We start from the raw sequence: 288,358 nt of genomic DNA, 5'->3' as shown, positions 1-288,358 counted from the left end.
TTGCCCCAAACCTGCGTTTAATTTTTAATGCTTCAGATGCTTTGTAAAACCTTATTTTCCCTGCAGAAGCCAGGATTTAGGCAAACAGCCCTTGTCATTTAGGACCTGAGTGTGGCCTACGAGGAACAAGAGGCATGAGCTTACTCTGGCTCTGCAATGCGACCAGGGGACCTCTTGACTTCCTGCAGGCTGCTGGAGAGTCATTTATTCCTCCCAAGACCTTTCTCCTCAGTGGCTTCCTAATTAAACCATGTTTAATATTCCCAGTATGTGACTGCTTCCCAGTGCTGCTCGGTAAAAGCAGCTAAATTTATATAAGCTAACAGTACCAAACAGTCTCTTCAATTGCTGATTGCTACTGTTTTAGAAAAGGGATTTTGCAAGAATATTGCAGTGTGAGGATTTTTGGCTAATGGGTTACTTTCACGTAAGGAAGATGTGCTACCTATCATCTTTCACCTGACTAGTCCTTAGGAAAGGCATAAAGATGGTCACTGTTCTCAGAGTCACCAGACACCTGTGGAGATAATATTCAGCTATTCCCTGAATGAGTGTGCCCTTAAATTTCAGTCAGATCTTGAGATCTTAGTCAAAGTTTAAGCAAAGCTTAGTCTCTCAGTTGGCAGCTACCACTGGACTCATACATGACAAACTTCTTTTTTTTTTTAACTGCTGATACATGCCCTTTTCTTGAAATATTTCCCGTATCAACACCTTGTATAAAAGTGACAGGTCTTGAACTCAGCGGAGCACTTCAGTAAAGAGCAATTAATGAGCAATTTTTTTACATTTATTTTTTTTCAAAATGAAAAAGTAAGTTTTATTTCAACAAAATTTTGAATTCTTAACTTTAAACTTAATTTTTAAATGGAGATGAAGACATCATGGTTTCAGGAAAAATTACAGAATAATTAGAAAAAATAGGAAGGGTGAAGAAGAGCATTCATGTAAGTAATTCTGCATTAAATATATTAACAAAGACTTACCAGTTAAAATGTCCACATGCTTCACTTAAATGCACTTGAATATTTTGTGGCAAAACCAGTGGTATTTTGCAGAATGTGTATATTCACTGTGGATGGAAATCCTCCAGCCAAACTTTGACTGCCTCAAGGTTCAGGGCTTAATCTAAGCCAGCAGTTCAGCCTCCTCAGCTCTAGCAACCGTGATTCATCCCATCCTAGGTGAGGTGACTAAGATTGGGAGGCTGAATTCACCTGAGCACATGCTTGTCTTTTTTGACTATAGAGGAAGCCCAAATGGCTGGCTCAGTAAATGCCTAACTTCTGGAGGGTTGATATTAGTTGAAGTGAGGCTGAGCCTTTCTATAAAAACATGCCAAAGCATGGCAGGTAGTGCTTTTCTTTCCTTCTTGCATGCTCTCATGTTGAAAATATTGAAACAAAAGATTTTGCTTTTTTTTTTTTTTTTTTTGATGAGTATCCTAAACCAACAAATACCTGGGTGGCCATTTGCTCTCAGGTGTCAGGGAAAGGAGAGAAGAAGAAATATCTCTGCTCAGGGTAAATTTTGATAGGCAGCAGGGAATTTGGAAAAAAAAAATAGAAAAGAGAAGGACTCTGAGGAAACCTTGAGAAGAAACAGAAAATACCCAGAATTAACCTGAAAACTTTGAATGAAACTCACTTTTTCATTAAATTGTATCTGCTCAGTGAAAAACAGGTTCTCTGCTTTTCTCAAAGCCAGCTATTGTCAGAAAAAGCTTGGTGAATTTATCTATCTGAATCTTTCAATTTATCACTGTTCTCTACAAGAGAAATATCGTTTGTCTCTTCTTTCCTTCGCTAGAAAGATTTGAATCAATCTGAAAGGAAAGAAAAATGTGAAACCATCTTCTACATTTTTTTTAATGTAGATAAGTGCTAAAGACCAGGAGACTAGGAAAACCTATGTATTATAGCACTGATAATCCCAGCATTCAAACACCAGCTATGATTTCCTTCACAGGATTTGATTATGTGCACTCACATTGCTCTCCTAAGGGGACTGTAAGTAGATGTGATTCGCATCCCTCCTGGGAATCTCAGGCTCTCTCTTGTAATTGAGTCTGAGACCATATCCAGCAAAAGATCCCCTAAGAAAGTACTTTGCTTCAGGATATAATCTGGGAGCAACTGCTCCTCTTCCATTGTTGGGAGAAAGGGAAACAATGTTGACTAGCATGTGCTTTTAGCCTGCAATGTGTAGGCATCTGTGGGCTTCTGTCTTTAAGAGGTCTGCTGAAGGTAGCAGAATCATTCAAGCACAAACAGCTGAAAAATATTTGCCTATGAAATTGGGTATATTAGTGGGCAATCAAAGGAAACACTTTCTCTCTCATTTCATTTTCCCCAAAGCCAATAAAGAGCCTGTAAAGGTGAGATTTATTATGCATTTTTTACAGTTCTTATACATATTAGTTATCAGTACGGTGCATGATGTTTCGCAAAGATGATGTTGCTCTTTTTCTTTCACAGGTGAAGTGACTGAAGGACATAGAGGCATACTGTGACTTACCAAATGCTGAAGAAGTCATTCTGCATCTCACATACGCATAGTTTCCTCAGTTCAAGGATAATGTTGGTTCAAAACGGGCAAACCTGGCTAACCTGAGCTCCCCCTCTGGGTTTTGGTGCCCCAAGTACCTTGGCAAGGATGAGGTGGGGAGGCAGTGTAAGCACAGGATTTAGTTCCTGTTGGGGATGTGGATGCAGGGCAGCATCCTGGTGCAGGATCACGCTGGCTGCTGGACCACAGGCTGCTGTGGTGCAGGGAGAGGGGCACCTTGGGGAGCCAACCTGCTCCTTCCTGCTGCAATACCATCAGGGTTCTAGTTTCTCCTCTGCCCAGGCTCTCCACACACCAGTCACTCCTCCTGGCGCTCCCTCTTTGGCTCCTCCTGACCCTTTTCAAGATGGATGGGAGGATGGGGGATTCAAAGTGATGTCCCAGGGAAATGTCAAAATTGCTCCCTTTGGATGTCCTAATGCTTGGCCTCCCTAATGCTTGGCTGCCCAGTCACTGTCCTCTTGCGTTTTCAGACCTCATGTTCCTTGCCTCTGAGCATGGGGTAGAAGAGCCCAGCAGCTTGGGTAGATTGTGCTGCTGGGAGACCTCTGCCATCACTGGTGCCTGCTTGTAGAGACTCACCATTTCCTCCAGTACAGCTGACAGGTTGTCTACTCTTCCCCTCAAGGGTATGCTTCCCAAAATTGCTGACCATAACATTTTTTCCTTGACCTCCTGACTCTTTGATACACCCACCTTCGCAAATCTGCTTTTCTGCAATAAGTATGCTGTGTGTAGCTATGTACACATGATATTTATAGTGCTGTTTATTTATTTTTTAGTTCAAAGGAGAAGGAAAAAAAGAAAACTTCCATTTGTAACTAAATTTTGCATGTATAGAGAGAACTCTACAGATTCAGATGTGTTAAGTATCCACACAGTTAACAACATGTCACTTCGTGAGAGAATTTTCATAATTAATGAACTGGTTCAATTTGCTCTGCCGCTTGACTTTGATTAATACATTTTTGAGTGTTCCCACTGGGACTCTGTCCAGTTTGTTTAGTAAGCTCTTATGTCTGTATCCAGTTCATGTGTATGGATCAAAGAGTAGGCACCAAATACTGGCAATCTTAGGCTATGGTGCAGCCGTTCCGACTCCACTTAAAAAGAAGATAGCAATATATTTTAAATCAAGTTCTATGTGACTCATTTACAACATAAAAAAGAAAGAAATTTCACACTGTATTGTGTGGAAATGCTGTGATTTAAAAGTTCGCCTCACGCAAGCTTTGCCAATTAATGAGGTATTTATCAATCCAGACAGTAATTGTGCAGCCCCAAACTGGCAATTTGTTCAATATTAAGCACTGAGCTGCAAAACTTCCATAATTAACTAACCTAACGAACGTTACCCTTCTTTGCTCAGCTGCTGTGCTGTGACAGTGTTTACATGCTCACCTCACACATGATGCTTTGCTCCCCCACCCTGCCTCCCCCCCAGTCCATCACAGGGCACAAGGAGGAACACCAGGTTTTAGAAAGGGGTCAGACCTGGACTGGTCGAAGGCAGGAAGAAGCACAGGACACAGGTGCAGGGGGCTGCCTGCAGGGGTATCCTGGAGGGGGTGGTGTAAGGGGGTGGCTGCTCCCATGCACTCCCAAGGACCCCTCCAGGGATAGATTCCCTCTGCAGCTGCCCCCCTGCCAGCACTGGGTAGCCTCCAGCCAGATGGGGCCAGGGGACATTCATTTCAGGAGGCAATTTCTGTCTGAACAGAATGGTCCAAGGAAGCAGGAGGATCTTATGGCTATGGGGTGTTAATTCACTTATTGCTTGGTCAGGTTACAAATAACCTGTTTCTGTCAGGAGCAATATTTAGCATCAGTAGGATCCCAACAGGGTGCAAAAGGGGCACAAATTACAGGTAGGAAAGTTTCTTTTTTAGCAAAAGCTCCAGTGTTCAGAAGAAAGCAAGCAATTCCTTTGGTTTTCATCTTAAAGGAGATTGTTAAGTATCGTTTACATCCCAAGTGTCATGTTATGTGCATTTCTGCATATTCTGTGCTTTGTGTAGGTGCATAAACATCACTTTGCCTGATTAGCATTAATGAGGATGTTGGGGAAAAGGGAGGTTTTGCCACATAGTGCAGAGGGCCAGCCTGCATGTTAACTCAGTGCTATCCTAGCCTTATTTTGAAGGCTGACATGTAGCGCTGCAGTATTTCTCTGGCTCTGTTTCCTGGGGTAAATGTCACTCCCAGAGAGCTGGAGGCATGAAGAGGATCAATGACAGTGTCAGAAAGCCCCCAGAGAAATCCTTTGTAGTAAGAAAATATGAGAAGGCTCAAAACAAGTTTTCAGTGTATGCTGTATGTATGTATGTATACCCACATCACCTCAGGGTTCCCAGCTCTGTGCCCTTGGCTCATGGCGCTGTGCTTCCAAATGAAGGCAGTTGGAGAACCATATCTTAAGCCTATATGGTTTAAATTAATTAACCGAATTCCCCTGAGCTCAATCTCTGCTTTCCCTGGAGGTGACGGGGACCAGGCAGTTAATCACCAGCAGTAACAAACTGTCATGCTTGCTGCCCTGGTTTTGTTCAGATGTTATAAGGCTGAATGATATTGGATAATGAACAATGGGAGACAAGCTGATGGAAACACAGAAAACACTGGCAGATTTAAGTGCACATTGTTTAGCTACTAGTAGGAGAACAGCCTCAGAAAAAAATGTATTTTGTGAACTTTCTCATGGGGTTCCTGCTCCCATAATACTCCGGCAGGTTTTATAGCCGTTTATTCCTGCTCTGCGAGGACACCAAAGCAGTGTTTGTATCTAGCGGCTCCATTGGCAGCATTTGTTTTACAATTTATGTCTTGTCATTTACGCACTTGCAAACAGTCTTTGACCCATCAAAAAGAACACATGCAACATGCTGCATGTAGCAAATAAGCCTGCAAATACCTTGTAAGGATGGGTCCTTGTTCATTCAGTGCTTTTAGTCAAATGGTCATTTTCATTACATACATTGTAGGTGACAGCAAACCATGAGTTGGTTAATGGCCATTTTCCTCTAGCATATACTGAAAGCACTGTAAAACCAAACCATGCATTAAACTAAGCATGCTGTCTAATGTGGTATATACAGTGATTTGTCTACCAGTAGCTTACACATTTGAGGAACTCCATCCTTTTCCAATCCTTACCTGCAAGCACTTTCTCTTCTGAAAGAGCTGGAGCAACTCTGGTAATGCAAGAGTGAAATATAGCTCTTTATTTTGAAAACAGTGTATAATGTAAAAAAGTCCTTTTAGCGCTGGCTGATTTTTTAAACCTTCTTTTATACGGAGTATATATGAATACTGAAACAGAGCACAGAATAAGTGCTTTCTCTTTTTCAGTTTGTTTGATTTATCTGTTTGGCATATGCTTTTCAAGGGTTCATTTTACTCCTTGCCCTTATGCTTTATCTCACAAAAAAAAAAGTAATTAAACCAAGACCACTGTGCTGCTGTTGGGTATGTAGCAACTACTGCTTACGTAGTAAGCCTTTGAGATATATTCATGGCCCCTGGGGGGAGCAGGGGCTGTAAGGAGCCCAGGCCGTGAGGGATTGTGCCATGTGTCCTCCATGAGGTCTATGTCAAGTGCATGAAAATTTGATGGTTCCACATTCCAGGTCTTGTCTCACTGTAAATCACTTATATTTGCTTTACTTTGATTCTTTTGTGGCATTCACCACAAATCCTGCACCTTTAACATCCCTTCACGCCAGGCACACTAAAGGCCCAGCTCTGCTCACAGTGTGGTCCATGGCCAGCCCCCTTCCCAATGTGGATCAGTTCTGGATTTATTCGGGCATGTGTGTATGCTTTAATAATGTTGCTTTGGGTCAGGTTTCATTCTGTATTTTTTACACCAGGATACATTCACATCTGGCTTTGTCCTCCTGAGAACTGAAATGTTGAGAGAACTTTCTAGTTGGGAAAATAGTTAGCAAACCTTTTGCCTTCAAAAAATATCTGGTGTTGATTTCAGTATTATTGTCACCTTTATTTAGGTTCTTCCTCTGTCAGAAAACATGAGGAGTTAGAGGAGATAAGGTTTTAAAAGAGGGAAATACCAAGATATTTAAGAGAAGAGGAAAATTGGCATCATTGACTGGAAAAGCCAATGAAGTCCTGGAAAGAAAATTAACAAGGCTGCTGCCTCTTCTGGTACAAGAAGCAGGGAGGGAGGAGGGGAGCACAAATTAAACTAGCAGATGGAGGATTTACAGTCAACAAAAACATCCCAGTGCAGTGTGGGGTGAAGATGTAGGTCTTCCTGTCACTGACCAGAGGTGACTGTAGGAATTTGCTCTGTTCAAAGATACAAATGGCACGCATAGGCACCACGTCCATCCCAGCCCCCAGGCGAGATCCTTCTTACCCATAGGAACAAACACTCGCTGGATGAGTCAAAAAGGGGTTCTTCCTTGTCTAGGGCTGGAGCAGTTAAAATTCTTCTTTGTGCATCTGGTCTCCAGTTGTGAAGCATCCTAATTAATTTAGATGATTGATCCTCTTTTTTTTTGTATTTAATTCAAGAGTTCATGTAGCTGCGTTGTTTCCATCATAATATTGTATCATTGTAATGCTTAAGCACCTTTGTTACACACTCCAATGGATTCAGCCATAGGAAAACAAAGAAAAAACAATAGTCCTTACCACCCAGAAGCACAGTTTCCTGTTCAGTCTAATAAGTGTCTTGCTACTTCAGGGAAAGCAGTGTGTTAACTTAGAAAATGCTGTGCTAACTTTTCTGGTCTCAGAAGCATGTGCAGAAAAAGTAGTGCTTGATCAAAACAAGATCTGTCACTGTCATCTGCTAATGAAACACTGCAATTGTCATTCTGTGTTTCTAAGAATAAAGGAGAAGGACTGGTGCTATTTCCCTGCATCTTACAGAACACAAAGGTCAGTGACACGCAGAAAATGGCATTTCATTAACTAGACATTTGTATTATAAACATTATTCCCAGACAAGCAGCAAAGCCCCAAAAATCTGAGTCACTCCTGTTTGAATAGATGTTTTGTAAGGCCAAGTGCAGACCTTCATAAATAAAGCATTGATGAAATAAACAGTCACTTTGTATCAAAAAGGGAAAGTTTTCTATATACACATGCAGTTTTCATTAAAAAGTGACATGATCTAGAAGCTTTTTTTTAAAAAAATGTGTAATTCTGTCAGGAGGTTTATTCTGTCTAACCAGCATCTTATCTGGTTGCTAGCCTGAGATGTGTATTTTTTACTGAGCATAAATCTGCCTCAGCTCATACTTGCGCCTGATTTATAACTAGCTTCTTAATCTTGCTTCCCCTTGATCTTAGTTATGATAGGGACCCTTAAAGGATAATTTTGAGCTACTGCAATGATTCAACCTGTGCTCACTGAAGAAAGGTAGATGAATTTCAGGTCTTTAAAACCTGAAGACAGTTTCTGTTGCTTAGAAAGTCACACCAGCCTGTGCCCTCTGACTCCAGGCAAGTTATATCGCATGCAAGACTTCCCTGAAGACACTGTTTATTGAACACTAAGATAACATTGCTCCAAAGCTCAGCAGGTTCAAAAAAGGAGCTCTCAGATGTGTGTCCTGCCCCACCAAGGCAAGTAGGGTGCAGGACTAGGAAAGCAGATCTAGCTGCCTTTGCTCAGCTGCTGGCCTGCTGAGCTATCTTAGGTTGGGCTCCTTCTGCACCTTCACTTGGCTTCTGGCTCCTTCATCACTCTTGCTCTTGCTATGGATGCAAGCAGAAACTTTGCCCATCTGTTTGAATAAAACCTGGTGTCTTATTGCTGAAGGTGTCCCTGAGTGAGGCTTACTCCAGAGAATAAAAAGTGAAAAAAGCATTTGAAACATTTCTCTTTCCTTATTTTTACAGTGTCTTCATTTTCCTTTGTGCTTATGCCCTGATGAAATTGTCCTGATTCTCTGCTGCCTTGAACAGTACTCTTCTTGTGGTTGTGGAAAAGGAGCATCACAAGAACTTTGGTGTCAACCGGATTTTGCTGTGGACAGGTGCACTATAGCAGTGGTAGGGATTTCTACTTTCCACTGCAAGATGTATTGGCAAAAGTTTCTTGATATTTCCTTGAGAATAGGATGATGTTTGTCCCGTTGAAATCACACATGAACTCATGAATCCAATTCTGCTCTCATTTGAGACTAAGAAAAGGATCAGAGGGAAGAGCGCTGTGTTGGGAATGAAAGCTCTTTGCAACAGCAAAACATCTGACAGTAGCAAATGAAAATGCGTGAAAAAGAAAAAGAACATCAGGTTATAAAAGCTTTAATGTTGGGGGGCTTAAAGTAAACTGCATCTCAGCGTTATTTCATGTTTCTTTCCTTTCATTCGTGTACCCCTGGAGAGTAGATGGCAGAGGTACTGCAAGAACAATTAGTTTCTCTGGTAGATCAACTAGGAAGAGTAATTCCTGAAGGGAAACCAAGAGTAGTATGTGCTCATATGATTCCTGTATTGGGACTTAAATGTCAGGGGTTTGGCTACCCACCTGCTAGGGCAGCGTCAGGAGGCCTGGGAGAAGCATCCTGAGAACAAACAAGATGTTCTGTTTCCTCTATCACAGGAGAGTGTCTCTTCTTTCCTGTTCGTTGGCTTCTTTAATTAATCTTTAATGACAGCAGATGTTTTGCTTTTGTATATAAAGCTAAAGCATGTAAAAAGTTATAGGAGTCATGCAGAGATATAAACAGATACTTGTCTGTCAATCTACCTTTCTTTCTTACATGTTTATATTATTTAGGAACAAAACAGATAACTTCAGGCCCACAAGTGGCTGCTAAAAAGACATTTTCCCAACAATGCTAATGGGAAAGTGTGCTAGGGGATGTGGTAACAACGCAAATACTAACAAAACAAAAACAGCCTATTTGCATGGATTTCATTTGCTTGCCTTTTTCTTGATTGGGCAATTTGGGGCTGAGATTTTAGGCACAACTTCAATCAGCTAAGAATAAAAATAAAAACTCCTATCCAGAGGGCAGGAGCAATTACAGATGACTGTGGGAAACGTCATTTGCAGAAGAACATTTCCTGTCTTTATATATTGTGCCGAAATTGTGAAAGGGAACTGTGTGAAAAGATAGGAGTCATGACTAGAGACTTGGTATATGTGTTTCCTCCTCCAGATGAATAGCCTCTCTAGGCTTCCCAGGGCTCTCTCCTGTTTTCCTCTGTGCTGGCTGTCATCATGACATGGCTTGGCTATGTCGGCAGATACCCAGAGGCAAATGAGAGGGTGAAGATTGTCTTCAGCTACATTTCAGCTTTCAGGTACCTGGCAGGAGATTGATCACTGCAATGATATGCATTTCAGGACTTTTACCGCATACTACAGGGCAGTTTTGACAAGATGATGGCCTATCCATACGTCTTTCTTCCCGCACTGATAATGTCACATCTTTCCCTAACCAAGTGGGGAGACCTGTCCTTGCTGCTGGGGACATGTAGTGGGTTGCCTCCTTTTCTGAAGGCAGAAGACATGGCTTCAGGACATGCTGGTTACAACTTGTGCTTCTCCTGAGCCTTTGGGAAGTCTTTGCTCCCCTCTGCATTTACCCCTGAGACCTGTCCTTGTGCGTATTGCATGTTAGGGAAAAGATTCAGTTTATTCTGAAGTGCTGGGAGATGAAGGAGCTTTGCAAAACACTGTGTGGTCAGAAAAGGAACAAAGCCAAATATACTCCAAACACCCAAAGACAGACAGCCTGGGGATGGAAAACCAGGAATGTGGAAATCCTGCCTGCAGTTCCGTGAAACAGCAACTGGCTGACAGGAACAGCTGATGCAGGCAGTTAAGAAAATGTACTCTTATTTAAAGGACACAAAAAGTGGATATCAGAAAGATGTGCAGCTCATGAGAATGATGTCCCATTGTGGATGCTGGTTTTTGACACGTGAGCATCCTATAACTTTGCGGTGCTGTGGTTCCAGGATGCAGCTCTATTCACTAGGGTGATTGGCAGGTTTCTGTGCTGTTTTGATAGGACTTGCAGTATAATGCCTCCTCTGCTGATCTCACTAGATGTGCACATTGCCTCACTGCCCACAAGTGAGTTATTGCACATCTCTTTTCTTAGCTCAAAGCCTGCAATTCAAGCTCAAAGTGCTGCATTTCATTTGCACACCACATGAGTGGATGAACATACGTTTTTAAGGAGTTACGTTTATTTCAGAGTGGCTTAATGCAGTGTTTGAAAGACTTTTCATGGATGTAAGCAGGTGAGTTTTCGTAACATGTCTGGAAAGAAAGAGGCTGAGTTAAATAAGTGCAATGTGAAAAAGGTGGCAAGAGTGCAGATAAGCTGTGCATCGCTATAGTCAGGAATTCCCTCCATCTCATGTGAAATAAACCTCGGTGTTCCTTGATAAAAAGACCATGAACACCTCCTACCCATGCTTGCCACTCATCTTGACTTCTTTGCCATGAGTATCCACAAAGCATGTTCCTGGTACGTGCTTTGCTGGCATTAGCTTCAGCCCTGCAGGAGGTGATGGGATGGTGGCCAAACATTCTCTTGCCCCTCGTACCTACTCATGTCTTGCCCCAGGGATAATTACTGGGATTTCTGCTTTCTAAAATGAGCACTGGGCAACAATCTCCCTGTTATTTATACACCTTGTGTGCTTCCTGGTGCTTAGGCTACAGTTGGGGTGAAGGTTTTGGACCTTCTGCTGTGCTGTGAGATGGTACCCACAATTCTGGCAGATCATATAATCACAAGGAGCTGGGATAAGTTACTCTTTAAATATACATAGGGAAATATGGCTTGAGATCCTTCTTACAATACTGAAGTATTTTGCTATTGAAAGTATTGCTTCAGGAGGAAAAGAACCACATCTTGAATAAAGAGTATGTCCTTCAGATAGGTCTGTTTTGTCATTAGATTAGATTATTAGAATGGCATTTCTCTCTGAGCTGGGAGTCCTAGTGTTGCAGGAGAGATATTTTGCTCCTCTGTGAGAGGAAATTAGTTCTTACCATCACAATCTTGCCATCACAAATCACATTTTCATTCATTTGGAAAGGTCTAAGGCAAAACAGTGACATATCACTGATGACATGGGCTGAAATTGCGTGCTCAGCATGGAGAAACTGACTTGTACAAAATAAACCCATGGTATCTTTCTCCATAGACTTCATAAGTTCAGACTAAACTTATTTAGAATCCTTCTGCCACTTTGTCTTCCACTTTTTTATATGTCTGGGTCCTGCCTGTGTGTTGAAACATATGCCGTACTGGAGGAAAAGGGCTGTCACAGCATCTCCAGGCCATCTTCAAGGAAAAGTGTCAGAGGAGATGTGCATCTATGAGATCTTCAGTTTTCCTTTCATTCACAGAGGAAACTGAGCTATGTGGAGTGAGCTTTCCGGATGTTACTGTTTCCTCTTTTTAAAAAAGAATAGCTGAAAAAACTCTGAGCTGAACTGAAGCAGCATGGAGATTGTGCTGGTGGTGCCTCCCTGTAAGAGGAAACGAGCTGATGAACAGTCTGCAGTCTTCTTTTTTCAAAATGACTTATCTCTGTTAGCATTGGAATGTTCTTGATTCCCTGATTCATTGCTTCTACCCATGAGATAGAAACCTTGTAGGTTTCAAAGAGGAACACTAAGTCAAATGTAGTGTTTGGTCTTTATCTTCAGCATGCTCACTGACCTAGACAGAGATTTTATAAGTGTTCGCTTAAACCTCTGAGAAGCAAACAGCTGTGAAGATCTATGTGAAGATGGAGATTTTTGCCATAAATTGTAATTTATGTTTTTTTCAGGGGCTGGTCTGAGATTTCAGGAGAAATCTTGCAAGAACTGAGAATTATCTTGAGGCGCAGTATGTTCAATAATCTCTAATGTGCCTTCTCTAACTTATACCTAAGGTGCGCTGATATTAAGGACAATTTAACCCAAATAAAACATTGCCAAAGGTGTACAACTTTCGTGTGTACAGATGATAAGATCAAGAACAAAGATACATATGTCAGGTATTATGTTAGACGTGATGCAAAATACTCTACATGTTCTACTACTGAACTTTAAGTGAGCATTTGCAATTAGGTAAAAGTATTAAAATGATAGCATCAAGTTAGTGTTTAGAAAAATTATGGAAAATTTAAGATGTTTAGCATTTAATATTAACTTGAGGCTGCAAAAGGTATCGTGATTTGATTAGCTCTTAAACCATGACATTAGCTAAACTTATAAAGCCTGAATAATGAGGAACTGTTGCTTTAGTTGTTTTCTGTCTTTCTTTTTCAAGGACAGCTGCTGGATCTATGCTGTCTGTCTGTCCATACTGGTCTTGGTTAAAGCACAACACTGCCTTAAAACTGGATGAATTTCATTTAAATTCATGGAGGAAGTTAACATTTCAAACAGGTGATGTTCTGTAGCTACTTGTAAAAATTTAAGGTTGTGTGAGGGAGAGAGATTTGCGTTAACACCCCACTGAGAGAAGGGCCAAAGCACAAATGCCACTGTTACATGATTGGTTTGAATTACCAGATACCCACTCAGCACTATTCAGGCTATAGCCCCTGCTATGTTGTTGTAAACCAGTAATTACATCGTAGGGAGAGCAGATGAATCTAAGGTCTGCTGGCATGGAGAGAGTTACAGATGTGACAGAAGGAGTAAAGTCAAGGAAGAGAGTGAATGAAATGAGAAATTGTGGGGAGCTGTAGGGATAGATCTGTAAGAAACCATGCTTTATTAGTTCCTCTGCTCAAAGTAAGGTTTCTAAAATTAAATGGCAAGACTCCAAACCTTGCATCTGAGATGTTCAAAGGACCTGAAAGGAACTGGGTATCATATACTCATTGAAATTCATTGATTTTGTGAACTTCTCAGGATCTTGTATCAATCCCAGTCAGCAGAAGTTCAGTTGGGCTAGCAATGATACAAGTTGCTGATGACATTACTAAAGATGATTCTGTAGATAGCATTCTAGTTGGTGACTTCTTCTCAAGCTTAGTGAACTAAAAAAAAAAAAAAAAAAAAAAGAAGGTGAAAACTCTGGGGGATTAAATATGGTTAAATAAGGCATGATGCAGCCCCCATTGAGGCATCAGAAAGACTCTCAGTATTTCCCTACAAGATGGCTAGCCTGGGCTGGAAAAAAAAATTATAGCAGCTCTTCTGCAATTTTTTTCCAACATTACTTATTCCAGTCATGGGTGAGCTTTGACAATCATTATGAGCCACTTTGAAAAGGAGGATAGAGTAATCCCTGCTACCTTCCTACAGATTGCAGTGGATCATGGCCACTTCCACTTCCATGCAAGACAACAACCCATTTAGGAGCTGGGCTTGCACTGTCACTCCGGCTGTCCCAGACTGCTTTTTCTACATCTTTAGTTGTGAAACTGAAAGGGGGGCAATTGGTTTTTTTTTGTGTTTTTTCCATTTTCTTATTCCTTCAGTTGCCTGTAAAAGAGCAAGTATGAAAGGGAAGTAGAATGAAATGGTAATATTTGCTATTACCAGTAAAAGCAAGATAATAGAGAATCAGGCCTCACAATATCCTGATATGAATAGCTATGAAAAAAGTAAGAAAAAAAAGTGAGCTAGCCAGGTTTTCAGGATGTGCAAATCATGGAAGCTTTATTGTTGTCAACAGATCTTCATTCTTTTCACCTCCTTTCGCATGATTTATACGGCAGAAAAACAGACACAGCAGCATGCAGAACTTTCTGACCTATCTCTGAAATATTTAGCTTGCCTTAGAGTTGTCTGAAACCAGAGATATCAAGAGCTGCCAAGTCTGGAACTTGGATTATGTTAAATGCTGTATTGCTCCCCTTGCAGGGTGGCATGATTGCTACACTTTCCTCTTTCTTTTACACATCAACAAACTGCAGAGCATCTTTCACAGGAACCATGAGTTTCACTGTAGCCCTGAAATGAAAAAATTATGTTTCTGCTCAAGCTGTTGTGCTTACTCTCAAAAACCTGTGCAGCTTTGCGTCTGTCCATGGCTCCTCCTGATTTACCATATCTTCCCTTGTGCCCACGATACTGCCAACACTACATGGTGGGACAGCACCATCACCTCCTTCTCTGTTCCTTCTGCCTGGCTGTCATCTACAAAGTTTTCCATAAAACTCGCATGTGTTCCTTACATTCTCCATATTCAAATCCATCCTGGAGGTCTACTACTGCTCTTGTTAGTGATTGACCGATCATTCTTTTCTCCCTTATTTTTCTGGTTGTTTTGATGCTTGTGTGGTAATCTACACTGGGGAAAGGGTCACTGGAAAAAACAGAAAACATACATCTGCTTCTTAGGGGCAGAGCACAAAGTGAAATACCGGAGATGAAAAACAATCTAGAAAAGTACATTCTGAAAAATGAAGTTCAGCTTCTCAAACTGAGTTAGCATTGATGTTTCTCCAGAGAGAACTGTTGTTAGAAACTTGGCCCACTTGCATGTAATTTTAGAGTATGATCTACTGATGTTTGTTGTCTTCTAACATGGTTCTGAGATTCTGGAACTTATTAACCACTACTCAGTGTTATATTTTTGGTTAAGTTAAGGAAGAATCAGGGTCCTGTAAAGTGCGAGTTATTTAATTTGACAGAAAGTCTCCAGGTTTCCCCAGTGCATGGATTTCCTACCTGGATATGACAGAAAAAAAGGGGGCTGTTTGCAAAATGGGTCAGCAGTATTCCTTACACAGTGCAATGCTAGTGTTAACATATATCACAGGCTTCGTTTTTTAATTTCCTTGAAGTAATGCCAATAGGAAATCTCTGTTATAAAACTAGAGACATCTCTGTATTTATCAAGGAGCTATTTAGTCCAAGTTGTTAGCTTCCATAGGCTACTTACTTTTCAAAACCATCAGAACAAGCTGGATTTCTTTTTCTTTCTCTTATTTTCTTCATTGGACATTGAAATTCATTAGGTTTCAGTGATCAGGACAGACAGAAGTAATCTTTTGCCACAAAACATTATTTATTAATTCAATAGTTACTTTAATGGGTCTCAAAAATCTCATTATAACTCATATGTCATGCTATGGTAGTTTTTATTCTCTTCTAAAACAAATACAAAGATTGCAAAACATTTTAAAGTTGTTATGCTGATTTTGTTTTTCCTGGAAAACTAAATATTTTGAAGAAAATCTAATGTAACAGTTGGAGATTGCAATTTTTCTCTGTAATAGAAGAGATACAGTTCCTAGCACTGCCAGCTCCTTGCCTTTTAATGTGAATTTGGTATGTATTATAGGTTAAAGATTGTAGTTAGATAGTCTTGGCCTCTGTTGCATGATATAAGTAGAAAATATTGAGTATCATATTCTTGATGTTGTCCTACGTAAGTCTCTCAATGTGAGCACTTAATAATTAGAACACCTAAACCCAGTTAAACCAGGCTATATGATCAGTGGGAAGAACAACCTGGCTCTACATTACAGTCTGAAAACTGTGTGGTTTTATGTCACCAGATATTGTTATGTGTTAAAGGAACTGAGATTTGATACTGAAAAATAATTGTTATTACTACTTTATAGCATTCCTGGATTTATGCAAGCGGTAATTTCCTGCTGTAGGGGATCAGCAAAAGCATTTTCATATGATACTTCTTGGGATGTAGCACTATTTTCTTAAAGTAAATACGTAAAGACAGAGAAATATTTGTACCATATCTATCCCTGGGGCCCAGTGTTCTAAAAAGAGACAAAGATATCTCATGGTAAAGTTACTGTGTGAATTCCCACCCCCGTACACACTAAGCTTTTCAGTCATTTGTGCAATATGGGGAAGCCTGAGATACAAAGCCTGTGAAAAAGCCTTAGTGTGTGTAGCATTTAGAGTTGCCTTTACAGAAAGTATTATTTGTGTTAAAGGTGATGTCACAGGCATGGCAGGAGAGGGAGAAAGAAAATGTTCTTCCGGTACTTTTACCCATCATTGATTTTGCTCAAAATTGTTGCCATGTGTGGGAGAATAAAGGTAGAGAGATATTTGTATCCTGAAAAAATAGGTGCACATATTAGTGATATGATACATGACACCTTAAGAAATATTTTCAGCCTAAGTAATCTTTAAAAATGAAATCTAGCTATTGATTTAGATCAATGCTCTTCATTGCTAGGAAAATGTTTGAGTAGATCGCCTTTTTTTCCTGCAAATTCGAGGTTTCCAGCTCAGTTTGGGTCAGAATACATTGATCTACCATTTTAGTATTAAATTCATCATTTGTTAAGATACTGATAAAATGGCTAACCTCTTGCCCAGCAAACTGAAAATTCTAGATCATTGAATTTGGAATAAGCCTGACTAAGTGGGTAGAGAGAAGTTATGTAGATTAGTGAAAACATGAAAAAATATAGGATATAGTGTAGATATGAGCAAAATAGGAGTTTGGGTTGAAATAATTTACCCCAAAAAGGAATGAATGTATGGAGTAAATTAGCAGAGAAAATAATTTCAGAAGTGTAAATCAGTTTAAGGGGTTGCCTTGATTTGTTTCTGAAACAAAGTAAAGGTTAAAAACCACAGTGATAGTCTAAGGAAGATGAATTTAGATATAATGAATGTGGCTTTTCTGGAAGGCATCTTTTGTACCAGCTTAGGCATAACTGGCTTTGCATTTTTAACTAAATATGTAAAGTAGATATTCGCCTTATGCAAAATAATGCATCTTTCCAGAAGACTACTGACTTAGTTATTCCGTGAACAGATGTTATCTATCTAAATTGCATGTCTGGTTAGTTAACCTAGGTCAAGTCATATCACTCTAAAGTTGTGAAATCAATTACCCGGCTTTCACAAATTAATTCTGCTATTTAAAATGAATGCTATTATGAGAAACAAGCCTACATTTGTTACTACATACATCTGAAAGATGATTTCTGTAAAATTCCAGGTGACCAAACCTGTGAGCAAATCAAACAAGCTACTGCCGGTATCATTATCAGTTTAAATATACAAATAACACTAAAAAATACTTTTCCTCTTAAAAGCTCAATCCAAAATGTTTTGATATGTTTGATTTTCTATCCAGATCAACAGATGTGTTTCCCATTGGCTTTAGAAGCTTTGGGTAAGGCCTTTATGCTTATCTTTAATTTCCTGGCTTGCCTGAAGGCATTCAGTGCAAAATGCCCCTTTCTCCCTTCCTGGGTTGTAGTAGTGCTGATGACCAGAAAGTGAAGCCTTTCCCGATATTGCTCATCCTTATCCCTTCTGGTGACCCTTCCATACAGGAATGCTGCAGGGAGAGCACTTGCGGATGATGTTCTATCACCTCAACAAAAATCATATAAAGGATGGAGCACACTTAACTTAGCTAAATATGGCAAGTGTGGGTTAAAATACCACTGCAGGCAATACAAGCTGAGTTGCCAAATTAAAGTCACTGCCTCCTTTTGGTCATTAAGTTGAGCTGCTAATTTTGTGGTCAGAATCAAATCTGCTGTGCAAATTAGGGAAGTGTCTGCTAGACAGAAAACTATGTTTTTCTACATTAAATTATAATTAAGAATTTTATACACTGTATCACTTAAAGCTTTCTAGTAAAACATCTTGTACTGTAATGATCTATGTAATCTAACTTGTATGTAAATACATATATGTAAGTATGTGCTATATATGTTAAACAGAGCTTGTTCTTGGAAGCTAAAGCTAAACTGCACATTGCACACTTGAAGTGGTCCTTCTTGTCACCCTTTTCATACCCAGTAAAGGAGCATATACCTTTGCCAGGACAGTTGCTGCATTTTACTTTTATGTTATTGAAAGAAAGACTCCCTGGATATGCAAAAGATAAATATTGTCTTTACAAGTGATACTGATGTATTACAGGTGATTGGCACTTCAGGTGATGGGCTACTCAATTTATTCTGAGGTTTACTGTGTGATCTTTCTGAGGCTGACTCAGTGGGAAGCACTTTGACAGATCTCTTAACATTAAATCTGTTGGAACTGCTTCATTCATGCCTGGGAGCAGCAGTGAGAGCCTGAAATTGCACTTCTTGCTATCTGGATAAGAGCAAGACATACCAGGTGCCCAGTGGGAAGCATTGTGTGTCTTGGACCTTAGCAACAACGGGTGAAGGTTATTGGCAGAATTTATTTTGTCAGACCTGAGTTCATCATTGACAACGCTCTGTTCTGGAGTATTAGATGTTGAATAAACATCTAAGAAGTATATAAAAAGGACAGCCTCTTCCCTGTGGGGGTTGATGCAATACACTGAAGTAGAACAAAAGTCAAAGCAACAAAGATATTTATAAATAGGAAAATGCCAGCTTCCCAAGTGGTCTATCACCAAATTTAAGCATTTTTTTTAAGTGAACCATGTCTCCTGTTGAAGACCATTGAATAATACTTTGTCTTTTGCATAGCTCTGCTTCTTTAAAAGATGCTTTATCTCCCAAACTTCTGTTGCTGGAGTGTAGAAGGACAGGATGATTCTGTTCCAAAGGTTATTGTGATAAATTGCCTGGAATCCTTCAGGCTTTCCAATGTTTTACTTTCTCTCCCCCTCCCCACCCCTCAAAAAAAAATTAAGATTTAAATGCAGATAATTGTCTATTTCTTTTTTTTTGCCAGTCATAATATAGCACCCTATGTTCTTCTCCTGCATGCAAACAACCAAAATATCAGTATTTCTATTATTACAGTATCATTAGAGTTTGCTGTCTTTAGGCTCTGTGCTACACAAAATGCAAAGAAGGCTGTGCCTCTCTATGAGACTGTTTGTTACATAGATCTCGTAATCCTGAGATTTTTGAAAGCATTCAGCTTCCACTCAAACATACAAATAATGTTCAGGCTTGTGGAACTGCTCTGAACCCAACAGCACTTACAAAAACTTTCAGATGAAGGTTTTCTTCTCCCAGAACAGTTCCTCACACAACACATTAATATTACTCATCACTAGAGTCCTGGCCTGTTATTTTTTTATTACCTACTTAAAAGCTGAATGTTTTTTTTTAATCTGGCTCATACTCTATCTACTGAGAGTTGCTTTCCTCCACTCATATGGTTTTGGATATTGCTTTTTGTAATACCTTCCTCCACAGCTTTCTGTCAGAGAAAGGCATTTTCCTAGGCCACCCATGTGTAGAAGGAGATGGATCGTGTTGCACAGAGGAGGTTTTTTCAGGCTTTCTTCCCAGCCACTTGCCATGAGTGTTTCTACATGTCACTTCTGTTGGTTGGTGTTGATGGGAAGGACTGAAAGGCTCAGAAGCAGAGGATACTCCATTTAGCACCTTACAGCTTTGGGAGAGTGTACATGAGGGTACATTAAGTCCACTGCTAGCTGTCCTCCACATGACTGGCTTTTCTCTCACTCCCTTATCACACATACCTTACCCACATGGTGAAGCAGGAAAAGCTTGGCTTTGAACATCTTTACCAAGCTGAGTGTTTGTCAGACTTGCAATTCCCACTAACTTCCCTCATCCAAACTTCCAGTTTTCAAATAGTTTTTTTAAGGCTTGAAATAGAAACAGAGGCTCACTAAACATAATTGGAATATCTTTTGGTTTCAGTGAGTCCAGGATTTCTGCCCAACATCAAAACTGGGAGGCTATTAATAAAGGGAGTCTTGTGTGAACAGGAAAAACATGGGGATGAGTGTGAAGCTGTAAGCTCTCACAAAATTCAATGCTTGAACTTTGAAGATGATGAATGGCTTTTGAATTTTTTAATTTCAGAATATTAATTACTGTTTTCCTAGGAGGTGTGTTCTAAACCATTCAACATCATTCTCAGGCTGCAGCTTTTCATTTTGTTACTTTGGCAATGCAAAAACATCTTAAAATAAAAGATATGATTGTTCCTGTCTTGCCTTGACTAAAGCAGAGCTTTGGCAGGATCTGTTCCCAACCATCAGAGCAGATGTGAAGACAAGGAGATATATGTTAGGTGTCAGAAAACTAGCCTGAATGCTCTACACTGTGGCTCTCCTGTTTTCCATGGATCAGGGTTATCAGACCTAGAAGCAGCAGTGGACATCCTCACAAGGCAGCAATCTGTGTGGACCAGCCCTTCATGCCACCTGATTAGAGTCCGGGGCTGAACTGGATGTGACTCAGGGATGTTATTCCTGCAGGTGAACAGCTTAACTCGGTCACAAATGCCAGGTCATAGAGACATCAGCCAAGTCCTTCCCATTGTGGGTGCGTCGGTGCCAACAACTACAAGGCATCACCTGACAGTTTATTTTCCTACACTTCTCCTCAGGAATGTGTCTCAGGGCAGCTTGTTTGGCAAACAGTTACTTTTATTTCTTTGTATATTGATAGGATATACTTAAAAAAGGGAGCGTGGTATGCTAATTAATTTTGGTGGTCATGGGACACCACCATGAGTATCACTTTGCTTCATGTTTGGTTGGTAAAAGGATGCGGAATACATTTTTTGTTTTATTTTTAAGGCAAGTAGAGGAAAAGAATCCAGTTTATACATGTATAAAAAGCCTATTAATATATATATATAACCCCCTACTTCAGAATGTCTATTGTAAATAGCTGTCATCGTGTTGCTGAACTTAAACACTGACATAATTGCACAATTTTCAGTGTAGCTGTAACAGTAAAGTAGACAAATAGCACTCATTACCAGCCTTATTCAATGAATTCTCTCTTAGGGTGCCCATCTATGAAAATCAGAAATATCTCCATCTTAGTTTGTGGGGTTACTGTTGTGAAACACAGGTGGTTCTCCTGACTAAAAAACAAGGGATAAAACCCGATAAGAATCAGACCATAGCTCCTGAGTGCACAATCTGTTTTTATGTGCACAGCAGGAAATATTTTGTAGAAATCCTGAGTATTTCCAAATATCTGACTTCTCAGAGGAGTAAAAATGCAATCAAAGTATTTCCTTTCAAAACTACAGCACTTTATTAATCAAGAGGGTTTTGTAACATGAATTTCCTTTTCAGAAATGTTTTCTATTACATCTGTTTATTTTTTTTTTTTTTTTAGCAACCCAATTAGATCACTCTTTCATCAGGATAGTAAAGTTGGTGCTGCTCATTAAAAAAAAAAAAAAAAATATATATATATTATAGTATGCATGGCTACCATAGGAAATGTTTAAATATTTCCTGGGTTAGCTTTAGCCTGTCAGTGCTAAAATGGATCACGATTTGACCACAGCAATTATGACTACGCTTTTCAGAATATTCTTTTATTCCCTTTCCTCCAAATATAAAAGCCTTGGTATGATACATACAGTGTCACAGATTTTATTAGTCTAAATGATCCCTGGCACATCTGGATGCACAATTTGGATTATCTTGTGATTTAAGATCCTTGTCATTTTTCCTCATCTTATGCCTTTTACTGTATGTGCATGTGCTGGCACACTTTCTCCAATACGCTTTAAATACAGACCTTTCAAATAAAAATTATTGCCCCAGTTGCACAATTTAGAAATGTTGTAGTGTTTATGGAATAGTTTTGTCCACATGAAAGGACAGAGATTTACTTTCTTTAATTTATTATGGTTACTTTAACATATAAAGAGTCTTGCAATCTTCCCGCTTCTTTTTCCAGCTTCTTTTTCCAATCACTTCTGACAATCTGTTCAGATCATATTGTAATATGAATATTCTGGGACGAACCAAGGATTGGCACCCACAGCAGACGTGCCCTACTCTTTGGTCTCACCATGTGTCTGGAAGGGCTATCTTGCTGTGGCATAACTTCCCTCAGCTGCTTCTCCCTCCCTGCTCCACAAGCCCCATGTGGGAGTTTTGTGGTGAGCCTCATTTTTAACATCACTCATTCGCTGCCCTCCCTCAAGACCACCATGCTTGGGAAGCGACACCCACATGGGAACATGCTGCGTAGTGCAGCCTTTTTCCCAGTAGGACAGCACTGTTGCTAAGGGGGTCAACTTTTGGGTGGGAGGTGAAGGCTGGTTGGATACACCATTGTGAATGGTATATCTGTTGTTTTCTCTGTTGACTGAGGCATATTGTCCTTCCACATAATGAATGAAATAATGATACCAGTATGTAACGAGCCTGGGTTTGCTTCGTGGCAAGCTATTGCACAGGCAGCCAGTATCTGACCTTTCTCACAAGACATACTGGTGAAAGAATAGGTTTTTTCTGCTAGTTTGGTCTTATAAAAGAGAGGCCAGGTAAGAGAGGCGTAGGTTTGTGGCTTATCATACACAGTAAATGAAAAATTCAATGGGAAATGAGGAGAAACCCCTGAAAGCAGAAGTACTGAACATTTTTGTCCTTGGCTAGGAGCAAAGAGGCAGTGTGAACTCCAAAACAAGTATTTGAAATCTTGAAGATCCTTTGGGAAGCTCCTCAATTGCAGAACAAAAGAGCTAGAGGCCATATATCAGGCTTTTGAAGCACACCGTGATCTGCCACAGAGAATGATTTTCTAAAGCCATTTGCCTCTGGGGGCATTGGTGAGGCTAAAGATGTGCAGTACTGCATGGCAAAACCTTGCCTGGTGGGGCCGATGGTGCAAAGCCATTGAGAACCATATGGAGAACCACAGCAGCCGGCCAGTGGCAGCAGAGAGGACGCTGGGTGCCTGCATGGACCCCAGAGACTCCTGCTGCACCACTGCTCTGTGGCACATCTGGCGCCCCCACTTCTGCTGGCATTGACATGCTGACTTTGGCATTTTGCATGCCAGTTTGAAAGGAAAGGCTCACCCACTAGCTGGCTCCCCCAGAACACTTTTGCATGGCATGTCCCTCACCACCTCTTGTCATGTGGATTTGATCCTGCCTCGCAGGCACGCTTGTGGCAGGGCTGTGACTGTCGAGGAGGGCTGAGTGTGTATCTTTGGCTGAGGGGCTGGGAAGCCTGACATGCAGATGGTCCCATATTTGTTTGAACTGGCTGTAGTTCCTTGTGTCACTGGGCAAGATTGCTGAGCGCTGGCAACAGCACTGAGCTGTGCTGAGTGGGTTGCAGCCCCACCAAAGGAGGAGCTGGTGCTGCTGGGAATGACTTCTGCTCTGGGACAGAAGAGAATACTGTAGGCGGTGGAGGAGGAGGAGGAGGAGGAGAACCATCAGGGCTCTCTCGGAAATTCAGGGCACTTGAGGCAAGTAAAAAAAAGAATAGATTCAGTAAACCTTTCCCCTTGCAAATGTGTTGTTACTGTTGGCAAAATACATGGGTTGCAACATTCTGGTTGCTTCTGCTAAGACATGAGCTGTGTGAACCCTTCTGAGAACACCTTAAAATAAAAGGCTGACTTTGGCAATAGCAACATGCTTGTAAATAAAGAGGTTTACTTTTGGGAAATGTTATTCCTAACTGGAAGCATTTGAACAGAGCCCCCGAGGCTATTTTGCTTTCTGCTATATACAAAATAAAGATTCACAAGCAGGTCAATATGCTTTTTGCTTTTTGAATTAGTGTTTCTCATTAACTGGGTGTAGCTGAAATCACTGTCCTGCAATTCAGTGACACTTTTCCAGCAGAGATCTTTGACAAGCTGTGTGTATATTGCAGAAGCACACACTGAGCAACAGGGACCTGCTTCAGAGCTGGCTTAAATGAAAGACCAAATTAGGTACACAAGACAGCATAAGTAGGTATGTATGCAAGCACAACTTGTCTGCTGTGTTGGTAGAAGCAGGGCTGTAGCAAGAAAAGGGGTGGTAGAGATTTGCCAAGTCCTTGGATGCCTTGATTTGAGAAGCAGTGGCTGCCTTTGTATTTTAATACATGTTTTGTCTCATAACAGGACTGCTGAACATTGAAACCCTAAGCTGTGAACCTCAGCCTATTGGCAAAATGTCATGGCTACTGCTGGACCACAATCTCATGTCTTATGCAAAGTCATGGGAAAGAAGATTAAAAAAAACACTTTCTAGGCTAGGTTGCCAGCAGACCCAAGACTTGGCCAGTTTTAACTGCAGGCCAAAAGCTTGGGAGCGACTATCTGAAACTTCCTGAGATAGACACCACTGGTTTAGAGTCTTTAAGCTGCACATCCCAATTAAACCACAACAAAAGCTTAAAGAGGAAAGGTCAGACCTGTGAAGTGCTATTTGTTTTCACTGAAACTTCATCTCCCACTTATCCTCAGCCTAACCAGCAGTGGAATCAATTACCACTTGTCAGACTGAAACCTGACCCCAGAAATGAAAGAAGGACATGACCCCGGGGGGGAGGAAAGAAACCACGAATGAACCACTTTCTCCTGCAGCGAAGGGTTAACAGGCCTGATCCTCTTCTCTCCCCCTTTAAGAAAAGATCAATACTGCTGTTCTCTACATTTACTCTTCCTTTCATCGGGGATGGCCAGTAGGACAGTGAGGTTATTGAGATTAGGTTTCATAAATTACTCCATTTAATAATTGAAGACAAAGAGGTTCCATACATTTTAATAGCATTTAGCGTAACTGTTCAAATTTGTAGGACTCATAATAGATCAATTTCAGCTGCCATTACCACTTGAGGTAATGGTGCTTTCACTTACCAAGCTTCTGTTAAGTATAGGATCAGCTTGTCAAAAAGTGGTCAGGTCTAAGGCAGTATCTCCCACTCTCCCATTTCACGCAAGCCTAGAACAGCATTCCCAAAGCAGTGTCTACAACACACTGGGAACAATACTGTTAGTTTAGCTTGCCTGCAGTCTCTCTGCCAGCTGAAAAGTCGGTCATTTCAGTGTGTAAAATGATGTAAGAGCGTTACTTCTGACATCCAGAACCAGCCTTACTATTCCTGTTAGAGCACCAGAAATGAGTCAAGGCAGGAGAGGAAGAGTACCTTCCTATGTTTCCATTTCTGAATGCAAGAAAATGCAAACCTTACATGGAACTGAAAAAACCCTCTCTTCTTGGGAAGGGAAAGGTGCCCCTTTGAGCAGTGGGAGTCAGGTAGCTTGTGGTCAACAGTACAAGCTAACACCAGCCTTGCAAGATTAAAGACACTACTCTATTCAGAGCACACTTCTCCCCACTCCTCATCAAAACCACCTTCTCTACTTGAGCATTCTGTCATTTGGGTTTTGTCAGCATACAGTTAGCATGCTGATTTCGGCTATGTTCCAGCGTCTTTGCAGGCACCCTCCTGGGTGATGGCTATGAACATCTTAGCTTTGCATTTGTTGCATATTGGTGTTGGTCTTGACTTTAATCTGTCTGCAAATTTGCTTCACTCTATTTCCCTTCAGTTATGCTGTTTATGCCACAGAGGATTCACGTTTTTATGTGTTCAGCTTTATTCCCACAGCCCTGGATCCTTCCAGAGGTGCTCAGGGTCTCTAATTGTACTCCCTGCTAATTTTCCCTAGGAAAGAGTTACCTACACAAATGTTAGTAATACCTCTACAGCAGATAAGAAGCAGATACTGTTTTTGTGGTATGTGTTGGGTGCTGAGCACAGCCCACAGAGCAGTCTGAAGAAAGAAGGTCTCCCAAAGGGGGTGTTGAATGTACTCAAACATACGCTGAATTTTTGAAGGCGTGCTGCCAGGACCCTGATGATGCATCAAGCATGAAGAACTGCTTGGCACCAGCCGTTTCTCAACCAATTTCTCCTCCTGTGTGTTATAGAAAATTTTGCCAATTTGTGCATTTATTTTATGCTTCTAAGATGTAAACAAAGGGATCTTCAATGTTTCTGTACTTTGGTGTTACATTATCGATTCTTTTCCTACAACAGTCAACCAGGAAAAGCAGTTTTCTGAATTTTGTTGCTCTGCACTTCCCTGAATAAAGCAGCTTTCCTTGCTGCTTCTGCCTCAGGAAAGAAGAAATTTCCTAAGGACATTAATTGTGGAAACATTATCAAATCAAACCAAGTAAATAGAAACAAATTATCTTCTCCCATTCCCACTCCCTTCCCCCATTCCTATTCACTGAAAAGCAAATAAACCAGACTGTATTCTGAAGGAGGCAGGAAATAAAAGCAAAGAGGGACAATTCAGAAAATAAGACATTTTATTGAGCTGCATGGAAAAATGTCTTCTGCAGTCCTGATTTTGCAACCTGGTGCTAATCTGGTGGTGATTTAGAAAAGACTTTATGCATAGTGCCATGGAGGGTAACCTCTCTGGTCCCCTATTAAATCGGAAGACTGTGCCAAACACGAACAAGCAAATATGACAAGGTGGCCCATGGGGTGTCTGCTCTCTGGCTGAACAATATGTGGGATGTGATCTGGCATGGATCAAGTCAGGAAGTAGAAAACCCATGAAATGTATGAAACAGGAGATGTGAGCATCTTACCTTCTTGTGGCCTTCATCCTTCTAGTCTGCATTTGTGAGAGAGGTCATGTGTTCCAGAAAACTTTACCCTTGCTATGATTTCTTGAAGACAATGGATTAACCCCACAACCTGGAATTTCTTATGGACTCATGGAGAAGTGTTACATACACCATAATTAATCAAGCACACCAAAAAAGGATTGCTTTCCACTTAAACCTGGCATGACTCCTAATTAAAATCATGAGTACAAAGTCACTGTGGAGAGATTAAAATGCTTAACATTTGTCAGCTACACCCTGCTAAACATATAAATTTACAAAATATGTCCGCAAATGGATCTGTGAGAGTCTATGTGATGTAAAAATAAAGCTTTAGGGGGAAATATTTTAAAACTTTCGGACTTTTAAAAAACATCAGTTGTTTTTCAAAGGAAATGTCTGAAAATTCTACAAAACCCATGTTTTTCTAAATAGCTGAGATTTTTGGCATAAAAGGATAAAGACAGAAGAAAAGTCTCAGACTTAATACCTGCTTGGCCCAACAGCCCATTCTGTGATGGATGGATCTTCAACAGGGCTCTTTAGGCCCCAAGTTTCCCTCCTCCAAGACTCCTGTATCCAGGGTTGGATGTACTCCTCTCTTTTTTATGTCTCCAGAGTCTCAGCTCTACTTCCTCTTGCTTTTTGCTCAACTTTACAAGGCTAAGCACCTTCCAGGCTTCTGTAAACCCTTTCTTCCCGGTTGACGGAGAAGGTTGTGGAGGGGCCATATCTGGGGTGCTCTGCACTTTCCACTACTCTCACATCTGGTTTTGACTCATGGCTGGCTCTTTAGCTGCCTGCCAGCTGAATCTGGGTTTTGGCAACGGGTTGCTATTGTGGCCTTGCCTGGAGCTTGATCTTGAGTCTCTTCTCATGATGCCCTTACCAGGGTACTTCAAAGAGAAGAAATATGACAGGGGAGTCACTGCCACTCACACAGTTGTTCCTTTTCCATGGATGCTATCACCACTTCTCAGCAGGACCCAGAAACAGACCACCACTTTCCATTTTCCATCCAGCACTCATGTTGAATTTCAGCAGTACCTGTTCCTTATTTTTTATCCTGCACACTCCAGATAGCAGACTTTATCATCTGTCCAAATCCGTCGCTTTGGTTTATGAAATACTTACAAACTGATGAAGATTTTTCTCAAAGCTATACATTGCTTAGAGGCCTTTTTGTCTAATAATTTCTTCTTAGCTTGCAGGTTGCTCAAAAGCAATCTCATGAAAACAGGAGTTGGACTCGACCATGGTTTAGTGTGAGGTGTCCCTGCCCATGGCAGAGGGATTGGAACTAGATGATCTTAAGGTCCTTTCCAACCCTAACTATTCTATGATTTTATGATCCTTACGGGTCCTTTCCAATTCAAGATACTCTGTGAATCTACTTGGGCATTTAAGCTAGATCCTTGTGTGCTTTCTTTTCATGTTAAAACCTTTTGGTATCTCACTCTTCATCAACCAGGCAAGACTGGAATCATGTTTGTCTCACATAAGGATTTGAAATTTGCTCTAAAAATGTTCTGAGATATTCTTTCCGAATTCTTGTGTTTGGGAAATATTTGCCTGCCTATGGAGATCCCTGCTAGAATATTTATCAGCAGTGAATCCAAAACCTGTGTGAGCAGAACCGGAATATGGACTTCATATTCACTAAGGTTTCTTTTGCCAGCATTTGTCCCTTTCTACTTCTGTCTTGTCACATGTCTGGGTAATCAAGTGACTGCCCAGTCATGATTACTTATCCTGATTTATTTAATCTCAGGCAGATGGAGGCACAGGGATTGCAATTTAGGAAGGCTTTTGAGCATGTGGTTTTCTCTGTCCCTGTTGCAAAACAAGACCAATTTCCTGAGTGGGACATAGGGAATGGTGGAGCTGCTCACATATCTCCCCATTGCCTACAAAAGAGAAAGCACTTCTGCCATCCTCTGCAGATGCTCATATGCCTAAATTAAGGTTAGGTCTAACATTTGTTAGATCCGTGGGGAACAGATGATACAAAATGATCAATGTGATTTTTGTTAGATAATCCTTTGCTCAGTGCTTTGTTGCCACACAAATTTGTTAAGGGGAAATAATTCAGCTCATCAGCTGCTGCTTTTTCCATGTCCTCATTAGATATGCTAAGGACAGGCTGATTCCCAGTGCTGAAGACAAGTCAAGTGGATTGGCTGTATTCATGCTGCTGAGCACTGACCATCCTTTGTCAGAAGTTTTGGCTTTGAGAGAGCTTGCTAGAGTAGTTCATAAAGAGAGCCAGAGAACAAGGTAATATTTAAGTAGTGCGGGCTAGCATAGCCCTGGTGCTCCAGCTCCCTCCTAGGCTCTCTCTTGCTCTCTGGTATAGACACATGTGAACACCTCACTAAGGAGAACATCTGAATAATGTTGAAAGCCTACAAGTAGTCTCTGGCTTTGCCTAACACAGTGCTTTTGTGCTGAAGATGAGGGAGTGACAGCAATATGTATTGCACAAGTACCTGTGTAGCTAGTAGTAGTCAATAATTGTCAGCTAATTTTTTGCAATATGAGCAACTTGCATGTCTGCAAAGTGCTTTTCCTTTTGTTTGGTGAAGCATTCTAGCTGCGAAAAGATTGCCAAGGTATGCAGAGTGCAAAAGTAGTGAGATGTAAACATGTCCAAAGCGTAATTCCATAATCCTGACCAGAAACAGGAAAGATTTGAATTTTCATGGAAATTAATATTTTACAAATGGAGTGAATAGTCTTTCCATCTGTAGAGCCACAAACTTTCCAGGGCTGCATGATGGGTCATGAGTTTGAGAGCAAGCTCCTCCTGCACTCGCTAGGATTAACTTCATGAAAATAATCTTGGTCAACTGTGGATTCAGCTCATGTTATAACTGTTGTGGAAATGAATGTAAAATAAGTGAATTTGTATTTCTTGTCTTCAAGGTGCATGCAGAACCTGTATGGCAAGAAGCTGTTCTCAGGATGGAGGTGTTAGGTTTGGCTCTGCAGCTTGTACTTGTCAAACTGCCAGTTTTGTGAGGTCCTGACTGGGGGAGTGAAAGGTATCTCACTGCTCAGTCCTATTCATGGGCTGTTTATTGTATTTGGCCAGGAAATATTCAACTAGGTAAGCTGAATGAAGCAAATTACCTCAGTGCCTTAATGTCTATTGCTGAATCCAAGTGGTGTTTGGATAGAGCCAGCTGACTACAGCGCTGATGTTTTCTGTTGTGTTTTCTGATTACCAGAAGTATTTATAGACAAATACCAGTTACACAAGTAATATAGAATAGACTCAGAGGGCAAACAGCATTTCTACTAGAAGTTATTTCATACAACTAATATTGAAAGTCTGAATTCAAATTATATCTGACTAAAAATCTCACTAGAGGGACGATTTTTAATTAGTGTTCCCCTTTCATCTTCTGTCATGATTTAAATTTCCACACTGATTATCGTAATCAATTCACATGCATTCCTTTCCTCCTCTGAAACCATGTGGGTCTTTAGCATAAGCAAGACGACATGATGGAGGCAATGCAGTGGCCTTTTGATCTCCACTATGATTTAGATAACAGGTTTTGTTCATGGCTTCATATATTATGCAGATGATTGAGTTATGAAACTGGAAGGGTTAATTCTCAAAATATGAGCCTAAATTTCATTTGCAAAATTTTTTTCCCTTTGCTTGTGGGTTAGGAAATAGGCTTATTTGTAGGAAGCCTATTGTAGCAAGTTGGTTGGATTTAGGTAGGGTAGGATTTAAATCTCTTGAAGGGGTCTAGAATGTAGACTTGCATACATCATTAACTCTCATGAGGGTACCTTCACAGTCAGTGAGGAGAAAGGAGCTCTGTCAGAGTGCTATTTAGGCTGATGCCTAAATTTAGATGAATTAGAAGGGAGGATGAACTGTACCTTGAAAGTGTAGGGTTTCACTGAGTGTAAAGGGGGTATTGACATGAGCCTCAATGAATCTCACACCTGATGTCTGTTACAGTTCCAGCCTATCATTAGTGGGGAGCATTTGCATCATTGTCAAAATGCCTGCTACACTGTAGCAGCAAAGGAATGTGCCTAATAAACTCTCTGCATGGCGTTATTTCTGGAAATACTGTCTAGGAAATAATTATATTATCACACTTGCTCTTTGGTACCATTTAATATTTGTGCCTTATTTTTACCATGTAAAAGAATTAATCCTCACAGCCTCCTGCTTTTACCTCCCCTTTAGAGATGGTGAAACTAGAGCAGAGGCACATCGAAAACCAGAGACGCTGAACTTCCTCAGATTTCAAGGGAAAGGATGTCCCAGAGTGACTCAATCAGTGTTTTGAATGCTCCAGCATAATTTCTGGCAATATCTCTGTGGTAATACTTGGGATGATACAAAATGCACCCTTCTCCATTTGGAAGAAGGTGATGAAACCACATCCTCAGGCTTAAACTAGAAGCACATATATTTGTGCATATTATCTCATTTCCTCTGTGCAATTTTTGAGGCTATGCATGGAGGTCATTGCCTAGTGAGCAAGCACTAATTCCACCCTTGAAGGCAGTACTGTTCCTTAATTTGTTTGCCCTAAAGAGGCCATGGATTCCTACCACCCTCTACTCCAGTCCCCTGGGAATAACCAGACCTTGCAAAAGCAAAGATCTGAAGAATATTTTCAGTAGTAGCTGGGTTTTTTGAAGGCTATTTCTATATCTCACGACCATGGCTGTATTGAAATTCTTCACAAGAGAACATATCACTGCTACAAGAACCTTTAGTGTGGGTTTGAATCCTTGAACATCTCAATTTATACTTCATTTGATATTAAAACAGTGCTGAGAAGTTCATTTGATACCTACATACCTAGATAAACTTAATATCAATTGTACTATGGTTTTGATTTTCCCCCCTGAAGCATGCACAATCTAAATAGGCAAGCAATACAAAGGAAGCATTGAGTTGCATGAGGCTTTTTCGTCAAAGTCATATTTGCAAAAAAAAAAAAAAAAAAAAGAAAAGCTGAATAAACTCCACTAAAACTGTGTGTACACCCATGTCACATCATGGCAAGAGTTTCAGGCTAAAAGCCCCTAATTCCATTCTGATGGTGAAACTGTTCGTAACATTCATTCTGGAATAATTTTTCACTTCAAACTTGTCTAGGGTCAATTTAAAAGAGGCAAAATAAAGAATGCAACTAAAAGGTCCTAAAAGAAAATGCACTTGATTTTCTTTTCAAGAAAGTGATGTTTTAAAAATTTCATGGAAATCTTAAGCATGAGGTTCTTGTTTCTTTCTTGGGTTTACAGGTTACTTCCGAGTTAAGAGTCAATTATTTATACAGCTCTTATCACTACCATTTTATGGATGAGGAAATGAATGAGAGAAAAAATGACTTGTCTTAATCACATGGGAAGTCTGTGGCCATTCTGGGTAGGGAGCTTTGAGTCCCACATCCCAGTGTAGCAGTTCAAAGCTTCAACCACAAAATAAACAGAGCAGTCAAGTTCTTTTTATAGCTGGAAGCCATCGCTGACATATGTCGAAAGACTCGTGTGGAGTCTCACGCTCTGAGTGTATAAAAGTGCTTCTAATATGCTCCTTAGCCAGATAGCAGTCTCTTGCCCTGGGTTAGAAATACCACTTTTAATGTAAAATGTGTGTTTTATGTAGTTTGTTCATGATCAGGACCTTGTATCACTCAAATCTAAGGATTTCTCTGGCCACTGGGCTGAGTGCAGGGGTGATGCTCTCCTTCCATGAAAGCTCATTTCTGCAGCAAGAAGCATATGCCAGCCAAAAACTTCATCTGATCTGTGGTAACAGGAAGTGGCGGTTGCCTCTGGTAAACATGGTCTTCTTCTGAGGTCTGCAATGGGAGCAGAACCCATGTAGACTCTGAGTGTCCCAAGCACATAACATCACCTTGCCAGGAAGTGACATCAGGACTGAATGACTGCATGAATCCTATGCATTATTTAGTGTGAGATATTGTTGTGGGGAGGGACTGCACACTGAAGAAGATATTTTCTGAAGGAAAATAAAGGAAGGCAGAACAGCTGATTAGTTACTATTATCAGACGCTAATGGGTGTCGTGTTGATAAGACAGTAACTAGATAGCATGCAGAAAGGGTTTTAGTGCTAAGTACTCCATTGCCTTTGCGTGATGCCTCATTACTGCACTTGGATCCCCTTCTCTATAAATTTTTAATGACCTCACCATTTTTCATGTAACTCTGACTCCTTGCTTTGCTCTCCTTTTCGTCCTGTCCAGGTCCTGAGCTGAAGTGGAAATGTGCTGTGTGATAGTTATTGAGACTTCAGCTTATTGTCTTGCAGCACACACCCCTCTTGAGAAGATGGGAAAGAGAATAAATTTTCAAAACCCAGCTTCAAATGTTTATCGCATTACACTGACAATAATCAAATTTTATTGTCTGTTCTATGGTGGGTAAAAATTTCTTTATACAAGCTATGGGATAGACACAGCATAATTATGAGGGCACATGTTTGTAAAGGGTCCTCCAAAGTCCTCTTCTCTGAGATGGACTGTGTGAGGTACATTCTCACTCTTCTATGCTCTCTCCTGTGCTTGAGATGCTCTGCAGGGAGCAGAGCATAACCTTCGGGTGGCTTGCAGGAGGAAGACAGCAAGTAAAAGGAGGAGAGGTACAGGCAGTCCAGTCTCCTTCTCCTACCCAAGGCTCAGAGAGGTCACAAGAACCCAGGATGAAAATGACAACACCTTTGTTCCTGCTGTAGTCCAAGGCAAGGGCTGAATTAGCCCAATAAGGGAGGGGGGAGTTTACACCATTTCCTCATTGCCTTGTGCCAGCACTGGAGAAGAGGCAAAATTCCTTTCTTGGATGACCCACAGTTAGCGTCTCCTAAAAACAGAGATACACATATTTTTTATATATTAGACAAGTGTGTGCTAATTAGAGGAACTTCAATCCATGCCAACTAGCAAGAGTCAGTAAACTCTCTTCATTAAGATATGCTGGAAATGGGTAAACTCTATATGATCTTATTTATCTCCATTGATACAGCATATGAGGATGCAGATCTTTGAATGGGAATGACAGAGTGGCTGAAAAAGTACCTCGAGTCTTTCGGATGATGTGTTGTGCTTTCAGTTTTGTTTATAAACTAGGAGATCTTGGAAATCGCCTCCTTTGGACCCCCTATCTGACACCAGCTGGAGGAAAACCCTTTGGCTTTCAGCTAGTTTTGGCTGTGTTCCTGCCCTGCACATGGAAGTCCTTAGCCCAAGGGTCTGGTTTGGCAAGCGCAGCCTCGAGTCATGAAACCCACAACTGGGAGCAGAGCAGCTTCTCCCAAGCATTTCTCAAGTGAGTAAGACCTGAGTAGAATTTCTGAAGGAGTTTCTGCTATCCCAAGCTTGCACCATCTGCTGAGGAAGGAGTTTTCGTTGTGGTATTATCATTAATTTTCCACAGTTCCATCATCAGCGCTGTTGGTTCCTCTGTAGATAATGCATGTCTTAGAACAAAGTTCTTCAGGGCTGCTACCCTGGCTTTCTTCTTTTTCAAGGGTCTTTTCTGAAAAATGAGACACAGGGTCTCACATCTTATTTTTTTTCTCTGAAAACATCTGAGTTACGCTTCCATGAATAAGAGGACAAAAGACAAGGAAAAGATGATGTGTCTGGTACAAATGAGCTCACTGTCTCAGCTTGCTAGACAAAAGTTTATACACTAAAATAAGCAGCACATTCAGCTCCTCTGCTGATCCACATGTGATGCCTGATATGATGGTTGATTATGTCACGATGGTGCTGATGATAACATAGGGAGAGAAAAGCTGTGGAGCAAAGCCAGGCAGCAAAGCCCATGGACTGTGATAAGGCACTGTGCACTTGAAGAATCCGACTACCAGAAGCAGGAGGCCAAACAAAACCAAACAAAAAAGGATATTGATTGGCTAAAATTTAGCTCCAGAATCCCAGTCACTGTATTTGAACAATCTGTAAGCATAAACTTTTTTACAGGATCTCCCTTTATAAAAGCTTTCTAATAATAATAAAAATCACATAATAGCTTGGAGACAAAACTCTTACTTTTGTCCTGCAGGCAAGTGAAAAATTACTTTGTTTTCTCCTTAGGAATAGTCTCTACCTCGCCTTTGTTCTAGAAAACTGGACAAGTGTGTGTGCAAACACAGAGCAAGAAGATAGCTTTTACCTGAGAAAGGTAACGAAAGTGTGATGGATTTTGAAAATAACTTTGTTCTTGTGTTCTTCCCCCTCCTTTTTGCATTATGAATTTTTTATACAAGAGTATCAAAGACTAAATATTGAGTATTGCTTGATACTAATTTTCGGGGGTAGGAGGGTGTTCGTGTGGTTTTTGTTGTTAGTTTGGTTTTTGTTGTTAGTTTGGTTTTCGTATTAAAATTCACAAAGAAATTACAACCATTTTAAATTCCCTGATCATCGAAGGACTTGGAAACCATGGGATCTCTTGAATACTTAAATTAATACTTTTGAAATTAACATTACACTTTCCCCTCTTTCTCTCCACCCCTTTCTTTTACTAGTCAGCAGCTTCAGCTAAATCCTCCTCTATAACTCCTGTTGAGCAGAGATCTTAGTGCAAAATTTAATCTGCTTGCGTTTAGGAATTTCTATGAGCAACTTAGTGTTTCTGTTTCAAAGCTGACCAACAATATTCTTAGAGTCACATTGTTGTCAGAGGCCAGATTCAATTTGAGAATTGTCCAGGAATTTATAGCTTTCAACTGCTTTTCAGATTCTTAGTTGGTCACTGATGTCAGCGCTGGAAGTGAAATTCTAGGAAATCAAACTCTTATGAATATTTTAAACCTACAAAACATTATGGAAAAATCAAATATTTACTAAAACAGAACATGAAGATGTCTGCACTGCTAAAAGTTGCAATACCAAGTACACAAAGGGATCAGCCCTTCATAAAATACTGGTGACCTTAAAGATCTGATGTGAAGCTCCAAGATTTTCTAGATCACTAACAGAACTGTATAAAGCTATGGAAAAATGTGTACTCCCGCCAATATCCTCATGCAGTTGGGGGTAACTATAGATCTGCCTGGCCAGCTGAAGCGAGCTTTGTTTTACACCCAACATGGGATTTTACCCCCTTTGTCTGACACTTGGGTGTTCTCAGAAGGAGAATGGTCATTCACATGCCAGTGCCATCAGCGTGCCCCAGTGCACAAATATAAACCAGCTGGGTAGGACTCTGGGGGGCCCTATAAAAGAGGTGAAGAATCCTCCTCCAAAGACATGGAGTGGCTCCAAGGAGACTCCTTTTCTAATTCTCCTGCCTCTCACTGCCAAAGAGCATCTCTCTGGCTACTTTAATCTGCAAGATCCATCTTGCTTTAACCGTACTGAAAAGGACTGACGTTTTGGGGTTGTGCTGTGCTATATTAAAATCCATATTTCAAACAATAAATGCTTTCCATTTATCCAGGCTAGTCTCTTTTCTATTGAGCCAAACTTTCAGGCAGTTAGCTAAACCTTTCAGTAATATGAAGCACCTTTTTCATCTTGTGCCAACACTGTAATGCCTCCAATAATTTATGTTTAATTTTTAATACAGTTATCTATCATGAGTAATTATGTGGGCTGCTCACAATATTCCATTTTCTGTTATGTGGTTTTTCTAAAGATCGTGGACTTAAAAAAATACCACAGTACTACTACTTTTCTGCTAAATTTCCTCTGAAAAAGAAATATTGAGGCATACTTGAAGATACGGTATGTCAGACCCTGAGAAGTTCTTTGCTCTGTCTTCAGATATACTGATACTAGTGTGAGGAACAGTGTAAGCTGCTCTGATTTAGGCACTGCACAGCCAGAAAAAGGTCTGAGCACAGTATGGGGTTATTTTGCTGGTGTTTGTGTGTGGGGTTCAGGTGCTGGGGACAAAATTTTCCTGCTGACACTGGTGCTGTTGATGATATATGTCAGTACTGGAAGAGGCTTTCACTGTCATCTCCAATGGCTAGTGAAAAGCTAGGTCTTTCCCAACTTTTCCACACTTTCTATGTCAAACACTTTCTCTGAGCTTGTGAGAGTAGATAACGGCACCTGATCGTTGTGTAGCTCTGACGCTGGGGAAGGAGTCCTGCTGCAATGTCAGCTGAGGCCACTGCAGTAGCTTGGTTGTGCCACCTGTGCAGGGAACTCGCTTGAAACTTCAGGCTCTCTCCTGTAATGTCCCTTTCTGCTCTGCAGGGAGAACTGGAAGGGTATGATGCTTTCCAATGGCACAGTGGAAAATATCACTCTGGGCTCAGAGCTTCTTATACCAGCAACATCCATGAAACATTTGCCTGTCTTGAGTGACAGCCTGTTCCACACGTGCAATAGAAGCAGCTGGTTTTGTTAATCTATATTTGGCAGTAAACATTGATATGAGTACCAGATCTGTCTGAGGGGCTGGAAGCTAAACTCCTAGGGGTCATATAAGTTTTCTGTCCAAATCTACACTTTGAGATGTGTGTGTTATTTCTCTCAGGCTCGGGAGCTCTCTGTATGAGCACTGCTCTTTTGGGTGGGAAAAAACGGCTCCTTCCTTTTTTTCCTGGCCAGACCACAGCTTGTCCTGACATGCTCTTTCTCTGGGAACTGGGACTGGGATATGTATGGGACTGCTAACGGAAATCTGTATCAAGGAGGCCATTTAAGTGCTGGATATTTGTCAGGGCCATTTCCACCATCCATGTTGGTGAAGAGGCCTTGGGACAGCAGCATTCCTCTGAAATGGCAGTGCTTCATGAGTTAACGATGCATTAGATTCATACAGGTCATCAAAGCTTACAACTGCTTTTGTCCAGGAAAAAAAAAGTAAAAAACTTCTCCTCACAGCAGACATGTCTAAGTTTCTGGTTCTTCTACAAGTACCTGAATGCTGAATGTAGTGGATTTTGTCATATACACCAATTATTTGCGTAGAAAAGACATGGGTGAAACCAAATGGCCACTCCATTACAGAACTTGCACAGACAGTGAGTAAGGAGCAAAAACACTTCCCAAGAAAACATTTTCTGCAAGCAGTTGCTTCAGTCCTGATCCTCAGAGAAGGCCCAGACAATACCTTCAAATGACAGAAATTTGGAAACTAAAACTAGTAATTGAAGATGCTACACGTCAGAGGTTCAGTACAGTTGTTGGTGCAGTGCCCCTGACGTGCCACTCTGTCCTTCGCTGGTGTGAGGTCAGGAGCTTTCTTCCCAAGTGGTGTCACTTCAGCTATACTCAGAGCTGTTGCTACCTGCTTGAACTCATTACATTGCTCTCCGAGTCTTTATCAGACCTAAAGGAGAACTTGTACATCCAAAAATCTATCCTTTTTTCTTTTTTTTTTTTTCAAAATTATTTGGCTTAGTGGAAGCTATTACCTGCCTTTATGAATGCTCTATCATAGGAGAGCTGCAACTCTAACACTGCTATTAAAGGCAAAAGGTCTGCAAGCTTGGCCTCATCAAAGCCTGAAGTAAAACTTTCTTTGACGTCAGCATCATAAGATTTCACCCAGAGAGCAGTACAGTTTATTTTGGTAGCAGTTCAAGATTTGCTCATCATATCAAATGTTTCACCACATATATAGGTAGCATTGAACAATAGAAGATCTGTAGGTAAATCTAAGGCTGTAATTCAATCTAGGACCTCTGTTGATGTCTTAAACTGAGAGTCAAGCAGCTTAAGTAGTTTATGACCGGCAGTAGAACTCCCTTGATTGAATTACTGCATAGGCATTCAATTGCATAAATGTATTGTTATTTATATGATGTGCCAAAGCCTGATTTTAAGTTAACTGTGTCAGGCTATAACTAATGGAGAAAGAGTGGTATGGCATTACAGTGCCCCTTAAGCATGGAAAATGAATGATGTGCACTGTGTTCTGTGCTCATGTAAAAATAATTATTGTAGTACTGTAGGGAATTAGTTCCTTCATATTCGTGAAAGGAAGGAGAACTGGAGGTTGTTAGTCAGAAATGTGGCCCTATACCAGAATGTAGGACTTGAGCAATTTCCATTACTGCTGTCTAAAGTCTGAATCCACAAATTTTAAAAATTCTCTTAAAGGAAAAGAGATGAAACAGCTTGCAAACAGGCACAATAGATAAGAATGTTATTGATACCACAAGCGTACGATACTGTGCAAAGGATAAAGGTGGTTTACAAGAGTCTTCCCTGGCTCTTAGCACTCATGTGCATACATAGGGAAAGCACTGAGCTGCAAGCACCGATCCCCATGGAACCACTTAACTGACAGGTGGGAGCTGTTTGCTGGCTGCAGCCCAGCTCTGCTGTACTGCATCCTCCCAGGGGCTGCAGGATTTTGCTCTCCTCTTTTGCTGGAGAACTGGATAGCTTTACCAGCAGCTTTCCAGGGGAGAGACCAGAAAGCATGCACATTCAAATCAACCCTTTTCGGAGATGGTCAAAACTGCTCAACAGCAGTGCAGGCTGCCTGTATCATGGGCTGTCATGGCAAATTGGAGCTGACAGCTAGAAACTGCTCACATAGATTTCCTATTGCTCCTTTTAACTAGCCTGTATTAAATTGCACCAAAAAGGCTGACAGCCTTAAAATCCATGCCATTATATCACATTAAGGTCTCCAAAAATCTGCCTGCTTTCACAAATTTCAAAGTCAATTGATATATAAGCCCAGTAGACATCCTAGAGATACAGTAAAACCAGCACACATATGTGCGTGTTCATTCTGAATCTAGGTACAGTTATCAAGTATTGTCCCATATCAACATTCCTCAAAATCCTATACATAAAGGAAATTCTTTTAATATAGAAAAAATAACTGCAGGCATGAATATTTCCTTCAGGAAACCTTCTGGCATAACATGGCTTTTGAAAGCACTGTTATAACTTACCTTTGTCTTGTATAGCTTGTGTCTGTACCAGCATAGAGGAAAAAGGTGCTACCTGTCTTAGCAAGCAGTGAAGGTGAGTACTTGCACGCCAGGTAGAATAAGAACTCAATTCTGTGTGTAATTTTTAACACATAACTTCTGCAAAATTTTTCCTGTAACACATCTCCATCACCTCAGCAAAAACACTGAGCACTATAGATAGTATTCCATAACCAGTTCAGCACAGAATCTCCCATGTCAACATGCTGATCACAAAATTATCTTTTTTCATAAACCTTAGGATACTTTGCCATTCTCGTTCTCTGATTAATTGTGGTGGTGGGACTGGAGGGAGATGAATTATGGTTCTGCTTCCTTTTTATATCAAGTTTATATCTTCCTTTTTATATCAAGTATATCAAGTGTGTTTCTCCTGCTATCCTGACTGCAGACTGTCACTTTTTGGAGAATATTAACAGAAGATAATTTCCTTTTAGGTCTCTAACTAGCCTCCCTCCAGATTCAAGTGAATATAAAAAATGTATATCAAGCACTGGTAGATAAGCTACCTCTCTCACACACATAGACCCTTGGAAACTAATCAAACTTCTTTCCTGAATGGGAGTTTATCAGAAGCCAGAAAATGCTTAATTTGACACTCAAGAGATAAAAGACACTTAGATCATGTTCCTCTTGTCTTCTTTCATCAACATCTAAGAAAGAAAATCATTCATGTCATCCATGTCACATTTTTAAAAATCCCTTTAGCAACAAACCCTCAACATGTAAAAAATGCTGCACACAGAAAACAGTTAGCTTTGATGATGTGTATATTAAGGTTTCATCAGTTCCTTCGGTCGCTGGAATTGTGAGCAGTATGCTCCAAATCCTGGGAAGAGCATCGGAACTTCCATAGGTCACCCCAGTCTGTAACAATGGCAGCTTGACCTTGGCACTACTTGAAAAGCAAGCTAAGATTGGGAAGGCCACTTTGCTAGCCTTCAAAACTCTGTGGCCTAATAAAGCAGACAGACCTTCTGCAGAGGAAAATAAACAATTAACAGAGCTGGCTATGTCCTCAGCTGTGCTAGAGGGATTACATCATGACTTATGCACACAAACACAGACATTATTTAAAGATGTAGTCTCGATTCATACTTTCTATCCAGATATCTAATTTTTAGCCAATGTGCATTGGTCCACTATTTATTTGCTTTTAAAATACTGGATTTGGGTAGTAATAAGATGTGATTTTATTAACTGCAAAGTTTTCATGGATTCCATTTATTATCACAATCAAATATGTCTCTTAGAGTCTCTTTCTGTTTTAGAAATCTCTGAGTTTGGATGTGGCTTTGAAGGTCTTTGTTGACTTCTTTGATCTTATGTTATGTCAAGGACCAAAGTTGATTTTATTGGAGTGTGATAGTTTCCACTGCTTGGTTCAATACCAGTAACAGTGAAGAACCAGGTTGGTTGATTTTATTATTGCTAAAAAAAGATTCTTGTACCAAGCAAAAGGGTGAGCCGTGGCTTTCCTTCAGATAATTAAAAGGACAATGTCTCAAAAGCAGCCTGGGAGGTAATTTGTGACTCAGAGTCTTTCACTAACAAATGCATTGGCTGTCCTTCACTCCTGAGAGCCATCACTCTATCCAGGACATTTAAGAGCATTTCCACTCAGACAGCCAAAATTCTTTGGCGTCCTGTCTTTACACGCCCCACAAGGCACTTGAAATCAGAGTGTCTGATTTTATGCACCAAGTCATGTAAACATATTCACTATTTATATCACTAGCAACTGCAACAAAGATTTAATCCTCAAGTTTCCAGAGAGGGACAAGCCATATATGTTCCAGTTCCAGCCCTGCTGCCTTTAGTAGGCCTTCTCCAAATAGATCATGTTGGGTTGATGCCAAGAAAGTGGTTCATCCTTGATTGAACACTGTCCACATAGCTTGGACAAATCTATTACAGCTGGTTTTTTCTACATTAGGATTAACGGGGCATAAACAAGCCCATGGCTAGCAACCAGGTCGTTTCAACCAGCCATGACAATAAAAAGCCCTGTAGGAAATATGCCTATGAGACACCTATTATGGAAATGTGAGGAATTGCTAAACAAACTTGCAAGTCTTAGTGAAATAAAACTTTTCTTTACTGCTTTCTGCATTTTTCCACTCTGAGTGCGGCATCTTTCAACAACAGAATTAAGTATGTTCCAATGCAATTTCACCTTAAACATTATTTTCTCTCTTTTTTTTTTTTATAACTAACTGTTGGGAACTGCCTGTTCTATTTTTTTCTTCTGACAATGTTGATCAAACGGATTTGAAGTTTTTGCTGGACTCCTGGGGTTGTTGAAAATGTTACAGCCCACAATATGCATAACTGCAGTAATTGCACTGCCTTCTTTATTCTCTGCATAAATTAATTCAAAATCTCAAATAATTTTGAGGTAGTAAATACATGATAATTGAGCACTTTTTGCAGAAGTAAAATGAAGATACTGAAGTAACAGTGATGAACAAAACTTCCGGGCTCTGAACAAACTTGGATGAGAATCACTAAATCAGTGCTGGTTTTAATTTTATTTTTCTTACCAAAGAGGGAAAAAAAAAGGGGTCATGAATTCTTATCAAGCTTCCTTAAAGGACAGCTTGGCATTGGCCCTGACTTCTTAAAATTAAAATTATATTGATTTTCCATTTTATTAAATAAATGTTTCTCTCTGAGCTTGCTTTAGGAAAAGAAAAATGTTTTCAGTGCAATTTTCTCTTTAGCCATTGCCTGGACTTTGGCTGTGGAATGCACATCTACATCCAAATTAAGAGACAAAGGGATTACCCAGAACAGCTCTTGTTTCGAGCCCCTGGTGACACAGTGCAAGTTTCACCCTGTCAGAGAAGTAAACAGAATGCAAGTTCTTTCAGGTTACCCTGCAGAATAGTTCGTTTTAAAACTGTCCATGAATGTTTACCTTGTTTAGGAAAAAAATTGGTGCGGTACATCAAATGCACTGTAAACCCCATCTTCTCCCATTATCCCCCTGCTGGTGCACCTCACTGTGCACAAATCAGGGTACTTCCGTCTCTTGTAGCTTATTAAACATGAACCATGCTAGTGCTTGTACTGCATACAGTCTGCCTCCTGCTTCCAAATTTATTCTATAAATGCACTGCTGAAAATGGTAGTTATATCAAAGTGGGACTTTAACGATGTTGAACCCTCCTGGATTACAACTGGTAATTTCTAAATGAGCGAAGTTACAAATTACATCCATTAGAGCTTGTTGGCTTCTTTTGTGTATTTGTGGCTTAGGAAGACTAGAAAGACCTTTTCTAAATCTGTCAAGTATTAAAATTGTCCCTTGACCTCCAGGGGCAAAGACACATTTTTGAAGTGAAAGCACTAATGCAGGCTGTTGTTGTACTTTATTCTGAGGATGGAGAATAAGTAGCTGCTGCGGTGAAACATACGATACAGTCTGGTGCAAGATCCCTTATTTCTCTCCCTAGTCTTGCGGCCAGTTTTCCTGTAAGATAAGGGAAGTGCTCCAGACAGGTCAGTATTAAATAAGATGGTCTCCAAAGGAGCTATTAGTACTTTCTGTAATGCTATGTGTGATTGAGGATGACTAATTTGGTAAGATAGCTATTGTATTATTTGCATAAAGGATTACAAGACAAAATTTAAGACCTAGAGAGATGCCAAAAACCCTTTCTTTGCTTCAAAAGCCAGTTAAGACTGTTAAGCAACATAACATTCTTACCCCATCACATAATTTACAAAACTCAAGCACTCAAGAGCAAGAAAATGAATAATTTAGAAGGTCATTAATCTCACACTGCCCACATGATAAACACAATTATCAATCTTATCAAGTATGGAGAACTGAATATTTCATCACAATACAAGGACATCACTCTGACTTTAGCTACAAAATGTTTCATTGGGAGACACCAAACCAAAACCAGTATAGTACTGCCCTGAAATGCAACTGTTAGCTATGAGCACATTAGTGACACAGACCGATAGGGCTGCATGCGAGCCTAACTTCAGGTAAGACTTAATCTTGCATTCCAGTATTTCCTGTTTTGCCCCATTTATTCCACTTTTAGACACTTTTTCTTATCAAGTTCCTGTGTCAGCTGATAAAATTACTGGACAACATTTTTAATGAAAAGTATTATGGTACCAAACTAAGGATAAAACAATAGAGAAACACTCCAAAGGTAAAAGCCAAGGCAGGCTTTTTGCAATAGCTAATTCCTTGAAGCAGACTTAGTAGTGGACAAGTTACTGAGCTCACTGAAATCAGAAGTGGCAGGACCTTGCTTATTAAACCTCAAAATGGAAACAAGCCTGAATTCTGGTCATGGTAAAACCAGGCTGAAAGCCTGGAGGGTGGGCTTACAATGCCAACTATTACTGCCAGAGTGCAGAGGACATTTTGGGATTTAATAAGCTACAGCTATAATCTGCAGGTTATGTTGGGAGCAGGATACAGCTGAAGGGCATATAACAGCATGTTACAGCATGGTTACAGCACCATTCATTGAAACAAGCTCTTGCTGAGCTTCCTGGGTGGCTCATACAGGTAGATAGGTGGAGGGAAATCAGCTGCAGATGGCAAATATAATAGAATCATATAATCACAGAATGGTTAGGGTTAAAAGGGACGTTAAAGATCATCTAGTTCCAAATGATCATCACCTTCCACTAGACCAGGTTGCTCAAAGCCTCATCCAAAGCCTTGCTGACCCACCCCTGCCCACTTCTAAGGATGGGGCATCCACAATTTCTCTGGGCAACCTGTTCCAGTGTCTCACCACGCTCACAGTAAAGAATTTCTTCCTAAAATCTCATCTAAATCTACCCACTTTCAGTTTAAAGCCATCCCCCCCTTCCTATCCCTACATGCCTTTGTAAAAAGTCCCTCTGCAGATTTCTTGCAGGCCCCTTTAGGTACTGGAAGCCTTTTTCTAAGGTGTCCCCAAAGCCTTTTCTCCAGGCTGAGCAAGCCCAGCTCTCTCAGCCTGTTTCCATAGAAGAGGTGCTCCAAGATCTCTGATGATCTTTGTGGCCTCCTCTGCACTCACTCAAGCAGGTCCACTTTCTTCTTATGTTGAGGCCCCAGAGCTGAACACAGTACTGCTGGTGGGGTCTCATGAAAGCAGAGCAGAGGGGGAGAATTCCCTGCCTCAGTCTACTGGCTTTTTACATTTACCTACTGGCCAATATAAAATGAGCAATGTCCTCATCTGTTCATTTCCTTATTTTCAAATGCCTAGCTTTTGCAAATGGCATGAGAGGTTAAGTATTTCTTCCCTGCTACATGTCAGCTTTAACTAGCTTTTGAATCAAAACTATTTTTTTCTATGCTGGTGTGATGGTATTTGGGTATAATGGAAGGTTAGAAATCGCTCCTGGAACTGTGCTCTCCTGTCATAGATTTGAGATGAATTTTTGGTAAAAGCGAAATAATACCACAAGATCTAATTTTAACTACATTTTAAAAGAGAAATGTAATTCTGGTTTTTGAACAAATAATAATGCTTTTACAGAATCATTCTTCTTCAGTGGAATTATATAAGAAACACCTTCTCTCTGACATTTTTACAGGAAATACCGGGAAACTGAGCATTCCTTACCTTATGGCATTTCCATAAAAACAAGTTTTTCTGCATTATTTTATTTAGAAGCAGTAAAAAATAGCTTTGCTTGTGTTACAGTGCTTTCAGCAAAAATCTCAAGAATATCCTTCCCAGACTTGCCAACCATGTGTATACTCCAAATTACACTGACTTTACTGTGCATATTGCTTACACAAAGCAGTCATGTCAAGCTTTTATAAACATGCTTCTGATATTATTCGGATAGTGACGGCTGTCTGTATTTTTCACCTGGGCTCATGGGTTCACAAATAGATTTCAGGAGCCCAATGCCTGTGCTTTTCTCGATCACTAAATGAAGATTCTTCTTGACAACTTTCTGCCTTAGACCTTACAGAGAAAGTTATGAACCTCTGCTCTGCATTGACCAGTTAGAATCTCAAATTATGGCAGCTGCCAAGACTATTGCAGTTTTCTTTCTCTTTCCAGAACTTCTTTTTTTTTCCCAGCTGTTTTCATTTCCCACTGACATTTCAGCTTTTATCATATTTTTCTCTTGTCTTCTTACTTCTGCTCCCTCAACTATAAGACCTTTACCTTGCCCAGAGAAAGCTGCTAATGCTCTAAGGTTGCTGGTCCTTGACTAATGGCCTTGTTTCAGTGGTTTGGATGGAGGTCAAAGATCACAATATCTCAGATTTGAAGACTTACTGTATTTGTGCTTGTTTTCAGTTTCAAACATAGTCTCCTATGCTCTGAAGAGATTTTATGCAAACTACATTAGATCTGCATGGGAGTCAGTAATAATTGGCAAATTCCAACCCCACTGGGGTCTTTGGAGGTTTTGCTGAAGATGTGAATCTGTCCTCTCACTTGTACTGAGCTGCAGAGGAGCATAGCTAAGGGCAGGCTCTGAAGAGCAGCTTGAAGATTACTTGGCCTTTGCTGCATTGTTGTGCAAGTTAAGGAAAACCACTTGAAAGGAGGTAGGCTTGAAGCAGGCTAGCTTTTCCATCTCCAGTAAGCAGGGCACATCCTGACACCACCCTAGCCAGGAGAAGGGCAGCAAGGAGGCACAGGGGTGAGGCCCCAGCCCCAAGCAGTGACCACCTTCCTCAAGATGGTGACAGGTTGAGGCTGCGCCAGGACATGGTCTCATGGGGAACAGACCAGATGCAGCAAGGAGACTCTTGACTGGAGATCTAGAAAGCAGTTTTCACCATGAGGGTGGTTGGATGCTGGCAAGGATACAATACCCAGGAATGCTGTGAAATTCCTCTGCTTTACAGTATCCAAAGCACAGGTGAAATAAGACCCTTAGCAACCTCATGTAAGTTCAGAGCTGGTCATGGTATGGGTAGGGGTGTTGGGCCAGTTGACTTCCAAGAGGTCCTTCCCAACCAAACTGTTCAATGATTCGAAGTTGAACTGCTATGAGCATGGAGGGAATCAAAGACTGAGAAGTAGACACCTGCTATTTTTGACTGGTTTCTTGGCGACAGCATAGATATAAAGATGCCTCAGCAGATCTATTTGAAAATGGCTGTTTGACCTGCCCTTCTCCCTAGTAGTCCTAAGATTCTTTTCTCTCAAATGATCTCCGAGATAACTTATGGATTAGAAAGAATAAAGGGTGCAGAGGCTTCTTGTGGCACGGCATGGGCAACTGGTAGGTCAGATGCAGGGGAGCCTTTTCATCCTCATCCAAGCCAATGAGTTTCAGCAGGACAGGAATTCCTCTCTGACTCCTAGCAGAAGGCTCTGCCTTGCAAAGTTCACTTGATCCTCTTCTGACAGCCAGGATGGTATGAAGACTTGCAACATTCATGCTGCAAGGCCATTAGCAATTGTTGTACTTCAGGTGACTTATTAATATCTTACTTGACAAGTCAGATTTAAATGCATGTTGAAAAATTACTTTATACTGTCGGAGCTCATTAGGTTTTATGCGCAAAACAAAATCATTATTCAGAGATTTGGAACTGCTTTACTAAAGTGGGCATGTATTGAATATCCCCAATGCAATTCTTCCTTCTAATATGGTAATTCGTTATCTGTATTTAATTATCTGCAAGGTGAAAGGTTGCTGGGCAGGGTTGTTCAGCAATAGCCCAATGGAAATTTTTAAGTACTTTCACTCTGGGCTGACTGTCTTTACAGATCAATCTTACTGCTAATGACAACCAATACTTTCAGATGTGATTACAGACTAGCTCCATCTTTTCATGAGCCGAGACTCTTTGGAATCATATGTATTGATCTTTTTAATAGAAGTCAAGAAAAACGAAATTACTGTGGCTTCTTTTTGCAAAACTATGATAAATGGGAACTTGGAAAGTTACAGAAGATTTTTTTTTATGTTGTGGATTATTTTAATCTCTAAAAATGATGGTCTTTTTAATAATGTTTGTCTTTCCATTATGCACATTTGCAGCAAGGCCAAAACTTATTTTTGTATTTCTTTATATAACCACATTTAAGCAAAGACATGTCAGAATTGCGTGCTGGTATACTTAGGTAACTATCAAGTAGACTCTAAGCTAAAGGATAAAGATGCTTTTAGATGCCAGGAGATTGTATTTTCCAATACAATTGGTTTAATCCAATTTTTAGAACAGTGTTTTGGGATGTCTGCAATCAAGTATTCATTTGTTTCTTATATAGAGCTTACTCTTCATTCATGTAGTATTGTGACAAGAGACTTTACCTATGTGCATTTTCTTTCTTCCCAGAAGTCTCATACTGGCTTTCATTTATCCAATTTTCAATGGCAATATATGTCACATGGCTCTGCCTTTTGCTTCATTCCCTTTTTCATGTTTATAAACCTCTAGTATTTTATAAGGAAAAGTGCCTATTGTACCCTGCCCCTGAGGCCTAAAGGACAGTGGTTTTGCTTTATATTATGCTATAAACATATGTACACCCCACTGGGAATAATATTTGCTAGTTTGACTTCTCATTCTTGTGCCAATAGAATAGAAGAAAAAATGTTTTAGGTCTCACATTAATTGTAGTATTCCTTTTGGATAAATTCCATTGCAAAGGTTGTAGGTAAGATAAATCTTAGTGACATGGTAGCAGAAGAAAAGGTATGGGTTACATCGTGGGAGTGGGAGAAGACATATACTGGTGGCTCCCACTAGTATTAATGGAAAGATAACACACATGTCTGACAGATATTTATAACCGGAGGCACTGGCAAACTCTCCTCAGTTTGAAGGGCAGTGTCATGTTTTCTTATTGGCTGATTGAGCTTCAATTCTTTTCACTCTTCTATGTTGTAAATCCATGCTATTTTCAGGCTTATTTCCACAAGGCAATTTTCTTTTTCTCTAATCACACTCTCATAATTTTTTAACTTCTTCTTCACTTTTCGTTATGCCTCATGTCACAGCAGTCTTCAAGACCCAGTCATTTGGTTTTATTGCTGTCCTTGAAACTCAACATTTTTCAGTCAGGTTATTTTCTGAATACTTTGGCAACCTGCATCTTGCCATTTTTAGAGGTCCAGATTTAATCCCATTTGTGCATACTGTCAGCTTCAGAAGCCTGGGTTTTTTAAAGTCATGATACACAAAATTTATGTTTAGTTCAAGAAGTTCCTAAACTGTACATGATTGGGAGTACACTGAGGATGCTGTATATCTGCCCTGTTTTGTTTCTCCTTGTTTCATAACCTACCTGCTGCTGCTGGCCACTGTTGGAGGCAGATTAGTAAAATGGGTTGTTTTGCATAGATCCAGTGTCTTCTACTGACATCTCTATCCCACAGATTCTTTCTCTAGCTGTTCTTGCTGTGCCTACTTTTCTTTGAATATGCTGTTCACAGGAATTATTATGCCAACAATGTTGAAAAAACCTCCCTGATTACAAATTCATACTAAATCTTTTTGTGATGGACTACATTTTTTAAAAGTGAGCTTTTATATTTCATATTGACTGGGGCCTGTCTGTATGGCAGATGGACTAAGCCAGGTGATAAAAACATTTTGTGACATGCTGCACTCAGCTGCAGACAATCCAGTACTTAAATAAGAAGTCTGGGTCAAAAAGCTGGGTTTTTTTTTGTGGTTTTTTTTTTTTTTTTTTTTTTTTAAAAAAGCGATTATCTAATAATTGCTTTAGGTATACCTTGGTGTTTTCATTAAAAATAGTGAATGATGTTTCAACATGTCTTGCAACCATTTGTGTTCAGTCAAAAACAGGCATCTTTTTTCTGTGGTTTTCTTAGACTTTGTTTTACAGACTAGTGTCTGACTGATTTTGCATAGGAAGGCTGTCCCTTTGTTATGTAATGAAGATGCAAAATTAACCGTGTTGGGAAGAAGACTGTAGAATTTCATCACAATTTATTTCAGTTTATCTGGAGTATCAAGTTATTCTGCCAGTACAGTTGTAGTGATGAAGAAAGCATTTCTTCAGAAAAACAACATTTTTGGCTCAAGGATGCCTTGGTTTGAACACTAGAATCTAATTTGTTGGCATGTTGAAATAGAGTACACTACAGTTGCCACTGAAAGATGATTAACACTGCTGTTGTAGTCTTGTGGAACACTGGTTTTGTGAAAGATTTTGTTTTTTGCCAGTAGGTAGCACATGTATGATGATGGCTTGGCTTCGCGAACGAAGATTTGGGAAGGACATTACCCACACTCACTACAAGCATGATGACTAAGGGCAAGTGGAATAGGCAAAACTGTTTGGAGAAAAGCTGCACAGGCAATCAGGAGGATTCTGCACGAGACTGTCGTCTCCCGGATCAAGCTTGAGCGACCAAAGGCCTGAACCACCCTCAGGCAAGGTAGGACCTGCAGCCTCCAGTGCACCTTGTCACCTGCCGTTTCGACCCTCGCCTGTCGCTACAGGGCTTTGCAAGTGGAGTAAACCCTTCCAGCCTGCGCAATGGATGTTTTAGGTCAGCCGCAGCATGCGCAGAACTGGCCCCACCCTTTACACCTGAGGTTTATCTGCCACGGCCTAGACAGCTAGGACGGTGACAGCAAAGTCCTCAGGTCGTGGGTTTTGTAAGAGTGTCCTTCTCTTAGATGGAAGACCTTACAAGGATAGACGAGCTCCATCAGCCCCGGTTTGAAAATAGGCGTTTTCCTTCTCCTATGAGGAAGGCACGTCTTCGCTAATGAAGATCTGGAAAGGGCTTTACCCCTGCACTCTGAACAAGACTGTCATCTCCTGGGTCAATCTCAAGTGACCAATGACACAACAGCACAACATCAAACGTCTAGGCAGGATTCTGACTTAGAGGCGTTCAGACATAAGCCCGCAGATGGTAGCCTCGCGCCAGTGGCTTCTCAGCCAAGCGCATGTACCAGGGGTCTGAACCTGCGGTTCCTCTCGTACTGAGCAGGATTACTATTGCAACAACACATCATCAGTAGGGTAAAACTAACATGTCTCACAATGGTCTAATCCCAGCTCACGTTCCCTATTAGTGGGTGAACAATCCAACACTTGGTGAATTCTGCTTCACAAAGACTGGAAGAGCCGACATCGAAGGATCAAAAAGCGATGTCGCTATGAACGCTTGGCCGCCACAAGCCAGTTAACCCTGTGGTAACTTTTCTGACACCTCCTGTTTAAAACCCAAAAAGCCAGAAGGATCGTGAGGCCCCGCTTTCACGGTCTGTATTCGTAATGAAAATCAAGATCAAGCGAGCTTTTGCCCTTCTGCTCCGCGGGAGGTTTCCGTCCTCCCTGAGCCCGCCTTAGGACACCCGCGTTACGCTTTGACAGGTGTACCGCCCCAGTCAAACTGCCCACCTGCCGCTGTCCCCAGAGCGGGTCGCGCCCGGCACGCGCCAGGCGCTTGGTGCCAGAAGCGAGAGCCCACCTCGGGGTTCCCCCCCCCACCCCCCCCCAGGCTCACCGTATAAGTGAAAAAAATGATCAGAGTACATGTATAATACATAGACAATATGCATGGGCTGGAACTGGATGATCTTTAAGGTCCCTTCCAACCCAAACCAGTCTGTGATTCTTCCATCCTGTTTATATGAGTTCTGAGCTCAGATTAAGCACTTTTGTTTTGGTTTTTTTTTTAGCAAGCATGGTAAGATACGTGTACTGAAGTTTTTTATAATACATCCAAAGCAGTCTGTATTAAATAACTCAAACATTCAGTTTAGTCCACCAGACACGCACATAAGTGGATATGCTTATGTGAATATATACTTTAAGCTCAAAGGTCAAACTACTCCTGTGTTACTGCATCCCTTGAGGAGTGTCCTTGTTTATATGAATAATCCAAATAAGATCTTTCTTGGTACCTGTATCACTCATATGTCAAAAGAACGAGGAGCTTGCTATTGCTTCAAGCTTTTGAACCTTTTTCTTCCTTAATGAAACCCTTTATGGAATAAGCCTGAAACAAAGATTAGCCGCACAAATAGCTTTTAGAATAGTTTGCAGGATTAGGCAGGACGTAATTTTATTTTTTTTACTAGAGTTTCTCATCTGAGTAAGAAGAAAGGTATATTGAGGTAGAAAGAGAAACCTAAAATTAAATGAGATGATATAAGTTAGAGACAGTTTTCAGCATTTTTTTTTTCTCAGCTCATCTCAACTCCTTAATACTTTTTTTAAGGCACTCTGCATTTGTTTCAGCCTACCCACTTAAATAGTAAGTGTACTAGGGGTTTTTTTGCTACAGCAAGTAAGAAAAGGGAAAGCACCTTTTTTTGACCATTGAGAAACTTGGCTATCCATCTCCTTAAACTCTTTTGCACAACTCAGAGGAGAAATTCATCAGCTTTGGCTGTCTAGAGCTTTATTATCATTCTTTAGCACCAATGCTTTTTGATATGTGCGACACCCAGATTGTGTGACAGCTAGTCACTATTCCATTTCTATAAAGACTTTGCATGTTATTTTAGACTCTGACAGATCTTTACCAAATCTTATAGCACAGTCCAGTCCGAAATACACAGCAGTTATTGCTAAAAAGTCAGCATTTCTTGCAGTTATCAAGTAATGGCATCAAATACCTGTGGTTATTTCTCATTTGAATGAGAGGAAAATAGTTTATCTAATCATCTATCTATCTATCTATCTATCTGTAGTGCTACTTGGTAAATTTTGTCAATTTTAGTGCTTACCAACTTTAGAAAGAAAGATTAATTTGGAAAAGAAGATGGAAAACACATAATAACCTATGAATAAGGATTGTGAAGGAGGGAAGGAAGAAAAAGAAGGCGTTTTACAGAAAAGAGAAGAGAGAGACAGGGCTGGGCTGAACATCTGCATCAACAGCTTTGTTAGATCTGTGTGACTCAATGTAGTGAAGAATTAAACTGGTTTCCACTGGGCATCTTGAGTGTTGTTAAAGCTTCACAAATGATTAGTTCAAAGAAGAGTATTCAGCCCTCAATGTGAGCTCTAGTTCATCTGTCATGGCTTCTTTCTCCAACTTAAGTGTAAAAATGACTGAAAAGTAATCAATAAGTTGGGCTGGGTTTGCAATGTTCAAGACTAGAATTTTGGTTATATTGGAAAGATCTGTGACATTCTGACATGACAATGAAACAGTCAAATCTGTACTGGGTATCCCCAGAAGAATAAGAGAATAAGTCACACAGTAGTTACTTAAAATGGGAAAATACTTGGGTTGGTAAAGAATTTTTTCCATTCTATTTTTCGTGGAAACTTTTTTCCTGATGAAACAATTTTTTTTTTTTTTTTATTGAAAAGTCTTTAATAGAAATCAGCTGTCTGGTGGGGGGCGGTTTGGTTGGATTTTTTTTTTTTTTTTTCCCCCCAGAAATTAATGTCTTTTTGTTGAAAGAAGAAGTTCTAAAGAAGACAAGAAAAGAGTACTTCAACAAGATCCTCATATTTGGAACATAGAGTTGGCTACTAATTGGTTAAATATTTTGCTGTCTGATGAGTCAAATTACTGACAAATATAAAAGCTGGTGCTCAAAAGAGTGCTTGATCCTGTGCATATTTAAGTGTAAATGGTCGGAAGAGTGCTGAAACATTTCTCTCTGGCGAGGGTTCCAACCCAACTTCCATGCAAATAAATGAAAATATTCTTTTTTACTGCCGTAGGAAGAGAACTGAGACCTAGGATGTAAGGCTTGCATGAATATGCTGTGTGCTGAGGAAATGAATGTTTCTGCATTCAATGTTTCTGCAGCACCTGCTGCAGCTGATGGCCAGCAAAGGGAAATTCATGTCTGCAGATGGAAGTATGACAGTTGGTAATGGACTCTAACTGAAATTGTTTTCCCTTTGGCATTTGATAACTGTTAATTCTTCATATACCTGGCTTCCACCAATGAACACAGTACTTTTTACTGATAAGAAAGTCATATTGTTAAACTCCACATGAACTCAAAGAATATTAAGGTATAAATGCTTACGGGCAAATATGAACAGAAAATGTCAGAGAAAATTTAATAATTGAGCTTAATAAAATAAGCTTGTTTTGGAATGTTGCTTTATATTTTTCTGAAAGAACAATCACTCTTAATGAAACTAAGTCAAGAATGAAATGTAGTGTATGGCTAATTGGGAAAGGATCGATGGATTTAGAAAAGCCATAGGAGTCCTAAAGAAACAGCAGTTTAAACTAGTGTTGATTTATTTGCCCTTCTGCCTTATGAAGGACTAAATGTCTAATACAATGGCACAGTACAGGTTGTCTTTGACAGGAGGTATGGTTGGTAAACTGGTCTCCCGTGTGAGGCCTTGAAAAAGCCAACGTTGTGATTTGAAATGAATGCTGACAAGCCTTCATATCACTGTAACCTATCATCAGATACTTATCCTACACAACAGATTCCCCATTTGTTATGTTAGAAATAGTTTGTAGCACTAGAATATATGACTAATATTGTTTTCTGTGTCCCTTTATCTCTCAGTCTAAATGAATCTATGATGCTTCAATTAGCTCCAGCGTACTCTTATTCCCCGTGAAGGAACAAAGGACGGAGGAATGGAAGCAGCTTCAGCCTTCCACTCCACAGCCAGGCACATTCTGGTGAGCACAGCCCACAGGCACAAACGGGGTAGGTGAAGTGAGGAAAGAAGGAAAAAAGAAGATAAAGATCACACAACTGAAGTGTAAATGCCACACAACTGGACAAAACAGAGAATAGACAAGGGATACACCGAAAGTCACAACTATTCAGTTATGCAGATTGAAACAAAGAGAGAGAATGAGCGAGAAGGGACAGAAACCTTGGAGAGTTAAGTACGGGAGAAAATGGTCGTGTACAGGACTGGCAGAGAGGGCAATGGAAACGAGCAAGTAAGTATAAAAGCAGACTGAGCTAGAGACAATTTGTTTGTCAAATTCAGAGGTCCTGCTGCAAATTATGGAGATGTGCCTTAAAGATGTCTCCAGAATTTCCTAGCAGAGAAGCAATAGCAAAATGCTGGGCTGCTACTACCCTTTTAGTAAGAGTAAAATTCAGCAAACTATCTGCAGCAAAACATGCTTGGACATGCTAGTGAGCCATCTCCAGATTCTTGATAAGGGCTGCTTCATCTGTTCTGTGCAAGGCTAAAGAAGATTCTGTTTTCATGTTGGTCCTGCAGAAGGTCCAGCAGAAACTTTAGACCAGTGAAGATGAAAGTCACATCACATCGTCACATTAATCACACGTCACATCACACCCTGCATTTCTTAGCCCACCCATCAAATGCTCTAAGAAATGTCTCACTTACTTATGTCTCTCCTGGTTTTGCACTCATGGCAAGATGAGCAGAGCCACCATCAGTGCTATATTTGTGCTAAGAACTTTCATTCTGAGTGGGAACCTTGTGTTGTTCCAAATACTTTTAAGATGTTCAGTGCTATTTACACGGCACGCACAAATCACCAATACTGCAATATGAGAAAACACCCACTCTCTTCTCACTTGTCCTGGCCTGGGGTGAAACAGCAAGTTACAACTTTTTCATTGCTCTTCTACTCTTGTTGATGACTCAGTTAGGCAGTCTCTTTTTTTCCAGCAATATGCTGATGAAACAGGTGGCAAATATCAGGAAAGTGTCTGAAAAATGCAATACAAATGAAATCTTCTCTCTTGTAACATCTCACAGTATCTGCTGAGCATAAAATTTAATCAGATGATCAAGAAGGGATGGCAAACTTTGCATTTGACATGTTCTCTCTTTGTATTTTCCTTCTAATTATTTCCATATGCCTGTTATCTGAAAAAAACCTATTACATCTGCTTCTTTGGCTTGAATAATTCTATAGTGTTCTCCAATATGGATGAGGCCAGTTTAGCCAAAATCATCTTTGTGACAATGCAGTGGCGGAGAACACTTAATTTAGCTGCAAAGTGAGAATTCTGGGGAGAAGTAGAACTAGTTTTGGGGTAGCTGTTCACATTTTCTGTTTATAAGTACAAAAACGAAGAAAATAAGGTATGATTGATTTCAAAGGCCCTTCAGTATGTCCTGGTGTGTTATTCGTGAGTGCTGCACAGTTTCTACTCTTCTATTTCTATTCTTCACAGAATTTCTGAATAGTAGCAAATTGTGCATGTCTTACACAAGAACAGGTTATCACTGGCAACTCTCTTATAGCTGCTTCAGACTTCAGTCTTCTGCAGGGTCATAACATCTGCTACACATTTATAGAATTCCTACTAATACATTAAAAAACCCAGATTTATTATGTGAGTGCTGAATTGTGGAGATTTTTCCACGTGCTGAAATTAGTTAGTAGGTTACCCTGAAAAGCTAAATATAGCTATTTTTATATTTTAACATATAACAGCATGCTTAATGCTGCTATTTTGGTCACTCAGCCCAAACCAGACTACACAACAAACAATGGAAAACTTCCTTTGCTTGCTGGACTGGGCCTCAAGGCTTATTGAAGTCCCAGTAAAACCATGTGCAAGGAAATACTCTTCTGTGCATATTTCTAGAACCAGAATACAAGTTGCTAGGAAAGGTTTCAAGGAAACATGTCCAAACCTTAAAATCAGATTAATTTTTTTTTTTTTTTTAGACAGAGAATGGACCAACTTCAAGAAAGCATTTATTATGAGAAAATTACTGAGGTCCGGGCTAGACTCTCTGGATCTCAGCTGAAGAGAACAATATGCATCTTCTTTAAGTCCTGTGGATGCATTTTGTATGATGTACCTTGCTATTTCCCTGGGCAGGAGCAGAATTTCTCTCTGCAGCCATGTCTGAGAATCAGCTGTGATTCAGGTGAATGAGGAGCGAATACCCAAACTCCCAAACTGCATCCTGAGGCTGTGCTGTGAGTAACTGGCTTCAGACTATTCTGATGGAGCATCATCTTCCCACCAGCTCTTCATGAAAGCCTGGGCTCTTTTCGTCTGCTAAAAAATGTCTGTGGGTTGGGAAAATAACTTCCCATTTGCGCTCTAGTCATAACCCTTAGTGCGAACAGCAAGGGCTGGTAATCCAGTTTGCTTGTGCCTCTTCTGTTATGATCTTTATTTGCCTAGTGGGTGGGTGGTGATGACATTTCCCTACAGGAAAACATTAACTGCATAACCTTTTTCCTCTCTTGGCTCATCGTCATCAGCATCGTCAATGGTGTCAGACGTCAAGTGCCTTGGTTTGAAGTCAGCAGATACTCCTCCTGTCTGGACACGCAGTGCTGCCAGCAACGCCCTGGTGATCCTAGCCTCCTGAGTGCCACTCTTTGTATGACTGTTAGCCATCTTTGACAAAGAGAATGTTTTTCATGAACAACTAAGGAAATCCTTGATCAAGAAACACAGCTTCCCCCCTACTTGCCTGCTGCCAGGAAGCTCTAAATAGAGTCTCTGTAGAAGTATTTTTTCTTTTTTTTTTATTACTTCTCATTGGAGTTCAGTCCTGAACTGTAAGCCAGAACATCTAAGCTGTGCTGGAACTGCTGAAAGGCTACAGACCTTTCTAAAAGTTCAGGTATTTCAAAGCCCTGAGAACATGTGTTATCGTTTACATCACATATTTATTTGAGAGCAGCTCTACTCAAACACTCTCTCTGCCTCCGATAAGACCATGTTTGCCCAGTGACACATCCTCTGAAAAATAACTTTCACACTTAGTTCCCACCAAGTCTTTGTCAACTTCCCCGCTGCTCACCAGTGCACAGCAAGTCTCATGACAACCAGTCCTCCTGTCATTACGAAGGCAGTAGCATTCTAGCCTTGGACATTTGCAGGAAAAAGGGGTAAGAGCCAAGCAAATTCTGACTTTTATTCTTAAAACTCCAAACCAAATTTAGCTCCTTTGTGAGCTTTCCAGCCTAGCTCATGAATTCTGAGTGCTAATATAATGGAAGAGCTTGAAATGCATCTTTGCTGACCAGCCCAGGTGTTTGGGTGTATGCAAAAGGTTATAGAACATGTTGAAAGGCAAATCATCTTAGTTATCCTGGAACATGTGTTGTCCAGCAATATTTTTAGGCAGTTTTCTCTTAAAAATTGGCATTTTTCAACAAACTGGGAAAAGACAAGAAATGTGTAGAATAAGCCCTTTTTCTTGTTACTTTGAAAATTTATACCTCAAATGGTAATTAGTATGTGCAATTAATTGTGAATGACTCCTTGATAATTTCAGGAGCAACAGCTGTGTTAAAAACATTCTGGTGCCCACAACGACACAGAGGCAAGATAACGTAGTAGTGATGACAAACAGCACAGGTACTGGCCTGTGTTGTGCATTATTTCTGGTTGTACTGAGGGTACAGATTGCCCCATCATAGCTGTAAGAAGACAGCAGGACTGAAAAACACCAGGGAATCTGGAAGACAAGATGGTGTTGCAAGAACCTAAGAGACAGAAGGCAGAAAAGACTTAGATGCTGACTGGGGAGTTGTGAGAGAAGGAGCAGTAGAAATGTGTGCAAGGACTGTAATAATGGTAGTAAAGTAGCTGATGGTAATGGGAGCAGCTGTGAAAAAAGAAATGTGATAAGAAGACAAAGGAGGGCTAGGGTCAAAACACTGAAGTACTGAAGAAAGATAAAATATCTCAAAAAACGCATTTTGGAAACCAGTTCATCAGGAGTCCTCAGTTTTTAATTCCAAAGTAAGTTACTATTAACAGATGTTGTGTAATATTGCACAATGCCCAGGTGTATTTGGTTTTCTCCATCCTATTCCTGGCATAAAGTGTTTACTCCATTGTGTGAGAAAAAACTGCTTTGCTGTCAGCAGCTGCCAGGAAGGAGTACTAGGAGTGGTTCCCTGGGAGAGGACTGGTGATGCTGTCTTCTCATCTGCATCAGTCTGTGATCTTTGTTAATACCAGAACCAGGTACTACTGGGGGATTTATTTGAATTCCTTTGTTACGATTTTCATCTACAGAGATACTTTCCAATACAAAGCTGGTCCTGCTGTTATAGATTGTCCTCACCAGATGGTATTGCCTGCAGGTGTCCTGTATTGCAGAGACATTTTCAGTCCACATAATGGTGGAAGACCTCAGGTAAGTTTTCTTTCCCTAAACTCAGCCTTAGGCTGACAGCCCTATATCTGGGTCAGGACTATACTTTCTGTCTTCAGGTGTTTTGCTTTGTTTAACAAAGCAAGTGCTTAGAGAAGGGAACAATACAAGTCTATCAATTGTACATGGTGGAACTGAGCTCCGCATCTTCCTGATCCTCTGCTTTGATGTAATAGGGGATTAATCGTACTTCCTACAATGTCTCACACTTGCAAATGCTACCCTGCATGTTTACATAGAGGATTGAGTGCAGAACAAAAAAAAAAGAAAGAAAAAAAAAAAAAGGATGTGAATACGTGCTTACGGGGTTTCCTTTTGCCCAAGCAAACAGTTAAAAAATAAAGAAATATGTGAGAGTTGGCAGATAGTTCCTGGAGTGAGGGCTAGGTCTGACACTGGTGGGAAGCAGGACTGAACAAAGGAAGAAAGTGTTAGACAGAAGTATAAGAGAATCTCATGTTTTGGAACTTTTAATGAATTCTCAAAGTCTCAGTGCAGGTTTTCTCTGTCAGGGCAGGTAATTATCTCCCAAAGCACTCATCAAGTTGCACCATAATACCACAGCCTTCTGGGGAAAACACAGGTGAACTTTTTCTTGGGAAGGGGCATAAAAAAAGCTTCCAACATCGTGCTTAGGTTCAAGGATAGCAACAGATGCTGGTCTTGTGGAAACATCTTATTTTAATTCCACAATATCCTCTTACGTAAACACTGAAACACATTGAATCAATTTTTCAAACAAACTTGTAAAATAGGAAAATACACCAACCTCTGATAGGCAGAAGCATTAATTGCCAGGAGCACAAAGAGGCATTTAAACACTGAAGTATTCTAGCAAAAATACAAATGACTTATTTTCCTTCCATGCCCTTGAAAATAGCTTTACTAAACTCTGAGCTTCCTATGATGGAGGGTTTACCATTAATCACCTTTATGACATCTCGTATGTAGGCTGGGGATAAATCCATGGGCCCTAATCAACCACTTTCCTGAGGAAATTGGCCAAATCCCTACTCTTTGAGGAGGGAAGCGGGGGATGAATCACAACAACTTTGCTATTCAGACAAATCTCTTTTCAAGTGCCCTTAAAGCTTTTTTTCATATACAGCAAAGACAGCCACACAGGAAACAATAATAGTTTAATCTCTTGAAAAATTTCCTTCCTGCACTGCAGCAGCCTTTCAGACAGGTAGTCAAAGCACGCCAAAGAAAATTAGCAACAGCCGATGCCAAAAACAGGCTGTTGCATTAGCCTTTTAGCTCTGTCCCTTTTCCTTCCATGTGGTAGAGAACAAGAAACTACTCATCTCCCTGACTAAACACCCTCTGAGCTACATTTTGCTGTGCATTAGTAACACTTACAGGCCTGGGGAACTGATAATAAAGAAGAGAAGACTCAGACAGATGGGTCCTGCGAACACTTACTGTGGTACCTCTACCGTGAATAGCCTCACTGATTCACATCCCAGGCATACAAAGAGACCTGTGTTTGTAGCCTCCCACACATGTGCATACTTACTAGTAAGCATTTGCAGGATTTTTACAACTTGTCTGTTGTGGCATTTTTTTCCTTCTGAGTTTTTCTTCCTTTGACTTGAAATTCTTCTTTGCTTAATGTTGTCTAAGGAGGAAGAAAAAAACCTTCAACTTAACACAAAGCTGGGCATGAGTCAGGGCAATACATCATCACATGGAGTTTCATTTTGCTTGGGTTTTTTTTTCACTTTTTTTGCTTGTATTTTTCCTGTACACATGGCAAACTACATTCTCAATTTGTACTGCAGTGGCATGGCAGGTTAACATGAGTGCTGAGGTAGAGAAAGAAGCCCCTAGACAAAAGCTAGTGCTTGCCCCTTTCCTTTTGGACTGGTGCCTGCTATAATTACACTGCCTGTTAACTTGGTGATAGTATTGCTGTTTTAACCAGATTTCAATGTCTAGACCTCTGCAATGCTGTTTAAGGAGGTATGAAATAAAATAATTGGTATAAAGCACTCTGTACACACTTGTCATAGCTAGAGCATGAAAGGATAGCAGTAAAAAGCTAGAATGGTTGAAAGAATTTTGCATTATATTTTAAAGGTGCTTCTTTGCTTCATTGCAAACACCATCATGTGAAATATAAGTGCCTGCTTTCAATGCTGAGTTTCACTTTAAGTCAGCCCTGTGTCACTCAAATTAGAGTGATTAGAGAACAGTTTTGTTCTGAGTTTGTATTAAAAAGCGAAATAATAAAGTACACCTGCTGAAGCCTTTTTCTAGAAATGATTGCGTTATGGAACATGAGTGTGTGCTTGCTTGTTTTATGGGCAATCCCCAAAACAGGGCTAAATCCTGTTCACAGAAAATATGGGGATGTAAATGAATGAGAAGCTCTTTAAAGCAAGAGGAAAGATCTCTGCTAAAAAGTGAAATGCCATGCCAGGTGGTGTGGCAAACAAGATGCAACAGCAGCTTCTCTCTTTGACTTCCTCTGGAGCAGCAGAAGAAAAGTCCTTACAAAGCTTTTACGGCAGGGACCCAGCATGTGTCCTAAGCCAGCTTCATGTTGGCCTTTGGTGTTGCTATGAAGAAGGCTAAAAGACCTCAGCTATGCTCGGTCTACTTACATGTCAGATTAGTAAACTCATGGATTCATCCTGTGTTCAGTGCTGGCCATGTTTCATCTTCCCACCTGTTCTCTGGAGGTTGCCTCCAGGCATGTATGGGGTAAATCTGAGCTCAAGTGATATCTCTGGACAACAGGCAAGATAGAGCCAGAGTCTAGAACTTCTCCAACTCCAAATATTCTGTCCCTGGATGCAGAGAGGTTGCTCAGCAGTGCAGAGGATAAGGGTAGCAGGGCATGGTGAAATTTCTTTGCAAGTGGCTACTGCAAGTGGTATAGGTGAAAGGACTCGTAAAACAAGCCTTCTGCAGAAAGCCACATTAGATTATCCTACAGAAGTGCTGTCATTTGTAATCAAGGTACCACCTGAAAGTGCAAACCAAAATCAGGCAATCCAGAATGAGAGGCATTGTACTCACAATATACTAGAAGAAGGAAGCTCCTGGTGTGAGGTTATTGCAGTATAAAGACATCTGAGATACCAGTGGACTCTGGTAACAGAAAAGTCTATTTCACCCTATTGTCGACTTCCTGGGTGCAATCTGGGGAAATTCCATATAGTAGCAGAAAGAGGAAAAGCCATGCAAGTTGGGAACCTCAAGTACTTCGGCCTGCCGCATAGTTTGTGAGACTTTGGACAGGATGTATTACCTTGTCTGAAAGGGTTTTTTCCTTTTTGATCAGATTTTGTAAAAGAACAGATCTGTAGTTACTGCAGTACCAGTATCCAGGGATATAGTTCAGGTTCTGAGGCATGTATACCTCAAGAACGGAGTGAGGAAAACCAAGTCCTGCTGTACATCAGAGGATTGATACTGTGCTGCTAGGAACTTTGCTTCAGTTTCTTCACCAAGCCACATGCTGAATAGCTGTTATTTGCACTTAGTGACAGAGATTATCCCTGTTACTTGCTAGACACAAGTAACAAGGATGAATCCTTGTTCCTGAGTGCAAAACTCAGCAGTCCCATGTTGTGTTTTCAAGCCAGTACAACAAGCTCTGCATTAGCCATTGTAAGAAATGAGAAAGTGTCTTTGTTTCTTCAGCATCAGTATGCATAACAGCAGCTTCACATCTGTACACTTTTTTGTGTATTTTAATTACATAATGGCAGCAATGAAATATCTACATGTACTTGCTATTTTTCCTATAATACATCTAATTGTACTTCAGTTACATTATGGAAACAGTATATGCTTGTAGTGAAAAACTTGGCAAGTCAGATGATGTGGGATGTTTTCCACCAGTGTTTTTAATGCTTCCTGTTAATAGAACAAAGTGTTATAAAACTATACTTGTTTTTCCTGAGCTGTACTTTCTTCTCTTAATAAAACATCAGCTTGATTTTGCAAAATAATAAAAAGAGAGTAAATAGCTATACTGCCCATGTCATAGAGGAAAACCTTTCCAAAGAGATTGCTTTTTCTTCCCAGAAAGAAAATGTCCTGCTGAGCAGGGACCGGATCCAGTGCCCACAGAAGTCAGTGGAAGAACTCCCACTGATGACAGTGGATGTTGGATGAAGTCCCATCTCATTCTCATGTTTAAATGCTGAAAAATCAGTTGCCAATTTCTAATGAGTACAGTGAAAGCCTTGTGTTATATAAGTTACAATAGATTATTACAACCATTAAGAAAAGCTGATTAATTTTATTAAAAGCATATTTTTGTTGGTTCCTTTTAAGCTGTTCCCAAAGTCTACATATATCTTACTCACTTTGCTGTTTTGAATCTCTGTTTTATAAACAAAACACAAACAAAAACATGATTTCCTGTTCATTGTTGAAGAAAGACTGGATTTATTCTTTACATGGGAAAACATTTGATTGTTAAACACATGCGACAGCACATGGCCTTGTTCAAACATCCTATCAAATTAAAAGCAGATTCCAGCTCTAATGTTCCAGATGAAGGGCATGGGCCTGGGACAGGCACTCACATGAAATTGCATTGCATTTAAGACAGTGATCAAAGCACTGCACCTCATACTATGAGTGAGAGGCAAATCTGTCTTATCTGAGCATCAAGGAATAATTGCAGAGAATTATTTGATCTTCCACTAAGGTAAACCTCACAATTATGACGCTGATTGAACAAGTTCTTCTGCTTCAGGAAAGGCAACATTAATCCTCAGTGCTATAATGCACTTAGCAGATGGTATTAAAGCAACATCCTAACGCTTCAGTAATTGATGTCTTCTCAGTCTATTTTTTTGTTGATCACTCCCTGCTCAGGTTTATGCCATCCTGGCAACATGGCAACATGCAAGATATTTTCTGATGACCAAGGTGAGCAATCCTGAATTGTTTGTGCATCTGGATATGACAAAAGCAGTGCAAATGCATAGTTAATGGTACTTTGAAACGAAGCGAACAAATCAGACCTTTGACCTTGGTATATGCTTGTCTTTTGAAATACAGTTAACTTTTTGCCAGCTATAGCTTGATTTTGCAGATATATTATGGAGCAGAAAACTTAAAAATAGAATTTACCTCTGCTGTTAACAAGTTTTGACCTTTGCTCACATTTGTTGGGGAAAGTAGCTCATAGTACCAATTAACATGAATTATTAACTCCTACATTAATAATTAATTTATTAGATGGCTAAAGGCATCAGTCTTTGCCAGCTAACACTATTGAAAGAAAATGAAGAAAACAACACAACCCTAATTATAACAGCTTAATGAGGATGTCTGGAAGATCTGATGTGATTCAGTCACTCTAAATGCTCTTCATTTCCTCTCTGAAACCACACTGGGTGCAAAGAATAAGGCAGTTAACTACAGTTCCTGTAGTGCAGGGTTTCTTCCTACTTTCTGAAGAGAGAAAGCCCACTAAGGAGAGCTCAATTTAGACATTATTAAGGAACGATGGAGGATGCCATAGCCTAAACAATATGAATGCTGTCTCTCTCAGTAATGAACTATTCTAGCGGTGTCTGAATCACTAATGGTTTCAATAGCCACTAGGAAAACTTCTCAGTCTCAGAACTGTGCTGTGCAGTGATTTCTTGATTTCACAGGATCCTTCCTTTGTAATCTATTTGGACTTTAACTGCAAAGGTTGACTGTAATGTGATGGCACTGCTTGTGATTCCTCTACACATTCTGGTCAGAATGCAACAGCAACAACAATAAAATCCAGTATAGCTTATCAGGCAACATGAAAACCATTGAGTTGTTCTCTTTCACAGACGCTGATGTTTCCCAATCATCCCATCCCCAACTATCTCAAGCAATTGCATCACATTTCATGTTAGTGGAACTGGTCACATCTTATCTTTCCTATAGCTCTTCCTGTGACACATAGAAACTTTTCTGAGATTCTTTGCTGAAAGATTATCTTTGCTAGTTCACACTTTCTCTTTTTTTGTCAACATTGTTCATTAACATAAATCTTTTTTCCTTCCTCCTGAAGTTTGTGGACAATAACTACAGGACTGCACAACCTTCATTTAGGAATATTATAAAGTGAAGGTCTTTTAAATCTGTACTTGTTTCACTAGCTCTCAGTCACCCTAATTATCTTGATAACACTTCTTTGAATATATTCCAGTCTAAGTTCATCTTTCACCATTACTGCTCACATGTTCTTTGAGACTAGCTCACGCTTTGAGGTAATCCTTTGGATACAGGAGTGGCAGTCATGAGATGGAATAGCGTTGTGTACTGCTCCTCCTGTCATCTGTTTCTTCAGAAATAAATGGCTGATTTAAAAAAAGGTAGGGTAAATTCACAACTTTCACCATTTGCACGAGCCTTTATATTTTAATTTTTATTGAAGATACTTCCAGTTTAAAGAGTGCTGATCTACGCAATAATATTTCACTTTCTTTTAGTCTTTGGCCCACAGACATATCACAAAGGTTTGCTGAGCAGTATTAAAATTACTTAGAAAGAGTAAGATGAACATTAAATTAATCAGACAATGCTCTGGGGGAAAATCACCACTAATTTCAGATTTTTCATCTCCCAGAAATCAATTATTATTATGTTTATTGATATTGTACTTGTCACTACTTTGAGTATTTTTGCTACAGTGACAGAGTCTAAGACAAGAAAGAGGTGAGAAAAGATGGGGTAAATAACTTAAAGCTTCTTCCTAAGGTATCAGAACTTAGTAACCAGCTATGTGTGAGTCACTAGGTAAGGGTAGTATGAATCATGGGAAGATTTTACATGTGCACACATCTTTCTGGTGAAAAAGTTTACACAGCTCTACTCACAAGTTGTGTGGAATACAGCTAGGACTTAGAGATGCTTGTGACATCTATAAATTTCATTGATTTTGGAACATGAAAGATTAAGATCGTAAAACACTTTTTGTGAGCAGACATTTAAGTTCTTTTAATGTCCTGCAGGGAGTTCACGAATACTTTCCAAGTAAGAATAAAAATCTTCAAGAAAGAAGTGAAAGATGTGGAAACTTCAGTTTGATAAGTATGACAATAATGTAACTCTGAAAATAGGATGATAAATATGCCAGGGCAAAATACAGTGTCAGTGTGAACCAAGGGAAAGGTGCTTCCTAAGGACTTGTGTCAGGTCCAACAAGTTTTCATTCACTAATGGCGCCAGGCGCCGCACCTCCTTTCTCCCTCCATGAACACCACAAGAGCGGAACACAACAAGTGCCAGGGACTGTTGCATTCAGGGAGTTATGCTAGCTCATCTGAATTATTTTCTTTTGAATCCTTAAAATTTTCCACTGGAAATTAGTTGGACTCTTTCAACTGTATAAAAAACATCAGAATTTGGCATTTTGAAATTAAGACTAATTTAATTTGTGTCAGTAGGGTTCAGGACAAAGAACAGTTAGTGTTACAGTGTTACAGTATTACAGTCACGGCTTCTCATTAAATCAGGCTTCCTACTTTGCAAACATGAAATTCAGCTTTGGAATTTAAGAAGAAATTTGACTTTAATCATAAAATATATAAAATATTTCTATGGTTACAGACTGATAACAACCATTATTATGGCAGTCACTGAATACTCCTATAAATCTTGTTAATGAAATCCCAATATTGGAGTCTTCGAATCACAAGTTAGTGTTTAACCTTTCCCCAGGATACAAGGTAACTAAAGCCTGCTGCAAGTGAAGATGCACATCTATTAGATTTAGAAATTGTCATTCAATTAAGTTAACATTTTTTTTTGTTTTAACAACATTAAATAGATGCCCCAGTGTCACTGGCAGGCGTATGTTCTTTTTTGTCTGTATAATATTTAATTTAGATCATGCCCATACTGTGTGACTGAGATGTGAGAAGTGAAGAAGGGTTTATGATCCCATTACAGCTATGGCAGAGCCTTCTGCTAACAGGGCTGTATAGAATCTTAGACCCAGAAACTCTACCCTCGTAGCTCTTGCCTAATACTTCTGCACTGTATGTTGTAAGTTGAAGTTGAACAGATTTGTGTAAGTGTTAGTTGAACAGATTGAGAACAGGCTGCCCAGAGAAGCTGTGGCTGCCCCATCTCTGGAAGTGTTCAAGGCCAGGTTAGATGGGGCTTTGAACAACCTGGTCCAGTGGAAGGTGTCCCTGCCCGTGGCAGGGGATTAGAACTGGATGGGCTTTAAAGTTCCTTCCAACCCACACTACTGTATGATTGGCATTAGCCTGAGGGATACCATAACCTCATCTTCATGGGTTGAGTCAACATACCCAAGGAGGACAAGCTCCTTACCTTTGTAGTTTGGCAGATCAGACAACTGTGTGCTTACTTGTCATACTGAACAGAATATTTCAGTTGGAAGGGGTCTACAATGATCATTTAGTCCAACTGCCTGACCACTTCACGGCTAACCAGACGTTAAAGCATGTTATTAAGGGCATTGTCCAAATGTCTCTTAAGCAGGTTTAGTGACAAATTTTGGGCATTGACCACCTCTCCAGGAAGCCTGTTCAAGTGTTTGATCACCTTCTTGGTAAACAAAAGCTTCCTAGTGTCCAGTCGAGATCTCCTCTGGCACAGCTTTGAACAGTTCCCACTTGTCCTATCCTGGGATACAAGGGCGAAGAGCTCAGCACCTCTCTCTCCCCTTCCACATGAAGCTGTTGAGAGCAATGGGGTCACCTTTCAGCTGCCTTTTCACCAAACTAGACAAACCCAGATTCCTTAGCCACTCCTCAAATCCTTCATCCAGGTAGCTGATAAACCCTTAACTGTGTAAATAGTGATTCACTGCAGCACCTCCCATCAGTGCCAGAAGTGGATAACACTAAAACATAACCTAAATTATATATCTTTGATGCTAGCCAGACAATACCTGTAAAATAATGTACTGGGCAGAAAAGTTGTCTTTTCATTGGATCCTTAGATCTCAACCATGAGACAGAGACACTAGTTAAGCTTTGTGTAGGCCATTAGGCATGCAAAGTTATAGGAGAGGACAGATTTTCTTCCATATTGTAACAACAGAAAAAAATCCAGAACTGAAATTATCTTGTTTGGTCATCAAAATATCCCAGTTTGTTGGCTCATAGTTATCTTGGAGGTCAGCAATTGCTGATGACAGAAGAATCCAATTAAAATCTGAGCAGAGAATAAACCATTAAGAGAAACAGAGAAGGAAAAGCTGTCTGTTTGGGTAGAACAGACTGTTGTGCCAGCCACACGCAAAGAAGAGTGAACATTTTCACTTACCTTTTTTTAGCACAAACTAACTCCATGTAAAGAGTTGTCATGCAGTCACCTGATGACAAGCCACACCTGAGTTTCTAAAAAATCCCTGACAAGCTAAGGACATGTAAAGGGATAACGAGGGGCTAGAGAAGATGTTTACATGCCCCAAAAGAGCAGATGACAGAATTGTAGAGGTTTTTCCCTATTTTTGGTGAGGAGACAAGTTTCAGACAGTTTAAAGAAATGCTAAAGCAGAAGACCTTTTCTGACCTTTGCTTTCTGGGTGGAGGAAGAGCCTACATACACCTTCAAGGCAAGGGAGGGATCCCCATGACAACTCTCCAAGGCACTGGAAAGCTGAAGTGGAAGTGCACTGCCGGCTGGGGTGGTTCCTCCTCTGGGATCTCCACACAGCTGGGTTGCAGCCAAGAGCGGTGGCTGAGTGTATGTTTCCGGGCGACTTCAGCACCTGCTTCCCAGTGGACAGTTCCCACCCGGGACATCAGCGGCTGGGCTGCGGACTGGTGGCCAGGGGCCAGCTGCTCTTCTTTGCACAAGTAGAGCAGAAGAGATCACCACGGTGCAAGGTGAAAGGAGGGTGCAGGGCATAATTGACCACTCTGATCTGCTATTGTGTGTGGGTGAAGCAGGGAGATCACAAGTTCAAAGCTGGACTGATGGTTGTGAGGAAAAATCTGGTTTTCCTCACAAAGAGAGGGAGAAGTACGTGCAACTGGACAAAACCTAGGATTTTCTGGGGCACACGTAAGTAAGAAACATCTTATTGAAAGGAAAGGACAATGCTTGAGCAGCTGGAAGTGAGAACATTTTGGGATGAAGCTTTTTCTGGGTGGAAGAGAATTAGATTCACCAGGTGTGGAGGATGAGGACACAATGGAAAAGGTCTTTTGTATGATCTGTTTCCTCATATTAATTCATGAGCTTAATATTGCAAACCCTGATTTAGTATTCTTGTCACCATGAGGCTGGGGAGTACTGTTCTAATGGCTTCACCTATAAAAGATTTGGTGAGGACAGGTCTTCATCTGAACCTTCTTCATTATGTGTTATGAGAGATGGCATCTCCTGTGGAAATGGGCAAGAACTGGAGTAAAGGTCAAGCATTCCCTTGCATCAGGATTTCCATGGCTTCTCTATATAATCTCGACACAGCCACCATCCTGTAGTGGGTGCACAGAGGGAGCTGAATGTGTATATCTAGAAAAATTCATATTCATTTTATCACCTATAGTGGTTCAAGTACTCTTCCTTCTAGACCCACTTCAAACCTCCATGGAGAGTGGGGTCATCTTTTTAAATGAATCCCAATAACAAGCTACCAAGTTTGCTCACCCACTGCACACTGCCAGGCTGTGTCTTGATTGCATCTTTCCAATACCTGCCTCAGCTGTCAGCCCAATCCACATGCAACTGGGATGCACATAAAAGGTTAGCTGAGTGTCAATACTGCAGTCATACACACTCTCCCTTTCTGGCTCTGAAATCTTTATTGAATTTTCATTCATCATTATGAGGGACTCCTTCAGCACTGCAAAGGTGCCATTTAGATGTGAGCATATTCAGTCAAAGCAGCTTAAACTCTTAATTTATTGCTTGTTAAACACATTAGCTCTGCTATCAGGGTCACTCTTGCTGAAGTAGTACTGAATAGCACTCAAAGAAGGCCAGTGCATGAGCCAGAAGTGGAAAACATGAAAACGGAAAAGTCTACAGACCTCATTTCCTGGCCATGGAAGTGGATGTGCATAGGGACTGTGTGTAGAAGAGCCATGAGACACACTAGTAGATTTTAAAGCCTGTTTCTGATGTAAAGACATGACTGTCCACTTCTAACAGAAGTGTCAATTTGCAGGTAGAGCTACCTCCAAGAATTAGTCCTGGAGAGTAACAATTGCTTTGCCACTGTGGAGTTACTGTTGGAATCCACTTGGCATACACAAAAATACTTCATGAGATTCTAAAGGATTCTTTGGAGACTGTCCCTTAGAAGTGTGGTGAATATCACAGCTTTCAATACCATTTTTATTTTTTTAATGGAAACCCCAGAAGTGAACAAAGGTTCTTGAAGCTCTTCACTTTAGGATGAAAAACAAAACACACGTAAACTCTGCCAGTAGAAACCATGGCTGACAGGGACTGCTGCTGTTCTGTTTTATGTGTGTGCCTTGACAGTGGTGGCAGGGTGGTGAGTAAAGGACACTTACTATTTCCGGCACCCACCTGTGACTACTAAAAAGCAGTGGGAAGCAGACCATTGAGTATATTTAACCATTTCTGTGTCATTGAACTTCAGAGCAGTTATTTTTCTTGCTGGTTTGTGACCACTTTTTATTAGTTTCCCCTATTTTGATTTACAAAATGGAGCTAAGGAGAAATAGTTATAAAGTAATATCATACTAACATAGGGAAGAGTCACTCCTTGTGCTTTATTTTTGGTTTTACTTCCCTTGGAAATGCAAGTGACATTAGGGAAGGTTATGAGAATGTCTTTATTTTAATAAGAAATAACAAGGAGTTACTATAAACAGAAATAATACTATTAGTTCAGGCTGAAAGATATGAAAATGAAAGCTAAAGGCAAAACCACTGAAAAATAAAAATGTTTTAATGTCTGCTTTTGAAATAAAAACTGCTATTAACAACATATATGGTTTGTGTTTCTTATTCTGAGTTGACCGTTACAGCATCCCTTTAATTTCAGAAATCATTAATGAAATTAAAAAGAACAACCTGCTTTAAGAAAGTGTGCTGTAATGCACTGCTTTTCATCATAAGTTTCTAACTCTACAGTAAATTTGTTTTGGACTGTACAAACCCCTGCTTGACACTTGAACTGTGGCAAAGGTGTTTGAGTTTACAGTGCCCTGTTCCCTAGCCAGAGGTTACTGCTGTCATGGGGTCATTTGCCTGAGTCAGATAAACCATTACACCTACTTTGTGAAACTTCTTCAGATATTTCCTTCTAATGACCATTTACAGTTTCCTTTTTCAAGGCATTGTGTCTATTTCCCTCTTCCTTTCAAAGATACCTTTTCATCATTCTGGGGTCAGTAAACGAATGTGAAACTTTTGCTTCTTTGGATGCTTGAAAATCCTTCAGGTGATTGCTTTCCCTGCTCCAGAGATCTCCTAATTCAGACTTTATACACAAACACAGACACACACACAAATAGATCCTCTTCTTCAATGTCATAAATTTTAATGTAGTTTAACATACTGAGTTGTTACCAATTTGATTTTCTAGGTCAAAGAGTTCAACCTCCTTTAATCACTATGTCCATAGCTCTCCATTGTATTCAAAGAGCTCTTCTGTGCAATTTAAACTGCCTACCATTAAGTTACAATCTTTGCTTCAGCTTTTCCTCCAGTGTTGTCTTGGCTAAACTTATTGCAAGTTTCTGCTTAGGGCTTTAAGGAGCCCTAAGCCAATTTACGGTAAATTTGATGCTGTATAAATATTTGCAATGACTATGAATGAACCTCATGTTTCTAATAGGAAAAAGGACTACAGCTTGCAATATGTGCTATTAAATACTCTGCTGTGTCTGCAGTTGTTTGGAGGTTTTCTTTTCTCTTCTTTACTTTTTTTCTTTCCAGAGATCTCCTTCATGCTAATCCCCTGGATTTTTGGCTCAAAGGCTTTCTGAAGGAAAGACCATATGAGCAGAAACAGGCTTTGCCAAAGTCACTGGATATACTACAACATACTGATCTTCCAAGTAGTTTGGAATGGAGTAGCTTGGGCACTAAAACAAATCTAGCTTCATTTCACTCTGGTCTGTCTGGCATATAGCTAAGACTTGGTAATGCAGGCAACTTCTCAAGAGGGTTTGATGGATGATAAACCGAGATTCAGTTCATGCTGAGTTTAATAACTCTGGGCCCAGCTCTGCATCAGCATGCCTGAGCTTGAAGCTGGTGTCTTTGGAGTCTTCAATCTCCTGTGCACCGTTGATACACTAAGAGTAATTTGACTCCCATCCTTTGAAGCTAAATGCAAGTCACAAAAATCTTTTCTGTACATCAAAGTAAATTGATGTTTGCAGACAGGCAGACAGTAAGAGTTCACAGTAGAAGGGCCAGGTAGAAGGTTCAAGGCCAGGTTGTATGGGAATTAGAACAACCTGGTCTAGTGGAAGATGTCCCTGACCTTGGACATGGGGTTGGTACTAGATGGTCTTTAAGGTCCTATCCAACTCAAACCATTCTATAAGGAGATATTTCATCCCTCTGAATAGCTTTTACAAGATCCAGAAACACTAGAAACCATTTAGTGAAAGAGGGACAGAAACCTTTTTGACCTGATTTTGTTCCATGAGAATTTTGCAAAGTAGCATGTGTAGGAGATTTATATACATAACACTGTGTTTGTCTTTTATAGGAACTAATAAGCATCACAAATACTTTTGTAAGTTCTTTTGTTTGTTTGCTTTTTATTTTTAATACCATTTAGAATGGGTATCCTTCCATCACAACTTTCGAAAACAGAGCAGCTATGTCAGTTGTATAAATATAATTGAGAATCCAGTAATAATCCCTGAAAATCTTAGGGTGAAGCTTGTCATGTCATTGAAGAAAAGAACCAAACTCCAAGTGACGTTGGGTGGTCTAGACTTCCATTTTTAATGAACAAGGCATGGAACAAAATGCATGATATAATTTTCCAGCTGTACAGCTGTATCATTCTAAAATACGTTTTCATAATTTGTAACTAGTACGATACTCTGGAATTTAGAATACAAATAAGATTTCTCTGATATGGAGTCCAAACCCCACATGTAACAGCACAGTATATCTTCATTAACAAGAAACATTTCTGTTGATTTCATTTTGCAATGTTTCATATTACACATAACAAATATGTATGGTCACCTAAATGAATTATTGCAATTCAATTTGGAATGATTGCATAAGGTTATTGTATTATCTCTAGGATGCCCTAGTCTCTGGGTGTCAAAACTGTTTTTATTTAATGGAATAACATGGCAAAGTTAATCAGAGTAGGTTAACCTCTATGGGACTCAAGGTCACAAACACTCAGTCGCAGCTGTAAATGGGGAGCTTGCTTGAATTCTTTACTTATTTCTGGTTTTTTAACTTGGAAAAAATACTTATGAGAGAGAAAAAGACAAAGCAGGAAAAAGACTCACTCCTAGTGAAAGCCTTAGTGAGATTTACAGCAGGAAATCGTTTTTCTGCCGAAAAATTCTGCAAGGCAATTATCATTAGAAGGAAAAGTTGTACCACAATCAAGTCTTTCCTAGGAAAATTCTTCATTTTGGCATCTGTCTGAGATTTTACATCACCTTTGAAGGAAATAAAACAAGTGTTTTTACTAAGACCATCAATGTTATGCAAAGATTGCAACATACAGTGCTAGTCTTCTAATTGTTTCACCAATACTTTGCTTTTTCTTCTTTGTCCTGTTTACTTCATCTAGCTTCTTCTCTCACGGCAGGCTAATGTTTTTAATTCACTGAGTCAGGAATTGCCTTTTGCCTCTGTGTGGCTGCACAGCCTGCCTAGGTAGGGTCTGCTAAGGTTGCTGGAACAGAAAGCTGAGTGAGTTACTCAAGTTAAGTAACAAGTTGAATGTGCGCAGCAGGAGTAAAGGAGTTCCACAAAGACAATAAATTGCCTGTTCAGGGGGCCTTAAGAAATAAATCTAATCTGCAGACTTTTTACAGGATATGTCACTGTGCATGTCAAACACTATGTTGCTTGGTAACAGAGAAGGCAAAACCCCAGAAGATCATCTGAAAAACAGCCTACAAACTGAAGCAGATGTCTGAGAAGTGCCTTTGCTCCTAGCTGATCTCCCTAGCATCATCCTCTTGGCTTTTCATACTGTGTTGGCTAGACAATGATGGGGGAAAAGGACCATGCAAAAAAGTTCCTCTCTGTTTCACATAACAGTTTTTTTTCAGGTAAATAATTTCCCACCTCCCTATAGATGAATCTGAATTTGATCCCCAAAACATCATCGCTGTCATAGTTAGAGCAACAGTTCATCTTAGCTTGCTATTTTGTCTTTTGAGAGTCACCAGTAGCAAATACTTAAGGAAGGACATCAGAGGGAGTGAATGGATAGGGCAATGCCTCCCTGGCATATCTATCCTCCCATCATCTGGGATCATCCTGGTCATGCGTCCCCCACTCCAGACCAGCCAGCTGGGGTTGCCTTGTTCTGCGCATAGTTTGTTGAACAGAAACCAACAAAGTGCTTCTTGTTCAGACCCAGGCGCTGTCTCTGCCAAATCTGCAGCTGCAGTTCAGCCTTCCCTCTCCAAAGCCACAGAGTTTTGGGTAACCATCAATACCGAGTTCTCAGCTGATAACAGTAAATAGACACAGAATCCCTGAGCTCTCTTGCAAACAAAAAGGAGCTGCTGCATGTCACTGTCTTGCAACAAATGATTTCCATTCACCCAGAGTTTTGACTGAATTTCAATCACAGGCTTAAAGAGTCAGCTTTGCTTTACTCAGGGGAACAGGGCTGTTTTCAGTGGTCAGCAAAAGGAAGGCCTAGACTGTTCATTAATATTTTAAAAAATCAAACAGCAAAATGACATAATGAATGATGTATTGTCTCCATTCCCTCCATGTTAAGACGAAGCAATTATGGGGTTTCTAGCTGACAGTCGGTTAAAAGAAAGATTCCTCAGATCCCATCAGTGCTTCTGTCATCACATTTATTTCCCTTAGAACTGGTGGCTGGATCCTGCACTGATTTTCTTCACTTCAGCTGCCTGGGAACCAGTTTTATTCTGCCTAGCCTTCAGACCTCTTGGAAGTGTGTATTAGCCCTGCCTTTAAAGAACAGATATTGTTTTCATTGCTAAGACTGTGATGTTTTGAATTAGAGTCCCTATATGGAATAGCAAATTCTCATCCAGAAACTTGCCTACAGATGATGCTGGTGACAGGATCTGTGTCTGAACAGCTCCTAGTTAGGGCTCTCCACCCTGCAAGCTCAGCTGCAATAAGCCTGAGTAGGCCTGCCCATGCAGCCCTCAGCTGCACTAACTGTTGTGGAGGGTGCAATCCCAAGGTCCCTTCACTGTTTCACATTAGGCAATAACTATATTACTCAACTCCCCTTCACTCGCATTATGACTTCTAGAACCCTAAATCTAGATTCTTTCATAAATGGTATTCTGTATCCTTCTGTATCTTTAAGCACCTAGTTATATTCATGCATAATCTAACTGGCTGAGAAGGTGAAAGCACTTAATGCTCAGATTAAAGGGTTTTTTTCTGCATGTGTTCACCATGAGGTCTTCTATGATGGAAAATGTTAGTGAGAATCATTTAACATCAAATATATGTCTCTGAAGCCACAAATTTAAGCAAGTATTTCCCAATTTTCTTTATAAAGTGTGGTCTGGTAGGCAAGCAGCTCTTCTGTCATAATAACATAAGGACTACTTCTTATATATAAGTATAGACTCTGAATATATAACATTTTTACAGAATGAAAATATTGGCTTTGAATTCCTGAAGTGGTACTGACATTGTTACTGGTAGATGCAGGAACCTGACACTTCTACATTTGCTTGGTTAATGTGATGGTCAGGCATTAAGATAAATGTTTCACAGAATTTGAATGATATTAATGCAATACAATAGTCGATGGCTGAAAACCACAGCATTTTTTGAGAGCACATGGATGATGGCACAGAGACCATATGGAGACGAGCCTCAACTATCCTGGTGTCCACCATTGTGAGGGCATGTACGAGTGTGATTCCACCTTAGGGCTCCTACAGAACCTCCTCCACTGACCTTGCTCATTGGTGTGCCTTGCACAGTACTTGAAACCACTTTACTGTTCAGTTGACAAAGCTCTTATTTTGGTCTCGATTTTAAAAAGTGATTTCTCACTTAGCCTCTCATAAAGGGTTTATCTTTAGGAGTTAAACACCTAAAGGAGTAATAAAAGTTCTGATTGTCTGTTGGTACTAGTCAAGTAAAAAGGGATTTTATTTTTTGGTGATAAAATATATATTCATGGTTTTAATTACTAAGCTTTCAAGGACTGCATTATGGAAATAGTTATTAGATGCCACTTAAGAATGCAGATGCACATTTGACACTCAGAGCAGATAGATTTTAGGTGCTTGGTGATTAGACTGCTGCTCTGAGAGTATTTCCTGGGGACAGAGAATCTGTGGAAAAGAGATGTGGATATAATGCACATTTCATTTTCACCTTAATTGTGAGGAGGCAATGAGCACTTCATAGCACTAAGTTACACCTTGTTGGTAAAACCTCAGGCAAACATGTGAAATAGAGTAAGAAGGAAAGGAAGTTATTTGTGAAAAATGGTACCAGAATTTTTCTGTTAAGGGAAACCCAAAAGATTATGAATGGATACAAATAAGCTTAATCAAGACAGGTTGTTTTTCTGGGAAAATAAGTTGGGAAAAAAAAAAAAAAAGAAAGAAAGAAAAAGTGGCATAAATCAGCAAAGTAGTAGAAATGTCAGCACCAGGTGGAGACTGAGTGTAGAGAGGGAACTAATGGAGTGGGGGTTTAGCCTTGGTCTCCTCAGAAAATAAAAGTCTAAATTTGAAATTATGGGCTCATTTATTGACTTTTGTAAGAGGCTTATGAAGTCTGGTCCTATTTGTTGGAGAGATTTGTCCTAAACTACTTTTATTTCCTTACTGGAAGCAAGAACGAGAGTAAACTGTCATCTTGTTGTTATAATTAACCCCTTTTCATAGGTATTCTCTGTGTGCACGTATAGCACACAAAAGAAAAAAACAGACTTCTTAGGGAATGTGTTAGACAACTGCAGATATGTATCTACTAATGGCAACAGCTTGTATTGCAGCTGATGCATAGATACTGTTTCTCGTCCTCTAAAGTTTTTGCGTGACCACGATGAAGTTTGGAAGCAGGCTGGCTAAGAGTTTTACTTATTAGTGAATTGCTCTTGTCTTTCACAGGAAGAAAGTTCCACAGAGATCAGAGGTTTGGATCAGGCTCATTTGTGGTCTGGAAATCCCTATCTGCTTGGACTGCATGAATTTGTATTCATGAATCTGGATTCAGCTTCTTTCCAAAAATAAAAACCAAAAACAAAACTAGTTTTTGTTTGAAGAGATTAAAGAATGATGAATTGCAAATGAAAATATTGCTAAAACCCATGGATCCTGTAGTTAACCTTATATAGACATGATACTGGGTGTTGACAAAGTAAACATTCTTCTTCACACCAAAAACCCGCCCAAAGTTGAAAATGGCTCCTTCATAGAAATGTAATCTATATTGAATTTCTGCTTTTTTGCAGACTGCCATGTCTGATTTTTTTTCTTTTCCCCCATGTTTATTACCACTGTCACCACAGATTCTTCTCAGCTCTTCCATTCCTTTTGTTTTAATCCTGGAAATCTTCATTATGCTCCTATTACTTCTCCTGTGAGAAGAAAGAACTATGCGAAATTTCAGTGGATGAAAAGATGGATATCTTTGTTCCAGTGTATTTCCTAAGAAATGAATTAAAAGCTTCATTGGAAGGATAAATTGACCAGTTAGTAAACATAATGCATAGAACACTTTTAAGATTACAGATGCTGTAATCTGACGGGAATCTCTCCATCTCGAAACAGGAACATGATGGAGTTCTAATTATTCTGCAGTTGAAAGAGCTGATAAATTAAACTGTTCATCCCCAAAATATGCAGAGTATCTAGCAGGCATCTGATCCTGAATTTCAAATCAATAGGGTTTAATATTCACTAGCAACCATACATTCGAAAATCAGTGTTGTCAGGGTTAGTAATGTTCTCCTATAGAAGCAATAGTTATAAGTCAAGGAGACTGAAGGCAGAATTTCAGGGATGAACTAACATAAGCTATTCCAAAAATCTTGGCTGCTTGTTTAAAGAAATAAAAATTATTTCACATATTGATTTTAAAATTTTAGATCTTTATTTTCTAACCAATAGAGCAAAGCAGAGCCACTGCAAAACAAGGGAAAAAACAAGAAGCACAGTTAAACATTTGCAGTAACTTGTAATGTATAGACTTCTCTGGAAAGGATCTGTTCAGATCCATATTGATATTTACTGCTCAAAAAATCAACCTTGCTATAGATATTAAAAACGTGTTGTATTGACCAGTACATGCCCATGCAATGTAAAACTTTTCTGTGAAACATTGCCATGAAAATAGGTGAAGTATCCAAGGGTCCCTAAGTTTGTACCTTTCTTCAGGCTGTCCTCCTTACAGCCCAGGTATGTCTTTGGTGAGACTTGCCTCCACAACCCCCCTCCTTTAATGTGCTCCTTCCATATCCACCACACAAAAGATGGATTTCAACAGCAGTGGGACATTTTAGTTTATGTAGAAGGAGCACTGACATGGTGTGATAGGCTGATCCCAAACACTATTCCACCAGTCCAAAACAAAGCTTTCTGGCATGTTTTCTTAACCTCTGGCACTAGCATGTTGTGAAGATTAGAAAGGACTTGCTACTGAGTGCACATCATTTTAGAGCTTGAGTGAGCCTGGAATTGAAGGATTAACTTTTTCATGTGTTTTGGCCAAAAGATGAGATCACTGTAGATGATCTAGCAGGACACTAAAGAAGAGTGCTGCAGAAATGCAGAGCCTAGAAAGCTAAGAATGGTATTACAGCAGGTGCTTCAGCTACCTAGATACGTTTCTTAAACACCGTATTCAGGGCTGTTGCAAGTCCTCAGAGAGATTATAACTTGTATCTCTGTCATTCTTATTTTCAGACGGTGAAGTCTCTGAATTATTCCCAGAGAGCAAAGACGAGCTTCAGGACTCATCCACTTCTTGCTTTCAAAATGATGGAATGCTAATCTCTGGTAGTAACACAGAAGCTCTGAGAAATGACCATTTGGCTATATTTCTTCAGTAACTATTCTGGGGTCACTGAAGTTCCTTGGATTTGGTTTGTTTGGGGTTTTTTTGTTTTTTTTTTGGTTTTTTTTTTTTTTTTTTTTTTTTTTTTTTTTTTTTTTTTTTTGTGTGTGTGTGTGATATTTTATTTAATATTTTAAAAAAGCTGTTAAAATAGACAGTTTACAAATTACCCAGTCTTCTGCTGACTTCTGAATGACAAATAACTAGGCTTCATTAACCTAAGGAGCGAACACAAATAAGGCTGCCTTTTTCTGAGAATATTATATATTTGACCTCTCCACTACAATGTAAGTAAAGTTTGCTCAACTGCAAATTATTCCTAGTTTAAGAAATTGCATTTTGTGGGTTTCAGCTTATTTTTACATTTAGAATACCCTTGAACTTGATTCTACAACCAGACATCACTATCAGAGGTAGTATGCACATACTTAGCTTCATTTGGGGCTATCTTGCAGTCTGTGTCTGTGCTGTTCCAAACAGCACAAGTATGAGAATTTCTTCTTCACAGTCCCTATTTCCCAGAAATTGTAATGTGAGGCAAAGCCCACTCAAGAAAAATTCGAAAATCTTACTCATGGTAAGAGTTTTCCTGAACTCTCACCCTTATTTTCCCACATAAACAGCACTGCCTTTTTCTTTGCTGGTCAAAAAGAAAGACAACATAGGGTTACAGGTCAAAAAGGTGAATATCCCTCCCACTGCCTGCCAGTGGCTGTGAGCACTCTTTCTCATTGTTGTCATTGCTGTGATGTTTAGAGCTATTGTGCCAATGTGGCTGTTGCAGCAATATCATCACAGGGTTTGTATCAACCCAGATATCAGACAAAGTGAAATAAAAATATAAAAGACAGTAAACAATAAACAAGCTTGGTTCTTTTCTTGCTTTGCTTCATTTACTGTGTTTCTTTCTTTTAGCTTCCTTCTCAGCTCATAACTCTTCTGTTTAGTCTGGAGACTTCAAGGCTCATCTGCAGCTAACTGACCGTGACTGTGGTCTGCTAGAGAACAGATAGCATAAGTATATTAATGGCTATGTGGTACTTTCCCACTGGGAAAAGCCATTTTTAATATGTGTACATTAATAATAACGACCCATTTGTATCCCTGTAGAAAGAAATGATAGTCATGATGATTTTGGACACTGTTACACTATGTTTCCACTTGCAGAGGTAAAAAAATGCAATCAGCTCTTATCTACCTCTATATGCCTATTCTGTGTTAGGCAGTACTCAAAGGAGAAATACAATGCTATTGCTGAGTCTAAAGGTAGAGAGCGCAGAAGTTCACTGAATGATGGAGAGGTGCAAGAATAAGTCAAATAAAGGAAAGACTATGTCAAGAAAATACCGCCATGTGTCTCATCTGTCTCGTAATGTGTAATGACTGTAGCATTTGGGCCTCATTCACTCATGAGAAGTTAAGAGAATGACTACACTTGTAAGCTAAAGCATACTAGGTGGTTCCTGAACACTGAAGTACAATTATCCACAATTGAAAAGCCTGATTGCTGGCATCATTTCAACTTGGTTCATTATTTGTTTTCCAGGCAATTCATACCCACAGCTTAGAATTAGCATGGGAAGGGCAATGTTCCTTCCTTCTAGTAGACATGAGGCTCTGCCTCTTCTGCACTGGCTTCTTGGTATGGGCTCCAACACCCTTCCAAGAGGCCTGTTAATCTCCTCACACACCTCCCACTAATGCCCTCACCCAGTGTCCAACAAAATCTTTGTGCCATGCTATAGAAGGACCACTGTTATTATGTTTTGGACCTCAGATAAGTCCTAGTGACTGGACACTGGGGTGGGTCCACACAGTCCTGTTAATGGCAACTGTCTGATGAGGGACAGGGGAGTATCACAAGGACTGACCTCTGCCCAGATTTGCATTGTTTTGCCCAATGAGGTTAGCCAAGCAGGTGACTACAATAACATCACCTGATGTGGGTGTGCCATAAAAAATAAACATCAATGGACTATACAAACAGAGCAGAAGCAGAAGTCCTTCAAATGACTCCTCTTCCCTTAGTCACCTTCAGTTTCCCAGACTGAGTTAATCTGTCTTGAACATGAAGGTTATTGGAGATTATAACTCAGTAAAAGACCAAAATGTTGCCATAGCTATTTTAGATCTTTCCTGGTAGTGTTTCTCCTCATCCATATTTGGATCACACCTGCCTTTCCACAGACACATCAGCTGAGTGATTTGCAGTTAAACAGCTAATATGTCAAGATCTCTCATCTGTGTCTTTTCTAACTGACAAGCTCATAATTCCCATCTGAGTTTCTTGGTTTTGGTCCTTACTAATTTTCCTTTTCATTTGGTTTCCAAATCTGATCACTAAATTTCATCTTAATATGGCTACTGTCAAGATAATCCAGTTCTCCCTGGAGAATGTGCTAACCCTCCTACCATTGTGTTACTAGCAAACATGTTATATTTTATACGAGTCATTAATGAATAGCAGAGAAGATTGTCCCAGGCTGGGCCCCTGTTACAGCCCTAGTAACCTCCCAGCAATCCAAACACTCTTCTTTCAGCAGAGTTCATTATCAGCTCTCTTTAACTAGTTTCCTATGGTTCTCTAATAATCTTTATCTTCTCCTATTACCTAATAACTTCCAAAACAGCACCAAAGCAAACATCTTACTGAAATAATGAATAGATCTAGCAGACTCCATTGTCTTAAAACTGAATAAATCAGTCATCACGTTACGTGAAAGGTATTAAATTAGTCTGGAATGATAATCTTTTCAAAAAACATGTTGATTTAATAGCAGTTTCTATTTTTGTCCAAGATTCTAATTATTCTTTCCTTCAAAATTTGTTTTAAAGCTTTACGTGCTACACAGATCAGACTAATGAGCCCAGAGTTACCCAAGTTAGAAGGCAGGAAACTCCTTAAGTGATGCATTTGTTACTTTCTGAAGATTTCCTAAGATCAATGATTTGACAGTTTTATTAAAAACTCTACCTAACAATGTCCAACTGTGTGAAGTTTCACCAGCCTCTTCCTGCTGTATTCTGGGATGAACACTGCAATGTCTCCAGTTGGAGGAAGTTCTTTGTTTCTTGCTTTCATCTCAAGGAGTAGACATTTCTTCCTGTACCTTCATTCTCATTAGCTAGCTTTCATTTTCCAATTTCTTGTATTCAATGACCCCTACTGAATGTGAGGCAAATTATTGGTTTAGTTTGTTGTGTTTTTTTTTTTTTTTATTTTTCTGCATCACTTTTAATCCTTAATCCATCCTCAACATTGCAAGTAGCCCTGCCTCTTTCCCCATCATCCTTCACTCCTATTTATAAAACTGAAGAAGGCTTTGCTGTTCTCCTTCCCTTCACAAAATTAAACTAAACTTGGATTTTGGCAGCTTTCTCTTCCCTGTGCTTCCTGACCTCCAGGATGCAGCTGTCTCTGCTTCAGTTTCTTTTTTCCATCCTTGCCCGAGGGTTGTTCTTGTGCAGTGAAACACATATGCCCTGTGTTGGGCTCTTTGCTGTTTTATGTGCAATCCCTGTGCTCTCAGAAGAAGGGAGGGTGATTGGATTTCTCCACTTTGCTATTGCTCATCCTGCTTACATGATGTTAGGTCATGTCAGGTTTATACTGATGCAACAGAAAGCAACTATTTTCCGAAAACAAAGCATAACCCTCCAAACATGTTCATCTCAGAAATTTCTTACTCAAGCGCTGACACTGACTTCTTTGCTTAAAATGATAACATGTTATTTCAGGTGTGTGACTTGGGTAATAGTATACATACGTAGAATACTGGGATAGAAGCTGTCCAAGCCAATCTGTGTTTCAGACCTTAGAGGAAGAATTAAGGAGTCAGGCTCCATTTTCACTGTGCATTAACATTTTCTTTTTTATTTTTGTTTCTCCAGAGGTAGGAACTTTTCCACCAGTGTAATCTAGGCTGAAGCCCAGCAGACCCATTTTTTCTTCTTGGGGCAGATCAAGGACAATTCTACAGAGGTTAGCAGAGTCAGAGGTACATTAAAGTATTATCATGAGAGAAAACCAAGGCACAGCAGAATGCAACACTTTAAAAGAGCCTTTTTAAAACCTACTTTTTTAAAGGATCTTTCCTAGACGTAGCGCTTTAAAGCAAGTCCAAGCAGAAAGAGGTAGGGTGTGGACTTCAGAAGAATGCAAATTGTCCTTTGCTTTCAATTATTGTGGTTGTGGCTGGGCTGGAAGAGACAATGTCTGTGTTAATACCATTACTGTGTCTTCTGGTTTGCCTCCATTTTGGATTAGCAGCCCTTTTGACATATTCAGAAACATTCTACTTTGGAGGCATTATTTAGTAACAAAGTACTGTCTGGAATGTGTTTTGTAGACGGAGGGGGTGAAAGCTATCTCACATAAAACTTCCTTCATTTAGAGATACACCCAACAAAACAAGCACCAACTGGCATTCTCTTATTGATCCACGGGTTTCCCTTTCCACAGTGGTTACCAGCCATGTCCTTTGCTGCTAACCCCATGTCATTTGTGGCTAGAAAATGAAGACACCCAAGTGTGCTATTGTCAGTCCTAGTCCTCAGCCAGACTGTAACATGGGAGCCCGGGGAAGCCTAAGTCCACAAACCTCTGACGCCTGGCTCAGAGAGCAACCCCAGTGCTGCCAGGCAGCAAGATGACAAAATGAATTTCTATGATGCAAAAATTAGATCTGATTGATAGGAACCTACTTATAAAATGTCATATCTTATAGATGTGGAAGGACCATAGTGCCAGTGATAAAGCGAGATTGGTCAGGTCTGACAAACGTGCATTGGAGCTGTATTATTGACAGTGGGGTATAGTATTGATTGAGCTGCCAAGCTTATCATATTACACAATTATGATATTAGATTTGCATTTTTAATTCTTTTAGAAGAAATTGGCCCAAGGCAATTACAAGAGAGAAACGCTGTGATGGAGCCTGCTCGTCCAGAATCATAGAATCATAAGCTTTTAGGAAGAAGCAGCCACTGTCAAAGAAAAATTTTGCCTACCAGACCCATGACAAGAAAACAATGGAAACACAAAACCAATAAAGCTTTAAAGGATTTGTTCACAACAGGGTTGTCTCGGGGGACAATAAGGCAAAAACAGATAACCATTAAACCTGGGCTAATAAAGAAGAGCTCTACAGGCTATTTGCTTTTTACAGATCACAACGCCCATGGATATGAAGCCTACAGAGTCCTGAAGAGTTTGCACAATGTCTTCTCTTTCTTATAGCACAGTATGCAAATGAGTTTCCGAATTCTAGACCCCATCTCTTTGCAGAAGTCACCCAAGTTAGGAGCTAGACATGTAGCTCTTTTGCAAGCCAGTGACCAGTGCTCAGTACAATGGATGAGTTGGACATCATCTCTTTTCCTCACTGCTCACTGCATAAAGTGGTTGTAAGAGTTAGTTCTCCTGGGATTCTCTCCTCCAAGGAAATTTCTTAAGGAAAACCTATTGGTCCAACCCATTGGTCCAACCCTCTCTTGGCCCACTGCAGGTCTTGTGAATTGGACATGAGACTCTTGTGCCTTTGCTGTTGCATCAGTGGAAAAGACCGTGTTCATTTTCACTGTTGCGAAATGGAAATCATAAGGTTTTCAAAGTGTCTCGAGACCAGCAGATGAAATGATCTGATCATTAGGGTTTTTGATTATGTATCTCCTTTTTAGAATACCCGATTTTTGAAGACAATTTCTGTGCTGAGGAAGATAAACAGATTAATCAATGTTATATTAAATGATTCCTCACTCTCTCCAGTCCCAGCTTATCTGCACCAAGCTAGCTCTTTGACTTGTTGACAGCCAAACTTCTGATTTTGAGCTACTGGATGATTTGCATCCACGGACCACTTTTCAGGTTTTCTGGAGACAAGAAATATGAGAACCTTATGATCTTGTAAGGGCTGGAAAATTTCAACGATAAATTTTCCTTTCTGAGATATACAAAAAGGCAGCAAATGCGTCTTTGGAAGAACGGCCAAGCCAGCAAAATCCTTAAGGTATAAAGGAAAACAAAAAAGGATAAAAGAAGTATGCAACCTTGCTTTAGAGCTTGATATAATTTTTGTTAGGGTCAGACTTGAGCTGCCAAGGTGAGACCCAGAAGGCTCCCACAGCTTAGGGCTAGTGTCCACAGCTGGCCTATGGCTCTGGCCCACCCTTAACACCTTAGAAAACCTGACGGAGGTATGTCTTTGTATATCTAGTGAGTCATCAGTGGTTTGAAACAGAAGTAGGAAGCTGGGTTTAGGGTGAGAAAGGGGGCGGGCATGTCAGAGGGATCCCTGGCCTCTCTCCAGCCCTCTGAAGCATCTGCACTAGGCAGAGGGCCTGGGGAACTATGTCTTGTGCTCACTGGCCTGCCCAGTGAAAACACTCCCAAGCTGCTCAGTACTTACCAAAGCTAATGTGCTTCTGAGTCGTTATGCTGGTGTGATACCGTGCGTGTGACTGTGGAGTCAGTGTGAGAAAGGGTTGTTGTTACAGATTAAATAAGTCTTTTAACATGGTCAATAGCTTCGGTATTTAATGCTGAGATATTGTCCAAAGGATTGGTCAGGGCTTCTGGGTTGTGCTGGTAACAGTTCTGCTCTCCCAGTTACAGGAACGAGCACTCTAAATAGCCTAAATAAATGCTCTGGAAGAAGCTTTAGTTAGGATCAAAAGAAAGGTGTTACTGGAGTACTTTATAGTGCTGCACTACTGCTATTACAAGCAACTTGTCAAGATAAGGGACAAAGTATATATTACAGCAATACATAGCAGAGGTAATTTGACAGACAACGTAAAAATCAGTGCTCTACCAGTTCATTTTTTATTTACTGCTATGACTGAGAAAAAAGGAAGAACTTTTAGAACACATCATACTTTAATACAGAGATGGTTTAGACTGGGGAGTGGGTGGGGCAGTGCATTGCGATTAATGAGCTTCATGGTTATCCTTTCATGGCATATTAGTCTGTTTACTCTTTAGTTTGCATGAGTGTTTCAAAGAGCAGCATGGTGAAAGGACACATTTAACGCAACTCTGATTGTTAATGGACAAATAAAGGTCGAGGCATTCAGGAGAAAGGGAAGTCCCTGAATCTTATTTAAACACTTTCTTTTCCCTTACTGATTTTTTTTCCCCAGTTCATGGCATCCTTTTCTTATGAGTATGTTAACTACTATCACTGTATTAACATACTTTCCAGAGATGGCAACTTTAAAAATATCCAATGTCTGTGTATTATACATTTTCCAAAATGTAGTATGCTCCTGGTCCAAATATATAAGCTTTGAATTGTGCAGGACTTGTGTGGAACAATAGGGTTTATGGTCTTTTCTAAACCATGATCCTTTCTATCCTTTCTAAGCAATATGATTTTCTTTTGTAGGTACAGCATAGATATTACACATTGCAGAACTGGGTTTTTTTGTCAAGTGCACTGAACTTTGCAAAAAATGGAATCAGCAGATCATAATGAATAAACAGCTATGATTGCTCATCAACACATATCATCTAGCGATTTCTGCTGTATCAACTCAGCTATCATAGCATTTTGAGGAGAGTAATTAAAAACCACCTAACTCAGTGTCAGAGGTAGCAAAAGACCTCAAATGGCCTATTGGAAGACCCTAGCTCAAGTGAAGCATTAATTCTAAGTACATCAAGGAACAGTATGGGGGAGGAGTGGGAAGGGATAAGCCTTAAATGAGCCCTCTTTCTTACCCAGTCCTGGGAGGAATATTCTTCTTCTGTCATTCTGTCTTTGACAACTGATCCACAGCAAGACCATAATAAATATCTACAGAAACCAGCTGCCCAAACAAACAAAAGCATAAGCAATATAAATTGAACTCATACACAGATGCACACATACAGAAGAGAGCATTGATACCTATGAAATACAGAATTTTCATTCAGAATCAGCTCGTACAAAGAGAATTTTTGCTGGAGCTGGCCAAAGAGTAAAAATTCAGTGTCATGAAACTTTTAGGGTTCCAGAAATGTTTTTGTTCCACGCTGGAACGAAAACAAAACTTTAAGAACATTTTTCTGACTTGGAATTTTGTCAAAAATTACTATTTTCAGATTGAAAAACTCCAGGTTTTGGTACAGGCCTCCCTCTGCTTTTAGTCAGAAACTCTGGGCTTCAGAAATCTTTGTCAAAACCAATATGTCTTCACAGAATACTTCAGCTTTGATAAACAACATATTTTAATGAAACTACGTTTTGTTGAAAATATTCCAGCCAGCTCTAGTTGCAGCCTTTGTGAGATTGGGCAACTGAGCATTATTAATATTGCTAAATCTTTCTTTTCAAAGGCCACCGTGTCTCTTGATGATCACTGGACATAAGGAATTAATTACTTGGGGCCGGGTGGGGGAGAAGATGGGGAAGAGGATGAGGGGATTAGTAGTGTGGTTTATTGGACCCAGGCACGGCATAGTAATAAAGTTACCCACAGCCAGGTCACAAATCATATTTTGTGTTTTTGATGTTATTTAGTTGAAAAAAAAGAAGCACCTGGATGAACAATTGGTCAGCAGGGCTGTAAGAGCCTACCACTGGCCACAGGCCTGATCCTCTCACCACTCTGCAACACAGTAGTCAAGGACATTGCATAGCTGTGAATTCTCTACACACCAAGAGCCCCATCTCTTTGGTACTGTGTCAATGCTTTGTGGAGCTTTTTTGGGATGAGACAGGATTAGATGGTGGGAGAAGGCATCATCTCATCTCTTGAGTTGATGGATATGTCCCTGTTCCTCCTCTGCCCTCGCCTTTCTGCACTGTCAGAGTCTTGGCAGTGGAGAGATGCTTTGCTTTTCCATAGGGAGGGTGCTTGCTTGGAAACATGTCATACATACAGCAAGGGGCTGTTAGGACCCTGGTGCATCGGAAACTTCTGAGAGCTGCCCACAGCCCTGCAGGTGCATACAAGGGTCATAGCTTAAACGTATGTATAAAGCTGGACTGTGTCACATCTATTGGTTCACGAGCTCAGCATGCTACCAAAAGTATCTGGGTTGAGATGTGTGCTTAATCCCTTCTGTCCTCAGGGTGAAGGGGATAGGAGATAAAAATCATGGTGTGGTACACCCGGCCTCTAGCTGCCTGCCCCAGGGGGTATTTTTCTCCATAGTCAAGTGAGAAAGGCAAAGCTGCTGAATATAAGCATAGAGGGGAGAAGGAGGGGAAAAATGGAAAAGATGTTCCTGAAGTTTGTCCATCCCCTGTGAAGATATTAAATACGTGTTCACGGAAGTGTGGATACATGGGAAGAGGCTCTTGTGGAAGGTTTCTTTAGGAAACACTGGAGCTTTTGGCAAGACTGTGTAACGGGCTCAGCTCTCTCTAAGATGCTGTTGGACATAGAAATTAAGACTGCATCCAGCTTATCCCTCCAGCTTAAGTTTTTGGTCCACTATACAGGGGAAATAAGAGAAAAACCAAGATTTGTCTGTGGCCGCCTTTTCCTTTCTGGTGTAATGGTGTCAGGACACCGAAAGGCCGTACACTTCACTCCTCTTCCAGGATATCACACACTGGCCCTGGTTGCAACATGCCAACAAGTCGTCAGGAGGAGGAGTTTGGGTGTAGAATATAATTGGCAGGTACGGCTTTGATTGCCATGTGTTTACATGCAGAATTCATTTCAAGACATTACGTGGCTGTAAAAAAAAGCATGCTACAAGAACATGTATGTTCTTGTACTTCTTGCACTTATGCACTATAAGTTAATTTGTAGGCTATTACTGCATCTTGAAACACTTTCATTTGTGCTGCAGAAAGCAGATTTTTTTTATTGTTAATTACTGATGATTCAGATAAGAAGCCATTTATCACCTTCTTCTTTTACAAAAATAACTGACCAGTTTTCAGTGCAGTGATGTCCATGGTGCTTACAAGTGCACATACACATGGGTAGACCATTCACTTGGCCAAGAAATTGGCATGAGGGAGGCAGTTCTGTTAACGACACTTTTGATTTTCAGGAGCAGGGGAGATAGGCTATTGTCAAACCTCATCTGGCTCCAAATTATGTTATTGCAGTGCTCTTCTTGTCAGATGGAGCACACTTATTTCCTGTTGATAGTATATAGCTGATGGCAGATAATTGCACTGACAGAGTTAGAAAGATCAGGCAGAGTTAAGAGCCAGAGTGTTATGAAGGAAAAAGGAGGAGGAGGCTGTGGTTTCAAAGACAAGCAAAAGCCACAGGAAGACAGCCTTTCACTGGGCCTAGGCAGCTAACATCCATTTACACCTTTGGAAAGCTCCTCCATGATTTGTATTAGTTCACACTTCAACCACAGTGCTCAGTGAAGATTGCGATATGGAGCTTCCATGACCAAGTTATTTTCGCAATCAATCAGCTTTATAATGTCATTCTGCCTACAGACCGTATAATCTTCTCATGACAAAAGATGGCCAACCAGAAAAATCATACCTGTGCCAACCCTCTTTGCTGTTGATTTCTACACCTGAATATGCAGGTGGGGAAAGGGTGACATAAAATCATTGCATCTATGGCACTTTTCCATGAGGTGAGACTGGCAGAACCCACATTTATCTCTATTTGAACTTACCAAGTAGAAATTACTCTTAACACACATTTTATCTATTGTCTATATAAATGTTTTGGCTAAAAATACATACAGGAAAACCTAGATGCAAAGATAAGGCAAAGAAATTTTTGGCTAAGGAGGCAGATTCTGTGTTGGAGTCAAGATGGCCATAACGGCCACAATGGCCACAAGATGGATGGAGGCAATACCATCCATCCTCCTTCCCCACTTACCTCCTTTTCTCCTCCTCACAAAAGGAGGACTGATGGTTGCACAGTGACTCCAAGACTGCAAACCTCTTGTTTCTCACCCTCCTCCCTGCCCAGCCTTGTGGTCATTATAAGATTCTCCTGACAACGCTGTAGGGTTACTTGGCTTTTTGCTAAACTTGGAAGTTTTGATGTTCAGCTGAAATTCTACCCGGTTTTGTTCTTATCAGTCATGCAAGAATGCGTTGGTGGGAAGGTTAAATGAGCTGTTGCTATATACATAACAAGAATTATGGAAAAAAATACAAGCAATTGTTCAGATAAAAAAGTGGATTTATAAAGTGAAGTATTAGACATTTGCTTATCAGTTAATGTGCCAGGGATTTGCAGAAGTACTTTTGTGTAAGGTTGATTCTTTTTGAGGGATGCTTGAGTCCTTACACAAATATGATTTAGTAAATCATATTTATGTGAAGTAAATTAAAGTAAATCATCAAAGTAAATTGGGGTGATGAGATTTTGCACAAAGTACTACATTTTGTTTTGGTGGTGCAAATGGAAACCAGAAAAAAATTAAAATTCTATTTAATTAAAATTTTTCTTTGCCACATAAGGTGACAAAAAGGCAATGAACATAGTGCCTTCAGTCATTCAAGTCCTCTAAGTTCCAGTCAATAAGTTTATAGCCTTTTAACTCTTCTGCTCTTAACATAACTTAAAAGCGTTGGAGTGAAGAAATAGTCTAACAAGTGCTCCTGGTGTAACAAGACTATTAGTTTCATTGATTTTTTAAGAGGAAAACCCCCAACTAAAATTCAAGAAAGAGATTAATACAACTACCTTTTAATAATATTAACTTTCATGAAATCAATATGTTTTCTCATATTACACTATACTTTGCTACATACCAGCCACTATACAAGTAGTGATAATCGATACAGAGCCTGTGTATTTGCAAGGACCTTTTCAAAGGCTGGTGTAGTGGACAAGGATTAGACAAATCTGGCCTGAAAAATCAGTGTCGGTTTGATCTCAAATGTCAGCAAACTGTTGCCTGGGGCTCCAAATGATCCAGAGGTCTTTTTTGGTACTAATTGTTGGGTTCATTGTGGTCCTGATGTAATGATGGAAGTTATATTCTTGGCCATGGTGGAGCAACTGCTTCCATAACAGCACTGTGTTGGCAGAAAGTTTGGGGTGATTACCAGCCTATAGGAGAGTTCACTGGTGTTCTGAATACGGAATCATAGAAAAAAAGAGCTTGGAAAAGACCTCTGGAGGTCATCTGGTTCAGTCTGTCTGCTCAAGCAGGGCCACCTACAGACAACTTCCCAGGATCACGTTCAGACAGCTTTTGAGTATCCCCAAGGAGGGAGACTCCACAAGGTCCGTGGGCATCCTGTGCCAGTCTTCCCCAGAATAAAATTGTTTCCTGATGTTCGGACAGAGCCTCCTGTGTTTCACTTAGGCAAGGACAAGTTTCACACACTGCTTAGTTACATCTGTTAAACCTCTCAGTATTTAATTTACCAGCATGTGTATGCAATCCACGGACTTTAGCTACCACTACAGGCTGATGGGAAACCTCAGATTAGGATCCCTTTGTTAACTGCAAAATGTCATCACCCCACAGGGAGGCCAGTGAATCAGGATGTTTTGTGTCTCCTGCCAGATGTCCACAAAAAAACTCAAGGGCCAGGCATATTTCTATCACAGACCTTGCACGTTGGGTAAATCAAGGGGAGTTTCACACTCCGGTTTCATCCTTTAGCATGTCTCACTATGTCACAATTTGTGCCATTGTCCTAGGGCAAAAATTGCAATTCTCACTTCAGTGCTTAACCAGGGTGGAGGTGAGGTGGACCTGGAGGCAGGGCCACAGGCCATGTCTAAATAGTAATCATGTGGATTTGGTGTCCATCTGCAATTCCACCTCCAGGGTCCATCTGGTTTTACTGGAAACTGAGCTTCAGAAAAACGGCTGGAAAACTTCAGATCCAGTAAACTGTCCCCACTACCTCTTCTGCCAACATGGACAAAATCACTTTATAATCACCAGTATGGGTTACCATGGGGGCTCCATATACCCTTGCAGTGGACACTGCCTACACCTAATTGTAAAAATAAATATATATGATACCAATAAAAGTTACAGTCTGACATTGAATCTCATATTGAATGATTCTGTGTCTTTTCCCTCTTAGTTTGAGCTAAATTCAACAAATATTTGGCTGTGGTAAAATATTCCTATGCTGAAATTTAGAGAAGTCCCAGGAATGCTGTGAGAATTTACTGTAGGAGTAATAATGAGGAAACTCCTTGCTATCCACACCGCTTTCCTTTCCAATTATTAATCTGTGAAAAATATTGATATAAAAGTTTTGCCAAAACAGGTAGTCTTCAGAGAATGATGCTTTAAAGAAGGTGAGATTTTCGTAAGAATGATCATGTCAAGTTTATGAGAAATTACCTTGTATGGCTTTTAAAATTACTGCTTTGTAAAGTTTGTTTTCTGAGAAAAGAATATTTCTGTTCTTTTAATGCTTCTGTATTGTATGAAAGTTGTCATGACAAACAGAATTTTTGACTTTTGATCAATTCTACTATGAAACTTTGTTAGCTATTAGTTAGGACAGAGTTAGGACAGAGACCTAAATGTCAAAGCATAGAAGATATGAAATGAAATATATTCCTTCTTGTTTGCAGGCATAAGTTATATGCCTGAAGATAAGTAGTTATTTTGGATATTGCTAGGATATGCCAAATGTTCCCTCACGATATAAAATTGGCTTTTAGGTATCTTACCTGTTGGAAGAGTGGTGTTAGACACGTTATATGGTGAATTTCTGTGCGTAGCAGAGTAACTCTCATGTAAAAAGCATTGCCTGCATCATCATGAACTGTCATCAAAATAGGAAGCTAAACTTTAAAAGGGTGAGTTTGTGGTTTTGGGAACCTTCGTGCATTTTGCTGTACCACTGGGTGAACCCTGAGAGCAGGGAGTTAAACAATGGTAGCAGGCACAGAGCTGAAAGCAGGGGGTAGCTGCTGCCAATCCTTCTGCAGTGTGTAACAATCCTTCCTGTGCTGTTTTTATGCATAAACAAAAAGTGAAGAGAGAACAACAGAGAGGGCATTCATGGCAGGGTTAAGAAAACTTTCTCCAGATCTTGATTCAGTGTCAGTTCCTGTTTTATCATTCCCAGTTCCAGAGTACTTCTTCCTTCCTTAATACAGCACTGGTATAGCAAATGTTTTTGGGAGGCAAAGTGTGTTTATGAAGAAATTAGTTAAGCAGAAAACCCAATTTGTTTCACAAGTGATTCTGATATACACACTGTGAAAAAGACTGGTGGTGTTTTCTGTGAGGATGTGTGCTGTTTTCACAATGAATAATCTAGACAAAAGGAAGACAAAGGTGGGTAGAGACTGTTTAAACAGCAGTCTGAGAGCCAGAGCCAGTAGTGGTAGATCTCAAAGGCTTTTTTGTTGTTTGTGTTAGTATTTTTGTTTATTTTTCCTAGTTTATCATCTGCATTTCTGTGTCTTTCCCTCCACTATCCCTGCTGCAACAGCAAATACCAGATCCAGGACTGCAAAACCACAAGGACATGCCAGGCTCTTTAGGCTTTCTTATTTGCTAACTTTTTCTAAATACATCAGGTATTTTTCATTTGCTAATCCGCACTGTACAGAAGACACATTGCTACAAGAGCCTACCAGCTTGTAGGAGCTGGTGCAGCATACACCAGGGGAGCCCGACTGGGTGAATGAATGGAGCCATGCCATGATGTGCAGTAGCCATCTCCCAGTGCCTGTGAGGAAGATACGAGTCTCACCTGGGTGATCAGCACAGCTGCCTTTTCCACACTTGCAAAGGCAAATTATGGGAGAATTAAAGCTCTGTTAGGCCTCCTTTGCAGCCCGAAATCCTGACTCTGTTGCACTTAGGATAGTTCTGCATGCAGTTGAATGTGGCTGTGAATGCCAGGAGCTAATGGCAGGCTGGGTTTGATGGGTCTGGTTGCTCTGGCCAAACAATTTTCAATGCCTTGGAGAACACACGCACACACAGAGAAAGTGAAGTTCTCTATCCAGCTTAGAAAGACGCTGTTCCCCAAATGAACGATTAATGCTTAAAAAAAGTCTGAAAAATGGATATCCCTTTGACCTTTCTAAGGTTTGTCATTTAGTTGACATACCCATTACCTCAAAAATCAAATGTGTTTGTCTAAACATTATTCTGATGTTTGGTTTGGGCACCAAAGGTCAGACAGCTGACCACTAACTCGCTGACAGTGATCAATTCAGTCTGAAATCTTGTCACTTTCCCTGTTTATTCTGCTATCCATCTCTGCTTTGCCAGCCTCCACTGCCACTTTCTGCTGTTGAGGCGCTTTTAAACCTAACAATAATCCAATTTAGAATTGATCAATGGGAACGTGTGGTCAGTAAGCAAAATGACAAAGTCTGCATACAACCACTGACCACAATCTGGTGGTATTTTACATAGCGCTGATTGCAAACTTAATATATGTAAACGGCACTCAACCACAACTGTTCTGGCAAAGAAGAGGTGGTAGGGACATAGGTTTCATGTGCTCAGGTTTGACACTTGTCTCATGCAACAAATTTGTGCAGCCCTCTGTTTCCTTATTCAGCTGCTTATGCTTGGTCTGACACAAAAGAATTTACCACAGGCAACAGCAGTGTCCCAGCTTTTGCTGTGGCTCTTTTCCAACCAAATTTTGCTATGAAATCCAGCCTTGTTACTGGGAGAAGTTTGTGCAATTACTAGGAACATCTCAGAAAAAAAAAGCCCACAAGCCCACACTGAGCTGTAAGCACAAAGTAACAAGGCAAGAGAAGGAGAGCTTCTAATTCTCAGTGTTTATAGGCTTTTTATTTAAAGGGAAGGAATATGAAGTACCATGGGTTGTTCTCTTCATTTTAGTCAGGTAACACAAAATGAAAGCATAACAAAAAGAAGGAACAACAACTTAAAAACTACTTCTTAGGCTCGCACAGAGAACAACATAATGCCCAAATAAGAGCACCCCACATGGATGAAAATGGTATTTACCTGGAGCAAAAATCCTCCCCAACTTTCTCAGCACTTTTGAAACCTTGTTTTCATCCCTTCTACTTGCCCTGGGAGACCCCTCAATCTTCAGATTGCAGCTTACAGGCCAGAAATGGTGCATGACAAATGATCAAAAAGTAAAACACTATTGTACATTGTGTTCAACATTTTTCATTAGCTGCTAAACCAAGCCCTAAATCTACTTTGCTTCACTGCCCATATGACTATGTGCAGGACAGAGGACTCCAGTCTTGGAAACTCCACCTAAGCCTTGACAGGGGAGATTGATTCACAATACATGCTCATAGCGGCTGTTCAAAGTGTATTCTAGGTTCTGCTGGGAAAAAGACTACTGCAAGTATTTTCACACACATTAAAACTGTAAGCATACCTATGCCCAAGTGTTCAATACTGGAGACATGTTGTGTTTCATCAGTGTATGCAAATTCTACAGCAATGGTTTGCACAGCCTGTGCTACATGGGACAGTGCATGCCACATACACCTATTTCCTCTGCTGAGATTAACTTTCACTGCTGAGATTCAACTTTCTCTGCTATGGAGTGACTTCTTCTGTCTTCTGTATGCACTTTCATATTTCTGCTCTGATCTGCTCACTGAGCCTGTGAGATAGGGCTTATTTTGGAAGGAATTTGTGATTTGACTATGTATCGATCCGTCCACTTGTTTTTCAAGGGTTATATTCCTTGTGAGGGTTGTTTTATGAGGTGCACATGCACTGATTGTACTACTTGTGTGCAAGTCACCGGCCCAAGCAATGAACTGCAGCTCTCACAGCCTTGCTATCCTTGTGGACTTGTGGCAATCCATCAAGGTGAAGAATAGGCTCTGTCCACAGCATTTCAGCTGTCAGCATGTCTCTTGGGAAATGCTTGTTGATGTTCCTGGGACAATTCCATGTATTCAGCCAAAGAGCATGGCAAAGACAGCACTAGCGCAGATGGCTTCTCTTTGCTTTGGTTTGGTGGTGGGATAGGCCAATGGACTGAGCGTTGGCTGCAGTTTTCACCTTCAGGCCTCCAGGATGCAGGAGGATCGGGTACTGTGATGTTCCACCTCCTTGTAATAAGGAGGGAGAACAAAAATCATAATGTAGGAGAGCTTCTCTCCTGGCAGCTCTGCAAGGAACACATGAAAGCATGAGCTCTGGGCAGAGCCACAAGCAGAAACAGGTCTTGGAGTCTCTGTTCCAAAAGGCATAATACTATCAATACAAAAGAAGATGGCGTCATTGGTGTAATTTTATCTGCTGTGTTTGGCTTTTGGTGTATTAAAGTACTGCTCCTTCTTGAGCTGCACCTCTCTCCAGTATGCTCACCGGCTCTGTAAGATACCTCAGGCTGTATCTCACTAACTCCAGACTTGTCACATGAAGGTCATTCACTCTTTCAGTATCCTTGTGACTTCATGACACCAGTCTTCTGTTGTCAGACTCAGAGATTTTAGATGTCCTGCATCTTACCATGTATTATTTTGATAGAACTTTTACTAAAGGGTGGGGGGAACAGTTTGGACTTCTCTTGAGAAGGGAACCCAAATTCCCCAGGGTACTGTGGACCCTTGACTCATTCCTTTCTTCTGAAACTGCCTTTTTATTGTGTCTCTGTTTAATCCTGCAAAATTTATGAGGTGGACTCTAGTCTCAGTGCTGCAGCCAAGTTGAGGGACAGAGTTTCAGGCCTGAAAGATTTCCTCTCTTTCTATTGTTTCTCCATCCTTTTTTGTCATGGTGAGGAGCAAAGGGAAAACTGCCCTTTCAACAGGCATGGCAGACTAACTTCAAATAAATAGGTCCTTGAGATAATCTTTTAAATCTCTTGTATTCAGTCCTTCTTTTTGCCATACTCAGCTATCCTTTCTCTCCTCATTCCGTCTTCTCCTCCTCCTCATTGAGGGAACCTTTCCATGATACCTTGCTTTGTCAAGAGGATGAAGATTTTTACCTTTGATGGGATAAAATAAAAATATTTTTTTATTTGAGCATCCTCCTAAGATTTCAACTGCCAATACCCTGGCTGAGTATGCTAGAAAGAAAATCAGCTGGATATCATTTGGCTAGAGTACAGATATGTGAACTTCACTATTTGAGGATAGGAATCGTCTTTTAGTGTGAAATCAATGTACTTCTGAATTATGTGAGGAAACATTCAAACGCTTCAAAATAGTTCCTGACAGGTGTGCATAGCAACAAAAGACTTAGCTGGGGAACATTTTGAAACAGTTTTAACAAATATTTTAATGAATTTTTAAGTTATCTATGTAGTCTGGTTTTGTGTGCACATTTGTGTGTAGACACCTAAGAAAGCATCTTCTCTTATTTTCATAGAACCTGTCATGCTTGTAGACCAGATCCACTGAAAACTGGGTTTATGGTCTGATCCATTGGAGCACAATTGAGCTGTCTGTTGTTAGTATCATAAATGCTATTGAAATCACAATTTATGTAGTTCTAGTATCTTTCGCACGCCAGGACAACTGTCTACCTATAAAGCTGGCTAGGCCACAGAACAGGTAAGCAGTCAGTCAGTAGAAGAGGTCTTCTTGGACAGTAGTGGAAGAACTACTAAATTTCCAAATTTGGAGAGGGTTATTATAAATTAGGAGGCAAAAAATCATGGGACATGATTAACAGTTCTTAAACAGAAATAGTTTACTACGTGTTGATTCATACAGATTCTTGATAAGCAAGATCCATTGCTAGTACAAATTTAAGTAGGTTCTTGGAACACAGGTGTGTTATGCTAACAGATAATAATGCTGTGGCTCCAATCCCATGTATTTCAGCTGGCTACCATGTTCTTCCCCCAGCACCACCTTTTTTGTCTTTAAAAAATTATTTTAAATTGTAATGTTTATTCATTAGAAAAGAACTGGTGATTAACTGACAGCATTGCCATGCCTGTACTAATGTAGTCAGAGATCCAGGGATGGACTATGTGGAAACAATGGTTTTCCAGATATGATTTCTTTTGTTCTTCATTTTTGAGCACATTTCTCTGATTGGTAAGTTCAGATAATGCTGCAGTATAGCAGATTTAGATTTATATCAGCTGTGCTTACTTAAACTTATGCTCAGATCATTTTTTCATGCATTCCTCCTACTCAACAGACATTGGTTTGTTTTTAAAATAATAAGAAGTCTCAGCAATATAATCTTACTTTGATAGCCTGTTCAATATATTTTTAAAATGTAATTAAACCATATCAGTACAGTGACAGCAAATTGATAACCTTTTAATTATTTCAGGATAGCTGAATGCATAATCATTTCTCATATACCTTGAGAAAGTAGATAATGCTTTGTGAATGAATTATACATTTAACTATGGCAGGGCCTTTTTGGTTTTCACTTTTAAGCATATTATCTAGGTCTTGCTGTGCACCAGGAGGATGTGAATAGATGTATACTCTGTCCTAACATTTGCTTTCCTAGGAGGTTTGAGTAGCTGAATTCTTCAAATCCCAGTAACATCATGAACAATACATGTCAGGTGATTAAGATGTGTGTGACCAATGTGGAAATTTTTTTTTTTGGCCAGTTTTGGGTTTGTACTGTGAACTTTTGGAGTTTGCATGGTCCTTTATGACTGACCTAGCTGAGTCATTGCTGACGTTTGTCACCTCCAGCACAGATGTAGCACAGCATGGCTGAAGCAAGCTGCTCATCCACTGTGCTCTCCAAGCGCAAAGTTTTCATGGCAGGACTTTGGCAAAGGTACTTACATTTAGAATCCAAGGTGTCTGCACATTGCAGACAGCAGCTGTGTCTCCTGGGAAGCTTTTCGTTTTTCCTTTTTTGGGGGGAAGCCCAGATAACAGTGGATGCTCAGGAGGTTCAGTTCAAATAAAGGTCCAAAACTAAAGCAATTGAGGCCTGAGCATTTGGTCTTTGTCACCTGCATGGATAAAGATGTGGGAAGATGATGGCTATTAATTTAATTTTTAGTTTGTTACCATTGATGCTGATCTGCACAGCTAAGTCTTAAAACTCCTGGGAAGTTGGTGGGCTCTGTACTGATGTGGGAATTACTACAGTTAAGAGTAATAACAAGTCCTTTAAACACTTTGGGGAATAGCATTCCATGAAACAGAGTACTTCTAAAGACTTTGCCTCATCAGCCTTTGACCCAATAACCAAATACAGAGTAAGGGCTTGTACAAAGATGAAAAAAGACTGGATATGGGAGATGATGCTTTTTTTTCCCTTAACGAAATTAAGTCAGATATTTAATCTTTAGCAGGATATTTAATTTCATTAATTTGAGAAAGAAGTAGGACTGCTTTGTAACAAAGCAGCTCAAGTAAATTATCTTGATTTATTATTGTGTATGGGAAACATATACTGTGTCTCAAGTAGCTTTTTGCTTCAAAAATGAATCAGGCTTATGATTCCCAGTCATATAGTAAGCTACTTTGGTTTTGTTCTTGCTGAGGTTTTTTGGCTTTTCTTTCTCTCTTGGCCATTTCCAGCAGTTTGAGTGTTTCTGCTGCACTGTTTATATAAAAGATTTCCATTAATAGCATGCCTTTATGATGATATAGACTTCTAGTATTCTTTTAACTGGTGGGAAAGGGGCAATAGGACTTTCATGAAGAATGGCACCCATGTACTTTTAAATATTTTAAAAGCAGCCGTAAAGCAGACCCATAGACGAGCAAGATTGGGTGCTTACCATATGACTGCAAGTAAAAGGTGGTCATCTTGTTGCACTTATCCTCAATGAACAAGCATTGATTAAAACTTTCTTGATTGGAAATCCAGGCATTTTTAAGATGAACAACCTAGTTTTGTGTCATTTCATACTGGTTATCTAATTCATAAAGTTTCTGCTGTTAGACCATGCAGCATACTTTTGGCCAATGCAATGCTGTTTAACTAAAATGGCTATACAAGGAAAAGCATTTTCTCCTTTGTTCCAGAAACTTAGCATTTATTTTCCACCAAAGGCATCAAGCTGCTCACCACAGCTCCTTGCCCAAACCGAAGGATCTCTACTTCAAACATTATCAGCTGTGCCCTACAGAGTTGCCACAATTCCTAACAGATGGAGGAATGTCTATACACTGTATTGTTCGGATTACACTGCATGAGGACTGTATGTGAGTAATATTCCATTATGACTTGGAACCAGCCAATATGGGAAAATTCAGTGGCAGCACTGAAATCCACAGTTCATGTTATGTATTGCAGCCTCTACAGTGTGGTACACTTGACTGAACACCCCTGAAACAGAGAAAATGACATTAAAATATCATAATATTTTTTCCAAACTGCTGAATTCCTTGCTTTTATTAATGCTTTTTGACCTGAGCTTCTGTGGTTTAATTTCCTGTAGGTATCAAGTAACAGTGAATCAAGCAAAGACCTTAACCTTTAGTCCCTTTTGCATTTAAAGCTGCCTCATCTTGACAGTGTTTAAACTGGTGTTAATTCCTCTCATTTTCTTCCTCCTCCTCACTCAGTGCTTGCTCTTCAGCATTGTAGAATAGCAACCATTCTGTATACCGGTATACTTTCATTAATTGGGTAGCTTTTGAATACCAGCACCATGACAGACAAAGTAAGCAGTTTTCTAGCTACAGTTAAATATGGTTTGTTTTGCCCAAGTGCTCTGGGACTTCTCCGGACAGAAGCTTGCACCCTGCAGAGCAGTGATTGCATTGTCTGGCACAGCGGAGTCACAGCACTGATCTTCTGAGCTGTTTCACAGTGGTACTATGAGAGAAACTAGGCACAATATCAGGGCCCTGCATTTGCAGCAGATTTACTCTCCTCTGATATAGCCGTGCTCCAGCTGAGATACCTCAAGCTTTCAGCAACATCTCAGGGTGATCAAAGATACACCGTCTGTGAGCTGAGGAACCAAGAAACTACTGACTTCAGAAATCACTAAAAGATGAAGGGTTTAACCTGTGCTGCAGGAATGAAAAGAATACTTAGCATAGTTGCATCTTGCTTAATTTTCTACTATTTTCCATGCCTTGCCTTTCCTTACTTTTCTTTTAAACATCTCTCTGTGGAGCTGACAACCTAATCTGTCATCTATACCATACCCTACTTACTTTTTATGTTCCTTTTGTTCTACATAGAACCTGTAAATACCATGACCTGTTACACTGATACAGAAGTTTTGCTTGCTTCTTTGCTTGCTTTCTCATATCTAAGGCAATACCTCAGGAAAACACATGCCTGCTAAAAGCAGGGCTCAGGTGGGAGAGCAGCCCTTCAAAGCAACTGAGCTTCCACATGCCAGTATCTGTGCTAACAAACAGCTTTCACTCTCTTTCACATTCTTTAAGGGTTTCATCTGTCTAAGAAAAGTTTAGCATAAGTGATCAGAGATATGGTTCTGAGAAGAATTTTGTGTTCTAAAATAGGAAAAAATATTTAGGTGTTAGGTTTAATACAGTTCTTACTTTGTAGCTGAAAGGGTCTTGGTGAAATCTCTGGGTTCTGTCAAAAGCAGGTTGCTTTAAATAAGGTGAGAGAAACTGTGAGGGTTAATAGGTACGTTCATTTTGTGTGTGGTTGCAGACATGCAGGAAGACTAGTTACGAGTATTGTTGAGTGGGTTAGTCTATGTTAGTATTTTGCTAGCAGAATCCCAGACACTCTCTAAGACTTGTACCCCAGGACTGGGTAGCTCAGTACTGGGATGGTTTCTCAATGAGTAAGAGGAGTTAAAGGGCAGGGCCCTATGGGTGGCTGGACCTTCTTTCTTCATCCTGATATTGTGCTGCACTGTAATGCCATGTCAGCAAAACACCTCTAGGTCAGACTTTCTCAGTCTGATCACAGACATGTCCCCCTTATAGATCCTTTCTTTAGATTTGTGTAGCCTGCAAGGGAGCCCAAACTCAAGAGCCACCTCAGGGCTTCCAGGATCAATTTCCTGGGATGAGCGGGCTCTGAGACATTTGGGGTTTTTTGAGACTATGGAGTCTGAAATAGCTTGACATCTTCAGGCTACTGGATTTTGTTTGTGGAGCCTGAAAACTATTTTGATGGTTGGTTTCTACAAAGCATGTGTATTTTTACATTTTTTTTCATCTATAAATGTGTGGTGTTTTCTTTCATAGTAAGTTGAAAAGGGATTTGAGGAATTATTCTGTTTTTTTGAAGGAAGTTTATACCTTTTGCAGTATTTTGTATCTCTCCTCTTTGCTGCCGTCACACCAATTTTCACTTTGGTGAACTAGCTCTTTTCTGATCCTGTTGTTACAGGTTTATACATCTGGAAATGTTACAAATAGAAATTCTCTGAAACTCAGTGTGCTTTGACTCAAACTTTAAGGAGTGGCTGAGGAAGGCTTCTCCATCCCTATCCCTCTACAAGGACCTGTGCATTTTCCTCTCCTGAGGTGGGCAAAGAGGTCTGGGGAAATGTGCTCCGGGGCAGCAGAGCCACACCAAAGCTGTTCTGTTCTGGCTGGGTCCTGCCTTTCCAAAGGAGCTTAACACACATTCCCTGCCTGCATTTCTTCTTTTGTCCTTTTGGTGTCATTCTGTTATTAGCAAGGAGAGGAAAGAGCCTCTTAATTGCTTCTCTCCTTTTCAGAGCAAGGCAGAGCTGGTAGCAGATGATGATACTTGCTGAAAAGACATCAAGTACAACTAATCTCATTAACGTAAAGGATGGACTTAAGCCTGTATATCGAGCCCAGCTCCTACTAAGGTCACTGAGAAAGGTTTGCCCATCATTATCAGTCAGTAAGGTGACTTCATATTCAGGTCAGTGGGGCTCAGCTATAAATGAGATGGGGTAAAAGGTCCAGGACACCTCCTCCAGCCCTGCCTTGGCTCAGCCAGTGTCCTGGAAAGCATCTCTGAGGATTGCGTTGGCCGCATGACAGATGTTCGGTGCCTCCTGGGTGGGGAGAGGAGGGCATCAACGTTGCCTGGAAGTGCAGGGTTGGCCTGCAGCAGCATCACTGACACCTTGAGAGGACAAAAAGTGAAAGAGTGCCTATTCTAAAACTGAAGTCTAAGAGATAAATAAGATGGGCATGGGAAAGTGCTGTGTTATCAGTTGCTGTGGGGCTGTACATGGTAGAGCTGTAACAACACCAGGGGGTTTTTTTAGTTTACTGGTTGGTCTGGAGGGAAAAGGAATAAGTTGATAGGATGTTTTCCTAGCAATTAAAAAATATATTAAAAAAAAAGTCAAATGGACCATTTCCTTTGATCTAAAAGGAAAATCTTCCTGCACTCAGACTGTGTGTTTGTATGGAGGAGTAGTGCAGATTGTTGCAGGATTTTTATCTCCTTGATTGAAGGAGGTTTTTAGATTCCTTTAAGCTGTGTAAATTAATAAAGTGCATACAGTGAGTGGGTTGGTGCATGTGTGTCATGGTGTGCGAATGGACCGACTGGCCAGTCTCTGTGAACTCGGACTGAAGTCCCCTTTGTGCCTGCAGAGGAATTGCATAACACGTTGAGTCTGTTAGGCTGAAACACGTAATAGCTGTTTCAGGAGCTACAAAATTGGGAGGCACTTGAGAAATGATAATGCAATCCTGCCAGCCACTTTGAGAGGAATAATTTCTTTTCTATGCAGCTATCCTGCAGAAGACAATTTAGTTTGCCATCTTCCTGAAACCTGCTCTACCACCCAAAGGCATGAAGGAAAGCATTGCATTCGTTGTAGATCATAAAAAAGTGGTTTAATTTTTCTAATGAGCTCTTTTCAAAAAGTAGTTTTTCTTTCTTTGAGTACAGATATTTATAGCCATTGTTAAGGGCTCTGCTTGAATATGTGTATTAAGTAACACCAAGAAGAGCTTAATTTTCCTTCAGGCTTTCATAAACTATTTCTAGAAAATTGGGAAATATAAAAAAATGTATTAGTTTCTTCCCTTTTTTCCACATCCTCACTTTGTGAATAAGTCTGTCTCTAGGAATAGGAAGTAAGTTGATACAGTTGGATACCAGGCATTACATTCTGCAGCACATCAGAACAAAAATATTGTGAAAAAAGAAAACTTTAATGAACTTGGACAAATTTACATTTTTGCTGCCTCTATTTCAAAACCCTGCTGGATTATGTTACGCTTTACTTGAAGATCTCAACATTGTAGAAAATACTTAGTTATGAGTGCACTGGAAAAATTTTGTACTGCCACTTCCTGTGCAATAACCAAGATGCTGAAGAACTGGAGTGTTGATTCTGATGGCAAAGCATTTGGTGACCCAAATATCTGAGCAGAGGGACCACCAATACAAGAAGTATCAGTCTGCTCCAGAACATACTTGAAATTATTCCCCGAGACAGGATTGTGCCAGTCTTTCCTTACTCTATAGTAACAGCAATGAGGTTTGAAAACCTCATTATGCACATGCATAAAACCAAGCAAACCCAATGTCTCCAGCCCATCTAGGGCATTAACAAGGCTCTCACTGACTTCCACAGGTTTTGAATCAGCTTTAGTCATCCTGCTGATACCAGCAAATTATGTCAGGGGCTGGGCCTGTGAACTCTTCTCCATGGCCATACCAGTTCTGCAGAGATTGCTTGCCTTTGCTGAGACCCTGCGAGATGCTGCATTGGGTGACCCTGTCACCATTGCTTGGACAAGCTGGTGGATGTTTTTTGGGAAGGAGAGGTGTGACAGAGAGCAAAGAGATGTGTGATATTACCTGGTTCTGCTCAACTCTTTTTCCTTCTTTATCTCCTAATGCTGGTGATTCAGGATAGAGAGCTTGACAACTATCATTAGATAAAACTTTTTAGATGTATTTGTCTTTTGATTTTGAGGTCTTTCCTCTGACTCTTTGGACCTTCCCATGCTGATAATGTGCTGACAGCTGGTGCCTTTTGGAAGAGTGATTTTCAATTTCTTTTCCAGTATGCTTTTGAGTGATGTTCTGTCAGACTGCAGGAAGAAAAAAAAGTGTTTCTTTTTTTTATCCTGTACCAAGGTGCTGGCCTCCTTCCATAAACCTTGTTCTCTACAGAGATAGAAAACAGAAATGCTTTTCTGAACCAATTTTAATCTTGAAGTATAGAGTTTGGTTTGAGGTTTGATGCTGAGGTTTGTAGTGACTCATATTTTGCAAACAGGTCTACTCAGTCTCTTCTAGTTACACCTCCTATTTAAGGTAGAAATATGCAAGCTAGTACATAATGCATACTGCTTGCATGCTCCAAACCACAAGTTGCTCAAAAAAGCCAGAGCGGTGAATCCTGCTGGGAAAGTTCAAAATAATGAAAGAACAGCCACTTCTTTCTCTGTTGCTGTTTATGACAGCTATATTTGTGATGCCAAGCCACATGGGGAATATAAAACTAAAATATAGTTAATAAAAGCCTTCAATCAGTGCTAGTTACTCCCATGTTCTGTCAGTACCTTCTACTGTGATTTCTGTGCTGTTGATCTATAGAAAATATGTAGCTTGTTTAGAAAGAGGGTAGGTATTCTGTTTCCTTTTGCTCAGATTATCGCTTTATGTATTACAATTTAAGACATTCTTATTCTGCCAGAAACTATGGATTAATAGATTGTGATCTTTTAGAACAGGTAAGCTCCAAAAGGATGTTTCGCCTTTAAAGAGATGCTTGCTGCATAGCTCTAGAGTTTGCAGAATGACAACAATAAAGTATTAGAAAAACCAAGAGGAAAGTCTAGTGCTAATGGAAACAGATGTATTTTTCCATGCTCCTTAAGAAAAACAAAAGCAGCTGCCACTTTTTGTTGAATGGTATCTCTGATTGGACTGAATCTGTTCTGTGCTATTCTTTTGCTCTAATGGGGGCAAATAAAATACTCTTCTGTATAACCCAGGGGAGTAGTTAGCCATCTCCTCTTAATTTGAGTGATCTTTAGATTTCTTATATGAGGTTCTGAATCAGACAAAGTGCTCAGAGTCAGCTCTTATCTCTACATAGTAAATAAGGCTGAAATTTAAAAAAGGCCATTAGCATTCAATACGGCTGGGAGATTTAATTTCCATCACATGCTTGTTTTGTTTTATTGTTATACGCCCTAAGAATTCCAAGGGATTATTTCTTTATTATTATATTTGTAACATTTTTCTACATAACCTGCTTTTCTTTGCTCACACCATTTGCTGCTTGACTGATCAGCTCTTATGGTGTTGCTGCCTTGTTGAAGAGCTAGAGGACAGTGGTCTCACTGGAGCAGTGGCAGGCTGTGCCGACTTGTGGCTAAGATGCCGAGGGAATGATAAAAAAGAGTGGCCAGCCCCCTCCCTTGAGCTAAGAAGTACTCCTTTTCTGCCAGCTCGGGAGCTGGGGCCAATTTACTACCCTGATCTTTCCCCCTATGAGAGAAAAGCAGAAACCATTCCAAATGCAGCTCCCTCAAAGCTGTTCTTCAGGATAAAATGCAGCTGTTCAATATAATGGTTTAATAATATACTGCATTTTCTGTAACTCAATAGACCAAACACTGTTGGGGCAGACATTGGAATTGCTCATCCCTGTCATTATCTTCAGTGATAAGAGCAACTTGGCTCAAACCAGAGCAAATAAGTCAGAATTAAAGAATAAAATAAAATAAAATAAAATAAAATAAAATAAATTCTAGGATGAAACAGGAAAACTGGTAATGAATTTGTGCTGTAAAGTTAGAGGTGCTGCTTGCCTGATACTGTGAGTAGTCTGTATCTGTTGCAATGAGAAAGTGGGTTTGCCATCCTAAGACTAAAAAGCAGAGAAATAAGCTAAATGAACCAAGGAGTGAAAGCTGGCTCTCTTCCCCAGAAGTACTCAAAATTGCTTGTGGTAGGTCTTGTAGCATCCACTGTTAAGCAAGATATCTATTTCACCCAGAAAAATCTGAAAGCGATTCCTTGTACAGTCATTTTATCTTTATGCTGGTGGTCTCAGTGAGATTCATAAACAGGATCTGGCTTTAATATCAACTAGCCCATGTTAAAACATTGATCTGAGGAGTGAGTATAAAAATAGAGAGTAACAAAAGTGTAGTGCTTTACTCATTCTTTATTCTGCAATTATGAAAACTAAACAAAATTACTCAAAGTAAGGTCTAGTTCATACTGGATGTCTCTGTTTCACATACTCAAAAAAAATATAATCTTGGTGTACACTGTACGTTGCAAATAGTAGAATTATGATGCAATTCTAGAAGTACTCCTAGAAGTAGTCTTCTAATCAACACAATTTTGAAAGCAAATTATGTCATATAGTCTATAGAAGCAGGTTTAGCTCTGTGTGTTCCTAATGCAAGAGTACAAACATTTTTCATTCAGCTTCTGCAGCACCTTTGAAGCATAAAATTGATGCAACCTAATGTATGAAGCCTTTGTTCTGTTCTGTTTCATTAGGCCTATTGCATCTGCATAGGAATAGTTCAAATTTACTTAAAAAAAAAAAAAAAGTATGTCAACTAGTCCATTATCACCTTAATTTCTGATACTTTGTTAAGACCTGATAATTTAAAAAGTTAACTAAGACTGTGTCTGTGCTCTGGTGTAAGCTGGATTTAGGTACGTGCTAGCTGTTATTAAATAATGCAGTAATATATATTCTGCCATCTAGGCAGCTGGTAGGTAGACAGCATGCTCTGTCAGGAATGATCCTTTAGTGCGTAAACACAGAGAATTCAATACCTGCTCTGAAAAATGCCTTATTTTATTGATGTCACCTATTCTGATCTCCAAAGGGCATTTTTTTCTATTTGTAAGCATCACAGACTGTAAGAGTCCCAGAGCTTTGAATGAAAGACCTGAACCTATCATAGGAAAGAAAAGACTGAAAGGGCAGGTTTTCTGGATGCTGCTTCTTGAAGTGATGATAGTGCTGTACATTTCAAACACTTAAAGGACTGTTTTAGTTGAGGGTTAAAGTCAGTATTAATAGCTTATCAATATGGTCAGAACTCTTTTCTAAAAGCCTCCTCAGCTAAGAATACCATGGATTGCACTTCTTCATTGTGAAGGAATATTTCTTTTTATGCTTCCCCCTCTTCCTTTTTGTATTAGGCACTTGATTAAATTAAGATAGTTTGTATGTATACTGCCACAGTAGCATTTGAAAATCCTTCTTAAAACCCCTGTGGATTGTGAAAAAACAGTTTTATCTTCTTTTATTCTTTAAATCAGAGCCAGGTAAGACGTAGCAGTGAAAAAAGCCCCATGAATCAAAGGGTTCTTGACCTAATTAAAGTTAATGGACACTAAATAGGCACGAGTATGTAATAATTCCTAGCAAGGATTAAATTTGCAGTTGATAAACTGGGTGAGGCTGCAAGCGCACTTAGAAGTCAGGATTAAAATTGAATACGATCCTGATAAATAATATAAATAATTTGGAAAAAAAAAAAAAAAAAAGGAATATATTTGCTAAGAACAGAGACAAATGCAATAAAACAAGAGCAATTGTTTGCAAAAGTGCAAGAGGAGAATGACTGGCTGGGCAGCAGTATGGCCAAGCAGCACCTGGGTGGTTGGTGGCAATCACGAAATGAATACAGGGGTGACTCAGCTCCATCCTTGCCTTGCACCCTGAGGAAGGGTGCTCAGGTTGGGTCCTACTGGTCCATCATGGGAGCTGTCAGGATCCCACATAAACACCCTGCATTCTGTTCGCTTGCCCAAGGACACACAGGAACCCATGGCCGCATGTGGGTTGCAAGCTGCTTCTCAGCTCTGAGGTACATCGTCAGCAAAGGTCTGCTTTCAGATGCAGATATAAAGATCTGCCCTTTAGCATTTTGGGATATGGACACTAATATTTTAATGGTTATGAAATACAGCTCTTCCCTTCTTTTAAAGGAAACATGCTGCTGAGCTGGAAGGCAGCATTAGCTTCAGTTGAGCCCTTTTCCTGAGTACAAATGGGATAAAATTCCTTGCTTAAAACGCTTGCTTATATTATCATTCTCGGCCTCTTCCATGATAAAGTGAATCTTCCCTTTCAATCTTACCTCCTCAGGCTTAGGTGTACAAAATAGGCCTCCTTCAGGGTACAAGTAAGTCCAGCTGGCAGCAATGTTAAACTACTGACCACCCTGTTGCAAGTTTAGTGTTTGAAACAGGAGAGGCAAACAGATCTACCTATATAACTGAATTCATAATTGTGTATTCTCTCCAGTTTCTGTAATTTTATGGTCCAGACTTGTTAATGCTTGCTAATGTTAATTCTATTGCAATTTCTTGCAAAAACAGTTATCTTTCAAAATTGCTGTTTGTTGTGAAAGTTCAACATGTATCAAGAATTTTTATTAATATTTCACAGCTTTCTCAATTTCACTTTATTAACAAGGTATATTTAACATAGACACCAGTGCTGATACCTGATTTAAGCAAAGCATTGTCATGTTCTTGAAAAGAGCAAGGGGATAACAACAATGGCAGTGTGATAAATCTCCATTCTAAGACAAAATAATTTTTCAGGAACAATTTCCACTAACAGAAGATCCTGCAAGGTAGGACTCCAATGTAGAATAAATGGTCAGAACAGATTCAAAAGTGGTTATAATAATCATACCTTTCAGTCTAATGCTATTTCTCAGAGGTTTGGAGGGTGTTGAAAGAGGTGTACAACTTTTTAGAAGGACAAAGATGCAGCTTCACCGTGGAAACTTAGAGATATTCCCCCAAAGCCTTTGTTTGCACTAATATTCCATAATGTTAGGCTTTTAGAGTCAATAATCCATTAGTAATCAAGAGCAGTATCATTTATTAATTATACTCCATATTAATATTTAATCTTTTGGGTTGCCGAGCATATTTCTAAATCTACTTTTTAATTACATTAAAAAAAAATAAATCTTCAAGGCAACCATTAGAAAAGTCATTTTTCTGCACATTATGACTTCAATTACTTTGAAACAGCTGTCTGTGAACAATTTGTGATGGTACAGGACTTGGTAAAATGGCCATCTCAGCTCATACACGCTCTTCACTCATTTGAAAGCTAATTGAATATTAGAGCAAAGAATTTCCTACCAGCACTAAAGTACTCTGGAATTAGACCTGGAAATGTGGTGCCAACTGCCTGCCACCACCCACTTGGCAAGAAGATGCCGGACACTGATAAACAACCATCTGCCTCTAGCCCAAGCTGAGATTTCTGGCTTGGCATGCACTGTGAAACAGGGGTATTGAGACTTTCTGTCCCTGGGGTTGGAAAATGCATTGTCCAGACCCATGTTCTTGCCTTGGAAGAGCCAGGAGGAGTCAGGCAGTTGGGTCATCTCCTCAGAGGTGTGCAGATGCAGGATCTGCCTTAGCCAACTGCAGCAGGGTGCAATCGTGTGGTGGGGACCCTGCTCGGGACAGCGCTGGCCATTCCTGTTGCCTCACTCAAGGGGAGTGCAGGGTCCTGAGCCCTCTGCAACCTGCATGAGAAGGCAAAGCTTTCCTACACAGCTTTGAAGGGGTATATTATTAAAAATGATAAAAACATTATGGTAGACTGGTGCCCCATCAAGCTAAGCATGTGCAGAGACAAAACATTAAGTACCTGGTTTCCAAAAAGACGAAGTCTGATAAGCTGTTCCACTTAAGTGCCATCTCTCCTTGGTACTCATTGAATCTGTCAGTAGAAGTGACAATTGCAAGCCACTCACCAGAAGAAATACTCTTCCCTCTGCTCACCTCCTCCAGTTGTAAAGCATTTGCTTATATATAATAACCAAACTTTGATTATTTGGGTATCAATAAAGGAGAGACTTTGTTTGAAAGATGTGAATTTTGGAATGAAATTTTCTATATTCATGAAATAATTTTAGAAACAGCCTCTAGAAAAAAAGTCACTTCATAGGAGAATAAATTATCTATGAAGAAAGAGGTTTAATTATTTTGAACATTGTGTCTATTGGACTATACAGCTGAATAAGGATGGAGAACTAAGGAAGTTAAGATGAATTACCTGCAGCGTTGAAGTCAGTCTACATAAAGAATATACATCAGGTCCCGAAGGGCATATTCTCACTAGGAGCATAATGGCCTTAGTTTAGTGGAATTTTTTCTACTTTATAGTCCAAACCAAGAAAGAGCAGTTCTGCACTTGTTTAAATTAGGCAACACGCTCCTGAAATAAAAAGGCGTCTGGAGTCTGACTCTGGCTGGAGCCCTGGATATTGCATGTGACCCTGGCAGCATTTAATAATGGACTCAAAACCAAACAAATTGCAACAAAGAGGCCCAGAATTTAATTATCTGAAAACTTTTACATCCAAATCCAAATCTGCTAATGATTTACTCTACTTTAAACCTAGATTCTATCTTTTCTTAAAATGAGGTATTATTAGTTTAAAAAAATTTTCATAAAGATATTGTCATCTATGACACAAAAGAGAAATACTCTCTTTCAACAAACATTCTTGTATCAATCTACATAAAAGTCAGAAACAAGGAGGAACTTCTGCATTCTTATCACTCGTGTATTATTAAAATATCTGCTTTTAAAACATTATGTGTACCGTAGAATCATAGTGTATGCATATAGTTGTATATATTTGCATATGTATATATTTGGCTTAGAGTAGATTGAACCTGTTGGAAGGTATAACTTGTTAAAGCTGGATCACACTGCAGCCCTTGAAAAGGGACTATATTTGTGGACGCCAGGTCTCCTGGGTTCAATTCTCTTCTCCCAGCCGCTGATGCTCTTTATTGCTCTCAACAACTTCTCTTTCCCTCCATTTTCCCATGTGGGCCTATTAATTTATGAAGTGATGGTGAGTCACTTAATGATGCTGATGATGGGAAGAGTGCCATGGAAGTAGCCAAGCATGATTTCCCTGGGGAGAAGGTCAGAATGGGGCTCGGGGGAAGTTTCTGCTGATGGGCTTGGGGGACCTTGTCCCAGTGACTGATCCTGCTGAGGCAGTGCTCAGGGAGAGCATCTTCCTAGAGGCTGGTGGGGAAAGCAGTTCCTTGGGATTATTAACTTGTCTCCTGACTGGTCGCGTTTTGTCTCCGTGTTAATGCTGTGCATACCTGGGAGAGGAAATAGTTATTAATACTTATCCTCCATTACATACCTAATAAAAATGAAAGCTGATTTTTCCATTAAGCTATGCAGTTGCTGGTTCCTTGAGTTTTCACAAGACATTAAAGGAATGGAGCACTATCAAAAAGACATTCTGTTACAAAAGAACACTAATCAATGCTGAGAACATTGGTTATAAATTATTCAGATTTTGTTGTAAACTACTCAGATCTTAAAATGCCCCAAACTCCAAGCCCTCATGGTGTGCAGCACTGGCAGCTAGATACAACAGTGTGATTTCCTCACCTGGGAAGTTCCAGCACAATACACTATCTTGCAGCATCTGAATAGATGATACAGAACAGAAATGCCTGTTTCAGTAGATTATAAGGAATAAATCACTAGCCTTGCCCCCAATAGAACTTGATCACTGTAACTTGTTGTGAGTTCTTCCTTCACCACACATTAATTTTTAATGAAACCATTTCAAAATAAAGTCATAATGTGAGTCATAAATCACAAAACAGCGGTAATAAACCACTTTGGTTTATATTAGCTCTGTGCAGATGATACTTAAGCATTTCCACCATTAGCAGGGAATATATAAGCATTTTCCACACAACATTTCCTCTATTACTTCCATCTTAAATTGTGGAAATGTGGGAAGCAAAGCCAGTTTCAATCAACCTCTGGGTCACTATTTATTCTCTTAATTGAATGATCGTATGCTAACGAGTGAAGATTTTTAGCACGTTTATGACAGCTGCTAAGTATTTTTTTTTTTGTGACTTAGAGTTATAAAAACAACACTCCCGAGATGGAAAATAGAAAGAGAAAGGGGGTGGGAGTGGAAGGAAAGGCATGGTTAACTGACACAAGGGCTAGGCAAGGGTGGATATTACTGTTTTATTATCGTGTAGTGCACAGGCAGATCAACTGACCCTAAAGGACCACCTCTCCTTAAAAGGAGGAGCCATCTTGTAGATCTGTAATACGGAATATGAATTTCATATTTTTTACTGATTTTTTGTATTCCTATAATTACTTTTGCAGGATATGCTGAACAATTCTTGCTGGTCTCTTCCCTGTACTGTGGACCTTAACAGGACATGTAATACATGGTAATCAGGACTAATTCAAAAGAAGACCTAGACTCTGCAACCAACAACTCACATAACACAAGTATTTGGGGTCCCATGTGTTTGGAGACCTGAACAGAACAGCCTTTCTTTGCTGGACTGGCTTTCTAGACACACATCTGTTTGCAGGACATGTAACAGTCTGGACACATCCAGTGATGTAAGACTGTCCTGACCAAAGCAGGATCTTATAAAAGACTAATATAGACTATTTCTGCTCACCAGAAACCTCCTCTCTCCTAAACTTGGTAAGGTCCCAAAGCTAAGAGAATACACCTTATGCTTTTGTCCAAAGCATGAAGGGTCAGCATTGGAATAAGTAAGATAACTTGTAGCCATCATCTAGCACTTTATTAATTCTCAGGTTTCAATAATTTACATAATAATTCCCTTGGCAACTTTTATAAGTGTTTTCTTCTCCACTTGCAAGCATGCAAGAATCCTGGGGCTCATAACCTGTGGTGACCCCTTAACTGGGCAAAGTGTATTTTCCAATCAGAGTTATTCTTCTGTGCTTCACGACCCCAAGTAATACAAAGTTTGTATTCTCACCTGCATTCAGAAGTTTCTGAGGGGTTTTGGGAATGCTGGAGTATAAATTAACAATTAGCAAATATGAAATTTCTGGATTTGGAGATGGAGTCATAGCATCAATATATAGAGGAAAGAACAAATAATATGAGTTTAAATACAATCTGAAGAATGATGACTGATATTCCATAGAAGTTTTGGTTACATGTATTCAGTGTGAAAATTACTGTATTTTGATAAAATAGTGTTTTGATACCTTAAGAATATGCCTAACATCAGTCAGATCTAGCAAACACCTTGCAAGTTGAGTTAAGTGCACTAGCAGCTGAGGAGTCATAGGGGTGTAAGACATTTAAATAGCCTGTCTGCTCAAGTCCAGTGGGGCAGAGCTCATTCCCGTACACAGAGAGCTCAGCCCAGAGGAGCTGGCTATGCCAGCCCACTGACTGTCGCTCTGCCTCTGCGGGGTCACCTTATGTGCTGCCAGGTTCGGCCTCACCAAGTGCTGGCTCCACTGAGGCTGTGTCCTCTCCAGGCAGGAGCTAGAGCAAGTGAAAGCTCTTGGATGGCAGCCCCTCTCAGGCATACCTCTCCAGCCAGCAACAGGGTTTGTGGTCATTAAAGAATCCCTTAGGCAAACACAATGAAATGGCTACAGTGATTTTATGACAAGCACTAAATGCAAAGATTGACATAAAATGGGCAGCTCAGGGGAGGAGTTTCACCATAAGGCCAAACCTTCCCTTTCATGAAATGAAGGTAGGGGACAAGAAGATGTGTTTGGAAGGTACCTTAGGAATCTATCTGACCCACCATTTGGGATGGAGGAGGAATGGCTGCACCAAGGCCACTTGCTGAGGGACCATCTCAACCTGACAAGGTGTCTCAGCTTCTGCTGCCATCCCTGTCTCCTGCTCCTGCTTTTGTCTAATAGTGTCTTACAGGCATCTATCCTTCTCTGTACATTTTCCTGTGTGCTGTATCAAAAAGAGTAAGAGAATACTGGTTTTTTTTTGTAACAGCCTTGATATGGACATAAAGACAATTATTATGTCTTCAAATAGCTGTCTCCTCCAGAATAAACAGTTCGCTCTTTTTTTCCCTATGATCTTGAGATGATAATTCTTAACAAGAGATTTCTTTTCAAAATCACCCTTCTCTGAACTCAGCTCTAGATCTTTCTATGAGCCAGGCCCAGACTGGCTTTTCCATTGCAGCTGAGCCTGAGCAGAAAAACTGCTTCACTGTCTTCCAGACTCCACTATATGTCCCAATATATGTTTACAATTTTTGCAGCAGAACAGTGCTAACGCAGGAAGTCTGCCATGTGCTGTATGCCTTCATTCATACACAAACTAAACACACCATGCCTACCTGTGAGGAGTAGATGATATAGGATGCTGAGGTTTTGTGACTCACAACTTAAAATGAAAAGTTAGTTTCAAGAGTCTCAAGTACTTGGACTCAAATCAGTCATTGGAACTTCAGCTGTGCAAATGCCACCCTCATTTGTGCTAGGCTGTTATCCTTACCCTGCCTTGTATAAAGGCTTCTTTAAGCCTGCATATAGAGGGTAGGGATTGAAGGAAAGACTTTCCAAAGGCAAGCACATAAGTCTGTTTGTGATTTTGAGAGCACCCAGTTAGCAGATGCAGCTCCAAATAGGCCCTGTCAGCTGAGCCAGGGCTTTCTTCAGTGGTTTGGGATCCAGCTTCTCTGCAAATAGACAGCTCCAGCTCCAGGTTAGCCTCATGGAGTAGGTCTTCCTTTCAGGCAGATCCCCAGTGGCATGGACTTTCTCTGCACTCTGCATCAGGGGTGAATCTAGCTTACAGGGTTCCTGTAGAACGAAACAGACTTAAAAGTGAAAATAAAGATAGAGCAGGAGCTGAAAAAGGATTATTTTTACCTTAGGACAGCAAAGTAGAAGGATGAGACTGTTGAAGTTCTTGATTAAAAGTAGAGAACTTGGTGCTTCCTCCGAGCACTTGCCATCACTGGAAAGGAAAAACCACACTTGAATTTGCTATTTTTCCTCATCCACCATCCTTGAGAAGAGGGGACAATGACAAATCCATACCAGGTACTGGCAGGAACCAAATATGGAGCTCTTCTTTGCCCTTTTGGCTTGGATTTCTTGTTGCAACAGAAAATTAGTCCAAAGACCACTGTGAAGTGAACCAGTAAGCTCTGTTTGGCTTTCAATCAGGCATGCATAGTAGTATTTCAAGTGTGTGTTATAAAGTTATCAAACAAATAAAAATCACCTATTTTTTAGACAGTGGTCTGGATGCATTAACAAAGTCATCTTTTTCTTCAATGTAAACTTTAAATTACTGATTTAAACGCTAAAGAATGCATACATATTTTACAAAACTCCAAAGCTTCTTATAATCTAGATGAACACAGTCAGATTTCTTTCAATGTGTTTTACCTGCCTCTTCTGTTAAAACTGCTTTAAGCAGTATCTAATATGTAGCAGGAAACAATTTCAGTGAGTATGTGCCAGTACTGCTAGTTTTGAAGGAGGTTCTTTAAAAATATATATTTTCTCAAGATAACAATTTTGAAAATGATTGCAGGAAGGAGATATATTAGCAATTAAATTAGCAATGTTTTAGCACAACAAGCAATAAACTGCTTAACACTGAGCTCCTGTGAATTAAAAGCCAGAACAGCACTGGACAAAAGTCAAGGTTATGCTGACACATTTATTTCTCAGTAAATGAAGACTGTTTAGTTTTAATGCATTTGTGGTTAGCAATAGTTTCAAAAGATCAATGTAAATTCATTTTGAACTAGTAAATAATGTCTTAATGAGACTTCTGACAGCATGCTTTCACACCTTATGGTTCCTTACCTTTAAAAATGCCCAAAGGTGAACCTATTTTTCCTGGCATTTTACAATAAACAAATAACATCATGCAGTATTTTATGACTTCTGTCTGAAGTGTATTCGAGGGAACTGCAGTTTGGTTTTAACAACTACAGAACTGCAGTCGTTCAGTCCACAGTGTGTTACTGTTCTTTTCCTACAAGGGCTTAACTCTGACTTAGGGTAGAAAAGAAGTTAAATGTTCCTTTTTTTTTTCTCTTTGTCACATGAAGTAGCTTATATGAAATGAAGTGCAGGATTTTACCATAAACCTCTGATGGCATCATAGAATAGTTAGGGTTGGAAAGGACTTTAAGATCATCTAGTCCCAACCCCCCTGCCATGGGCAGGGACACCTCACACTAAACCATGTCACCCAAGGCTCTGTCCAACCTGGCCTTGAACACTGCCAGTGATGGAGCATTCGCAGCTTCCCTGGGCAACCCATTCCAGTGCCTCACCATCCTAAGAGTAAAGAACTTCCTCTTTATAGCCAATCTAAAATTCCCCTGTTTAAGTTTTAACCCATTATCCCTTGTCCTATCACTACTGTCCCTAATGAAGAGTTCCTCTCCAGGATCCTTATAAGCTCTCTTCAGATACTGGAAGGCTGCTATGAGGTCTCCACGCAGCCTTCTCTTCTCCAGGCTGAACAGCCTGAACTTTCTCAGCCTGTCTTCATACGAGAGGTGCTCCAGTCCCCTGATCATCTTGATGTAAACCATTTGCCAAGCAGAAACTTGCTGGTGTTTATAAAAGCACTCCCCCATTTTCTAGCTAGAAACCCGACTCAGTTGCCATGTAGGTTTGTTTGAGTCCTTCTACTGGTAATTAATAGGTGTTGAATCAGACATACGGTGAATCCATCATGGTAGCCATAAGGATTTTGCAACATCAGTCTGAGGTGGCATCATTGCTCACAGGGGTAAGAACACAATGATGTGGTGCAGGCTGTCCCAAAAGAGTTGCCAAGCTGGTCTTTCTAACACAGTATTGCTGGATATGTAGAATTTGAGTCTAGCAGGAGGGCCCATGCTTTTCAAAAGTGCAGCGTCGTGTCAGTCTGTGAAGCCAGATGATTTGGGTTGCAACCCAGCAGCCCTCCCAGTGATACCAGTGGCTTCTGCAGGGCTGTTCATGTGACTGACAATATGCATCTGCTTTCTGAGTCAGGGTGTTAGTTTGAGCCAATACTACAGGTCTTAAGGAAAAACAGGAAACATAAATCTTGCATAAATTTTAAGGAAGTTCTAAAAATAACTCCTAAGCTTGCATATAATAGATTTTCAAAGTCTGACACCTTGCAACTTGCCAGATCTATAAGGGAGTACTCTGGCAGTCTGATACATAGAAATATTCCCCTCACTAATGATATCCAGCTCCCTTATTCTAGCTCTAATAAACTGGCAAGAATAATAAACTAGATCTTAAAACTGTCATGTCCTTGTGACTGCTATCCATCCCTGACCTTGAAGTAATGTAATTCAGAGGAAGGGATTGCTAAATCTTGGCAGGAAATAAGTATTTCATTGGCTTCTGTCTTCTGGTGAAGCAAGTTGCTGTTTCATGAAACATTCCTCAGGAAAAGCACACATGTCCTCAAACCTACTTCACTGTCAGTTCCTCTTCTGGTTCCTCCACCAGGGGAGGCAGGATGGTGGGGTGAGTGCTTCCCAAAGCACCTGCCCTCATTGAGCTACAGATATACTCTGAGGGCTTTATAAAAGTTGGTGCTTTCCTGAACAAGGATGTCAGGGTGTTATTACAGATATTTTGATAAGATTCTTCATTGCCTTTAATGGATTTGTGATTGGGCCCTTGTTTCTTCAGGTAATTCATCCTAGAGAAGGCTGGTACTTACTGGCAGAGTGACCCAGAGGCAAGGTAATGAAGGATCTAAACTCTGCACCTTAAACTGGAAATTTCTTGTGACTATCCATGTTTGATACTTCATTTATTTCCTTGTTTTCTTGATGTAGTACTTTGGAATGCCTTCTAATGCAGTCATTCAATAATCTGTATTTTAGAACACATCTTGAACAACCTTGGTAAAGGCTATAAGTGTCTGAAGATCTTCAGTGTAAAATGGATGCGTCCCAGTGGAGCTCCCCTGACATCACAGGTCTTATAGCTGTACTTGCTTTTGGGACTACAGCTTGAGATATGACCAACCCCTTGTAGAAATGAATGAACTAGGAAGAAGTTATTAATGCATAGGAATTTTAGTTGAGTGGAAAAGCACGTAGAAAGACTGCATGGGTGAAACTGTGTGAAATACAGTTGTCAGCTCAAGGCCTGAGACCAATCTTCATAGCACACCCCAATCCAGTAGCAGAAAAAAAATAAAGGAGAGGAGAGGACAGAAAAAAGCAGCCTTGCAAAACTGGAAAGAAATTAATCAATCTGATCAACCTAACAGGGAGAATTAAAATAGAGTCCTTAAAACTTTACAAGGAACTTCTCCAAAATTATAAAGAGAAGAAAGTTTTGAAAAGTGATCAAATGAAACCTGCTCCAGCAATTACACTTAAAGAAAACAATTATCCTTCTCAAAGTGAAAAAGTCAAACTATCACCAGGGTGTAACAATAATAATAATGCACAGCAATTCCAGCAGTCTTGCAGTAGACGAAAAGTTAAACAGGAGAAGTGATGTGGAAATGCTGGGTTATTTACCTAGATTAATATTGTTTGAGGGATTTTCTCCATTTGACCCTTAGCAACCTTTGCCTGAGGAGAAGAATTAAGCTGTGTTTAAATTCCTTTTTCACAAATCCTGGGTTTGGGTTTTGTTTTGTTTTGTTTTGTTTTGTTTTTTTTTATTAGTGAAAAATTCACAACTTCTTCAGGAAAATTATTCTTGAGAGAGTAGACAAATATGTCTCTTGTGGTCTCAGCAAATTTTTTGTTCATTAACCCAATTGTGTATCTTTGACAAGATTGTCCAAATATGTAACCAAAACTACATAGTGACCTAAGTGGCATACAAACAGCATAAAACGCTAAAAGAGACATTAAGCTATCAACTGGTTTAAATAAGCATATAAGGCAGCCACACACTGATGTGCCACGAAGATCTGGCAGTATTACTGTCGTTTAAGCTGTTTTGCTCAAAAGGAGGATGGGTTGCTAAAGTGTCCAAACCAGCTTTCATTATTTCCTTTCTGTTGCTTTCAGTGTGACTGACCGCATTCTGTTTGACATCCTGATGGTGAGATGTGTTTCTTTCCCCAACTTGACATATCATTGGAGCCCTTACGTAGATTCTTTTGTATTGGAAGGGATGTAGGCAGCTGCTTGCAAGCTCAGCTCAACAGGCAGGGGTGCAGGCAGGCACTTGGAGAGGAAAAAGTTTGTGTGGCAGCAAAAGGGCAGAGCTCTTTTTGGGTGCTCTCTGAGGGTTCTGCTGTGTTGTCCACATTGCCTGTATGCAAAACAACGTACCTGAATTAGACAGTGATACAAATGCTACTGAGACAAGTCCTGCTTTCTGTGGACTTCAGTAGGCTTTGGACCAGGTCGTTTGTTAGCCTTAGTTCTCCGGACCAGCTCTTGGTTTTAGCTGGTTCTGTAACTTTTACCTGCATCTCTGGAGGCATGCACTTGATCCAAGAGGTCATGTGTTTTTAACAGCTTTATGACACTCCACCTCTAACCTTGACTTGTAGGGATGTAGGATTGAGAACCTGCACCTGACTGCATAGCTGGACCATAGAGTTAACAAGACACCAGTGAATTTGCTAATGAACTTGCCCAGAAGGTACAGGAAAGGGTCAGTTCTGCACTTTCCCCGAGACAAATTGAACCATAAATTTTACAAGTTTTTGTTGACATTAATTGGGTTACACTTGTGTAAGAAATTCTTCTTTCTTACTCATTTGTCTTGCAAATTGTTTGCAGTGCCAAATATTTCTGCCATGCCAGTCACTCAGCCATGTGATTTCCAGGCTTAACAATTTCTCTGAGACACCACAGACTCAAACTTCACTGTAGTTTATTGCTCAATAAAAAACAAAAACTTCAGATATTTCACCAGACTGCCATTCTCGGAGGGTCAAAGTAAAATTCCCATTTAAAGCAAATTTTCTCCCAGCCTCTTTTTTTTTATTAGTCCTTTATTCACATCTCAAAACCACTGGGCCTTGAACAAAAGGCTCTTTTCAGAACAGTCACTTCTGTTCAAGATTAAGTGAAGTGATTTATTACATTTATGTAGTGTTAGGCAGTGATCATTCAGATGTTAAATTAATGGACGTTTCCTCACCAGTTCCTTGCCAGTTCCTGTGGTACTGGTAATGTACCATTTGATCCAGAATACATGAAATAATCACCTCATTAGCTCTGGAGAAAAAGTTGTCCTTTGTCACTGCTGTTAATCCCCAGTAGGGTGAGTTGCCATGCCCAGGCGTAGAGAGACCTGAGGGAGTTTTGCATTCAGTCTGTCTGACAAAAACAGAGGTGTTTGTGTTGTGCTGTGCTCTGAGGAAATTCGGACACTCCCAGGAGCCACTCCACGACAGAGGTACACAAACTGGTGAGATAACCTAGGAAACTGAGGGTAGAAAGTCTGAAGGTACAGACTTTGGGCTTGAGTACCCCACTGCTGCACATTGGCACATCACTGTTCTAGCTAATGCCCCTATTGGGATCTGCAGACTCAATCTTCAAGGCACTGGAAAGACGCTTGCTGTTGGAAAGGAGATGCTGGAGGAGAGGATGGCTACTTCACTCACTGGAGAGGTTGAGACATTTTCTGGAATGAATGTGTGCTGGGAAGAATACAGAAAGAACAGTAAATGTAATTTTAGCTGCAGCTCCTGAGGGTGAGGTCCTGCATTATGTACAGTCACAAACGGGGGGTTTCCTCAGCTTATGTAAGGACAGCACAATGTGACTTCTGTGTATCAAAAGCATGGGAATCCTTGAAGAAGTCTACTGCAAGTAATTGATTAGAACCTATGAGAGAAAAAGCAACACACAAAGGAGTTACTTTTTGTTTTGTTGTTTTGTTTGTCTTGGTATAAGCTTCTTTGTTAAAGCCAAATTCTCCAGACTCGTAAATGTGCTTGCTCTTAACTGGAAAAGCATTGATATTCTGCCATCCTTAAAAAATGTAGGTTTCCAAATCTCTGCGCTCTCCATGCTTGTCAGGGCAGAGATCCAAGCAGAACAATCTGGTCTCAGAAAAGATGACTGAGAGGTTTACCGTCATGTAGGGTCTCTCTGTATAAGACCTGAACTCCAAAGGGTATGTTTAACAGTAAGTTGCCATGACACAATGATGTGGCTTGGAGAGATGTCCAGAGTAGTCCTAAACGAGCTGGCTATGGTCCTGGAGAGTGTATATTTAGGCTGATGGAGGTTTCTGCTGGGACTGATGAAGCCTTCAGGAGGCTCATGGTGTACCAACTCTGGGAGGTTTCTGCTACCTGAACCAGCGGTGGTACCTCTGCCTGGTACCGGGCTGTGTGATCAGCGCTGTGATCGTGCTGATCAGCTTATGGCCTTGCAGGTTTTTTTCATCAAAGACATTAAACAGAAATACGCTTTTACGCATCGCCTCAGTCTCTTCTTATTGACCAATTTCACTTTTGCTGCATGGAGCATGTTTGTGAGGGAGCTGAAGAACAGGAGCTGTTACCCTGCAATAAGTCATGCTGACAATACATGCTTACATGCATGCTTAAATACTCTGAATTAGATTGGTTTCCTGACTAGCGAGGCAATGTAGTTTGGTGTATGCTCAAGTTTAAATATGTTGTTCAGTCCTATTCATGCCAATGAAATCTAAGCATGTGCTTAAGGTTGAGCAATTATTGAATTGTGGCAAAACTGAGCGGCCTTTGTAGAATTAATTAATCTATCTGAGCTACTTTTTATGTATGTGACCCAAAGAGAACTGTATGGCTTCTGTGTGATTTTTAAACATATCTTTCAGTTAAATCAAGGATTCAGACACAAATGGTAGTACACATTATATGGATTTATGACATTCCCTGGAGGATTCTGGGTCAATAAAGCAGTGAATGGATTACAAAGAGGCCTCTAAAGTGTTTGCTGGAATTTGCAAGGAATGAATGAATTACTGTTTGGTTTATGGCTGGAAAACATCTTTCTCTGGATGCTGCAGATCAGGCTGACTGACAGACATAACATGATTTTGCTGTGTTTTGAACAACTGCATTTATTGTATTCAGGCCAGAAGCTGAGAAATAAAAGTGAAGCAGAATGCCGTAGCAGTATACCGTTAAAACAGAATAAAAAATACTATAGGTTCAATGCAAATGATTATTTATTATTCAGCATGGTTACTTTTCCTGCGGTAACTCCCAAGCTTCTACCAGGGCTAGTGCTTCATTGTCATGCAGGTTGTACTTTATGCAAGAAGCTTGTACCACATATAAACCTTACATAATTGCCTGGTTTACATATATTTAATTTGAAAGGAGGCTTGAGTTTTGAAAACAACTAGAAGAACTATTGCTGAGTCTTGTGCAAAGCAGGATGGTTCATCTCCAGTTGGCATAGAAGTGTTATGTGTAGATACAACCAAATCCAAGATGTTACAAGCAAAATTTAAAAATATTAAAAGCTAAGTTGTTGTGCAGGATGAGAGGCCAAAGGAAGAAACCTCAGGTCTCCCCAACACTTCCAACAATGATGAAGGCCAGCTTCCCTGCTGCACACATGAGCTCCAGAGTGCCTGAAAGTCAGCTACCCTCTCAGTCCTTGCCATGACGATCGGGTGGACAGAAGGGATCTGTCATTATTTGCCTAAAAGGCTAATAAGATCTTCGGCTGTTTTGATTTCAGGATGGTGGAGCTCAAGTAGCAGGAGGTCCGACTGCCTTCTTGCTCCTTGCCAGACCAGTGGTTAGGAGACTGCTGTTATCACAGTATCACAGTATGTTAGAGATTGGAAGGCACCTCAAAAGATCATCTAGTCCAATCCCCCTGCCAGAGCAGGAACACCTAGATGAGGTTACACAGGAATGTGTCCAGGCGGGTTTTGAATGTCTCCAGAGAAGGAGACTCCACAACCTCCCTGGGCAGCCTGTTCCAGTGTTGTTGTCCCTCTGTCTTGTGAGAGGCAATTGGGAATGCTCTTTGCTGCAGCCTGGCTTGGCCGTCCAGAGTAACCTGAGAGTAAAGAGTGGTCAAGGAGGGAAAGATTAGTCCTCTGAGGAGATTTTTGCTTTTCTGAGGTATGGCTTATGCTACCAACAAAGAGCATCTAGACTTTGATTCCTGCCTTGCATTCAGTTCCTGGTCCTTGCAGCGAACAGAAACTCCTTGCTGTGATTTTTCTGCTTGGCTTTTACTCCACTTCTAAATTCCATACCAGATTCATGTAAGAAAGATTTTAGTGGTGTATGGTGCTTGCTAAACTCAGAGAACAGTGTTAGTTACCTTGCAGCTTTCAAAAAAGCAGCAGTCTGTTAAGCAGTGATCACATTCAGCAACCACAAGATGCATTCAGGGAATTGGTACTGTCAGCGTTTGATATTAGCACTCAATGGCATAACTGTAATAATTAATACATAATGATAATGCAAGGGCTAATGAAATTAGTAATGCAATTACTATTAATACTTCTCAAGCCTACCTAATCACTTGCACAGCACCCACTATATTGTGTTGGGGGGTTTAAAGCATGTGTCTCCCCATTCTACAGAGAGACACAGCTTTTGTCAGCTTTGGGGAATTAAGGGTGGATTTTCCTTTGGAGGAGGGAAAAAGGAGGCTGAGAATAACAACAGTAACAAATAGAATGAAAGAACTGGAGGATCTTTTTTTGCGAATTTATCAACAATGCTGATAAGCAATGCTAGCAAATACATGTTCTAGGTCACTTAACTGAATGGAAAACATCCAACAATACTGCCAAATTAAATGACAATAGAGGCTTTCTACCTTGAGCTCAAATAAAGCACAGACAGTAGGCGGCAATGGAAAGTCCATTAAATTTTAATTTGCTAGTCATTAAAGTATGCCATACATTTGTAATATTACATGGCAAGGAAGCCCAAGTACAGAAGTGTATGGCTTACTGTTCTTAATGGTCTTCTTATAAATTTCTGTCTGTGATTATGATCAGCTCTTTCTTATCATCCATGAAATTTATGAACCAATTTATTACATCAGCTGAGTGGAAATATCAGATAATGCAACGCAATAAGAAGTAGATACTGATTTTAAGAAATCAGTGTGTCCTCCGTGGTCTCCTGTGAGAAGAGCTAGAAGAGAGCACCTAATTACTTCAGCAACATTAAAAACAACTGCAAGATAATGGTGCATGGAACCATTTAATCAAAATGGACACACAACACTCTTGTAATTATATGAAAAGGTCATGGAAATCATCAATTTAGACGAATATGATGTGAAGAATATGACTTAAAACTTCCAGTAAAGCTATCTCCTGGAGATTATTTGAACCACAAAAAAGTGGTTTGTATTTCCAGTTTAATAGCTGAGGGCACAATGCCATACTGTGTGTTTTGGCTTGTGAGATCTCAAAGCAGAACTTTCTTAATTGGAACTGCTCAGATACCCAGCATGGAGGTTCATTTCAAGTAACATACCTGCTGCTGGAAAATATAACTGCCTACAATTTAATTATATAGAAGCTATACTCTGGCTTTTTGATTGGTCCTGTGAATTTCTCCACAGAGCTGAAACACCAATTCATCTGTTTTAGCAGAAGCAAAGGAAAAGTGAACTGCTTTCAATTTCCTTTTTAGTATGCAGTAATGGATAATTTCCAGCTCTGGAAAAAAAAAAGCCAAGCGCCCCAGCTTATACCTGGGGGTAACCTAGTTCTACCAGGTAATATAATCTGTTTTCCTTGCTGGAGCTGAACAATGATTGACCTCAACATCTTGATTTTGGGCAAGACAATGGAGCAGGAAGAAAATCTGCTCCTGGAAAGTGGTAGATGCTTTGAAGTGAAAGGGAAATACACATTTATGTGACTATTAGGGTAAGGCTGATTAAAGCATAGACATGGGGGATACTTTTACATGGCACAAAATGTACTGTGCTTGTACCAAAGCCTGACATTGCCTGGGCACTGGAGAAAGAAAATAACTGCATTATAATTTGCCCATGCTATTACTGCTTTTCTCCATTGAGCTGAGGATCCCATGAGGTTGGCCTCATTAATGGAGCTGTTTTGCTTCTTGTAGCTGTTTGGAACCAGTGCTGCTATCTTTGCACAGGCATTTCTTGTGCTCTGCTCGGGCATGTGTGCACTTTATTGGCACGTCCCTAGAAGTTGAGCTGATCAGATTACTTTATAACCTGATATTTTAAAGCAGAGTCTCCAGCCTACTGGGACTGCAAAGGAGCATTTACAAACCTGGCAGAGAAAGATCAGCCCCTGCTTTGCTTCTCACATGCTTCTCAGCTCCTGCCCTGTCATTGGTGTCACTGAGCATGTACTGAGATGTCACTGCTTCCAACCCTACACTTAATATGGAAAAAAGGGGCCCTGGTGCCATTTTTGGAGGTCTGTGGCATTGCCTCTTAGTATACGGGTAGGAAAAAAAAGCCCCATGGCTGCTCACACATTTAGCCCCGGAGCAGGTTCCTAGGCTCAGGATTGGTACTTCACTATGCTGTGTCAGGGAGCTTGGCTGGTTGTGAGCAGTCCTTGCAGCTGGGAATTTGAGGTTAATTCACAACCAAAATTAGGTGAAACGGCACAAGTGTGTGAGAACAGTCCTTTTCATATGTTTATGTTTCATATGTGTTGTAGATACTTTATCTACAAAAGAGTTGCTTTAAAGCCTGGTTATTGCCATGAGCCATGTTACTGAATCCAAAACAGTTGAAGGAGCTCAGTGCACATCTGGCTTCAGAAGGGGAAAGTGTAGAGCATGAATATGCTCTCCTTTGGGGAGAGAGAAACAGGATTTGGAACATAGTGAACAGACTAGTTTTGCTGGAAGAAATCACTTTAATAATCTATAATTTTAATAACAAAGGAGGGATTTAAATTCAAATATGAAAAGGAGCTGAAAAAGCCTACAGATGCAGCTTCATTTTACAGTTTAAGATTAAAAACCTTTTTTGCCTTTAGTTATATTGTCTTGAATTTGTTATATGGGGTACACAGTCAAATCTGGCTGTCTCTGTTAAGATATTTGGTAAGTGTGAGAACTGTGAGTCAGTTATACCTTTTGAAAGAACAAATTTATAAAATACGAAATAAAAAGGAAGAGATTTACCACTATATCAGTTTTCACTTATTTTTCATTATAACGCATTTCTTTTTTCAAAGCACATGTTGTAAGTAAGTGAACTTATTAGTCCAGGCATGTAAGAGATAAGAGAATCAAGCTTGTATTTCTCATTTTAAGAGGCACTTGTCTGTGGATTTACGAAAACTCTGTATTAGATAAAGCAAATTCACAGCTGTACAAAGGGAACTTGACCAGGTCATGTAAAACAACAACCTAAAGTGACAATTTGTTATAGAGTAGGTGATTAGGTCATTTCAGTAAAGGAGAAAATATAATTGTCCAGGCACAAAAATGTCTAAGCCTAACATGAAATAACATTCACCCTCATTCTTAACTAAGAGACCAAAACTGAATGCTCCCAAATTCATAATAAGGCAACTAAATGAACTGCCCTAGCCACCCAGCAGCTTCTCCCTTACTGCATTTTAGAGAGGATAAATCATTGTGGCAGTCTCTTTGGTCCCTATGAAGGGTTCAGAACATTTTCTGTCTTGCAGCCATCAGCACTTACACTCACACTCTCACTCTTACAACTCTTGTTGTATCTCAGCCTGTGCCACTGTATACAACAGCAACAGGGACTTCTGGCAGAGGTTAGCTAATGCACAGCCTGAAACTTACTGGGAGTCTGTCATTCTACCAGACACATCTGACCTGTACCCTTTGTTAGGGCACCATCTCAGGACCTTCAGATCTGCGCCAGGCATGATCATTGTGGAAGACTGCAAAACATCAGCTGCAATTTTTGCACTGGTGTGTGTTGCTGTACTTTAACTATGGCATCCATGGCAGTCAGCCACACAAATTCATGCTGGGCCCCATCTCTGCAGGTGTCAGAGCCTGCAGGAAGGAAACTCATGGCCAGGCGTTATGAAATGGGAGCAGAAGCTGTGGTCAGAGCAGGGAGGAGGTGCCTGTCCTGGCCCAGGGGGCACTGGGGCTCCAGGTAGGCTGATGTTCCTAGGCATACTTGCTGCCACTGCTGCTGGGTGCCATGGCTGTGGTTCATGCCTCTGAACTCCCAGGGCTGTGTGTCTCATGCTACCACAATCCTTGTCTGTGCAGTTGTTGAACCATTGCAGCCAGTTCTGGGCTCCCTGACCATGAAGCCAGGTGAGTCCCCAGGCTCAGCTTGGGGGCCTACGGCCGGCAAGAACAGAGGATGGTGAAGATTCATCTATGCCTCTCTGGCAGAAGAAAATAGTATCGCAGCCATCATGTACCACATTGCAACATCAGTTCCACCAAGGTCTCTAGTTGTAATGCAGTAGATGTAAAATAAATTCAGGGTTATTTCTTTCCTCACTTAAGAAGCTTTTTCTATTTTTCTTCCCCTCAGCTCTTCCTCTCCCCTTCTTTCTTTCCTATAAGCAGGAAATTTCTGCTTATATTCACATGGGCAGTCATGCAAAATACATTAAATATTTTCCTCTCACCATCTGTGTGAGTCTAGTCACTCATTGGAATAACTCAGCCTCACTGCTATAGGTTTGCAGGTTCCCCTCTCCTTTTGCCAGCCCCTCAGCTGGGGCTCTCAGGGCCCTCAGGGCTACCTGAGATATGGCTGATAAGGAAATAATCTCTTGCTGCTGTGGTTTTATCTGCTGTGTTTATCACATGAAGCTGCCAGCTTGAGAGGCTTCTGTTGCCGGTTTCCTGCGGCTAAGAGAGCTGTCAAGCACCACAGGTCAGCTCTCCTGTGGATTTGGTCCTTGTTCCCTCATCACTGTTAAGGAGATGTGATGGAGTGGTACACCTGTGCTACTGCTATGTACCTGCGCTGCTGTCCCTGCCCCTGCATGTGGATGCAAGTGTGGAGACGGTAGATGCCCGGAGGACAGCCCCTCTTCCCATCCACTCACTGCACTTCCTAGCCATCAGCAGTCTCCTTACCAGGGAGCATGGGGTCTTGGGGTCCATCTGGCTGCCAGACAGCTCCCAGCCCTGGAGTTTCAGAATGCAGGTTGCCAAAGCACAGCTTCTTCAACAGAGCCAAACATCTGGCACAGCTTGTTCAGTACTCTCCAGTGTGCCAAGCCACACTGGCATGCCTCTTGGCATCCTGTGCATCTCTGTAATCAGTTTTTGGTTTCTGAAATTTGCCTTGGCGCCGCTGCTTGCTTTCAGTATGGTCTCAATGGCAGGCCTCCAGGCCGCCTTGGACAACCTGACACTGTCAACCTTTCCTGTCTTCTGCTTCTTGTCCCCCAAACCCTATTCCCCCAAGATGGCCACGGGGGATCTCTCTGCATCCCCTTGCAGCTCTCTGGTGTGTTTCAACCATCTTCCGGTATGTTTTTCAGTCTTCTTCTGCTGGAAGGATGAATTTGGCCCACACAGATAAAAAGGCTATTTGCAGCCCCTGGCAGAGGTGTTTAGATAAGAAGACTATTAGGGTGTGCGCTGCTCCCTAGTGCCTGGGGTAAGGATGTCGAGTGTGGGAGATATGGAGCCTGCTGGGATGGTGCCGCAGTTGTGCATGGGGCAGAGCAAGTCAGACCTGTCAGTCTGGTCCCTGTTACCTGTAGAACATAGCTTCTGGAAACAGCTGTGATCATGCTCAGGTGTTATTTCCAGGACCTAGCAGGGCGGCTCCAACACAGAGGCCACAAGTGTAATAATATCTGTGTAGTGTGGAAAGTCAGAGAGCCACTGCTCCAGCTGGGGATGTGGCTCTAACCTTATTTAGCAGCATAAACATGTACTCCAGCTGTATATGCACGACCAAACAAGCCAGGCCCAGGACAGAGGTTCAAGTGCTAGCCTGTGATGTGTTTCTATTTATCAACTATTATCAAACTCCTTGATCAGGTTTGGGCCTGTGCCAACTAGCACACTCCTAGAGCACGTTTGGAGATGGTACAGGCTAGTGTCCCCTCCCAGTACAGATGTAACCATTCTTGCTGGGTGGAGACAGCCTGGGGGAGGAAGAGATTTAACCTTATGGATGTAGCCCGATTGCACCTAGCCTCTGGGCCAGACAGCAGTCCTTGTCTCTGTTTTATTTATTAGTATGAGCTTAGCTAGACAGGATCAGCCCGTTCTTTTGAATGTACTCAGCAAAGGACTAGTTTGTAATCTGCTTGCATGACTGAAAGCAATTGTCATTCTCACACAAACAAACAAAACCCTCCTGAGTTGAAAGAACATTATTAAGGCTGCAAAAACAAGCCCTCAGAAATTAGCCGTTGCCTGAGTCAAGGATGCTTGTGCAACCTGTATTTGTAGCCTTTATGTGCTTGCCTTATGACAGTCTTCAGTCACTGTCTGCATGCTATTTTTTCCACTGAGCTTCTGCTTCCTTCAGTGCACAGGATGGGCTGAACACAAATAATTACAAGTTTAGTTCTGTCCTCAGCCTAATGTGTGATTCCAGGCTTTGCTTGTTGCACAATGTTCAAAGCCTGCTCTGAAGATACGGCTATCAGTTTCCTCATTGCCTTTCCTGTGGTAGACACCAATAGCCTGTGCATGGACCCTACAAACAAGAGCGATTTTTAACTCCTAGTGTCCTGCTGAAAGCGGAGGGTATAAGCCGCTTGTTTTACAGTTGCCAAACATCTAATAGTTTGAAAATTTTATTTCTAAGAGCCGGGGCAATCTATTTTTCAGTCTGCCTAACAGTAACATCAACATCCAGAACAGATGCCATTTGAATTTCATCAAAGTTATGAGTTTCATCATTTTGGCAAATCAGACCATAAAATGTTAGGTTTGGCGTGCAGAAAATGAAGAATGCATGACTTTTTCAGACCTGTCATCATGCATGCACACTGTGGCAGAGGCAAAAGCAGAATTCAGTTCCCCCAAGGCAGCAGTCAGGTTTTTCTGTTCCTCTAGTCCCCTGACTTATTGGCTTCATACTTTACAACCTCTGCAGCAAATAAAGTAGATGTGCTTCAGATTTTATCTGCTTTACCATGCTGTCTTGGTTCATGCCTGGAGCTGGTGTCCTCCATTCTTCAGCAAAGTACAGTTGCTATGGAAAAGATCACAGAATGAACATGCCAGCTCTGTCTGGATCCTAACCTAAACCCAAACCTAGGTCTTCTTTTTTAGACCTGTATGTAGGTAATGAGCTTGCTAGCAAACCATCATCCCCACCTATAGGTATTGAGCAACCTGGACTTCTAATCCAGTTTCAAACTCAGACTCTTTTGCTCAGACCCAGACATCTCTTACATAATCAAAGATAAATAGTCTTAATTACAGCAGCCCCTAGAAGATGTCTGTGGGCTGGGACCTTACTGCTACCTCTGTGGTTTGAAAGCAGAACTGAAGTACCTGGAGCTGATGCAGAGAGCTCCTGCACTGGGGATAAATCAGTGGCTGTTAGCAAAACCAGGTAACAACCCCTGGCAGGTCCAGTAGCTGGGAAGGATGAGGAGAAACACAGTCCGATGAGGCACTCATAGATGTTTATGAAAAGCAAGGAAGTGGCTGGGCTCTTTCTGGCCTTTGAGTGTGTCTAGTGAGCCCTGAACGTGCTCCCCCCAAACACCCCTCCTGCCATGTCCCCTCTACGCTGGAATTTTCAAAGCTGCTGCTTATCTGCAGCAGATAATGTCACAGCTAGTACAGCTACTCATGGGAACACAACTGGGGAGACCTAGGGCCTTTTGAAAATCCTGTCCTCTGAATATGAAGAACAAGCATGGGGAGGTTCAGGGACTCGCTTTCCCCCCTGGTGCTTGGTAAACATTTTTCAGTAGCTCTAAAAATAAAAAGTTTTAGACAGCTACCTAAGCAATCCAGACTCAACAAATATCTTTATTATATGAAAATAAAGAAAACTTCCTGCATGTGGTTTGCTTTTAGCTACTGTTATCTGTTTAATAGTCACTGAGCTAAGCAAGAAAAGCGTAATAAAATAAGCCGATTTATCTTAGATTTCTTGCATAATACAGGCAGGCATTCTCTTTTCTCTAGTGACCTTAGAAGTTCCCATGCTTTAGTAATTGATGGTTTATTATATGCATTTGCTGAGGGGGAGGAAGCACATGGTTGAAAATAAGTTTTCTGAGTTATAGTTTGCCACGTAAGTATGGAAAATGGTGCTTCAGATTTAAACCATGTAGTTAGTACATGCTGACTAACTAGACTAGCTCTGCCTCAGTTAGGTATAGATGTGCCTGGTGTCTCATTTGCAGGTCAAATCAGACTCCACAAGGTCAGCTACCACTCTTGAGCACTGCCTGGCTAACTCCATCTTTGCTTGGTGGCAACCACTCACCACTGGAATTTGTTTCTGAGCATTACAGAGCTCTTGGACTGCCTGCCCTAAAGCAACTGTGGCCAGACAAAGGCAATCTTTTTTCACATAGAGCAGAATCCCAAGCCTTGTGAACTTCGCTCTCTCTGTTTGGCGTTACTGATCCGTTAGTCTAAATATGGTACATGGCAGTTTGATGGAAATCATTTCCAGTAAGAGAGGATGTTTCCTCAGCAATTTTCAAGCTGGCTCTGACTCAGGCATTCTCATGGGAGCCCATTTAACTGGTCATTAGGGAGACAGCAAAAAGGCATTGAGGAATTTCGTAACAAAGATGTGCATCCTGTATGAAAGACCTCCTGAGGATCCTCCTGGCCATTGGCTCTGTGCATGCTTGAGAGATTTTATTAATGCTGCTGAAAAAGTATTGCTGAAACTAATCTATTATTTGTGCATAATTTTAAAGATGCTGTATTGTACTTGTTCCAGCAATGTGATGAACCACTGTGCTTGTAAAATGCTGTGCTCAAACAAACCATAATTAAATGTTTAAAGTCGATTAACACCCTATATTGCAACACAGTAATCGATGGTGGAAGGGTTGCAGTTACCAAATGAATACCGGGAAGAAACATCCAGAATTTGCTAAGCAAAGTCTTCTTATAAGCTAGGACCAAAGTAAATATGTCAAGCAAAGAGGCTATGTAATGAGTAGAGGTTCTGAATTGACCTTACAAAAGCCATAAGAAGCAAAATAAGTATTCCTTCATAACACATACTCTCTTATTTACACCTTTTTGTGCATACATGTTTCAAGGCAAATCTTTTCCAGATTAGCAGTGCTGGAAATTAATAAGGCGTTAATCCTCTAAACTCTCTGAATATGCAGATTTCTTTAGGTGTCACGGCTGAACCCACTGATTTTACTAGGATTACTAACACAATTAAAACAGAATCATGTCTTAAGAGTTGCATTGGACTGAATCAAGTAGCTGGCAGAAGGGTGAGTGTCAGAGAGGGCCAGAGTTTTGGTTTCCAATTCAAGTCATCCAGTCTGTGGCTGCTCCTGACCCCAAAACACCCCAGCGTGGATGCCACAGGCCAAGAAACAGCCCTCCTGCCAAGGCACTTCTGTGAGTTTGGGGTGCCCCGAAGTTAGTTGTCCTCTACAAGTCCCAGACAATCCCAAGAGAAGAGGGTCTGATGGATGAGCAACACATAAGGGGATCTTCTTATCCAGACCCTGACATTTCATGCAGAGAAAATGTAAAAGGCCTTCTTTATTGACCCCTCTTTGTAAGGATCAGCCTTTAGGCAGGCGTTTTCATTTGGAGACACATTGATTCTTATCATTAATAGTAACACTGTTGAATGTTTACTGCCAAGTCAGACTGAATCACAGCCATTTTCTGCCTGAATATACAAGAGCTATCATGAGCGAAATCATGTTGCCTAAGTGCTAGAACAAATACCTATGAGATTGCAAATTTGGTGACTGGGCATGTTGGCCTGGTGCTGCATGCAGAAGTAGTGGCACTGAGAGGGAAAGGACTAGAAAAGGAGCAGAAAAGCACAGGGAGAAAACACACACAGAGGAGAGAGAGAAGGAAGTTTGGGTAGATGTACAATAAATTTTATAAAAAAAGTTACAGTGTTCAGGTGCTCTGCACTGAGAAGTGGGACATACCGTAGGTGAACAGCTCCTTAGGCTTGCTAGTCAGGGTTCTGACAGAGGGAAACATTGATGACACTTTCCTCTACCCTCCAAATGTCCTTTCCTTGGATAACTGGATGTTCCCTATGGGTCTTTACTCTTAACACCTCATCTCTCTGGTGATGCACTCTGTAGTTAGTGCTATTTTAACTCTGCGTGCTGTTGTTATTCACCTGAACCTTTCTAATGTCCTACTCCTTCATGCTAAGCTCTTGACTTCAATGACTTTCCATAGCCAGGAGATTCTTACCGTAACAACATCCATAAAAAAAGATTTTTTTAAGCTGATCTAACTGGCTAAGCCCCTATTTTAAGCTACAAAGTCCAGTTTAGCCCTACCAATGGATAAGATTTTTAGGCAACCTTACCAATGGATAAGATTTTTAGGCAGTCTTATCCAGTGTACATTAGCCAAAGCATCCCTATAGCTGAATTAAATATGTGAAGATTTAGCAAAACAAGCTTGCTGGTACTTGGTTTGAAAAGAAATTCCTGCAATGAGAGGCATGAATTACACATAATTATTGACCCTACAGTGTAAATACCGATGATAGGAAGTTTTTAAATGTACATTACTAAACCAGTAGAGTGTTTATAGCTATAGAGACATCAGTGGCTTAGCAATTAAATGCATATTTATGAACTCTTCTAAATAGATATTATTAATCCAAAAAAATCAGTTTTAAGATAATTAAAAAGCCCATGTTTCAGATCCAGGATTCTAAATTGTCTACGAGCTGTTATAATATTTAATTTAAAACTATATAAATAGCCCACACATAACAGCTTCTTTTAGTGCCTGTTCCAAGGACCTTAAGTGAATGTAAAGTATTTCCACTGACTTCAGTCAGCTTTCAAAAGACACTTAATCTCCTGCCAGCATTACCTGCTCACTATTAACTGCTCTGGCATGTCCATGCTACTCTTCTGGTCCTTGCAGAAGAAGGAAGGGAATGAGGAGTGTGATGCCAAGAAAGATTGTGTACTCTATTTAACAGTGTTATCCTGATGGCACTCAGCTCATTTCTCATCCGATTTTTGCTGTTGGTCACTGATGACGTGTTGTGTGAATGATGGAGAAAAGCTAATTGTTTTCAAGTATTCAGTTGGAGCTGGTACTATGCAGAAATGGGACCTGGTCTGTACAGCACATGCTCTAGGTCCCAGGGTGGGAGAGGTTAATGGCCCTGTGCTGCTGCAGCAGAAAATCTGGCGAAGGCCTGGAGAGCACAAAGCTTGATGAGATCTAGGTCCTAAGGGTGGGTTGGACCGTAGGGAAACGAAGACTCAGGGGAGATAGGCTGGGTTGTGTTGGCAGGTAGGAAGAGTATGTGGGACCAAGGTGAAGGGAAAGACATTTAATCCATTCCGGTATTGTGCAACGCTAGTGTCACTCTCAAATCTTTGTCTTAAACCTGATGATCCACCAAAAGCTTGAGAGCAAACACACCGAGTCCCCAGTGGACATTTCATCTGCAACTATAGGGAGTAACATTATGATCTTAAGGTCCTTTCCAACCCTAACCATTCTATGATTCTATGATTTCCCAAATCATCCTTGCAGAAGGGGAATATTGTGCAGTCTGCTATAATAACTGGTCACCAAGGGCAGAGTTAAAATACTGGATTTTAGAGATGTGTTTAGATTGAGAAAGTGACAGGTTAGAATTGAGGTTCATTTAGAAAAATGTCACCACTTACAAGTCCCTTTCCTTACCCCTCAGCTCTCAGGTTTGTAGTGCCACAGCTATTTAAACATTAGGCAGGTCAGGAGAAGATAAACATACATGCAGAGAAATCAGAGGATGCTGATCACCTGAACTGTGAAAGTAACTGATTTGAACTAAAATAAAACCAGCTGTTCTGTTTGGGTTCAAGATTTGAGAAAACACTAGAGTTTTAATAACCTCTCTTCCTTCCCTTTCCCCCTCACTCCCTTACCTCCTGCCTTTGAGTTTCCATGTAGTAATGCAGCCTGATGAATACCAACAAGTCTGATTTTCAACCAGGTAAGTTCAGCTGAAAGTTAGAAGCGTACTACCTACCCCAGTCACTAGGCCTTTTTGGGACTTGCCTGGCCACCTGCAATTAGCAATCTCATTTTCTGCTGATATGCAAAAAGGCAGCCTGAGTGAAAAGTCCAATGATTTATTTACCTCTGAATCAATGGTGGGACCTGACTTTTGATGAGCTCCTGACACCTCTGGTAGGGTCTGTGCAGCTTTTGGTGCTGAGCCTCAGCTCAGCTGCCTCCAGTGCTGGAGAAGGATGCTTATGCCCAGAATGGAGGGAAGGAGGGGAGAAAAGCCTTGAAATAGTTGTGATCTTTGGCTCCAAGCCGAGGAATTTTGGCTATCTTTGGAAGAGGGGAAGTTTGAATAAATTATCCAAGTTGTTGCAAAGATTATTACTCCCTCTGGGTCTTCTCTGGGGAAGGTGATGGTGGGAGAGCCCAGGGAAAGAAGCTGCTTAAGTCTGATAGAGTGAAGACTTGTGCTCGAAGTTGGGCCAAACTGACAAAACCATCCCATGAGAAAAGTGTGCAGCGGAGGGACCCAGCAGTTTTTTTTGCTGGTCCTGCATCTGCGGCCTTTAAATATGGCTGCAGATATTGCCAGGGTACAGAAGAAGTGAGCTGAAGGTTTCTGGGGCTTTCTGCCAGCTTTTTGCCCTGTTGAGGGACTTTCTGATAACAGTGTCACTCTGAAGAGCCAGAGAAAGAGGCAAAGCTTAAGGTCTTGCTCCAACCCTGGCACCTCTCACAAGATACTCTCAATGATACTGGATTGGAAAAGCTCTATATACCTATATATCATTGTGCAAAGCTTCTGCACAGAACGTGGAAAATCACCCCTGTCATCTCACTGAGAACCAAAGATATATATTTGGTATATATTTGGTACAGCTGATACTTTTAAATGCCCCAAATGCCAGCTTCTGTTGCTCATGTGAGAAAAAAAGAGCAGCGTGGCTGCCAAGTGGTCTCTCTGAATTTCCCCTCAATTCCGGGAGGGGGAGGCATGAGAGAAGGGATGCCAGACGCCTGCTCCCCATTGCTGGCGAGGGGACCGCCTGGGAAAGCCGTAGGGCTGAGCAGCAGGCTGCCGTCTGCTAGACGTGTGCGCAGACCTCTGCGTGCAGCGTCTTCGGGGCGAGTCACGGGAGCAGGGCTCGCTGTGTGGCCACTGCTTCTGCAGTGTATTACTGCTCCCCGCGCTCCGGCCCTGGATGGGTTCTGCATGGAGAGCCCAGACGGAGGAATTTCTTTCTTTACACAGTGGGTGTTAATCAACATTTTGGGAAATGCAATTACAGGTTCACAAGCTGTGGAAACCTCTGGGTTTCCCACACTTGGTCAGTATGGTCATCGTCCCTGGCTCAGCTCTTTCATTAGCTGCCAGGGACACTTAGCCTCTCACATTGTCTGCATGAGGCTGGGAATGTTCTCTGAATGACTAAGGTGCCAGCCCTGGAGGCATACGTGTAGGTTTTGCAACAGCCAGCACTAGGATTTTCCTAAGAGAATTAGGAACACAGTTTTTCTGGAAGCCAAAGTCTATTAGTTGGGTTTAGGTTGGTTTTTTTTTCCAAAATTCCCTGCCATTTTGTTACTAGCTTTCCAGCTGAGCATGTTAGACTCCTGGCACTGCTGCTGTACTCTGCTGCATTACTCAGCTTTTGTGCTGCCAGACTGAAATGTCAATGCAAGTAACTGTCAGTTTCCCAGGAGGTGAAATGTAGAGCATCATTCCCCCTCCCTAGGTAAGCGGTTTCAGGATACAGCTCAGTCAGTTACGAGAAAGGTTATAGGATATGTTGCCTGAGGTAGTGTGTGGCTGGGCTGGCCAATACACAATGCCCTTCCCAGTCTTGCCGTCCCAAGAACACCATGAATGATGTGGAAAAATAAGCTTTTCCCATTATGCGCACTTTCCTGAGTCGTTCTGCTAAATTTTATTCCCGTTGCCATTTTTCTGCATTCCTACATGGCTATGTCCTGAGTACTATATCCACTGAAAACCTTTGTTATTAGAAGCTATAATTCCTCTACCAGCTCTCAGAGGCCACCATTTATAGGACATTTATATCCTGACCTTAAGGCCTTGCCTATGCAGAAAGGCTGTACTGCTCTAGCCTTACTGGCATAATTTGAGTAAGCCAATCTCTGCCTTTCTCCCACTCCTCCTTGGTGCAGATGTAATCACACAGCTATAAAGATGTTTATACAAATTTGGGTTATTCTTACAGAGAAAGCAGATTGTGTTTTACCACAGCAAGGCAGTTTTATTTCAGTATAACTGCAACCCCACCAAGCCTTATGTTGATCTAATTAGGGCTAATTTTGTACAGAAGTGGATCCCAGAAAGAACATGCTGAAATATTGATATATGGGGGCAGATGCGTACACAGGGCTACTGTCTATGTCTTACATATGCTATGATGCAGAGCTCCCACCTGTGGTGGCGCAGACCTAGCACTGTACAAGAAGAAGGTTGTAACACTGACTAAAATAATTGTATGCACACAGAAACTGTGTTTAGACAAGGTGTGTAGAGAAACGCAACTTACTTCTATCATTTCTTACCCTTCAGAGGCTATACTGCCCTGTTGTAATCCTGACAACAGCCAGAAGCATAAGGTCCATGAGATGACATGTAAAGTTTGGTCTAAGAGATGAAATACCAAAATTATTCACTGTTCGAACAGGCAGCTCAAGAGAACATGTGCTTACAAATTAAAGCTTCATTGTCTGAAGTACTTTAGTGTTTCAGTTCATTCTGAAGGTTTTGGGAAAAAATGGCCCCTGTGTCTGGAAAGAAACCTCACGCTGACCTCACCCAAGGAATCTGGATGACTTCTTCCTGTTTTAAAGGAGCAAATAAGGATGAATCTAAATGAAATGGCCAGCAAAACTTCAAGCCAAGTCAGTTACAACATATCTGCAACCACAAGCCAATTAGGCCTGCCCTGGGGGCTTAATACAGTGTGCTAGACAATGCCAGTATCTGCAAGTCTTAAGTGCTTTCTAGTCCATGCAAAAAAACCAAAAACAATTGACTGAAAACCAGGTAAATAACAAACATGTTATGTAATGGATTTTGGAACATGTAATATTCATGCCATTTCTCTAGGACACCTCAATTCCAGGATGAGACGAGACTTTATTCAAGCCCTGCTGACAGTAGAGCACTTCTTAAAGGAATGGGGATGTTTGGCAGAGCTTCAGTACTCAGAAACTCCTTGTCTGTGTGCAGCTGTACCCTGCCTTACTGACTCACATGCTGATCCTGGAGTCTGAGCCAGCTGCCCCTACAAGTTCAAGCAGCCATAGACCTGCTCTGACAGCTTATTTATCAGCTGGGAAAGTCCCATATGGCCCATGACATACAGGCTGACAAACCCTAACATTGTCAGGGTGTGTTTTGTTTAGTCTTCACTTTCTTGGTCATGATATGGTCCTACATGGGGAAAATGGGCTGAACAGATTTGTCTTTAGGCAAACATTATAGCTGGCTGCTAATGACAGGTCTGAGGCGTTCTACTTTGGTGGTACAAAGGGATTCCAGTGGAGACTGACAATCTATCCAATAGTAGTAACTTTCAGAAAATTTGTAGGTTTTCTAACAGCAGTAGCAAAACTGAGGCTGTGGTAATAGCCATAATGTCTTCCCCATTGTCCTTAAATATGGTGTGACTGTGCAGCCAGGAAGCACACTCTGTCTTGTGTTGTGCGTCTGTAGTTCTTCATGCTCTGCAGGGAAGCTGATCAATGCAATTTTTAGACAAGATAAACTGAAGTTACTATCAATTTTCCTGCTACAATCTAGTCAAAGGTAAGAATTTGCTTTCTCTTCCCACACGCCTTCTCAGTCAGTGGATAACACCCTATTTTCGATAAAGTCAGTGGACACGGACTTCTGCCATTTCCTTCAGCGGAACCCAAAATTCACCAACATGTATGGAAGTGCTCATATTTTTGTAGTTTCAGGCACATCCTCCCTACATCAGTTAACCTTCACTACTGTAAAAGTACTCTGCAAAAAGAACTCCCCAGATAGCCTGTACTGTCATAGAGCCCGCACAGGACTGGCAGTGGGATACCAATAGCAGCAGGCAGCAGTGCTGAGCAGCAGGGGAATGGGAGTGGGCCTGAGAGAGCTTGGGATCGAAGGGACCCTGGGGTGAGAGGAAGGGTTGTACCACACACTTTCATTTGAGTTACCTGCATAAGTGTACAACCTGCTCTGTTTCTACATAGCAGGATTTTGCTTTTTGCAGCTAACCTCGGGTTATACAAATGATTTCTTACATGGTGCACTGAGCAACACCTAATCATTTCCCCTCACACAGGGGGAAGTTAATGATTGTTTAATGTGTCTGGAACAATGAAGTCCCATGTTTGGCTTACAGGTCTCTAAGGCTATCCAGGAAATTTAACTTTGCAGTATTCAGCAGCTGAGCTTTCCATTTAATTAATTTTGGCATTCTTTTTGTAGTTCCTTCTCTTTTAATTTCCAAGAGTTCTTTGGAAAATAAACAGAATCTGATTTTGCAGATTAAAACAAAACCCCACATTCATTATTTGATATCAAACATTTTCTTACGGATGAATGAGGAGAGGAAACATCTTTGGGCTTCTGATAAAGAGAAGAGAGGTCCCATGTCTTCTGCCCTGTGGAGAAGAATCTTGCCCTATGGAATTGCGGGTTTCTGCATGAAAAAAGCAGCTCACTCCTTCCTGATTGGCAAGAAAGGGCCCAGCAGCCCTCTGTTGTACTCTGTCAGGAGAAAAGAATGGAGAGAAACTGATGTGGAAGTAATGGCAGTGGTGACCTTGTGATTTCCCACGCAGACCTCCTCAGCTGGACCATAGAGCTGTTGTTGGTATCAGTCTGTCCTAAGTCATCCCTCTCATGCCGAGCACTCCTACTGCCTTACTTCAACTGCAGTGTAGACATATTATCCTTTGCTTTTGTATTTCATCCTAAACATGTGGAAACAGGTAACTGATCTCTGCGGAACTAGAAGGTTTCAGGTACCCAAAATCTCAGGTGGTCATGTTGAAGGATGAAAAAGTCTTAATCAAGCTTCTGGTTTCTATGCTGGTTTTTTTCTGAAGCTTGAAGCCTTGGAGCTACCTTGTCATTCCAGGCGGGCTTATTTCCAGCCAAGGGCAGCTGTGGGCCCAGGTAAGGTAAGATCGTTGGTGATGCTTTGACTTTTCTGCGAGTAAGTCCATTAGTCAAACATATGTTATTGGTGGTGTTTTTTACTCTCATTTTGAAATTTTCACATTGAGTTTCAGAGATAACATAATGCAGAAAAATGCTTTTAATGATCAATCTACAAAGGAGGGGGAACTGCTGTTCAGGAGATCAGAGTGGGTAATGTAAATGCTCTCAGTGCCTGGGGATGCAGACAAATTAGGGAGAGTCCAGAGGAGAGCTGCAAGAACAATAAGAAATTTAAAAACCACGGTCTGTTAGGAAAGATTAAAGGAAGTAGGGGGCTTAGTCAAGGACAAAGGTTGGTGAAGGATATATGAAGTCTTTGAATATTTAAAGACTCTTATAGGATGGCAATCAATTTTCTTCAACTCCACCAAGGGAAGTACATAAAGAAATCTACTCTATTTGTGGCAAATATAATATACCTCGCTTACTAGCAAAAACCTCTTGTTGTTATTTGTACCTCTTTTTAAAAGTGCATGCTAGTGAAATGGTAGAGTAGGTTACCTAGGAAATAGTGGAACTTCTTCACAAAATGTTTTCAAGACTCAGCTAGACAATCTTCTGCCTGGTTACACTTACTCTTTCCTCAGTTCAGGGGTTTGTACTAGATGAATTTAAACTGCACAAATATTGATGAGAAACATCTCTCCATCATGTCTTAATAACCTACACTGTACAGTGTGGCCCCAGAACCCAACATAGCTGAAAATAGACCATTGTTTCTGGACAAGCGGACCGAAAAACTGGTCTGATGGAGGTTTTAGGGAATTAGCAGTCTGCATTAATGCCTTCCTGTGACTCAGGCAGCCACAGAGACCCTTGCTAAGTTACTGAGCAGGGCACAGTCTTCAAACAGGTCCAAGGACATCTTGGGTGCTCTGTCCTCAGGACTTTCCCTGTTCTGTGGAAACTAGGTGATTTTTTCCTCCTCACTAACAGCCACATGAGCCTCTTTCTCTCCAGACTTGCTATCCTTTGTCAGGCTGTCTGGTTTGGATCTTTGTGCATCATCAAAGCAACACTCACACACTCCTTGTTGAATCACGTAAACTGGAGAGAGCCTAAGGAAAGGATGACATGCATAAGTAGTGATTTAGCAAATATGAGGCAAGATGGAATGACCTGGTTTGTTCAATAGGGGGAGAAATAACAAGTTCCCAGTATAAAAGCTCTCCGTAGGGAGCATGTCATGGGACCATTCTCCATGTCTGCTAGGAGGTGACACAGGTGAAAAGCAATGTGTCCCTTTCTCAACCTGGGCAGCTTTCTGTACATGCTGCCCCTGCCCTTCTCCTTCACTAGACCTCACTGCAGAGAGAAATCACTCTTGCTCTGAGCCTGCAAGACACCCTGTTGTCATGTGCGTCTCCAGCGCTGGCTGCCCTTGGCCCAGTGAGGGGGATGAAGAAACCATCCCCCATGAACACCAAAGCATGTTAACAAGAGCCTGTGTGAGCTGCCAGAGGACATGATATGAGGGCAGCTTACTCCACTTCACTGGCAATGAAACGTCTTTTCTCTGAATAAAAATATCCTTGAGAAAGAGAGTCTAATTTATAGTTAATAGCTGGAAGGTTTTGTGAGAACTTAGCAAGGGCAGAAAGCTCTGGAGTCTTATGGTCTGGGATATAATAGAGGGGGATGGTTTCTGTGCATACTTTTTTCTGAGCCTGGTCTCTTCCTACAATAAGCAGCATATGCTGTACAGAAGCAAGACAAGACAAAGCTAACCATGTAGGTCATGACTGAGCATTTGGGAAGCTGCTCTCCAAATATAAAAGTTAAGGTAAATATCTGGTGTTGATAAATGCATTTGCATGCTTAAGGCCACCACTGTTCCTTGGGTGCCCTTTGTTAGTGTAAATAAGCTTCATCTTGGTTTGTGGCAAACCTCAAATATTTGACTTCAGTCTCAGCACAGTTGAGCAGACAGTATAGGGAGTTATTAATCTGTTCCTGTGCATGGCTTGAACACTAACTTATCATATTAAATAGTTCTTGACAATGAAACCCCAAACTTTTCCAAAGAAAACAATTACGGAGGGTTAGAAGATCTTCCTTTTACCCAGTCTGAATTTGCTCTTCTAAACATTCAGGTGCCAACCATTCTTTCACTCCAAGAAAAATGTTAACACTTTCTCTCCATTGCATCAGTTTTACTAGTTTCAATGATAATGAGGGAGTTGGAAGGGTACAGCCCCACTGACATCAAGTGTGTGCCTTTGCCCAGGATAAGGGAGGGAAAAGTGGCTGTGAATGGGTGAAGGTGCTGGGGCACCCTGCTGTGTGGATATGCAGCTTGAGTCCACATCTCTGCAACCCCCTGCACAGTCTCTTGAAGTGAGTGTGTGTGTTTTGACCACCATCATCTGACTTTTGGGAGTACAGGGAACAGTTGGAGTATGTGGGGAACTACACCTTTGGAAAGCTCTGACCAGAGCCAGATGGATCCCAGATTCCTTGGCTCTGAATGCCTTGGATTGTGCAAAGCGGGTGGCTACATTGCTGGAAAAGTACTAAATGGCTCAGCACAGGGGGTTCTTTGTCTCCTACACTCATAGCTATTAACATGAAGAAAGCAGAAGTTGCAGCACAGTTTCACTCTGGTCACTCCAGCTTTGGAGCACTGTTTGGGTAACTCTGGCTCAATGTGCCTGCTTCACAACAGTGTGACTGCCTAAGAGGCCAGTGATTCAGAGCTAACTATGTTTGAATAGGAAAGTAGTCTAGAAAAATGCTTAGTGCATGAGGCAGCTACATCTGTGCTCCAAGAGACATAGCATTATAGAATCATAGAATAGATAGGGTTGGAAAGGACTTTAAGATCATCTAGTTCCAACCCCCCTGCCATGGGCAGGGACACCTCCCACTAAACCATGCCACCCAAGGCTCTGTCCAGCCTGGCCTTAAACACCTCCAGGGATGAAGCATTCACAACTTCCCAGGGCAACCCATTCCAGTGCCTCACCAGCCTCACAATAAAGAACTTCCTCTTTATATCCAGTCTAAACTTCCCCTATTCAAGTTTGAACTCGTTACCCCTTGTCCTAACACTACAGTCCCTAATGAAGAGTCCCTCCCCAGCATCCCTATAGCCCCCCTTCAGATCCTGGAAGGCTGCTATGAGGTCTCCGCGCAGCCTTCTCTTCTCCAGGCTGAACAGCCCCCACTTTCTCAGCCTGTCCTCATATGGGAGGTGCTTCAGTCCCCTGATCATCCTCGTGGCCCTCCTCTGGACTTGTTCCAAGAGTTCCATGTCCTTTTTCTGTTGAGGACACCAGAACTGCACCCAATACTCCAAGTGAGGTCTCAGGAGAGCAGAGCAGAGGGGCAGGATCCCCTCCTTGGACCTGCTGGTCACGTTCCTTTTGATGCAGCCCAGGATGCGGTTGGCTTTCTGGGCTGCGAGTGCACACTGGAGCCGGCTCATGTTCATTTTTATATCGACCAACACCCCCAAGTCCTTCTCTGCAGGGGCTGCTCTGAATCTCTTCTCTGCCCAACCTGTAGGTGTGCCTGGGATTGCTCCAACCCAGGTGTAGGACCTTGCACTTGGCATGGTTAAACTTCATAAGGTTGGCACCAGCCCACCTCACAAGCGTGTCCAGGTCCCTCTGGATGGCATTCCTTCCCTCCAGCGTATCAACCAAACCACACAGCTTGGTGTCATCAGCAAACTTGCTGAGGGCGCGCTCAATCCCACTGCCCATGTCATCGACAAAGATGTTGAACAAGACCGGTCCCAACACCACTCATTACTGGTCTCCAGCTGGACATTGAGCCATTGACCACGACATGAACAGCTTCATTCCCAAAGAAGCTTTGGGACTTAACTGACATTGTACCTGTGTCAGCCCCAAATTTAGATCAGGCAGCTACTTTTTGTCTGCCATCTGAATTTGGAAGCAAATGAGTTTTGCCAGTGTATTCCTGAGGTGACGAAGCTGAAGGATATACATGCAGCCACTCTAGTTGCAATGGCTCCAGCAGGCTTTAGCTTGGAGCCATCACAGCTAAGACAGCTGTATGCAGATCCTTTTAAACAGAGCAAGTGGTTCTTTGCTGCATTTCTTCCCATCAGCACAAACATGAAACCCAGGCATCTGGTGATTGATTCTTACTCAACAGCCCAATGAATAGGGCCTTGCATGGAGACGTGGGTGCCTTGGTCCTTCTTCTGCCTGGTTGGGGCCATCCTTTGTCTCCCGTGCGATGTGCCAGCCTCAGCTGTAGGGGACTTCAGGATGAAAGCTTCCTCCCTAGAAGCTCTTGCATTTGGCAGAAAATGCTTAGACATGTACTGTGTTTCAGGAAGAGTGAGAGTAACTGTGTACCCTGGTGAATAGGATTTCCAGCAAAATGCCTCAAATTAAACCTTCGTTCCAGTGACTCAGAGGACACTTTTAAAAGGGACAGCAGTTGTCCCAGTAACACAAAACTACACCCTTCAGCTGCTCAGTTTTGCTGATCCCCTATCCCATATTTAAGTTAAAGTTTCTGGCAACGTGTTCGTAATAAAGCTGAACTCTCTTATTCTCCCTGCAAGAATTCTGTTTTCTCCTTGTTTGAAGCCACTTAGGCACACCTTTCTGCCAGTCTGGTCTATGCTTCACTTATAAGTCTCTATTTGTCTCTTCCCCAGCCACTTTCGGCTGTCTTTCCTTGCTAGGAGTGACCCAGGGAGAATCTGCATATCCCAGAGAGTTGACCTGTCTGTGGTCTGTGTGGTGGTAGGGCGAGGGTGGTGGGGCTGTTCCTGTCAGCGCTTGGCCGGGGTGGGTTGTTTCCGAGCTCCAGTTTATTCCCACCCACACGGACGGGACACACAGTGCTGGCTGGATTTCCCAGAATGAGCCTGGCCAGGAAAATGCAGAAACCTTGGCTCCAGCTCTGGGTTTTGGCAAAGTCCTCTCCCAGGAGTGGGGCTGGTAATGGCAGCGTGGTGTGGCAGGGAGGCTGGCTGCAAACCCAAGCCAGCAGCTGGTACCAGGAAAGCATCTGTATTTCTTTAAAGAGAGAAAAAGACAAACAAGCTCCTCTTTCAACTGGCCGAGGTTAAAATGCCAGATCTGACTCTTTCTCAGCTCTTCAAGCCCTTTACTGGGAATTATTTCCTCAGCCATGCCCTGGATACTTACAGCTACCCATTTCCCCATGGAAGGGACCAACAGCTACAGCTCCTTGGGAAATGCTCTCCTCCTTTCCTTTCTGGCAGGTAGATGTAGTTCTTGAACTTTCTGAGGAATCGGTTGCATCAATGACGACAGCCAAACAGTTAGCAACAGTGACAAATTTTGACCATACTGAATGGCTTGTTGAGGAAACCATGAACATTGCAAACTGTAGGTCAGTATCTGACCTACTCACTGGTTATTCATGAAGGTAACCCCAAGCTTTCCTTTGTTGAATGGAGCAGATGAGCCCTGCCTTGCTGTCACCATTAAACTTGACGGACCTGTGCTGAGCTACAGCAGCTTGGAGACTGAGACAGAGCACAAAGCAACCCTTAATTTTAAGAGGAAAAAAAGTTTTGAACATGAAACTACACAGAAACTGCAGAAGTTCCTGGATATGATGTAACTGTGCTGGACCTGCCCACTCTCAGGGGTGAAGTTTACTCCTGGGGGATATGCTGAACTACTTGCCTAACTAACCTCACAGGTCCTCAGCAGAGGCATAACTTATGAGAGAAGGCAAAATCCTAAATCTGGCAAGGCACAAACAAACCTGCAAGTGGTCCTGGAATACGTGTTTTGCCAAACTGATGTTATCCATGGAGTTATGGGCACACCCACATCTATATCCTCATGGAGGTCAGAAACCTAGACTTGTAGGAAAAAAGCATGATTTAAAAGCAGGGGAAGACAAGCAAACTGTGTCTAAATTTCAGAAATTTGTAGTTAATAAGAAAAAAAAATTAAAATTCTGGTAATTAAATCTGAGCCACTATGAGTAAGACCAAATGTCAGTGTTGTTTGGCTCTCAGCAGTGACTAACAGCAAACACTAAAGAGAACAAGCATTCAGTGTTACTGTCAACAAGTGTACGTACTTCCAGTTTTCAGCAATGTGTGACTCCTGAAATTTTTGAGCCAGAAGTTGTGTCTGCATCTTGGTGTGAAATACTATTTGGTGAGGTTTTTCTCCTCCTAATTATTCTGATTCATATTTCTGGTATCCATGACACTCTGGCAATGAATTCTCCATCTGAGATGGGGGAAGATTTAGGTTGTCTCTGTTTAGAATTAATCTGATGCATGCAGAGGCAAACATGATCATAAATTGCAAAGATCATGAGTGAGTCACTCAAATTAGTAATGGATTCCAAAAGGTGCCATTCAGTTTCTCTTGCTGCCCTCCTTTGAGACATGGTATTAGCACATAGAGAACTTGGCGAATTGGAAGGGATTTAATAAACTACCCTTGTATTCTTTCATATTTTTTTTCATTCCATAAACAATTGTTGATTTAGTCAGCATTAACTTTTGAACTTTTAAAGACATGTTGCTTTGAAATTCAGTTTGAAGACTATTATTGCAATGCTGTAATTAACTTGGCCTTAAGCTGGGAGTGGTGCAAACAAGCAAGCTTTCACAATATTTTAGCTCAGAAAAATTGACATCATGAAGAGATGTTTTCCTACTACACCTTACTGTATCTTGTCTACCCTATCAGAGACAAGTATTATGATATTTCTTTTCTTTATTTGATTGTCTTACCCTAGATAAAAGCCATATAATATTATTTATGTTGCAGATAGTGTTATCTGTCTAATTAGCTGTGTAGGCATATATCATTATGTTTTACACAGTGAACGGAGAAAATCAGAAGGCCCACAGAGTACCAGATCTTTTTTTATGGATTATATGATGCTAAAAGGTAATATATCAAGCGGAAAGAAGCTTGATATAGTGTGTATCATTCTGCCAGGCTGTTATTTGATAAATACTTTGGCAGTGTGCAAGTACAGTACTCAAGTTAAAACACCTTTGGAAGTGTCATTGCCCTATAGAAAAAGGTTACCCCACAATGGATGTATGGCCATATGAACAGAGGTGGCAGGCATTCTGCTTGCATCAGTGGCAAGTAGCACACGCTGATGGAAGAGGTGTGAGAAATAGGATCTGTGCAATAGCACTGCGCATGAGTACCCTATCTGTGCAGCTGTCGAGTTATAATTTTTGGACATGGAAAACATCCTGCACATTTTATTTCTACAGTAAGCAATGTATCTAATTCCTATTCTTCATCAAACTCATCTTTAAAATGTGAAGAACTGTGTATTTAATTGTTCTGAGGACATTTGTGTTTCCATTTGTTTATAAACCTCTCTAGGTCACCTGTCTATTCGGCCAGGAGTTGCCATGGGTCTGACACATTGACCTGACGTGCATTCCAGTTGCATACATTACACATAAGGCCTGTGTCAGGAGTTTGTGAGCCTCCATAACAGCCACTCATTGCTGGTTTGATAGCAGTGGTAGGACTGGCACACAGTACTCCCCTTGGGATACTGGGCAGAGAGAGTTTAAAAATGCAACCACTAAGATGTATCGAATCTCTGTGGTTAGACCTCAGGTACCCTCCACTTCACCCACTACAGTGAGGCACCTCTGAGCCTGTCATCCTGCACATGTAGCCACTTCACAGGGCGAGCCCGGCAAGGGAAACCACAGCTGAATGAAGACAAACTGTCATTTCAGGATTCACACGGGAATATAACTTATCCTCTGTGTTATACAAACTCAGTAATTATGTCTGTCAGTGGGTTGATATTTTACATAGATAATGTGCACGTTACTGGCCGACTAAAGCAACTATGGAGATCAGACTTTCAGTGTGAAATATGTTTATAAACTAAGCTTTCTCTTATGTTTGAGTAATGGTTGCTGTAAAACCAACTGGATATTTTTCTGATAGGGATGCCCACAATTAGGATATCAATTAAGCTGATGCTTTAAATCCTACTGTGATAGTCCTGGGGCGGTATCACACTGCTGCTTCTGGGTTGATTATACGGACATGCTTGTGGCATAGGGAGGTGCAAACACACATTTCAGTCTAGGGTTCAGCCTTTGGGGAGGAAGGTTTTCTGAATGACAAATGGAGGAATGAGAATTCCTCAATTCAGGCATGTGGTTCAGGTCCTCCAGACTCCAGGACTCAAATGGGATTTCCCTTGCACTCGTCTCCCATGCAATGTTTGGCAGGACAGGGAAGGGGGCAGAGTGATAGGAGTAGGACCTATTGTTCCTTGCTCTTCTAAGAGGGTGTGAATTGGGATAAGACTGCAAGCACCAGATCCATACTGCTCCACCTTTTCCCCACAGACTGAATGTACATTTTTGTTTCTTCACAGGTAGAAAAGAGGCTGAGAGAAACTATGTGAGGACTTCTCCAAACTGTTCAACACCCCTGTGTTGCTTTCACAGCAGGACTGTGTAATAGTGGGGACATTTTGTGAAGGTTAGCAACATGCATCAACGAGATGATGGATCACTAAACATGCCAGTCTGTGATAAAGGTATCCCGTTCAGAGAAGTGGTAATTCTTCTTATCAAGTGAATATGAAACAAACTGTGCTGCTTCTGTTAAGGGAAGGAAAAGGGCAGAGCCTAGACATAATCCAAAGCTAAGCACTGGTGAGCCAGCTTACTCCTGAGGAAGCTGCCAACCTTTGCATCCAAGGCAGCAGCAGCCAGATGAATTCCCAGGGCTTTTGGGAGAGAAAATAAGGCAGTGGGGCTGCTCTGCTGCCCAAAGAGATATGCACACCTTGGCAATGGCATGGATTGCCCCAATCTAGTCTTAGCAATGCCTCCAGATCTGACCTCAGGTGTTGGCCATCCTAAGTCTGAGTTTGTTGTCTGGACTGTCTTTACAGTGAGTGGAGAGAAAGAGGCCCTATAGCAAACAGTCTACCTCATTCAAAGATCTATTGCAAAGAAGAGACAAGTTGGCTCCTAGAAGAGCCTATTTCTCTCAGGGCTCTAGCAGAAAACTGTGCAATCAGTGCTGACACAAACACCAATACTGTAGACATTTGCACTGGACCACCCTTTGAATTAATGACCCCTAGTGAACATATCTAAGAAAAAAATTCTAGTTTGTGAAGGAATGTGTTAGCCTTGACTAAGGGCTCCCCCACTGAACCTACTTCTGTGGAGAGTTGTTGGAACTGGTATTTCATAATGGTAAATGTTCTTAGACATACATGTTAGTTCCCAGCTGAATTTGACTGAGGTGTTTCTGTCAGATGGCACTGGAATTTATCAGCTCTTAACTTCTTGTCAAGACCATGGAGTAACACCATATGGACACTGCATCACTATGATGTCTTTCAAGTCTTGCCAATTTATTGAAATGTTTTAAACCTCATTCCAAAATTGTATTTCCTTTAAAAAACTGAAGGAATAAAGTTAAAGAAATCCTTGTGCTTAGGACTATATGCTATTTTAAATTAACCTCCACAATTATGTATCTTCAAGTACATGAAGTTGATGCACCAGGTGCAGTATGAGCTACCCTTGTTTTTCTTGCTAACAAATGGATTGTGTCATCTAAGAATTTCCCTGGGTTATTGACATGTTAAGTTACATTACCTCTGGGAAGAACTGCACTATTGGGCTTCCCAACCCTTTCCAGAAAACTAGAGAAAACTCAGCAGCTATTCCACATCCTTACAGAAAACACACAGTCTCTTTTCCTGGCTTTTGCAGAAAGTAAGTGGGCTCTGAGAGCCCAGATGCTAGAGGATTTTACTTATAAAGTCAGAGTGGAAAAGAGTGATGTCATTCTTTTTATTATGTTAAAGCTACTGTTCTACCCACCTCCTCTCAGCCCACACTGTGTCATTACAAACTCCCCTGTGTTGACAGCAAAGAGACATCTTTCCTAAAGGTCATCTTTCTCTAAGGAGCCAGAAGTGCCTACCAGTCCTGCAGTGCCTTTCCTGTGAATAGCAGGTAAGGGTAGCCCGTGACATAAAGGGAGTCACCTTTTGTTTTATACATTCACACCTCTGAAAATGGATGTCTGTCCTGAATATCCATGCTCTGCAGAAGTCTGTGTGGACCCAGAACACAAGAAAATTGATAGTCTATTTCTGTTGCTGTATTTAAGATCAATAATAAGTGGAAGAAATTGAAGAACATGACTTCTAAAAGGCTGGTGTGAACCACTGTGATTAGACTACGCTGGCATTGACTCTATCCCTCCTCCCAAAGCTGTCCGGCAAACGTGTCTGCCTCATCTGCCATGAGTTATAACAAACTACATCAGCATCCTTCCTGTCTGACAGACACCCCATGACAGGAATATGATTAATCTATATAAAGAGAAATCTCAGGGCGAGAATCCCAGTTCTTACTGGTTTTGTTTGGCAAACCAGCACAGATAGATAGTTTTCCACATATGACAGAAATTTTCTCTTCTTTGAGTGCATTGATGTCCAAAATTCAAGCTTTTGCAGGCCTAGTGGTAGCTGCCTAGAAGTAAATTAACTTTCACCAAAAGAAAAAAAGCCCAAGGTAGAGTCTATTGCATCAAAATACCCTACCTGAAATCCAGCGATTAACCCACTTTTTACTCAGTCAGAACTAGCTGGAATATGTCCAGGAAGGCTGGATGCCTGGGCTCGACACAAGCAACCTTTGCTCAAGTACAGTACCCAGGATTTCTGATTGACAGAATTACTTTGTGCTAGAGCTGTAGGTGACAGGCGCACGCACCTTACTGCAGCAAAACTGGAGGGTGAGTAGTTACATACCAGTTCTGTATTTCCCACACTGCACCGTCAACACATCATTCTGTTTTGAAAAGTTGTCAAAATAGTAGCTTTGTGATAGATCTGAGGTTCTTTCGCAGAGCACTTCCCATTCTTTGAGGTGTGTCTGTTGGATCTGGTGGCTGTTTTTTGAGGACAATATCGAAGAACTTTCCCTCGAAAATGTGCAACTCCCAACCCAACAGCGATGATCAGCCTTTTATGTCTCAATGTATCATACACAGACTAATTACACTGAGTGCTTATGTGCTGCTTTATCCCTTCATCTTGCAGTCATTCTTGCAGCAAGTTGCAAAATGAGGCCCCAGGGGTGTGAGGCTCTAGCACAGGAACAGAAAATGTTCATCTGCCAGTCTTTCAAGGGCTTTCATTCTCACAGCATGTGTGGTTTCTGTGGGGCTTGGTGTCTTTGGGTTTTGTTCTCGTATTACAGAAGAATATAATCTATTCTTATGTTTTTCACTTGTTTACTGACAGAGGAAGTGGCAGCAATGGGAAAGGGGAAACCAATGGCAGCAGAAATGGCAGATACAGTCACAACCTGTTATGAATTTGAGACCAAAAGGAAACTTCCATGGGGTTCCCTAGAGGGAGACTACTCTTCTAGTGATGGCAGTCCTCGCAGGGAAAGTGCTTCACCTTTGTTTTCTTTTTAGTCTTTCTCTCTACAGATTTTCTTCAAATAGCGACTTTCCTTTTTCTTAACGAGATCCTGTGACCAGAGCCCTCTCAGTCAAGGAAAAGAGCTGTCACTTAAGTTCCTGGCTTTATTAAAGCTAGCCTAATAAACTATTAATATTTCCTAATCTAATTAATTGCATGGAATTTATGGGACACATGGTGTTTACAGCACATCACTTGTTTTGCGCAGAGTTAATAGGATACTGCAAAAACAAAAAAGGGGACAGAAGAATTATACAGGTGGCAGCCCGAAAATGAAAGCAAGCTCTTGCGACATAGTGGAAAGCCAGCATTTGCTGGGGAACATCCAAGATTAGTTTCAAGCCACATTTTAATATTCTTGTTAAAAAAGTGCGTGGATGGCAACTGCACAGTTGCAACTAGTTAAATGCAGAAGAAACTATAAAATCCAGCCTGTGACTAACATGAATAAATTTAATATTAAAGTGGTTTAGAAAACAAGTTTTTAAAAAACATGCTGATTCAATATAGTTTCTTTCTCTCTTTCTTCCAGTTTTGACACGGTACAGTAATATGCGTGTTGTGAGATATTCAAGGAAGAATAAGCAAATTACAGAGAAGGGAAAGAAGGCAATCAATGAAGGCGATCTATATCTCATTCACATTGTTGAATAAATAATAGCAGAGGAGGTCTAAAATTAGATTTGAGAAGAAATCTGAACTACTTTAAACATGGTCTGATGCACATCTCCAGTCTAAGAGCACACTGGAGAGTCAGATTCTCAGCTGGGGCAGATTGACTGAAGTGAATGGTGCCTTCCTGTCACTGACTCCTCCTGGCTGGAACAGAGATGTTTATGCTGGGTAGAGGGAGGATATGAAAATCACTTACTTCTGGAGGGGCTGACCAGTTTTAGGTGATATCTTATTTTCAAGAGCTGCTCCACATGTTGCAGAACCGAGCCTTGCCAACCCTCTACTGAACCACAAAGAGGGGAGCCACCTCCTCAGATTTACCATGCAGAAGACCTGCCCTCCACATGCTGCATCCTGATACAAAATGAGATGGGGTTGATAGCTGGCCACAGATATTTGCATTCCTAATCCTAGGTGAAGGAGGAGGATAAGGAAGACACAGTTAGGCCTGGATCTTGCAAATTCAAAACAAAGATCTGACATCATCTGCAGGAAGAAATAAGAACCAGCCTGGCATATGTCTCTGCAATTAAGAAGCAATCAATACAAGTGTGAGCTATGTAAGCAGTGCTAGCTTGAAGTCTATCCCACTGAATTTGAAGATTAAATAACATTAAGGTATGCCACCCAAAATGCAGCTTTGCTAATGTTCACATTTGTTTCAGCACCTGCTTAGGAAGTGCAAGACGTAAGTCCCTCTTTAGAGCAAACTGCTCATTTGTTATAAAAGCCCAAACCACACCATGTGAACACTGTGAATCACGTCTCCAAAATCCTTTAGCATCTGCTCCCTAACCAGCCATATTACCTGGCTATTTGGTGAGGGTTTTGTGGTTTTTTTGTGTTCCTCATCTCTCTCAAGGAGAGCAGATCTCTGGATTACAGGCCTACCCTTAACTCACGTATTAATCTGGCTCAAACCATGGAGTTTAACTATGCAGAGGATCCGAAAGAGAATTCGTTCCAGGCATCTATGACCGGTGATTGATATGACTCGGAACAGCTTTCCAAAACCAGTGTGTTTTTCATCCATCTAAAGAGACAGTCTTGTACAAAGGAAGCAGTTTAAAACAACAGAAGTTCATGCATCTCTGATCTCACCTAAATTTTGTATGTTCTTTGCAAATTCAGAAACCAGACATATCACCACATCTGGGTTGGGAGATATGAATTGCCCTCCTAAAGCCTTTCTTGTTACTCAGTCTCCCAAGAAGCAGCTGATTATTTTCTTTCCCTTGACTTTCAGGGCTTGGAGGTTTTGGCACTTGCATTTGCTTGTTGTATTTACATCTAGAAAAATGAGTCTGTTAACTTGCCTGGGTCTCCCAGATCCTGACTGATACTTTCCTATTGCTCATTTGAGGACTCAGCACTTTCCCTGGATATATCTTACCACTAACCAATCATTTCTTTTTCTGCTTTTATACTTTTTAAAAGAAACTTCGGTTGATTTCATGCAGGTAGTGGGAAATTTCCAGAATTAAGTTTATGTAAATAGTAGGTTTGGTTTCTTTATTTGGTTCCTGAGTTAAAGAAACCAAGAAAATTATAGTTTGAGCCCAAAGGTTGATATAAGCTTCAAAAATCTGTGCCTTTCTTAAACAGAAAAGGCTTTTTGTTATGACACTGAAGTGAGGTGCAATAAACCAGAGCTGATAGCCCTTCTCTTGGTTCATAGCAAGATATGAAATTGGTTACTTTCACCATGTGTCCATGAAGAAGTGACTGATTCCTAAAATGCTTCTGAATGTTATCTTTGAAGTCTCAAAAATATCAAAGTTTACCTTTGCAACATTTTTTCTTTCATTTTCATTTGGGGCATGATTTGCTGAGTTTGACCCCAGCTTGCAAAGGAATTCAGACCAAGTGAGAATGGTTTTTTGGTTTTTTTTTCTGAAAATTCCATCAGGTCTAAATATAAAATTGGAAGATGAAGATGTGCATGTCCCACATGGCACACAAAGAGAACTTTTTGAAGGTACAGATGGTGACTGAGCACCTAACTCACATTTGTGCTTTTACAAATCCACTTATTGATGGATTAATCAATAATGACAAAACTTTCTGAGAAGAGCAGTAAATAAACCCATTAATCCCTCTTCAGTATAATTGCACAGAAGGTCAGATCACTTTATCTATGTATGAATGAAGAAAAAAACAGCTCAGATGGGGAAAGGAGCCCTGGAAAGGATGGACAAAGGGAGGGACATCCCTTGCTCTACCTCTTCCCAAGTGTCCGGGAGCTTCCCGCCTCCTGGCAGCTTTAAAGGTCACTGCTCCTTTTGCCAAATCAATCAGATTTACAAGAATTGTTCATTTCTGAGTTTCCCATTGTTTGGAAATGCCAATCTGCTTCAACCTCCTTTACTTTTTGAGTGGGAAAACCCTCCTGCTGCTGGCTGTGGAACCAGTAGCTGGACAGAGCTCACTGGTGGGATGGCTCCCTGGGCTCTGAGGAAATATTATCGGAAACACAACACATTTTTAGCCAGCAGCCTAGGAGAAGGATTGTGGGAGGTCAAGGGAAAATACTGTGGTTGAGAAGGGCAGAAAAAGAAAAGGGAAATGAAAATCAAAGGAGACCTCAGTGTTTGTGTTGGTTTATTTACAAAGCCTAAAGATTAGGAGCCAGACTTAATGTCTTGATTGAAAAAATTAAGATGATTCATAAGACCGAAAAAAGTAAAACCCTTTAAAAAGAAGAAGAACCTCAAAACAATGTGCCTGATTAGACTGGTTTTCTGAATGGAAATAAGAACTATACAAACAATCAGCAGAGCAGCGTCACTGACAGAGCCAGAGAGAGTCGATTTCTCACCAGGTATCTGCTTCCTCTGGCTGAAGGACTTTGGATTGATTATAATGGGTTACAAAAATGTGTGGCATGTTCATTACTGTCAAAGGTAGTGGATAACTCTCAAACAGTGCAGATATTTTATTTATGAGTGAATAAAATCATTTTATAGCTGCCTATCACTTATCTGCAGTGCTGGAATTGAGTAAAATCAATTCAAAGTTAAAGCAAAGAGAAAGATTTGAGGAGAGGGAAGGATTGTCATAATCTTGCTTTGCTTTCTTTGGTATCATTCTTGTTCTTTGGTTTATTTCTGGCTTAGATTTCTCCATTTTCATTTGTGATTTAAAGGCAAACAAAAGTGTAACAAGCAGGCAGGCTTTAGTAAAGAGATGTGCAGTGTCTCTGATGTATTTGAGGGAACCTTTGCTGCTTGTGGTTTTGTATATGGTTATGGTAAATAACTATCATGCTGATTTTTGTGGTCTGGCCTTTGCTGTGAGTACTTGACCACTGGAGACTCATTTAACCTAAATAACCCAAACCCATGCCTAGCCTTAAACTCACACCACCACAAAAGCTGGAAAACCCCAATCACAGAAAAACAGAACACCCAAAGAGCGACCCCCAGCCAGGAGGTGCCCGAAGTCAGGGCTAGATGGAGAGCTTGCTTTCAGCACACATCAGGGAGCGCAGCCCTGACAAAGCCTGGCAGCGGAGAGCCTCGTTATGCCTTGGGTTTGTCACTGAGAGATCCTCCTTTCCCCATGGCTGGTTCCTGCCGGTTCTCTTAATAAATGAGCCCAAATGTGAGATAGGATGACAGAGCTGAGGCCCCAAGCACAGCTCGCTGTACCTCACAGGGGGATAGCCTTGACAGGGGGCACTCAACCCGAACTGACGTGGCGGGCAAGGCGGAGTGTCCCTGTCTCTGTACGCTGCTCAAAAGCACCAGCTTCTGGACCTGGGGGCCTTCATTGAGCATGATTTCAATCTTCGTGGGGAAATTAGTGTTGAGCTTGCTACCCTGGCAAAACTAAATTGACAGGACACATAGCAGACAGTGACTTCCACTCAGAATATTCCATTTAAAGTACACAATATTTGCGCATTCTGCTGATCGCTACAAGGAAAAGACCCTACGAGATCCCCGTTGGCTCACAAAAATGATCCGTTTTATATATACACACACAATATATATATGTATATTTACATATTATATATATGTATATATACATATTATATATATACACACACATAGAGAGATATCTATAGACATATATACACACATATCTCTCTGTGTATACACACTTATATTTTAGCCCAGAACAATAACTGGGGTAATGTGTTTTACTATGTGAAAGGTGAAAAACCCAGCTGGAAGTGTAATAAAACACAAATGACATGCACAGGGTGGGGGAAAATTTATCTGAAATTTCACTGAACTTTCTAGGGGGATGTCAGTCAGGGACATATGCAAGCAGTGAACCACAAAGTCAGAAGCACGACATGAGCAGGAAAAGGAACTCTGGGCAGAGTTCCTTCAGAGCGTGACATTTATGATTCATCTGACTATAAATTTGTGTCCATCTGAGGACAAGATTTTTTTTGCTTTCTTTTCCTGTGGAAATTTCTCACATAAGTCTTTTCGGCTTCTAGCAAACAAAGAATAAGTTTTTGACTTACACTTTTTGGAAGATAGTTTCCTGATAAACACAGATGTTTGCCAGGAGGACAGCTGACTTCTAAAAAAAAATTCAATGCAGTTAAGCTGTTCACTGAAAAAGTGACAAATAATTATCTGAATTCTGTTTAATGCAAAGGAGTGCTGTAAGGGCTCTAGAAACAGTAAGCAATGAAAAATTCCGTCTTCCGATGTTGTTTTCCTCTTTTGTTTTCATTCTTCCTCTTACCTAAATGTCATCAGTCAAGCTAAAGCATCTTTGTAAGGGTTTGATTGATAATGAGAGAAGATGTACAGAGAACAAAGGTTAACACTGTACTGACTGTAGAGTGATAAATCGAAGCATGAGATCATGCCGAGTCTGATTTCCCCCCTTGTCCTGCAATCTTATGTGTGGCTCAAGCTTGATGCAAGTATCTATTTTTAATTCTGTGGTGGTGTTTTTCTTATCTTTCTCTTTCCTATTGTCTTTTTCTTTCCTCAGGTCAGGTGGAAAGAGATGGAGATAGGGCTACCCAAGACAGGGTTGGCAGGTAAGAGAAATAGTCACTGGAAAGTGCTGTGAGCTGGTTGCTCCAAGTAAAAGAGACTGGCTACTGAAATTCCTTGTTTGCAAGGAACAAATACCTATTGAGACTTCAAAAAGGACCAAATGATTTCCCAGGGACCAGAAATGGCTGCACAATCATTGCTGCAATTCAAAAAGTCATCACATTGATGACAGGACTCTCAAACCAGAAACTCATCAGTGAAGACACACCAGGAAGGTGGAAATCCGGGTATAAACACTTTAAATTTACTGCTTGGTCACTTTGTTTTCTCTATTTACAAATATATATATTGTTGCTTTTAACCTCCCTTTTAGTTTTGTATTTTCATCCTTCCTTGAGGGGCTCTGCATAAGAAGATTGCCATCCCAGAGCTCTGACTGACTTAGGTCCTGTCACACCGTTTTTCTCATCTTCCAGAGAGAAAAAGCAGAACATAGTTTACCCTCACTCTTCTAGTCTGCTCTGCAGAGTGCAGGTCTGCTCCTGAGCCCAGCAATTTCTCTCCTGTATTCACCTGTTTTCCTCATCCCACTTTTTGTGCACAGCCCCTTCCATTCTTTCTCTTTCAGCTGTTAATAAGCGAGACTGGGAATGCATATGAGGAATTGGGCTGCAGAGAAACCTGTTGGACTGAGGCTAAAATTTCCCTTCAGGGAGCCAGGGGAGGTTTGTTTAGGGCTTTTTTTCACTTACAAGAAAGGAGAGACAGAAGCCAGTGAAGGAAGCCAGTGCAGCTGGCAATGGAGAAATTAGTCTACTGGAAAATATACTTTCTTCCCCACCTCAGTTTTATAAACCTGACCAGAAGTCCAAGCCAGGAGATGAAAACTGAGAAACTCAGGCTGTACTAAATGTATTTTTTTTTTCTCAGTTCTTCTCCAGAAGTTGAGCCAAGTTGAGGAGCCAGTGACAGCCGTACTGAAACAGAGGTACAGACAATAACTTAAGCAAACCACATTCTTCCTCTGTCATTGCTGAGGGGCACAGAGGAAGACGATAGCTTCAGAGTGATGATGATTTCTTCCTGTTGGGAAAGAAATCATGAACAGACAGCTTGGTATTTGTTTTATGCCATTTGTTTATCTTGCATTACATACATCTGTGCCTTTGAGCAGAAGTAGCTGCAAATAGCCTCAGACATCAATGTGCGGTTCTCAGGAAACAGTGGCATGAGGAACTGACTTCTGTGAGACAGCAAGAGGGAGGAAACTCCCTTGCTTTCTGCCATGGCTTTGCTCCTGTTGTTACAAATTGAAAACCAGCAAAGTCGTTCCCCGTAGTGTTGCCCGCTTGTTGCAGCTAGAATTAAAACACCCCAGCAATGCCATGGAGCCATCCACATTCATGGTCAAGGGCTAGAACAAGGTGGAAGGGCCTGCTGAATGGTGAAGGGCTTTTGGAGAATTGAGAAAGACTTTTTTCCTAAATACCCAACTCATCACCTCAAGAAAAAGCCCTGAACCTTGTATCCCATGACAGCATTAAATGATTCATCCAGTTACTTGTCCAATGTCCAGCAACTTGTGTCCTGACAACTGCCATGCAAAAACATCTGCAAATTCAATGGACCACAGGCTTCACAGAGCTGGAAGGGAGAACATTAGGAGCAAGCTGAAAGCGTTACAAAAAGCGTGATAACAGTGTTTATTGTAGGAAAGTTTGGTAAACATGTCTTATTTTGAATGAGTTTCTCCTTTGCCATGGCTGTAATCTCTATTTTCATACAAAAGAAGCAGCTTAGACTCAGACAAGAATCTAAGAAGCACTTTTTCAAACCAGAGTGTTTTACATTTTGAGTAATGAGGCTTTAAAATATATTCTTGCTCCAGTTTTGTTATCTTGCAATTGTATTGCAGTTTTGCTTTTCAGTACTCCAGATCTCTAAGCCTGGCAAAATACAAAGGCACAAACTAAGCATTTCTGAGCATCTCTTTGATTGTGCATTTCAATTTAGGTATTGTATAGAGTACTAAAGTGTGATGTTTCTGTGACTGTCTTGGGTCCTTCCAAGAAATGATGTGTAGCGTTTCTAGATGAGCAAATTCAGATTCTGTAGAAAAGTTTTCCACTACTGCTTCATAGTTTCCACCAATCTGATCTTCACATGGAAGATACCCTTCTCTGCATTTGCAAGATTATGACGACATCAGAGGCAAGTCTATTTCATCTTACCTCTATGAAATATTTCTAGGGAAGCAATGTCGCACCTATCTGTTTGCTTCATATTTACAGCCTCAAGCTAATGCAGTAGTCAATATCATCACACTTTTTATGACAACCTGCTTATACATGTGTTGAAGTGCTCTCCTGGTCTGAGATGAGCCCCTTTGGACCTCCTAAAAAGAGAAGAGATTGTCTGACTTGTACAGCTCTGGTTTCATCTCATCTTGTGAGTCATCTAATTTCTTTCATTTCATTTTCATTGTTGCATGTTCCCTTAGACCCCTGATGTAAGACACCCCCAGGCAGTGCCGGTGGGAGAGATCCCTGTTGTTTAGAAAACAGAGTGCATTTTCCATGCTAAAGTCCGGCTAAGCTGTACCCACAATCACAATCTTCTCGGCTGGGAAAATCTCTGAAGCAAAGCCCTGTGGACCTGACATGGATGACTGGTAGGCTGAGTTCAACAGCTTGCTTGATGCCCTCCCTCCCTTGTCTGGACAACAGGCTTTAAGTCTCTCACAAAAGATCAGTTGCAAAATCTTCTGACATGCTAGTAAATAATGGAATAGCTGGAATGAATCAGAGCCTTAGCTTACACTTGATTCACAGGGACTCTGCAAAATCAAAGGGGCAAATTGATCCGACAACATCAAACTGCTCAGTGTACAACGTATTAAAATGAATTTCTTGTTAGCTGTTAGGAGCAGCATCTTGATTAGTATCTCTGTACTGAATGTTTTCCTGGGGCTGTGCCAATGGTGCCTCGTTGTCTGATTTCAAAGGACTGTAATTGAGTGATAATTGCAAGTTCCTATTTTGAACCAACACTATCTGCAAGCCCTGATAAACTTCATAACCATTTAGCTAGAAATCTGAGAACTCTAAACAATTTATTTACGAAGAAAGACACAGACATCTTTTAACATACTATACCAATTGCCTGCCCTCCACCGCAAGGACAACATGTGCATTGGCATTTCAATGGCGCCAATTAACAGCATGCTGCACTTCGGATTTTGTTTTGTTGGAGTTCTTTTTTACATTTTTAAATCAGTTTTCTCTCTTTGACGTGGTCTACATTAGCCATTTGTACAAGCTTTTTCCTGCCTGCACAGCCAGAGTAGTTTTGTGGTGTTTTTAGACTCATGAAGGCTAGTTGAGATAATATCTGATTTTAGCCACTTGGGATTTCTCATGCTGAGTTCAGTGAAGAGAAAACCAATTCTGAAGTGATAGATAAAGATGAGGGAGAATAAAGCACAGTTTAGACATGAAGAAAAGTGTTATTTAACTTATGGATGCAATGCTGCAGTCTGGTTCTCTTCTCATTCGACTGTTAATGTCTCATCTGTCTCTGGATGTGACGTACTCAGAATTACATGCTGGCTTTCCCCTTTACCCCGAAGCTTTGTAGAAAGTTAATTTTCAGTGGTGGAGAGATGAATAGTAAAAAGAGACTTGAACACCTACTGCTGTAAAGACCTTCCGTAGCATTATAAGCATGGTGCACATTGGGTATTGCATTCCTGCTGTACTTACTGGAGATATAACCTATAAAGCTCTTATTGGTGTGTTGCCCTTAGTGTTTTGGAAAGCCTGCCTATGCTGCACCTGATCCTCCTGTTCTGCAACTATTTCTGGCCCCCCTCAGTTTCTGTTGGCCAAGACTGAACGAAAAACAGTTTCACTCCTTTGCAGCAGCCCTTTTCATGCTAGATGGCAGTAATTCCTCCCTCCAGCCTTCTCTAGATGAAACACCCCCAGACTTTTTGCACTTCCCTCACACTGAAGAGAGGCTGAATCACCAGCTCACACCACCCACTCCACTGTAACTACCCAAAGGCAAAGGTGGGGATCTTTGCGGGGGATGGGGTGGGGGGGTGCGGGGTGGTGTGTGCAGGATGGACACCTTTGGGCAATAATCCCTCCAGCTGCCTCAGCAAAACTTGCTGGAGCCTGTTTGTCAGAGCTCAGCACTGATGGCCGTTCTGGGCTCCTCTGCGAACTTGGCTCCACTTGCTTTTGTCATGAGTAGAGTGTCAGGAGAGCACAGGAAACCCTCGCATTTCTTATTCCCTTCTTACCACAATCTCCAGGTTTCAGTCAGAGATAATTTAAAGGGGTTATCAGTGTTTAGCTATAAAGGAAGCAGCAGGCTGACCTGCCTTTACCAATGCCCAGCCTGTCTGGGGTCAATAGTGCAAAAAACTCATTTTCACTTGTTTCTAACAATAAAGAGATTGATTTGCAGGTCCAATGGGTTGTATTTATCTGTTTGCCCAGCAGCAGTATACTGTGTGTTCATGTGGGGAAAAGCACCGCTGAAGCTTTTATATACATTTCTGCTCTGTGTAATGCTCATTCCATGAACTATAGCTATTAGAATATGATGGCTATTGGCCAAGATTTTTTATGTACTTTAAACTATACAATTCATGTGAATGTCAGAGTACACTTATCATACAGGTTGTTTAGCAGAATGCCTAACTTTAAAAAGTCTGTCCTTTAGAAGAGAATACAGCTCTTCAAAAGGCCACATTCTCAAATAATTAGACCAGCATAGCTGTATGCTCATGTAGTTTGCAGACAAATCTGAATCAAAAAGCATATCTGTTTGATAGCATGATAGGTCTTTCTGTGTTTCAGCCTTGGAAGCTTTTACAATGATGGCTCAAAATTCTATAGTCTTTCTTCTGTTTCTCTATAACTTACTCTCTTTCTGAGAAGAATTGACTTGCTGTTCTCAGCCTGTGTTCCATGGAAGATAAGACATACCCAACTCTGCTGCGAATTCACCCTGATAGAACACTTTGGGAAGAGCTGCAGTGTATCTTTTAGATTTGATTGTGAATCTCTTGGCTTTTATACCTAGCCATACGCAGATTGAGAGAAGCAGATGAAGTAATCGATTCAGATGCATTTCTTTGGAAATTGAAGGTGCTTTTGCCACTGACATTTGTGACTTGCTTCAGGAAATCAGCACTCCTTCAAGATAGAAAGTATACTTTTCCTTACAAAATGTGAAAGGCATGGGTGAATCAAGTCCATTCTCAATACTAATATAGAAATTAGCTTTTAGAAGAATCATCTCTGCAGCACTCCCCACCCTTTTCTCTTTCTTTCTGTCTGAAATGACCACAATCTCCTAAATTAATATTGAACTCGCTCAAACCACACATTTAGCTGTTGCCATCTTGCCTTCAGTTCTCCTCTCTCCTATCCATCATGCTGTTGCTTCGTCACACACTTGGAAACTATTGAACTCTCAGTTGACTCTGGAGCAGCCCTTCAGAAAGAAAATTGTCTGGCAATTTTCAAAAGACAAGTTTCAAAAACTATCATTTTATCATGATGTTTTCTGTTAAATTTTCCTTTCTGAAAGATGGGCAAGTTCTTGTTGGACCTGAGACAATCATACAGGTAAAGTAATACCTTTTTGACACCCTGACTCTCTTTTACCACCAGATAGATACTTTTAATCTGACGCAGAGATATTTGTTCTTGAATTAGCCCATTAAGATTTTTATCAGCTTTGGAAGTAGGACAGCAGATGAAATAGGAATTCAGATACCAGTGTGAAAATAAGGAAGGTCTCTGGCCCACTTCTCTGCTGAAAGCACGACCATACCACTTCAGGTGCCTTTATCAGAAATTGCTGCACACTGCTCTGTTTTGGCCACAGGTTTTGGTCAAAAGTTCAGGTCTGGGATGACAGCTTTTCATTAAATTAATAATAAACTTCTTTTTTTTTTTTCCCAGTAATGACAGGTTTATGGAAATATTTGTTTTTCAGAAAATGTTTTAATTAAAAATAAAATAGAAACAATCCCATCTACTTCTTCTTACATATGAAATTGGACTGTTTATTTATTTTATTTATAAATAAAAAGTTGTGAATTCTTCTCTGTTAATAAGCTTAAATCATTCTCTCTACCATATCTGTGGCACAAAATTGACTTGCAATTGTATGTGTAAATGTATAACAAATGGCAGTATGACCTCTTCAGAAAACCTCCCCAAAGATTTATTAACCTTATTTTCCAGCTGAAGCTGGTTTATATAGGAGCCAATCATAATTAGAAACACCATAAAAGTGACTACAGATATTGACATAGGATTTTTTGTAGTACATCCCGCAAAATTACCTCCTTTGCCCTTGTTTATCGTAGAGGCCACCAAATGTGGTGAGATACCTCAGCTCCCATGCCATCCTGTCAGGTCCTGTTGCTGGGTTTTGGTGCAGGAGAAGGACCCTCTTTGCTTCCAGACATGCAGCCTAGGACGCAGCATCCCCGCAGGGTGACAAGCTTCTCCCTAATGTTTGACAGTGAATGTAAAACAAGTATTATGGTACTTTCCCTTTAAAATTGCCAAACTAATTCATGAGAGGCCAAGTAGCCACTGTCAATCCAGACTCATATATCTTGATAGAACATCAAGAATTAAATAAATACAAAATGGATTAAAAATGTAGTTGAACACATTTTATAAAATGGCATATGTTCAGCTGTACATTCATTCTCTGAACACAGTGAGTTAGATGATAAAATTCAGCGACTGGCCAAAAATAGGAAACAATATTTGTTTGCCCTGGGAGTGTCAAGGGAAGTGAAGCTGTCGGTGGAGCACTTGAAGGCAGAACTTGCTGAAGCTTCTGAGAGAAGACGGTCTTGCTTCGAGTCACTGTCAGTGCTTCTCTGCTACGCTGGAAAGAAACAGTAAGCTGAAGAAGCAGTTTTACTCGACCAAGCTACATAAAACAGAAAAACTGCATGATGGAGTGAGACCTACTAGACCTAAAAGCATACAAATGACTGCTGATACGAAATACTTTCTTAAACAGAGTCAAATACAAAACATTTAAGTTCACAATTTGTGTCCAGAGTATTTAACTGATAATGACTAATATATAAAAAGGTGTCACATGTAGTTTATTTGGATCCCAATTTCTGTGCAAACAGAACGTGCCACAAACCATAAGCAAATAAAAGAGCACATTGTCCAGTGATAAGGAAGAATATAATTAACTATTTCCTAACATTAAAAAATAAGACTAATGATTTAGATTTCAGGCAATATTATTGCTTCCATTTGACAAAAAAAAGTATAGGTTTTAATGTAAAGCACCTATTCTTAACAACTTGTAATAAAAATTACACATTTAAGAAAGTAAACAAGAATACAGATTCAGAATAAAATTGAATCTCCAAATATGGTACTCCAATTACTTGAATTAAAACTCCCAAGCGCAGGAAGATGCGATTATCAGCTCAAAATAATCACAGCTCTTCCAAATCAGCATTTCATAACTGGGGGGGGGAGTATGTTCACATGCAGACAGCAGCCGACAGAAGCATCTCACCTGGCTCCCATCTCAGGAAACAGCCCACGCAGGTTCAGGTTTTGATCAAGGATAAAGAATAGCAAACCCCCCCCCCCCCCCGGTCAGCTCTGACATGCATGCCCACCAGCACCCAAAAGCAAGGAAGAAGAGGAGGAAACTTCATATTAACAGCAATTATACTTAACATGGGCTCCCATACCAAAACACTGGCAATGAACTCCACCTTCAGCCTTCATGCCTGAGGTTTGTCTGACTAATTAGCCAACATGGAAGTTTGGGTTTTTCATGCTTCCCCTTGGGGAAAGCTTGGCTTTAAGTCCAAATACTGTGGTCACTCTCACCATGTTTTCCTCAGAGTCATGCTGGTGTAGCTGTCTTAAAATAATTGGAGCTTTTAAAGGAAAACGATAGAAAACAACACTTTTTAAAAAATTCTATTATGAAGGAATAGGAAAGCTTTTCCTAGACTCCTCCTTGGAAAGACTTGAATGTGTGTGGTACACTTACATATGCATATGTATGTAAATATTTAGAGGAAACCTGTAGCTGACAGCGAGATAAGGAGCAGAAAATGGGATCTTAAACGAGGAAGAATCAGGCAAATTCTGTAACAGGCCGTATTGTAAGCTATGGCTACATTAATAAAATACAAGGATTAGCCAAGGCTAGCTTCCCCCAGCCTCACACAGGGATCAGCCGAGCCCTCACTCAGAGGAACCTCTCATGCCTGTGCTGGACTCCAGTGCTCTCACTGCTGCCTGTGCCGCAGAGAGCTGAGTCTTACTGCCAACGATGGGGTGTCGGGATTATCCCCACCTCCTTCTGGAGAATTGCTGGGGCTGCCTCAGATCATGCAGAGGTTACACTTGCACCCTATAGATGCCCCACCTGCAGCATCCTATGGCAGCATCCCCTCCTGCAGCACCCCATGGCTGTGCCCTAAACCTGGCCACCCCTGCCCTGACCACACACAGCACTTGATGTAGCACAGATGTCTAGTCCTAATCCCTTAAAATAGTTAGACCAAATGGCTCAGAAACACAACCTGTTTGGGTTTTGTTCCTAAAAAATAGGAGTATATAATCCGTGATGTAATATTTATCTTTAAGACTAGCAGGGATTTGATGTCACAGAGTGAAAGTATCAAAGTTACAATGCAAGCTGACTGTTTACTATCTTTACCCAAGTGAAAAATACCAGCTGGTTGGGTTGGTTTTTGTTGTTTTGTTTCTTTGTGGGGTTGGGTGAGGAGGTTGTGGGTTTTTTTGTCAGCCATTTAACAGTATTTTATCTGAAACAGGAAACAAGGGTTACAGTTAGGTCAGGTTACAGGGTCACCCAGACCACTGAGGAAAACAATAAACATACGGACAGCAAACCCTTGGAAAGTGAGAAGGGAAATGTTGCCTCCACAAAGACTAAATCAATTATTTTTCCGGAAGAGAGCAAAGTGAATGAACGGGGACTTCAGACATGACAGTGAGCAAGGACCTGAGCTAATGTGCAGCTGCGCTTGAGTGATGCTGTGAATATCCTTTGTTTGCGTGTGTGTGGAGGACAAGGAAAGAGGAAAGGTGAGAGTGTTACAGTAGCTGGCAAAGCCCAAAGTCCTCTCCAGCACCCTTTGAATTTAAGAAAGTGTTAGTTGCTTCTTGAAAGTTGGGGTGAATCCAGCATCCTCAGGAGGGAGCACGCTGCCAAGTCTCTGTCGGTTTGGAGTTTAGACATTTAATTGATTACACTCCTATTGCCAAGGTCGTAAAAAGAAAATAGCTGTTCACTTCTGTGCCCCATATGTAAAACCAGTAGTGATGTTTTATTTCTGTGGTGAAAGCAATTTAAAGAAACACCACTTATACCAAACAGCCTGTAAACAAGCATGATCTATCCTGAAGATGATGTTTCCAGGGCAGGCTTTAGTCAATCTGAGTGCAAGTAAGAAATACAGGCAAAGCCTTTATTTTTCCTCCGCCTCAAAAGTTAACCTGGCTGTTTTCCATGAGGAGCACACAGCCTTCCCTCCTTTCCTAACAGCTCAACTAAGGCTTCTCCAACCCAACTCAAGCCCCCATTTCCTTGACCAGCTTCTCTCCTGTGCCAGAGCAGCCCTGAAGTGAAGCCCCAGCAGGGAGCAGGGGCTCCCCCATGGGATTGGAAAGTAGGTGACAGTGGCCTACAGACACTGCAGGGCACTTACAGGACCTATTAAGTGGATCTCATCTACTTCATGCCATGTTCTTATAATATGTCATGATCAAAAAGTGGATAAGCTGTCTGACATGAGCTGTAAGGACATGCCTGCCAATGGGTGTTAAGCGCATGTCTCAGAATCGTAAAATCATAGAATGATTTAAGTTGGAAAATACTTTTAAGTATTTAAGTATAGCACTGTCAAGTCCACCACTAAACCGTGTCCCTAAGCACCATATCTACATGTGTGTTAAACATGTCCAGGGACAGTGAGTCCACCACCTTCCTGGGCAGCCTCTTCCAATGCTTGGCAACCCTTTTGGTGAAGACGTTTTCCCTAATATCTCCCCTGGCACAACTTGAGGATGTTTCCTCTTGTCCTGTTGCTTGTTACCTGGGAAAAGAGACTGACCCCCACCTCACTACAACTTCCTTTCAAATGGCTTTAGAGTGACAAAGTCTCCCCTAAGCCTCCTTTATTCCAGGCTAAACAACCTCAGTTCCCTTAGCTGCTAATCAAGCAACTTGAAACGTCAAGACTGGAGCCCTCAAAGGTTGGGCTGCAAGAGGGGAGAGAATTAAAACAGTGATTTTTTTTAATGTTTACCTTTATGTTCTTTGCCTATGGCCTTGTCAAACAAATTATGTGTTTCTGTAATACTGGTCTTCAGGGTGAATCTCTCCACCTTTTTATTTTTGAAGGTATAAACCCAGCAACTATTTAGTAAGGTGCTTATAAACAATTACATTACACTTTATTGCCACAGTGTAATCACAGATGCTCAGTAGAGTCAATGCCATGTGCAGAGTGTATACCTAAGAGAACGAAGAACGTTGTCTGATACACTGAGAAACTTCAGTTATATATGCCAAAATTTATTGAATATGATTTAAACCCCACTAATTTTTTGTTAAGCGTTTTTAACCGGACGATGAATACTTCCTTAACAACACCAATGTGAAAGGTTCGCACATCTTGGCGAACAAGAAAACAGTTTACTTCTCTAAAAAATCCAGTGAAATTTCACGCTACCAACTGTGATATAGTTTGTAGAGTAACAAATCCAACAGGATGTTACACAAACCTTCCCAGATACTGTCTTTCTAGCAACTTGTGCCAAGTTTGCTGCTTGACACATCAGCATTGCTTTTATTTTCCACTGATTGAGACTAAATAAAAGCATAAATTCATCATTTCTTTGTAACAGAGTCCAGAACACCCCTGATGACTACAATACCTCCATCCTGGCTCAGGACACATGAGACACAAAAGGAAATTGAGCTGAAGTAAACAGTGGCAAATGGTGTTACAACATCCCTGACTAAAGAGAGAAGGGCTTTTGTTGCATGTACAGGGCAGAATTTCTCAGTGTGGAAAGGGCAGCCTGACAGCAGTGGTTCTTCTTTATGTCACATTGCACAAAGTTGAAGATGGGCTTTATTTTCTCACTGCAATGCATGTATGGAGCATCTGGCTGCACGCTGCACATAACTTTCTATTTGCTTGTTGCATGTGCCAAACACCTAGGCAATAATTTTAAAGGATTCCTTTTTAGACTGTTTTCTCAGAGTTTCCATGAATATTCCATTTGGAAAGGGCAGGAAATATTATCATGTTCTCAGGTAACACATGCTATGTGGACGCCAGGTCTTTGCCCAGGAAGATACTTGCCAGGCTTTTAAAGTTGGAGATGGAGAGAAAGGAACACTGCCCATGCACAGGTGTCTGGTGCTATTTCAGATGCCCCAGGGTATATTTCTGCTGCTCCAGGGAGTGCAGAACTTCTCTAGTTCACATTTAACATCCTGGTAGGGACGGTTTGAATGCGCCACTGTAGCCCAGATGGCCATCAGCAAACTATATGGACACACTACCATGCACTAGGTGCACTATGCTCAAGCAGAAGATTCCTGACACACAGGGAAATTTTAACACCTGGTAGAATAAAATGACCTGACCTTATTCCTGATTAGGCTTTCACAGAGACCTTGTTTCCTAGAGATTTCTTTAGGGTGGTAGAGCAAGTGTTCAGCTCATAATGCTGACGGGTCAGCGTGGGGATGCTTTACACCCATGCCTTCAGAGAAACCACCTTGCCAAAGCTCTAGGGGGGGTGAGTGGGACTGGCTTCTCAGTGATGCAAAAGCTTCTGAAACAGAGAAAATGCCTGCACCAGCAGTGTTTTCAGCTGAGGTGGCTGTAAATATATGTGCTAAGTTCAATCAAACGTAGCCTGTTGAGAGCCCTGGGAGCATAAGGCAGACACTGACACCACTGGGAAGCCTGTGCTGCCACATCTTCAGTGTGGCATGTGCCCTGAGCTGGCCAGGCTCTAGCTCTGAAAGTGGCTGATGATGCATCTACCTGCCCTGGAATTGCACCCACGACTGTGATTTAAGGACACAAAAATGTCTGGAAGGAAGTGTAGGCATAATTTTCAATCTGCATTGTCCTGAAAGTGCTTTCAGGTAACCAGCCCACACAGACATATGTTGCAAAATACAGTATAGAATATGAAGTGATATAATCTTAAAAAACGTAGGTTTGGCTGAAGTATAGCATAGCTCAATAGCGACCACTTAATGTCCTATGCCCTCAGTTACCTTCTAATCCTCAGTTGGCGTTTCTGTGCTCTCTGTATGTCTGGTTGTAAATCCCTAAGGGCAGGGACCTTTTCTCACTCAGTGTTTATTGCAGACAGAAACATTGGTCCCAAATGAGTCATGAGGTGCTAATGTGATTCTGAGTAGGTATAAGAATGGGTCATCTCTAGTTTTGAACTGCTGTGGTTGCAAGTTTGCAGAGATCTGTGACACCTCACCCATATAAAAGAGTGGAATTTGGCTTATTACCCATGAAGAGCTTTGTAATGCAGATTAGCTGTCCACATGAGTTAGCTTGGAGACGTTAAAAGTTATCATAAAATTTCCTCCATAACTGAGAAGCCACAAGTTTTGTTTATGAATACCCAACAAAGCTGAAATTGTTTTCTGTTTGTCTTTAACTAGGAGAAAAGTAACATTATGTATGCTGAGATAGAGGGCAGAAGAAAAACACATCCTCTCTCCATTACCATTTGAAAAAGCCACTTTTAGAGCTCTGTATAGGACTTTAATCCAGAACTTGCGGGTGCCGTCCTCTGTTCTCAGAAGTTACAGGCAAACATCTCTCCTGAGAATACTCCTATCTGTGGGCATTGCATGAGACTAAAAATTACCTCACCCTTGCCACCCATTCTCTGAAGCAATAAAATACACCATTATAGGCATCAGATGCAATTGTTTTTGTGACTGAAATGCTGGAAGGAGCAGAATTAGCAGGAGAGTTTCCAGCCTGGAATAATTTGACTTTGTAATTCCTGAACACTGCCATTCTTATCTCACACTGGCAAACCAGGATCACAGACTCATTTATACAAACGACTGACAACTACACCAATGCTGTCCTAACTGAGTGGCTGCTGTTGCCTTAACTTTCTTGCAGCAAAGCAGAAAAAGCCCATCTCTTGCTCTTCCCTGTAGAAGATGCTGTAATTTCCTGCTGTTTTCTTAACAAGCAGAGCTACCTAACAAAGAGCATTCCCGGCAATCCAGATGAAACTGCTTCTCAGGACAGAACTTACAGTCAAATAACCACCCCCATCCTAGGCAATACAGAGGTCTGGCCATGGGTTTGGCTTGCCCGAAAGCAAGAGAGTCGTGATTCACAGCACCTGCAGATCTGACACCTGTGCTGCTGTTTAGTGGCTTCCCTGTCACAAATAATATGTTTGGGAATGAACCTCCTTACATCTCCTTGAACTCTGTTAATTCCTTAGGACTGGATAAATGCACTGATAGTTGGGTGGATGTGTTTGTTCCAACACAGAAGATAAATCTCAGCTATCTCTATTCATAGTGGAGCATGCAATAATCATGTTTTCTATTTATATGCTACATTCCACTTCCTTCACTTGTCTGCATGTCCATGCAGTTTGTGACCTGGGAGCAATATATACACCAATAGCTACTGAATGTGTGGACCTTCCAGCTCTGACACTACTTATTCCTACAAGCCGGATGATATATGAGACTCAAGTTTTTCACTGTTATTTTTTAAGCCAAGTATCCCTTGATGAACACTGCCACCATTTGTACTGGGCAAAGCAGACTTTTGGTCTGACACAGAGGACCATCTTTCTGTCATAAACCTCAGTGACTTAAGGGGTAGATACATCATGTCCCAGCTCCAGAGGGCTGTGGTTTTCCTAACCCCGCTTAGAGAAGCTGCTTCTAACCCTGGTTAGTCAAAAATGTTTCCATATGAGCTGAGCAGCACCTGGCTTTGAACCTTTGAACAGGTACAAGACTCAATGCACACATATAGAAAGGGAATTATCATTTGTTAGAGAAATCGAGTTTGTGGGAATGTGAGAACGTTACAACACATTACATCCAAATTTGCACCACCTACGAAATTTCAATCAAATTCTTATTTCCTATGAAATATTAATTATTTGTCTGGACAAATTAACAATGAAATATTTAAAAAATCTGTAGTCTTTATTACCTCCTAACTCTTCATGTGATACTTCAAACCAATTCACTTCATCAACCCTACCTATTTGATATAAAATTTGGATGTTCATTTCATCAAAGCATGCATTGAAGGTACTGTATATTTAATCACAAGCAAGGAACTTGTGTTTCAAACATGGATATCTAATACTCTTCAGCCAACTTTCCATTAGCACTGTGTGCAGAAAAATAAACTTAATTCTATATTGCAAAGTTCTGTGTCATAGGATTTTTAAAGAATTAATTGGAAAAAGAATTTACAGCTATGTAGTTTCTTGACTGCTGCAGAATTGCAGATTCAGAGATCAGTTGGTGAGATACTGTCATAGCCTAGTGAAAGCAGAGGTGTTATGTGGTCCCAGATATCCATCCCGCTTCATCTTGTGCCCTTTGATGGGTGCTAAGAGGAATGTGCTTGGAGCATCAGGAGGGAGGCCAGCTGGCACAAGTACTGGCAGACTCGTGGAGTTCTGCATGCTGCCAGGCTGCCTGTATTTTGCCTGCTGCTGTGGCGATGAGAGTGAGGGTAAAGGGCCCAGTCCACAGTGCAGCATGGTTGATCCTCCCTGCAGAGCAGCTCAGCTCTGAAGTGGCTGACGGTGAGCATACAGAAGGCTGGTAGTTTGTGGGGTGTGTTTCCAAGACATATTGCAAGAAAGACTTAATGGCAGCTGTGAAAACTGATAGCCACAGCTCCCTAATAATCCATTCTGGTCCTTCGCTTCAGTGGGGCAAAACAATACTGAAACATGGTTGTGGAACTCCAAAAGTAAAAAAGACTCTCTTTTTTGTTTTCTGCTTAATTTCACTGCGAATGGTATTTGTTAGGGCTGCATTTTCTATCACATGCATCTCAAGTCAGCTTCCTCAGCCAGAGGAACACTTTGTTTACCCTTCTCAAAATGCTATGCGTTACTTGCACACATGTTCAGTCATATGATTAAAAATGTTAATGAATAATGAAATAGCAGCTGACCCAGCACTTGTACTGGAACAGCCACATGGGAAGGGTATTGAGGAACAGCAGCTTTATACAACCATGGCGCTAATTAGGCTCTGGGCAAAGCAACACCATTGCTGGAAGAATAGGATAGATTGTCCTTTCTCCACTGACTCTCTTGAAAAACTTAGGCTGAGGCCAAGAGTGTAATGGTATGCAACAGATGGTACCATCTGGGCAGTGCAGGCATCACAGCACTGACAGCCTGCCTTCCAGCCAGAGCAGTCATATGCTTGGCTCCCTGTTAAACGGGTGGGATGTGCATGGAAACCAATGGCACAGGGCAGTAGGTATGTGGGGATGGAGGTGGACTCTGCTGCCAGCCAGTCTAGCATCAGTGATGGCACCACTGCAGTTTGTGTCAGTTAAGAACCTGGCTTTTAGGCAGCAGCCTGTGTTCTCTGAGCTTTAAAACCATGTGTAAGACTACACAGCAAGAGAAAGGAGAAAGCCAGTCCTCTGTGACTCCCTCAAGCTGGCTGAAGATCCTCTCCACAGCCCTGCTGGTGCCACTATGGAGGTTATGGATTTGGAAGAGCCTGAGCCCAAACCCTTGGGCCCTGTTTGCTCTCCTTCTTGGCAATTCTCACCCAAGACAGCAGCCTGAGTTATCCCCCAGCCCTGCTGTTCCACAGGGGCACCTGCTGGTGGGCACCTCCCAGTGAGTGGAATTAGTCAGCTCTGCTGGGAAGTGCTCAAGTGAGCTGGAGAGAAGGAAGAGGGTCTTTGGGTTTATAGCACTCTTCCACCACAGTCTAAGGGCTACCACTAGAGTTTTTGTGCCACCACTCAACACTAAGCTTCCCACAGGACAGCTGGAATAGAGAAGGGGACACCTCATACCAACACCTGTCCCCCAGATTTAAAGCCCCCCTCTAGTTTTATCAGAAATCCTTCACTTCCTGCAGCACATGATCTGCAGGGATGGGCTCACTGACAGCTGCTCTGCACAGGGAACTGACATGTCGGTGTTCTCCTGGAACTTCTGTTCTGGTGTGATACTGGTCTTGTTCCTAGAGTTGTTCTGCTTTGTGGTTATTTTTAGCACATATGTTTTTGATGCAGTTGATTCCAAAGAGGTATAAAACATGTCAGAAAAAAGTGGTGTCTTTGTAGGGGCGACTCGTGCCACTCTAATGGCAGCAGGCAAAGCTCAGCCTTTAACTCCTGCAGTGTGAGCTTCCACAGGGCAGTAAGCTCTACTATGGAGGAGAGCAAGGTTCATGTCTTCAGCTTGGACCTGCTTGCCTGTCAACCAAAACCAGGTTTGCTGTTAGGTTGGGTGGGTATGAGCTGTGTACGTAAAGCAGAAAGACCAGGTCATTTGATTTGATTTGCTCAGCTAAGGAAGCAGTGTCCCCTCCTTCCTCTGCTCCTCAAATCCATGCTTAGAAAGGGTTGCTGGCTCTGATATAGCAGAGGGCTCTAGCATGGCTTTGTTGTTATGGGACTGTGTCCTGATAGCTCAGAGGACAGGCAGAGCCCCCTAACATCTATCTGGTTGCACCCAGTTGGTTGTAGGGCATTCTCTGGTACTCTTCCCTGGATGTGGGATGTTCACACTGATTTTTGTTTGAAAGTTCTCGGGTTGTTTCCGATGTGCAATGAGAATATTTTTTAAATCACCAACATTTTTTGCCGGACATGAGATCTGTTTCTTACCTAGCTCTACAGGCAGTTCCTCTGAGTTGTGAAGCAGAAAAATGTCTGGCCACAGTAATAATTCTGCCTGTTATTATGGAGCAGTAATTATTGTGCCTGACTGTGTTAGTGGACTGCGATGTCTTCTGCTCTCTCTGCCATTCCCCAAACAATATTGCTTCTGGCTAACTAAGAAGCCAATGCAGAATGAAACACCTGTATTCTGTGTGCAATACAAGTAGTTGGAAGAGGTTCCCAGGAGACCCATCCACACTACTTGCCAGTGTCTTTACTGAGGGTGAATTGGAAGACGAATCCATTAAAAAGAATGGGGGAAAAAATCAATAATATAATTAGAAAACATTACATGAGGTAATGATGCCAATTAAAGAGCAATGCACCCATTTACAGAGGGCTTGGACTGACTGGCGAGGGTGAAGGGGTGCGAGCCCCTGTAGTACAGACATCCTGCTCCCCCCAGCACAGGGCTGGCACCGCTCCCAGCACCGTGCTGCTGCAGCATGCCTCAATGCAGTGCCGGGAATCAATGGGCACCCAAGAGGGAGTCTAATGGGGGCTAAAACTCTCCTCCTCGTCTCATCAGACCAAGGCAGACCTGTAGCTGGAGGGGTTGCTGTGTGTGTTGTTGCATGGCTGGGGGGTTGCTGTTCGGGTCTGTAGCATGAGGCTTCTGGATGCCTCAGCTCATCCATACAAATAAGAGAAACACCACCCATAAGCACCCCAGAAATAAAGGGAAAGAGGCAGAGCAGCTGGAGAAACACTTATTCTGCTGCCCAGGGAGAAAGCAAAGAGAGGTTTGGGGCAGAGCTCCTGTCTGAAAAGGGTCTTGAGCAGTGTTATAAGGAAGTGTATGGTGGTGTCTGATCCATTCAGTGTTCAGAGAATGGAGGCAGTTTGTCTTCTTTCTTTACATTAACAGAAATGCACAAAAGAAATGCCTTTTCTTCTGATGGAAGCAATTCACAGAATTCCAAAGATTTTGGATTCAGAGGAGTGGTAGCATGCTAAAGAGAATGTCAGATTTAACTAATGACAACCAACAAGAAACTCCGTCTTCAGATTACTTAGTATTCTTCAGAAAAGGATGAAATAAGTATAACTTCCAAATAATATTAAAATCTGGTTTTGAGTAGGCTGTAATATGCTCTGCGTAGCATAAAAGGTTATGTGTTACTTGTGGGTAAAGAAGCAGTAGATACACAATAAAATGTATAAAACATCCAACAGTACAAAAGAAAAAACTTTTATCTTCTTTTACCTTGAAGAAGAAGTCCCTCCCTGAGCTCCTGCCAAACTTTCTGTGGCTCGGGCCAGGTGTGATTACATGAAACTGGAATTGTTTGAACTTCCTAATGGCTATTTGTTATTGGAGTGGGAGCTTTTTCAACAGCAAAATATTTTGAGGACTTTTCATTTTCTTGATACTGCTTTTTCTTTGTGCTTTTCTTTTAAGCCTTTGCCTTCTTTCCTTCAATGGGAGAAGAAGAATTGAACAAATCATAGGAATCTGTTTTGTGACTCCATGGCAGCTCTTCTTCTTTCACATGCTGTGCAAAGAAATATGCCATATTTTTGTATGATTGTTTCACATATTTGCACCCACCTCTACAAACATGAAGTGTGGGCTAACGTAACACCCTTGGCTCCACTCATGGAGGTGAAGTTGGTCGATGAATGCATATTTGCAGACTGAAAATCTTCATTTTGGCCTGTGAAAAAGGTTACCTTTTCTCCACTCACTGTCTGAAATATTGTGAAGAATCTGAAGTGATGAGAGGGAGGACACCCTATATGCTATAATGCTCTATTCTTACCTTCAGTTATGACTTATTTGGTTTTGTGCCTATCTTTGTCATAATTGAAATTAAAAGTAATTTCCACCATTTCAATGCCAAGTGCCAAATTTTCTCCACTTAACAGAAGTCTTCCCCTTGATATTCAGCTTAAAAACATGCATAAACATTCACAGGCCAGGCTTAATAGTACAGACATTTGGTTTGAGGAAATGGTTATCTTTCATCTGTTGTTCAAGAAAACAAGTACTGGAAAGTGGTACTTCTCCCTTCTTCTAGGGCTCAGATGATTCTTCTCTCTTCTTCCTTCTTTGCAGCCCATCAGCTGCACAAGGGAAACCAGCACTTTATGCATTGTTCCTCTGAGGCTATTGCTACTCTCCCATTCTTTTCCTCTTTAATCTCAGCTGATGCTCAAGGGGGAGGAAAGCACTTAAGTGTCTCTTTTGGGGCTTAGTCAACATTCCTCTCAAGTCTCCAGGATGCTAAAGGGGACCTGTGGGCGCTTACCATAAATGAAGTATGGTTTTTAGTGTTCATTAGACATCCCCCTGTCCCCTCCTCTCTCTCTTCATCACTTTGACTTGTGCTCTCATCAACAAACAAAACAAGTTTGCAGCCAGTGCGTTGGGTGAGATTGTGATGTTGTTTGGAGTATGTCCTTTCTGCACAAGAAAAAGCACGATGTTACTTCCTTCTTTGTCTTAGCACGTGTCTTCCATATGAGCTGGATGAGTGAGTGGAGCAAACGGAAGCAATGTGGGACAGGGAGATGCCCTCATCCTTCAGGAAAACAGGAGAGCCCTGCATGGTGACCCAGCCATTCTCGTGGCCTCCAGAGAACGCATGCTTTAGCTCTGCTTCTCATCTAATTTTACTGTAATTGCCAGGGCTGTTCCAACACGGCAGAGTACTACAGGCAGGAGGTAAAATGAAGGCATGATTAAAATAATTGCTAGGTTTGGCTGGTCTTATGGTGCTCTGACAGCCAAGGGAGCACCATGTCATGCTCGTGTGAGCCAGGAATCAAGCTCACATCGCTTCTCTGTGCAGAGGCACAAAGGTGGTAAGAATCTGCTGCAGCGTGTGAAAGGCGAGGTTGCTGCTGCCATCAAGTTTAGGAAAAATTACAGGAAAGAAATATCAAATGTGAACTGAAGTTGGTGTTTTTCTATACATACGTCTTTTGATATGAGAACTTAGCTAACCACAAACATCCTTTCTGAATAAAGCTCCTATTTATCACATATATATACATGATTCTTAGCATGTCTTTAAAAATAGTGCAAAACCAAGCAAATTCCACTTTCCTAGTGGCTGCGTGTTTGATGAACCATAACCCTGTATGTGTTTTCGGTTATACAGACCCAAGGTGAATACTCTTTCGTAGAGTGTTGATTTAAAACTGTTCTTCTTTTCCTGGAAATATTAAAAGCTGGCATGAAATATATCTCTGGAAGTCACCTTTTTTGACAAAACACTGGTTCACACATGCAGCTTCTTTCGAATTTTTGGACACTGAAGTATATTTACTAGGGCTGCTAAAAGTGCTGCTTAGGCACTTGCTATTATAGTCCAGAATCCCATTCTTAACTCTTTCCAGCTCTAATAATCTTTTGGGAGGATTTAGGAGGGGAAACTTCAGCTATTAGACCAGGAAAAAAAGTGAATCAGAACCATGTTAAATTTGGTGCCATTTTGTATTAAAATTCATACCTTCTCGATGATCAAGGTATGTTCCTTGGCTGGTGCTTCTTCTCCTTTCAGTCCTTCTTTTTCGCTGCGCCTCAGCTGAAAGATGCCCTGATTTTAATATATTTATGCTAGCCAGCTACAGCCAAAACCCAGGTTTGCTGAACTTCCTCAGCAGGCTCAGTGTGTCCGGGTTTGTTTGAAAAATAACAATGTTGTATATCCTCTGCATTAACACACTGCCCTCCCAAATAAGATTGCTCTGACAACAAAACAGTCATCCTTGGACACCAGTGAGCACCAAAAGCTTCTGTGCTGCCCTTCTGAGATTCATTTCTGAAGTCTGACTGATAATTCATGTTTAATTCAAAGGTCTCTATGGCTGCTCTTTGCCACTCTGGCAATGGGAAGCAGCCAAATGCCAGATTACAGTAACCAGGAAAATCAAGCTTAAAGCTGTTCTTAAGTCTAGAGACATGCTTAATATGTCAGTGAATGTGGCTGTTTCAGTCAGAGACATTTTTACGAGAGAAGGTTTAATTTCATCATTAAAGTCACCGCCTGCTAATAACAAGTACAGGTCTTAAAATATTGTTTAAAAGTCATTCAAACTTAATAAAATTTCTTTAGTCATTAGAAATGCTTGGCTTAGAGTCAGCATGTCACATTGAATCACCGCAGTGTGCCACATTATAATTTCCTATTTTATTTCACACCCAATCCTTCTCACCCTAACGATTTTATCAGAAAGCAAGATAGAGAAAAATGAAGTGCCTGAAGACACAAGGAAAAAAGTTCATGTCTGATGTAATGATGTTGAAATTGGTGACTTAACATTGGATGTAAATTTGGAACAGCGGCACTCCAGGATACTAGAGCTGTAGTACACTTTCTAAGTTACAAGTGTCATGAAAGGCCTGCAGTTTCTGAAGACCCAGAGTATGGATTACAGAATATTATGTTTCTTTTCAAAATACTTCATAAATGTTAACTAATCCTTGTCTACAACTCCTTTGAGAAACAGACATTGTAATTTTCATCACTATTTAGCAGGCAGCTTTTCCATCTCAATTTCTTTCTTGCTTTCCTTTTTAAAGCTACTCAGAGATTTAATGCCAAAGTTGGGACTGGAGCTCCTGAGTACTTATTATGAGAGAAATGCCCTACTTGTTTATGAATGTAGGACCATCTTCCCACCTAACAAAAATCAGAAAATGCCTCTGAAGTGTCATTTAACCTTAAACTCCTGAAATAAGAAGGTGTTTGGGTAATCTGTTCTAAGCACATTTCAGTAAGTAAGACGTAATTTTTCCTTAGCTGGTATAACAAACCTCAGAGTACTCATTTGTTGTAAGAGAGAAGAGTTTAACTGCCCAGTACAATTCTCATTTATAATGCAGCTGTAATACTTAGCCCAGATGATTATATTTTTTTTTAATGTATGACTTTCCTTCAGAGAATACTGATTTGGAACAGAAAATTGAAACTTGAGGCAAAGGAGAGCAGAGGTGGAATTTCTTGGAAAGCGCTGGAAAAGCAGACCTAGGCAGATACAAGCTGAAGGGCAAGATGAGACCACTGCAGTAGCGGGATGCTGCCTGATTCTGCCCAAGATGTGAGCTGCCCTTATCTGAGGGGAGTGCCACTGGCTCTGGCACAGATGAGTGGGTCAGCCTTTCTCCTTCTTTCTTTCCCTTTTTCACTCTTTTTGTTCCTCTGTCTCTCTTTTGTCCCTAATCAGAACAAAATGTTACAAAGTCTTGTTTCACATTCCGATTCAGGGCAGGAAAAATATTTTAAAATATCAAGAAGTTTTGCAAGATGGGAAAACCATTTCCCAGACAGGTTTAGCAATGTCTTCCAGGACTTTCAAACAGCTGTGAAGCAAGACTATCCCTCAGCCTCATCCATTTTGGCTATCTCCAGTTAAATGAGTCTTTTCAAAGTATTATATCATGACTCCATTAAATCCCACAAAACTGTTTCCCCAGGAAATAACTTTGAGCCAACTGGATTCTAACTACCTGCTGTATCTCATGACCCTTTAATAATAAAAAACATGGTTGAAATAAGTCTGCGCATTGTGTTGCTCCCGTTCCCTTGCTCCGTAGCCTAACCTGTCACAAGGGCAATTGGAAAAAGTCTGTTAAGGCTTCACTAATTTCTTTCCTCATTTCCTTTAGCAATCCTGGTAGCTGCCCAGGACACTTAGTCTTCCTTAAGAGCATTCAGTTTTTGGCACAAGACTTTTCATTTGTATCTGCTCATAATCTGTCTCCTCCTGTCATATCCGGAAATACGATCCTTTGTTAAACAGTTAATTTGCTTCTCTTTGCAGAGGAGAGAGAGGGGGAGAGGAGCTGGAGGACTGCCTAACAAACCTGCCAGATCCTCCTTCCTTTTATTCCACTCTCAATTATTATTTCTTACTTTCATCATTTTTCTATTGTGAAAAGTATTTCATCTTTTCTATACACATCTAAAATATACAGAAGATCAAACCACACTTATGAATGTGCTCCTGGGCTAGATCTTTGGCTGGGGAAAGCTGACACATCCCTGCCACAGGCAACAGAGCAACCTGGATTTCTAGCAGTTGAGGCTCTGATCTAGAGGTAACAGTTTGTCCTTGCCTACCTGATCTTGATTAAGCCTCCAGTGTGCATGGTCTGCACGGTTTGGTTCCTCCTTGAATGGTTTTAAATGAGAGAAAAGTCCAGTTACACTCATTTGTGCACAATATAAATGAAGTTAAAGTGCTCTATAAGTGAAATTAAGAGCTAAACTTCACTTTAGCTCTTTCTCTGTGTGCTGCATCACTCCAGAGCTCCTCATTTCTGATGTGGTGCTTGCTGGTGACACAGCTGCAGTCTGGCAAGAGACAGGGACTAACCAATGATGGTTGAATGGAAGAAGCAGCAGCGGCCAAGGATTGGATTTCTGAACCAAGGTCTGAAAGGATTGTGCTTTGCACAAATAGCTAAAATCATGTTGGCAAGAGGCTTCTATATAGTTTCAAATGGTTTTAATGGCGAGTGAAGACAAAATGCTCTCTCATTAAAAATGTTCCAAGAAAGCTGCCATGGTAATAAAGCCACATTCACCACAGTAGAGTCTGCTACTGATGCTTATTTGTTACAGTAGAGCAATAATTAAGATTGTGACCTTCCTAGCTAATCGCTGGTGATGTCTATCAGCAGACAGCAGAGCCGCCTTAAAAAGCTTGGGAAATGCCCTGCAATTCAGAGGTAAAAAAGGCAGAAAACCGCACTCCTGGCAAACAAAAAAGCAATAAATTCCTCCCTCCTCCTTTAAGTTGTCAAGTGCCTTTTTTCCAGCAGGGTATTCACTTCTTTGGTTAGGTTTTCTTTAAAACATGAAGTGCCCATGATAAAGTGGCTATTGAGTCTGAGAACAAGAAAGGAATGAGAACAGGAGAGAGCGCAGAAGTCAGGGCTTCTGGGTCTGGCTGCAGTTTGATTCATGTTTGCATCATCCCAGCAGTGCCATATTTGTTGCAGTATTACAAGATGTGGGTGTCCCGAGCAGGAGCCTGGAGTTTCTTTACTTGTTTGCCAAACAAGGAATTATTTTAGAAGTTTGGAATTATGTCCATTTCTAGCTATAGGACCTAGAGTATGCCATAATGGAAATAAAAGGAGTTGAATGCTGAATATTGCCTGAATCCTTTGGATATTTCTCTTTCTTTTTTCATTAAAAAAAAAAAAAAAAAAAAAAAGAAAAAAAAAGAAAAAGGAAAGAAAAAAGAAAAAGAAAATTACTTTGAGTATGTAAGACCTTGAACCTGAAAAAAAGGGCCCATCTGGTGAAGTGCTTGATTTATAATACAGAAATACTGTGCTTAGATGAAATGCTTTCCACAATTGAATCTGATATTGAATAGGAAGGGTGTGTTACATGTTGCATTTTCTCCAGTACTGCAGATGGGCTATCATGCAGCTGTATTCTTCAGCTGTGTTTCCACAGTGACACTCTTGTTCAAGCACTGAATTCTCCCCATTTCACTTTCCAAGGAGATCCTCAGGCACTTTAAAAGTGGGATTACAGTGTCCTTGTCACCCAAGTGCTTCTGAAAACCTCACTAAAACTGAAAACCACTAAATGCTAGAGTTAACATAATTAGAGTTCCATAAAATAATAGGCTAGAACTTAAGAATATGCCTAACTGTTTAAGAGGAAAAGTGAGAGACATAAAACATTTCCAAACAAAACAGAAATATTTTTTATTTAGTCTTGTCCTCTTATCCTTCATTAAGAGCAGCTATTTTCATTTGCGACCTTGGATTGACACAGAGGGCTCTAGCAGGACTTAAACCACTGTTCCTTGACTCTGGTTCACGGCATAGAATCATAGAATCACAGAATAGTTAGGGTTGGAAAGGACTTTAAGATCATCTAGTTCCAACCGCCCTGCCATGGGCAGGGACACCTCCCACTAAACCATGTCACCCAAGGCTCTGTCCAACCTGGCCTTGAACACCGCCAGGGATGGAGCATTCACAGCTTCCCTGGGCAACCCATTCCAGTGCCTCACCACCCTTACAGTAAACAACTTCTGCCTTATATCCAATCTAAAGTTCCCCTGTTTAAGTTTGAACCCGTTACCCCTTTGTCCTGTCACTACAGTCCCTAATGAAGAGTCCCTCCCCAGCATCCCTATAGCCCCCCTTCAGATCCTAGAAGGCTGCTATGAGGTCTCCACGCAGCCTTCTCTTCTCCAGGATGAACAGCCCCCACTTTCTCAGCCTGTCTCCATACGGGAGGTGCTCCAGTCCCCTGATCATCCTCGTGGCCCTCCTCTGGACTTGTTCCAACAGTTCCATGTCCTTTTTCTGTTGAGGACACCAGAACTGCACCCAATACTCCAAGTGAGGTCTCACGAGAGCAGAGCAGAGGGGCAGGATCACCTCCTTGGACCTGCTGGTCACGTTCCTCTTGATGCAGCCCAGGACACAGTTGGCTTTCTGGGCTGCGAGTGCACACTGAAGCCGGCTCATGTTCATTTTCTCATCGACCAACACCCCCAATTCCTTCTCCACAGGGGCTGCTCTGAATCTCTTCTCTGCCCAATCTGTAGCTGTGTAGCATCTGTGTTTTGCATGGGACTCTTGTGGCATATGCTGACTTGCTTGTGAGAAACCAGTTCAGTACACTGCTTATGTGGCATACTTTCCAATGGGATGTTTTCCTTTTATAAATAAATAGGTTGAAAAAAGATGTTCACATGTTTTTATGACAGGAAAACAGGAGAAAGAGAAAGAAACTATTTGTATTGTTACAGAAGGTTTAAATAATCTATCTTTGTGAAATGCAAATGAATGGCAAGATGATTCAGGGTCTATTATTCTTACCTGACAGAATGCAAATTTGCCAAGGAACAGAAAGTCCAGTGTAGGATTTAACCTATTTATTTTTAAGAGATAAAAAACTTAAATTGCACAACTTGTACCATGTATTTTATGTATTTATAATCAGCCTACAAAATTTTATAGTGGTCCATACTTTTGGCTATCATATCAATTTAACATATTCTCTGATTTCTAAATAGCACAAAACTTATATAATTCTATCCTTAGAGATTAGTTAAAACAAACTTTCACCCTCACTAGGTACTGAATCAACCAAGTGCATTCTAATAAGTGTGCATATTCATATCCTTGAGTAAGTTTCCAATATATTCTAATGCATGCAAATTTGTACCAGGGATGAATGTCACTTATGAAAGGAAAATGGGACTAAATACCTCACATCCACTGAAAACTGTAGGAACCAGTTTCCACTGAACTCAGTGGGACAGTCACCAATAAAGGGTATGACAATCTTTTAAATGTGATGTGAAATTTTCCTGCTAATTGAAATGCTAAATTAACAATATTGTTTTAAGTCAGGCACAGGCCTAAGCTTGTTTCAGTTGAAATCAGTGGTGCTGCTCATACTGGTCTGTATGGTTCAGGGTCAGTCTTTCAGCAACATTAAGCAAACACCCTGGGGGTGTCTCCCACTTTAACTCCAAGTAGTTCAACCTTGATTTATATCAGAGCTGCTAATTACAAGGAAAACAAACTCAAGCCTGGTGTGGCAGTCCTTCAAAACTGATCTGAGATAAAAAAAGTGCCAGTTGTTCTTGGGCTTGAGATAGATATGTCTCTGAGGGAAATGTGATGGCCCATGAAATTCAGGAGTTGAGGCTTTTGTTCTGTCCTTCGTTGTGGCACCCAGGGCTAAGGAGATTTAGAAACTGGATTTTTTTAGACTCCCAGTAATCCAACCTTATCATTTATCATGGGTATCTCCACTGGCTCATGTGTGATCACAGAAAAGCACATTAAATTTTTCTGAGGCAAATCTAGTGGAGGTAAGTCTTCCCCAACAAAGATGTATAACTCATATCTCTATAGTGTGGCGTGCCATAGATTCTCCTTGAGCTCTGGCACCGCATCAGGATAAATGTGCAGCTGTTGGAGAATGTACACGTAAAGAAAATAATGGCATCTAAAATGAAGTGCATTCATATCTCACACATCAAAGGGCTAGGAAAGTAAGAAGGACAACAAAAACAATTGCTATGTTTTTCCACTCTCTTCTAGTTTCTTAATAAGCGGAATGAATCACCATGGATTCCTGCATAGTATGCTTTTGTAAATAGGTATGTCAGCTTGCGGTGGTGGGTAAAGTGCAGATCATAAGCAATCCTTTTGGTGCCAACTTAATTGTGTTGCAGAAAAAAATGATTACGTTCTGAATGGAATAAACGACTGTGTATGTGAAAAGGTTTGTGTCTCTGATTTGATGCATTGGCGTTTGTGGATTGTCATTGTTAAGGCAAGATTCAGTTCAATCGAGTGTTTATATTAAAATTTGGTTCCTGCTATTCGTATTTCTAGATTGTTTTAGTTACAATTGTCCTAATGTTTTCAGACACATTTACGTGGTGCTAATGCAAAGCAAGCATCCCAACTAAAATGAGAGGTTTCATATTGCATAAAGCTGAATATTCCTAATTTACTCTAAACAGTAGTGCTGTGGTTGATGAATGCCTAAAAGAAACTTTAATGTAAATTAATTAACAAAAAAAAGTCAAATTCTTTATACTAGTTATTGCTTATCAATGACTGAGCCACTGGTGAACACACTTGAGATCGATATCAAATGGGTCCACCTTAACTCCAAAAAGGGCAAAAAGAACAGCACAGAGGCCAAAGAGTGATTTCATTATACAAATGAAATGGAAAAATTCAGTGAAATTCCATCCATCCCTAAGGACTGGCTCCACTTAGAGGTTAGAGGAATTGCTGAGAGTGATCTCACATTTATGGGCTCTGTAACTGTCATTCATTAGCAATTGTAACATGATTATGACTCAGATAAAAGCAACCAGAAGACAAAAATGCCAGTTGACAACTTGGCCAGTTGGAAGGCCACAACAAAACCCCCTTGTTCCTCTTCAGAGCCAGGATTTCACCCTTGGAGTTTACTTGTTTTCCACAGGATGCACACAAAAAGAGAGGCAGCCTCTCCAGAAGTTACATGCACTTTAGTGGTCTGCAAAGGCAGGGGAGCTTGCCTGTGTATGCTGCAGGAACACAGGGTGCTGCACAGCTGCTTTGTCCAGCAAGGATGGGGACCATGCTTCAGCCACTACCCTGCAGTGACTTTGCACCCTAAAGAAATTGTCAGGACTCTTCTTGCTTGACCTGGGACCATCACAGCCTGGTCCTCCCCCTACTCTGCCTACTAGGAGGTGACTAATGAGTTTGTGCTTGTGCTGAGCTACACTTGCAAGGAACTCAGCCTCCTCTTTCCTCTGTGGTGGCCTTATCTGCACCAAGTAGGTTTAGAAAGGCAGCATCTCTCTGAACGCATTGTCCAGGCATGGTTAACCCAAGGCTTAACCACAGCCAGCTGATGTGTTTTTATCTGTATTGTCTCAGGAGGCTGATGGGGTGTGTGGAGCTGTGGTTGTGTCAGACATGGTGACAGTCTGGCAGGGTTTTTCTTGGGGTGTCCTTCTCATACGTAGGAATCAAGGCCACCAGGAGTGGGTGAGTCATCCTGGCACATGGGTCTTGTTACCCCCCCTTTGACAGGAGCAACTCTGACAAATGCACCTTGGAGAAAACTAAGATAGGGGTTTAGGTTTCTGCTGGCAGTTATTCCCCATAATGCCAGTGCCTGAAGTAGGTAATTGAACCCTAAGCTTATGCATGTGCATATTCTGTTCAGGGCAAGATATGGCCTCTGCAGCTCCTCTAGAAAAAATCTGGCTAAAAATCAGCACCTGGCAAACACAGAGGGGTGAGGAGCACAAGAGTGTGCTTGGATGTTTTCACCAGGAGAGGAATTCTGAATTCTCCGGAGGAAACTCAACTCTGAAGAAGACACTAGCATTCCCTTTCACCTACTGCCAGGCTGTACTTCATGTCACCTAAGCTTACTAGGAGAAGCCACTTTGCCTTCTCTAGCTGCAGCAATCCAAACATTTGCCCCCTACAGGGAGAAGTAATGACATTTTATTTGATGGTGAAGTTGAACAGGCACTTGCTGGTATTGCAGTGGTTTTGCTCGCCTCCTCCTTGCTTTGGGCTACCAAAAATTCTAGAGGTGTACTCAAACATTTGTGCTTCCAGTTTAATTTACAAGAGAAAGTGAGAAGCCAGAATGTTGGTTGATCTTAGGGACCACTTTGCCATGCAGGTCCTTGGGCCACTGTGGTGCCAAAGCCCATGGGAAGCCCAGGAGAACTGAGATGAACAGTCTGAGAAGAATCCACAGGGGGTCAGGGGAGTCCCGTGAGCTTCCCAATGCTGAGAAACACTACACTGTTCATCACCGTTTATTTATTTCTTTAATGCTATTAAACACTTGCTATCATGGTTCTCACACTATATTTTCACTCACATCGTTTTTTTCATTCTGAAGGTCCTACTGAATACTCCGTCAAACATGCACCCTGTCAGCAGGCAAGCATTTTCCATCAGGGCAGAAGGGCCAGAAATGCCCTCAGCTCCACTAGAAGAACCGGTGAAATCCTTTAGTTTGTGGAAAGAGTGCATGGGCACAGTAGCAGTAGATATCAGTATGAAATTATTGGGCTGACAAATCCTGAGGAGCAGAAAAGCTGTGCATAGCAGAGAAATTTCTGAGCATGGCCTTGGTGCAATTGTGCCAAATATTCCTTGTGTGTCCCTATGATCTTAAAAAAGGTCAATTCACAATCTGGCTGTTGGCTGTATCGTGCTTTCAAAAGCTGGGACATTGGCTGAAATATTACCCCATGCTGCAGTATGGAAGTTGGCTTCAATGTGATTAGGTTTTTATCCCATGCCTTTTTCCTCCCTTCTCTGCACACATGTTGACCTAGCTAAGTACTAAAAATGTTTTTTCTAAACTGTAAGAAGCCTGCTGGGACTGCATCTGAGTGCAGCGCTCAAAGAGCTATGGATAGATATCAGAACTGTAAGGGCTGGTTTGGTTTTAAGTCAGATGGTATGTGTCTTTTCAAGGGCTCTGCGGATGCACAAAATGCTTGCTCAAAGCACTGCCAGAATCCAGATCTACTGATAATTAAAGAAAATACATATATATATATATGAGGAGGGAGAAGAGATATGAGAAATACTTCTGCTTTTTCCAACAACATTTTTCTCATTAGAGAACAGGAGATCTTGATTTTAGAAGAGCTAATCCCAGCAAAGGCTGCCTCATATGATAGTCATGATGTCTCTGCTGGTACATATATTTATAGTGAGATGTTCAGGCCTCCCTGCTCTATGGGGATATCCAGCTCCAGTTCCCTGCCTGATCACTGAGAGAGAAGTAGTTACAATGCTCAGCAAAGGCATCTAGAGTCAGTGCTTGGGGGATGTGTGAAAATAAAGAGCATGAAGGAGGTCTGAATAGCATTGTCTACAAAGAAGAAAAATATAATGAAGTGAATACTTCTTAATTGCTCAGAACGTGTGTTTTACACTGCCAGCCAGATCAGCCCTTCTTCTGGCATCTCTTCTTCCCCCCTGTTCCCTCAGCGATCATATTGCAAACCTAACACACTTGGTTCAATTCCATTTTTAAATTCAGCAGTGCAGATTCTGCCCCAGTGACTGCATTTGTCTCAAAAGAGAGCTGGAACAAGAGTTTAAACATGTTTTATGTGGGCATTCAAGTGCCTTTTGGAGCCAAGACAGGAGCGTAGCTGAACCTGTCTAAGAATGTATATCCAGCCTGAGAGGGGCAGCGCTGACATACACAGCTGTGTTAAGGACAGTAAAAAGTGGCTAGCGTGTAGGCATGAAAACAAGCTGCTGTTTAATTCCCAGCTCAGCAACTTGGGTTGAAAACTGTAACAACTGTAATTATCAGCAAGTTTCCAAGCCAGACAATTGAATCACTTGTCTGAGCAGATGCCTTTGGGGAATAGCAATAGAATCATAGAATCAGAGCTGCACTCCTAAGCTTGTAGTACACATACACGCTGTACGGGAGCATAAAACCCTTCAAGGGGTGGCTCTGCCATTGCCGGCATACTCATTAACTTCCTATCACTCACCAATTGGGATAAACAAGGGGGGCAACTGTTCCCACCAGCTTCTGCTCAGCCACTTGGTGCTACCAGAGGCAGGGTGATGATCCTGGCCCTACTGAGCAGCCAAGGGAGATTTTGGTCACTGTGGGGTGTCCTGTGGGCTAGGAATCCTGCCGGGTATTCACTGCCAGGCACGAGAAGGTGTAGAGGGATTCCCCAGCCTCATAGTCCTGCCCTTGACCTCAGCAGGAGCAGTAAGCGTATGTGGTTTACAGCCAATGAATATTGTAAGGCGGCAGTGGTGGGTTTAGAAGCATGTCTTAGATGTGTAGTTTGCTACAGCTGGATGAAGTACAAATAAAGGAGCTACCCTTTGCTGTAGCTAGACTGAATTAACATACTTGAACAGCTTAATTGCACTTATTTTTTGTGAGCCTGGAGAAAATTGCAGTTTACTGAATTTTCTGGGGGAAGCTACCTTCCCTCGCACTGATTATTTTTACCCCTGCAGTCAGAGAGGATTAGCTTCAGGCAGTGGATACACATGTACTCAGGGGAAAAAGTACCCTGGTTTTGTTCACAGTTTATTGCAAGGCTGCCTATTTTCCACACGAACTACTTGAGCTCCAGAAAAAAAGCACAGTGGGACTGAAATGCCAGAAGCCTCCCTCCGATCATTTTTCTTTTTGAAAAGCACATATTTATTCCGAACCTTGGTAATTTCCTCCATGTGCCTTGAGCTGCATTTCTAGACCTGAGAGAAAGGGATCTCACCATGTTAAAGATCTCTTTGCTGTGTGACTAAGATTATGTCCCACTGTGGATATTTCAGTTTTAAAAGTGAGATGAGACCTGATAGTGATACCACATTAAACACATCTCCTATTGATCCTTTCTAACCTTGCAAAAGGGCTGCTCTGCATTAAGTACCTTTTACTTCAGCACTGCTGATGGGACCACAGATGTTAACTGCCAAGCTAAATATCCTCAGAGGTCAGCAGACAGGGCATTTGAGAGGTCATAAAGTAATAATTTTCTGGCTAAGAAACAATAGGAGTGTTTATCCCTCTGCCCTCTAACTCAGCCTGAGGACATGCTAGAGACTCACTCTGAAATTGATTTGCAATATTTATAAATAAAAGGGAATTAATAAAAGCTTTTCTTGTTAGTGTTCCCTCCCCACCACATAGCATTTTGATGTATTACAAATCAGCTTGATATGTCAAATTATTGCACTTGACTGAACTGATGACAAAAAAGCTTTGTACTAAACAAAGCCTTGCGCTTATAAAGGCGTATTTTCAGACCATCCTCTCCACTGTTAAAAGCTACCAGCCCTATACAAAGACCTGAAAGTAAATCACCTACTCTGTACTGAGGCACAAAAAAATCATCTACAGCAGACGAGAGAAAAAAAGACATTCTGCTTTTTTAGACCGTACCTTTTGGCTCTCTGGTGTGTCTCTGCTGTGTGCGGACAGATGGGGCTGGCTGTCCTCCTCTCTTCTGGAATGTCCTTGGTATCTGCTCCACAGGGTTTGATTTCCAAGACCACTGTGGAAATGGCATTCAGGTATTGCTGCAGAAAGGACAGCAATATCTTTGCTGAGCTGTAAGGCCAGAGTCCCAGCAACCATTAAAGTAGCTGAAATATGGCAATTTTTGCCATTTGAGGAGCTGGTTTGCAGGTTTGGAGCTTTCTTGATTTGCTTACCAAGAAAGCAGAAAAAACAAATGTCTGTTATTTTTTTCCTTATAGACTTCAATAAAATCCTGCTTGTTTTCTCAAAGAATCAATAGGCAACCTAACTCACCTTTGGAGGCCTGCTGCTGGAACACCAGCAGATGCTTACAAGCACATAAAAAGATGCTTCTGCTTGTATGTTAATCCTTTCATTTTCAGTTCACTTAACTTTAGGCATTCCATGACTCCTTACAATCTGCTTTCTTTCTTGTTTTCTGAATCAGATCTGTCTGCTTGCACTGGGCACCTTGGCTTTTTTATTCTTTTGGGGAAAGGTTCAGTACATCTTTTCTCACCTTCTGGTAGTTGCTTTTGACTGGGTGATTAGGTTTTAGCCCTGATTTTCTTTCTCTTTCCTTTTCTTTCTCTCTACCAATGTTTTGTAAACAACAACAACAAAAAATAACCCAACTTCAGAAAAAAAAGGGAGGGAAAATATAACCCTTTGTTTGATACATGCAGCAGCTTGAAAATGAGGTGAGTGTATAATGGATAGTGCATGTGTTATGTGAGAATTGCGGTGCTTGCCAAAACATTATTGTTGTTACCATGTGTGTGAGAGGAAGATTAAGCTAATAGACTCATGCCAGCCATCTCTGAGGTACATTGTGGGAACCAAGGGGGTGGACGTTCTCTGGCTGAAATAATATGTGTGTGAGTAATTCCCTCCTTGAATTTTGAGTAAGACCATAGGAAGCTGGCCCGTTTTGTCTGTGGCTGGGAACGGACAGTCCTGTGCAATGGGAGATGCTCCTAGTTTTTAACTCTTTGTTTTGGGGCAACACTATTCCCGAGCACTCACTGAGCTTGGTGCTAAAGTCTCCCCACTGGCAAGTGTTGGGTAAAGGAAGACTGCTTGTGCTGCAAGAGTTAGGAGGATGGAAAATTTTCCTTCCTGAAACAGCAAGGATAAGTAAAAGCTCAAGTATTCCCCAGACGCTTCTACTAATGATAATTTAAAAATTGAATGCACCATTCAAAGCATTTTATTTTGATAATTCACAATTTCAAATGTGCTTTTTAATCAGCTACTGTAAGTGATTGACAAGCAGAGCTTTCTGAGCTGATCAAGTGAGCTGTTTCTATCGCACAGATGTAGAAACAATGCAGAAAGTTATAGTTGTGTCTATTTTTCAAGGAAACAGGCCTTTTGTCAAGATTTGTTTTCTTTCCCTTTTGCTTCAATGAATTAGTGTTTTTCAGTGAAAATCAACTTGCCCAGCTTTACCACTGGCTTTCCTATATCTGTTCTAGAGGACTCTTCTAGCTTTAGTTTCTTCCTTTTAGTTTGCTAGATTTTTAATGCTGAATGTAGCATTGCTCTTTACCCTCTGCCTGTTTATTTCTCTTCATGATCTGTTCTGCTGGAACTTATAAAAGATCTTTTGAAAATACAAGCAGATGATGCCCATCAGATCACCTTCCATTTTTGTTATATTAACTTTTTTTTCTAATGGGTAGTCAAGCACTAGCTCTTTTTACAGAAACTGTGCAGGCTTTGACCCTTGGGGATTTTTCTTGTCCAAGTGCTGGACTGTGCTGTCCTTAATTAGACTCTCACTCTCCTCTCCAAGTAGTAAGGTGAGGTCGGCTGGACTGTAATTCCTCTCATCACTCTTGGCTCCTTTTATTAAAGCATAAATGCTAACAGTCATTCCACAGTCTTGAAGAACTGATGTGGTTTCAAGGCTTCAGTATATCTCCCTATCAGGATCTCTGCTCTGCACACTTAATTTCAGCAGATTGCAAGTCCAGGCCTCTTTGAGTCTCATCCAAAGTTACTGAAGTCAAAAGAAAAACTCCTTTAACCTTTCCTCACCTACACTCCTCAGCTCTACCCCCTCCTGAGCTTGTATCTGAACTTGGACAGTTGGATTTATTTGCCTGAAAGGGAATCTGCAGGTTGTGTAGGGATAACAGGGAGGTTTGCAGTGTGTTAGGAAAGTACATTCCAGCAGCATAACAGATAGATATTATACTGATAATGTATCACAGCAGCAACATGTGTTTTATTTCTCACTTTTTCTCACAGGAGTAAAAGCAGAAGCTTTAGCAGGAGGCAGGAGCACTGCACAGAGAAGACAGCAGAGAGGCTGGCTAATCCCTGGGGAGATCCTTCTTCCCACCACAACCATCACCCCACTGCTCCCCCAGTCCTCACACAGAGAGCAACAGAGCACGCCAAAAGGAGCACGGCTGTGCCTTTGATCTAAAAGCGGAAAAATTGCTCTAGAAAGATGCTGCAGTTAACAGTTTTGCCACAGGGTAACTTCTCTGTCAATGGAGAGAAACACAAACCCCAGTTTCAGAAGAAGAATATGCAGTTTCTTCCTTGGAGTCTTTGCTAGCCAGTACTGCAGAGAGGAAATACACCCAGATCGTGTTGAGCTCTTATTCCTCAGGAGAAGGTGTTGAATTGCACAGGGGTGATCATGACAGTGAGCCATGTCAGGCAGAAAAGGTTTTGAGAGTGATAATGAGGTTTTTGGAAGATTTTATTCAACAAGCAGGAAAGGCAGGCAACTTGTCAAATACTTTCCTTGATACGAACTTTGTATTTTTTTCCATGTTCCTTCTAATTCTTTAGAAATTTGATCAAAGCCATGGCCTGCCTCTGCAGAGATCACCCCTTGCATTCAGGAGAGACTCAGTGACACAGCTGTCTTTGTTCAGACCAAAGATCCAGACCAGTAGCTTATTCTTGTTTGCTTCAGGGAAAAGTATAAGCCTAAGGCAGGTTTTTCATGGTACTTCCTTGATGCCTGCCCTCCTTCCTGAAAGTGGTACTTTAGAGATAAGCTCAGTCAAGATCAGGTCCCTGGGGGCTAGAGGCGGAGCTTTCACTTACACAGAAATGCCACTAGCAGGACGTTGCCATCTAAAAAGGGAAACATGTTGAAGAGGTTTATTGGTCTGGGCAAAGCCTCTGGGCAGGATGTGGAGGCACAGATGGATCAAAACCCTGAAAAGCCCAGAGCCCTTGTGCTGTGCTCACTGTGTTGATCCAGGTGTGCAGACCAGCCTTTAACAGCCTCTGCTGCAGTGGGTTCCCAGATGGATGCTCAGCTGCAGTTGTCACACCTCTAAATGGTTTGCTTCACACAGCTCTCTCCAGCACTATAAAGGAGGTAGAAGAGCTATTGCTCCCTTCCTCCAGCTACAAGATGCATTTGTTTGACTCACAGAGCCATACAATCATACAATAGCTCCTTCCCTTTCCCACAAGCAGTCAGTGATCGACCTGACCAGTGCTCGAGTGCTGAAGTTGGGATGCGGCCATGGGGCTGGAATTCAGCCCTGCCCAGCCACGTCGCCCAGCGGTGCCCATCACAGGAGAGCCCGTGCGAGAACCTGCGCCCCACGCGCAGCGAAGGCTGCGAGGGCAGCACAAGAAGTGGTGCCTGCCAGCAGCGTGTGTCGAGGGCTGCCTGCTTCAGGAGGGGTCTGCAGCAGCTCTGGACCTTGAACTCGCGTGTCCCCGTCTGCATTTGCACGCACACCTCATGCACGCAGCGGCTCCCCCTGCAGCCCGCTGCCATTCTCCTGCTGGCAGCTCCCCCTCCCTGCCCGCTTGCAGGGTCCCACATGACAGCGCCGGCGGGTGACCCTGGCTCCAGCTGCAGCTGCCAACATCTGGTATCCCAAAGCAGCTCCAGCCCCAGACCCTCTTCCCACCCTGCGGGATGGGGACCAAGGGACTCACTGGGAGGAAGGGACGGAAGGGGATAAAAGGCCAGGTTTGGGCAGCAGGACCCAACAGGTTGCCGGGTGCAGGCTGCTCCCCGCAGTGACCTGAGCCTGGGCACGCTGTGATTCTGTGCTTCCATGACTGACTCCTTGTACGTGGCCGTGTTTCCCCCAGGTTGAGGAGCAGCCCGAGAAGCCTCGGTCAGCGCTGGCACAGGCTGTGCCCCATGGCAGCACCAGAGCGGGTGCCCTGCAGCCACCGAGGGCTCAGAGGGAGCGCCCACACCTTTGGTCCCGAGCCCAAGCCCATCCCTGCCACAGCTGCAGAGAGCCTGAAAGAGCCGCTCCGCCAGGGCAGGGAGCCCACGTGAGGACAGTTGGGGTGCCCCAGCACCCAGCGCCAGCCCTCATGGCCCCTCCAGCTCTGCGAGCTCAGGGCAAGTGGAAACCACTTGTCTGCCAAAGCCACGTGTGATCACAGTGAATACAAAGAGAGACTGGGTCAGGAAAACGTCAAGAAATGTATTTGCAAAACAAAAACATTAAACAAAATAAACAACAAAGAACAACTGTTCTTGTCAAAAATACAACTCTTCTACCTAAAACTACAGCTATACTACCTAAAAGTACAACTCTTATTCTTAAAACTACACCTATTCTATCTAAAACTACAACTCCTATGGAAAAACCAACACTCTTCTTAAAAAACAACAATCTTTGAAGAAAACAGGAACTCTCCTAAAGAAAAGTCCAGACTGCACGAAACTTCCCTCTCCACCAGCCCTGGAAACAAGCAGCACAAGGTCATTTCAGTTGAGGCTGCTGATGGTCATTGTGTTTGCCACACGCTGGGGACAGTCGGACTGACTGCCAGCAGTGGATGGGGGGCACATTCTGCCTTACCACTGCTCAGCCCAAATCCATAGCCTCATCCTCCTCCACGTCCACCTCCATCGCCTCCTCCTCCACTTGCACGTCCACCTCCATCGGTTCCCCGTGCAGCCCCACTTGGGTCCTGCTGGCGGCCTCTTCCTCCAGCTCCCGCATGTGTTGGAAAAGCCTAAGGCAAAAGCCAAGCAGAAGAGTGCATTGGTGCTGCCCAGAGCAGCGGAGCGCAGCTGTGGGACAGGGCTCTGGGCAGCCCGGTCCCCTGTCGCTGCCCGGGCAGAGCCGGGGGGCACTGGGGCCCCGGGCACGTCCCCAGCAGGAGCTGGCGGGAGGCCGGGGGCTCCTTGTCCAGCAGCACCCACCAGCTCTGACAGGCTGGCTGGTGCAGCTGCAGGATCCTGCGCCTGCTGCGCTTCAGCGCCTTGCGGGGCGGTAAGGGCTTCAGGACCTGCAAGAGCAGAGAGGGCAGGGGTGAGCGGCCGTGCTCCCTGCCTGCGGGGCCAGGGCACAGACCCGGCCCCGCGCCTGCCCCGGCACCCACCGCCTCCTTACTCTGCGAAGGCAGCCCTTTGCATCCTCGCCTCCGCAAGGGCTGAGCTCGGCCACCAGCAGGACACAGGTGGACTTCTTTTGGGGCTGCATCTCAGGTACCAAGATGGTATCCAATCGGCAGGCAACGAGGAAAGGGGACTGGGAACGAGTGGAAAGGGCTGGGAGTAGGGCAGAAGGGCAGAAGAGGAAGAGGGCAGAAGGGACTGGCGTACACGGGTGGGAGCAGAGGAAAAGCGTGGGTTCAGGGGTGAAGGTCTGTGCTGTTGTCTGGGTGCGGGCAGTTGCCGCCGTAACGCGGGTTGTGACATCACCCCAGAGTTCCAGAACGGCTGCGAGCAGGGGATGGGGACGAGCCCTGAAGGGGCCGCAGCTCCATGGGGAACATTGGGCAATCGTTACGTGACCCCCTGAGACAACAGAGACACACTTTATAGAATCATAGAATAGATAGGGTTGGAAAGGACTTTAAGATCATCTAGTTCCAACAGCCCTGCCGTGGGCAGGGACACCTCCCACTAAACCATGTCACCCAAGGCTCTGTCCAACCTGGCCTTGAACACTGCCAGGGATGGAGCATTCACAACTTCCCTGGGCAACCCGTTCCGGTGCCTTACCAGCCTCACAGTAAAGAATTTCTTCCTTATATCCAATCTAAAGTTCCCCTGTTTAAGTTTGAACCCGTTACCCCTTTGTCCTGTCACTACAGTCCCTAATGAAGAGTCCCTCCCCAGCATCCCTATAGCCCCCCTTCAGATCCTAGAAGGCTGCTATGAGGTCTCCACGCAGCCTTCTCTTCGCCAGGATGAACAGCCCCAACTTTCTCAGCCTGTCTTCATACGGGAGGTGCTCCAGTCCCCTGATCATCCTCGTGGCCCTCCTCTGGACTTGTTCCAACAGTTCCATGTCCTTTTTATGTTGAGGACACCAGAACTGCACACAATACTCCAAGTGAGGTCTCACGAGAGCAGAGCAGAGGGGCAGGATCACCTCCTTGGACCTGCTGGTCACGTTCCTCTTGATGCAGCCCAGGATGCGGTTGGCTTTCTGGGCTGCAAGCGCACACTGAAGCCGGCTCACGTTCATTTTCTCATCAACCAACACCCCCACGTTCTCCTCCGCAGGGGCTGCTCTGAATCTCTTCTTTGCCCAACCTGTAGCTGTGCCTGGGGTTTCTCTGACCCAGCTGTAGGACCTTGCACTTGGCATGGTTAAACTTCATCAGGTTGGCACCAGCCCACCTCACAAGCGTGTCGAGGTCCCTCTGGATGGCATTCCTTCCCTCCGGTGTATCAACCCAACCACACAGCTTGGTGTCGTTGGCAAACTTGCTGAGGGCGCACTCAATCCCACTGCCCATGTCATCGACAAAGATGTTGAACAAGACCGGTCCCAGCACCGATCCCTGAGGGACACCACTCATTCCTGGTCTCCAGCAGGACACTGAGCCATTGACCGCAACTCTTTGCATGCGGCCATCCAGCCAGTTCTTTATCCACCGAGTGGTCCACCTATCCTGTAGGGATTGGTGCATGGACGGGAAGCTGCTAGGAGGGACAGGAACCAGCTGACCCTGGGGAGGTGCTTGGGCGGCAAATATAAGGAATTCTAACTGCGCAGTAAATCGTTGTTGACCCGCATTCCGTGAATGCTCTATGTCTCAGCCCTAGTTCGGAGGGAACTAGTGCTTCCGTCCCTCACCACACGAGTAGCGAGAAACTACAAGTGGTGACCCCGACGTGATAGCGATGGATGTGCGCCACGTTGTACAGGTACTGGAGGCCCTCGTGCAGCAAGCTGGGTTGCCGAAGGCGATAAACTCGGAGCCAGCGGGCCGCTGCATCCAATGGTTGCGAGGCCGGGGGGCGGTGTAGGCCCCCGTGTACGTATTAGATACCTCCCGATGGGGACGGATCCGCCAAGAGCTTTTGGAAGCGGTCTTGGCTGGGGAAAAGAAAGCAGGAGAGATAGGGGAGACGTGGGGTGCCATCGAGAAAGTTGTTTCCAGGAGAGGAGCTGCTGGAGCGGCTGCGGGACACCAAGGCGCTGCGAGTGGAGGAGCCGCGGGTGCAGGCCTTTGCGCGGGAGCTGTGGAGGAAGGTGCCCCAGGAGGCGCGGCCGAGCGGGCAGCGCCGGAGCTGCAGCGCGACTGCCAGAAACCACGGCCGCGGCAACAGCAACAACGGCAGCCGCAGGAAAACGGGAAGTGGAGCGTTGTGAGCCCTGGCAACACTCCCCTTTGTGCGACAGGGCAGGGGACAGGGGGGTTCCCCACAACGAGCGACAACAACCCTCAAAGCCTACCCTGGGGGAATCCTCCCTACTAACAACATTGTCTTTATCCTTGGCTACCAGGCCGGAGTGTTCAGTTTGGTTTTGATTTTCTAGGAAAAAAAAAAAAAAAAAAAAAGAAAAAAAAAAAGGTACCCTTATAGCCTTTTGAACACGGTGTGTGAGTGCCGTGGTGGGCTGTGGACTTGAAACCCCATATACAACTCGTTTGATAGTCTGTCTGTGATCCACATGTACTAGAAGTTGGCAAATATATATCCATGTATATCCATGTTTCTATTAGCCCTTGGAGACTCTTATGGATATTGCTGACCACTTCTTCCAATGTAGGCTGGCCACCTGCATCGGAACGAGTGTGCATTTTGGTCAGTGTAAAAGCCCAAGACTCATGCGATGTGGGGGAGGCAGAGCCTCTGCGGGGACGCCCGCTGAAGTTGAGCCTGCAACCTCACACTGCGATGATGCTGCTTGGAGCTGATTTTTTTGATTGTCTTCACAGGGTCCTTATGCCACCTTCTGTATGAGGGACCGTGTAGTGGGAATAATGATTGTCTAGGTTTTGTGTTTCAAATATTGTAATTGCATGGAGTGTGCTTGTGGGATCCCATGCGTGTGTGTGTGTGTGTTGAGGGCGGACAGTGTTCTGTATATTTTTTGTTGTTGGGTTTGTGTAAAAGTTTTAATGGGTAGCAGATTAATATTTTGGACAAGAAAGGGTTAATGCAAAGTGCTGTTGCTGGCAGGTATTTATGGCTGCTGCTAAGCAGGCAGGCAGCTGTAGCTTTACATTCCTTTCCCATCAGAATGCCTTTGAATCACTCTAACCCAGCTCCTTCTCAGGAGCTGATAGCTGGGAGAGGGGGTATGTTTGTGTCCTCCTACCTACAGGTCCATGGCAGCTGCCTGCAAAGTTTGCCAAGCCTTGCCATGAGCTGGACAGACAAGTGGAGGAACCCGATGCCTCAGCTACAGGAGCTGACAGTGAATACCCCGAGCAGAATGAGATAGAGGAGGAGAAAAATAAATGATTACAGGACATCACTTGGGGGCAACTGAAAAGTAACAACTTGAATATGTGTGCTTGTAACGTAGCTGTTATTAGAGGCTGTGATTTTGTGTATAAAACCACTTGTATTTACTAGCCAGTTGCTAATGAGAAACTATACCTTGTATTGTGTGGATTTGTTACTTGTAAAAGATGTTAGACCATGCAAATTTGCAGCAGTTGCTAGAAAATGCTAAGGCAAAAGCTAGAAAGATTCTAATATGATGGTAGTGTTATAAAGCAGGTAATGGAACAAATTAAGAGGGTAGGAGAACTCCACTGGTAAGAAAGTTCTTTGGCTGGTTTCTTGCTGCCATCAGCATTTTCAACATGCTGTTGTAACCTGTAATAGTTACTCTGGTAATGTAAATCTGTGTATGCTTTGCCACAGTAGCAACTTGTTACTGGATGAAGCAGGTGAAACTCTGCACTGACAACGAGGTACAAGACCTGAGGTTGGCCAAATGCCTGCTACCACAGTCAAGGGCAAGACTGGATTGGCCTCTGTGTTTGCCACCAAGAAGAACCTTTAGCTCCGCTGTTGGCTGCAACCCAGCAGGCGTGGAGCGGTGGGGACACATGCCATGCCAGACCTTGATGTGAGGGGATGGCCTCCCCTTTTATCAAAGAGCCATCCAGGAGAAAAAGGGCAGACCCAGCAGCCTGTGATTGACCTATGTTGAAGAAATATGGAAACATGCTAAGATCTTACACATGGTGTATGAGGATGGGCAAGCCTTTTGGCTGGACAATTTGTTAGGTGAATGGGGACTGACAGGTTGGCTGGTTGCTCTAGTAAAAGGTGGACTAATGGTGTTTATTGTCATTTTAACTATTTTGATTTTGTTGCTGTGTATTTTAATGTATCCAACGAATGGTATGAGTGCTGCAAAGCGTGTTTGGCTTGTATAGAAAGAAAAAGGCGGAGATGTGGATGACTTTCTGGCAAAGAACGGCCATGTACCTGAATCAGCAAGTGCCTACGTGGAGTTCGACATGAACCAAGGGACAACAAAAGCTGAAGGAATCCCAGCAAGATAAGAAGGAACTGACAAATGCTACTATGCTTGCACTAAGTGGGCTCTTGACTGATGTTGATAGTGTTCATCATGCCACCTTACAAATAGGGTAGCAATCGACTTTTTATTGTTGGCACAGGGGCATGGTTGTGCTGAATTTGAGGGAATGTGCTGCATGAATTTGTCAGATCATTTGGAATCAATTTATAAGAGTATACAACAATTGAAAGAGGGGGTTAAACGGCTAATGAAAGATGATGGATGGAGTAACTATATTATGTGTTAGTTTTATTTGTATTAGTAGCAAGTTATATGTTGCGGTGTGTGATATCTATGGTTAAGAAAAATGTAACATCCGTCTGGTTTGCTCAAAAACAAAAAGAGGGAATTGTGGAGTGGCTAAGGGACGGTGGACGTTTCATGACCAACCCAGATGTCTTGGCCTTAGGAGATGGTGGTTATGAAGAATACAGCTGAACAATGGACTTGTGAGCAATCTCAGCTGTTTGGTCTTAGCCAAGCTCTGAGTTAAGTTGCAAGGCCTGAATTCAAGTTACTCAGGCTGCAAGGCCTAGCCTTAGGTTACTAAAGGACCGTTACATGCAGTAGAATAAGGAACTTGGCATTTGCTCAAGGTTAACAAGATGTGGGAGCGGGATGGTGAAACTGCAAGTTATGTGAGGAAGGTAGCGAATGGATAATTTTAGCTAGCTTGTTATCTGCTTCAAAAATGTGTGGACTGCACTTCTGAGCCAATCACAATCTATATTGGTTACCTCTAGCCAATAGCAGTTCGATTTCTGGAAGCATATACTGTAGCTACTGTGCTATGACAGTGGTCTGCGGACCCCATTGGCCATTGAGACTACAATGGAGTGTGCGCAAGTCCTTTTTCAGGCTTTGTCTGAGCGAGCTGCTGAAATCTGCCCAAATCACTGTAATGGTTATTTGCACATCCCTGGACTCCTAACTGAAGGTAACAATAGTGCAGACCGTGTTGCGCAAGGTCTGCCAGTCCCTGACTGTTGCGCTCCAGTTTTTATTTACATGTCACAGTTGATACCTGTAGCAGTGTCATCTTGGCTACGGCACAATGCAAGCAAGACACTAAGGCGACCATTTTGCACTGGCTAGAGGTCATGGCGATTTTGGGAGTCCCTAGCCAGATCAAGACCGACAACGGCCCAGCATATTCAAGTCAACTGGTGGCTTTGTTTTTACGACAGTGGGGCATTGAGCATAAGACCGGTTGTCCTCATAACAGCACTGGCCAAGCCATTGTCGAACGCGCACACCGGACTTTGAAAGCTCGCCTCAGGTGTCTTGAGGCGGGGGAGTCTGTACCTGGAGAAACTCCCGCAGTCCGTGTGCGCCGACTTTTACTTTCTGCTCTGACTAGTCTAAACCAATTCTCGCGTGGATCAAGTGAACAATCCCTGATGAGCTCGCACTTCACTCCACCTCTAGACAAACCCCTGTATCCACAGGTATGGGTGAAAGATCCAGAAAAGAGTAAGATAGGTCCATTTGCCCTACGTGCTCATGGGCGAGGCTATGCCTGTGTGGAGGGGGAGACTGGGCTATGCTGGGTAGCGGCAAAATGATTATTACCGTATTTGTAGCTGTGTCTGTAAGTTTGTATTTGAGCTATGTTTCACAGGTGGTGATTGGTGCTCGGCTGTATCTGGGAAAGAGTGATGGAAAGAGGTGTGAAATGACATCCATGGCTCTTATGTGTCCAGATGACTTCACTCACGAATCCAGACACGACGTGCCTTACGAACTTTGTACCGGCCGTTGAATATGACATTGCTCAGGCAGGAAACACCTGCGTCTAGGTCCCTTTAGGCTGACGCTCTGTGTTTATTAGTATTAGGATGTTTGTTTCCTTCTTGTTTGATTGTGTAATACGCACTGTGTGTGAATACTTAGTGGCACAAACCTTTCTTACTTAGTTAATTAGAGTTATAAGTTGCTATCTGGAATAGCTGTTAAAACCCTGAATTTTCTAGTCTTGAGGCGGGGGAGATGTAGGGATTGGTGCATGGACGGGAAGCTGCTAGGAGGGACAGGAACCAGCTGACCCAGGGGAGGTGCTTGGGTGGCAAATATTAGGAATTCTAACTGCGCAATAAATCGTTGATGACCCGCATTCCGTGAATGCTCTATGTCTCAGCCCTTGTTCGGAGGGAGCAAGTGCTTCCGTTCCTCACCAAACGAGTAGCGAGAAACTACACTATCAAAGTGATATCTCTCCAGTTTAGAGAGAGACAAGGATGTTGCGTGGGACAGCGTCGAACGCTTTGCACAAGTCCAGGTAGACGACGTCAACAGCTCTACCGCTGTCCATCAGTTCCATAGCCCCATCATAGAAGGCCATCAAATGGGTCAGGCAGGATTTCCCCTTAGTGAAGCCATGCTGGCTGTCCCAGAAACCTTGTTGTTTTTCATGTGTCTTAACATGCCTTCCAGGAGAATCTGCTCCAAGATTTTGCCAGGCACGGAGGTGAGACTGAGTGGTCTGTAATTCCCCGCGTCATCCATTTTGCCCTTCTTGAAAATGGGGCTTATATTTCCCTTTTTCCAGTCATCGGGAACTTCACCTGACTGCCATGATTTGTCAAATACGATGGCCAGCGGCTTAGCAACTTCGTTCGCCAGCTCCTTCAGGACCCACGGATGGATTTCATCAGGTCCCATGGACTTGTGCACGTTCAGGTTCTTAAGATGGTCTCGAACCTGATCCTCTCCTACAGTGGGCCTAGGGTCTTCATTCTCACAGTCCCTGCGTCCGCCTTCCAAGGTTCTTGGGCGGTGTGGTCAGAGCATTTGCCATTGAAGACCGAGACAAAGAAGTCATTAAGAACCTCAGCCTTCTCCAGACCCAGGGTAGCCAGTTCTCCTGATAGCTTCCGGAGGGAGCTTACGTTGTCCCCTGGTCTGCCTTTTATTCGCTCCGTACCTATAGAATCCCTTCCTGTTATCTTTAACATCCCTAGCCAAGTTTAATTCTAACTGGGCCTTAGCTTTCCTAATCTGGTCCCTAGATTCCCGGACAACATCCCTGTATTCTTGCCAGGCTGCCTGCCCTTGCTTCCACCTTTTATAAGCCTCTTTTTTCCTTCTAATTTTCCTCAGCAGCTCCTTATCCATCCAAGGAGGTCTCCTGGCCCTCCTGCTGCACTTCCTTCTAGTTGGGCTTGTAGTAGGAGATCCTTGATTATCAACCAACAGTCTTGGGTGCCCCTGCCCTCTAGGGTTATATCCCATGGAACCTTACGAAGCAGGTGCCTGAAGAGGCCAAAGTCTGCTCTCTTGAAGTCCAGGGCAGTGAGCTTGCTGCACGCTCTTCTCACTGTCCTGAGGATCTGGAATTCGACCATCTCATGATTGCTGCAAGCCAGGCTGCCCTGGAGCATCCCATTTCCTACCAGCCCTTCCCTGTTGGTGAGCACGAGGTCAAGTATGGCACCTTTCCTTCTCGGCTCCTCTGTTACTTGCAGAAGGAAGTTGTCTTCTACACAATTGAGGAACCTCCTGGATTGCTTGTGCCGGGCTGTGCCGTCCCTCCACCAGATATCGGGGTGGTTGAAGTCCCCCATGAGAACAAGGGCCAGCGAGCGTGAGGCTGTTCCTGTCTGCCTATGGAGTGCTTCATCCGCAGAGTCCTCTTGATCAGGCAGTCTGTAACAGATCCCCACAGCAGGACTCTGTAGGACACAGTAGGACGCTTTGGTGCTTAAACAATCAATAAAATGGGTGAAGGCTGCGCTGGCCAACTCCACAAGGATCAGGACCATCTCCTTTGCTCCTTTCCTTTCCCACAAGCAGTCAGTGATCGACCTGAGCAGTGCTCATGTGCTGAAGTTGGGATGCGGCCATGGGGCTGGAATTCAGCCCTGCCCAGCCACGTCGCCCAGCGGTGCCCATCACAGGAGAGCCCATGCGAGAACCTGCGCCCCACGCGCAGCGAAGGCTGCGAGGGCAGCACAAGAAGTGGTGCCTGCCAGCAGCGTGTGTCGAGGGCTGCCTGCTTCAGGAGGGGTCTGCAGCAGCTCTGGACCTTGAACTCGCGTGTCCTCGTCTGCATTTGCACGCACACCTCATGCACGCAGCGGCTCCCCCTGCAGCCCGCTGCCATTCTCCTGCTGGCAGCTCCCCCTCCCTGCCCGCTTGCAGGGTCCCACATGACAGCGCCGGCGGGTGACCCTGGCTCCAGCTGCAGCTGCCAACATCTGGTATCCCAAAGCAGCTCCAGCCCCAGACCCTCTTCCCACCCTGCGGGATGGGGACCAAGGGACTCACTGGGAGGAAGGGACGGAAGGGGATAAAAGGCTTGGTTTGGGCAGCAGGATCCAACAGGGTGCCGGGTGCAGGCTGCTCCCCGCAGTGACCTGAGCCTGGGCACGCTGTGATTCTGTGCTTCCATGACTGACTCCTTGTACGTGGCCGTGTTTCCCCCAGGTTGAGGAGCAGCCCGAGAAGCCTCGGTCAGCGCTGGCACAGGCTGTGCCCCATGGCAGCACCAGAGCGGGTGCCCTGCAGCCACCGAGGGCTCAGAGGGAGCGCCCACACCTTTGGTCCCGAGCCCAAGCCCATCCCTGCCCACAGCTGCAGAGAGCCTGAAAGAGCCGCTCCGCCAGGGCAGGGAGCCCACGTGAGGACAGTTGGGGTGCCCCAGCACCCAGCGCCAGCCCTCATGGCCCCTCCAGCTCTGCGAGCTCAGGGCAAGTGGAAACCACTTGTCTGCCAAAGCCACGTGTGATCACAGTAAATACAAAGAGAGACTGGGTCAGGAAAACGTCAAGAAATGTATTTGCAAAACAAAAAAATTAAACAAAGTAAACAACAAAGAACAACTGTTCTTGTCAAAAATACAACTCTTCTACCTAAAACTACAACTATACTACCTAAAAGTACAACTCTTATTCTTAAAACTACACCTATTCTATCTAAAACTACAACTCCTATGGAAAAACCAACACTCTTCTTAAAAAACAACAATCTTTGAAGAAAACAGGAACTCTCCTAAAGAAAAGTCCAGACTGCACGAAACTTCCCTCTCCACCAGCCCTGGAAACAAGCAGCACAAGGTCATTTCAGTGAGGCTGCTGATGGTCATTGTGTTTGCCACACGCTGGGGACAGTCGGACTGACTGCCAGCAGTGGATGGGGGGCACATTCTGCCTTACCACTGCTCAGCCCAAATCCATAGCCTCATCCTCCTCCACATCCACTTCCATCGCCTCCTCCTCCACCTGCACGTCCACCTCCATCGGTTCCCCGTGCAGCCCCACTTGGGTCCTGCTGGCGGCCTCTTCCTCCAGCTCCCGCATGTGTTGGAAAAGCCTAAGGCAAAAGCCAAGCAGAAGAGTGCATTGGTGCTGCCCAGAGCAGCGGAGCGCAGCTGTGGGACAGGGCTCTGGGCAGCCCGGTCCCCTGTCGCTGCCCGGGCAGAGCCGGGGGGCACTGGGGCCCCGGGCACGTCCCCAGCAGGAGCTGGCGGGAGGCCGGGGGCTCCTTGTCCAGCAGCACCCACCAGCTCTGACAGGCTGGCTGGTGCAGCTGCAGGATCCTGCGCCTGCTGCGCTTCAGCGCCTTGCGGGGCGGTAAGGGCTTCAGGACCTGCAAGAGCAGAGAGGGCAGGGGTGAGCGGCCGTGCTCCCTGCCTGCGGGGCCAGGGCACAGACCCGGCCCCGCGCCTGCCCCGGCACCCACCGCCTCCTTACTCTGCGAAGGCAGCCCTTTGCATCCTCGCCTCCGCAAGGGCTGAGCTCGGCCACCAGCAGGACACAGGTGGACTTCTTTTGGGGCTGCATCTCAGGTACCAAGATGGTATCCAATCGGCAGGCAACGAGGAAAGGGGACTGGGAACGAGTGGAAAGGGCTGGGAGTAGGGCAGAAGGGCAGAAGAGGAAGAGGGCAGAAGGGACTGGCGTACACGGGTGGGAGCAGAGGAAAAGCGTGGGTTCAGGGGTGAAGGTCTGTGCTGTTGTCTGGGTGCGGGCAGTTGCCGCCGTAACGCGGGTTGTGACATCACCCCAGAGTTCCAGAACGGCTGCGAGCAGGGGATGGGGACGAGCCCTGAAGGGGCCGCAGCTCCATGGGGAACATTGGGCAATCGTTACGTGACCCCCTGAGACGACAGAGACACACTTTATAGAATCATAGAATAGATAGGGTTGGAAAGGACTTTAAGATCATCTAGTTCCAACCGCCCTGCCGTGGGCAGGGACACCTCCCACTAAACCATGTCATCCAAGACTAGACTAGACTACTACCATGATATCTGCCTTGTTGTCCTTCGTCCTGATTCTTACCCATAAACACTCAACCCTATCATCACCATCATTAAACTCTAGAAAATCAAAACGCTCCCGAACATGCTGGCTACCCCACTGCCCCTCCTTCCTTCCCTCTCACTTCTGAAGACTTTATAGACATCCATTGCTGCACTGCAGTTTGTGTGAATCATCCCACTATGTTTCTGTGATGACAATTATGTCATAGTTTTCCTGCGGTGCAATGGCTTCCAGCTTTTTCTGTTTGTTGCCCATGTTGCATGCACTGGTGTTGATGCACTTCAGTCAGGCTATTGATTCCAACACCTTTTCGAAGGGAGAAGCCCTAATCCGACATGACCCTCCTCTGGTGCTTCTGTGGTTTGTAACATATCAATAACCCTTACACTTCTGCTGCCACATGGATCTCCATCCCCTATGTCTAGATATGTGCCTATCTTACAGTGAGTAGAACTACTTTATAATGGGAAGAAGCTTTGAAACCTGCAAATTGGAGATACCATAGCAGTATGAAGTATAGAAATATATGCTGTGATCTTCTTCAAGTCTTTGTTATATGTTGCCACATATTACTGGATTTTTTGCAATTTTTCATATCCTGAAGGTCCCTGAGCCTGATTATCTATTGTCTCTGAATGAACAATATCACTGAAGCCAAACACTTTATAGCATCTTGCAGTGATGGTTGCCTTCTTTTAGCTCCTGATATAAAGAACAAAATGTTTCATCTACCATGTATCCTATGGTGACTATACGATTACTGTGAGGAGCTCACGTACTTGGAAAGCTCATATGCTCTCTAATAGAGGTTTTTAGTGTGCTGGAAGTGAAATCTTCCTACTTTCTTACCTTGCAGAATCGAATTAATTCTCTATTTTCTATGCCAGAAGTACCTTGTGTATCTCCACTGAAGACAAGAACGCTGAAGGATCAAACAGGAAGCTTAAGACAAGTGATCTCAAAGAGAAACCAAAGACTTTTGACTAAACTCACTCAATGCCAAATGATCAAGGCTTTAGGGCTTTGCACAAAGCTAAAGAAAGGAGCTGGCCACTACAAACAGAGCCCTTATTTTGCCACCTCCCTTTACTAATTCCTACGGGGTGCTGAAGAGTTACAGGGATCTTTTGTTCGTTCACCCAAGTTAACATGGTTTAAACTTTACCCACTCTGCTGTAACTGTCCACAGTAGTGGTGGCTCACGTAGGGCATAACTGTGAGTGTCCTACCAGAGCCCTTAATGCCTGCTTATCTTTCTTAGTGTCGAGCCTGCCTTTTGTGTGTGAGGGAAAACAGGCAGGGGAAAAAGGAAGCAATTGTCATGAACAGAAAGAAGCAGGGAAGAACAGCAAGAGGAATTTGCTGACCAAACACTAAGGTTGAATTTCTAGGCTAAAGAGAGCATTTCAGGAAATTAAACTGAGAAATAATGCATTTTCCTCTGAGATGACTAAATTCCTCTGAATGAACCTTTTCTCTTGTGTTCAGCCCAAAGCATTCAGAACTTATGAGTCAGACTAAAAAAATCCCTGAGATTTTTTTCCCTAAAAATTAATAAATGCTAGATTTATTTTTTTTTCCTAATTGTCTTTTCTGTCTTGGGTACTTAGATACTTGACCCATGCTTTCAGAGCTTTGTCAGGCATTTTACTTTTGTACTGTTACTAAAGGAGTGGTGCTGGTACTTGATTACAAATATCAATTGCGTGAAATTCCTGCTCATATCATGGGTGGTGGTGACACTGCATTTCCTTTGCACAGCCTTCTCTTACAGTCCAGGAAAAGCCAATATTGCTGCCTTTCCAAGGAGTGTGATTCCCCAGTGTTATTCCCTGACTTTGGAGTGCTGGTACATCAGCAGGGCTGTGTGAAAATCAGCAGGTTGATGCTGAACTCTAAGACCCAAAACCCACTGGCATTTTGCCCCAAAGCTCCCTGTCATGTTCACATGTCTTGGGAGCACAAAGGGCTTTTGGAGCAGTTTTTAAACCATAAGTGGGCTTGGTGCACATCCTTGCTAACAACTGCTTTTGTGCAGGTGTCAGAGCTGGTTAGCGTGCATACTTTGGGGTGATACTGCCTGAAAAATGCGTGCAAAAATGAAGCTGATCTCTGAAAAAAGATTGTCCCTGGCAGAGCATCATTTACCCTGGCATCATGCTGCTGGAGAGCTTCTGTTTAAGTGTCTCAAGTGTTTTCTCAATGGTTGAGTTTTCGCTTTTGATTCTGTAGATTCAGGTCTTGATCATGCCCTGGGGAAGTAGGTAGCAAAGTTCCCACTGCTTTCTTTGGGTGTATGATTAACTGTTTACTGTCGAGGGTAGACTGGGTGCTAAAGACACTGAACACTTGAGGTTACCAGCCAGTTTTGGAGGAATCAAAAATGCTTTGGTTTTGGCTGTGGGTGCTCATCAAATCCCAGCCAAAGGGGCTCTTCCAAAGATACTCTTGGTAAACAGAGTACAGAAGATTTGTCTAGCACGTTTAATGAACTGCATGTCTTTCTGCTCCTGGGGACAAAGCGATTTGTTCCCCAGCTTTCAACAGCCCATAGAAAAGGTGCAAGTGAGGATATATAGTAGTTCACATTATTTTGATTATTTAGGTAACGAAGAACAAAGGCATAGGGTGCATTCACACAGGAAAACTGAGGTTTTCCACCCTGAGCATGTTAATAGTCAAAGGGGAGGAAACAAGAGAGGAGCATTCCTCAGTGTGGTCAGAGCACACACAGGGAGCTCCACTCACTGAGTCACTCATTGCTTCCTTAGACTCACTAAGCGAGGTTTACCTTTATGACCAACCCCCTTGGTTACTAAGTGGCAAATGTGCTTTATTTAAGTTTTCCTCCAAACATATTGACCACTTTTTGGTTGAAGTGTCATAGACAGGAATGAAGCCACACTTCCCCAACACCAGTGTGTCACCCATAGAGGCTTTTTGAACAGAAGAAAGGACAGCCTGAAGTAAAATGTGGTTGTCAGTATTTGAACACGCAGTGTTTGTTCACAGGCAGTTTTCAGAGAACATTTCTTCTTGAGAGCTACACATTGAAATCTGGCCTTTTCTGTTTGTTTCTGCTTTGAGTGTTTCTGGAAAGAGTCACTTTCAAGTTAACTTTAGAGAGTATCTGTAGCAAATAGTTGCTGAATTCGTAGCCACAGACATCTATGCTGAATCAGTCTGGCCATCTGAAATACAGAATGTGTCTGTTAGACAACCCAGGTTTCCTGTCAAAATAATGAACATGGCTTGAATTCTGAGGGCTGACTGAATTGTTGATGAGTTTTTGTATGAAGATATTCTTATAGACCCACCATTGTACTCCTTCCAGGAATGCTGCATATTAGTAACTGAGTCAACAACAGCCTCTATAAAGCAAGGGCATACAGTTACTGTCCTTTTTCAGATGGGAAATCTGAGAAATGGGAAACTGCCATTAAATATCCACAGAGGATTGCCTTCCTCTACATATTTCCTGAAACAATCTCTTTTGATACAGTATATGACTGATGTGAGGGACTACTGCTTAGCCTGCTGGCCAGGCTGGAATCCCTTCTGCCTCATACTCACCTGCTCTCTTGTTATCTTTTCCTTTCTTATACTTAGGGACTTATTTCTCCTTGACTTCTTATAGTGTAAGGGGCCTTGATGCCTGAATGGAGTGCATAAGGCCGATTTTAAATAATAAATAATAAGAGCAATCATAGCAAGAGCAAAATCAAGAAAATACAATGACTGAAGCTTTAAAACATGTGCATGGGATTCAGCTTCAATTTGTCTAGTCAGCTTTGCAAACCTTAACCAATGTAATTTCCTCAAAGTCATACAGAGTCTGTGCTGTCAGGAATAATATCCTTGTGACCTAACCCTGGGTCACAAGCAATCCACCTTTTCTAAATAGTTAATTGGAAAAAAAGATGTATAGCTCAAATACATGCCTCTAGATTCCTTATTTCTTTTTACATTTAGAGCAACTGTGCTGAGATCACTCTTATAACTGGTCTGAGATCAGACTCTTGCTGGAAAAACTCTCTTGCAAAACCATTTCAAAGAGCAAATGTAATAAAGAGTAATCATTGTGACACTTTCACAAGCTAACTTGCAGCCAAAAATCAGGGTGAAAATGGTTAATAATTTAAAATTGTTTACCCGTTTCTTTGTTATTTTATTTTGTTCTTTTATTTGGGGAAAAGCATGATAAGTGAGAAACACTGGTGCTGGTGACTGCAGTGAATTTCTGAGTCTCAGGACTGAACGGGGTGGCTTTCATAAAGGGAAGAGCTAGACACTCTCAAGTGAGATGAGGGAAGAAAGGAGGGGGGAAGTGAGAGGATCTTGCTGCATTAAACACCACTTTCTGTGGAAACAATTAGTGCTGTAAGTGTATTCTTGAGGACAGGCGGCTTTACAATGAGATTACTTACAAGCACCATCTCTGCTAAAACGCCCATAAAGAGTTCCGCAGTTCTGAGAAGTCATCTTCAGAGACGCTGCTTATTGGAAGTCACAGGCAATATTTCATGCTGTACTGTTTTGAAATTAGCTAATGTTTGGGTCATACTCAGCCTTCCAAATTGCCAAAATCTCCAGGGCTTTGCTGTAGGGAAACCTGATGGACTGTAGACACTGCAAATAGTTTGCAGCCCACAAGACAATGTCTTCCAGGAGTGTTAGCAATATGTAGGGGTGGTCTGAGGTTTGCAAACCAGTGTGGGTTCAGAGTCAGGTTCCACTTTATCTGAACCACCAAAGTTTTCAGAGTTGCGGGTTAGATGAAAGACTGTGTTTGCCTTCCCTGCCCCACTTCTGTAATGTGCAACTTGGGATAGCTGGGTTTTGTAAAACCTCAGGAGCTTGCTTTTTGACCCTGTAAAACAAAACAAATCCGGGTGCAGCTAAAAGCTTTGTTTAAGTATTTCTCTCTCTTTTTTTGTTTTTATTTTTTATTTATTTTACCCCCTACAGCTCACACCTGAGGTAAACAAGCATAATTTACTAGATGTAAGTTAACAAGAAGTTTTATCTGGTGTAAGTTATCTAGTAATTGCCTGCTACAGAAGCCATTTCTAGAAGTAGCTGGCTTTTCTGGTGACTAAGTGCTAGTTGAGTTCAACGATTAGATTTATAGCACCAATCCCTATGCTTTTGTGTTTGAGACATTGGAGATTGAGAACAATATTAGGTGAGACCAAACAGTTCTTGCAGCAAGGAAAATCAAGGAAAAGAATTAGGGACATTTTCTCACACTCAGGATGCTTAATAACTTGAATAAATTTCTGAGTTGGGATGCAGTTTTCATCACTGAAAATCTTTAAGAACAGGATAAATAAACACTTGCCAACAACGCTGATCCTGCTGATCTAGATTTTTTTTCCTTTATATAAATTGTAAGTCAGCTTTAACATTTGTTTTTACTGCTGCTATCATTTCTCCTTGCTGTAGTGAGCAATTCCATTTCACCAACAACTATCCCACTTGGAAGGCTCTACCCAAAAGCTAACACTGTTTTTGAGGGGAATGCAGGAGAAATTTTCAAATTACTTCCTTCAAAGGAGTTCTTGGGTTTTTTATTGTCATGTTGATCAAGTCAAACTCATTTCATCTGGTCTGGGCCTTCCTGCTAAGTCAATACCTCATACTCAGTACCACAGGGCTAATAGCCATCAGTTGATTGCACATTTGTGGACATGAGCTGTGCAAAACCAGACGAGTTATCTTTTGGCTAACTTTGGAGGCATTATTTTCCTGTCTCAGGTTGGATTTACATCTGCGTGATGCACATACAAAAAAGGCAGCCTCCTAGAATGGCAGTCTGCTGGGGTCTGCAAAATAGCTACCACCTTGCTGTCCTGTTAGGTCTAAGACAAAAACCTGCAAAAGATGGGCCAAAGCATCTTCTATCAATACTATTTGTAGCCTTGCTCTTCCTGCTCCTCCAGTGGCAGCTGGACCAAAACCATGGTCTCTCCAACATCTTCATCTCCTTCATTCTTCTTCCCATGCTAGTTCTTACCCTGACCTCTTCCTTTACCAGCGTGAACCAAGCCTGCTTCTTAATCCCTGAAGTGGAAAAACAACTTTGACCACACTGTTGAGAAAACACACACCAGCTCATTTTGTGTAGTCTCATTCCTGAGTCCTACCACTGTCACACAGCTGCAAAAGGGCCCAGAATAAAGTAGCTTGCAGGACAAATCCTGTCCCTGTCTTGTACTAGCTTCATCTTAGCTAATGCAGGTAAGCAACCCAGGCAAGTGCTCAGATTAGGTTCAAAGCAGGCCAGTCACAACTACATTTTGCAATTAGCTTGAAAGAATTTTGCTGCACATTTTGCCTAAAAATAATTTGTAAATTGACCAGAGTCTCTAACATGGAAGCATTACAGATATTTCAGGGATTGATTTAGCATGAATAATTGAAGCGCAGTATAGAGACAACAGTCTCTTTTAAATATGTGGTATTTTTGAGATACATTTCAAAACAGGCAGTGGTAGAACTTCACTCTTACCGCAGTGTTTGAACTGGTTCCTATCAGGATTCAGGCCTTCGTCAGATCAGGAAGGGGTCAAATTAAATCCGACATATTATTACTATTTGACTTTCTAGTTATAAAACCAAACTTACTAACTTTTATGGAATAATATCCCCCATAATAGTCTGTTCCAGAAGAATAAGATGACCAAATGCCAAAAATAAAATAGCATTAGGTGCAACACCTTAGTGAACATTCCCTGACCACATCAGATAAATTGTGAAAACAGTATGCATTAGTAAAGATCAAATGCAACAATAGTGTCACTTTTACTAAATAACGAGTCTATTGTTTCTAGGCTTATGCAAAAATACATTTGACCTGCAGGATTTTGTGTTTTCCCAGAACTATAGATATTAATTGATTTAACCCTATTGCCTTTGATGATTTCATTGACCTTAGCAAGAGTACTTTTGTGCATGCCACTCTAGAAGACATTGCCATAGAGGAGTTGGTGCAAACCCTAACCATGCATAAACCAAGACGAAAAAGAAATGGTCTGTAAAGAAAGGTCTTCTCTGCTATTCCATGGCAACGTAAGATTGAATTTCACACTGATATTGAATAATGTAAGTAATATGACAACAGGGTCTTAGTCAGTGGGCCTGAGTATCAAGTCGGTCCAGCTACAGCAGAGCACCTCAATTCCCTCCCACCCTTGACAGGAGTAGATAGAAATAGGGCTACATTTGAGCAGCAATTTAGAGCAAGAGTATCATGCAAGCACTGTGCCTTGCCTGATACACTAACTGTTCAAGCTGACACCTGAGAGACTGGAAACTTGGTGGTGCTTCTCCATGTACCTCCCCACAAGTTATTCACAGCTCTTGGTAATTCACAAGTTTCCAGCTTAAGTCTTGGAAAGGAAGAGACACTAATCATAGTAGCAAGTTTTCACTTTGAAGTCATGTCTGGCTTTTTCAAAATCTAAGGCCTTTATTTCATCATTTAGAGTATTCTGCTCTTTAGAGCATAACAGCTAAAATTCCTGGGAATAGCATTTGCTGAGATTTTTCTGTAATCTTTTAATGCTTTCCAATACCCAGAGTACAATTAACATTATGCCTAATGGATATTGGATATCTGTAGTATCATCCCCCTCCCTCACCTAGACTATAGATGCAGTATTTCCACATAACCTCCTCTGGGATGCTCATTTGAATGGTGTTTTTAATTGCATTGCCTGGTACTGGGAGAGGGGTAGTATGTCATTACACAGATGAGCCGTGCTGCCTATGCTTATGTCAAGGGCATAATGCTGTCAAACTGACTTTTAGCTGCAGGTTTTTTCACACTTTCTGTTCTTTTTTGAACATGATCCATAACTAGTCCCCAACTCTTCCTGTCGCTTCTAATGGTTTTCCACAACACAGAATTTCAGATGTGAAAGATTAGACAAACTATACCTGCTACATGTATCCCTCATCTAAAAAAAGACTTATGTCAAATAAAGATTTGTAGATACTACATTATCTCTTGGTTTACTCAGAGTGCATTTTGGTCTGTTTTCCTCTGTCTTCCAAATTAGTTTTATAAGAACCAAAGAAGCACTGAGTGCTGATCTGAGATGATCTCTGGAGAATATCTAGCTCAAATCCTACTTTTGGGGTTTGAGTTATTCCAAGGATTGAAACCTCACGGTCTCTCTGTGCACCCGTAAGTAGCTGTTTTGTTTTGTTTTGTTGGTTTGGTTTGGTTAGTTTAAACAAAATTTCCTGTCTTTCAGCTTGTGCCCATTGCCTCTTGTTCTGTCACTGAGACTTCTTTACTCCCCCTCACCAGGTATTTATGCACATTGGTAAGATCCTCCAGAGGCCTCTCTACTTGGGATTGAACTTTCCCCGCTCTGCCAATCTTCCCTTGCATGTTAGATGCTCCAGGACCTTAACCACCTTAGTGGGCCTTTGCTGGACTCACCCTAGTATGTCTATGTCTTTCTTGCTTTCTCTAAGAAATTATTAAAAGACTTTCATGATCTTCAACTCAGGGTAGTGAGTATTTAAGTTAGGAAGGAAACTTAAGACTATGGGTTCTCAGGCCATCTTCCTTCACCAAGAAGGTGAACATAAACATTTCCATAAACATCTTGGAAGAGATAAATAGTTCCTCAAAGCTGAGGCTTCGGAGTATATGTAAATCTTCATCATCCTCTGATGCCATTGTGCCCTTACTTTAGAGAAAATTTCCACAACTTCTGTATCTTTAAATATATTCCCCAAGTCTCAGCGTACTCAGCCACAACCCTAGAAAAAGGCTAATGCATCTGCACAGTGGTGCTGAGATGCCTTTCTCCCTTCATGGGAAGGACATGTAAAACCTGACCCTAAGACTAGAATATGAAAAGGATCAGGCTTAAAATCAATAGCGCTGATGCAAAACTAGGAAGTAGAGAAATGTAACAGGATAACAACTGCTACTTGATCTAGCAGAACTTGTCACAGCTGGCAGATGGACGAGGATTTTAAAACACTGGATGAAACCAAAACAGCAATTAAGTGGTAGGGAGAATCTGGTATTTACCTGGAGTACATCTTACCTAGAGTACTAATATGCCTGAAATTTTGGAACAGATTTTATGCTTTTAAAAAAACCCACAGTTGTATTAAAAACCAAAAGAAAGGACGTTTAAGTGTTTGTGGAATAATACAATACAATTCTTCTGGAAGACTGTGGAAGAAATGGATGGTACTGAATTCTGGTATTCTTCTTTCAGGAGACTTTCTATTCCAGGTACATCCCTGAACTAGTGCTATTCAAACACATGTGCCATCCATGCTGGAAATGTGAACATGACAGAACAGGAAGGAGTTTGGAGAATAGATAATTTTTAATGCTGTTTCCTGTCTAATGGAAAGTACTCCATCGAAGCACAATGCCATGGTTTCCACACTGAAGATTTTCTAGGTAACATGCTTAAAGTTCACATGGTTTTAAGAACCAAACATTTTTCTGGTTGTCTGCTGGTTTCACATCCTGTCATGTTAAAATCAAGCTAAAAACCTGGTGACATAGACAGGATGGAAACACTGTTTGGTTTTTTTGACATCCAAAGCCAGAGTCCTGCCTGTCAGAAAAGGGAACACATCACAAAATTCTTACATTTTCTTCTTCTTGGTTAGACCATTCAGTTTTCAATCCAAACCCCACCATTTCAACACTATTCTGTGTGAATTTATATGCCATCATTTTTTCTTTGCTAGAGGATGGAACATGATATAGATATAGATTAAGTCGATGACAAATGGGCATGAGGAGAAGTAAAGAAAATTGGCTGGTAAAAAGGAGAGAGACCTTTCTGATTTAACCTTTGCATAAATCAACAATGATTTTTTCTTTCATTTTGTCACTTGTATATTTCATAAACATCTACAACTGTGTTTTCTGTTTTGCCTTTTTTTATGTTTCTAATGTAATTAGATCACAACATGTTTGCAGGTGCAGAAAATCTATGGTATGAAGGATGCTTCTGCAAATACCCTGGCTTGTGTGCCCAGCCCTATAGAAGCTCAGACCAGACTGAGAAATAATGCTGGGTTCAAGAGAAAACAAACTGAGTCTTTCAGTGGCCCCACTAATAAGAAAGAGTCCTTGGCACACAGGTAGGCACTGGGGAGCAAATTCATAACCCTTAGGGTTTGCTCTGCCAGCACAGAAGGATTGGTATGAGTGCTTATCACCAGCTACAGAGGTTAGGATTTGCTCGCCTGAGTCTTACACTATCACAGACACAGTGCAGGGTTCTTCTGCATTTTTTCTACTCCGATATGAATTCTAGTGATTTTAGTTGTTGCTATAAAAATCACATTAAAACCAACTTAATGTTTCATGTTTGACTCAGTTTGCTCTTTCCAACAGGTTGTATAAAACTTTCAAAATTTTCCATTTCCTTCATTTCTCATTAGTCTTAATCAGTGCTAAGCTCTCACTCTAACACACTGAGTGAGTGATCTAATCCTGGAAGCTTGATTTCCAGAAACCGACTTACTAAATTACCTATTTAATACCGACTGTGGTCTGTTAAATTTAGGAAAACCTTACCCACAAGATTGATAGAAAATATAAGTATTTTCTCTGAATAAAATCTTTGCCCCACGGCAGTACGTACTGCAGGCCAAACTTAGTCTGATCTCAGGGTATAACTTTGTTTTGTGTCAGTTTTCAAGATTGCAACGTGCATTTTGAGTTCATAGTGGAATAAAAATGAAATTTTTGGAATATGTTTATTAAAATAAAATATGCCAAAATATCCCTTCTGGGCCAAGGCTTTTGACTTTCTGCTGTGCACACCTATTTATTAGTCCATATAATTCTACAAAAGTCTCTGTGTTTGAGTCAGTGATTTTTCGTCACAGGTAACTTCAAAAGAGATAAGGCCTAGTCTTAAATGCCTTAAGGCCAAATGCTTTTACCCTGATACAGCAGCAAGTCTGTAGGCTAAAAGAAAGTACTACTCTTTCTGCCTCTCTTTTTTATCTTTCCTATGAAAATGTCATCAGAGCTAGCAGTACCTCTTTCTGGAGGTTTCTGCATCCTGTGAAATATCCTATTGATCTCTGGTTGACCTTTGGTGAAACTTGAGCTGCTTCTGCATACTGCTTTCTTTGAACTACCTCTATCAGTGATTCAGAGAGAAATTTGTCATAGGTGGTAGATGAGGAAAGGATAAGGGTCCCTGTCATCCTTACCACTTAACTGAAAGCAGTGTGGCATCCCTTGGGTATTCATAAGAAGACTCTACCACAGGTTGTACTAAAACCTGTGTCAGTTTTAGACGCTTTTTTTGCTCATTTCCTAATATTTGACTCCCTACCTGGTTAACTTACACTAACTTCAAAAAGGATTGCATTTGTAGGCCTCTGCCTGGGTTTAACTCAGTTGGTTTAAAGTCAGACCTTAAGTTAAATGGGTGCAACTGTCTTGTGCAGACAAGCCCTTGGAGGCACTCTGTCAGGCACCTTGCCACTAATCCACCTACCAAGGTAATGAATTTTGCCCCAAGGGGAATAACAGATTCCTCCCTGTTAATCTTCTGATCTGTCAGAGCAAAGATGCCGTAACACTGCCCTCATTTAAATCATTATCCAGTCTCCAGGTACATTATGTAGACTAAGTAATTGTAAAGTAGCTTTTTGGCTCATTATATTCTAAACTGGGCCCTGCAGAAAGCAAACATCCATTTGGTTGGGTTCAGGGCACCTTTACAGTTATGGATCTCAGAGAAGAAGTTTTCCTCTGTGTCTGCAATTTTATCTTTGAAAGTGGGTCCAAGTGTTTGCTAATATCCTTTACAAATGATCTCTGGCCTTTGGACAAGACCCTCCACTTCTACGTTTTACACATGCATATATAGTCTGGGAAGAGCAGTGCCTCCTGTGGGGAGCAGTATGCTCCCCATCAGCCCAGGAGCCCAGGGGAGCACCCACACCCTCAATGGCAAGGCTTCCAGTGGAAAAACGCTCTCTTGCTCCAAGTTGCCATACAGTCAATTCCAGCATATGCATATGTCTTCAGAGTACTTAACATTTCAGAAGCGAGCTTGTAGCAATTAGTGCTTGTTGTGTGATGGAGACTGCTGTGTTGACTGAGCCAATTAAGAGATCAATTAGTACAGTACAGAGTGCTTAGAGAGGTAGCCTTGGGTAACTTTGTACTTAAAGGAGTACTAAAGCGCTTTTCCCTACTGTCTGGTTTTGAAGGTAAAATTATTTTTGTACTACTGCAGCCCACAAATTATTTTTTTTTAAGTAGGGATTTTCATGAATTGGAAGCACTACAAGAGAACACCTAAGCCTGTGTTTCTTTTTCTTGTTATGTCTGAAAATATGCATAAAATCAAAGATTATATGCTCTAAAGGTCCAGTCTGACTTCTAATGAAGCCTGTGACGGGCTAAACACACCACTGTTTTCTTCATAGAAAAGCAAAATTAGTCCAAGTCTTTATCTTTTCAAGCTGGACTGGGGCTTAAGGCCTTTATTAGATAATTATTTTTTTTCCCTATTCAGCAGTGGTCAGAAGTTTATGGATGAAAATACCAACTGGACATAGTTCCTCCAGCCTTGCTTGGTTTCCTAACCAGGCTGTCGGGGAACCTGAGCTTCTGAGGTTTGCAATCCCTGAGCTGACTCATTGTAGCAGTGTTTCAAGCATGTCAGATGGCACTGCTAGGAACCTTGAATTTCTGGAAGTGGAGGCCAGCAGAGGTGAAACTAATAAGAAAGTCTCAGGAAATGATATATTTCAGAAACACCATGCATGTTTCCTTTTAGAAACAGTGTTTGGGGATTTCTGGGTCATGAGAAGGTCTTGAAAAAATTGATGTAGGTCCTGAGCAAACAAAACCACATTAAAAAAGAAGGAAAAAAAAAAAGGAAGAAAAAGAAGAAAATGTATTATTAACCCCAAATCCTGCATTTCAGCTGGTTCTAGTCTTGTTCCGCTTTGAAATCTATTTATGTCCCTACAGAAACTTTCAAAAATCAAGAGAATAAGCAGTTTGTAGTCCAGCATTTTCTTTATTGCACCGATCACAATACCAAATGGTCAAATAGACTTCATTATTTAAAATGAATTTTGTCCTCATAATGTTGAAGAGTTAAAAGAATAACATGGAAGATTCTGTTTCACTTGGGTTTTAAACCTGTCGGGAACTGCAAGCTTGATATTTTTCCTTACCCTGCTCAGAAACAGCAGAAATCAGTTTTTTTGCATAATCCCAGGAATACTTACATGAAGATTTTAATGGATTAACCTATCACTTAGTGCTGCATTAATTTCAGTGGTCTTACTGTATTCACAGAAAAGTACCCTCCTTTTGCTTTCCTGGAACTGGCTTTCTCGGCACATCTGCTGAGGAAGGAAGACACAAAAGAGAATGTGAAGGCATAATTTACCCCAGAACCTTTTTTTTAAAACATGATTTTAAACAGTCTTATGAGACCAGAAACAGCGACAAATAATGAAGGCTTAGACAGCATCATAACCCCCACCCTGTATCTAAAGTAAACCAAAACACCAAACTGTGGAAAATAATATATTTAAATATTAATAATAATGGTTATAAGTGATTAACGAGGATGAAGCAATAATGCATGATTGTCTCTCTCTCCCCTCACATAAGACAGACAAACTAAAGGAGCATTTGAATATGATTTCTGGAGGTGCTACATTTAGTACAAGGTTTAGTTCCAAGGCTTTTATAGACTTTGGTGACAGATTTATTGCAAATGAAGAAAAAGGATATTTATTATTTAAGGATAAAATTAGACTCTTTTATTGAGATCACAGAGAATTATCCATGATGACATACAGTAAGATGTTAACTTTTCTCCAGGCCTTGGTGACAGTACTCATGGGATGGGAGTACCAGTCTAGGCCACGTGGACCAGGCTCCCGGTCTGTCACTGGCACTTGTTTAGCATGTGATCTTGAAAAATCCTTTGATGGGAGTCACATCAGCAAATTTAAACTTCTACAATGAATCGTTTCTCCCTTGACTCCCTTTACAACTCATCAAAGGGTTTGCCCACGCTAAAAATAAGGAGTACAAGTCTGGGCTGCTGACTGTTTCACGTTTCTTAAATTCAGATACATTTCTTAAGTTTCTCAAAACTCACTTCCTTGCCCCAAACTGGCTATTTCAAAGGCAACTTGGTTACTGAGGGAAGTAGCCCTAAGCAGTGTGGACAGCAAGCAGCTTGATCCACCTGGTCATTGGGCAGGGACCTGTCCTTGACTTTTTCATTTGGGACTACAGGCAGAACCAGCAAGAACTACAAACAGATGCATTTCTGGAGTGTGTTTCCATTTACTAGCTGTTTACATAGGTTGGGTGAATCACACTCTTTGTATCTTGTTTTCCACAGAATGAGAAATTATATAAAATAGTACACAACCATGCTGGTGAAGTACAGTGACTGCTTTGGGTAAGATATGCATCACCTGAGGAGAAGGAAACCAACAACACATAAAAGATATTTTAAAGGAGGCACAGAAAAAAATTAGATCAACCCTTGAAGCAACTACAAGACAGTGCTTTGTTGGACAATATTTAAGAGGTAAATGTGCGTAACGCTCTTTAATGGATCACTGGACTTTTGGAGCAGGTTCAGTGTAGGCAGCCTGGTGGGGTTGTGTCCTGAGCTGGGCTGGGAAGAATGGACCAAGGTCAGAGTGAGTGAGCAGTGGGAGCTGGATATTGTGGTGTTGAAACAGGGTCTCAGGAGCCAAAATAGCACTTTCTATGAAGTGGTCCCAATCTATCTCCCTCTGCACTAGGCATTTATGTCCGGTGTTGTAGGGAGTATTTCACAGTACTTCACAGGCTGGTTCAGTAAAGAAAATAATGTCCACAGCCTTTCATGTCACATGAATTTTAAGATCACAAATCCTGGCTTTGAAAACACATTTGGCTTACCATGAAAGCGGACTGTAGAAAAACAAAACAACCATTCCATGACACACAGTCACCAACTTTTTTCCCTCAAGAATCAAGGAACAGGCAGGCGTGGTTACAGAAGGCATTTCTTATTGAATCTGTCCAAAAGATGTTGTAATATTTACACTGGTACAAGGTTGTTGGCCTGAAAACTATTGTGTAAAGAGTCAGAATGGGAATACAGATTCAAATTTAACACCAAATAAATAAAGTGGCATTAACGCGTGGCTTAGAGAAAGAACATTGGCTGGGGACTCAAACAGCCGACGTCTTGGCAGTCCTTTCTGTGGACATCAAAGCACACTTACGAGTTCCAACCCACCTGCCGCTGCCGGCAGCGGTGTTTTCACCCCAAGCGCGCTGGTGCTGCGGATGGAGAGGGGCTGAGCTCCAGGCAGCATCCCCCTGCAGGCGCAGGCATCCCGGGCGCGCCGCACCCCAGTCGTGCCCCTCCATCGCGGTGCCCGGGGCCGCGCAAGCGAGCGCGGGGTGGGATGGAAGCCCCGCTCCGCACGGCCGCAGGTACCGCCCCAGGGAGATCACGGTCTCCCGGCAGCCCCGTCCCGGCAGCCCGGCGGAGGCAGGCGCTCTTCGGGGCCGGTGCCGATAGATGGCAGGCAAAACTCAGCCCTGTCGAACCGGCGGCCGGGAGAGCGGCAGAGCCCGAGCACCGCGCAGCCCGGCGAAGCCCCGCTAACGGCCAGGTAACCCCATGATCCCAAGAATACTGGGCTCTTAAGGGCCTCCGGTGGCTGTTGCCTGTGTTCAGTGGCTCGTACGGGAAGTCAACACAGGCTTAAAGCTTTGGAACAGCGGATTCAGCGCGGCCCAAGAGGAGAGAATAGTATCATCGCTGGTTTGAAGGCATAAACCTGTGCTATTTAACAAAAAATCAAAGGCAAACTGGGTAAAACATCTCCTGCTCAGGTCACCGAGTTATTTCAGTCAAACTTCAGCAGTCACTGAGAGCCTTTCTCAAGCTTTAGATCACTTGGATTTCACTGTGGTGCCTGACATAACATAATTTCATCTGAGTTAACACCTGCAATTGACGCCACATTTCAGTTTCCTTGTGCATTTTTGGCTTGCCTGTATTCCCAAGTAGCAACATCACCCTATATTTCATCCTGACTCTCATAATATGGCACTTTTCTTGCCACACAATGTGACAAGTGTGTGGCTTTTTTTCCCCAGCTAGCTTTCATAGCAAACAATTTTAAGAAGACCCAGAAGCCCATCCTCAAATCAATGAAACAAAAAGGCAATAGAAAGTACTATAAAGCTAATATTTTTATTTTAACCCTCCCCCACCCAATTTAAACAAAAATCATGATTCTTAAGACACACAAAATTTGTTGCCTGTTCCCCAGTCCTTGTTTTACAGCTCTTGCCTGTGAATGCAATATAAAGACAGGACCAAGCATGTGTCCTGACCACAATGTCAGAGCAGCTTTAGGCAGGACAAAACAAAGGTTGAAGTGGAAATGCAGAAAAAAGCCGCATGTTTTCCAGCCAATTAAAGCACAAGGGAAAGTTTGTTTTCTAAGTAAAGCTTTTGCATACATTGAAAAAGCGGGGGGTGGTGGTGATGGTGGTAATTTTAGCTTTTTTAAGTGCCTTCTTAAGAATACTCTGCTGTTGTACTCAGTAAGAAACTGAAGCAAATGGTTTCCCAAGTATGTGGCATGCAAAATCCATATTTCAGCTTCAGACTGTTTAGTGTTCCTGCTGAAATATGTTTCAGTGCGACCCGCCTTTTCCTCAGCACTCAAAATACCTCACAGAGCACTGTGCATGCTTGTGTGGATATAGGGAAGATATGCACATGTGTGCATACAACATACATACTGGGGGTTGTGTGCATTAACACATATACAGGTGTCATGGTTTAAGCCCAGAAAAATAGTTTAAGGAGAAATATGGTTTAAGAAGAAAAATGATTGCTACTGCTGAACTCAGGACAACGTGTGTTTTCGGAGATGGCTGGGAAGAGGAGAGTTTTATAGAATCACTGCCATGATATGTGGTCCCTGATAATAGTATCAAACTGTACTACTTGGCTTCACAGAATAGGTGGGAATTGTTATCATTCTTCTATTGCAGAGCTGGGAGCATGGAAAAGTAAGCTAGAAGCTGAAGATTGCTCAGTGAGCCTGCAAACACGGACAGGTGGAAAACACAGGTTTCCTGATGCCCTGAGTCACAGGACAGAACCCACTTCCTACCAGAGCCTGAAGATAATAAATGTCTCGACAAAGCCCAGATATATCAAGTCTATAGTTTTCACAGTGCGTAAAACCCAGCCCCAAAATGGGTCAAAAAACACATGTTGTGCAATTATCAGCACTTCACTCCACAGATGAAAGAATGCAGAAGCACATGAAAAGACCAGTATGATTGAAAGCCCCTTGGGCGTTTAGTGTGAGGACTGGGACTCCAGGGCAGTCAGCTAGAAGTACTTGAGGTCAAAAAGAGGAACTCATGAGTGGTTTGAGCTGGGGATTTGGATGACTTCGCTGTTCGTTTACTGTTTGCATTAAAAGCATATGCAACCTAGCAACTACCACTAGATGTGAAAAAAGTACTGTTTGGGTTTGCGTAGATGTATGTGAATTCAAAATATAAGTGGATGTGTCTGAATTCAAAATATGTGTAATTCACAAGCAGAACTCAGTCACATCCATTCCCAACATTAGCAGAGTCCAACATTTAAAGAATGTGAATTATGAAAAAGCTTTTCTCTACATTTCCAAATATTAGAGATTATCTTGAATTTAAAAATAAATTAATATTTGCCCCAAGTTGGGGCAAATCTGGACTCATGTTTTGTAAATCACTACAGGTTTTATAAACAGCTAGTGGAAATGCTAGTCCCCACCTCTGAGCTGTTAAAAATCTAATGCAAATGCTTGTATTTTAGGCTTTCTTCAACTACAAAAGTGGCTACAAATGTAACTACAAATGTTAGGTGCAAACCTCTCACCACCGCTGCTTGGGAAACTAAATATCACTTAGTCTTATGTAATTCAAAACATGTTTCATCAGGCAGGTGAACACAGTGCTGAGAGTTCAGCAGCAGTTTACCTTTTGAGGGGGAGGAACGATTCATTATGTTTCACAGTCCTGGAGATAGGCCCTGCTGAAAGATGTCTCCAATTATGTCTAAGCATTACTCCAAGGCAAGCCAAAAGGTTTGAAGGTACACTAAGGCTATGACAAGCTAAACATTTGTCTTAGCCCCGTGAGGCAAAAACATCATCAGATCTTTGTATCTGAGCGTGCGGCACGGAAACATGAACAGAGCATATTGTGGCACACGCATGTGCGTGCCCATGCACACGCACACATACGTGCATGCACCTCAGGTTGTCGTGACTGCCAGGAAGCAATGCCAGACAGTTTTCAGCACTTTGGCTCTGTCCCGACTCTCACTCATTCATGGGCACGGAGCCGAGACAAAGCCAGGTTTTCTGCTGCAGCCAGACTTAATGCTTCATTACTTTGCCCACCTCTACACAGGATATAGCATTTTTAACATCAGTAGTTAGCATTATAAGCTCTCATAAATTATCCTGGGCCTGTACTGCTGAAAATATGTTTCAGTGCATGGCCCATCCATCCCCTGCCCTGTGAGGTGGGTGGGATACCAGCCTTGTGAACTGTGGCTGCTTTCCTTCTTCCTTTGTTTGGTCACCATTCAGAGCCTTTGAACTGGCTCCAGTAAATGTTTACCTGCTGCTTATGTAGATTTCCCATGCGATGTACTAGAATAGTGTGAAACCTGCTAGACATGAGCAGCTCACGTTGGGCTCCAAATGAAAATCTTGAGGGTGGGAGTGAGCGCTTCTCTAGCCAAAGAAGGTGCAACTCTGTTGAAGGAAAGCCATTGCTGGGCATGCCAAGGGATAATAAACACATTCTTTTTTAGAAGGAGAAAGGAAAGGGCAAGGAGCGGGTCCAGGGTAAGCAAGTAGTTTAAAGCTACTGCCAAGCTAACACCCACACAGACAAGGGGGAGCTACAGCATGCCAAAGGCCACCCTTCATATCAAAGACAATTACTGAATTGCAAGCTGCTATGCAACCCCGTAGGTCCAGATTCTCTGCTTCCGCTGCAGCCACCAGTGAAGGATGACACATGAGATGTTCTACCTCAGAAGCAACCTCAAGAGGTTTTATGACTCACCACACACATCTTTGAGTTATAGTTCCTTTCTTCCTCTCATCTTTTCTCTTCAGGACAAGAACTTGTCAGGAGCACTTTTTGTCTGCATTCCCTTACAGGAAAAGAAGAGGAAAGAATCATCACCATTTTTTCCTTCAGTTACCACACTGATGCTCCAACCTCACACTGTTGCTTCGCTGCCTTCAAGTTTTGCCATGATCAGGGAGACCAGTGGAGTCAAATACCAAGATGGTGAGCACAGACAAAAATGTCACCCTCTTCAGCTGTGGTGGAGTCAGAGGGCTTTTGGCTAGTTCCGAGCTTTTAACTAGCTCTAGAATAATTCACGGAAGCAAGAGGAAACTAAGATCTTTTGAGTTAGTTGTGGGACAGGTCAAATACAGCCTGCCACTTGGAGGAATGGGCAAAAGTATAAGCAGATTTTGATGATAAAGAGAAATTGTGGATGAAGCTGTTTTACAGCAAGATACACAGGCCATACGTGAATTCTCGGGGGCTGTAAGAAAATGTGCCACAGATAACCAGCCTGAAAAGATATGCGGGATGATCAAAACCTACTCACATATAGGCCCTGCCCTGCCATATGGGAGAAAGAAAAACTGTCAAGGAACTGATGGACTCTCTCCCACATAAGCTCCAGTGAGAAGGGCTTAGTGGTACATTGAAAGAAAAAGAACAGCACCCTAAATTTCTACCTCTCAAAACACCTACCAGGGTGTTTCTGGTTTTATCCTCTAGACTGGAATGGCCCTTTGTGCTCAGAGTTTTAATTAAAAGGTACAGACAAACAACCTCCACATCAGTTACAGACGTTTTGCATTCACAACAGACTTTGGTTTTCATCATATGACCTGCTTTTATAACCAGCTCAGTTAACATTTTAATTTTAAAATGTAGTTAACACTTCGAGGAGCAGTGCTCATTTTCAAACACTGGAATGCATACATAACCTCAGGGGCTTGTGCTTGTGTTTGTTTTGACCAGCACAGTTGAAAAAACCACCAACTTTGATACACAAATGGTATCTTTTACCCTGGGGAATAGCACACACTAAAAAAAAAAATGCCAGCAAGTCATACACCTGACTATCAAAGAAATCATTGGGAAGCCAGCAGAAGGAGAAGGGAATTGAGAGGTGATGGTGGTAAAGTCAGAAGTGCTGGGATTTCAGGGCATGAAAAGCGAAAGGAAGGGATGACCAGCCTGTGTGTGCTCACTAGGCATGAATGCAGAGAGCGGATTCTGTATTTTCCACCCCTTTGGGGCTGCTAATCGTATTCTTGACACTCACCATTTACTCAGGAGAGATCCTGACTTTGCACACTTGACCCTATTTTTGGCAGTCACTGCTTCAAGTGCATGCTGAGGGGGTGTTTTGAATAGTGGGATTTCTTGTTTGTATTGAAAAGAACAGTATTCAGCAGCTGTAAGAAGTGCCCTGGCTATCTTTGTGAGAGTTTGCTGTATCAGAAATGGGGGGAAAATAACCTTCTCCACATGGAATATACTGCTGTGGAGAGACAAAAGACTTCATTAAAACCAGACTCACCAGAGCTTTCTTTAAAAATTTTATAGCTGTTCAAATGTAAAACATATTTAACAATGGCTCTTTTGCAATGTTATAAGCTTATTTATTACTCTATGTATGTTCATAAATCATCCTTTTATCCTCCTTTTTATTTTTCCAAATTAACACATTTTCGATAAAAGAGATTACGAGAGAGATGATGAAGTGCTAGATTCTATCTCCCTTTTCTTTGTGCTCCTAAAGAAAAATCATTAAAAAAAGAAAAAGAAGAATGGGGCAAACACAACAAAGCTTTGCTGATGGCAGTGATCAGAAAGGGTAATAAGGCTGCCTCATCTGTGCTCATACTTCTTTCCTCATCCTTTTTTTGACCAATATTCCAGTAAATGAGCTATGGTATTATGAATGCATATAGTGTGCTGCGGATGTGGATCCCCTTGTCAAGCCTTTCACCACACAGTTGCTTCTGGAAGCATAGATACTGTAGGCAATGTCAGATAATATGACAGACATTTTCCATGATAAAACTCAAGATTTCAGTTGCTTATAACTTAGTCACATGCTAGAAACAAGTGCTCTAAATTTCACAATTTTCCAGTAGCAAACCTAGAGAACAACAGTGTCTTAATCTCTTTGTCAGCTGTGCAGTCTAAATGCCGTGCTGCTACTGAGAAAGAAAACTCATCCTGAGAGAAAAGTTGTATCACGCAACTTTTGCAACCATCAGCACAGCACAGAGATAAATGCAGCCTAATCTATGACAAGGAGCTTGTGACTGATTAAGTCTGACAGCACACTAAAGGGTTTGGCAGCCTCCATGGGTAAATACAACTCTTCTAGCTTAAAGCAGTTGAAGGGAGGTACATACGCTGTGAAGTATCTTCTCATGTGCCTAACTAGGCATACAATCCCACTGTGGTGCAAGGCAAGCAGTGTTCTCTGCGGTGTGACTGCAGTCTCAATCTAGGTGATACACATTGTTTTTAGAGAGGACTTTCTCCCCTGCTGGGTATACAAGGAAGACTGGCTTCCTAACTTGGTGCCCTGGTGAGGTGCCGAAGTCAGATGGGATGAATCTGCCCCCTTGGGACCCTAAATGAAGGAGGAAGGAGCAGTGTGGCTATTCTTTCCACCCCCTGAATCCCTGCCGCGAGAGAGGAATGGGGATAACTTGTGGCATGACTGAACACAGCCGAACCTTCTGCCATATCCCGGGCGGAGCTGCCCGAAACTGCATTTGCTGGCTATTTCTGTTACGCCAGGCACCGGCAGGGAGTGAGCTAGATTGGGATGCTGTAAGGCCTGCCTTAATGTCCTCCATACCAAGGGAAGTTCCTGAATGCCAGCTAATGGCAGGTTCCTGTCTCATTGTGCGACTCTGATAGGATGCTAAAACTTGTTAGGGATGGGAACCCACCTTGGAAACGGTGAGAGAAGGAAAACGTAACACAGTTTTTACAATGCTGTAAAATCCTGACAGCGAACAACCATTTTTAGTGCAGTCATACAGGCAATTTTTTCTGTCAGTGGTTCTGAATGTTATCAATTTGATAATCAATGTATTTTGGCCACAGATTTAGCCTGCTTTCTTCCTTAAATAATCAAGACTGGGAAAAAAATCCCAACCAAAACCCAACCTGAAAACAACCCCTTAGCCTCCCCCAGCCCAATTAGAGCTGTATTCATACAGTTTGCAGATTAGCATTTTTGAAATGCTCATCCTTAGTGCAGAGTGGGGCTGCAGCATCTTCCAATTATACAGAGCAATTAGAGAAGATCATCAAGACATTCTGAGGTCTCATTAGGGAGAGTGTTGGTTGTTACAGACATCTTCACAGATTACAGTAGTGTCTAGAGTGCATCAGCCCCCCTCCCATACACACACTCTTTTGGAAGAGCTAGACTGTGACTCACTCCTATTGAAACAATGGTCAACGCTCTCACAGAACAGTCTTCTACTGGCTTTTCTTTTAAAAAATGGTGATCTGTTCACACCATCAAAAACACTTAAAACAGAAAAAAATCCATCCACTGTATTTATCTGTTTTTTTCAGGTTTCATACTTGAGTATTCTTTGGTAGACAAATACAATTTCCAAGGCAAAATTATTGAGTATTTCCTTATGAAAAAAATATGAACAGCCTGTGCCTCACTTATGGTGGGGAATATAAATTTCAGTGATGAAAGAGCTGAAACAAAAATAACAATTTCTTATAACTTTCATGGTTAATCACTGAATACTTCCACAGGGCTTGTGCTTTTACTTGTGGAACATGGTGCTGGCGGTTGCAGATGAAATAACGAACGTGTGAATTATCATGTTTTCAGATCAGTGTAGAGGCTTGGAAAGGACTTAAGTCACATGCGAAGCTCATCGCAGCTTTCTGCACAAACGTAAATTTCCTCCTAAAAACACAAAATTCTTGCAATGCACTACAGTATAGTGGGAGCTGCTCAGGGCCTGGCATAAGCAAATTTAACAGACAGTTGTGCTGGCTGCCGGCTGTGCAAAAATCATTTTTCTCCCCACTAATTGGCTGGTTCCATGCTCTGGAGCAGACAAAGCTGTTTGTGCATGGCAGCTGAAACAGCTATCAGAGGAAGATCCTGTTGAAAGTGGCAGCTCACCCTGAGAAGCCAAGACCTGGGATCAAAAGGAGCATGTACAGGAGCTTGCCGTGGCACAGCAGCATCACACAATGCATATCCTGACTTGCCCGTTTGCAGTGATTCCTATCATGCAGCCATGCAAGAGGCAGCAACCTCTGACTAACGATGCCATTCCCCTTGGCTGGTCTTAACACTCTTCTGCTGCTGTCTGCTCAGTGCATGTGCACTGCCATCTGCAGAAGGCAGCATGGCTGCTCAGTTCTAGCACCAGAAATGCAGCTAGTAATACCCTACCCAAAACATTAGACAGCATGATAACTGAAAAACCCTTTCATCAGTGATATCACACTGCAGTTTGTGATGCCACTTTCTGTCATCATTGACTGCTGTTGAGATCAGAAGTGGTCACCAGAATGATAAAAGGGCAAAACAGTCAGTTTTTGATAGAAGAAGCCACTTACATTTTCCACAGTTGTCCTGAATATTACATCCTCACAACCCAAACCCAACCCAATACCTAAACCAAAAATTATACAAGAATACTTTGATAAAGTATTTTTGAGACTGAATATTTCTGTCCTAACACAACATGACAAGAAATACCACTGCTAAGAGCTGTGTGCAGGAAGGTACACATTGCACCATAATTAGCTGTAGAAAAAGTTAGTATTCCCAGTTCTAGTGGAAGGTGATTCTTTATTATCAGTCTTTATCTATAGATAGATAAATAGATAGACAGACAGACAGACATTGTTTGTGACACATTTTCCAGAATACCTACTTAGTGGGAAGTTAATGAATTCTGGAAGAATGTTTAATGTGTTGTCTTTGGTTAGGAAGTTATTTCTCACAGAGAGAAATTACTTGCATTTCTCCTTATTTATGTTGGTGCGTATATACCATGCTGTTGTCTTCGGCTTGGGTTGTGTTGCTTGCTGCTACTGGTTGTCATGGAGAACGTTGCATAAATCCAGACAGTGAAGAGATAAAAGCAGAGGTTTTCAGGGATATTTTGGTTCATTTTGGAATGCTGCATTTCAGTTTAGGGAGCAAATTTATGGGAAAACCAAAACAAATTATTACAGGCAGCCCTTCTTTTAACTTCAGAAGGCAGAGGAATGGGGGAGTGATTCCAGACAGTAAACAAGCCATCCCATCTGCAGCAATAACTGACATGAGCGGCATTCTTTAGGAGCTCAACCTTGAATGGTCCCCAGGGATCAGGTTTCTGGCATATTGCACTCTTGGTCGTACAAGAAAATCAAGTTCAGAAATGTTGCATTAACAGCATGTCTCAGTGTCGACATCTTCACTTTAATCCACTCCCTTGGGGGTCACAATGTGCTCTCTAACTGGTTATTGTCAAAGAAGTACTTATAAAATATCTGCGCATGAATATAGAGATACTTTTTAAAATCAGAAAGCCAAATTTTGCCTTTACTTCTGACCTCCTCTGCTCCTCCTTAAGGTCCTGGGTTGACCTATAGGCAGTGGGGTTATTTCTATGGGCAGTGCTTTCCCTGTCAAGAAGTGCCAGGTATGCCCAGGTCTCAGCCCCTCTGTCCCCTGTGTGACACATCTGCATTTCTGAACATGTACAGTGACATGCCAGGTTTCTTTGGATGTCTTCCCAGAGAGCACTGAACGCATAAATGTAGAGAGAGGGAGAAAATGAGGGGGAAAGCTTACAGGCAGAAGCACAGTTGGATGTTAACACTGGAACGTGATGCTTTATTTGTCTCCTCATCCTTGTTAGTTTATGTCACAAAAATAGGAGCCTCCTAATGAGGACAGGGATTGAAAGCTGAAGCACCAGGAGACCAAAGGTCACTGTAAAGATTCACAGCAGTTTAAAGGCATGCTTTACTGCACGTCAAGCTTGGGGAGGAGGACAGCAAAGCTTTTGGAAATTTAGAGCTAGATAATTCTTTAATGAAAAGTGCATATATTTCACATGAATCATCCCTTTGACTCGGCTGAGACAAAACAGAGATATTTATTTTCCAGACTGGTATCTTTAAAACTGTCTACAGTTTTGGGTATCGATTCTGGCCTCAGGAAGTGTTTTCTGTTCCTTCTATAATCATGAGGATTAAATTACAATTGATTTTACTACGGATTAAATATGTTTGCACTGGATTAATCACTAATGAAAGTACAACTGCTTCGAAAATTTACCTACCACCAAGCTCAGAGTCTGCAAATACGAAAGAAATGTTTCCTTGGGTGTAATCCACTGGTTTGTTTCATCAGTTTGTACCATCCAGTCCCACCTCTGCCTGTGCACTTTTCAAAAGCAGATGTGGATTTATTTCTTTTTAAGCACCAGGGAGTTTTGGAACCCAGTTACCTACTAATTTTAATGGGAATTGGATGGCCATCTCTTTGCAAACCTCAGCTAGGGTGTTTTCACCCTTTCATGCTTGTTCTTGCCTCCTCTCCCAGCAGTCCTATTTTTAATGCAAGGAGGTCAGCTAGCACCCTGACAGATATTCAAGCGCAACAGACTTGCGGCCTGGCTTGCCTTTCTAGCCAGCGTAGCTGCCAATTCACATCCGCTTTTCAGTCAGCAGCCATGAGATCAGCTGTTCCAGTCTCCGGGAAGCTCTGCACCCAGCCAGCATCCTCCCTCTCTCTGCCGTCCCCTCTGACCGGCAGCGCAGCTGCAGCACCACAGGCAGAGACTGGCTGGCCCCGGGCGCCAAACCTCAGATGCAAGACGCTGTGCTGGAGCAGATGTCATCTGAAGTATTTGGGCAGCACAGGAGGGATTTCTCAGGCCGGCGACAAGCTGACCATTGCCCCTTGAAAGGCAGTGCTGCCACGGCCCTGAGGAGACGGTGGGAGATGCTTCCTTTTGGCCCCAGCCTGAACACAGCTGGAGACTGCATGGCACCTACTCCAAGGTAGGTGTCCCAGCCACCTCCAAGTCAAAGCTGTGCCATTAAAGTCCTTAACATTTAACTGCCACAGGTATCAAAAAAGCATCTTCATGTAAGAAAAGTCCCAGAAGTTACAAACTTTTGCCTCCTTTTCCAAAAGATCTTGATCTACTTATCCTCAAGTAGCTGCTAGGTAAAGTTTATTTTGTGTGATGGATTGCTCCTTGCAGAGCATTCAAAGCTTTGTGTGCAAAACAGGGAGGTTCAGACGGTTCTGAAGTAGAGTCATTGAGTTGTATGGTCACCAAGTGACTCCCAGGAGGTAGAATTTTATCATGGCCTACGAAAAGCATTGCAACCTCATGGCAGGAATGAAAAATTTAAGATACACTTTTTTTCTGGCCATGATTGCAAGATTTAATGTGCTCAGCAAGACTGCTGGATCCTCAGTTGGTGTCAGTCAGAGAAGTATGTGAAGCACTGGAGTCATTCTGGTTGGTAGCAGCTGAAAGTAATGTAGCTTTTCCTTGTTTTGGCATTTCAGATATCCTTCCTCTGTGCTTTGGTTATGGAAAGCAATAGGAGTCAAACTCAATGTTACTGAGCCACCCTGGCCAAGTTGTTGCCTGGTGACCAGGTTAATCTGTAGGGCCCATGTCGGGATTGGGTAATAGGAAGCACCGAGTGCCTCGGGATCCTCTATTGGTCTGTCCACCTGGAGCGATTTCCTCTCTTGTTTTTATAGATTCTTTAAGCTAAAAGAGGTTTTTGCGGTAAAAATGAATTGCTCCACATATGCACACATAAATCTTTGTGGCCTTTTTCAGGCTATGCTCAGCTTTAATGATAGTCTCCCCTTAACTATGTAAAGATCTATTAATCTTGAGTCAAACTATTAGACAGTCACACTAGAACGGGTTTTGAATTAAACAAAAATGAAGTTAGTTCAAGCACCATAATTCCAAATGCTTTTGTTGTAATGTCTGTGTACCTAGGACTCATGTTTCATCTTAGTGTGAGATTTTCAGTTCATCTCAAGTTGCCCGGCTAGGATGGGAACCAGGTTCATAATAACACAGGGGTTCTTTATGGACAAAGAAAAATCACTGGCTGCTAAAAGCTACAGAGCGATTACCATGCACGTGGAAGGCACCACACAGCAGAGTTGCTGTGGTGGCTGAGGTCAGGGCTCCTCTGGACCAGGGCCCTGTGAAGGAGGGAGCAGGGAAGTATCCTGGCCAGCGAGGCACTGTGGTTACCAAATACCGCATCTCCTTGCCGCTGAAGCCGAGTCGGAGCGGCGTGGTGGCACTTCATCCGGAGTCATGGAGCCCTGATTGCTAGAGTCCTGTTCCCGTGGTTTAAACCACAAGACCATCCTTCTTCTGCATGCATGAAAGTCATCCTCCTGACGTGTGCAAGTAGCGTGTGGTATGCTGTAAATTATAACCTTATCTGGCCAGAAATCATTTTCCTGAAGAAGTAAGTTTTTCCACTTTGGTGATATATGCACCTTGCTGAGAGAGAGAGATGCTGTGCAAATCCCTGGCTGTGAGTAGTGTAATACCTTTAGTCCTGCAAGCTTAGGTGGCACATGCACTTCATCAAAATGTGCAACTTTTAACCGGTAGGTAGCTAAAGTTTCAGTTGGGAAACCACAAACCAATAGAGTATAATAACGCTGGTGACTGGGGAAGAAACACGGCCGTGTACTGTAATTACAGTCCAAGAGGCCAACACTGACAGATAAAATGCCAGTCTGTGGTGGCAGCAGGAAGCCACATGCTGGGATGAAAACGTGCTGTTTGCAACATAAACATCGCTGCTGCAGGAGCCAGGTGGATATTTGCATCTCTTTCACAAGCTGAACGAAACAAACAGCTGACTTCACATGGGGCAACTCCTCGTTTTACTCACCTATTTTTATTTCCAGATGAAGGAAAAGGCTCCAGGAAAAAAAAGCAGGAAAAGGCTGTGTAGGAGTATACAGTGTTGTATGGTTATTTATGTGTTTTCTTCAAATAGCCTCATATCCTAGGGATAACAGCAATAAAAAATGCTAGGATATCTGCAGTGGTGGATTATCACCAGTAGAAAATACCAAACATTAAGAATTTGATATATATTAACACTGGACATTTTGACAAGGATCAGTAGGAAAAAGCAAAGAGAGGTGTGTATTTCAGTTTTTCAAGCAGGCCTCTTAGATTTTGGCCGCAGTGAAAATGCTTATATTACTCTTGTATTTCATATGCGATGTATAACTCTTCTTTGAAAAGTTTCTGCAGTGTGAATCAGCCAGACACACTCCCTGGGATGTAAGAGAGAGCCAGCCCTTGCTTCTAAGCTGAAAAGAGATTAGTTGGTTGTATGAAGTAATTTGACTGAAGAAGTTAACTGATGATCATCATTTCTTCTGAGCAAAGCTCTTTAAGAACGCTGTATGTATAAACACTACTGAGACCTTCTGTGAAGTTGATTTTGAATTACATTAGCTAGCTGGCTCACCACAGTCCGAATGGTTTCACCGTAAAGAGAAACCACTGAATAAAAGAATGACAGAAAAATATGACAAGGGGGTTGGCAGGAAAAAAAAATCTCTTCACGTGAATACCACAGTTTTTGATAAATAAAGTTTCTTTTAAAATTTAAAATTGTCTATGAATTCATACAGATTTGCAAAAAATGATGAAATTTCCATTGAAAAGCCTTTCGTTAAGGAGTTATTCCAGTGGATACTTTATTTCAATTACATTTTTCACCCGATTCTGCTAAGAAAAAAATACGGGCTGTACACTCAACTGGTGCTATAAGAACTACTTGTATTGTAGCCACTATTTAAATTAAAAAGTAAAATAAAATCCATTATAATTGTTTTCAGGCATCCAAAATCTCTGCTTTCTCAATGGAAAGTTTGAGTGTGGTGGGTTTTTTTTTTTGTGTGGGTTTTTTTGTTTGTTTGTTTTGTTTTTTGTTTTTTTTTTTTTTCTTTTTGGTCTGAAGATGTATAATTTCTGAAGACACTGCAAAACATTCCTTCTGTTTTTCAGTCAGGGAGTGATAAAACAACCACAGGCTTTCAGTGTCTAAAACTCAAACCACAGTTTTTTTACAGAAGGCTTAAGACATATAAGAAAGCGTATACAGAGAAACACCAGTGCCATCACGATGAAAGCAGCTTCAGTGGTCTGAAATCAAGCAACTCAAGCTCAGGAAATTCCTCCCCCTAAATCTAATTTTTAATGGCAAAATCATTTTCATCGTGTTTCATTTGCAAAATCCATTATTTTTTTTTCCTTCCTTGCTAAATGGAAATATTTTCATGTTGCTCCCTGGTCTGTTTTAATCAGTATCGTACTGCATCTCATTGCTGATACACAGTGCAGGTTAACTTTATCTTACCAGAGCAACTTCCGGCATTTTCTAATTTTGGAAGTCTTACTTTGTGAATTTACTGTTACATACATTTTGGTATCAATTTACATTTACCGTAAATCATCCTTATCCATATTTTGCTGATTTTGTTCAATCCTGCATCCTGCTCGATTTTCCCAGTGTTTTAATGAAAATAAAAGGCCAGAGAAGGGTCAACCTTAGAAACAGTCTGCTCTGCTCTTTGAAACTGAGTAAGCTCAACCACAACATAAACCACTGCAAAAAATGAATGATGACAATACCTTTGCATACATGGCACATGGGAGGAACAAACTAGTCACAAACCATTCAATTGCTTCTAACCACAAGATTTCAACAACAGCCGACAGTGCTGTTGATACAACTGTTCTTAACACATTTGGAAAATATTCTTAATATTCAAACACTCTCTTTCCTAACCTAAAAAGCCTAATGCAAAAAAGCAGGCAGCAGTAAGAGAGTCAGTCCTAGCCTGACTGAATTTAGGAACAAAATTCTCATTGACTTCAGGCTTGTGTGGCTTCCAAACTAACAAAGAAGAACAGCAATAGGTGCATAACACAAAACATTCCTAGTGTATCAAATTAGTATTACAATAGAAGATTTGAGGGGATTTATATGCTTCATTGCAAAGAAATTCTTGTCTCTTTTCCTTGATGAAATTGAGAAATACAGTAACCTTGCCTCAGTCTAATTACCCTACTTGTATTTATGCAATTTTACTGCTATGCTTATTTTTAAATTAAAAGTAGTTCTGGTTTACTTAGGTATATTCCATACTTTATTAGAAATATGATGCTTAAAAATTAGTTTACATACTTTTTTTTCTATAGTATTCTGATATTTCCCTTTTGTTCTGGATGTAGTTATAGGAGATATAGCATTCTAGTTATAAAAATGAGCAAAAAAGATGAATATGAAATATAAATTGGGACTATGACTTTCCAACTCCTGTTCTGTCTTGTCTGACTTCCCCCCTACGTTTTGCTGAATTTTACTATGAAGGTTTATCAGGATGAGTGGTGGCATTTATCATACCTCTGATCCAGAAGGCTGTGATGGCGAAGCCATGTCTTGTGGGGCCCAATCCCCACCCATTACTCCAATGTCCCTGTGCCAAAGCTCAGGGGTCACTTTTGCATCAGGCTCCTGTCAACAAAAGGAGACAAGGGAACAATCAGGGAGGTAAGAGGTTACTGCAGCATGCAATGTATTGATGCCTTGAGTACAAAAGCCATTTCTTTAATTTCTATGTTTTCTTGGTTCCTATAAAGACAGGAAGTGCTCGTGTCAGACACTTCCCACAATTAGGAGGCAAGTGGGTTAAGGGACCTCTGTCTTGCTCTGACTCCTCTCCCTGGGGTTCACTCACCAGGGATCATCCTACCCCTTTGCTTACTGATGCATAACAAAGCTATTAAAGACCCTACATGAAAAAAACATGCTGTGTCTACTTATTTTAAGGAAAAACAGGATCACATGCTTGTTTGATTTGATACCTGGGTCACTCAAAATCGTATATATAGATGCAGGTGTAGAGAGATGCAAAGGCTTTTTTGGGGGGCCTGGCATCCTTTTACCTCTGGAAGATAAGGTAGCACTTATTTTTCCCCTGCCTCATCAATATGGAGCAGAACCTGAGCTAGTAAAATATTAAACCCCATGGGCTGAGTCACCTCCTGGGCTGTTCCTCCGTTGGTGAGGCGGCTGCTGCACTCAAGCTGGCAGGGCAACGGGGGTTGCAAGGCAAGGTCCCAGGCAAGGAAAGGGTGCAAGGGGGAGCTGAGCAGAGAAGCGTCTTCTCCAGCACCAACAGCCCAGCCAGAAACCAGATCCCAGGCCCTGAGCCACTGGGCCACACAGAGACTAGTCCTAATCTCATGCACTTTCCTCAAATGATGATGTAATTCAAAACTTATCCAGAGCGGACAAAAATTAATGACTAAGTGGCTTCTTTTAGGTCACGCCAGCCATGCTATCAGCTTTGTTCAGCATTAAACGTGGCTTCCATCAGGCCTGGGGAGGGAGAAAGAGGGAGTCACCATCTCCATCTCTCACTCCCATCAAATACATGTCACACACTCAAATGAGCCTAGTTTCAGAAATAGCATGGGCATATGGCTGTGCTTCTCTGATGTCAAGTAACAGCCTTTGCATGCTGGTGTAGGGAAGGAAATAGCAAGGGAAAAGGGGAAATGAAAATAAGTAGAGAAAAAATCCCACATAAAAATAGGGAGAATGTTAGTAAAGTGGAGCTTATGATTCAGTTTTCTAACCACAGCTTCAAGGTCCTGATTTCTGAAGAGGATGTGACTTAATGCTCTTGTGGGGACCATCTACCAAAAAAATTTTGCCACTCACAAAGTACCAATTTCTGCTTTTTATGAAGAAGAGGCAGATGGTAATTTTCTGTGTATTATTTAGATCAGCAAATAGCTATCATGAAAGCCAACCTTTTGATATCTTCTTGTGTGACTGCCTCCTTCTGAGCCCTTAAAGCCTAATTCTATTTTGAAAAGCAAAAATCTCCATGCATGCCCAGTGCATCCTTTCCATTGCAATATTTAAAGTTGGAGCTAATTCTCACTAAAAAAACATGTATCATCTCCTGTATTGCTATCTCATCTCTGTCAGCATGTGGTCCAGCAGGGAAGCTGGGCTCCAGTGCAACTGTTGACCATTGCAGATTGCAGAAGATCAGATGTTGGCAATAGAAAGCATTACTGCCTGCCAGTTACAGTGACATAACTTGTGCACGCTGTCACTGCAGTACCAAGTGAATTGCTGAACTTTAACTCTCATGTAGCTTACAGTAACTTCAGCTGACAAGCAATTGCTCGCAGTCTTTGCAGTGTAGTTGTTAACCTGTTGTCCAACAAGAGTTGTCCGACACGGCCTCCTCCTTACAGCCCAGATCATGCACTTGGTTATGCAGATGCTGCTTCGAGCATCAGGTTTCTTGCTGCCTCTGCCTTCTCTGTCGCATCCAGCCTTTCTTTTGCATGTGAATAATGAGTGCCCAATGAGCAAAGCAGTGGAGAAGGTGATGAAGCTACTGGTAGCACTGTCACATACTAAAGAGTAGAATTTTTCCTGTAGAAGTTTCCTCAGGCTGAGGTTGCTCAAGAATGACAATCTGACTAGCCAAGGGCAGGTGCCACAGCTCTGCATCCAAGACCCAAAACTCTCCTCTGAAGAACAGTGTAAAAGAGTAGGGTGAGAAGGTAAGGATAAATTGAGGAAAAGTTCTGGAGATGCTGCCTATGTATGTTTATTTGGCAGTTCATTGATTCAGAACTTGAAGTGGCCTTTTTGTGCTATAGGCGATGACTAAAGTCTCTCCTTAAAAAGAATCACAAGCTCATTTTGAGTAAGTTTGTCACTGCTTACTGGGTACTTCAAAAGCCCAAAGGACCTTGAAGCTGAAGAACTGCACCTGAAAATTAACTGGAATGGCACATAAGAGGGATATGAGAAGATATGCAGAATTACTGCACAGACTCGTTGGTGATGGCTTCTGTCATACTGGGTTCTGACCCAGTGATGCAGGAGGATGTAGAGCTGGGATCTCACGAAATCTTAGGGATTGAAGAGTCTAGACCTGTTCTGCTTCAACAGTATGCATGAACCATTCCTGACAGATATCTGATTAAGTTGTACTAAAACCTGCTAAAGCTCAGGCAAAATCTATGTAAAAAAGGGATGCAGAACAAACTAAGTCCTCCTCTTTCCATCTTTTTTCATGCCTGTTATTTTGCAAGAAAATAGATATTTTTTCTCTCCATTGGGATTTTTGTCTGTGAGATGTCCTCAGACCCAAGTCAAAATGAGTCTGACAAACAAGTAATCAAAACAAGCAAGACTTTGAAACACCTTCATATACAGATGAAAGCAAGCTGTCTTTACTAGTTCCTCCTATGATGTATGTATGGAACTTATTTAAATAAGAAGTCATTTATTATACTATTTTTTAACAGGTTACTGCTGGGTGGACCCCTACAGATATAAAGTGTTCAATAGCATGTATAAAATATTTTTTCCTGGGTAACTTTTACAATCCAGCAGTGGATGGATCAAACCTGTTGTTTTATAACTAGTTTTCTTTATTGATTTCACAGAATTAACTAAAAAGCAAGCCAGGGCACAGGGCACCTTTTGATATAAGTGTAGAAGTCCTGCTACACTTGCAGCATGACTTAAAATAGGAGAGTTCAAGATAAATTTTTATGATCAAAGCTGTTGAACATGCCGCTGTGTTATTAAAGATGCCTATGCTCTTACTGCAACAGTGTCATTGGAGCACTGCACTCCTCACACCTGAATTGCTCCCAGTCTTCGAAACATGGAACCTCCCAACAATCTCTAGGTGATGATAAGATGCTTGCTTTTCATTTAGCAATTGAATTGACACAGATTTACGAAGGCAAAATATGCTTGACAAACTTGGTATCCTTCTATGATGAAAGGAATATCATGTTGGATGGGTGGACAGCAGTGTATGTAATCTAAATTGACTTTGGTGAGGCTTTTGGCACTGTGTCAAATGACATCCACACAGACAAACTGCTAAGTATGGACTGGGTAACGGAGAGTGAGATGGTTTGAAGAACTCAGTGGCTCAGTGAGAATTCTCAACAACTGGGCTTAAAGGATGTGCCATGAAGTCCAGCAGAAGGTCAGTCACTAGTGGTATACCCTAGGGGTCCATACTGGGGTCAATACTATTTAACATTGCCATTAACAACCTGGATGATAAGGCAGAGCACACCCTCAGGAAGTCTGCAGATGATACAAAACTGGGAGGTGTACTTGATGCTCCAGACAGTTCTGCTGCCATTCCGAGGGACTGAGACAGGCTGGGCATCAAGCAACAAGCCTCATGAATTTCATCAACAGGAAATAGCAATTCTTGTACTTGGTAAGGAGCAACCCCAAGCACAAGTGCAGGCTGAGGGCCAGCCAGATGGAAGGCAGTTTTGCAGAGAAGGGCCTGCCAGAGTGTTTCCAGTAGGTTGAGGAAAATGACCTTTCCTCTCAAGTCAGCACTCCTGAGGTCACATCTGGAGTGCTGTGTCCAGTCTGGGTTCCCCAGTACATGAGTAACAGAGACATACTGGAGCAGGTCCAACAATGGGCCACAGAGATGGTTAAGGGACTGAGGGAGCTGGGTCTGATCAGCTTGGAGAAGAGCAAGGCTCTATATTAGAGATACAGATATTATCTATATCTATATTATATATAGATTTGATATATCTCTATATATTATATAGATATTATCTATATGTATACCTGAAAGGAGGGTGTAAAGAAGATAGAGCCAGTCTCTTCTCAGTAGTGCCCAGTGACAGGCCAAGAGCCTTTCCCACATGTCTGTATTGCTGGATTATTGGCTGTTGCTTACTTTCCTTCTTCGGCTACAGCTCTGCATGTCCCAGGTGCCTCAGCTCCACTGAGCAGTGCACAGGTAGATCCTCTTTCTCAAAACCCTGTAATTTTGGTTGAGAATCTTTCTAGGAAGCAGAGGTGTACATTTGAACCCTGCCAGGATGAGGTGGCATTAAGCCCAGATCATCCCCTCTCTGTGTGAGTTCTTTAGCTGTAGAGAAGCAGGGCAACTTCTGTGCTTTTGGAGGAAAGCTGCAGTGTCTGCTGTGTTTTTCAAGGCACTCATTCCTTTTGTTGGGTGTCAGCTATGCTGAGGATGCCAGAGGATGTCTCGGAAAAGCCAGGTCTGACTTTCCTGAGCTGAGGCATACGAGAAGGGCAAAAAGCCCTGTGGAGATAGCAGTAAGTCAAGTCATGTGCTTTAGGTGCTTTGAAACGTGATGGACAAACACAGCATGGGAGGTGGCACTCAGGATCACAAACTTGTCATGGGTAGCCTTGGCTATTTCTTAGTCCTGTGTGAAGTGCCCCGATTCCTTGGTGTCTTCACCTTGGTCAGCCTGCCCATGGCCACATTTCTGCATGATGGTATGATTTCAGCAAGCCACCAGTTTTACTTTAGCAAACCACCCTAGATGGCCACCTGAGTACCACACGCTCAAAACTCCGCCGTAACGTCTCAGAAAGTGTTTTGGTTTTTCTTTTCTTTCTTCACAAGTATGCACAGACCCTGGTGTGTATACAGGGAGGTGTATTAGATTTGGAGCAGACAGGACCAGATACCACTGTCCTACACATCGGGCAGATATTCAGATCTCCCCATTCTGTTCCCAGGTACTTTGGTCTGTGTCAGGAGCAAGCCCATCAAATGCTGCCCACATTCGTCAGTTCTAATCCACAAGACATTTCAAACATTAGAAATGGTTCAGTGCATAATGGTTTTCAAAACCATGCTGTATTTCTGTCTAAATGAGAAAAATAAATATCTAGGGAGCTTTTGCACATGTCAACAGTACTCAGTGAAGCAATATGTGTAGGCAGCACTGGAAACAGTGACAGAGTGAGTATCTGTGCATAACTTGGTAATAATATCATCACCGTCTAGACAACTCAACAATTAGCATCCAGACATACCGAAGACTTCTTTAAGAAGTCTCCAACAATAAAAAAAAATATGCCTCCATGGGGAAGAAAGCCACAGCTCTCTATCTGCTACCTTGCACATGCACATTTAAATTTCATTTAAAAGGTTGCTTTCTAAGACGAGCCACTTTTCCCAAGGCCACTGCTGAATGCATGCTTGCAAAAACTACAATTGATGAAGATCTTCCTGTTTAAACATCTGGTTTAATATTCTTTGTGTATAGTAGTTGCTAAGCAAAACTCTGTTTGATATGGTAATTCCCATGCACTTCCTGTACTTCTGCTTCTTTTTTATTTACTTTGAAAAATATGATCTTCAAAACTGTACCAATCTTGGGGAAAACTCAGGAAAAATAAAGACTTCCTGCACAAAGCTATGACTTCCAGTGAGAAATCTTTAAAAGCCCTATCCCAGGACTTGATTGTTCTCTAATGCACAGGCCCAAGTCTGGTCTCGCTTACTGATTTCTGTCTGTCCACCAAAGGCAGCCATATTACACAGGGATAAGCCCAAGGCAAAGGCAGAATGCTGGCCTCAGATTTTATTGACACAGGAGTTTATTACCTGTGCTGCAGACTTTGTCCCAGAAAGGTGCAGATAGAAACGACATTATCCAGAGGATCAACATGCAAAGGGAGGCAGAAAACTGCAACTCCCCGGTTATTCCAGCTGAAGGCAAGACTTACCTCTTCCTACCTCTCGTGACTAAACCTCACCAAGGGCCATGTGGGTTGCAGCATTCAGGCAGCCTTTGTCTATAGGACCCAGTTCTGGCTGCAGGCACCATGAGCCCTTCTGGAGGGGTTACTGCTATACACCACAGGCGATGTGTGGATAACTCAAGCTGCCTAGGAATGCAGTGAGGAGTCCCCGTTTCACATTTAAGCTGGTGAATATGTGTGTGTGCAATTGTTAATGACATCAGCAGCACCTTCATTTCAGCAACTGGTAGCATGATGGCTAAGGCATGTTTTTATTCAATGGTCAAATGCCAAGACAAACGGGAATAATTTAAGTCATTGCTACCTTTCCATCCCACATAAACTGAACTATGTTGGGAAACAGAGCCCCGAGGTGCCTTTATCCCCTTGGTGACTTGCAGGCCAATCATGGAATTGGCTTTTAATTCTTCCTTGCTTTGAGGACCAGCCCCAAAGCCATGAGTGCTCAAATCATGAATCATACTCTGCTGCTGCTCTGAGTGCATCTGATGGCTTCAAGCTCCTTTTCCCAGAGAGCAATATGAGCAATAACCCAAAGATGTAGAAAGGTCATCAGAACATGACAGGGTAGTAACAGAAAGACATTTCTGTGCAGTACTTCCCACACTGATATAAAATAGGAGCAAGGTGAAGCGGTTCAGACTAAACTGGTAGCTGGCTCTGCAGTTTTTGGAAGTGGGAGAAACCAAGTGCCACATTTTTCAAGTCTGCTAGCACAAGCTCTTTGTTCTTAGCGCTGTCAATGTCTCCAAGGTAGACAGGACTTAAAAAATATGTGTCTTTTCCTTGGGTAGTTCAGCCTGGCTGCAACATCCATGGAAATGCTATGCTCATGAACTCAGGAGGGTCAATAGTTGAGCTAAGTGTGTCTAAGGTTTGCTTATGACTACTAGCAAAAACATGCGAGTGTAACTCCCACCCCGAGTTCTGTAGATGACTTGAACATTTTGATGAAATGTCTTTCCACACCCAGTGGTAAGGGAAAAAGCCATGGTCAATATTTCAAAGGTTCAGACTTGGGAGGGGATGGGACTCACCAGCACTTGCTGTGCTCCAGCCTGAAGCCAAGTTTAGATATGAACAACCAAATATAGTGCAGTACAAGGCTACTCATTCCCCTCTGCCCTCATACTTCAGCCCTCTTAAGATCAGCTAATCAATGACAGGCTTGCATAGTCAGTGAGATAACTGTACATTTGTATGTGTATGTGCATGTCTATGGGGCAAATATTCTCCTGACAGCCTATGGGCAGCTAACTGGCTGATAATTTCCTCTGCAAATGAGAAAACACACATACACACAATATCTTCTTTAGTTCAGGATTTTGTCCTCAGGGCCGAGGAAGCCATGGGCCATACTTTTCTGCAGGAACCTCACTTACAGTGTAAGCTGAACCCAGACCATACTACTAAGGATCCATGCTTCCTGGAAAGAGCGAGCAAACTTCAGGACATCTAGGGAGGCTTTGAAGTGTTTGCACTGAGCTTCAGCAATCCTTTTCACTCCCATTGCCTCCTGGCTCATCACCTGGTGACTTGGACCTCTCATTTAGCTGAACTTATTTGCCTTAAGGGAGCAATTCAGGCCATGGAAGAGGAGTCCAAAACCAGCAAGACAATACAAATGTTCACTTATCCTGGGGAATCCCAGCACGAGGCTGCTACACAGAGAGGCATTTCCCCTTGCTGACATTTGCACACCCATTTCTGCTTTCACATTCGGTGAGCAGTTCTGCAGGGGGTTATGGCTGTCACAGCAGGTGGCTGCTCCTCACATGCCTCCCCTCCAAGCTGCCTTTTCCAGATGAAGGACCTCACTGCTTCCACAGAGTACTTTTTCAGAGGGTGTCCTCTAGTATTCCATAGATATTTCCATCATGACACTTTTCCATGTCTTGAGAGAGACAGTTTTTTTTTTTCAGGAATGCACACAATAGGAAACATTTTGCCTGAGTTTCATTTTCCTTGTGGTTTGCTTAGGCTTTAATGTGTACGTCAGTTCTGACAATACACTGTTTTCTCTGTTCCCCATTTAAAGTTAGAATTCAGTCTGCAATATGTAATGCAGTAATTGCACAGATATCAGCCACTGTTGTACAAAATCTCCTTTCCCCTCTTGATTAGGCTGGTGATGCCCTGTACCATACTTTGCTCCCCAGGCTGGTGAGATGGGCTACATCAGGGGCCTGGTGCTGCCCAAGCGTTCCTGCCCCAGGTTCCTTCAAAAGCTTCCTTGTGTGGCATGGTTGGATGATGCTCTTCAACAAATCAGCCCTGGACTCACTCCTGAAACAAACTGTGAGACACTTGACCATTGCTGTGTTCAGTGTTGCTCTGGAAGTGAAGGCATTGCTAGTACAGTACTAAGAAGAAGGCAACCTGTGCTCCTCATTAACTTCTCATTAACATTAACAAAACATGTACTTGAAGTTGAGTTTCTCATGTAGCAAGATAATCCCTCACCTTGAGGAAATGCATAGGACTTAGGACTCCAGTTTCTCTGGTGGCTCTGGCATGTTTTGTGGCATCTGGGGAAAAGAAGAGTAAATTCCAGGTGCGATTGTCCCATTCCAGGTTTTAGGGAGTGTGAAAGTGGAAGCAAAAAGCAGTGAGGTTATGTGTATGTAACTGAGGCAGAAGGTAAGAAAAGCCCTCCATGCTAGTGCTGCCTTTTGGATTTCAGAGCAGCCCTAGACTGCTTTCCCTGATGTCAGGAGAAGCATCTGCCTTGGCCACTGATCTGAAGTCTTTCTAAGGGAAATGCTCTAGCCTGGAAAATCATTGTACTGCTTCACAGACATATTTGTGAAAACAGAACATCACCATGTAGGACATTATTTCATCTCTGCATACCTTCAGGCTTTCCCCCTTGACCATTTGGGGAACACTTTGGGCAATACAGAAGCATCTGTGAAGGCCAGAGGGCAGGAGGGCAGAGAGGAACACCACTTCACAAATCAGAGTGAAAACAGCGGCCGTATTCCAGACAAGCTACTGGCCTGAAGAAGAGGGGGAAGGAGACACTCGTTTTCAGCCTCTTTCCCACTCCTGGGTGATGTGCAACCAGCTGTTGCTTTCACAGTCTTTGGGGAATGCAGTACATGATTTAATTCTTCATTGGCTGCTTCTGTGGGAGATCAGGTTGAGTTAAGGGATGGGATCAGTGAAGCAACTCCCACACCAAGTTTTTAAACCATCTAAGCACAAAGACTTCCTTGGAAAGCTCCTCTTTAGAGACCTATTTGAAACTTAGCTTGTCCACGTAAGGATGGAAAACTCCTAACCAGTTCTTCCAGTCCAGCTTGGAAAAAAAAAAAGAAAAAGAAAAAGAAAAAGAAACACAGAAAAAAAATCAAAAAAGAAGCCCGCAGAACTGACTCATGTTCCTTTAAGAGGGGTTTCCTATCAAATCCCTTGTGAGCCTGGTTGCTGAAGGCAGCAGATTCCAGCAACACTTCTTTCACCAATGGACACAATTCATTCTATTAAAATAAAAAATAACACTGGCTGTCCTGGCTGTGTAGGTGGGTGAGAAAATGTTAACAGCTGCGCTCACGGATCTCCGCTGGAGGAGCAAGCTGCCAGAAATACTTTTACTGTGAACAACTGTTCTAAATTTGGTTACCTGCTTTATATTACTCAGTAGCCAGGCTGTCTTCTTGCTCTTATCCTATTAGATACCTAAAGCACAAATACAAACGCTTTTCTATCAAAGACAGATGATTCCTCAGGCTGTCATCAGCAGCCTTAGGAATGGCAGCGCTTGCTACGTAATCAAGGGTTTGTGGTGTTTTTGACAAATGAGGAAGCAACTCATTTGGCACTGAGGGAGGCTCTGATGACAGCCCTGTGGGAGAGCTGAGCCTGAGGGTGACTGGCCCTGCTGCCCAGCAAGGAGAGGCGCAGGGCTGAGGCACTCTGTCCTCCCTGAGACGGGAGCCCCAGAAGGGATGCTGGGCCGCCACCTTACCCAGCAGAGCCCCCGCTGCCAGCGGAGGTCAGAAGCCACATCCCAGTCCTTGTGTCCTTCTGTGACAGATCAAGCACACTCAAATGCACCCTTTCAGGCTAAGGTGGAGCTCTACTGCCAGCAGGAGAATGTTTTGTCATTTTTCCTGATGGAGGACACTTGTTTCTTATACTCTCTGGAAGGTGGCAAGTTACCCCCCCCGCCCCGCTCATCACACAGAGCACTTCCATTTTACTGCTGCCCAGTGCTCTCTGGTTTGTAACCAGGGTTTCTACTGTAGCTGGCTGTGAGCTCACTACAGCAGAGAAAGTCTGGTATGGGGGTATTTGCACTGTGCCTGGTACACTGTGTCCCCATATTTGGCATAGAATCCTCTCAATATCACGCTCATGCCATGGTGCAGCGCTAGCAGTATGGAGGGATTTCTGAGCTTACTGGGAAACACAACTTTTTCCCTTTTTTGAAAAAACTCATGCTTTGCCACTGAGACACAATAACATCTTTTGGTTACAGACTGCGTCTTTAGCCTGGGTTTTTTTCATGTAGTCTTCAATTTTCTGGATGAAATGCTTTGCTCTCAATTAACTGTAGATGCAATTTAACAAGCAGGCCAAATGGTGATAGTTAGGCACATAACTAACATCTGGAATGTGCAGGATTAGTGGCTTAGTTAAGACCCCTTAATTAAAATGAGGTCATTCAGTCCTCCCTTCTCTCTTCATGTAGATGATGTATGTTTAATACTGAACACTTGCTGATATGTTATTAGGACCACATAAGCTGTCTTTTAAGTACCAGGGAAATTGTGGCTTTGATGTGTCAGGTACCTAATGAAGATGAAATTCAGGCTGGGAGCAGTATCAGGGCAGACTGCAGAAAAGATCTTTCTGCAAGCTTTGCTCAGTCTTTCGTGTAAGGCTCATTGCTTTGGCAAAAACTCCTGTCAGTAGACTCTTTCTAGGACAGACTCAGGTGTTCATCTAAGGAGCAGCAACACATTATTCAGATACTCTGTGTTGAAGCAACTGTTTGCAGGACCCCCCTTTAATGCCACTTGGGGAATGGCTTGTCATTGGTACATTTCTCAAATGAAATCTGGAACTGTTTTTCCAAAGTCCATAGCACACTTAGCCAGTGATTGGTAGCTAGCATTGTCCCACTTGGGAAGCACTGTTTTCCCCATTTAACTTTGTTGTCTCTTTTTGGAAGGATGACATTTGTCCCATCTCTTGATTAAAGAGGGGTGGGCAGCAATTGACCTCACATCACCATTTTTGATATCAGCATTTCTGCTCCATCCACCCTGGTCTCTCAATAAGAGTGGTGTTGTCCTTATCCCTGTCTTGAAGGGAGATGTCTCCCCTGAACTTGTCATCAAGAGTCCCTCTGTTGTCAATGAGGAGAAACAAGCAGCGGCAGTTCTGCTCACCTGACCAGCCATCTGGAGGTAAATGTTCTCCTCCAGAGTATTTCTTTCCCTCTCAATCCCCAGGAGGGGACATTTTGAACATTAGACTGCATGTCTAATTGGGGCTGTTGAGCCTGGAGAAGAGAAGGCTGCGTGGAGACCTTCCAGTATCTGAAGGGGGGCTATAGGGATGCTGGGGAGGGACTATTCATTAGGGACTGTAGTGACAGGACAAGTGGTAATGGATTAAAACTTAAACAGGGGAAGTTTAGATTGGATATAAGGAAGAAATTCTTTACTGTAAGGGAGGTGAGGCACTGGAATGGGTTGCCCAGGGAAGCTGTGAATGCTCCATCCCTGGCAGTGTTCAAGGCCAGGTTGGACAGAGCCTTGGGTGACGTAGAATCATAGAATAGTTAGGGTTGGAAAGGACCTTAAGATCATCTAGTTCCAAGCCCCCCGCCACGGGCAGGGACACCTCACACTAAACCATGCCACCCAAGGCCCCATCCAACCCGGCCTTCAACACCGCCAAGGATGGAACATTCACAACTTCCCTGGGCAACCCATTCCAGTGCCTCACCTCCCTTACAGTAAAGAATTTCTTCCTTATATCCAATCTAAACTTCCCCTGTTTAAGTTTTAATCCATTACCCCTTGTCCTGTCACTACAGTCCCTAATGAAGAGTCCTTCTCCAGCATCCCTATAGCCCCCCTTCAGATACTGGAAGGCTGCTATGAGGTCTCCACGCAGCCTTCTCTTCTCCAGGCTCAACAGCCCCAACTTTCTCAGCCTGTCTTCATACGAGAGGTGCTCCAGTCCCCTGACATGGTTTAGTGTGAGGTGTCCCTGCCCATGGCAGGGGGGTTGGAACTAGATGATCTTACGGTTCTTTCGTACCCTAACTCTTCTATGATTCTATGTCAGCTGAAGCATTGTGCACTGATGTATGCTGCAGATAGATGGCTGCAGCTCTGCGGGGCATAGAGCCCTTCCTGTTGAGACAGCCTGGCCATGCCCCCAGTTATTCCAGCTGGTGAGGGGGGCAGTTGGGGCTGCTACAGCTCCTGCCTTGGGCTGATAGTCCTGGCCAGGAAGCTGTGCTGCTGGTCCCAGAGCAGGAGGCAATGAATCTTGCAGTATATCCATGAGATCAGTGACATTTTGGTTAGGGCTTCATGTCTATTAGTCACTTGTGGCAGGGTGGGAAGTATGTGTGTGTGTGTGTGTGTGCAGGGAGAGACAAGAAGAAAATTCAGGCATTGTTTGGTGTTATAAGATTACCATGTGGTGCTTAGAAAATGCTCATGCTGCAAAACTCTCAGACTTGTATCAACTTATCAAGCAACATGGTGACCGTATCAGCCTGATAGCAACAACCTGCTTCTGATCTCATCATCACTGGTGTGCATCAGGAAATAACTCCATTGACGTTGGCAGGTTTGTGCCATGCCAATGCTGGGGATGAAAAAACACATGTAACACTTACCAAAAAAACCACCAGTGAGATGGTGCAGTTCATCAGGACCTACAGCAGGTAAGTTAGACCAGGGGGGCCATTTCTATGGTATACACTGTGCCTGAGTGCAGTGGTTTGGCTCTGAGTCTGCAGATGCTTGATCCTCAGCTTGATCCTCAGCTGTGTCTAAGCTGCACTTAGTTCACCTTGGGGACTGTAGAAATAGTCTATGCTACATTTACCCCTACCTGCCTTCTAAATCTCAGTGTTGAGGCTGATCTTATTTACACTTCTGTTCTTCTGACCTTAGAGAGCTATTCCAGCACCTGGGGATGCCACTTTTATTTTTTGGCCCCATGTATGTCCCAACAGACAAGGACCTCTTAGCAAGTGCCCAGACTGAGCCTGAGCATGTTTTCACACTGAGACAGACTCCTAACCACCCCTGGGCACAGCTTTTGGACCACTTTGCCCATCAGTCTTGGTGAAAGTCTGGCCTGCTGGAGCCAAATGCAACCTGCATATTAGACATTTGTGGGAAAATCTTGAGTTACGAATGTGTATGTAAGGAAGTAGACAGGCTGTTATGCTCTTAATCCAGTACCTGTGAGTTCATTGTCACACGAAAATAACTGGCAAGAGGGCAATCTTACATATGTGAGCATATTTCATCAAGAAGGAGCCTGAAAATTACAGCACATGAGATGCCTTACCTTGCTGATACTGTTGAGGGAATGTGTGTGCCCTGCACTTGGATTTGGGATGGCCAGGGAGATACACGCAGGCTGTGGGAAATTTTATTCAATGGGCTGAATTTCTTTCGTACTCATACTGGCTCTGAGACATGAAAGGGAATCTCCTAAGATCATATCAGAGGACTGCAGATAATTTTGTGAGTGTGAAAAGTATCCAGTATTCCTACCAGCGGTCAGGCTGCCAAACTTGCTAACAAAATCCATAGATGCTGTGACAAGTACTGAAAGAGAAAAATACAGTTGTCTTCTCTATTTTCTGTTCCCTGCCCCTCCTTCCTCTTCTCTCCCAGGGGAACATTATGAACTGCAGGAGCTGCTAAATCTCCATCCTTAGAACAGCAGCTACTAGCCAGAATTGCCTTTGCTAACTTTAGAAATGCTTTTCTTCCAGATGAGGGAAAGTACTTTGGTGTGCAGGCTTCCAGCATGCGAACACTTTGGTCTTATTATCTCATCACTACGTCAAGATCCTACAAGTTGTGTTCCCATTATCTGTACAAAATGGATTAGATGGGTGGATGAAAAGGGCTTGAAAAGGTAAAGACAGATATATGTTTAGTTTCTTAAATGTCAGAATGAAGCAGCTTCTATCTTCTGTCATGATACAGAAGAAAAATGTGCTATTACTCTAGGGGTTTAATTTATTAAATATATTTATGTCCACAAGACAAGCCTTGTCTTCCTGGGTCTTTAAGTGATCCTTAACTCCAGAGGAAATAAGAATTGAACAAATGAAGAATCAAAAAATAATAATAATTATTTCTTGTGAAAGAATTTGTTGGAGGGAGTGCTTGTCTGGCCGGTTTCATTACTTATGCAGGATGAGAAATGCCAATGATCCCTTGGTAATGGAGGGACATGGAGATGGAAGGGATTAAAAAAATAAGTATTGAAAAAAGAAATTAAAGTAAGGATTTGATTTTCATTCAAGCACAAAAATCCACAGTTGTAAATGTGCTTCCACCTCAGCAACCCTTTTATGGGATCTTGGATGCTTAGGGATGTTTGTGTAATTGCTTCTTGTAAATGATCTTCTACTCTGCAACACTTTACAGTAAACCACTTTCCTTTGCCATCTGTTATCCAGTTGTTTTAACTGGGTTTCCAGTTATTTGTATCAGTCATTTACAAGAACCTTTTTAACCTCCATAAAATGAAATAATTGAAGCCTATCTTCTTGACTCCTTTAGCATAGTGTTGATACGTGCTTTAAAACTGAGTGACTGAGGGTTAAAATTCAGCGCATGGTAAAGAAGCAGTAATATGCAAATCAGCAGTGAGCAATCTAGCCTTGCCAAAATTCTTCTTCCTTAAGGCTCTGAGCATAGATGTTTAATTGGAGAAAGTAGCATGGGGGACCAGCAGATGATTTTTCCTCTCTAGGTCACTTTCTGACCATGTGCCGTTATCAGCCACATGATGGTCAATGTAAATGAATTTAGTGGCTAAAAATGTAGTTTGTCAAACACAGAGACGCTTCATGCCTTTCCAGAAAGCTGAGTTCGGTGAAAGTGAAGTCTCTGAAAACTGGGAGGTGAAGAGTTAAGATGTTACCTGCAGGCTTTTTGGGGCAGTACAGCTTCACAGCAGATGATAGTCGTTGTAAGAGTGGCTGAGAGAAGACAGCCTTTTTCTCCACCTCCCTTTCCTGTTATCTACCACAAAGTAAAGGCCTCTGCTTCTCCTCCCTTTCCCCTCTGTTGGTGACATTTGCGGTTCAAAAATGACTACCATGTGGAAGTGCTTGCTGCAGCACACACGTACACCGACCGACTTACTCATGTGGTACCAGAAATGGGACTCTGGCCATCTGCAGTACGAGAGCCACCACAGGGAACACTAGCTTTTGGGACAAAAGGAGGAACATGCAGATGTTACCGCTGCTGGAGAAGCTGATTCTGCTCTGAAGGACCACAGTGCTGGAGTAGCCACACCGGGGGTTCCCCCTGGAATATGTCCTTAGAGCAGACACGCTGCCTGGCACAGTGTCAGGGGAGGGCTGGGCGGAAAGCCTGCCTGCTTCCCAGTGGGAAATGAGAAACACCAACAAGCCACAGTCGGGCACGCTGTGGCCACTGCGGCAAGCTGCAGAGAGGAAGTTCGGCACCAGCACCCCAGCCCACCCCTGGAACCTTGAGGCAGGCACACAAACAGCCCCCTGTGGCACAACATGAGCTGCCCCCCTGCTTTCCCTGTTATCGTGGGGGGTGTCTTCCCCTCTAGGCAGGGATGTACGAAGTATAGGGGTATTCTCTCCCCTGGTCCATCATGCACGGCGAGTAGTTCTCATCAGGGAGAAGCAAGGGCTTCCCTCACCCATGATTTCTGGGGAGCAGAGGGAGTCAAGCTCATCTGGAAGTCCTTGAAGTGTGCTGGCATGGTGTGGGCTTGCTTGTTTGTGGGAAGGGGGAATGTTAATGGGCTTGCTTTCCGCTTGGGAGAGACAGTGGAAAGGAAAAAGGGCAGCAGGAGGGAGAGAAAAGAATCCAGTGCAATTACAGAGTGACAAGCAAAGCAGGGGGGAAATCAACATGAAGATAGCATTAGAAAAGAGAGAGACTGAAGAAGAAAAAAAGGATCTGATAAGAAATTGTATCTAGTGCCTATCCTGTGCCCTGGATGCGGGCTGCAAAGAAGAGGTGCTTCATCCATAATTCGTACAGCAAGCTTCTTTGCAACTAGGAAAGCAGATTCCTTTGTTTTTAAATTAAACAACAGTTTTAAAAACACTGATGGCAACTGCAGGCAATAAAACCATTCACAAACCCAGCTTGCCCTGTGGGCTTTGAGGAGGCCAGGTCCAGCAGCAGGGACCCCCACACTCTTGTTGCTGCTGTCATTGGACATCTCCAGGACTGGCAGCCATCACCACCATCAGGTTTATTACACACTGTTTCTCTGCAAGTAGCCAAACAAACAGCCAGTCACAGGAAAAGGAGATATCTATGCCCAGTTGTCCCTTCTCACTCAGAGAGGTGACAGAGCTGGTATCAAAACCCCTTGAACAAAGAAGGAAATTAGGTTCAAATGCTCTGAGATTTTTGAATATTTGTAAAAATAAAAACAATTTTCAGTGTGAAAACAAAGTAGTCAGTTTTTTTGGGATTTTTATTTTAACCAAGCTTACATTTACCAGAATATTTTGAGTCTCTGACGGTGATAAAACACATTAAAAAAGTGAGTGTCACAGTGGCAAAATGCAGCATTGTTGAGATGTCCTCACAAGAATGCCTCATCCCCAAGGGACACACGTCAACATCAAATCAAGTATTTGGTAGGTGAACTTCCAGATGCCTGAAGTCAATGGGAGGCTTGCTGCTGACGTCAGTGCAGCTAGAGTTTCATTCAGTTGCTGGTGGCGGACACCGTGAAAGATTTTCTAACTGCATTTTCTTGTTAAACATGACCAACTTTTCTCTATATATGCATAGCTCTGCCCTTTGCTCTGCCCCGGTCCATTGCATCTGAGCTGCATCCTTCAGCTTCCACTCTAGAGCAGGGTAACCCTCCCGCTTCCCATGGTGCTGAGTCAGTGATTAACAGGGGCGTTATTGTCCTTCAGTATGTGTTATGCAGATTATTTTACTATGAAAATTCATAATTTGGGAAGAGCATATGGTTCTGATTCAGACTGGAGTCTGCATTTGATCCTGATGTAAACAGACCAGCTTTGGACTCAGAGACTCCCACCACTTGGCAAAAAGCAAATATTTTGGATCTATTCCAGCTCTCTCGGGAGTGCACGGGAGGCTTGCCGTTGATTTCAATAGTAGCAGGCTTTAACGAAATAGAATATTATAGGAAACTATATATCCCTGTAATCCTTCAAATTTAGCTGTTCTAGGGGGGGGAAATAAATAAATAAATCAGAGAGGCAAATGGAAAGAACTGAGCATAAAAAGCACCAAAAGAGCAGAAAAGGAGGGGTGATGGAGTGTGGCAGAAAAGAAGACAGAGCAAAAAAGTAAGAAAGAAAATCAGTGGGGGAGAAATGTGATGGAAGAGAGGAACACAGGCAGGTAATATTTAAAACAAAATCAAACTCAAAAAAACCCCAACAAACCAACCAAACAAAACCAGTAACACACCCTCCCCCCAAAAGAACAAAACCAGGAGAAAAGCAGAACCCAGAGACAGAGCAAAGAACTATATTTTTTGGTGGGGGTGGAGAGAGAGAGAAAGAGGAAGTAAGGCAGAGGGAGTCCTGGGTCTGATGCAGCAAGATAAATGTTAAACCCATATTTATACATGAGTAGCGCACTGGCAGGCCTGGAGTTAAGCACGTACTTAGATGCCTTGCAGAGTAGTGACAAAATAAAAATGTGCGGAGGAAGGAGAAAGTCAGAAGGGAAGGGACACAATCCAGTACTTTTAAAGAAAAAGTGTCTAAAACAAACTAGACATAGACAAGAATAAAGGTATCTCTTCCATCCTTCAGGTGGGGGTACTATAATAAGAAAAGTACTGATTTCTTAATAGTTGTCCAGACTCCTAAGCTTTACTTGAGCTTATATCCCAACAGCATACGAGTCTTGGGAAGATGGGTTTTACTGAAATAAGAATTGTTCTTAGCTTGGTTTTACCCTGAGACTGATAAAGCAAACAAATACCCTCTGCCTATTTCCTACTTTGCTTGGTTGTGTTGTTGACTCTTGCTAATCATATCAACCAGAGCTAAGTGAAGCCTCTTGAGAAGAACTCCCTCGTTGTTTCTTCTGTACCTACAGGCAGGTTCCAGTGATGACTACCTGCCAGGAGTGGTGGCTGGCTCTGATTGCTTTCCCAAATGTTTACCTGCTGGAGGCAGGTAAAATGAGAAGAGGGTAATCTACGGCCAAGACCAACCAGTTCTGAAAGCTGCATGGGATTTTCTGACTACAAATGTACTCATGAATTTCAAAACTAGCTGGCTCTGTTGAGGGCTGCTGCAACTGTACAGCTGTGCTGTCTCTGCATTGGCCTCATGAGAAAAAATGTAGAAAGCTTAAGTTCCTTCCTTTTTTTTTGTTTTAAAGCAAACTCAGCCATAGCACATACTGCCCACCTTTATCAGCAGCCATGTCATACTTGGCTCTGTGTTCTGGACAAAACTTACCAAACCATACTATAAATTTATTAAGCAGAAAAAAAGTTGTGAGAACTTGGGAACTGCAGGGTACAACCTACACTGTGCTATTCTACAACAAAAACAATCCAGCTTCCCACAAGTAGCATGAATGTTATTCTTAATAACTGATTGAAATTTCCACATACTCATAAAATTCCCTTAAAAAAGACTCATTAGAAGCACTGCGGAAATGGATTTAAAACAAAACAATTTTTCTCCACACCTCTGGGCTGACATTTCTTGGCAGCTGAAATTTCAAGCACTCTCAGCGGAGTTAACAGAAAAGAAAACTAACTCTTTGTACATTCAAAGAGCAAATCCTTACTCACTAAAACTGTTGCAGTAAAGACCATCTCCATTGCTTTGGAAATGAGGGTACAGGCACCCCCTCATTCAACTAATCTGCGTGGCAATTAGGAGCCAGGACTTATTAACGTTGTAAGTGAGGTCATCTTCCTCTGAAAAATAAAATAATAAAACCCCTTCTCCCTAAGCAAAGACAAAGCATTCTTTGGGAAACTGACTTCGTATTTTTCCCAGTGCTGCCCTTCATGCATAGGAGAAGCTCTTTGTAAATACCTTGAATGTTATCTCATTATTTTATTTTGTAGCTTCAAAACTCCCCTTCACCTGAGTGAAAATTACGCACAGATTAGACTAATGCCATGGATTGCAAGCCTGATCTGCACTCTTTGCTACTGCTTTCCCCATCTTTCCCTATCTATCTGCTGTGTGCCTCACAGGTAGACTGAACCATCTCAGGTCAGGACCTTTTTTTTTGGCCTGCTTGCAAATTCTGGGTGCTACATCCATGTGGATATCTAATCAGAATGATCCCATCTTTCTGGTTAGAGTCTCCCCAAAAGCTAAGGTTCCAACCCAGCATCTGTCAGCCATTAATTGTTAATGCATGGACAAGTTACAGTTAGATTTTTACACCGTGTTGATGTAGCATCACGCCAGCAATTAAATCCTAATGGGAAAAAATAACAGTTGTTCAAACCATGTGATAAGAGGAAGAAAAATTCAACAACAGCAGATTGGGCTTTTTCTATCTATAGTGATGCAATTTCTGGATTGCCAGCCATTGTGGAGACACTGGAGCGCACACTGTAACACTGATGTAAAGTGTGACCCTGGCACTGTCTGTTGGTTCTTGCAGGGGGGGAGAGGTCTCTTACTCCCACTGTTGGTAAAAAGGGAAAAGTACTGCTCCAGGCCACGTCCTTGGTGTATGCCATCAATCCACAATTCCTGCTATTAGCACTGGCACATTTCAGCTCTGGTGGGTGAGGAATCCCAAAGAGGACCCAGGAAGGACAGGAACTCTTGCTCTGTGCAAGGATCTTGTTTCCAGACACGCTGGTTACTGATCATGGTTTATCTTTCTCTCCCACGAAGACACAAGAGGTGATACAGATTCAAAGAAAATGTTGCAAGAGAGAACCCTGAGGAGGAGCAGAGCAACAATAACATTGTCTTTTAAAGACAGCTGAAGTGGTGGATGTTGCTGCCAGAATGCAGCAATCACAGTTTTACAGGCTCAAGGAAGGTACTGTTTGCTTTTGGTGAATCAGAGGGAGCACAACTGTACTCTGGCTTCTGTACCTTTCCACTGGGCACCTAGGGGAGGAAGCTGGAGCTGTAACTGCCCATGATCCTGGAAAGAGGTAACAGTATCCCCTGACATACCATGTGTTTGCTCATCGCTGCCAAGGCTGAGACCTGGCCCCCATTTCAGGCACCACACAGAGGCACATGACTTGGAAGCCCTGAGTCCCTTTCTAGTTGTGCATCCCTTGTGCATGTTGGTCCATTAAAGGTATGAATTCTCCTATAGAGATTTTGCCATCCTTCACGATTGTATTGAAAATCTACCTCAGCTCAGGTTTTAACTTAGGTACCATAAGTAAGTTTTAAGTCAGAGGTCCTACAAGTGAAAGTGTTTTGGTTGGGATTGCATATTTGGGTTTCCAGTCTGCTGAGTAGATAGCCAGACAGATTATTTATGAGCAAGATACATACCTATGTGATTTTCCAAATAAATTAATTTATAATATTGATAGGTCTAAAACGAGAGGGAGATGGTAATCAGGTTGCTTACATTTGAACAGAGACTTGACCTTGGGAGCCAGGTGCAATGAGCATGCAAACATCTTTCACTAGGCAGAAACAACTCCAGCAGCAGACTCTGAAGCAGAAAGTAGATACAGGGATCTCATAATGGTAGAGTTATGGCAATATGCTAGAAGGTAGGAGGTGGAAGGGAAAGTTCATGATCTTCTGGAAGAAAATTGATTTGCATCTGCATTTTCCACATTCCTGTATGTGCTCTAGAGACTAGACAGTGGGGAAAAGGGCCACATTTCTCCCCCTCCATCGGCGTTTTGTGTGAAGCTTGCCCTCACAGATGCACTCCCAAAATGCCAGTGGGATAGGGCCCAGACTTTTAGACCAATTGAGATCACTCAGCTTGTGGATTCGTACAGTGTTTTTTTGTTTGTTGGACTTCCCGTTATGGCCAAGACATAAAGAGTAATGTGTGAATCCATACCTCTATGGTATATGGCGTAGGTATGTAGAAAATTACTGGATGAAAGTGGGGTAGCTAGTTTAGGCAGTTCTACCTTTAGGGTGGCAGCTCAGTGGGAGGTTTAAGGATTTAATTTTTGGCCTTTGGCATATAAATTCTTTTGCAGAGCCTATGTATCAAATATAAAGGCAGACCCAATGACTTAACAACCTACACATTACCCTAACTTTCCTGCTTTGAGCCAAGTAGGGTGAAGTTTAAATTTGCTACATGTAATCATCATTACACTAAATCGGAGTCGTTTATGCACATATTAAAGACAGTAAAAACAAATATTGATAGCCCCAATGGTAACTAGATGTAAAAGCAAAAACCTTGGGCAACTGATGAAAGACAGGGATGTGGATGCAACATGGGAAGAAACACACGTTGAACCGTAAGGAGAAAAATCCTAGTTGATTGGTTCCTAATGTAGTAAAACAGTTCACCCTGGGATTTGTAAAAGAATTGTGAGAGTTTAAAGTGATTCAAATTGGCAGTTCCAGCACAGTCCCGGAGGACACGATGCAATAGCCATGTTTAAAACCTATTGCTGAGTTTCTAGGAAAGCTGAGGAGCCAGCACTGAGCCACCACAGGGGTTAGGATGTGGGGGCAGAATGTGCACTGGGCCTGGGGAGGGATTGCCTCTCCTCTTAACCTCTCTTCTTAGTATCATTTATGGGAAGAGTTGAGAAACTTTGTCTCCAGGATGCCCAGCACTGCTGCTCCCTCGGGCCTCCCAGGACCCTTGTACTTCAAAATTTCCTCCATGTGAAGCTGTACTGGAAATCCCTGCAGTGTTTTAAGTATGGGAACTGTTCTTCAAAAGACCAAAATCATGGAAGGCCCTTCTATTGTCTGCGCCACTATAGTTAGACATGAGAAACGAAAGCAGTCTAGGTCTGCATCCAGGAATAACTCACCCCACCTGCCTTCACAGATGCTTGAAGGACCATGCCCTGGGCCTTCAGGGAGGGCTTACTGCAAGTTTTTTGGTACGGTTCCCCTCATCTGTGGCAGATGAATGTGGAGCTGAGTCTGAAAGCACACCCCCCTGAATCGGAGAGACTCAGCAGTCTGTCTGCAGGGTGCTGACGATCACAGGATGAGGATCACATCATCTGATCACTTGCATGATCAGATCTCTGCCTGCTGATTAACTGGTAAGGCTGTGACATGTTATCCCATCAAACCATGTGGCTTTGTCAACTTTCCCCACTGCTTCTCACTAACCTCACTTTGTTTCTTAGTTGTCTCTGGCTTGCTCCCTAGGATGCAGAGACACAGTGGTGGCTTTGCTCTGGCATGACTGCCTGGCCCATGGGCCATGTAGACACTGTTTGAGTCCCCCACCTTGCTGCATGTCATGCAGTGGGGCTGCATGGTACAATTAATAGCTTCTGTACAGATCTTTTCTTTCGCCGAGCTGTATTAAACAAACTACCAGGCATCATGGGACAACATGTCAGAACTTGACTCTGAAAGCACTCCACAGGTATTCAGGGAATTATAATAGCTTGGTCAGGTCAGGGTCTGAAAGCTGTTAGGTCTGACATCACTTGATCATCCAAAGTTATATAATGTTGGTATCATATATTGCATAGCTTGTTTCCCTCTGCTCAGGTAGAAGCTCTTTGCTTCTTACCTCTGAGAAAAGATTATTTGTGCTACTGCTAGTCTCCATAGGCAAAGCTTATGCCCACCTTGTCATGTTTGTGGCCCCTTGTAGTGATAGTCCTGGGGAAACCATGACCTTCATCACAGGAGTAGTGATGAACAGCCAGCAGTGGCACCATCTTCAAGCAGCAGTGCCACTTGCAAATGAATGCCCACCCCTAGACTTGTGTAATTAAGCAGAAAGCTGAGCTGACCATGCAGCACAGCTGTCCCTGCCTGTTCCCTGGTTCTCTGGATACTCATGCACTAAAAAAATCGGCTGAGAGTGAACAGAGATTGATTTTTATCCCTCATCTCTATACTCACTGGCCAATGTGGTTTGAGAGGTATGGGATGAATAGTGAAATAGGGAATATAGCTAATACAGCAGTCAGAACTATGACTGCATTACAGCTCTAATTCAACTAGTGACACTATTGCAGCATTATACAGCTTTACAGCATTGGGTGTTCAGTGTTCCTGGAGACTTTTCGTAGTACATGCCATAATGTTATAGCTTTCTTTCTACTGGTGTGTGACTTGATTAGCGCAACGCTTGCTTGGATACATCTTCCTGAGCTGTGGTCACATTTCCTAATCATATTTCAGATGCAGGCAGAGGAAGAAGCAGCTAAGGAGAACCTACACCTCTAAGGATTAGCTCCATGGCATATTTCTCTCTGTTATTCACCATGTGGTAGTTTCTTCCTGCTCTGCTCAGAGCTGTGCCAGGAGGCACACACTAGCTCCAGCTTTGAGAAAGCACAGGGCAAAGAGGTGTGTCAAAACAGATGGGGGCAGTGCTCACGGAGGAGGAGCTAGCAGTGACGGACATTCATCCTCACCAAGGCAAATGTTATTTTCCAACAATGTAAAACAATGTAAAAGTATCAGTTACAGAATTATCCTTCTGTTTGGTGTTGCGGATGCTCATGCAGGGTGCAGCGTAATACTGTGTAACTAGAGCTTTCATGCTGCCACTCTTCCTATTAAGTTCTATGGAATGGAGGTATATAAAAACACCGGTAAGACCCATCCGATTATCAGGAAAGCGATCAAAGTCTTTTTCACATGGAATGGCAAGCAAAGATGTATTTCATTAAGGCCAGCTCCAGTCTCTGTTTTGCTTCCATCGTTGTAAATGCAATGTTTGTGCAGTACTTGCTGCATGAGAACAGTCTGCAACCACCTGAAGGCACGCCGTGTACCTCACAAGTGACTGGGGATGGGTGAGGACTCCCCCAGCCCTTTGATTCCCAAAAGAAGGAAGGACATTTCTCCTCCATGAAATAAGTTTCTCATCTTGAACATAAAAGGTCAGGCCACCATCTTGTCCTGCTGCTAAATGAGATGCCTGGGGACAAGCTGTACCGTTGATTGTGGATGACAGTGTGTTTCTGCAGCTCCATTCCTGAGCACCTTCAGCTTATTCTTGCTGATGTTCCATTTTAATAAAGTGTCTTGGCCTTGAACCCACCCATAAAGAAAGGCTCCAGGCTGGAAGCCTTGGTGAGAAAAAGTAGACACAGAACTTTCCAGCTGTGCTCTCACCTCCTCCCAGCAGTGGTGTACACCACAGTCATTCAATAGCCCCAACGACAGTCTGGCAGACTCTTCGCTATTGATGGGTTTGAGGAATTTTTCATGTCACGTTTAAGCCTTGCACAAGTTACTTCTCAGGATCTTTCTTGGCTTGCCTTGCTACAACTTGGCTGTTAGCTTGCCAGAGTTCATGATCACTTCTTCTTTCCTTTTCTGGACACATCTTTATGACACTGGGACAAAGAGGTAACTGAGACATACTTTCACCTACCCACCTCTCCTTGCACTCCCCTCAGGTAAGGTTCTCATCAGTTGCTACCACTTCTCAAATGCAGACAGTTTTCAGAATTGGGCAATAAAGACTGGGAGGATGGGGGGGTTTGCTGCAGAAGATGAGTAAATGATGTGGTTTTGGAAGCACTGGCTATTCAGTTTCCAGTGCCTGCAGAGATACTTTTGGTGGAAGTCTATATTGTTAGACTAGTTTGTTCCCTGTTTCACACTAGGCTGCTTAACCCATCAGATCAGGGGTTAAACATTTTAGTGTCTTTGACAAAAAATGCTGAAGTGATATATCACTAATACCACAGGCAGCAGAGAAAGGGGCTGTGCAAGACTGCGCTTTCTTAGCTGAATACTGTCTCTGACAAGAAGTGGCCCACATAGCCACATGTGTCCTCAAGCCAGATGCCTGCACACAGATTCTAAGGGTGGCAAAACAGCAGTGTGAGGTGTGAGAAAGGCATTGTAAGGTATGAAGCAGCTTTCAGAGCCATCCTGTCTCACTTGTCTCTGCCATGCACCACTCACACACAATGGGGTCACAGTGGCTTTTTGAACCAGTACTTATATCTCACCACTGAAAATGTGTGAAGAGCCCCATCTCACAGACAGCAGAGGCCCCTGATGCCAGGCTCTGGGCTCTGACACACTGGATGAGCCCTGCCTGGACCTGCCATGCTGGCAATCTGACAGCCAGTGGTTTGGACCTGGCCAGGCCACCTAGGCAGTTTTGCCTCCCTTTGTTTCATTTAGCTTGAAGAAGCCTACACAGTGTCTTAAATCTGAAGAAAGCTTTTTCATACATGTCTTTGTGTCTTTGTTTATAAGGCAGTGACCAGGCTGACAAAGGTTAAGTGTCCTCACACAGAGGAGGAAAGGAGGTGTTCAAGGACTCCATGAGGGCACTGATAGTTCAAGTTTTGTCCATGGAGAATCAGGTGCTGGTGTGGTCCCTGTCTTGGCTACCGTTCCAGCCATAAGTATCATGGTGGGAGGCAGTCTCACGCTGGGTGCAGATGACCTGGAAGAACAAGTCCTCCAGCAAATGCTCAGCACGTAATGGTGACCCAGACTCCCTGCAGACGCAATGAAGTATAGTGGGCTCCAAGGCACGATTCGCAGTGGTGGGCAAAATCGTTCAGTTCATCCTATAGAACCATACAATCATAGAATAGTTTGGCTTGGAAAGGACCTTAAGACCATCTAGTTCCAATCCCCCTGCCATGAGCAGGAATGCCTCACACTAGACCATGTCACCCAAGGCTCTGTTCAACCTGGCCTTGAACACTGCCAGGGATGGAGCATTTACCGCTTCCTTGGGCAACCCATTCCAGTGCTTCACCACCCTCACAGTAAAGAACTTATTCTTCATATCCAATCTAAACTTCCCCTGTTTAAGTTTGAACCCATTACCCCTTGTCCTATCACTACAGTCCCTGATGAAGAGTCCCTCTCCAGCATCCTGCAGGACCCTTCCATGCATGAACATCCTTTGCACCTTAGCAACATTCAAGCCACCACTGAAAAAGTTCAAGTGTCTTAAGGGGCCTGGCTATTATTGTATGACCAGGTGTAGCCTTTTTGCTCATGTAGATTTTTTACTGGTTTTTTTTTTTTCAGATTTTGCTTGTGGATGACATGCTTGGCATCTGAGGGAAAGCAAATGCGCCCTGCTATTGTTGGAAGACCCCCAGGCAGGGGAAGACATGAACATCATAGAGGTTCCCACTGTGTTTCTCTTAACAGTATTCCCACAAAACGGAAAAGTGACAGCCCATCCGAATGGCATGGCATTGCGTGGCAAATCAGGGAACATGGATGAAGCACACATACAAGAATCCTGCTGGTTGTTTCCTTGACACAAAGGAATGCATGCTGGATGAGCGCCCTCATTGCCTGTCTGATGTGCAATGCCCAGTGGATTTTGTAGAATAGGGCTACAGATTTTGACTGTCAGCAAGAGCATGTCCCATGGCTGTCAAAAAAGCAGTGAAAGCTGTGATAAGGTGCATTCCCCTCAGTGTGACCTCTGGCTGCAGCCAGCCAACTGCCAAGAGCTGTGAGAAGGCAATCAGTCTGCCTTCCTCATCCCATCCCATGCTAGGAAAGACCACTGGTACACTGCTTCTCCTTCTTGCTGATCCTCCAGATAAGGATCATTAAGTAACATATTCGCCTGAAAGTTTGCTCATCCTCAAGCAGATGCTACTAAAGATCTGAAAAACTCCAAGGCAAAGCCTGGATGGCTTATTTACCTTCTCAGAGACACTACCAATGTCTTAATGATAGTCTACCAATGGCTTAAAACTGGTTTCTCTTATTGGTAGTGGAGCACAAACTGTTAATGTTCTGAGACAGTTCTGAGTTTCCTGAAAACTGATCTCCACCAACTCTATCTGGAAGAGTTATGATGAATAACGTTACACTATTTTCAGCTTAATCTGAATTTCCATCTTTGTCAGAAACTGCTGTCCTGATTCCCTCACTGCAAACCCGAGAGCACACACAGAACAATTGTTTTCAATGGAGTTGCATTAGCAGTCTGAAACCAAGAGCAGGCTTTGGCTCTTCAAACCAATTCTATAGTTGCTTCATAAATCCCCCCTCCATGCTATAAATATTGGTGCTATTTTAGGCTAATGGTGTTTTTCTTTATAAGCCTAGCCCCATCGGAAGTTTCCTGCCCATATTTGGGTAAGTAACAAAGGACAAATATGATTTTTTCCCCCCTTTTAAGTTGTTAAACTTCAACAATAATAAAGGTATTATGTGGAGTCATCTCAAAAATATATCCCATATATCATTCTGAGATAAAGATCTTTGTCTGAGACTTTGTCTGAAAAGGATAATGTTTCACTCCTGGCGCCTGTGAGTCTACTCTTTCTAGCATAATACATATTTGTTATACAGTTACTAGACCTGGTTAGGTACAATGCCCAAAAATCAGTTTGTGCTTTTTTTCTTTTTTTGCCAATTAACAAAGCTCATCAGCCCATTGCTTCTTCTGTACCTGCTGAATGCTAACCAAAACACTGGGAACTGGTTGATGGAGGCAGTGGGAAAGTGCTTGTGTCCCTAAGTGTTATCCACAAGGGTGTAAGTTGTAGTGGAGCACGGAACGGCTTGCAGTCAGAGCAATTTGGGTACACTTTAAAATACCCACACAGTCATTTTCTTTGGAAATCAGGGAAATTAGGATGTGCCTGTGTGTTGCAGGAGGAGTGTGTGAGAAATCAGTTCCTACAGGAATTACAGCTCTGATGAAATTCCCCTTAAAATTCTGTTGAGTTCTGGGAATAATTTAAAACCCCAAGCTACAACGTTCAGACAACACTGAAAAATTGCCCAGCATGTTTTGGGTAACAACTATTTGGGAATTTTCATTTTGTATTTAGTTTTTCTCAGTTCGGTGTTTCAGATGTAAATATATACCTCTGTATATACAAAATATGAAGGATTAAAGAGGAGCAAGAAATCGTAGGACTCCTAAATGCCTAACAGAGGCAGGACACTCAAGGGAAGTCACCCAGGTTTTGCTCCTGCAGCTTCACCTGCTGACCCATCCCCTCAGCCACTGCATTTGTGACGGTGCAGCAGGTTCCAGCAAGAGGATGCCCCTTCAAGGCTGGGGATTCCCAGTGGGTGCTGCTGACAGCCAGCCCCTACAGAGTAACCCAATTCACCCCATCTCACAAGATCTGAGTATCGCTAGAGACATTAATTTGCTGCTCCTCCCTTCCCTTCCCCCTCTCCTCGTGCTCTTTCTGTGGTATGGTTTGCATCTAATCTTTAGCCAGATTCAAGAATCATAAATATCTAAAGTAAAAGTATAAAACCTCCTAAAGGAGTTAAATGTGATATACTGAAGCCATGTTAAAAATAGCAGCAGATTTCACAAGAAAAAAAGAAATCTAGAGGCTTCTTGTTTATAATTTATAAATTGCTTTATTTGGTGAGTAGTTTCCAAAGTTAATGGCTTTAATAAACTCTTTATAAACCAGAGTGCTTATCTCCTCTATGCTGAGGGCCAGATGGTACCATCAGATTTATACTGCAGATTTTTGCAATTTGGCTTCATTAATGCAGCAGACAGCAGTTTCCACACCTCACAGAGGTATGTTCTCATCTTCCAGAAATGGTGGAGCTCTGGAGCCATGCAACTCCCCTGTTTGCATTGGAAGGATCCTTCGCAGGGGTGTGATTTGAGCAGAAGGAGGTGGAACAAGCCAAAAAAATTAAGCTGCATGATAACACTAGGAAAAGTAGATCTGGAGGAAAAATTGAGCTCAGGTTTGTGCGGACCCTAGCTTGGAAAATCATATGCTCTCCAACATCCACATCTATACAGCCACTAGGGAGCTGCCTGGTTACATGTGATTTTACCCATCTGTTATTTAAATCACAGACCCAAACTCAAACCCTGGAGCTTGCAGAAACGATGTGGATCAGTGTCATTCCTTGGATACCTTTTCTATAAACTGCTGATGGATCTGGATGAGGAAGTTTTCCAGGCAGGATGACACTCCTGACTCCTCCAGCTCACTGACTGTAGAACTGGGGTGATGAATACATGTTCATTCTGCTCTCTGCCTCCAAAAACAGCTGCCTGCTGCCACGGTGCTGCTTCTTCAAGGGAAATTCACTTCCTTGCTCCCATAGTAATGCTCAGATATGTTGACTTGAGATATTTAATTTTCTCTAGTATCCCATGGTCAGAATTTCTAGAAGTCTGGAAACGACATCTGACTTAACCACAGCAGGGAATTCCCTGTGTTAATTTACTTTTAGTTTTCCTTTCTATTTCTTTCCACCTGTATTGCCTGTGGTTTGAGTAACAGAGGGACAGAAGAATAATCTCCTAGGTTTCAGTATGTGTCCTATTAAAGGTAAATATCTAGGCAAGTGTCTCCTCGTCTCTCTCTGGGTTCCTTGTATTTTTTTCTGCTTGACTTTCTTATAATTGTTCTTTTCCAAAGCTATCAGGTGATTTGCACTCTTGCTAGACAAATGATGTAAAAAACCATTGTGGAAAACAAAACTTTTTTTTCTTTCTTTTTTTTTTCTTTTAGGGTGTTACACATACAAATTCTTACTACTTTTACATAAATTTGAAAACAATAAAAGCATTACTACACTATAAGCTCAGTTTCAGAAATGTGGAAAGTATGCTTTTTGGCTTGTAGTCATTCATCAAAGTGATTTGATTGAGAACAAATTTACAATTTGCCCAATTGAAATTGCAATTATTCAATGAGTAAAACAAAAATATTCAGCCCCAAAATGTGCTCTCTACTGTAACAGAAGAAAGGAGCTGAGGGTTTGCTTGTAGGGTCCTGGTTGCAGGATCTTGACAAATGTGGTTCTCTGAAGACCTGGGAAAGGAGAGTGTCCTGCAAACCAGGCTGGGGTGGCATGATTTGGATTGTAGAAATATCACCAGGAGCAAGTTTATTGTAAAAGAGGGTGTAGAGAGAAAAATTCTGAAGAAAAGGGAACTGGAATATGGCTGTCAGGACAACTGGAGGCCTTTTTGTTTGTATTTTTGTCCTTAATGTGTGTCACCAGCTCATGTGTTGAGGTTGCAGATGTCTAACCATAGCCTCAATGCACCTGGAACTCCCTTGCCAAGCACTGTGGTAGGAGGAATCTGCTCAATAAGCTAGTCACCTAGTCAGCGTAGTCACCCTTACTGGGGCCCAGACTAGCATGGCCATGTAGGTGGCACCTCTGATGTCTTGGACTTCTTGTGCAGGTGGATAACACAGGCAAGAAATGAGCTGTAGGGCCTGCTGCTCACTGATGGTTGTGTTTGCTTCTAGGTTGGAGACTCAGGCCTGTTTGTATTATTCTCTGTATTAAGATGGCATGGGACTCCGTGTTACCAGGGATTATCACTGCAGCTGAAATTAGCAAACAGTGAATCAAAAATCTTGTGGGAGCTATAATGCATGATGGAAGGTAATATTTCCTACCCTGTTGGAAAAGAAATCCATCTCTCTGCAGCTTTTCTTCTCTTGGCCCATTTTAAGAATTGAGGCAGTACAATTGCAATCATTCAAGTGTGCAGTTTGGTTTCCAGTAAGTCCAGCTTGCTCCTTATTACAGCAGGTACTAGATGATGAGACATCATCATTTCAGAGCAGGTAGAAGATAAGATATCATACAAAATCATGTGTTGTGTGAAGACAGTGACGGAGGTAAGATTATTCTTTGTAACAGCTAAAGAAGAGGGGTATGCCCAGTGACTAACAAATGTGGGTTTAGAACAAACATAATGAGGAAGTGTCTCTTCTTGAAAAATCAGCTGTGGAAACCATTATTACCAAATGCTGTGGAGACCAAAGTGGATATAGTGGGTATAATCTTTAAAAAAAAAGGCAAAACAAAAAAACCCCACAAAGTATTAAACCCATTTTTAAGACCCTTTATTTGCTATTGAACACAGTGAGACAACCATCATCTTTAGAGCATCAGGTCCGTACGTGTCAGAAACTGAGAAGGTAATACCAGGCAAATGGTTGCTCTAGATTGGTGGGTTTTTTTCACATGAATTCCCAAAGCATCTGCTGGGCTACTGAGCTAAGTGGCCTCTATGCTGATCCAGTGTGGCTGCTATGGTGTTACAGACATTGCAACTATATTAATATGAGTGGAAAAATAACCCAATTCACATTGACTTGCATGTCTTGGTTGAAGGAAGATTCCAACTATGTGAGAAATAACATCTCTGTAGGTGTTTGTAGCAGTATGAGAGAGGGTAGATGGTGCTCAGAGCACACTGAAGAATAGACTTTATCTCCTTTGAGTATATAGGTCACTCTATAGTGACTTTGTGATACTGAGAGGCTATATTAACAACATCAGCCACTAAAATCCTGTTTATTCGGGAAGGTTAGTACTGAGAACACCCACATGAGCTTCTACGAGGTGCCCTGCTTGCACGCTGCTGGTGCTTCACCCATTTTCCCTGTCCATTTGCTGTGCAGGCACTTTGGAGAAGCAGACAAGTGGCCAGCTGGGAAGAAAGCCAGTCATATCCTCTGGTGATGCTTGGAGGAATGCCAGCCAATGAACTTGCTGTGAAGGTTTTGCTTTAAGGCTATTATTCACCACTTCATCTGTAGCAACAGCACTTCTGTACGTGATGTCCTCCATGTCATCGCCAGTCCTCTGAGTCATCAGCTCATGAAGGAAATAACTTTATTTTCTTTTGGCTCTTGGTTGAGCATCCAGTGTAAGCACTTTCCTTTGGTCCACCTGGCCTCATCTCAGCTTTATTTAAAGTTTTCCCAGGAACTTGTTAAAATAGTGCTTATGTTTTCTTGTTTCATGTTTGTATAGGTAATGGGGAGGAGAAATTTCCTGTGTATGCCTTTTGAAAAAAATACAACATTTGGAGAATCATTGAAGTGTTTTTTTACCTTAAATAAATGTTTTGAGCTTTCATGTAGCCAAAAGAGAACCACTGTGAAAGGATATTAAAAGAAATGCTCCCCTCTCCCCAAAACCCACTTTGAAGAGGTGGAGAACACTTGTGTATCTGCTCAAAGACTTATGATTTTGCTAGCAATCATCCTGTTGATCCTACAGCCCCATCATATACTGTTGCTGCTTTTGATTTTGAAAATGTTCCCAGACTAATTTTCAATGGTTCCAGACCAGAAATGTATTTGTAAGCAGTTGTGTGGCTGTGTAATTATCAGGTACTTCAAGTGTAAATATTGGTCCTCAAGAGAGACAGGGAAAAGAAACAAAACAAAGCACAAGTGTGTCTCGCTGCGATGTGAAGTGGCATCATGGAAGAAAGGAATCCCTATCTTGGATTTTGCTTGCAAGAACTTACCTCAAATGTTTGAACTATTTTGTCAGTAGTAAAAATGTTCAAGATTCGCACCAAAGCAGAAGATGAAAATCAGTGAGGGATCAGGGAAGTGTTTAGTGCCTGTTTAAATCTCACTCAAGTCCAGCTAATTGTGAGTTTCAGTGTTGTTCTGAATAGAGGTAGTTTTAAGCATACACTTGAATTCTTTCTGACTTGAAGCCTGAATAAATGATCCCTTTTCAGTAAATTCAGGACGGACAAAACTTTCTTTGGACTATTGTCTCTAACTCCTAACACTATTTTCAGTGCTCTAAAATAAATACAGACAATCTGGCCTCAGAGTTCAGTCTCATGTTTCAAAAATAGTTTGGTGGTAAAACAGCTCTTTCTTTGTGTTTTTCTTTTTGAATGCAATAGTAAATGCTTGAGAACTGGGACAAAAGTTAGTCCTTGCACCATCCTGTCTATCACCGCTTCTTCCAGAGTTACAGAAACAGAAGAGATTAGAGTTTTAAAATACTAGTGTGCTGTCACTCGGCTTATTTTTGTTGGCCTGACAAGCCACCAGCTGCTGCAGTTTGTTTGCCATTTCACAGGCATCTCCTGAGGTATTTAAACAAGGTTTTCAGTAATTCAGCACCATGGCCCTTCTTAAATTATATGGCATCTTTTAGAAGAGACAGCGCCCCATCCGTCCTGGCCTTGAACAGTTCCAGGAATGGTCCTGGCTTGAGATCCCTGTGCAAATATTCCCATGAAATTACATGTGGTGATCTGAACAGCAGATAACTTATTAAGAGAGCGATGATTTCCCCATTTACTTGGTAATAAGTACGATGATTGAGAAGTACAGCACTTCAGTTTGGAAAAGCATGTCTTCACTTATCTGATCAAGATAAGAATAATGCTGGAGATAGGTAACACTAGAAATTGCTTGGACAGGGAAGCTGGCCTTGGACTGTCTTTGTGAAAGCAGACAAATCTCCCAGGCAAGGGACCACGTGAAATGTGTTCAGATAGATCCCAAAGCTGGAGCCTCAAACTTCTTCCTTTGCTTTAAAGGGAATTTTCCTATTCAAAATGAAAGCTGATCTCATGCTTCCAGGTGCTTTACCAGGCTGGCTCTGGGCAGCTGGCGTGCTGATCATGCTGCAGTTGTGGCAGCACAGAGCTGCAAAACCAGCCCAAAAAGCAGCCTGGAGTAGCCAGAAACACGCTTCTGGCTGCTGCAGTTAGTCCTGCCATCCAGTTTACATTTACCTTGGGTGTGCCTACCCCACGCAACTGTGCTTACAGCCTAGGCACACTCCTCATCTCCCCCATGCTTTGGTCCCCAGCACATGAAAGGTGTGAACAGCAGAAGGACGGTGCTATGTCATGCTCTGATTCAAGCAAGCCTGTGTGTGGTGGTGCTTAGGACAGTCAGACAACCTGTCCAAATTGACAGTGGTGGCTTGTGATTTTTAAGTTAAGCATGTGCGTAAGTGCTTTGCCAAGCTGGAGCACCATGCCAGGAGCCGGGGAGCCAGTGTTTGGCAGAGAGACAGCAAAAGCCTTAAATGACTTTGACTCTTTTACCACATTGCAACAGGGCCTAGGAAAGTTCAATCTTCACACCTGGCAGTTGGGATAATTATCCTATCTCTTGCAAAAACATAATAGGTGCTTTGTTTGACTTGTGATGAACAGCAACGAAGTGCAATTGCTGAACTGAGATGTCAGCATAAGAGAATAAAAGTACTGAGGCTTTGATGTGGCAGAGGACAGTGGCTCAGACAGTAAGCATTACATTCCATCCACTTTTTTCTCCTGAAGATACTCCTTATGTTGCAAATCCCTTTCTTAAATGCAAATCTGCAATTAAGTACACTCTGTTCCATTGTTGCCTAGTGAAGCTGAATATCAAAACACAAACCCAGGCTGCCCTTCTACAAACGCACCTTGTCACCAAACGGAGGGATTCAATAGCAGCAACTTCTGAGGCTCCAGAAGATCAAATACTTATCAGGTGTGTTTTATCTAAAACTTGCAATTCGTTTGCCAGGCTAAAACAAAACAATGATGAAATCAAAGCTCTTTCTTCTCACCCTTCCCCTTTCCCAACCCTGGGGTGCCATGAAATGAGAAGAAAGGCACGTTGCCACCCCTTGTTCCGATGCTGCTGATGTTTGCGTGGCAGCACCTACACCAGAATAGAGGATTTGCTGTGTTGAGCTCTCTGTAAAACTAGCCAGAATTTTCCCTGGAAGATTTATCGTCTCTGGACTATAGCAAGCAAAGCTACACCTCTTAATGAAAACTTTTTTACTCAAAAACTGGCTGTAGTTCAGTGGGTAGAAACCCCGTGTGGGGGTTCTCTTAATTATTTAAATTTAGTGGTAAAATCATGAATACTGTCTTCCTGGTTCTAAGCCAGGCACTAAAAAGGTCTGTCTACTTACAGTTCTCCCTCAACATCTTCCAATCACATTTTAAAGATTCTCTTCAGTTTAGTTAAGGGTGCCTTCTCAGCATGTTAAACCTCCAAACCAGAATGAAGTCAAAGGGATCAAATCAAGAGTCAAGCAACACGGTAAAGATACAAACCTCTTTTTTGTTTGCCAGAGGTCCTCTGACATTTCTGTGAACACTACAGCCTGACAACAAAGCAGTAGGGACTGTTAACATGCATATCAAGAGCTATGTGTTTTCTAAAGCCTTCTCTTTGACCCCTTGCACTGAGTCCCCGGCCTCTTTTGCAATGTAGCCATATGCAGCTGAAATACTACATGAGCACTTGCTGTGTCCACATGCATCTGAGTGCTGGCAATGTATCTGATCAAACAGCCCTGCAATGGAATCAAGGTTTTACTGTGGTTATACAGCATTACAAGCCAACTGTGTTTTCAACACCTTAGCAACTAATCTGTGCACCAACAAGCAAGCCTGCATTTTTATAATGGCAAGACAATCGCCAGGTTTTGAAATGGGAGAGGATTTAGAAAGACCTAGTTCTGACAAGTATCCTGGTGAGGTAAGGAATTCAAGACAGTTGTGAGCTATAAATATTCATCTCTGACTTGCTCAGGATAGGTGGTTAAACAATGATCTGAGAGCCTGCTCTCTGGGAAAACCCTCGATGGAGGAAAGCTCCTCAGAAGCCAAGGGGCATCACAGGGTGTATTCAACCACTCTCAGCAGATCCACACTGCACAGATACTAGAGCTTTCAGGATAATGAATCTTACACAAGAAGGTAACAATTTGGTTCAGAACTGTATTTTTCATGGCTGGTGAGGAAAATAAAACTATTGACTTGTCTGGCAGAAACTGCTTTTAAAAGACACACAAACATATGTTCATATCTGACAGACAGCCCATTAGAAAAAGCCTAGGGCTATCACTGTACCAATTCAGTTTAACCTCTGAACAACCTGGGTTCAGATTTCACCTAATGATTGCTCCATTTAGTTTACCAGGCATTGCCAAACTTTATGCATTAGAAATATGCCTTGTGTGGCATGGGCTTTGTGGAGGCATCTCTCCAGCAGCTGAGGTGATCTAGTTCACGAATAGCAGCTGGATCACAAGGTTGAGCAAAGCTCCAGCTCTACCCAGCTGCCCCACGGTACACAAACCTAGCAAGGGCACCCAGGCCTGGCAATGGCACCCCTACCACATTGGCAGAAAAGAGAAAAGAAATAAAGCCTCTATCACAGAAATACAGAACGGTTTAGGTTGGAAAAGACTTTAAGATGATTGAGTCCAACCATTAGCCTAGCACTGCCAAGTCCACCACTAAACTATGTCTGTAAGTGCCACATCTACATGTCTTTTAAATACCTCCAGGGATGGTGGCTCAGCCACTTCCCTGGGCAGCCTGTTCCAATGCTTGACAACCCTTTAATTGGATAAATTTTTCCTAATGCCTAATCTAAACCTCCCCTGGCACAACTTGAGGACATTTCCTCAAATAGGAGTTATGTGTTCACAGGCATGTTAGTGCCATTTCGGTTCGGTGAAAGAGTAGGTGGGTTGCAGGAAGGGAGCAAATGCTAAAGCAAAAATTACTACCAACAAAGATAGCAACAAAGATATCATGGTTTAACCACAGAATCCACAATACATAGCTACTGAGCCTATCCCAATTATAACCACAAAATACAGAATCTTTAACCACAGTAATCAGATGATATGACCAATATTCAACACAAGGATCTACAGAGAACAGCTCAAACACTGGAAAATAATTTTGGGAACATTCAACATGTGCAAACATCGGTTCAGAGCGGTGCCTTGACACCACATGTGCTGTGGAGCTATCTTTTTCTCAGCAAATGCTGTAGCACATTCATTTCTGGCGGGTAATGCTGATGGAAGGGATGAACCCTGCTGAACTGGGCTGCACACTTGCGGCACTGCAGTGTGAGCAATGTGTGCCTTGGTATAGGGTTCCCCCTGAAAGACAAAAACTCAGCCCATGAGGGAATACATGTGCTTCAGCTAGCTAGCTGGTCAGAAACAAGGCCTTAAATGTGCAGATATGGCTTCAGATAGTTCCCTCTATTTTTTTCTGCTCCCTGTTGGAGACTCCAGCATGAGTGGGCCATGAATGGGCTCCACTCATGCTTCAGGCCTAGGATCATGAATTCAGTCCACAGGTTCCCCTCATCCCACTGAACACCTTCATTCTTGCTGCATTCTTGGCCAAATGCAACTCAGAGCACACAGCTCTGCTCCCACCTTCAGAGCAGCCCTCTCCATCCTCTTTCCACACTGATTTTGTGCTGCATTTTCTGGCTACACGGCTCTGTGCAAATTGATGCTCCTTGTGAACACAAGGTCTCTTGTGCTCAGTGACAGTCATTGTAAATATTTTAAATAGTAATGGGAAGTTTTCATAGTCTTCAAAGCACTGATCTAAAACTTCCAGCTGTAGATCTCATGTGGTTTATATTAGAACATGATGATACTGCAAGTTGGAATATAAGGCCAGCTTTAGCAATAAAAGGACACAGTTTCCACTTATTTAAACTCACTGCCTCTTCTTACGGATCATCATTGTTCATAAGGGATTTCTGGGACTCTTGTTAAAGAGATTTGGGCCTCTAATAACCTTTTCTTAATGATCAAGAAGATAAGTTTCTGAAGTTAAAAGAAAACAGTACTCATTCTGTTCCTCTGATACCAAATTCCAGGATTGCTTTAGGCTTTACTTTTCTTTTTCTTTCATTGCAAAATTTGTTCTCCTGTGTATCACAGCAGAACACAGGATCCCTAAAAATCCTGCAGGAAAAAGCTGCACAGGAGAACTAAATAATCGTTGCCAAATCCCATCCACCAAATTGGAATCTTTACATCAAAATCTGAGCAGCTACAGCTTCAGGATAACCAGAGAGGTACTCACGTGCTTGAAGAATAGTGTACTGAACAATTCAAGCTAACTGTCTTTACCAATTCTAAACCAGCCATGTTTCATATAACAAATCAATAATGCATGTTTCCCCTCTCTCCTAGTGCTTTGCTCATTTTCTGTGACCTGTTGCCAAAAGTGTTTTAAAAGGATGAAAGATGCTTTGTAAGTTAAGAACTATTAAAGAGAACTGGAAATGGGATCGAACAAAAATATATCTTCAGATGCTTTGAAAAGAAAGTCATCATGGTGGGATATCCAAATTAAAAACAAACCTTCCTCAGGGGCACAGACAGTATGGATCTGAATGAAGTGGGTGGAGAAACTTACATGTCTCTAAATGCATTTCATGACATGGGAATCTGTGTTGTGCTGGCCAATGCAAATGAGAGGAATGGATGGGGTGCTGCAACACCTTCCCCTCCTTTCGCACACATGCACGTGGTCCATTCAGTCCACAATAAATACATGACTATTCCTGAGGCTGAACAGCAAAGAGTCTGTAAATTTATGAATGCAGTTTAAGCTCGTGGGGAAAGACCCTCAGTAGGTTAGGGAGCTTAGGACCTCTTTCACAAGGGTAGTCTTCTCTATATAGGTGAATCCTGAGGACTGTATCTGAGAAAATGCATTTTATGAATCCATTGTATGTTTCTCCTCTGGGACCATAAATTCCAAACAGCTAGATGTGATTGTTCAAAGTTTTTTGGGCACTTTTGCCCACTGAGAAAATGCCAGAGAAAAGACTTTACAAAACATGTACCTCAAGAAGAGGTCTAGATATTTTAGAGAGAAGTGAGTTTACCACAGAAGGAGCGGGCGCTAGTTATCTGGTAACCATATGGTGAGCAACCACCTCTGTACTCAGGGCTCACTTTAGTCTGCAGCAACCTTGAAGCAAAGGATAGGGTTGGTGCTCTCATCATGAAAGTAAACCTGCTTTGCTTACCATCTGGTATGATACCACCTCTTATAGACTGCTGAGTTCAAAAGAGTACATCATTACTGTGTACAAACTAATTTATACCCTGCTGATCTGCTCTAACTCTCCCGAGATGAAGAGAGACCATTTTTAGCATGTAGACAGTTCGAAGAAATCTTTTAGGAGCAAATATCAGGTAACATGTCCTCAAAGAAAGATGCCACCTCACTTCATCAGGAATGTTCCTCAGTCAGGACAGAGAAGTCAGATGCGCCTCCAAGAGCCTATCTCTACAGTGTGAGAGATGACTCCTCAAGATCACTTTGACGCTCTCACTTACCAAATCCTTCACTGTCCTGGGATCACCTCTCTGCACTGCTCCCATGGGCTGATCTGTGGCTGTTGAGATGCTATCAGGGGAGGAGATGTAAAGAGAATGCTCTAGGTGCCCTGCATGGGGTTAACAGAGCCCAGCAGCACTAGCTGCAGTGACCCAGAAGTTTCTTTTCAATTCCATGTCCACAGAAGGCCTCTCTGCTCCTAAACTCTTTGTCAGACTTTCCCTCATTAGAAACAGAAGAAATAAGAAAGATTCTCCATTCCTAATTTCAACAAGAAAAGTATTCAAATATTCAAAGGTGGTCTCTTATCTTACACCTGACCCACCTGAGATCATGAATTGTGGTAAAAAATAAAAGTAATAATTAAGAAAAACCCAAACCTCTCAGACCTTGCAGCCTGATTTCTTTTCCAAAGTGCTCAAAATAAGTTTGAGGTCAAATCAATGTAATCACAAGCACCCAAACCCACACTTGCTGCTCTTCATTTTCATAAGGAAAGGGGAGAAATCTTTCCAAGTGTGGCCATGGCCTTGCTGAGTCGTACGGAACTGAGCCAGTGAATACAAGCTGTGTGTCAGACCCTGCCACTGAAACTGGATGCCCTTTCTGCACAGTTGCCAGTGACTGCACAGGGAATGCATGAGGTGAAAAGTCAGCCAGAGAGACCCCGCTTCCTCTCCCTGCTGTGGCTGCCACTTGCTGTAGCATATCCAAGACTAGTGCCACTTTCTGGAAACCAAAATCTGAGGCTGTGGATGGTTTGCAGGTGGGGCTAGGAGGTAATGAGAGTGGGTGCTACTGCAGTCTTTGGCCTCGGCAGAGGTCAGCAAAGCATCCATGGTGGGAATCTTTGAAGTAAAGCACAGCACAAAAGCTCTGCTTACACTAGCAGAAACACTGGGTTCTGGCTGTAGCTATGGCCAAAATGAATTTTATCTATTTTCACACAGAAGAATTTACAAACGGGTACTTATACATAAGGGAAAATTATTTAATTGCACTCTTTGCTATAAAATACCTGTACTTGCAACAATGGCTTCTCAATTTAATATAACAAATGCAGCTACTTATTGCTCCTGTCTATTTCAGCATTCAAGAGCTGGAATGGGGTGAAAAATACAGGACAATTCACTAAAGGACTTAAATTTCATATGCTTCAAAAAATACCTCTCTCCTTTTAATACTGGATCTGCTTTTGCTGTGTTGGCATGACACAGTAGTGTCTGGAGACATCTGTTGCTATGTTTATATTAGCAAGTAATTTGGTACAGTAGGAGTGTATCAGTAGATAGAGCATTTGGTGCTGAGTCACATACTCACAATGTGCAGTTTAGGGTGTTTACTTTGAACTAAATTGAGTCTGGTTCTCAGAACCAAGCACCCCCCTTGCGCATGTGGCTCAAAGCTGTCTGCAGAACTCGTCCAGAGTTCAGCCTCTTATGACCCATCAGGAATTAGGGCACATTTGGTGCACACCTGAGGCACAGCTTCCAGGTTAGTTTCCTCTGAAAGGAATCCAGTTTGCATGTGCTAAAACAGTTCCATGAAATGAAACAATGTGCAATAAGCTGGAGCGACTGAGAAATTTGCTTAAAAACACACTCCTGCCCTGAACAAAAAGCTAATGTATATGCAAGCAGTGGAGATCAGACCTGGTTACGCTACATGTGTGCACAGTAGCTGCCCAGCAAGTTCACAGTCTGGATAGATACAATAAAAAGCAGGAGATAAGTGAGACTCCTACAAGGTGAGTGTCCTGCCTGAGGTCATGCATTTTATCAGTAGTTTTATCCATGTTCACTACTGTTCCCCTCTGAGTCAGCCCACTCAGGAGCCTGTCGAACAGCCACTTACTAGCGCTTGGGAAGGAGAAGTGAATGCGCCCTGTTTTGCACTGAGGGTCCCACACATAGCTTATGCTCTTTGAACAGAGTATAGCAAACATTTCTATAGCATGTCTTCTGCTAATAATGGTACGCCAAACTGCCAGGTTTTATTGCATTTTGAAGCAGTATGTTACCTTCTGAGTGGCTGACACAAGCCTCAAGCTATACCTAACCGAAATTCTTAACAAAAAGGAGACTAGAATCAACATTGCTCCGGATGAGGCTGGCAGACAGCAAATGTGACACTGGGCAAAATTGACAGCCATATTTCAGCTTTGTTACAGTCCTGTTTAAATGTTTGTCTTGTTACTGAAAATGGCACAAATCCTAATTGTCACTATTTTGATGAACAACTCACTCTCCTTTATCTAACTGCAAGCTCTTTAGGTTTAACTATACAATCAAACTGTTTTTTTAAAAAATATCCTATTTGCTTTTCCAAAGAAATTGATTTATTTCCCTAGAATTACTGCTCTTATTGCAGTTCAGTACTTCCCTGCTAACGCTGGGCAGAGAAGCAGCTATCCTTTTCTTTGAGTGGAGTAAGACATCCACTGATGCAAGGCATCTCTGGCTTTGTGGGAAGAGCCAGTGGTGAGAGCTGCAGCAAGAAATGAGTAGCTGAGAAACAGGTTGGTGTAGTTGACTGGAACTTTTCCAGGGTTGCTTACTGACAATTTGGTTGGTAATTCCATGGTGAAGTCCTGGTACAGCAGTGGGGTGCTGCTGTATTTACTTCCCCATTCAGGCACTAGCTGCAGTCACTTCTCTCACTGACCTGAGAGAAAGTAGTTGAAAAGCTTGACCCAGTATGACTTTCTGATATTCATCTTACCAAAAGGATGAACAACTCTTTTCTAATGGTCTCTATATTCCCTCCAGGAACGAGAACAGGTAGAGAATGAAGGGCAGGAATGGGTGACAAGTGACATTATAGTGGGGATCTGCTATAGGCCACTCAACCAGGAAGACTGAGTGGATGAGGCCCTCTACAGACAGGGAAGTGCTGCTTTGTGTTCACAAGCCCTGGTCCTCAATAGAGGACTTCAACCACTCTGACACCTATTGGAGGGGCAACACAGCAGGGTACAAGCAATTGAGGAGGTTCCTGGAACATGTTGATGATCACTTCCTTCTCCAAGCAGTAGAGAAACCAGTGAGGAGACGTGCTATGCTGGACCTTAATCTCTCCAACAAGGAGGGCCTGGTGGGTAATGTGAAGCACAAGGGCAGCCTTAGCTTCAGTGATCATGAAATAGTGGAGTTTAAAATCCTTAGGGCAGTGTTGTTCAGCCTGGAGATGAGAAGGTTCCAGGGAGACCTTATAGCAGCTTTCCAGTATTTAAAGAGGGCCTACAAGAAAGCTGAAATGCTCTTCCATGCCCACCTTCCAGTTCCCACTTTGGGAACACTCCTCCAAAGTGCTCCCAGCTGCTGGTCCAGGTCACAGTGCATGGCAAAGTCCTCAGAGGAAAGCTTGGCTTCATTTCTGCATATTAAAAAAGCAAGTTTTGCACTACTTCCGAATACCAGTGTTGAGGTCTGACCATAATAAAACTCTGTGCACTCACTGTTTTACTTATGCTCTCTCTTTTTATTTTTCACCTCATCATGGGTGTGTTTGGATGGTGTGGCCGTTACTGACATAGGCAATGATTGCAAAATAATGAAGAGTCAAGAGTACTTGTTGGGCATTCAGTGCTAAAGCATATTATTTTTAGTAAAAAGAAGGAAAAAACAGGCTCAGAGTGACATATTTATCTTCTCCTCCTCTACCCGGTACCTGTTCCCCTCTACCCTCCTTTTCTGGCTTAAGAAAACCTAATGTTTTTCCCATAATGTGTGGGCAACTTCAGTGCATCTGCATTTCTGAGAGAGTGGGGAGAGAAAGGAGAAAGTGAATGACTAAGAACTGCAGCCAGGGTGGGTTTTCAGCACTGTGCTGCTTGCCACTCATTTAATAAGTTTCTGTAGGGAACTTGGTGCTTTATTTTTGTTTCTCTGCTCACTGACAATGGCGATGCAGCAGCAGCAATGCCTCAACCCTGAAACTCAGTCAGTGACCTGCAGTTTCAAGAGCTAATCTCCATCGAGCTGCTTCCTGCCCTGCCTTCCTCTGCTATTGCACCCAAGCCAGGTTTAAACACCCCTTGCACAGCGTGCTGGGGTGTCAGTGGGCTGGCCAGCAGTCCTTGCAGAGAAAGCAGGGGCAGGTAGGCGAGGAAAACCTGTCTGCATCCCAAATGTACACACACATTAACAGCAACACCAGCAACACTCCCTACACAGCAGCGGCTTGGAGAAAGAGAGGCATAGGTGACAGCTGGGTTAGGATGTATCTGCACTGAAAGGCATGCTTGCTGGCACCCATGGCTGCGTGGTCTCAGTCTGCAGTGGGATTTGTAAGAGGAGGTGTTTTTTTTCCATTGATGATAAGTGTGAGCAGGAACAGCTGTTGACTGCTTGAAATAATAGCCAAGGCACTGAGATGTTCAAGTCAACACAAGCTGGCCTTGAGAGTTCTGAGGTCTGGCTTAAAGTGTAAGATTATCCTTCAGTCGCAGGAAGCTGATCACCCATGCCAGTAAGTGAAGTTCAGTGGAGGTGAGGTGACTCATGCAATCACTTCGGTCTGCCTGGTTCCTGAAAAGGTGGTTTCTTCTCCTCCTCCCCACCCAGGACAGCCACAGTTTTACAACTGCTGCTTCCTCACAGCTGCTGCTCAGTACTGCCTGAGGTGATGAGGCAGCCCTGGCCAAAGGGTGAGCTGGAAATCTCTCCCCTGCTGAAGGAAAACATGAAACACATGAACAGCCCTGCTCCCAATGGAGCATGGTGGGTACACCGTCTGCCTTTTCCTGCCACTCAGAAGGTTTACAGAGCCCAAGCACAAGTCTTCCCTACTACAACCCTGTAAGGCCCCATTGCCACGACACCAGCACCCTGTGAACGGTGGTGGGTGCCACACAGATGCTTGGGGACATTTGGGCTCCAGCTGTGTCAGGCTGGCTCCACTGAGTCACACTGGCTGGGGACCAGGTGCCAAATGAAAATAATCTCTCATTGTGCTTCCCTTGTTATTTGGGATTTTTGAATTGGTTATTTGTGGTGATTCCCATTCATTAAAGGAAGGGCATGAGTAATTTTATACATTGCTGGTTTGCTAGTAATGATGTCAGGAGATTAAAAGTAAAAAAGAAGACAGGAAAAATGTTATGGTCTCTTGTAATCACTTTCACTGTTTCCCAGGGAAAATTAGTCAGCTTCTTTTAGCTTTTTGTGGGAGTTCTTCATGTGTCAGAAAAGAAAGAGTGAAATAGTCCTAAAAAAAAAAAAATAAAAAAAAGAAAATATGATGATAAAACCCTAGACTGGCAAGACAAAATAAAAACATCTTTAATGCCTAATGGAGCACTTAAGTGAAGATGTAAGAGGTGTCTAAAGCATGGACTGTAACTGAAATGAATTGTTTTCCCTCTTACATACCTACGTCTGATGGGAGAAAAGACAAGTGTGTGGATCTTAGGCAGCCTTCTCTAGTACTAATTGGGCTGAGGTGGAGAACAGTGTGATTGCCAGCTTACATCTTTGAAAGGACCTGTTACAGCTATAGCGTCAGGCTGACTTGTGTGTGACATAGAAAAGCTTCAGTGCTGGCAATAAGTAAACAGGCATTTACAGTATAGCTGTGTAAAAACCTCACAAGTGCTATCGTGAGGGGAATATCTGAAATACTTTCCCCACGTGATGGGACAGGTCAGACAGAAGTAAGCTGGGCATCCCTGGTGTAGAAAGGAGTGCCTTGGGCCTAGAATTTCCCTCCTGCTACTAGCTTTCATCATTAGTGCACAGTAATATGAACTTTTTTCTCCCCTGACAGTAAAAAACAGGACCCCAGCAAACCTCGAGGGACATAAGGATGCTTGCCTGTGCAAAGCAGCTCTGCTTGCTATCAGTGAATGTGCTCCAGCACAGCAGGTTCCTAGCCGGGGAACAAATGGGAATACCCTGCTGGCTGGAATCTCTTGGGCTTTAAAGGATGGGTGTACCTGTTTGTAGAAACATCATCTTGCGGCAGGAAAGTACCAGCTTTGATCAAGCTTTACCTGGGAGCAGACCTCTCATAGCCAGGGGAGACACTCAGATGCAAGGGAGTTGCACATGGCTGACTTCCTGGGCAGGTGGTGCACCCCCTCCTTTGTGTCATGGGATGTGCAGGGTTGTAGTCTGATTCATCCTGAGTCAGATCAGGAGCTAGAGCATGGGCCCTCCATGGCCAAGTAGGTGTTGTTGGTCCCTTTTTTCTTTCTTACTTTTACTATTTCTCTCCCCTTTCTCCCTGCCATCCTCCAACTACTCTCCCCCTCCTCCTTCTACCCCAGCAGTATTTAGTCTCTAATATAAAGAGCTCTGGATTTGGATCCTGTCTCCAGTTTGCAGGGAAGAAGACAGGAGGATATTCAACAAGCCTGTCCTCCCTTTGCTGAGATAATACATCCCCTGGGCTCAGCTGGCTAGCTTTGGCAATGCTGGCAACAGAGGCAGCCATGGTGGAGATGAAGAGCTTTACTCACCATTGCCTGAGAAGAAAATAGCCAGTACTGGTTTCCCCCCTGAAAACAAGAAACCTGAAAACAAAGGCAATAAAACACCAGTGGTTGTCCTTTTCCCAGACTCCAGTGTTGTGCAAAGAGGCTCTTCTTTGTTGCAGAGCAATTGCCTCCATCTGCCTTTCTGTTGCATGTCTCTGCCTGAAGCAAAGCCCCTTTCCTTTGAGTCACCAGGAAGTCTTCCCTACGCATTCAGTGCTGGAGCGTGCAGGCAGCTGACCTTGCTCCCCACGGCTCCCACATTTATATTAAACTCTTCCTTGGGATTTTAAGATTACCAAACACACTGTTTCAACAGAACATGGATTTTCAACATATCCTGCCCAGAGGACTCAAGTTTACCTTCCCATGGGGACATTTTTCTCATAGTGGGAGAAGCAGCAGTCCATTATGTTTGAGTTGGAACACATTGCTTAGCCATTGCTGTAGCCCCTCAAATATTTAACAATGCACAGTCACTTCAAGAGGCACTCTTGTTTTTTTTCTTGTTGATATTCAAAACCTGAACATTAGTTTTTCCCCTGCCTAATTTCTCCCCTCTGGATTCAGCGTTCTGTTTCTTCTCTTGTTGTCAAGATCTTCAGATCTCTGTTTATATTTGTGGAAAATAGGAAGTTAACATTAAACCAAGGGTGAAAATTAAAAAAATCTGTGTTGTGAATACTTCGGTCATATTTAAATCTGTGCAGGGGTTTCCCATAGATGCCAACACTATCACAGTGAAAGCTACTTGCTTTCTTAAATATGTACACCTTCTCATCATTTTATGTAAAAATTGCTTTTTGTCCTGCTAGACTGTCTTCTGTGGAAATTATGCAAGATTTTCATGAAATTACCCTAAATCCTGGACTTAACTGAACCTTATGGGTCTTTCCACTCATTTCTCTTTTGTTGTAAATTACTTGATGTTAGAGCTGCTCTGAAGATTTGCCCAGCTTTCCAGCCATAGAATCTTGTTACATCTTCAAACTGGACAGCTTTGACTGCTTTGTCAAATGTCTGTTTTGTTTAGGACTGCTTTGAACTCAGAAAGCCAACTCTCCCACTTGTTTTTACCGCTTTGAAGGAAAACATTATTAATCCTTATGTCGGGCTGCTTATGTGCAGCCCTTGCTTTTTGAAAAATATTTGTTAAATTTTTTCTGACTTCTGGCTTATATATCAACAGATGAGAAGAATTTTTATATTAATATACAGACTATTTTTGGAAGTAAAAGCAATGGTTTGACTTTATTTTCATGTAGTAGTCATAAAAAATATGATTTTCTGTGCAATGTCATGAAAATATCATTGCACCACAACATGTATGATGGGAGGGATTATCAACCTGTTGGTCTATTAATGATGCTAAATGAACACTCCCTTTTAAGCTCGTATTTATCTTCTAATAGATATATTGATTTAAAGAAATCAAAACCTTTTCTTGTTCATTTTCCCCTTCCCTCATGTTCCCAAATAATCATTAAAATGCGCTGTGGTTTAACATACCTATAAATCATGCCGCTATATGGACAGTAACTAACTGATGTGCTTTTTGTATGACTAGATCTTGCTGGTCTTACGCTTTCAGAAGTGGTTAGTGCTACACTTGCCCAGACACTAGGCAAGACCTTTTCCTCCACATAGCAAGTGCTTGTACCCTGGTGAGGCATGGAACACCTTGTATCCATGCCAACTTGGCATAAAATGACTTTTATTTGAAAATACTTACATCTGTATCTTCCTCAACTCTTACATACCTCCCTGAGGTAACATGTAATGCTCTTTATCTTTTCTTTTGTGCCAAATCTCAAACCACAAAAAGCACTGATTCAGGCTTCAGTGGCCCAGAGCAGGAGGCAGAGTGCTGTAGACCTGGGCTAGGGCTGTGGTTTGGATCCTGCTCTCTAGGGGAAGGGGTTTCTGTTTCAGACTGAGAATTTTGTCATGTTAAATCGCATCTAACATGCAGGCAGAAGTAGAACTTCTCTATTTTGGCAAAGGTGATGATCCTGGCAGGGGAAAGAAGGTGGATGAAGTAAGAATACTGGGTTCCAAAAATCTGCTGTGCTCTCCTATCTTTTTCTTAGTCTACTCATGTGATTTTGAAACTGTTTTGTCTGCTAATTTTAGGGTGAAAATGCTAATCTTTGTCCTATGAAATATGCTGGCACTGTTTTCTTCCTCCTGCAGTGTTCTAGGCACATTATTGCTGTAAGCACTGGGTAGGTGGGTGTACATATGCTGCTGAATTAAGTGTGTGTGCAAGTGGAAAGTGATGGGATATTGGGTGGCACTGTGCCTCCAAGGAGAGGATCCTTAGTGCCAGCCATCAGATCCCCAGGACAGACAGACTCTGGCCACCCAGACAGAGCAGCCCTCTTCCTTACCAACTCAGGCTTCTTTACCTGCCTTAGTAAGCCCTCTTCCTTACCAACAGCAGTAGCAGCCCTGCCATCAGCATGGGGACCCCAGACAAAACCGCCCCTTATTATCTTGCAGCAGGTCAGCCCCTCGGCACCTGCCTGTGATCCACTACGCTGCGAGGTGGTGGAGCCACCAAGTTACCCGCTGCCCTCCTCTTTTGATCGGACCTGGCTATTTCACACTGCTGTGAGCTGCCAAACGGCAGAGAGCAAACTGTAACGCTCATCCCCTATCTAATTCCTCACATGAGTCACCATGCACAGGAGCCACGAATTAACATGGAGCAGAAGAGCCATGGCAGCTCGGCTTTTCATTCGCAAGGCAAAACAATCCCCACTGGCAGCTGAACAGGCAGCCCCTCGGGGGACCAATTACTCCGACGTGCGCTGTACAAACTGCGGCAAGCGGCTGTCGGCTCCCTGGGGGGATGTTCCGCCGGGCTTCGTGAGCAGGAGCCAGCCTGATCCTCCAGACACAAGTTGTTCCTCATGTCAAAACTGCCGCTAATGACACAATTAACTAACGGGGGACGACTGAGGAGCTCTTAATTAGGTAAACAGTGCTCGGTGAAAAACGAGTACCCGGTTCTGAGCATACTGGTTCGTGTCAGGCTGCTGGGAAGTGAAGCCTATGCCTGTGGATGAGGCATCTGCTTGAAGGTCTAATTTAGGTGGTAAAACTGTAACTCAGCTGGGAATTCCCTTTCATACAGAATTTAAAGTAAGTGCTAGAAACAGCTCAACAGCTCGAAGAGACACCCTAGAAGTATTTAAAATATTTCGTTGCATATACAGAAAAAGATTAATTCCTTAACCAGAGCAGCAGCACAGAAACGGCTGTCTAGTTTTAAGTGGATCAACTGGGAAAATCTGAGAAACAAATCCCAGGGGAAAACTACAAAAGTATTTTACATTCTTCATATGATAATGGTTCTGATGTGATACATGGCACTTGGAGAACAAACCACGGATCCTGCAGCCCAAACAACTGCAAAGTTCATGATGCCTCACTGCAGGGTCTGGAAAAATGAAGACCACCATGGCCATGTATTTCTTTTACCCCTGCAGTCTGTTGTTACTTAGTCCTGTGTGTTGAAAGGAACCCCACGGTGTTTAGCTGGTATTGGCTGGCTGAAATTTAGACTGAGATTTTAAAAGGAGCCTCAGGGAGTTGAAGTTCAGGTCAGTGGGATTTGGGCCTCCAAATCCTGATGGCTTCTTTTGGATGAAATTTTGAATCCTGTTTTTATCTAGGTATTTTCAGGGCCTATTGCTGCAGATACCGCACATGGACCACTCACTGTGAATTCTCTGGCTGGACACCTGCCTGTTCAGTGCTGTAAAAGAGGGAGCAGGGAGTGTGATGATGCAGCACAGACACTGAGAAAGGTGAAGTAATATCCATGGCAGATAGGAGAGCTTACTGATGTACTGCTGTTCAGTAGGAGAGCTTACTGATGTACTGCTGTTCAGTGCTAACTGAGCAAGACTGTCAGAGAGCTGTTGTCATATGGGTCAGGAAACAGTATGTCTTCAATGGATGAACATGAGTATGGAGGAATTAAAAATCTCTTATTTCTTATCATTTTTAACAGCAAACTTTACCAAGTCTTGTCTAGTCAAGTTTTATTTTCATTAAGCACATAAAGAGATTACTGGAGAATTCAGGTAATCTGTCTGTAGTATACAAGAGAGCAATTTGCACCAGGCAGTTCTAAAACCTCAACTGTGACCTCCAGCAGGCACAGACATAGTTTTCCAGAAAACACTGTAGATGTGTCTCAGTCAGACCCCAGGATACTTTTTTATTTGTTCTTCATATCCGTGCAAAATTCATGCTTGGAAGGGAGATAGACTATTGCTTGAATGCCAGTGATCTCAAAGCAGATCTCAAGTTTTCTCTCAGGAGCGCATGACCACAAGCATTTTACAAAGCTGTATTAAAGCAGTGTTCCTTTGTAACTATCCTGTATCTAACAAAGCTAAGAAATGTGTAGGGAGTTCACCAGATCCTGTAGTGATTATTTATATCATTATCTGCATATGTGGGGACTTCCTTTCTACCCATGCCAATTAATCATCAGTACATGTTCAGATGGATATGAAGTTATACGAATATAAACATTCTCTTTTAGATTAATTGTCTTTGAATCAGTGTAAGAGCTCAATGTTTTTCAGATGAGAGCTATTAAGTTTCATGACACCTCATGACCATGATAACTCCAGTGGTACCTCTGTGTAATGGAGAGATGGAAATTATTTGTTATACGTTGGTTTTGATTTTCAGTTTTTGCTGATTAGCTCTTGGAGATAAATATTAACCTCATAGCATAAGGCAGTGAAGTTTCTCACATATTGTCTTACTCGTTCTGAAATGTATCTGTTTTCTTGGTCCCATTATTTTGTTTGTGGACCAGCTCTGACAGAGCATCACCTTTTTCATCTGGAAAGAGTAGCGCTGGGGCAGATATCTCAGCACTGAATTCACTGATGAAGACAGAGTCAAGAAAACATGAGAGACAAAGCTTCGCTCTAGTGTCTTTGTTAATGTGATTAGTGTGTTGACTTCCCAGGAAATAGTCAGATCCAGTGTTTTGCTCTTGAGCTTCAGTTTTTTAACACATGGAAAGACATTTTTATGTCATACATACTTTTTAAGGCTTCATCTGTTTGCTGCTCTCTTTACCGAACTTACCTGTGTTTATGCTGTTTCTTTCAGCTGCACTAGATTCAGATTTCTATTTTCGGGTGCATACCAGCACAGTTTGAATAACCTCTTGATCTCTGCCGTTTAATCCTACGTGTGTTGGTTTATTTTTTGTTCATTGCTTCCTTTCCAATTTAGCCACATACATTCTGTAGCTCTTCTTATGGGTTATGCAGGGCATGCACTCAGTCCCCCTGCTGAGTGTAAGTATATTAATTTCCCTGTTTTTGACATTAGGGTCTTTCTCAACCACTTTGTCCATTTTTAGAAATCCCCCTGTCTGAAGTTCACCGTTACCAATATATTTTTGGGGTATGATTCTTCCCTTGCTGAGGTAGAATTTAACTATATTGCGGTTACTGTAGTTTTTTATTTAACTGGAACTGCTTATCAAGTCAAAACTAGTTGTGCCATAGAAACAGGTTTTCTATGCAGCAGTTC

This window comes from Psittacula echo (genome assembly GCF_963264785.1).
Source record: "Psittacula echo genome assembly, chromosome: 3".
NCBI classification, from domain to species: Eukaryota; Metazoa; Chordata; class Aves; order Psittaciformes; family Psittacidae; genus Psittacula; species Psittacula echo.
The sequence above is the reverse complement of the archived record's forward strand: the minus strand, read 5'-3'. Positions refer to the sequence as shown.